Source organism: Ceratotherium simum, chromosome 14 (genome assembly GCF_057802395.1).
Source record: "Ceratotherium simum simum isolate JZ-2026a chromosome 14, ASM5780239v1, whole genome shotgun sequence".
NCBI lineage: Eukaryota > Metazoa > Chordata > Mammalia > Perissodactyla > Rhinocerotidae > Ceratotherium > Ceratotherium simum.
In genome coordinates, this window is record NC_141913.1 from 10,238,393 (window position 1) to 10,482,185 (window position 243,793).

Sequence of the window (243,793 nt, forward strand, 5' to 3'; positions counted from 1 at the left end):
TACTAGATCATATGTAGTTGCATTTTTAATTTTTTGAGGAACCTCCATACTGTTTTCCATAGTGGCTGCACAAATTTACATTCCCACCAACGGTGCACAAGGATTCCTTTTTCTCCACATCCACACCAGCGTTGTTATCTCTTGTCTGTTTGATAATAGTCATTCTAACAGGTATGAGGCAATATTTCATTGTGGTTTTGATTTGTGGTATTTCCCTGATGATTAGTGATGTTGAGCATCTTTTTATGTACCTGTTGGCCATCTATCTGTCTTCTTTGAAAAACTGTCTATTCAGATCCTCTGCCCATTTTTTAATCAGATTGTTTGCTTTTTTGCTATTAAGTTGTATGAGTACTTTATATATTTTGGATATTAGGAATTTCTTAACTTTGTAGCTTCTCTATGTTTATTAGATTCTTTGGTGATTAATAGTAAATTCCATAAAACATAAGGACCAGGTTGTTTGCCTTTGGGCATCTGAGGAAGAAGAAATGTATGGAAACCATGCTTTTCTTTACAGACAGTTTTGTGAAAGAAAATGACAAAAAGATGCAGAGGCAATGGCAACATAAAACAGGAAAGACAAGAAGGCTACCCTTGGGGCCTGCCAAAAAAAAAAAAGGAGAGGAGAGGATAGGGAGCTGCTTGGGCGTAAGAGCCTAGAAGTTTTTCTGATTTCCTAACACCTTTAACTCCCCTTGTCCAGAGAACTGCAGCAATCCTTTAGTGGGCCTCTTATATCTCCTGTCTTTGCTCCTGCCATTTCTCCAGCCTAAGCGCTCATTTACCTCTTCTTCGAGAACAAGAGCTAGGACTAAGGGTGAGCTAAACAAGGCCCCTAGGACGCAAAATGTAAGGAAACACCCACTCTCAGGTGCCAACATTTCCACCACCCTGAGAGTGAGAGCTTCCCTAAATTTTGGACGCTAGGTGCCTGTTGAGTACAAGGCTATTGATTCTTCAATGCTCATCTACTCTCTCTTGGTAACCCCTGGTCAAAAGTAATTGCTTGTCCTATGTGCTGCCATAACACTTGGCTCATGTTTCTATTAACTAAAGCACTCATATCACTCCATGTCAAAATCTAGAGTCATCCTTGACTCTTCTCATTCTTTCACCTCACATTCAATCCATCAAGAAATCTTCTTGACTCTGCCTTAATAATATGCCCAAGTCTGACCACTTCTCACTCCCTGCACTGTTACCACCTTGTTCTGAAACTCCTGAACAACTGCAGCAGCCTCCCAGTTTCCACTCACTTGCCCCTCAACCAGTCTATACTCCACAAAACAGTCAAGGGGGTCATCTTTTAAAATTTGAGACAGATCACATCACTCCCCTATCAAAACCCCCAAATGGCTCCCCATGTTACTTAGAATAAAATCCAATCTCCTTACCTGAGCCCTGCCCATCTCTCCAACCTGATTTCCTACCATGTTTCCTTTCTCCCTCACCCTCCCTGGTGTTCCTTCAAGCCCCACTCCCGCCTCAGAGTCTTTGCCATTTCAGTTGACTCTACCTGGGAATCTATGCACTCAGAAAGTAACACACTTTACTTCTTAATCTTTTTCAGTTCTCTGCTTAAACTGCACTTTCTCAGAAAGGCTGTCTAAAGTAGCACTCTCATCATTGCTTTAGTCCTTTACTTTTAATTTGTTCCTTTACTTTTTTTTGCTTTATTTTTCTTCAAGGTACTTATTATTATCTATATTTTATTATTCATTTATTTGTATATCATCTGTCTTCTCCACTGGAATGTGTGCTACATGAGGGCAAAGACTTTTGTCTTCTTTTTTCCATACTTTATCTTCAGCACCCAGAACCGTGACTGGCATAGGGCAGGAGCAAAATAAATATTCATTGGATGGATGATGGGTGGATAGGTGGGTGGATGGATGGATGGATGGATGGATGGATGGATAGATGAATTCTGCTCAGTTTTATAGCTCTTTTACATCATTGTTTTACCCATCAGAAGTCTTTGTGGTAACTGTCAAGGTCTCATTCTGCTCTGTATTCCCAAGTCACCTAGCACAGTGCTTTGCATTTCATACATACTCGGTAAATGTTTATTAAATTGAATCAAATCTACTTCCTTATAACTTTTTCTCCTTCAATCTTATACATTATACATAATTCTATAAGATGAAGCCACTTAAAATGCAGGTCTGATCATGTCTCTCCTCTATTCTAAATCCTCCAACGGATTTTTTTTCCCTCAATTTTGTCATGAAACTATTGTTTTGGGAAATCCTCTATTTATGAAACACAGATAGATTGCATACATATTACTTAATCATCACAAGTACCCTATAAAACAAGTAATACTCTCTTCACTTGACAGGTGAGGAAACAGAGCCCTAGAGAGGTTTAACACTTTTTCCATAAGGATTAATAAGTAATAACTCTAATCTACCTGATTCCAAGAATGCAGCTGTTAACACTATATTTTGCTGTAATTTCCTTGGTATTCAAAGCCTTCCACAATATGGTCCCTATCTATCTTTTCAGTATTACTCCTCTACTATAGCCAGGAACTACTATTAAATCTTAGAAGTGTATCCTTCCTATGAAGTCTCATATAAATGGGAAGTGAGCAATGAGTCAACAATAGGAAAATAATTTAAGAGAAAATCATATTTCACTCCATGGACTAGCCATATACGCTAACTTTGAAATGCATCAAAAGTAAGATGGATTGATGGATGGATAGATAATTAGATACGTGATAGAGCAGGTATAGTAAAATGTTAACTATAAGAATCTATGGGACCAGCCCGGTAGTGTAGTGGTTAAGTTCACATGCTCTGCTTTGGCAGCCCTGGGTTCGCAGGTTCGGATCCCGGGGGCAGACCTACATACCACTTGTCAAGCCATTCTGTGGCAGTGTCCCATATAAGGTGGAGGAAAATGGGCACAGATGCTAGCCCAGGGCCAATCTTCCTCAGCAAAAAGAGGAGGATTGGCAACAGATGTTAGCTCAGAGCTAATCTTCCTCACAAAAAAAAAAAAAAAAAGAATCTAAGCAATGAGAATATGGATGTTCACAGTAAAATGTTTTCAACTCTTCTTATACTTCAAAATTTTTATAATAAAATCTTAGGAAATTTTATTGAATAATAAGCAAAATTCTCATAATAAACTAATATATTTTAAAAACATGAGAAAATTACATATAAAAATTATTACAAATGTATAAAAAGATACTCTGGCTCCCTACAAAAAAAAAACTTAAAGGAAATTTACTAAATTATTAATAGTAGCTGTGTTTGGATAGCATCATATGGGTAATTTTTATTTTTACCTTTTTGTACTTTTTAGTATTTTACAAATGTTTAATAAGCATATTATCCAATTCAAATGAAAAAACAAATAAAGTTTAAAAAATAAAAATGCATGGTAAATTGTGCTTTACAATCATATAATAAAATTAGTAGGATTCAGGAGAGAGAATGGGAATCAATTGATAGAGGCAGAGAGATCACATGGAGAGCTGGCCCTAAGCCTGCCTCTCTGCTTTGATAAATATTGCTTGAAGTATTTATAGGACTGCCCCTTCCCTCTTTTACCAAAAGGTCTCTGCTATGAAAATATGCCTATTTTCATTTTTTCCTTGATGATCAAAAAGGCCTTGTCTAGCTGAACTCTTTCACACCACTCTACGTCCTGTTGCTTAGAGGTGACACATATTCGTGGAGCCCTTGACTGCAACCATCCACTATTATACACTCTGTGTATTAATGGAGGCCTCCCAGTCATCTGGAGTTGAAGATTTGGTAAATATATCTTGGGGCTTTTTGTAAGAATATTCCTGGAATTCTGGCTCCCTACTGTTAAAATAAATAAATTCTCTACACCAGCATGCCAGAATGGAGTTGAGCTTTGGAGCTAAGGTCAAGGGTAGGGTCAATCAGCAGGGGTCTTACAAAACCCCAGAGGCTGTGACATCTCAGTGCAGGGTAAGTTTTTTCTAATGTAAAAGTGAGTGTTTGCAGATTCTTGAAACAAACAAATGTGACTTGACATCTTTTTTTTTTTCCTTTCTTTTTTGGTCTCTGTTAAAAAAAAATCTCTCCATCAGTTATCAGATGGTAAAATCATAATTAAATAAAGCTTCAGAGCTTATTTAATAAAAAGGCAACTTTTCTTAGACTTAACTATTCTTTCAATCAGGTAATTTTCCACCATATATCAAACAGAGCCCCTTTAATGGACAAATTTAAGCACAGGAAGTCTCTAAGGCATTGTCTTTGGAGGAAACACTAGAGAATCAAGAGACTATAAAATTAATATCAAAAAGAATTTATTGATCTTCAATTATGTACTTGGCAACATTTCAGTGTTTTAGTGTAAAACAAATTTACTCATAACAGCAATTTGGTTTGGGTTACCCAAGGAAAAAAATGAAAATGTTCTTTAAGTTTGCAATGTATAAAAATTATATAGTTCTTATAAATTCTAAGTGAAATTAGCACTAGCAGAATAATTAGGTTTCATATGATCTACAAATATATATTTCATGTACAAATGCAGAATAATAGCATTTTTTAAGCCAGAAAAAGCATTCTTTTTGCCTAAATTTAGTTTTCAGAACACAATCCTACACGATATTTCATGAAAAAGGTATTCAACAGTCAAATAAGTTTGGGAAATGGTACATTTTCTACCCTTATCATGAAAACTCACAATTCAAATAATTATTTTAAAGTGTACAAGAAATTCTGTAAGAACCCAGTATAATTTTGTTTAACCCAATGTTTCTGAAACTTACATGACCATGGAGCCCTTTTTTGTTTGTTAATGTGGGCCTGTATTGCTATGAACTTCTCTCTTAGGACTGTTTTTGCTGCATCCCATATGAGATGGTATGATGTATTTTCATTTTCACTTGTCTCCAGATATTCTTTGATTTCTCCTTTAATTTCTTCAATGGTCCATTGGTTATTCAGTAGCATGTTGTTTAGTCTCCACGTTTGTCACTTTCCCAGCTTTTTTCTTGTAGTTGATTTCTAGTTTCATAGAATTATGGTTGGAAAAGATGCTTGTTATGATTTCAATCTTCTTAAATTTATTGAGGCTTGCCTTGTTTCCCAACATATGGTCTATCTTTGAGAATGTTCCATGTGCACTTGAGAAGAATGTGTCTTCTGCTGTTTTTGGATGGAGTGCTACATATATATATATATATATATATATATATATATTCCATCTGGTCTAGTTTTTCATTTAGTTCCACTATTGCCTTGTTGACTTTCTGTCTGGTTGATCTATCCATTGATGACAGTGGAGTATTAAGGTCCCCTACTATTATTGTTTTGCTGTTAATGTCTCCTTTTAGGTCAATTAATAGTTGCTTTATATACTTTGGTGCTCCTGTGTTAGATGTACATATATTTATAAGTGTTATGTCCTCTTGGTGGAAAATCCCTTTTATCATTGTATACTGCCCCTCTTTGTCTCTCATTGTTTTTTTATCTTGAAGTCTACTTTGTCTGATATAAGTATGGCAACACCTTCTTTCTTTTGTTTGCCATTAGCTTGGAGTATCATCGTCCATCCCTTCACTCTAAGGCTGTGTTTGTCTTTAGAGCTGAGATGTGTGTCCTGGAGGCAGCAAATTGTTGGGTCTTGTTTTTTAATCCATCCAGCCACTCTGCATCTTCTGATTGGGGAATTCAATCCATTTACATTTAGAGTGATTATTGATATATGAGGGCTTAATGCTGCCATTTTATCACTTGTTTTTCAGTTGTTATGTATTTCCCTTGTTTCTTGTCCCGTGTATTTAGGACTACCAATTCAGTTTGGTGGCTCTCTATGATGGTTTTCTCTTTATTTATCAATTGTGTCTTTGTTCTGATTTTTTGTTTAGTGGTTACTGTGAGGTTTGTATAAAAGATCTCATAGATAAGATAGTCCATTCCCTGATAGACTCTTGTTCCCTTAGTCTAAACAGGTTTCATCCCCATCCTCTTCCCCTTCTAAACTGTTGTTGTCACAACTTATTCCATTATGTGTTGTGAATTTTGTAGTTAAAATGAAGTGATTATATTTATTTTCAATGTTTTCCTTACCTTTATCTTTAGAGTAATAATTAAGTGTTTGCTAATCTGTTCTGATAGACAGTTGCAATTTTCTGATTTTGTCTGCTTATTTATCCTCTTGCTCAAGGCTTTGTAAACTCTTCTCTTTTTTTCAGGTATAAGGGCCTTCTTGATCAAATCTTGTTGGGGGGCAGGTCTTGTAGCAATGAACTCCCTCAGCTTTTGTTTATCTGGGAAAGTTTTTATTTCTCCATCATATCTGAAGGATATTTTCACTGGATATGGTATTCTTGGCTGCAAGTTTTTGTCTTGCAGAATTCTGAATATATCATTCCACTCTCTCCTAGCCTGTAAGCTTTTTGCTGAGAAATGTGCTGGAAGCCTGATAAGGGTTCCTTTGTAGGTTATTTTCTTCTGCCTTGCTGCCCTTAATATTTTTTCTTTGCTGTTGACTTTTGCCAGCTTTACTAATATATGCCTTGGAGAAGGTTTTTTTACATGGATGTAATTATGAGTTCTGTTGGCTTCTTTTACATGTAATTCCAGTTCCTTCTCCAGGTTTGGGAAGGTCTCAGCTATTATTTCTTTGACCAATCTCTCTGCTCCTTTTTCCCTTTCTTCTCCCTCTGGAATACCTATAATCCTTATGTTGCATTTCTTAACTGAGTCAGATATTTCTCAGAGAATTTCTTCATTTCTTTTTAGTCTAAGTTCTCTCTCCTCCTCCATCTGAAGCATTTCTGTATTCCTATCCTCTATATTGCTATTTCTATCCTCCATATTGTCAGCTCTGTTGTTTAATGACTCCAGATTTTTCTTTATCTCATCCATTGTGTTTTTCATCTCTAACAATTCTGATTGGTTTTTTCTTTATAGTTTCAATCTCTTTTGTGAAGAATTCCTTCTGTTCAGTAATTTGGTTCCTGATTTCATTGAACTGTCTTTCAGAATTCTCTTGTAACTCATTGAGTTTTTTTTATGATGGCTGTTTTGAATTCTCTGTCATTTAGATTATAGATTTCTGTGCCTTCAGGATGGATTTCTGGGTGTTTGTGTTCTTCCTTCTGGTATGGAGTATTAATATATTTCTTTATACCATTTAACAGAGTGGATTTGTGCTGGCGCATAGTGATACTATCTGGATGCAGTTTCCACTTGCTGCCACTTGTGGGGGGCAGGAGCTGTGTAATCTGAGCCCGCTGCCATGATCCCTGTCAGCTGTGCCTGTCCAAGCCTGGGCCACTCCCTGGGATTGCAGTGACCCTATGGAGTCTCCTACCAAATGGGAAAGCAGTCATGTGGGGGCTCAGGGCTGCTGCTGCCTGCTCCCACAGTCCCACGGATTTGTGCTCCCCCCTTCAGGACTGCAGCAGTGCTATGGGTGTTCATAGCAGCTAGGAGCTCATTTTGTTCACGGAGACTTGGAGCTCAGCAGCCATCTGTGCCTTGGTCTCACCAGCCATTGTGCTTGGTGGGTAGGGCTTTCCCACTGAGTCCAAGCCTGAGCCACTCTCTGTGGGCCACGCGGCCCTGAGGACTCCCCCACCAGATGGGGAAATGATCACACAGTGGTTCAGGGCTGCCGTCACCTGTTTCCACAGTCATGCTGAAGCATGCTCCCACCCTTGGGGCCACAGTGGTACTATGATTGCTCCAGCCAGGAAAGCAGTCACACACATGCACTGGGCTGCCTGGGGGCCAGAGGGTGCTCACCCATCTCCACCACCTCCTTGGGGAGGGGTAGTCCATCCACCTTCAGATGTATAGCTGCATAGGTCTCTCAGGCATCCTGATGTGCTGTGTGGGTATCCTCCCCTGATCAATGAATGTCCATTTAGTTGTAGTTCAAAGGGGGAGAGACAAAGGGAACAGCTCACTATGCCACGTTGCTGATGTCACTCTCCATGGAGCCCTTTTTTGCCTAATATCTATTAACATTTTGCATAACCTCTTTAGGAAACACTGCTCTAGACCAATGCCCTCATTTTTATAAAAAGTGAGAGCCCAGCGATAAACTGATTTGCTTAAGGAAACAGTCCTTTATTTACCTAGAGAGACTCCAAGTTAAGTAAGCTACACAGTTATTTTCAGTTTACAATCAACTGCAATTATTCTTCCTATTGAAACTTTGCTTTGATCTATCAGTGATCACAGGCAAAACAAACCTAGACTTGCCTTGGTTTCTGCAGCTAGACTCTTGGTAAAAAATACTAAACACTCCAGTCTTCCCTGACTCTACCATTGTCTTATGTAAATCAAGTAACTAGGCATCTGATGTCAATTAAATTATTTGGGAGGGTAAGTTACCTGTTAATGATCTAGCTATGAAAATATCACTGTAAACAGGCCTTTCAAGGTTCAGTAGGGTTTCCACTACTTTACAAAGTCTTCCTTGACAACTCCTATTCACAGTGATTTTGCCCTTCTCTAATCCATATGTAATCAAATTCTGTCTTCTATTGTTACTTACCTACTCCATATGTATATCTTATCTCCCTAAACAGACTGAAAGCTCCTAGAATGCTAGAATTAATTCTTACTTTTCTTTCAAGTCACCTTAGATACATGATAGAGTCTCAAGAAATATTTTTGAATGGCTCACAAATGACCAGTTGAATGGAATAGGGAAAAATTGTCAGCCTGAAAGGTTAGGAAAGGAGACCAGCTTTCCACCTTCTTTCTACCTTCAGTGCAGAACTCCCCCCGCTCTCAGCTTGTATGGTTAGCAATACCCTCTTGGCAGTCATGTCTAGAGGTCCATTCTAAGCTGGGCTGTCCATGCTCAGGGACCCGGCCTGAACCTGCCAACATTCCAGTCAGTCAGTGAGAAGCTCATCAAATCAGCAGGACAATTACATGTCATGCTCCAAATCTGTTTGTAGATCAAATGGGCCTTACTCAATAATAAAATAGAAATCTACTTTTATTTCTACTTGTTTGGCCTCTGATTAATTAGGTACACTCCCCAAAAGTACAAAGTAGCTGCTTTTTTGACACTCAGTAAAATCATCTTTCTTAAAGAGAAGCTGATCCCAGAGTAGGGATAGTTCTAATTATGTTTTAGCTTGTTTTATGGCAAGACCCTAGAGACATAGAAGAGGAAGAAAGGAAACTCCCTATTCCTCCATGTCACCATCATCCAGGCCAACCTTGGTAAAAGGACAAACCCTGTACTGAAAAGGTTTAGACAAATCCAGTACCCACAATGTGAGAACTTCCACTGTTCCAAAGAAATACAACTCTTGTTATATATACACCTTTGATTGATATGGAGTGATATTGCCTGATTAACTCAATGTTTTTGCCTACAAACAAATCAATACATGTTGATTGTGTAGGTAGCATGTGCCTACAGCACTGCGGAGTCATAGAAGATGTATAAAGGTATGGTTCCTCTCTTCAAGGGATTTACAATCTAATAAGATGAGACAAAACTAACATCGAAAACAACTGTGAACAATACAAGGTGGTATGTGTGATCCAGTGCTGACTTGGGAGCCTTGGACTTTAACTGCAATAGAAACTCGGTGAAAGGGGAAAAAGTCACTGGATGTTTCAGTCATAAAAGAAGATTTCATGAAGAATATGGGACATGAGACGGACACTGAAGGAGGGACAGGATTTGACGCAAAGGAGGTAGGCTGTCCATTCCAGTTTCAGGCAACATCATTTCATTAATTCCTTGAGATGCTCCAATTCTTGATTTCTATAAGGCAGAATAAATATAAAAAACACACTTTCAATCACTGGGATATTACCTTTTTAAAAATTTACCTTTAATATACAATTATTTTTGTGGTCTATACATAAATTTGCTTAATTTTCCACTTCCCAGTTGGCAGAGTCAGGCCAATAATTTCGCTTATTAGCTTTAAAGTTATTAATTAAATGCATACAAATTTTTAACAAATAAAAACAAAGTGGGGGGCTGGCCTGGTGGCGTAGTGGTTAAGTTTGCTCACTCCACTTTGGCGGCCTGGGGTTCACAGGTTCAGATCCTGGGCATGGACATATGCATCACTTATCAAGCCATGCTGTGGTGGCGTCCCATATAAAGTAGAGGAAGATGGGCATGGATGTTAGCCCAGGGCCAATCTTCCTCAGCAAAAAAGAGGAGAATTGGCAACAGATGTTAGCTCAGGGCTAATCTTCCTCACACACAAAAGAAAATTATAAAAACAAAAACAAAAACAAAAACAGAAAGTGGTCACTATGTGCTAGGCCCTTGTTGGGTGTTGGGAATAAAATGGTGCAAAGGTAATCAAGATGCCCGTTGAGTTTAAATGTGGTGGTAAAGACAAACATACAGAGAACAACATGATTAAAATTCTAGTACGTGTCATCAAAGAAAAATATAGAGAGCTACGAAAGCACATATCAGGGAAGTCTAATTTAGACTGGAGAAGCAGTAACAAATTTCTTGAGAAATTGATAATTTAGGTTGAGATCTGAAGTATGCAGGAGTTAGAGGTAGGGGTGACGGGGACAGAGTATTCTAGGAACAGACAAGGCAATTAATGTGGTTGGAGGGTAGAAGGAGATAAGGCTGGACAAATAAGTAGAGCTGGGTTATGCTTATCTATCTCTATTATAAATAAATTATAAATTACAGCAAGCTGAAATATTCAGCAGTGGTAGCATTTAATTTTATACTTTTATCACAAGCTATGATGACAATTAAATTGCTATTATGGTAAAAATAATTTGAGAAGATAAACTTAAAACAGGAATACCTTGTTATTTCATCCATGTTGCCTTCCACACAGTAGATATCTACAAGATATAAATGGAACTTTATAATTCCAGTAAAAGTGGTTATCTCTAAAATTATGAAATAGACCAGGAGAAATCAGATGGCCAAGAGGCAACAAAACGAAGCAGTTAAGTGCATGGAATTTGGGAACCAGACTTCCTAGGTTTGAATCCCAGCTCTTCTACTTACTAGTTCTATGACATGAGACAAATTTGAGCCTGTTTTCCTACCCTTAAAATGGGGATACGTTACACTGAAAGCACAAGCAGCAAAAGAAAAAAGAAATTGAAATTCATCAAAATTAAAAACTTTTGTGCTTCAAAGGACAAAATCAAGAAAGTGAAAAGACAACCCACAGAATGGGAGAAAATATGTGCAAATCATATATCTGACAGGGGACTTGTATCTAGAATATATAAAGAATTCTTAGAACTCAATAATAAAAAGACAAATAACCCATTGAAAAATGGGTTAATGATCTGAACAGACATTTCTCCAAAGAAGATATACAAAGGGCCAATAAGCATATGAAAAGATGTTTAACATCATTAGCCATCAGGGAAATGCAAATCAAAACCACAATAAGATACTATTTCACATCCACTAACACAACTATAATAAAAAAGATGGATAATAACAAGTGTTGGTGAGAATGTGGAGAAATTGGAACCCTCATATGCTGCTGGTGGGAATGTAAAATGGTGCAGCCATTTTGGAAAACAGTCAGTTAAACACAGAGTTACCATACGACCCAGCCATTCTACTCCTGGCTATATACCAAGAGAATTGAAAATATATATCTATATAAAATCTTGTACATAAATGTTCACAGCAGCATTATTTATAGTAGCCAAAAACTAGAAACAATTCAAATGTCCATCAAATGATGAATGGATAAACAAAATGAGGTATATCCACACAACAGAATATTATTGGGAAATAAAAAGAAATGAAGTACTGATATATGTATAATATGAATGAACCTTGAAAGCATTATGCTAAATGAAAGAAGTCAGACACAAAGGACCATATATTGTATGATTCCATTTATATAAAAATGTCCAGAACAAGCAAATCTATAGAGCCAGAAAGTATATTAGTGATTGCCTAGGGCTAGGGGGATAGGAAGAGAGTTTCTTTATGGAGTGATGAAAATTTTCTAAAATTGATTGTGATGATGGCTGCACAACTCTGTAAATATATTAAAAGCCATAGAATTGTACACTTTAAGTAGATGAATTGTATGGCATGTGAATTATATCTCAGTAAAGCTGTTTTAAAAATGGGGACAGATTAAATAAAATGCTATGTTTAAAGGGCTGCAATAGTGCTTGACTCATAATTAGTGCTACATAAGTGTTTGTTATCCACTAGAATATAAGCTCCCCAAGGAAATGAGATTTAGTTTGTTTTCTTCCCAAGTTCCTGGCATACTGCTGGCCCTCAAAAATATTTGTGAATGAATTAATGATCTGGAGAAAGTGGAATTTATTTTTGTAAATGGGATGCGAAATGCCAAATAAATGTCCCTTCACGCTCTAATCCCACTCTGCAGCTATAACCAGTGATCCATGAGATTTTACCTAGAGCAAAACTAGTCTATGAAGTTCAGACAACTAGCTTCTTATATGCAGCAGCCAGAGCCACACTTGAAGAGACCACCTTGTTCTCAGAGGCATCCTAGAGTTTGGAGGATAGGGAAGTTTTAGAAAGATATGGCTAAGGCCAGGGCCAGATGTGTGTTCCCCTCAATGTTGCAGTTTGCTCCCCAAATTTCTGACTAAACCAAAACTAAAGGCATAGTGGTAGATAAATGGTTTACCCTGTACCACAAACTGAAGCATAGTTGCTGCTATAAAATAATTCCAAATTCAGCTTTTAGTTGTGTGCCAAACTAAAAATATATATATAGTTTTACAGAGAAAAGAATGTTTCAAATAAAGTTAATTTATGGGTGAAAATCACAAATTCAACTCATTCGTTTAGTTTTTCATCCTATTGAAACTCTATCAATGGGCCGGCCCCGTGGCTTAGCGGTTAAGTACACGCGCTCTGCTGCTGGCGGCCTGGGTTCGGATCCCGGGCACGCACTGACGCACCGCTTCTCTGGCCATGCTGAGGCCACGTCCCACATACAGCAACTAGAAGGATGTGCAACTACGACATACAGCTATCTACTGGGGCTTTGGGGGAAAAATAAATAAATAAATAAAATCTTTAAAAAAAAAAAAAAGAAACTCTATCAAAAGAATTAAGGGATTGTTTTTTTAAAAGACATAAGTCCATAGGGACTTAAAGGACCAGAGAGGAGACAACAGGAATAAAACTTTGGAAGCTGGAAAGAGATGGAGGTATGGCAACTGATCTAGCAGATCTGAGAAAGCTAATTCCTCAAGTGGCAGTGGAGAAAGCCTAGCAGCAACTCAATTTAGAAGGACCTTCCAAAAGACTTGGGAATTGGTGGCATTAGGTGTGGTTGGAAGTTGGGACTCAAAATAGGAGGCCAAGTTGAAACTCCGTAAAGCAGTTCAATTCCTATATCTCCTCCTCAATTCCACGTTGCTGGCTGACTGTCTTCTCTCATCTGGCAAAATAATGGAGGTTTATTCTTTGAAGAGAGTCACATAGAGAGTCCCAGCCCTTGGACACACCAGGCACAGCTGTAGATAGGGGTCTTATTCTAAAGACAGAGATAAAAAGTGAACATTTGTAAATTGTATACTGAATCCTACAAGCTCTCTTTCCCCACTGAGCTCACAGAACACTAGCATCTGGACATTACCCTCTAGGAAGGTGATTGGAAGATCTTCTCTGAGGAAAGCTAACCAATCCAAGAGGAAAGACCTAAAGGTATTGATGAAGAGATTCCTCAAATAACTGACCTAGCCAGATCATCCTATATTGAAGCCTTACCTATGTGCTCAGAGATTCCTGTCAGCTTCTTAGTGGTCCTCTCTTAAATGTGAACTCATAACTAAGGACCACTAGATATTGGAGAAAAGTCTCTGATATGAAAGATAAAAACCAAAACAAATAAACTGGAAAGAAACTTGGATAAAACAGAGGTACGCATGGAGATAAAAATGTCAAAGAATTAATATTTTCAGAGAGATAAGAGAAAATATTGAATATATAAAAGAATAGGATGATATACAAAGAGCTCTTGGCAATTAAAAATGTGATGGTATAAATGAAACTCTAAATAGAAAAACTGGAAAATAAAATTTAGAAAATCTTCCAGAAAGTAGAGCAAAATGACAGAAATGAAATATTGGAAAGAAAAGTTAGAAAAATTAGAGGACCAGTTCCTAGAGATCCAACAGATATCTAATAGAAGTTCCAGAAAGAGAAGAAAGAAAATGGAAGGAAGGAAATCATCAAAGAAATAATTCAAGAAAATTTTCTGTAAGTGAAGGATACAAATTTTTGAATTGAAAGGGCCCAACACGGTAAAAAAAACTGACTCACCCCAAAGCATATCATTGCGAAATTTATTCAAATTAGAGATACAGAGAGGATTCTACAAGCTATTGGAGAGAAAAAACAGGTCATATGCAAAGGATCAAGAACCAGAATAGATTTAAACTTCTCAACAGCAATACTGAAATCTAGAAGACAATGGAGAAATGCCTTCAACGTTTTTTTCCTTCAAATTTTTGAAGGAAAATTACTTCCAAGTGATAATTCTAGACTCAACTAAACTATCAATTAAATGGGAAAGTCAAATAAAGACATTGTCACTCATGCAAGGTCTCAAAGATTTACCTTTCATGCATTCTTTCTCAGGAACTACTAGAGAATGTACTTCATTAAAACAAAGGTGTGAATCACAAACAAGCAAAATATTGGATACAGGAAACAAACAATCCAACACAATAGAGAAGCCAACAGAATCTCAGAATGATGGTGAAGAAATATCCCAAGATAATGCCCATATACCAAGGATAGAGGGCAATTGTTCCATATTGGAATAAGCCAGAAAGCTCAGGGAAGACTTCTTAAGAAGATTAAATTATGAAATACTTGACGTATGTGAATGTGTTAAGAGATTTAGAAAGTCAGCAGAGACTTTGGGGTTGAGTTAGTTAAAATATATACAAAACAAAGCAAATGAGAAACTATCCAGTGAATAATCCTAAAGAAACTAAAGAGTAGTATGGAAAAGAAAAATTAATCATAGTTTCCTATATGGCTTGACTGTGAATAGTACTTGCATAGTCATTATATATACATATGAAATAGGATCTAACAAAAATTGCAATGTAACTGTATTGGGAAGATGGAGGGACGGGGAGGATGCAAGCATGTTGTAGGAACATTGGGGGCAGGGTGAAAGAAAGCTAAATCTTCGTCTTCCATAATGGAGTTCCAGTCATAATGTCTAAAACTGAAAAATCATAAAATAACTGTATGTGTATTATTTAGATAAATAGAAATAAGTAACAAAATTATTAGACAAGAGGAAAAGTAATGGGAGATAACTATTTTTCCTAATAAGCCTTAGAGAAATATTTGGCTCTTTCAACCTTATGCATGTATAATTTTGACAAAAGTAAAAGAAAAGTTTATGACGGTGCTGTGGAGGATAAGAAATGAACAAGATCTTGTCCCTCAAATTGCTTATTGTCAAGTTGGGAGAAGAGAGATACTCAGCTATTGTGTATGAGACAGAATGTGACATGTACTGTAAGAGGTTAAAACAGAAAGCTATGGGAACCCTGAGGAGAGAGAAGGTACAGGCTTTGGAGACAAACAATTTTTCATAAAGCTTTTATCATAAAGGTTTTGTGTTAGGCCTGGAAGGAAACGGGGGAATTTTAGCAGGTAGAGGTTAGGGTGGTGGGTATCCCAGGTAAAGGGATTGTGTGAGTAGGGCGGACAGGCAGAAAAGCTGTGCTCTTGTGCAGGGAGGACAGCTCGATCTGATTTGATGTGCAGTGCAAGCAGGATGTGCTGAGAAATAAATCTAGGGAGGGAAGTTGAGGACAGACCTTCGGATGACCTTGAACACCCCATTAAAGCTTTTGGAAGGCAATGGGAAATGAAGTTTTTTGAGCAGGGAATTGATATGATCTGGGCTGTAATTCAGGAAGATTATCTGGCAGCAATACATGAGTTGGATTGGAAAGAGAAAAAAAGAAGACAAGGAAATAAGAAGGAATTCAATTCAATAACCCAGGGCAGAGGTATCAGGGTCTGACCTTGAACAGGGTTGGTGGAAACTGAAAGGCAAGGATGAATAGAAGATATTTCAGAGACAACTGTTAAACCTGCTTTTAAAAACATATTTGGGGGCCAGGCCCATGGCACAAGCAGTTAAGTGCATGTGCTCCGCTGCGGCGGCCCAGGGTTTGCTGGTTCGGATCCCAGGCGGGCACTGATGCACCTCTTGGCAAGCCATGTTGTGGCGGCGTCCCACATAAAGTGGAGGAAGATGGGCACGGATGTTAGCACAGGGCCAGTCTTCCTCAGCAAAAAAAAAAAAAAAAGAGGAGGATTGGCAGATGTTAGCACAGAGCTGATCTTCCTCACACACAAAAAAACAAAAAAAACGTATTCATTTGCTTTTGCTTTTCTTCTGTTGGAAATTCTTGATGGGGACTGTGGCTTTAACTGGTTGATGTAGGGAGACCGGGAGCCAAGTAAACCACATTGATTTGTAGCTTATACTTTTAAAAAAGCCAACTAGTTAATAAGCCTTAGAACATTCTGATCTTGCTACAAATGCTTGATATGCTCATGTTTTCTAACATTATATTTCATTTCTGTTGGTTTTTTAATGTGTAGTTGCTATACCATTGACTAAGAACTTCAAAAAGAACTCAATTATGCTTTACTTTTCATCTCATTATTCTTGTGAGCCAAAATTATTTTAAAATAAACTAGTAAATAATAATAAATTGGCAAATCTATTACATTTAACCATTACAGAGGCTACATAGTCACACTGACTTCAATCTCTCCCATATTCCCAATCTACCCATCATTCACAATGTTGCCAAATAAATGTTCCTGTTTAATATTTAATCACCCATTCAAATTTGCATAGTGGTTCCCTAATACCTGACCCCAAAAACTACACATTTTCCACTTTATATTCAGGCCTCCAAGACCTGGTCCCGTTCGCCTGTGCACCTTTACTTAAAGCGACCTCTAACACTACATTACACTCCAGTCTAGCTAACCTTTTTATTATCCCCTACTCTCAACATGCACGTTTGCACCTCAGTGTTTTGCTTTCAAGGTTTTCCTACCTGGAATTCCCTCCTTTGACCTTTTCCCTTATTCAAATTTCTACCTGTCCTTTAAGGCTGACTCACGTTCTACCTTCTCTATTATCCCCTCTCCCAGGTACTTCAGAGAAAGTTGATCTCTGCATTTTGCTAGAGTTATGTAGCATTTAGAGTCTGCATCATATAATCTGGCACTTAATTATCTGCTTTATTTTTCTATGTGCTGGCTGTGTCTCCTTTCCAAACACACTATCATTTCCTTGAGAACAGGTTAACTCCATCATGTACTTCTTCTGAGTCCCTCTACCGTTACTCTCTGCATTAGAATTATTTTGGTTGCAAATGACAGAACCCCAATTCAAAGTAGCTTAAACAAAAAACGGATTATTTTACCTAATGTAAACAAAAGTCGCCGGGTAGAGCAAGATTTAGAAGCATATGTGAATCTAGGTGCTGGAACAATGTCATCACAAACGTCGCCAGTCTCTCTCCATCTGTGGGCTCTACTTTCCTCTGAGAAAAGGAGCTCAGGCAGATTCTTCTCAAGTATTAGTAAACATGCCCAACAGCAACTCGGAAACTCACCTTCAAACAGCTTAGTAAACTCAGCAGAGAGAATGCACTTTTTTCTCCATTGTTCTGGGAAGAGGCGCAACACTGACTCTCATTGGCCTGGAGAGGGTCACATACTTATCCCTGAACCAATCACAGTAACTCTTATTAATTTAGGTCTAGGTCACGTGATCAAGCCGCCACCTGGGGAGATGGGGTCCGTCTTATGGTCTCACGTAGACGCAGACCACACAGAGGGAGAATGGTGGGGGGATGCTTTTCCAAAGGAAAATGCCAACATTGTGGCCGAAGAAGGGGAAATGATTTTGGGCGGGCAAAAATAGCAGTGTCTGCCATACACACCCCATCTCCCATGTCATTTAGAACCTTATAAAAGTCTCCTTCAAATTCAAGATAAACTTTCTTGAGCTATTAAATTTATTTATTTTTGACGCGCTATGGTAAAGAGGTGGATAGGCAAAATGTGGCGGCTAGAAGAGTGGAAAGTCGTCTTTTTATTCTCCTTACGTGAACATTGGAAGTCATGGCAACATAACTTGCGGTAAAATAATATCACATAAATCTTTGTTTCAGGTAGATTTGAAAGGGCAGGTTAACGTGGTATGAAGCGTCTTAACTAAACTGAGATTTTGTTCTTTTTTCTCGTGCTGTTAGACACTGATGAAAGTCAAAAATAAAGACATTCACCTTGTGGAGAGTTCGAAATAGAACACTTAAGTGATAAGTTGTAATGACCTAGTTATAAAAACTAACAATAGCTTAGCTTTAATGTTTACTCACCATCATAGAAGCAAACAGAATTTTATTTCTGTTCTCTTGAAATGTCGTCAGAATCCCTGTCCCCATTCCCACTTCACGAAATTAGACACAAATTAGTAGCTTTGGTGGCTGTTACCATGGGAAAAGTGAGGACGTCGACGGTGGAAGAGAACCTCACAGCCGTGAATGGAAAAATGAACGCAGTGGTACAAATAAGTCATTAACAGGTCAAATGTCAATTTGTTGAGAAATGCCTTATTAACTAGAGAGAACCTAGAATCAAAAATTCACTCTGGATAAATTCATCACTTACCTCAAGAGAAAAATATAGGGAAAAACGCATCAAGTTGTATTTCACTGGAAGATAGAAGCCACATGATAGAATAGGTGGTGACCAAAAGGTGCCGCAAAACGCTTGCCGCACATTAATTGAGAGGATAAATAACTGAAGGTGTTTATTAAAACCAATCAACAAATTTGGTCAATTTGGCATGGGATAGGATTGGAAATGAGAGTGATATCCTTCAGGAGTTTATTTTTTAAATCCCAGATTAAACAGTTTTGTTCATGATTCACATGATGGGAAAAAGCATCTCTGTTTATCTTTAATTAAAGTAGAGAGGAGAAGAGAGAATAGGAAAAGAAGAAGAAAAATTAGAACTTTGACGTCAGACAGATCCAAATTCAATTTTCCACCGCTTACTAGGCATAACCTTAGCAAAGTTTTGCATCCTCTCCAAGCCTCAGTTTCCATATATATAAAATAGGGAATAACAATAACAGTATGTACCTCATATAGATTGTTTTAAGAATTAAATGAGAAAATGCATGTGAGATATTTAGCACAATACCTGGAATATGTAGTTAGGTACTAATTAATTATCAGCTACTATTATATTATGATTATTATTATTATTAATTCTTAAGGTGAGTTCTTTGAGAGAAAGGGTGAACCATCAAAATGACTGTTTTGTGGAAGCAGAATTAGAAGCAAGCTGAATGGGTTCAGTGGGTTCAAAATCTTGACATTACATTTGCAAGCATAAATCAAGATGGTTTGGGCTGGATTCTCTAGCAAAGGAGCAGGGTCCCTTGTGGATGTCAAGTTGGCAAGGGTCAGCCATGAATCCTATTGTAAAATCAGAGATTGTGATGTCTTGTTCACACGTGTATCACGTGTGCCTGTACCCCAGGACATGCTAGTGGAATGATAGAACAATGAGTCTAGCACACCCTAATGGGGACATATGTCCACTTAGATATCAGAAAGTGATTCTATTTGTGTCAGAATTTTATAAACAATCTGTAGTTTCTAGAAAAGGAGAGATTGTGATAACAATAACTACCTATGTCCTTAAGGGATTGTTGTGCCTGAATGAAATGTCCTAGCAGCACAAGGAACCCTGGAAATTGTCAGTCAATACTTTAGCCTCAGTTTTTATATAGCTGTCGCTTCCAGAATACTTGAGCTCTGTACAAGGATGAAGCAGAATGGACTATCAGACTGGGGTCAGGTTCAAAGTAAGATGCATTTTCAAATTCAAATCAACTGAGTGTATACTCAAGCTTCACAAATCAAAGCCCCTTCAAGTGGCTTTAAGTACTTAGGTTTATTTCCTTTGTTGCTTTTTTTTTTTTCGACTGTTACTGTGGTGTATATTCCCTACACGTTCAGAGATCCTACTGGCTGTCATTTGGGAAAATTACTTAAATGTTCATTGAGATTGTTTTCAAATAAAACAGTGACAACAACAAATTTTAATCAATAAACCTTAACATTAAAAAATGATCACATACATTGGGAAAGCAATATATAAAGACATAAGGAAAAAAGTAAAATAACTTTTAACAAATAGCTAAATGGTGTCCAAGTAAGGTTTAAAGGGGTTAGTGATTGAGACAACTATAAAGTTCAATAAGTTTCTCTGACGAAGCTATTACAAAAGTAATATACGTGAGAAATGACTTATTTTCTTTTAAACGCAAGACGTATTCTGTAACTACTAAACAATCAAATGTTGGCTACAAATTATTGGGAAACAGAAGGATAAAAGAGAACATCAGTAAAGGAGACTAATATGATAAAAGAATAAAAATATGTTACAAATAAAGAAATACGAAATTGGAAGAAATAAGATTGATTAAAGGAGAGAATAAACGAAAAGTTTAATGGGTTTTTGCAGAACTTAAATTTTGGAAGAGACATGGTGAGATGAAGGTTTTTGGAAAGGGGAGGGGGATTCTAGCCGTCCATATCAAAGAGAAACAAGATTTTAAGCCCAGAGCCTGGAAATCTCTTGGGTCTCGGTACAGACCAGCATCTGCCACCGTAATTACAAAAGGTGTCATCTGACAGACCTCATGCTGCAATGTTAGGCTAGTGGTGTGAAACAAAACAAAATTGTACTTTCTTAACATCCTTTAAATAGGTGTTACTTCCCTTAATAGCACTGCTGTGCCTGGTCAGGGGAGGAAGGAAAACCGAAATCCTCATTCAATAGCTTTAATAATGTTCTGACCATTGTTTTGAAGCCTATACATTTTCCCCTCTTAAATCTTCTAACTTATTAAAGGCCTGTAGTTTTACATGGTTTTTTTCCTTCTTATTTAGATGGTTTTGCAGTATTTTTAATTTGCTCTCATTAGAAACACCAAATAGTTATTAGAAGTTCTTTAGACCTTGCCTTTAGAATGCATAATTTAAAATTCTGAATTTAAGTTGTCTTAAAATCAGGACAAAATTAATTTCCCTTTAACTTGTGTGGCACCAAGTTTCCAAGTTTTTTTTCTTTTGTTTGGTTATGACTGAATATCACAGCTCATATAGTGAGGAAGAAAAGATATATTTGATAATCAAACCTAAATTTAATTTTAACATATCCCTAGGGGTAAAATAAGAGATGAAAAATTAAGTTATACATGTCTGTAATTCTGGCCACAGTTTAAATGGACAATATCTCAGTCTTCAGTGAAACTTTCATCTAATATCCAACATTTCTTAAATAAATAAAGCAAACCTCTTAGAGAATGATAGATATTAAGAGGACAGTCCTCCAAATTAAATAACGACTTAACTATTGCTAGTTACATTTATTTTTATATATATACATATATATATATTTTAAGATAATAGCTACAGTTATAAATTAACCTGATCATCGATCAGTATAGAACCTCTTTGGGCCTTCACACATGGTCCACTTACTTCACACATGGTCATCTGTCCTTTAGCATTTAGTCTATGTTGGGCCTTGAGGTGCTGCTCCTAAAGTGTATCCATCAGCCTGAACTTTCACAGATTTCCCTGGTAGTCTGAGCAGAGGACTAACAGCACTTGAGGGCTGTTGGGCTCTTAGAGATCTATAGAATGTTTCCCTACCTCACAACAAACATCGAATGCTCTGCCAGATTGCAGCTTTTGTTTCAACTCTCATGGGCACAGAATGTAGATAATGTGTAAGGACATTTTTATTACTAAAAAGGATACCTAACTTCTCAGGTCAATTTTGAGAAATATTTTGTATGTCTTGTTTGTTTAGTATTTTAAAAAACAATCTAGTGAGTGCTTTCTAAAATTGTCCGCTTAACTCAAGATAAGTCCTCCGTGTTTCATTGTGTTTTGGACTAGCTCATTGAAAGTGACAGAAAATGCCCGAGATTCAAAATCTTCCAAACACTTGAAGCTTGTCAGTTTTCTGAGTGATTATCTGCTTGAAAACATTTTGAGGAAAAGTCATAAAAGGAAGTATAGGTTGGTTAAAAACAAACAAACAAACGTACTTTGGGTCCAGAAAGAACTGGATTGGTTATCACATACTGGCTGTGTGACTTTAGCTGGTGACTTAACATCACTGACCTCAGTTTCCTCAACCACAGAACAGGATAGCAATACCTACTTCATAAGGTTGATGTGAAGACTAAATAAGTTAAGAGAAAAAACACAGAAAGTGCCCAATTCAGCAACTGACACATAGAATATGTTCAATAAATGGTAACCAATATAATTAAAAACATATTAAGACAGGGAAGAAATATGTAAGACAAGACTCTTATTTATAGTGTAGGCTACCATAATCTGGACAGTTGTTCCCTATCTCTTTTATTCAATCTTGGAAAAAATATTTTTGGAATAAGGATAAAAGCACTTTTTTTGTAGTTTTGAACAAATATTAGAAAACAAATTAATTTTAATTTGGAAACAAAACCCTCTATGCATTAAAAGTGGTGCTTAAATATTATTTTCAGATAGTTATATGTTTAATATTCCTTCTCTGTGCTAGACTGAGGATGAAAGAAGATATCGAATCAAAGAACATGGTGAAAAATAACTAGAATAAGACAACCCTGAGAGACAAAGGAAAATTAGAGATAATAGGGACACTTCATTCCAATCCCTTAAAATATGATTCTCATTTTCTCTGTAGATAAGGCGACAAAATACAAATGTTGTTTAGTTTCAGGCTCAAGGTTGGTCTGCTAAATGAAGCTAAAAATAAATTTCCAAGAAAATTAATAGATTGGCCTACCTTATATTGTAACAAGTAAATTTATGGGAGAAATTACCCCTCTTTAAGAAAAAGAATAAAGTGTTGCTCTGTTTCTAACTCAATCACTATAAATCACCGTGGAAGCAGAGGCTTGTCAAATAGATGTCCTCCAACAAAATGAATTTCAAAGAGGCTGAACTGTTTGACTAAAATAAAAAGATGAAATTTTCAATTATTTGCAGAAGCTGCATTCGCGGTGTGACAAAAAGCATTATTGCCACAAGAGAAATACTTTCAAGACTCAGTGTTCCTTCACTAATATAACCCTATTTTGGCAGTTCAGATCATTTAGAATCCAACAAAGAAAAGAACACTGTCAGTAACATCTGCTGTGATAGACAGACAGCGATGTTGAACTCTCTTTTCTTGAAGTACTGACTTAGATGGGGATGTCCTGTTCCTAGGATTAGTCACCTAAAGTGTTTCACAGTTCTTTTCAGTATGTGAACTGTCTTAGATTTGTTCAAATTTGCAGGGAGTTTCTACCTGAGGTTGTTCCTTAAGGGATCTATGTAGAGTAGATTTAGGATGGATTTGGTCTTTTTTTCCCCACAGAGTTGAGGCTTGTTAGTGGCTTAGGCAGCGAGACCAATAAGGAGGCTGTTGTGGTCAGCGACAGGCAGTGGCTTGGACCAGGGTGGGGGCAGGGGAGATAGAGAGCAATAGAGGTTAGAGATATATTTTGGAGGCAGAACCAATAGACTTTGTAAATGATTTGCATAAAGAAGGTGAGAGAAAAGAAAAAATGAAGGATGACCACCAAGTTTTAGGTTAGAATAGTTAGATAGGAGTGGAGCCATTTACAAAACTGGTAAACAGAGAGGTTTGAGGAAAAATATAAAAGTTATAATACGAGTCTTCTTGTGTATAAGAAATATAAAAAAATACTTTTTTTTTTAATTAAAGCACTATCAAGCCTTTACTTTTGAAAGCATGTTGTAAATTTTTTCCCTTGGTACAGTATTGTTTTGGTGTATTCTTCAGACCTCTTAAATCATTTATACTCTGAATATTCAGCAGATAATCAAATCATAAAATATTTATTACTTGCTCTTGTTACAAAAGGTGAAGTTTATCTTTTGTGAAGATTAGAAAAATATTTTAGAACAATTTTTTAAGCCATTTTCCCAAGTTCCATGATTTTTCAAAGAAATACAATTAATTACATGCTTGATAAAATCAGTACATTTTTTTTTAATAGTCAGCAAATACTAGTTGGTGGTGATGCCAAGCTAACTCATACAACATTGCTCAATAGATTTTAAAAAACAAATTAGGGCTGGCCCCGTGCTGTAGTGGTTAAGTTCAGCACATTCTGCTTCAGCAGCCCGCATACGTGGGTTCAGACCCCAGGCGTGGACCTACACCACTCGTCAGCCATGCTGTGGCAGTGACCCATGTATAAAGTCGAGGAAGATTGGCACAGATGCTAGCTCAGGGGTAATCTTCCTCAAGCAAAAAACTAAGAGGATTGGCAAAAGATGTCAGCTCAAGGCTAATCTTCCTCAGTGAAAAATAAATAAATAAAAATAAATAAATTAGAGTAGTTTTTGTTTTGAGATTTAACCATTGTTGAACCTGCTTAAGTCTAAAAAGTTGGTTGCTTTTTGGAAAAAACTTCAAGATGAGAGCATTCTTTTTTACTAACTCCAAGATTTAACCAGAAAAAAGACATTTTTTAAAAACTGAGGTTAGAGGTAGAATCAGTGGCTGTTCATTTGTTCAAACAAGAGATGAGTGACATCTAGTGTTCATTGGGAGTATCTGTAACTTGGACTACTATTTTCATCAATTTACCCTACCTGCAAGGTATGAATGCAGCATGAAAACAAATGAAAGGGAGACAAATGAAAATGGTCGCTGTGGTAGCTACAACAATGATCGAAAATGGTGTGTAATTTCTGAGAGCTCAAAGTCCCTAATCTGCTTCAGAGATTCAGGAGTGGCACTCTGTAGTACCTGCTTCCTGAGCTGATACATAAAAAAAGGGGAAAAATCAAAGGTGACAAGGGTGGGAAGAGCATTGCTGTCAAAAGAGATGGCAGCATGAGTCAAAGTAGAAAATCAAGTAACAGCATGACATTGCGGGACGAGTTCAACTGCTCCAGTGTGAAACGGGGCAGTGAGCATCTGGTAAGGAGGCAGGAGAGGGAGGCAAAGCTGAGATCAAGCAGACTTTGTACTTTCTATGTAATGGGAAGCCACCCTCGAGACAGCCTTGCGATTCAGATAGAGCCATGGCAGCATGTTGGCAGGGGGCAGTAAGACTAAAATTAGGATGTTACTGTAGTAGATGATGGTAGTAATAAAGAGAAGAGAAGATGGTTTTAATAAATAAATAGTTAGGAGACAAAATCAATAATTAGGATTTATGGCTTGATTGCATACAGAAGGTGAAGGACAGAGAAAGAGTCAAGGATGTCACCTTCTTTTGGAGGTCAGGTAGATCGTATGTTCATCATTTTTTTAATTGAGGTCATATTGGCTTATAACATTGTGTAAATTTCGGGTATACATTATTATATTCTAATTTCTGTGTAGACTGCATTGTGTTCACCACTAATAGTCTAGTTTTTATCTGTCACTATACATATGTGCCCCTTTGTCCCTTTTGCCCTCCCCCACCCTCTTCTACCCTGGTAACCACTAATCTGTTCTCCTTCTCTATGTGTTTGTTTATCTTCCACATAAGAGTGAAATCATACGGTATTTGTCTTTCTCTGTCTGACTTATTTCACTTAGCATTATACCCTCAAGGTCCGTCCACGTTGTCATAAGTGGCATGATTTTGTCTTTTTTTGTGGCTAAGCAGTATTCCATTGTACATATAGACCACTTCTTATTTCTCCACTCATCTGTTGACAGACACTGGTGTTGCTTCCACTTCTTGGCTATAGTGAATAATGCTGCAGTGAACGTAGGAGAGCATAAATCCCCTTGAATTGTTGATTTCCTGTTCTTTGGATAAATACCCAATAATGGGATAGCTGGATAATATAGTATTTCTATCCTTAATTTTTTGAGAAGTCTCCATACTGTTTTCCATAGTGGTTGCACCAGTTTGCATTCCCACCAACAGTGTATGAGGGTTCCCTTTTCTCCACATCCTCTCCAACACTTGTTATTTCTTGTCGCGTTAATTATTGCCATTCTGACTTGTGTGAGGTGATATCTCATTGTAGTTTTGATTTGCATTTCCCAAATAATTAGTGATGTCAAACATATTTTCATGTGCCTGTTGGCTGTCTGTATATCTTCTTTGGAAAAATGTCTGTTCATATCCTCTGCCCATTTTTTGATCAGGTTGTTCAGATTTTTGTTGTTGAGTTGTATGAGTTCTTTATATATTTTGGAAATTAACTCCTTGTTGGATACATGATTTGCAAATATTTTCTCCCAGTTGGTGTGTTGTCTTTTCGTTTTGTTGATGGTTTCCTTTGCTGTGCAGAAGCTTTTTAATCTGCTGTCGTCCCATTGTTTATTTTTTCTTTTGTTTCCTTTGCCTCAGCAGACATGGTATTTGAAAAGATACTGCTAAGACCAATGTCAAAGAGTGTACTGCCTCTATTTTCTTCTAAGAGTTTTATGGTTTCAGGTCTTATGGTCAAGTCTTTAATCCATTTTGAATTAATTTTTGTGTATGGCATAAGATAATGGTCTACTTTCATTCTTTTGAACTTGGCTGTTCAGTTTTCCCAATACCATTTATTGAAGAGATTTTCCTTTCTCCATTGTATGTTCTTGGCTCCTTTGTCAAAGATTAGCTGTCCATAGATGTGTGGTTTTATTTCTGGACTTTCAATTGTGTTCCGTTGTTCTCTGTGTCTGTTTTCGTGCCAGTACCATGCTGTTTTGATTGCTATAGCTTTGTATTATATTTTGAAGTCAGGGATTGTGATGCCTCCAGCTTTGTTATTTTTTCTCAGGATTGCTTTGGCTATTCGGGGTCTTTTGTTGTTCCATATAAATTTTAGGAATCTTTGTTTTATTTCTGTGAAGAATGTCATTGGGATTCTGATTCGGATTGCATCGAATCTGTAGATTGCTTTAGGTAATATGGACATTTTAACTGTATTTATTCTTCCAACCCGTGAGCATGGATTTCCATTTCTTTATGTCTTCTTCAATTTCCTTCAATAATGTCTCATAGTTATCAGTGTATAGGTCTTTTACATCCTTGGTTAAATTTATTCCTAGACATTTTATTCTTTTCATTGTGGTGTAAATGGGACTGTATCCTTGACTTCTCTTTCTGCTAGTCCGTTATTAGTGTATAGAAATGCAACTGATTTTTGTAAGTTGATTTTTTACCCTGCAACTATGCTGTAGTTGTTGATTATTTCTAGTAGTTTTCTGGTGGATTCTTTAGGGTTTTCTATATATAGAATCATGTCATCTGCAAATAGGGAGAGTTTCAATTCTTCCTTTCCAATTAGGATACTTTTATTTCTTTTTCTTGCCTAATTGCTCTGGTCAAAACCTCCAGTACCATGTTGAAAAGGAATGGCGAGAGTGGGCGCCCTTGTCTTGTTCCTATTCTCGGATGGATGGCTTTCGGTTCTTCCCCATTGAGTATGATGTTGGCTGTGAGTTTGTCATATGTGGCCTTTATTATGTTGAGATACTTTCCTTCTATACCCATTTTATTGAGAGTTTTTGTCATAAATGGATGTTGGATCTTGTCAAATGCTTTCTCTGCATCTATTGAGATGATCATGTGATTTTTATTCCTCATTTTGTTAATGTGGTGTATAACATTGATTGATTTGTGGATGTTGAACCATCCCTGTGTCCCTGGTATAAATCCCACCTGATCATGGTGTATGATCCTTTCAATGTATTGCTGTATTTGGTTTGCCAATATTTTGTTGAGGATTTTTGCATCTATATTCATCAGCGATATTGGTCTGTAATTTTCCTTCTTTGTGTTGCCTTTGTCTGATTTTGGCGTCACAGTAATGTTGGCCTCATAGAATGAGTTAGGAACTGTTCTGTTGTCTTTAATTTTTGGGAATAGTTTGAGAAGGACAGGTATTAAATCTTCTTTGAATGTTTGGCAGAATTCTCCAGAGAAGCCATCTGGCCATAGACTTTGTTTTTTGGGAGGTTTTTGATTACTGTTTCAATCTCTTTACTTGTAATTGGTCTATTCAGATTCTCTATTTCTTCTTGATTCAGTTTTGGGAGGTTGTGTAGATCTAAGAATTTATCCATTTCCTCTAGGTTATTAAATTTGTTGGCATATAGTTTTTCATAGTATTCTCTTATAATCCTTTGTATTTCTGTGGTATTTGTTGTAATTTCTCCTCTTTCATTTCTAATTTTATTTATTTGAGCCTTCTCTCTTTTTTCTTGTGAATCTGGCTAAGGGTTTGTCAATTTTGTTTATCTTCTCAAAGAACTAGCTCTTAGTTACATGGACTCTTTCTACTCTTTTTTAGTCTCTATTTCATTTATTTCTGCTCTAATTTTTATTATTTCCCTCCTTCTGCTGACTTTGGGCTTCGTTTGTTCTTTTTCTAGTTCTATTAGGTGTAGTTTAAGATTACTTATTTGAGATTTTTCTTGTTTATTAAGGTGGGCCTCTATTGCTATAAATTTCCCTCTTAGAACCACTTTTGCTGCGTCCCATAAGAGTTGGTATGTTGTTTTTTCATTTTCACTTGTCTCCAGGTATTTTTTGATTTCTCCTTCATTTCTTCATTGATCCACCGGTTGTTCAGTAGCAGGTTGTTTAGTCTCCACATATTTGTGGCTTTCCCAGCTTTTTTCTTGTAGTTGATTTATAGTTTCATAGCACTGTGTTCAAAAAAGATGCTTGATATGACTTCAATCTTCTTAAATTCATTGAGGCTTGTCTTGTTTCCCAACACACGGTCTGTCTTTTGAGAATGTTCCATGTGCACTTGAGAAGAATGTATATCCTGCTGTTTTTGAATGGAATGTTCTATATATATCTATTAAGTCCATCTGGTCTAGTGTTTCATTTAAGGCCGCTGTTTCCTTGTTGACTTTCTGTCTGGATGATCTATCCATAATTGTAAGTGGGGTGTTGACATCCCCAACTATTATTATGTTGCTGTCAATTTCTCTCTTTAGGTCTGTTAGTAGTTGCTTTATATACTTTGATACTCCTGTGTTAGATGCATATATATTCGTGTTATTTCCTCTTGGTGGAATGTCCCTTTTATCATTATATACTGCCCCTCTTTGTCTCTCATTGTATTTTATCTTGAAGTCTGCTTTATCTGATATAAGTGTGGCAACACCTATTTTCTTTTGCTTGCCATTTGCTTGGAGTATCACCTTCCATCCCTTCACTCTAAGCCTATGTTTGTCTTTAGAGCTGAGATGTATTTTCTGAGGCAGCATATTGTTGAGTCTTGTGTTTTAATCCATCCAGCCACTCTGTATCTTTTGATTGGAGAATTCGATCCATTTATATTTACAGTGATTATTGCTATAAGAAGGCTTAATACTGCCATTTTATCTCTTGTTTTCCAGTTGTTCTATGTGTCCATTGTTTCTCTTCCCTTGTATTTCTGACTGCCATTTCAGTTTGGTGGTTTTCTCAGTTTTTTCTTTACTTATGGTTTTTGGCTCTATTTTTATTCTTTGTTTAGTGGTTACTGTGAGGTTTGTATAAAAGATCTCATAGATGAGATAGTCCATTTTCTGATAGCCTTTTATCTCCATTAGCTTAAGCAGGTTCCCTCTCTTTCCTCTTCCTCTTCTGAGTTATTGTTGTCACAAATTATTCTTTTTTGTGTTGTGAGGTTGTGACTAAATTGAAGTGTTTATAGTTATTTTCTATGCTTTCCTTCCCTTTATCTTTTATGTTGTAATTAAGTGTTTGTTAACCTGTTCTGATACAGACCTGCAATTTTCTGATTTTGTCTATTATATGTCCTTGCTCAAAGTTTTGTAAACCTTTGCCTTTTTGTTTCAGGTAGAAGGGCTTCCTCCATCATTTCTTGTAAGGGAGGTCTAGTGGCAATGAACTCCCTCGGCTTTTGTTTATCTGAGAAAACTTTTATTTCTCCATTGTATCTGAAGGATAGTTTTGCTGGATAGAGTATTCTTGGCTGAAAATTTTTGTCTTTCAGTATTTTGAATGTGTTATTCCATTCTCTCCTAACCTGTGATATTTATTCTGAGAAATCTGCTGAAAGCCTGATTGGAGTTCCTTTGTAGGTTATTTTCTTCTGCCTTGCTGCCCTTAATATTTTTTCTTTGTCATTGACTTTGCCAATTTTAATATTATAGGCCTTGGAGAGGTCTTTTTGCATTGATATAATTAGGAATTCTATTGGCTTCATATAATTGTAAGTCCAGTTCCTTTCCCAGGTCTGGGAAGTTCTCAGCTATTATTTCTTTGAACAAGCTCTCTGCTCCTTTCTCCCTCTCTTTACCCTCTGGAATACATATAATCCTTATATTGCTTTTCCTAATTGAGTTTAGGAATTTCTCAAAGAATTTCTTCATTTTTTAAAAATCTTAGTTCTCTCTACTCCTCTACCTGTAGCATTTCTATGTTTCTGTCCTCTAATTCACTAATTCTGTCCTCCATAACATCAGCTCTATTTTTTATGGTTTCTAGATTATTTTTTATCTCATTAATTGTGTTCTTCATATCAAGAATTTCTGTTAGTTTTTTTTATAGTTTCAATCTTTTCAATGAAGTATTACTTCTGTTCCTTAATTTTGTTCCTGAGCTCATTGAACTGTCTTTCTGAGTTTTCTTGTAACTCACTGAGTTTCTTTATGACAACTATTTTGAATTCTCCATCATTTAGGTTGTAAATTTCTGTGACTTCAGGATTGGTTTCTGAAGACTTGTCATTGTCCTTCTGCTTTGAAGTGTTACTGTAGTTCTTCATGGTGTTTGATGAATTGATCCTTTGCCTGGGCATTTGTGGTAGTATCAGGTTACAGATTCCACCAGCCACCACTTGGGGGAGCAGGAGCTGTGTTTTCTGATCCCACCCCATCTGCTGGAAGTTGTGTGGGCAGGGCAACTCTGCATTTGCACAGGCTAGCCACAGCCACTTTGCAGGTTGCACTCATGTGGGCAGAGCCTCTGCACTGGGCAGGCAGGTGGGGTACTGTAGGCAGAACCTCTGTGCTCAGCAGGGCACCGGCTGAGCTACTGTGTGCTAAGCAAGAGGAGCACCTACACATGGGCTGAGCCACCACTTGGTGGATCCCTGTGGGCTGCTGTGCTCTGTGAGTGGAGCACCTTCTGAGTGGGCAGAGTGCCTTCTCACATGCACTGAACTGGGGGGAGGGGCGCCCACAGAGGGGATGAGCCACCACTTGGTGGATCTTGCAGGCTGCTGTGCTCCACAGGCAGAGGTATCTTCTGAGCAGGCAGGGCACCTTCTCATCTGTGCTGTGCTAAGGGCAAAGGGTGCCCATGTGGGGGTGAGCCACCACTTGGTGGATCCCATGGGCCACTGTGCTCCACGAGTGGGGCACCTTCTGAGCAGGTGGGGTGCCTTCTTGCCTGCACTGTGCTCAGTTGCAGGCACCTTTGCAGGGGCTGAGCTACCACCAGTCGGTGTAGAGTGTTGCTGCCAGTGAGGGGGAGGGGTGCACTTCCCTAGTTCTACTGCCTCCGGGGGATCCAGCTGGCCCACCTTCAGATGCACAGCTGTGTGGATCTCTCAGGCATCCTGTTGTGCTTTGCAGGGAATCCTCTGCTGGTTAATGAATGTCCATTTAGTTGTAACTTAGAGGGAGAAACTAAGGGAACGACTCACTCCACCATGATGGAGATGTCACACTCTCCAAATACATGTTCTATTTATTAACTATATAACCAGGACTCCTTCAGCAAGAAATAGGAATTTTACCTAAATTAGCATGGGTAAAAGACATCAGTGCCACGTAACTGAAGTTTCAGGGGATGGGATGGCTCCAGGCACAGATGAATCCTAGTGCCATGTCTTCAGTGGGCTCTTTCCATATCTAGAGAGTACTTTATTCTGTTTTGACTTCATTTCATGCAGAGGCAAAAAACAGATTGTGAGATTAATTTGAATGTAAAACTAATGACAACTGAGAAAAGAATAAATCCCTCTTTCCCCAGTGAGTGGGCTCATATTGACCTCCTCAAAAAGAACTCTGATTGGCTTGACTCTGATCATATGCTTATCACTTGAACCAATCACAGTGTCCAGAGGGACAATATATTCTCGTTGGTCACCCTGGATTATGGCACCCCCGAAAAGTAGTAAAGACAAAGCCATATATGATTAGACAGCCCTCTCAGAATCATGTGGGAAGATTGTTTCCTCCAGAGGTTCATACTTTATAATTAAAATAAATAGTTTTGATATGAGGAAGAATGTTAATACTAATATATAAGCAAAGACCATGAAGCTCAGTAGAAGGAGTATCTCCTCACTGGAGAAGGCTCTTGAAAGTCATATTATTTCAGGGTGTTCTGCCTGAAGAAGCTGGCATCCTTCATCCCAAAGCTAAACACACCTCCACCCAGGAGTCAGAAAGCTGAAGGAGCATGCAGGGGAAGGTGGAGAAGGTGCAGACCTGGCTGCTGCCCTACGCTAATGAGGAAAGTCAGCAGATAGACAACTGTGTGTGAGCTACAGAAGTGCCTGCCCTGGATTGCTGAGCATAAAAAACACAAAAGTAGCTGCTGCTTCACCTCCACCCTGCAAATATCATGTGAAGATGTCTCTTGTGGTCTCTCCTAACTGGAAACCTTCAAGGAGTGAATTCTGGGGAATGTAGCCCTGCCTAGCCAAGCCAATGCATCACAAAGCTGCCACACTCCTCCATTAGCCTTGAACCACTCCGATGGAGGGATCTTGTCCAGTTCAGTGCATTTCATTTATTCCACAAATTTTTGTTGGATGACTACAGTGTGCCAGGCCCTGTACCAGGTGCTGGCAACAGAGAGATGGCTCGGACCCAGTTTCTGCCCTAAGGACCTGCCAGAGAGAGCACCGCTGTGGTTTCAGGGCTGGATTCCTATCCTTGGTCTTGCTCTGCGTCTTAGAGAGTGTGTGTCCCTGGGCCAGTCACTTCCCTTCACTCTCTGTGCCGAGTCTCTGTAAGGATTAAGTGAGGTCTGAAGTTGAGCTGCCCTGGCACAGTGTCTGCATATGAAAGATGCTCTGACCTGTAAGAGACTGATTTCTTCAGCATCAGATTGACCTGTGATCTTGTCACCTTCAAGGTGACCATCAGGGTGCCTGAGGAATGGTTGTGTTTTTTTAACCAATTTTTTTATTGTGTTAAATTACACATAACATAAAATTTGCCATGTTAACCATTTTTAAGTGTACAGTTCAGTGGCATTAAGTACATTCACAATGTTGTGAAACCATCACCACCATCCATCTCCAGAACTCTTTTCATCTTGTAAAACTGAAACTCTGTTACCATAAAACAATAACTCCCTATTTTCTCCTCCCTCATCTCCTAGCAACCACCATTCTACTTTCTGTCTCTATGAATTTGCCTATTCTAGTACCTGGTTTAAGTGGAATTGTGTAGTATTTGTTTTTTTGTGACTGGTTTATTTCACTTGGTATAGTGTCCTCAAGTTCCATCTGGCTTGTAGCATGTTCAGAATTTCTTCCCTTTTTAGGGCTGAATGGTATTCCACTGTATGTGTAGACCATGTTTTGTTTATCCATTCACCTCATGATGGACACTTGGGTTGTTTCCACCTTTTAGCTATTGTGCGTAATGTGGCTGTGAACGTGGGTGTACAAAAAAAAAAAAAAAAAAAAAGGAATCACATGGAGTTGGGGAAGGCCAATTCCCAAAAGGAGGGATTACAAGGCAGACAAAAAAGTAATAGATGTCCACTGCTTTAATTATCTGGTTCACTAAATGAATAGAATACACTAAACCAAATCTGTATATAGTTTTGAAACAGGTTTGCACTTTTTATATCTTAATTTCTTTTAACATTTTAGTTTTTAAAGTTACAAAAATAGTTCATAGAGTACCCATATATCCTTCACCTAGCTTCCCCTAATATTAACTAACATCCTACATGACCTCAATACAATCACTTGACAATTTTTTATTCCAGAAAAGATGGCATCTTTTCTAAAACATTTTGACATGAATTCCTAGTCAATTAAGATGAGCTGTGACTGTTCTATTTAATATTTCCTTAGAATTAAATAAAAATTTTGAAATCTTTTTCTTGCTTTCAGAAACAAGTTTATTTTTTGATTCTCATTTCTTTTTTCCCCAGTTTTATTGAGATATAATTGACATATAACATTACATAAGTGTAAGGTGTATAATATAATGATTTGATATATGTATATATTGCAAAATGATTTCCACAATAACTTTAGTTAACATCTATCACCTCATAGAGTTACAATTTATTTTCTTATGATGAGAACTTTTAAGGTCGATTCTTAGCAACTTTCAAATACACAATACAGTTTTGTTAACTACAGTCACCATGCTGTACATTACATCCCCAGAACTTATTTATCTTATAACTGGAAGTTTATACCTTCTGACCACCTTCACCCATTTCCCCCACCACCCAACCCCCACCCCTGGCAACCACCAATCTGTTCTCTGTTTCTATGACTTCAGTTTTTTTAGATTCCACATATAAGTGAGAACATACAGTATTTATCTTTCTCTGTCTGACTTATTTCACTTAGCATAATGCCCTCGAGTCTCATCCACGTTCTCACAAACGGCATGATTTCCTTCTTTTTTATGGGTAAATAATATTTCATTATATATGTATATTATTATGTATATACAACCATTATATATACATATATATAATGACCATTTCCTTCTTCCTAGTCTGTGTAGCCTGGAAGCTTCACTGAAACCTGTCCACCATAGGTGACCCTACTGGCATTTGAAATACCAGTGGCATAGCTTTTAGCATCACAGTAACACACAGCTGCCACAGTACAACAACTGACAGATGGGTGGTGTGGTTCCCTGCCTGGGAAACAAACGTGGGCCATGGTGGTGAGAGTGCTGAATCTTAACCACTAGACCTCCAGGGCTGGCCCAACGGAAAAGTACAATTTCTGAAATTAAAAAAAAAAAAATCACAAGATGGGCTTAACAGCTATTGAGGATAGCAAAAGAAAGGGTTAGTGTGTTAATCTGAGTCTTCTGAGAAGCAGACACCAAGAAGGGATTAAACATGCAAGGATTTTATTATAGGAAACACTTATGAGAGAAAACAGAGAGGAAGCTGGAGAAGGCTGGGAGAGCCATCAGATTGTGAGGCAAGTCTGACCCCAAGTGAAGGAGAAAAGGAAGGAAGATTTGATGGATGGACCTATGGATGATTTGGAAAGGACACTGGAGAGTCCTTGAGCCAAAGTCAGCCATCAGAAAAGTCCTGTGTCTCCCAGGAGCAGGTTTGCCTTAGTTCCCTGCCACACTCATTCATGGCAAGTGTACCCTTGATGCAAATGCAGCAATAGATTGCAGAGCACAGTCTGTATGTGTGTCTGTATTATCGTACCTTTCACAACATTGCTCTCCACTGATACATTTTCCCAGTTCACCACCAGTAAAACATTCAGCAGTTGAGCTGCTACCTTTTTCCAGGGATTATCCTTGTTCTGTCTGCCAACAGAATAGCATCCTATTTGCCTGCCAGGTGGTGGGCAAGCCATTCTCAAGTCCTAACATTACCACCTACTTTCTCAGACCACTCCTGACTTTACCTGTATTATTCCATGTGCCTTCTCAAAGCAGATACTAAGGATAGATTAAATATGAAAGTTTTTTATTCAGGGAAATGCCTATTATAGAAAATGAGGAGGGGACTGGGGAAGGCTGTGATAGCCATCAGATCACACTGAAGTCTGACCTGGAGTGAAGGAGAGAAGGAAGGAAGGATAAGTATCATGCAGTCTCAGGAAAGTGCAGGAAGGCCAATAGGGAGTCCTCAAGCCAAAGTCAGCCATTAGAGGAGTTCTTAGAACCTTTGCCACTCTCAGTGTTTGACTGGCAGCATCCCTTGGGAAGTGTGGCCTCAGCACAAACACAGTGATGAATTTCAGAATATTGCAGCTCAAGCTCTCCATCAAGTATGCTCTTGGTAGCTGGTGGCCTGCAAGGCAATTCTCATGACCACCACAATCAGTGAACGGGAAGAAAGACCATTAGCAATTATACATTCTAAAAAAGAAAGGGAAATCAGATTGCAAATAATGAACAGAGCCTCAGTAATCTGTGGGACATTTTCAGTGATCTAACACAAGTATAATTTGAGTTCCAGAATGAAAAAGAAACAGAATGGGACCAAAAAAGAGCTGAAGAAAAAAATAGTTGAAATTTCTCCAAATTTAGTGGAAATAATCTACTTACAAATCCAAGGAGCTCAACAAATTCCAAGCAAGATAAATACAAGAAAATCACAATGAGGCACATCACAGGCCAATAACAAAAACTAAAATAAAGAGATTGTATTGAAAGCAGCCAGAGAAAAACATTACATACGGAACAATGATTCATCAGGGAAATGATATTTCACAAGAAACAATGGATGCCAGAAAACAATGGAAAAAACATCTTAAAGTGTATCTGGAACAATCTACCAACATGGCCACATGCTAAATCATAAAACAGGTTTCATGAAATTTCAAAAATATTGAAATTTTACAGCCTATGTTCCCTGACCACAATGGAATTAAAGAATAGAAAAGAAGAAGTAAAATTGTCTTTATTCGTAAATGATATGATTGTTTATACAGAAACATCAAAATGAATGTACAAAAAAACTAGTAAGTCTAATAAATGAATTTAACAAGGTCATAGGTTATAAAGTCAGTATATAAAAATCAATTATATTTCTGTATACAGACAACTAATTGGAAAATGAAATTTTAAAATATAATTTAAAATAGCATCAAAAATATAAACTATTTAAGAGTAAACTTACAAAAGTTGTGCAAGACTTCTACGCTGAAAAATACAAAACATTGATAAGAGATATTAAAGAAAATCTAAATAGGGCCGGCCCGTGGCTTAGCGGTTAAGTGCTCACGCTCCACTGCTGGCGGCCCGGGTTCGGATCCCAGGTGCGCACCAATGCGCCGCTTCTCTGGCCATGCTGAGGCCATGTCCCACATGCAGCAACTAGAGGGATGTGCAGCTATGACATACAACTATCTCCTGGGGCTTTGGGGGAAAAGATAAATAAATAAATAAAATTTAAAAAAAAACTAAATAAATGTAGGTTATATCATAATCATGGATTAGAAGACACAATATTGTTAAGAGTAATAGTCTTCCAAAGTGATCTATAAATTCAACACAATTCCAATCAAAATCCTAACAGACTTTTTGTAGAAATTGATAACCTGATTGTAAAAATTTTATGGAAATGCAAAAGACCTAGAATAGCCAAAACAATCTTGAAAAAGAACAAAGCTGGAGACATACACTACCCTATCATGAGACTTTGTTTAAAGCTATAGTAACTAACTGTGGTAATGATGTAATGATTGATAAATAGATAAAGGGAACTGAAACTGAAAGTTGAGAAATAGATCCACACGTACAGTCAGTTGATTTGTGACATACGAACCTAGGTAATTTGATGTGGGCAAAAAGTCTTTTCAAAAAAGTGATGCTCCACAAATTCTAGCTGCCTTGGCCTCCCCGATCTCTGATCTCTGCTTCTTCAATTCAGTAAGACCTCTGGGATCTGTGTGGATCCCTGCTGCCTGCACAAAGCCTGCAAAAGGCCTCCAGTACCCTGGGACAGTCCTAGGGCTCCCCTTGGTGTTTCCTTTCTCTCAGGATAACAGTCCTGTGCTGCCAGTTGTCTAAAGTCTGAAAACAGTTGTTAAATATATTTTGTCCAGTTTTCTAGTTATGGAGGAAGGTAAATCCAGACCCTGTTACTCCATTATGGATGAAACAGAAGCTGACATGCACTTTGAAAAAAATCTCTCTGACTGCTCTGTGAGGAATAGATTGTCATGGAGTAAAAATGAAAGAAATGGAAGCAGAGTCCACTCAGGAAGTATTGCAGCAGTCTGAGTGAGAAATGACGGTGCTTACATTAGTGTCACAGCCATCAAGGGAGTTGGCTGCCAAATGCGTTTGGGAGTTAGAACTGGCAGTTCCTACTGATAGTTGGATTGGGGGCAGAGAGGAGGGGACAGAGATGGACATTAATGGCAAAGTTTTGGGCCTGAAAAACTGCCTGAATGCCATTTACTGAGAAGAGAAGGCAGAGGTATGAAGATTCAAGTTTTTTATTAGGGAGAGTGGGGACCAAGGAGTCTGAAACCTCCATTCTTTGAAAGTATAAAAGAGAAAATTCATATTCTTCTCCCTACAGGAATGGATTTTTAAAAAATATTTTTCTTGTATGTTGTATTATAGTGTTTATGTCTCTTCTCTAGAACAGGAGCTCTTTCAAGAGACGGTCATTGTCTCATTCATTTTGATATCATACACAATGTGCATAGTAGTTCTTTAATAAGTGTATGTGTGTGTGTGTGTGTGTGTGTGAGAGAGAGAGAGAGAGAGAAAGAGAGAGAGAGAGAGAGGCAGAGAGAGAGAAAGACAGACAGAGAGAGACTGGGGGATCCACCAACTTGGTGTCAAATGTGAAGAGCTGAGTGTTCAGGGTTAGGGGAGAGATAACACTGAATCCTGGACAAGATCTAGAGTCCTTGCTATTCTTTCTTGGAAACCAACTTAGCCCAGTAAGGGTAAAAAATGTGTATTAAATCATAAATACTGTGTGTTTATTTAACTTTAGATGGAATTAGTCAGAGAAAATGCCTTGTGATTTTGATATCATTTGTTTCTATGAAGAATAAAAATCCTTCCTTGATGGGCCTGGAGGGTATTATGTTAAGTGAAATAAGCCAGAAAGAGAAAGACAAACACCGTATGATCTCACTCATATGTGGAATATAAACCAACACATGCACAGAGAAAACTGTATTGTGGTTACCAGGGGCAATGGGGGTGAGGAGTGGGCACAAGGGGTGCAGGGAGACATGTATATGGTGATGGACAAACAAAAATGTACAACCCAAAATTTCACAATGTTATAAACTATTAAAACATCAATTTAAAAAAATGATGAAAAAAAAATCCTTCCTTGAATTGAAAAACATGAGGGTGAAATGGAGAATGGGCTCAAGTGTCTAATAACAAGCCAGCATATCTAAATATACCGCTTAAAAACTGGTATTTCTCGGCTGAGCACTGTGGTTTATAGTGTAGCTCCCACAGAGCTTTTCACGGTCATAGACGGCTTTATTTTTATAATCTTTAACTACAGTGTTAAAAGTGCAAAATTGAAGCTGCATTCCATGGGGGTGGGTGGGAGGAGAAAGGTAACCCTAAATGGCAGTGAGAGGTCCTACCACCTAAAACTTTTGTTGTCTTTAAAAATTTCACTATTAGACTCACTATTTGGGTTAAAGTATTGTCTTAAAAACAGCCATTAAAATTTTTTAAATGTCTTATTGTATGGGACAGCACAGTAAATATTTTCTGGTATAAAGAGACTATATGGAGTGGTTAAAAGCTGTTATACTGCAGGTCTTCTTTGACTTACCAGACTTATGATCTTAGACAAGTGAGGCTTAACTCCTCTACGCTTCAATTTATTCATGTATGAAATGGGACTAATATCTATCACAGCGGTAAGGATTAAGTCAATAACAAATGTAAAGTTCCTCTAAAACTGTTCTTGGTACTTTCTGTTAGCTAAGACAGAGCAGAATACAGTGGAATAAGACCCCGGACGGGTAAGTGTGGATGTGATGGAAGGGACCGAGAAAGGCCTGAAGCGGAGGGAGCAACCATGAGGGAAAGACAAGACCTTGGCTGAGAAGGTCAGTGAAGAGATGCCACCATGGGAACACTCCAGAAGGAGGGACAGGACATCGTCACCAACAGAAGATTGGGAGCTGGTGCCAAAAAAAACTCATGGCTACTTGGAAATTTTACTTAGGACAAGATCTAAGTAAACGTTTGCCTTTTCTTAACATAGGAAAAAGATTTTTTGTGTTTGGAAAAAATGAAAGAAATCATACACACAAAATTAATTACATTTGACTACAAGAAAAGAACTTCTGAACTTCTGTACTTCAAAACTACTTAAAGAATTTTAAAATGAATAGAAACTTCATAAACAGAAATTATTGTTCAAGATCCCACAGAAGGCCTTCCAGGTGAAGATAGTGGATTATACACAGGCATCTACTTTAGCTCCTTCTCACAACCCCACTAAAACAACGGTGAAGTGACTGTCATAAAGGCATAAACCCACAAGGATGGAGAGAAAAAAGAAAGGAAGCAATAGAAGCAAGATTTGGGAGCTAGAAAACAGGTGGGGTGATAATGGCTTAGCAAACCCCCCAAACTAGAATCTTAGGTTGGCAGCAGGGAAAGCTGACGCCCATCCCAGTTTACACCACAGGGGTATCCAACCGGCTCAGGTAGTGGCAGCATCTGGTACCTGTGGAAGCAGGGAAGTGGAGGGGGGAGAGGCTGACAGTAGGTCGACTGGTTGAGAGTCTAGTAAGTAATTGGACCTCAGATCTCCTCCCCACTCTGCAGCTGGGCCGCTGTTCCTCCCCAGTCCTGGTGAGACGGTGGAGGTTGATTCTCGGAAGAGATTAAAACAGAGGACACCAGGAATGACTGAAAGTGCAGCATATAGTACCGAAAACAGATCCAGGAAACATCTACATCTGGATCCTGACACCTCGGCCTCTTCTCCCAATCAGCAACCAGAGGCCCTGCCCTTAAGAAAGGAGATCGGAAGAGTTTTCTTTGAGGAATTTGACCAGCCCAATAAAGCATCTAAAATACTGACAGGGGAGGTTCCCACCTACACAATCTGGCCAGATCACCCCGTTGTGCAGTTCTCATTCGACATGTGCCCCTTTCCCCTCAGAGCCTGCAAGCAGCTTTTTAGTTCCCTACTCTTGAGGATATGAAAGCAACCAAGAATTACCAGACATCTGAGGGAAGTTTCCAGGATGAAACAGAAACCAAAGAAATAAACAGAAAAACGTAAGTTGAAGGAAACAAACCTTGCAAGAGAAAAGAACACTTTTTTAAAGAAATGCTGCTACTAATATCCTGAGAGAGATCTAAAAAAAAAAAGGTATTGCCACAAGAAACAAGAATAAGATACTATTTTAAAAGGGGGGAGAGGTCTCTCAAAGGAAAAAGAAATCCCTTGAAAGCTAAAAATGGGATAGCACAAATTAAAACTCAAAAAAAGGGTTGAAAGAAAAAATTAAAGAAATCTTCCAGAAAACAAGGTAAAAGACAAGCAGATGAAAAATAGAAAAAGCAGACAGAAACATTGGAGGTCCAGCTAGATCTAAAATCCTAATAATAGGAGTTCTAGACATACAAAATAAAGAAAATCTATAAGAGAGTGTTCAATGAAAAGATTCAATAAAATTTCTCAGAACTGAAACATGTGAGCCTACAGATTAAAAGAGTCCATTGAGAGCACAGCACAATGAATAAAAATAGGTCCACACCAAGGTACATGTGATGGTTAATTTTATGTGTCAAGTTGGCTAGGTTGCAGGATGCCCAAACAGGATATTTGATCAAACATTGTTCTAGATGTTTCTGTGAGTGTATTTTGGATGAGATTAACACTTAAATTGGTGGACTTTAAGTAAAGCAGGTTGCTCTCCATAATGTGGGTGGGCCTCATCCAATCAGTTGAAGGTCTGAGTAGATTGATGCACAGCCTGGCCCACCCTCCAGACTTCTTCACCACTCATGTGGATTCCTCTCGGGGCTTTTATTGTCTTCATTATCTGGCTCCTGTGGTATTTTTCCCCCACCCCTGAGTCCATTAGACATGTCAAATTGTGAAGAGAGTTCAACTCCTTTTCCACAGGACTCTTGAGCCCCATTCGAATGTGGAAATATGCCTGAGCACATGTTTGACAGTCCCCAAACATACTATGGAAAGCAAACATAAGGTCCTCGAGGGAGGTGTTTCCTAACATCTCAGGCCAGCCTGTCTCAATCTCAACTCCCTTCAACCAAGATAACTTTATTATACAATACAATTTATTATTACATGGAGTCTTTATTTTATATTCCTGGTTTCATAAAGTTTGCAATCATTTTATTTTATTTTTACATAATTGTGTTCTGAGATAAATGGTTTTTACAATTAAGATGTTAGTGCTTGTACAGAAAACAAAAAGTATGTTCTTTAAAAGACTTTAAAAGAGAGTCATCAAATTGAAACTGAGGTATGGAAGCAATAAAATTATTATCATGCTTTCTATTAAAAATAGATGCTTATCACATTTTTTAAAAAGCATAGGCCCTTTGACTGTCTCAAAATACACACAGACCTTTGGCATTTATTGTACCAAGGAGGACCTACCCCATATATGGTGTCTGAGCTAGTGACATCTATTTATACAATCCTGTGTATGTTCTTTGTACATGTGTTAAACAATCAAGATGAAATGCTATTACTATCAAAGATAGCCAAATGAGGAGAGTTAATCATAAGCAGCTGGAACTAGAAAAAGAATTGTGATATTCACTTTCATTTTGCATTCAAGCTTGTTTTTCTGCAAGTAGTTTTCCTACACGTAGGTTATGCTACCACTAGAGGGCAGCACAGTAGCGTTCTGTGGCCTTGAAACTACAAGTCAAGTCAGAATCAGGAAACTGGCTTGAGGACCGCCATCAGCCTGGCTGGAACTTAGAACTGAGGCTCACTCACTTTGCCTTCTTCCATCCATCCATCCATTCATTCATTCAACAAATGTTCATTTCCTTTAAAAAGAACTCTTGATAATGATGCAGTTAAGTTTAAAACAATATTACCAAAACCATCTTTAAAAATACCTGAAGGAGAAGAGACAGAAAAGAAACATTGAAATACATTGTTCCTGCACAATTGGTGTAGATGAAAATGCCTCAAAATAGGCGCTGGCGTGTTTTTAAGCACAAGGATTCAAGCATTAGGTTTGATTCAATGAGGGAGCCTTGAGAGCCATTTCTTGGGATCAGAAACCCCAAATAATTCAAGGTCAAAGCTTTGGAACTAGAAGAAGTGAATGGTCATCAAAATCAGAAATAAAGTGTTGTTGATGAATTTTGGCTGCTGTTCTTTGTGGATCCAGGCAATTTTACAGAGCTGTCGCACAGATAGCTGCTGACAGAGGCAACTGGGTTTCCAGCTTACCTTTTTCCTTTTGTTTTGTTTTGTTTTTTTGGGGGGGGGGGTGGAATGAGGAAGACTGGCCCTAAGCCAACATCTGTTGCCAATCTTCCTCTTTTTGCTTGAGGAAGATTGCCCCTGAGCTAACATCTGTGCCGATCTTCCTCTATTTTGTATATGGGATGCCGCCACAGCCTGGTTTGATGAGCAGTGTGTAGATCCCCACCCAGGTTCTGGGCCGAGAACCCCAGGCCGCCGAAGTGGAGCATGCGAATTTAACCACTATGCTACCACTACCGGGCTGGCCCCAAAGCTTACCAATTTTTAACTATTATTTTCCTTGTATGCTATCAAAGAGGAACATTTGGTTCCTTTGCTTTCATATATGCCACTTGTACACTTCCTTCCTGCTCTGTTGTTTCTAGCCTAAATTTCACCTACATCTGCTAGAAGTTCTGTCTTCTTGACTAAGAGACCTCCGTATGACTACTCCAAAACTAATGAGAGAAGGAGGTTAGTCTGCCAATCTCACTTCTTTAGTTCAAACTGCCTTTTTCAAACACATTAAAAAGGGCAAAATTTGGCATCCTCTATGGTCAGAAGTATGATTTTATTCTTGCTGTATATAGAGAGGATAGCATAAAATAGAGAGTAGCTTTGTCCCCTAAAGCAATGGCTTTTAAACCTTTTAGAATCTGACCCTCAATCAGAAATATGTTTTACTTCGCAGCTGTGCTGGCCCTTGGTCTGTTTGCTCTCAAATCTGTTCCTTGCTCTTCCTCTGCTGTGTCACAGGGGTGCTGATCCCACCAGGCTGTATTTCCTAGGCTCCCAGATATGTTAACTGACTTCTGGCTGGGTCCCATCAGTGCACAGCCCTGCTATGACGTTGGAGGGTGGGAGGAATGGAAAAGCTAGAACGATTCTCCTTGACTCTTTCTGCCCATGTACATCTTCGACAGTGGCCGAGTTTCCTCTCTGGCTCCAGCTTGAGCCAAAAAGTTCCCCCTGTGATTTCAGTTTCTGCTGGAGGACCCCAGCTCTGGGACCCAGCAACACTGCTACCTCTGTCTGTCCCTCCAGTCTAAAGGTATTAGTGGTTTCTGCCATTGCTGATCTCCAGATTGCCTCACCTTCCCCTATTTGGCTTCTCAGCTTTTTCATTATTCGTGTAACCAATTTCCTATATTAAATTCCCACTGTTAAAAACACAGTGACAATGGTTTCTGTTTCCTGATATATTAATACAGTGCAGACATGTATATGAAACTGCAACAAATGTTTCATTAACAATACTCCTTTTACTGTGTGCAATGACTCTGGTATTTTCTATTCTATTCTATTTCACTTTTTAAAAATGCCAGTCACAACCCACTAAATTGAGTTCACAACTCACTGATGGTTATATCTCACTAACGGGGATTTGACAAACACTGCGTTAGAGACTGTATTTATTCATTTGTTTTTTAAAGTCGGGTTTACTAAGTTATAATTTATACACAGCAAATTCACCCTTTTAGATGCACATCATAAGAATTTCGACAAATATATACAGAATATTTTCATCATCCCCAAAAGTTCCCTTGTTCTCTTTTGTCGTTAACTCTCCCTCCATCCCTAGCTCCTAGTAACCACTGATGTATTTTTTGGTCCCTATAGTTTATCTTTTCCAGAATGTCATATAAATAAAGTCATACAGTATGGAGTCTCCTGAATCTGGTTTCTTTCACTTAGCTTAATGCTTTTTAGCTTCATCTGTGTTGTTGCATATATAAGTAGTCCATTCCTTTTTATTGCTGAGTGATATTCTATTATCACATTAAATCTTAGAGAATTTTTTTTAGCCCAAAATGTATCTTACTTCTGCTGTTTGTTTTCCAACTGTTAGTCTGAAAACCACGCAAAATCTTTGTGAAGGTCTTAACTGGTGGGCCCAGTGATCGAAAGCATGAGAGTAGGAGTGCAAACAGCTTCTACAGTTTTCATGTTTAAAGGCAAGAGAGTAATAGACTGGCTCTGGAGTCTTACTCTCTGGGATTAAATTCTGCATCCAACTCTTGTATCTCATGATCTTGAGAAAATTACTTAACCTCCCTTAAGTTGGAGTTTCCTCATCTGTAAAATTAGATGGTAAGAGTGGTATGTGTTTCACTGAATTATTGTGGGGATAAAACAAAAGGAGATAAAATGTGTAAAACACTTAGTACTTACTGGTCACAGTAAGACTCAGTAAATTAGTATATGTCCTATGAAAGCTGGTATGAATTTAGCCAGTCTAAAGTCAGGAGGAACAACTTTCTTCAAGACCAACTCACTCTGTTTAAGTGCCTATTGCTCACTTCTGAGTGTCTGGGAGCAGTGTCATTGCCAACCAAGGAGAAAAGAGCCTGATTCAGTCCATGAGGTCAGGGAGAAATGTCTGTGAAACCCAAATTTGGGGACTACCCATTAACTCTGGCACCTCACATCGTTAGGTTAGATGATCATGGGACTCTAAATCAACAGACAAGAGATGAGGTGGGAAGTCCATATATCCTTCTTTATAGCTCTCCAATTCAAATGGCTTTAGATTTCCAATGCATGTCATTTTTTTTTTTTAAGATTTTATTTATTTATTTTTCCCCCTAAAGCCCCAGTAGATAGTAGTATGTCATAGCTGCACATCCTTCCAGTTGCCGTATGTGGGACGCGGCCCCAGCATGGCCAGAGAAGCTGTGCGCACCCGGGATCCGAACCCCGGCTGCCAGCAGCGGAGCGCGTGCACTTAACCGCTAAGCCACGGGGCCGACCCTCCAATGCATGTCTTGAAAAGATGCAGGCAGCGTGGTACAGCGGGAGCACTGGATTTAAAGCCAGAACACTCTGGTACCAGCTTGGACTTTGCCACTTTTTATTGATGTGAACTTGAGCAAGTCACTTCGCATTTCAGTGCCCTGGTTTCCTCATCTGTAAGTGGGTATGTAAAATAATTATTTCCCATATGTCTTCCAGAACCAACTGTCACTTGCAATTCTTTCAAAATTAACATTTTATTTTATCTTACATAGAAAACACATTTGATCATTCAAATGTGGCCATTCAGGTTTGAATTATATGAACTCTCTGTGATATGATGAGCGTGGAGATTATTTCTGTAAAAATATTTTTATCACTTCTGTAATACAGACTGATTGAGTTTATAAAACACTGTTCCACTGACCCCTGAATGTCGCTGGTTAATACTCACCAGGCGTGCACATTCTCACAGCCTTTGTGTTAGTATAATGGACCAGTGATTCTATTTGCTGCTAGGGATTTGATCATATCCTACAAACAAAGACAGATTGTTTAGAATTAGTGTCTGTTGGTGAAAGATGTTCAATTCTTAAATTACTTTAATCATGTGTGAGTTTTAATCAACTTGAGCCTATCACTTTACAAACTATATTTCCCTATAGAATGAAATATTTCTTTATGAATTAAACTAAATTATTGATATTTTTCTATATATTTAAATCACACTTGCAGCATATACTGTTACTATTTAAAAACACATTTTGGGGCTTTCAGAAAGCCATTAAAATGTCAGTGTCCTAAAAATGTACAATAGCCAAGGCTTAACTGTTTTCTGGATAGTCACATCCAATAAATTTGTTAAGGGGCCTAAAAGTGCCTATGTATAACATCCATCCACCCATTCTATTATAGAATATCTATTATATTCTTGGAATTGTGTTGTCTGTGGAATACAAAGATGAGTAAGAGTGAGAAGCTCACGATCTGTTGAAGAGATAAGGGTACAGACAAATAATTTATAGTACAGTACAGGGGCTACTATAATTGAGGTATTAACTCATTAGCAAATATTTTTGAATGAATTTAGTACCAGCACATGCCAGACCCTATAGTAGCTATTAGAAATGACATAAGACTTGAAGAGCTCATAGTCTAATGGAGGAGACAGACAAATACAGAAGAAATTACCAAAGGGTACCTAACCTAACCTTGTGGGATGGTGCAGGAAAAGCTTCTCATAGGTGAAATTTAAACTGAGTTCTGAAAAACTAACAGAAGTAAGAGGAAGAAGAGGGATAAGGGTGTTCTAGGCAGAAAAGCAACTTTTGCAAAGGTACAAAGATGAGGAATACTGCAAATCATTTAGTGCGTCTGGATCCTGGAATACACGTTGGATAGCGGCAAAAGGTGCAGCTGGGATGAAGAGAGGCCAGATAATGAAGTGTTGTGAGTGTGTGTGCTGCTCTAAGGTTTTGCATTTTATCCAGACCATTGGAGGTTTTGCAGCAGAGAATACATGTGCACATGTATGTATATATATTCATACATGTATATGTGTGTATATATACTTTATTGAGATATAATTTACATACCATACAGTTTTCAGTATATTTGCTGAGTTGTGCTACCATCATCACATGTAATTTTAGATTATTTCATCACTCCAAAAAGAAACTTAGTACCATTAACAGTCACTCCCCACCCCACCCCCAGCCATAGGCAACCATTAGTTTTCCTGTGTCTACAGATTTGCCTATTCTGGACATTTCATATAAATGGAATCATGCAATATGTGGGCTTCTGTGACTAGATTCATTCACTTAGCTTAATATTTTCAAGATTTATCCATGTTGTAGCATGAATCAGTATTTGTTCCTTTTTATTGTCAAATAATATTCCATTTGTTTTAGTTTTCTGTTGCTGCTGTAACTATTTAATGCAAACCTAGTGGCTTAAAACAATGCAAATTTATTATCTTACAATTCTGTAGGTCGCAAGTCTGGCAGTGATGTTAGTAAGCTAAAATCAAGGTGTTGTCAGGGATGCATTCATTTCTGGAAGCTCTAGAGGAGAATCTGTTTCCTGCTTTTTTCAGCTTCTAGAGGCTGCCTGCATTTCTTGGCTAGTGGCCCCCTTCCTCCGTCTCCAAAACCAACAACAGCAGGCTGAGACCTTCTCACATTGCATAACTCCAGTGTTCTCTCCTGCCTCCTTCTTCCTCTTTAAGGACCCTTGTGATTACATTGGGGCCACATGGATAATCCAAAACAATCTCCCTATTTTAAGGTCAGCTGATTAGCAATCTTTATTCTATCTGCTACTTTAATTCCCCCTTTGCCATGTAATATTACATATTCACAGGTTCTGGGGATTAGGATGTAGACATACAATGGTTTGCCAACCAGCCATTGTAAGGATATACCACATTTTATTCATCTCTTCATCAGTTGAAAGGATATTTGGGTTGCGTCCACTTTTTGGCTGTTATGAATAATGCTGCTGTGAACATTTGCGTACAAGTTTTTGAATGAACATATGTTTTCATTTCTCTTGGGTATATATACCTAGGAGTGGAATTGCTGGGTCATAAGGTTTACTTTTCAGGAAGGTCATTCTGGCTCAGAGTGGAGAATGGTTAGGGGTGATATATACTGAGTGCTTTGTGAACATGGAGGGAGAACAAATAACACCTGTTGGTGAAGGCCTCAGAGAGGAAACATTTAAGCTGGATCTTTTAAAAGTTATAATATCATTTATTGGCTTTCTTTTTAATTGCAAAAGTAGTAAAAATTTATTGTAGAGAATTTTAAAAATATAGAAAAGTCTCCAAAAGAAAATAAAAATCACTTAATACTCTATCACCCAGTGAAAACCACTGTTAACGTTCTGCAGTACTTTCTTTGTGTCCATGTGTATGAATTGAGTTCATATTTGTATATATAGTTTTGTTGTCCATTCTTTTCAATCAACATTATGTCATGGGCATGTTCTCATATTATTAACTATCAAAAACAATAAAGATGGCTACATAGTATTCCAGAATAAGAAACTACCATCTCTCATTTAATTAGTCCTCTACTGTAAGATATTTAGATTGATTCCAACTTTCCATTATGGTGGGTAATACTATGAGGAGTATTCTTGTACTTATATCTTTTCTTTGAGTTGAATCTTGAAGAATAAGTAAACTGGATATCATCGAGTGTAGCAAGATAGTGATCTCCCAAGAACATGCCAACAGATGCTTTTGTGTTCAAATCCTGGAGGGTATAGAAATTAAAGTGTTCAAACCAAGACTCATAAAAGTTGGAGTTTGCCTTCCTATATGTAAAATAAAATTCTGGATGATGCAAAATTTTATTCCAGCCATGGTAATAATTGTGGTAATGTGTAACTATCAGTCTAAAATTGGACTGACCAAACTTTATTCTTCCTCTCCCAAGAGTTTTTGGGTTTTTTTAAACCAGATATTGCAAGGTTAAAAAAAAACAACAAACTTTATCATTGATAAAGGCATGTCAATGGAGAGATAATACTCTACATTTCCAAACTACAGGCTTAAGTCCTTATTTTAAAAGATATAGTTCTTTAAGAAAATTATTCTCTGTATAGGCTTTGGTGTAATAGCAGATCTGGCACTTCAATACTGGTTTCCCTGACCTCGGACAGTCCCTGTCCCAATAAGATTGTGACTTCTGTGTTGGCGACAAGCCATAGATTCACATATGGTTACTGTTTATTGCCTTTATTATTTATTATTCACACCTGTCAAATAAGCAGTTCCTGCAACGCTGATATTTCACAATGTTCTGTTCAATGTTATCACCACCAATGTGATATGGATGAGAATGCGGCCACTGAGTCAAGAAAGGCAATAGAAAGAAAACAGGGAGATGGTAACTGTGATACTGTGGACGGAGTGCAGCCAGCTTGGATGGATTTCAAAGGTAGAAGTGGTTTTAAGTCCAGTGTGCTGAAATGGAAGGTTCTGGATCTTCTCCAGTTACATGGCAGACAATTTTAATGTAGCCACATGCTTTTTATTTCAGATTTTAAAAGCAGGTCTCTTTAGTAAAATTACATGTGGTTTTTCATTATGAATCAAATATAAAAAGTAAAATAACTATTTCTTTAGAGGTTGAGAAGCAATTTTCCACCTAATAGCAGCCCCTAAGTTATAGTTCCTAAGTCTGATCAGTGACTAGTATTTAGCAGCATAATTTCTAAAACTATGTTTATATATTTTTTAATGTGAAGTAACCAGTCACTTTTCTCATCACAAAGTTTATAGATCAAATATTTCAAGTTAGGAATCTTTTGTGGAGAGGACTCCTAATCATAGTGACTCTTTGTTTATTTTGAATTTATCTCAAGTGCCATTTGATCTTCCCTAACATTCTATCTCCTCAACCTTTTTCTAAATTCTGTTTATTTAATCTTTACTTTTTTCTCCATACTTTCAAGTTTCTCCCTATTCCTACTACATTGTAAAATCCCAAACTGAAGAAATTAAAAGGGAATTCCTGATAATACAATCCAGTGTTATCTTAATGCTTTTACTACATACTCTACACACCTAACGTTCTGTGAGAAAGTGTTTTCTTTCCTCTGACACATGCCCACACCCTTTGCCTACTAATGCTTGACCCACCTCCTTCCAGTGATAACATAGCTCAGGTCATTTTTCTAGTGTGTTGATGTGGCTGTCATGTGGGATGGAATCAAAGCCTCAAAGAGCAAATTATATTGACTTGCTCTCCCATGCAAGACCCAAAAGGAAGTCAACTGCGTTCGTGCGGCTTGCATTCACATGCACTACAGCATCACGTGTTGCGTTGCCAACATATTTCCCTCTTTCCCATTTGAATGCGTCTAAAAATCTTACTGGAAAAGATAAACAAGCTTTTCAAAATATAAACAGATCTTGGAATTTTTAAGCAGTAAATAAAACTTGCGGAATTTTTATAAGACCAGAAATAATCCGGCCGAATCTTATTTAGGACGTGGACGGGGCGGTCTGGGCAGCAGCTCTGTGCGTGGGCTCTCACAGGCAAGTGGCTCCACCTCTCCTCGACAGAAGAAACGCTGCTCCTCGCAAAAACAACTCCAGGCAGATCTGTGAGGGAGACAGTTTATATTTGACATCAAGAATCTCTCCTTCCCTTAGTCCTCGTTCCCCTCCTTTTCAGTTGTTAATTCCAGCTGTCTCTTCCTTTCTGTTCTCAGGAATATATCAGATATATTCCCAACAAAATACAAATTGCTAATATGGCTTCATATGTTCCTTCCCAGAGGTAACTACGGGGATCAAAGCCTAAACCTAAAGCAGTGGTGATCAAGTCACACGTCCCAGGTGATGTAAATGAGCTGGACAGGTGATGTAAATGAGCAAAGCAGGTGGCATCTAAGGAAAGCAGGGGGATGATGGAGATGAGGACAAAGGAGAACGTTGGCCTCTCTCAAAGAGAGCACCCAGCTCCTGCAGATTGTTGCCAAGTGGGTGTGTGGGCTCCAGTATTCCCAGATCTTCTGACGTTTCATTCACAATTCACATTTTTGCGAGAAATCTTTCAGTTTAAAAATATCAGACTTATACTGTTTGAGGGCTAAACTTAACACACCTACAGGTTGCATTCACCTGTGGTCTGCCTGCTTGCACGCTTGGACTACAGGAAGACATGCCAACCACTGAAAGACTATGTGGACCAGTGGAAAGAGCTTTCGAGTGCCCCACACCTGTTGAAATCCCAGTTGTGTCCCCCATAGGTTGAGTAATCTTCAGCAAGTTATTTAATATCACTGAACTTAACTTCCTTTGTCTGAAAATTGGGGATAGATACTCTCCTCCTTGCAAAATTTCTAGGTTAAATTATATAACAGATAAAAAGCATGCATCAGAGTCTAGCACACGTTAAGTTAAGCACGTAGTTGCTTAATACATGGTCACTATTGCTACTGCTGCTACTACCACTACTTACTATTAATATAGTGGGATTTCAAGCATCAACCAGCACATGGAGAAGGTACTCAAAAAGGGCTAAATTTCCTGGAACTCCTTAAATACACCATGAAGAGGGGGTCTCCTATCTGTAAGATCATCCCTGCCTGTATGATCTGATGTGGATATAGTCAGATCGTGGGTGTGTCAAAGAATTCTGTGGTTGCAGTTTATTGGACAGGTGACATGAGAAATCAGAATATATAACTATAATTGAGCAAAGAGGCTAAGTTACTATATACATTGGAATCAGCAGAGCAACATTAAAATAGTTTTTATTTTAAACCTGGGTTCTAGTTTGATTTTTTTTAACTGATACCTTTTAGCTTCTTTTTAAATGTTTTGATTTGGATACCATGCAAAATTTACAGCAAAACTTCGTTTACTTAATAATTCTGTGGAGCAAGAGAGATGACAAAAAAGATGGCATAAAGGCAATTGATGTGAAAGTGAATTATAGTATATTTCTTATCTCATTTTAAGTCACAGTGCATAGCATAATTAAGTCCTTGTAAATAAATGGGAAAGTTGAGTAAATCGTAATAAGGAAAATACAATTCAAACTAACTTTACTAAAATGGGCTAGAATAGTCCCAGTTATCCCATTTTTTTCATAATTTCAGTCTAGATCCTGCCAGAAGTTTAGCAACTTTACCATGCATTCTTAAAAAAATGTAAGAGATGGCCCACCCCGTGGCTGAGTAGTTCAAGTTCCATGTGCTCTGCTTTGGCAGCCCAGGTTGGCAGATTCGGATCCAGCATGCGGACCTACTCCACTCACCAGCCATGTTGTGGCAGTGTCCCACATACAAAATAGAGGAAGACTGGTACAGATATTAGCTCAGGGCTAATCTTCCTCAAGCAAAAGAAAAAAAACAGGAGGATTGGCAATGGATGTTAGCTCAGGGCGAATCTACCTCAGCAAAAAAAAAAAAAACAAAGTAAGAGAGAAAAGGACCAGAAACAAACAGGACAGATAAGGCAAAGTAGTCTGATGTCAGCCGTGTTTATTCTGCTGGGCAGTAAGGGATTGGTAATAAACATGTGCTGAGTCTGAATACAGAGGTTGCTAACACAGAGGTGTTGGGAGTAAGATTCTTGGCACACATGGGTCCGATAGGTAACATTGCTAAGGATCAGTGCATTTGGGTCAATTCCACAAAATGGATTTTCCAAATTTCTTTTATCAACCTTCCTTTCAGTTCTTCTCTCAGGCTTTGTTAGGTGACAACAATCTTAAAGTTCTTTTTTTTTTTTTTTGTGAGGAAGATCAGCCCTGAGCTAACATCCATGCCAATCCTCCTCTTTTTGCTGAGGAAGACTGGCCCTGAGCTAACATCTATTGCCAATCCTCCTCCTTTTTTTCCCTTTTACTTCCCAAAGCCCCAGTAGATAGTTGTATGTCGTAGTTGCACATCCTGCTAGTTGCTGTATGTGGGACGCGGCCTCAGCATGGCCGGACAAGTGGTGCATGGGTGCGCGCTCTGGAGCTGAACCTGGGCCGCCAGTAGCAGAGTGCGCACACTTAACCGCTAAGCCACGGGGCCGGCCCCAATCTTAAAGTTCTGATAATTCTTTTAATAACGTGAATTTGTTTATCACTGGATGGGGAGAAGGGAAAATGGAGAGAAGAGAGAAAGTGGTGTATCAGAAGTTGTTCTCAGTTAAAACAAAAGAGAAAGATGACTGTCACATAATTCGTGATGAAGATAGGTGATTGATATTCTATATAAATTTCAGACAAAGTTAACATACATGATTCATCTATTTACTAGTTCAGGACAAGATTTGTTTGTTTTTGGTGGCAGAACTAATTCCATCTGTTTCAAAGGACTTTTGCCCACAGTTATGCCCTATTTTTTATTTAGTTTACATAGAACAGTCATATTTTCTTGGTTTTATTTTTTCCCCAAGAACTTTGGATCAAAGCTATACTATATTTGAAATGGTTTTTATGCATTTCTCTATGTTTGTTTTGCTATCTGATGGGGACAAAGTGTGTCCTTTTGTAGACTTTTTGGTTTCTGGAAATAATTTAATTTTTTCCTTTTCTATGCTATAAATCAGATGTTTACATAGGTTCCCTTACATTTTTTTTTTTCCTTTCAGAGTGAAAATATCCTATGGAAAAGGGGAAGGAATAGTTTGAGTGAATACAACATGTTTTAAAGATGCCACCATCCTCTTCTCTCCTCCCCTTTTTTGCACTGCGTTCATTACTTTTGATGCAATAAGAAACACAAATCGATCCTTGTCTCTTGCTCAATTTGTCTGCCTCTTAAGACTCTGCTGCCTGATGACTTCTAACAGGACTTTATACTAGAACAATGTAAAAAAATGTATTCATAAGTAAATAATAACATGCTCTATATTTCTAGTATTTGTGGTGGTAGAATATGCGATGCAGGGCCGGCCCTGTGGCTTAGCGGTTAAGTGCACGCGCTCCGCTGCTGGCGGCCCGGGTTCGGATCCTTGGCGCGCACCAACACACTGCTTCTCCGGCCATGCTGAGGCCGTGTCCCACATACAGCAACTAGAAGGATGTGCAACTGCGACATACAACTATCTACTGGGGCTTTGGGGGGAAAATAAATAAATAAAATCTTTAAAAAAAAAAAAAAAAGAATATGCGATGCAATCAAGTTGGGCTAGCAAGGAAGATCCGAAGCTAGAAATTTAGGAAGCAAGAAATATGTCATAAAGCACTCAACAAATATTTACTGAGCATTTTTTACGTGCAGGGAACCCAGCTGACCACTGGAGAACTTACAAAGGTGTGTAAAATGCAGTCCTTACTTTCCATGATCTTAACCATTAAATGGAAGAGACACAGTCACATACCCAAATCACAGCACAAATTATAAAAGATATTTGAAGATGACTTCAGTGCTGTAGGGGTGTCCACAGAGTGTGTGTTTGTTTGGTTGTTTATTAACAGCTTTGTTAAGATATAATTTATTTGTGATAAAATACACCCGTTGGACATGTACATTTGAATGATTTTTAGTAGATTTGTACAATTGTGCAATCATAACCACAATCAAGTTTTAGAACGTTTCCATCACTCCGGAAAATTTTCTGTGTGCCAATTTGCAGTAAATCTCCCACTTTTACCCCCAGCCTCAGGCACACATTGATCTGCTTTGTCACAACAGCCTTGAGTCTAGTGCTGCTTTGACCTCACTACTGAGACAGTGTCTTTCTGAGGACTTTACCCAGCGCTGGTGGGAACATGAACTATTCTCAGCCCTGTGCAGACAGCCCTCTAGAAATTTTTCCTCCTGCCCCTTTCCCGTAAATTTTTCCTCAGCCTTGGTAGTTTCCGCACACAACCTAAAATTCAAGAGGGCTCTCTGCAAATCTCTGAAAGCAGCTACTGTCTCTCTGTCCACCCTCTCTTCTCTGATGCTTTCCCCCACAAATTTTAATTGCTTTGCTCTCCTCAAACTCTCGGCTCTGGCTCCTCATCCCAGTGAGGGGATTGGGCTTGACTTGTGTCCTCCTCCCTGCGTTGTGGCCTGTGAGCTGGGTACTCCCTGGGCTCTCACCTCATTCCTTCCTTTATCTCAGGGACTGCTGTCCTATACTGCCTGTTGTCTAATGTCTGAAAACCATTGTTGTATCTATTTTATCCATTTTTCTAGCTATTTAACATGGGAGGATAAATCTGGTCTGTTATTCCATTATAGCAAAAAGAACAAGTTCTAATTTTAAGTGCATTTTCCTATTATTCCCGTGTACCACCTACCAATGGCCAGTTCTAAACAATACAATTAATTTTCAATAAGTCAGCAGTGGATTAAACCAGTTTTGAGATCAAACATAGTAAATATAGATGTACATATACATCCACATATATATGAGTATATTTATATTTAAAAGGCATAAAAATGATGATGAGTCAGTGAAAACCTCTTTATATTGTTATGAACTACAATGCTTGCCATATTATGTCAGCCTAGTAACAACTCATCCCTTTCCAATTACATGTAGATAAATGTTATCTTGAACTTCATATGGAATCGGGGTCAAATGATTCATTTGTTTCTAAATTTTAAAAAAATGAATTTATTTTGTAACCTCTTGCCTGACATTGCAAGTTTGCTTAGTAGAGACAAAAATGGCAGTACTAGAACAGCAGAAGCACTGAGCACCACAGCCAACATCCTGCATGATGTACTTACAGTGTGCTCTCATCCAGACCACTGTATTTGTATTCTTGTCCTACTTTTGAATGACATCTACAGAATGATAAATGTGTTCTTTTATCAGGATTTTATGGTTCCTAGTGATAGAAAGCCCCACCCAAACTAGTTAATCAAAAAAGGAATTAAATGGCTAGCTAAACATAAGGTCCATAGTTGGGACTAGTTTCAGATGTGGCTGGATATAGAGGACCAAAAGATGTTATCAGCTTTCAGTTTTTCTCTCTCCAATTCTGGCTCTGCTTCCTTTACTCTGACTCCATTCGCAGACAGTATCTCCCATCCTGGTTGCAAGATGGTTGCCTGGGGCTGCATATTTCTACTTCATATTTCCAAGTATTCCAAGCAAAGGTCCCAAGATTCCCTCTGGACCAGCCCAAGTCATGTGTCCACCCTGACCACTTTGGCAAAGGAAATGTAATGCCCAGATTGGCTTAAGCCAAGGTCATGTACTTCACCTTATACTGAAGGTAGAGCTCCTCCCAGATCATGTGGCCTGAACATGGAAATCAGACTGTGGTTAGAAGATGGGTGAATGGCTGCTGGAAAGGCAAGTAATAAACGTGCTCTCTGTATGCTAGATATAATTGTAGTCAAATAAGTTTACATTAAATCCACTTCAAACCATATTTTGACTGTGACAGCTTGCATTATCTCCTCCTCTACTCTTGCACCCAACACATACATAGTCATATTACCCTAATTAGCTGAAAACTGCTTATACTTAAGGTACATTGTACAACAGAAGAACAGATGAGGAGAATATATAATCTGACAGTGAACATCGTGAAAGACCTCATAGAAATGGGAGGACTTTAATATCAAGAGATGAGAGAGGAAGGACATTCCAGGGAAAGAGAACAGCACAAAGAAAACAGGCAGGAAAATGTAGAACAATAAGTAGGTCAGTGAAAGTACAGGTTGGGGTCAAGGGTGAGACTGTAAAAGGCTGAGGAAAGGTCATGCAAGTTTTCAAGCCTCAAGCTAATGGACCTGAATTTACTCTGAATCTGCTAAGGCAGAGGTCAGCAAACTTTTTCTACAAAGATCCAGATAGTAAATATTTTAGACTGCAGGCCAACAGGCAAAAATCGAGGATATTATTCAAGTCCTTATACAACAAGAGAGAAAACATATTTCCATAGTGAAACTCAAAATATAATAATAATAATTGAGTACATTTTTTGTAATATAGGCCTACTGTATGAAATTCTTTTGGCAGGTCACATTTTACTTAATTGAGGTTCAAAGTAAGTGTGCCCTATCAACAAATACATGACAAGTGTTCACCTGTAAAAATCATTTTTAGTTCACAAGCCATATAAATAGGAAGCTGGATTTGATACACAGGCTATAGTTTGTCAACCTCTGCACTAAGAAATCATTTCATGTTTTTGAGAAGGGGAGGTGATCTGGTCATAACGTTGATTACGTCAGAAAGAGACAAACTGGAGGCAGTATAGTATAGGCAAGAGATAATAAGAACCTAAATTAGAATGCCATGGGTTTGGGCAGTCATGTTCAGGAAAGCAGCTGAAGTCAAGCAAGTAAGAATCTTGGGTCAAGGCAAAGTCGAACAGAGCAGACTTAACTACTCAGATGGATAAATCCTTATAGTAAGGAGAGTGTTTGCTCCCTTTTCTATACCCCCTTGACATGTGCAAGCCCTGTTATTTGTATTGGGAATGGAGTCCAGATCCCTTTAGGCAAGTCTTGCCCCTGATTGAAACAGAGTAAGAAAAGCAAAGAGAACCTCCAGAATAAAACACTTGAAAGACGAACTGACAGAAAGAAGAAGGGAAACTCTTTGAGCTCTGTTTTCAGGCACTGCAGAAACTTTTTGAAAGGAGGAGAATAACTTCTCTCTGAAGTAGTTTTGTAGCTACAGTGAGTCATCATATCTTTGCAATCCATTCTGTTTGGTTACATAATCTTGTCTACTGGGGCAGTCTCTCAGTTATCTAATAGATATCCTAATAATCAATAGCTTTTACTGCCACATTATGTAGATACTGTATCAAGTGAAGCTTCTTTCCAAAGAGTAGAAATCATGTGCTGTTGAAGTTTCATCTTGAACCTGAACCTTGTTCACCTGGAATCCAAGACAAATATGTGACATGTTTCAAGGAACAGTGTCTGGGCCACAGAAGTTTTTTAACTTGGAGGACCAAGGATCCTGCTTGGACAGTCAGTGTTGAGGGAGAGAGGTCGTTCTGAATAAGGCAGTGTCTGTCAATTAAATTGTTCTCCAGCCCAATTCCCACAGATTTATGCTTGAGTCTTAGGGTACTTGGGAGACAATGAATGAGGAAGTTAAAACCAAGTTGAGAAATATAACAACCCTAGGAATTAGTGATCTCATCAGGAACAGGAGACTTGCTCTTGACACAGATCTTGGCATCCTTGGCTTGGGTATTTATCACCTTTGGGTAGATGTTGGCAGCAGAGCACTTACATGACCCTGAAAGTGAGAGCCTCCTTAAACTTTATGCCTAGGTACCCTAGTCCTGGCCCTGACTAGCAGTCATAGACAGCAGTGATGGCAATTTTGGTGACAACTAGATACTAGTAGAAGAAAAAAAAAAAAGGTGAATTCTGCAGGAAGCCATAATGTGTAGTCTTTGAAAAACTCATAAAAAGTCACTCCATGAGCACATCTAGGACAAATCTTGGGGTGGCCTCAGAAGAATATGCATTGTTGTCACACATCCTCTGTGGCACACGGTGGGCTAAAAATATAACCATGACTCAAACAATCAAATATTTTATTACATATGAAGACTTGGGTGTTGTATGGATATGTGAATTCCCCTTTCACAAATCAAATTGTATTTGGTGTGTTATTTTCCTCCTGGAAAGCTACAGAGAACTTGCGGCCATGCAGTTATGTTATTTCCCAAGTGTTTGCTTTATAATGAAGGAAAACAAGCACATTTCTTAAGGAACAGGTGTAGTGCTAGTAGTGAGGAGAATAGCAAATAGCAGTGGCCTGCTGCCCTGGAAACAGCCTGGTGTCCTAGCAACAAGCACATTCATTTGCCTGGCCTATCCTGTGGAGTTCTGTCAACACAGGTGAAGGGCTTACCCACAGAACTTACGTGATAGCCTTTCTGTTCCAGAGTAAAGCTAGGTCCATATATGTAATCTTGGAAGTGGAGGAGAAAACAAATCATTCTGCCCAGCAGCCAGTGATCTGGAAGCTAAAAGGACAGCAATGTAGGAGTTTTTATTCACATCTACTCTTCATCTAGATGGGCTAGACATAAGTTTCTTTCTTTAATTGTTGGCTCTCCTAAAGGAAGGATCAAAATGTGGCTAATGCCATGACCTATGGCTCTGCTCCCCCTGCCTCCTTTGGGTTAAGAAGTGGAGTATTTTCCCCAAATTTCATTTGACCTCTCCCTCTGTCTTGTAAGCCACAAAGACTAGGGGAAAGAGGAAAGGACATATTCTGGTAGTGATTTGAAGGTAGTAGCTTCCTTTTTTCCACATATTTTAATTGTAATCCTTAAATTCTATGAGAATAGTTGAGAAGATTTTTTTTTTTTTGGTGAGGGAGATTGTCCCTGAGCTAACATCTGTGCTAATCTTCCTCTATTTTGTATATGGGACGCTGCCTCAGCATGGCTTGATGAGCAGCGTATAGGTGTGTGCCCGGGATCTGAACCTGCAAACCCTGGGCTGCCGAACCCCGGGTGCCGAAGCAGAGTGCGCAAACTTAACCACTATGCCACCAGGCCGGCCCCGGAGATTTTTGATCTGGAAAATGTTCAGAATATCTCATGAGACCCATAGGAAATCTCAAATGATTGGAACTAGTATTACATAGCATATAGGGCAGATTTTCTGAGGCCATGGCAGAAACTTGTTAGGATTTGTACCTTGCCCTCTACCTCTTTTAAAAAAAAAAAAAACCTTCCTTTCTCTATGTCTCCTTTTTTCCATTTTTCCACATTTATTTAATATGTGCCAGGAATTATTCTAAGCATAGTGAATCATCGCTTTCTCTACGATTCCAGAGATGTACAAAAATAGTAAGTACCACACAAGCAAATGCTGGCTTTTGATGGTGATGAGCTCAATATTAGATTAAATATATCCTCAGAGAGCTAGATGAATTGGGAACTTCAGTGTTGTCATTTGGGGGACTACGGTTTTTCAATGTATTCTCAATAAAAACTGATCCTAAAAGAGATTTCTCTTAAAAGAGAATCCATCTTAAAAATTAGAAATAGAGTATATTAAGAATGAATATTTTTTCTCCTGCTTTATATGGGTATGTGTGTGTATACATACTACATATAATTTTAATGATTGCATAATAAGAAATTAAATACTTAAATAAAACTTTTATTCCTTTAGAATGGTTTAACCCTTTTGTTAGTTGATGTCATAGTCTAGTAAGTCATATACACACATACACAAAATGTTTAAAAGTTTTTCATAACAAAATCACCAGAAGCCAAAAAAAATCACTTTAATAATGAATCTCAGCTCTTGGTTTAGTTTCTAAAAGAAATTCAGTCTTTCAATTTGATTCAAAATATTATAAAGTTTTAGTGAATCAGTATTTTAAAAAACTAACAAAGAGAGTAATGAAATAAATTTAAAAATTAGTTTAAATATTCAAGTGGATGCCTAAAAATGTCTTTGGCGGGCCGGCCCCGTGGCTTAGCGGTTAAGTGCGCGCGCTCCGCTGCTGGTGGCCTGAGTTCGGATCCCGGGCGCGCACCAACGCACCGCTTCTCTGGCCATGCTGAGGCTGTGTCCCACATACAGCAACTAGAAGGATGTGCAACTATGACATACAACTATCTACCGGGGCTTTGGGGGAAAAATAAATAAATAAAATTATTTTAAAATGTCTTTGGCAACTAGGGACGTAATTGTTTATAACAAAGAACATGTTGAGTAACTACGTTGTTATCATTATGACAACTTAGACTTTTAGAATGAAGTCTTACACAGAAGGAAATAATTTCCTACCTCCAAGTTGGTGACCAACCAACCAATTTAGAGATTAAAACTACAAATGAATTGTATTATATTTCAGCTGATTATATTTAATTAATTAGTAAAAGGAAAGCATAGACAGATGAGAGATTTTTTTTAGAGTATGATTGACAAGGAAAAAACCAATTATGCTGAGTGATGGTATGAGGCAAGTTTCAGCAAAGCGTAAGGAGAAAAGAGGAAATAATCACAGATAAAGCCAATAAATATAAAGGCAGAGAGTCTTGAAAAAGATAGTGAAAGAAAATTTTTGTTACAAGTGAATGTAGAGAAAGTTATATATGTGTATGTTGTTGATAGCTGAAATAAACACCCAAATATATTTTATTTTAAGCAATGCCTTTAATTAAATGTAAACAGCAAACTCAGTAGTTATGTCAACTTCTATTTTAGTAACATGTTTAAAGCAGATTACAAATCTCCTAGTAACGAGTAGCCACAGTTCTTCTTGGAAAAAAAAATTGTTTCTCCTCAGCAGTTGGTTCTGAAAGACAATATATTTGTAGAAACAAAATTTAACACCAAAAAGGTATTATTTTGTTGGCAAAGCATGTGAATTTTGACTTACAGTATGCTCATTGAAATGCATTTAATTTTCCAAAGGACAGTTCTACACAAGGTTCAGCAAAAGGTTTAACAAAAGTTTTAAAGTCTCGTTCAAGATTTCCTAAGAGTTCTCATCTCGCTTGCTTCCATTTAACTTCTGCTTCTCTGTGGTCACTGCTACTGCGCAAGAAGCTGTTTTGCAAGCATTTATATGGCTGTGAGCCATGTATGAGTCAATTAGATTGCCTATTTTTTAAAATCTTTCTAACAGTTTATAAAACAGACTAACCCCTTCTCTCACACTGCATCAAGCCTGGATTCTGCCCTTTTGAGGAAGAATATATTAGACCAAAAAAAAAAAAAAGCATCTCAATGAGATCATGGCAGAAAGCTACTATCAAACTCTTTTCCCTCTCCTCCTTTTAAGAATGATACACAAACTCCTCTTGAGACCTATTTGAAACACACCTACAATGCTCAGAAAACAGCAATTCTTTAGCAACAGAGTCCAATAGATTCTCCCATCCCCAACACCCCTGCCCCAGCCCCTTATTCTTCTAGATTTGTATGTTTTAGACTGACTAGCCATGTTGCTTATCAAAATTGCAAATAACTTCCCATGAGAAACCCACTTTCCGTGAATACAGGTCACTATAGATAGAAGAGAAAGTCAGTGATATGAAACATAGTCTGTTCAAAATCACACTAGGCCAATATTTAACTAAGCTAAATATAATGGACGAATAAAAAGAATAGCATGGATAATACAAAAACAGGAGGTAGAAAAAAATGCTTTTAATTGCCTTTGGGGGCAGCAGACTTGCCTTCCTTCCTCTTTTCTTCATTCCTTCTGTCCTTCATTCATATGTGCTGATGAAGAAGCTAATATTAGCGTTAGTTTGCATTCCCTGAGCACAGGGCAGATGCCTAGGCCACTAGTGATGAAAAATGAACTAATAGGGTGCTGAAAAAGTTCAACCTGGAATTTCTGCTTCATGAGTTGACGTCATAAGAACTACTTGGCCTGCTTTGATAAGATAATTAGATGTTATTTTATTCTACATACACTTTCTCTATTTGGCAATACACCAATTGATGTTGGCCCTTAGCTATATAGGAGCAGGGATTGGACTGCTTTTTGCTCATCACTACAGCCCAAGAATCTAGCAGAGCATGGCATAGAATAGGCACTCAATAAATATTGAGGGATAAAGTGGCTTTGGTTTACTTTTTCTGAACATTTACAAATGCAAATAAATAAAGAAAACAGCATTGAAATAGCCATGCTAAAACTATTTGCACTTACCCAAACACACCATGTTCTCTACATCTCCCTGTATTTTTTTTTTAATTTTTTAAATTTTATTTATTTATTTTTCCCCCAGTGCCCCAGTAGATAGTTGTATGTCATAGCTACACATCCATCTAGTTGCCGTATGTGGGACGCAGCCTCAGCATGGCCGGAGAAGCGGTGCGTCGGTGCACGCCCGGGATCCGAACCCGGGCCGCCAGCAGCGGAGCGCGTGCACTTAACTGCTAAGCCATGGGGCCGGCCCCATCTCCGTGTATTTTGACCCATTGTTTACTCAGTGTAGAATTTCTTTTAACTAGCCTTTTGCCTATAGATCCCTACTTAGCCCTCAAGTTTCAGATGCAGGAATAATGCTACCGTGATGCTTGGGCAGACTTCTCTGTTTCGTGATGTTTCTTCCTACACACAGTACACAGCATCTTGTACATACTGCTCCTTATGGCACTGTGATTGTTTAATGGCCTAAAAGGATGCCCCCTCCTTAGGCTATGAATTCCTTAATGGTAGGGAACATATCTTTTCATCATTGTAGCCCCAATCCTAACATGGGTCTGATTTTGGGGGATTTAGGCAATGTCAATTGAATGAAAACCGTTTCCTTTCACATCCCAACAGGAAAGTCAGACACCTAATCGAGCAATGGGGATATAACGCGATGCATCTTATGGTAAAAATATGATACAATAATGCTCATTGGAGCACAAAGGAGGGAATGGTTATTTCTTCCTGGACGTTGGGATTAAGCTGTATAGAGGAGGTAACATTTGACCGGCGCTTGGGATGATGAGAAGGAGTTCACCAAGTGAATAATATAGAAGAGAGAACACTATGAGCAAAGACATTAATATTTAAAAGTACACAGTGTGGCATTGGAATCCTGCTTCTAGCCAACGTGGAGTAACAGGAATTGAATTTATTCTCTCACCTGAACCAACTGGAAAACCAGACAAAATATATGGAAGGATGGTTTCAAGATGTTTTGCAGAAGGAACAAAGGACAGTGATGGATGCAAGATGGGAAACAAATTAGATGAGCCCAATGATCATCCCAACTTACCTAGAGAGAGTTTCCAGGCCATGGTTCAGGGAGAAGGAACCCAGGCAGGGCCCACTGGTGTCCCTGAGTTGAGGAGATGGATCTGGGAGTCTCAGGAGGCAGGGTGCCTGTGTCTACAAGGAAAAGTCCTGGATCTGCAAAGAGAGAGAACTCCAGAGACCTGAAGAGATTTCCCTGGAGTCTTCAGCTGAACACCGATTAACATATACCTGTGAAGAAAATACCTGAGGCTGGGAAAAGAACAACCAAAAGGATTAAAAGAAATAATCCCTGGAGTTCATCCATGTATGGAAATGGTTCTTGTTCCCACAGCCAGGTGGAAAACCTTGTAATTCACAGAATAGTGGGCAGAAAGATTTTGCCTCAATAGTGGGACAAAATTAGCCCTAGACTCAAAGCTGCTCTAATCCCACCTAATAAAGCTCAAAAGCAAGAACTATGTATTAATTTTCCATTGCTGTGTAACAAATTGCCACAAACTTAGAAGTTTAAAGCAAGACTAAATTTGTCTCCCAGTTCCTATGGGTCAGGACTCCAGGTACAGGTTAGCTGGTTCCTCTGCTCAGGGCCCCACCAGGCCAAAATGAGGAGGCGGTGTTGGCTGGGGCTGTGATTATCACCTGAGGCCTGGGGTCCTCTTCCAAGATCATTCACATTGTTGGCAGAATTCACTTTCTTGCAGTTGTATGACAGAGAGCCCTGTTTTCTTGCTAGCTGTTGATCTGGGACCACTTTCAGGTCCCAGAGGGCCCCCATAGGCAACAGACCAGTGGGAGTGTGGCCTCTGATATTTCATCTTCTTTTAAAAGTTCCTCTGATTTGGTTAGGTCCACCCAGGATGATGTCTCACTGCCTGATGTGGTTCTAAATGTATATAGAGGAAATATTTAAGACAATTATAGTAAAAACAGGGAAGAGTAAAGGGATATAAGACAAACATGGCTTCTACACTTTATTTGAACTGGTAAATTGTCAACACCAGTAAACTCTGATAAGTTGTACATATATAAAATGTGATACCTAGAGGAATCACTAAAAAAGCTATACAAAGAGATATATGAAAATATACCATAAATACATAACACTGGAACTGTAAAAAAATGTTCATATAACCCATTGGAAAGCAAGAAAAAGAACACAGACAAGCAAAATGAGAGACAATAAATGCAAAACAAAAAATAAAATGGCACATGTAAGTCCTAAAATAATAATTATATTAAATGTAAATATTCTAAAACACCAATCAAAACTAAATATAAAGCTAAAATAATTAAGACAGTTTGGTATTGGTGGAAGAATAAACAAATAGATCAATGGAATAAAATAGAGAGCCTAGAAATAGACTCACATAAATATAGTCAACTGATCTTTGACAAAGGAGCAAAGACAATACAATGGAGCACTAGTCTTTTCAACAAATGGTGCTGGAACAACGGTATATCCATGTGCAAAAAAATGAATGTGGACACAGACCTCACACTCTTCACAAAAATTAACTCAAAATGGATCACAGACCTAAATGTAAATGCAAACTATAAAATTCCTAGAAGATATCACAGGAGAAAACCCATGATCTTGGGTGTGGTGATGACCTTTTACATTTGACACCAAAGACGTGATCCATGAAATGAATAATTGATAAGTTGGCCTTCATTAAGATTAAAAATTTCTACTCTGAGAGAGACAATGTCAACAGAATGAGCAGACATGTCACAGAATGGTTGAAATATTTGCAAATATTTTACAAAATATCTTATAAAGGACCGTTATCCAAAATATACAAAGACCCCTAAAACTAAACAATAAGAAAATGAGCAATCAGACTAAAAAATAGGCAAAAGACCTTAACAGACACCTCACCAAAAACGATATACAGATGGCAAATAAGCATATGAAAAGATGCTCAACATCATATGTCATTAGGGAATTAAAAATTAAAGAAACAATGAGCTACCACTACACGCCTGTTAGAAAGGCCAAAATCTGGAATACTGACAACACCAAATGCTGGCAGGGATGTAGAGCAACAGGAACTCTCATTTACTGCTGGTGGGAATGTAAAATGATACAGCCACTTTGGAAGACAGTTTGGCAGTTTCTTACAAAACTAAACATACTCTTAACATGTAATCCAGTTATCACACTTCTTGGTATTTATCCAAAGGAGTTGAAAACTTATGCCCACACAAAAACCTTCACACAGATGTTTATAGCAGCTTTATTCATAATTGCCAAAACTTGGAAGCAACCAATATGTTCTTCAGTGGGTGAGTAGATAAACTGTAGCATATCCAGACAATGGAATATTATTTAGCACTAAAAAGAAACGAGCTCTCAAGCCATGAAAAGACATGGAGGAAACTTAAGTGCATATTACTAAGCACAAGAAGCCAATTTGAAAAGCCTACCTACTGTGTGATTCTGTGACATTCAGGAAAAGGCAAAACCATGGAGAGAGTAAAAATATCAGTGATTGTCAAGACTTATGGGAGAGAGAAGAATGAATAGGCAGACCACAGAGGATTTTTAGGGCAGTGAAACTACTCTGTATGACACTATGATGGTGGATACATATCATTATACATTTGTCCAAACCCACAGAATGTACAACAGCAAGAGTGAACCCTAAGGTAAATTATGGACTTTGGGTGATAAGGACGTATCAATGTTGGTTCATCGATTATAACAAATGTATCACTTAGGTGCAGGATGTTGATAGTGGGGAAGCCTCTGAATGTCAGGGGCAGGGATATATGGCAGCCTTCTGTACTTTCCACTCAATTTTGCTGTGAACCTAAAACTGTCCTGAAAATTAAAGTTTATTAAAATTTTTTTTCAAAAATATATTTAAGGGGCCAGCCCGGTGGCGCAAGCGGTTAAGTGCGGGGTTAAGTGTGTGCACTCCGCTGCAGCGGCCAGGGGGTTCGGTGGCCCAGGGTTCGCCGGCTCGGATCTGGGTGCACACCGACGCACTGCTTGTCAGGCCATGCTGTGGCAGCGTCCCGTATAAAGTGGAGGAAGATGAGCATGGATGTTAGCCCAGGGCCAGTCTTCCTCAGCAAAAAGAGGAAGATTGGCAGATGTTAGCTCAGGGCTGATCTTCCTCACACACAAACAAATATATATATATATATATATAAAATATAAATAATAAATATATATAAATATATATATATATTTAAAACTGCTATTTGTGAGCTATTTAGCATATTTTACAGCATGTCTAATCTTGATTTCTTAGCCACTCAGAGATGGTTTGGAATTTCAATTTTTTTTCATACTTTTATAATGTTAGAGAATAGCACACTTCTATCAAAATATCAAATAACAATATTCCTTCAAGCAGGCAAAAGGACTATAAACACATAAATATGAGAGATGCAATGTGACTATACACACCACATGTTTTATATAAATCTTAGATCTCTTATACTAGATACTAGAGAAAGGAAAATTTTCCTAGCTTCCTCTTTTAATACAAGTGAAAATATTACAGAGTCTTTACTTATATAATAAGACAGACAGACAGACACAAATACATATAAACACATGCAAATTCACAGACTATGAAGTCAGAGACCTTGTTCAAAATTATGTTTCTGTCCTATACTAGCTTCCTGACATGTACTAGTTAGTTTATATTCTGAGGCTCAATGTCTTTATCTGTAAAATAGAGATATGTCAGAAGGTTATAATATAAAATTAGATAATTAGATAAAAATCTAGAACTATACAAGGCACGTAGTAAGGGCTTCATAAGCATTGATAAATATAACAAATATTCATTAAAATTATAAATATTAACTATTATTATTGCATTCATCCAATAACTTTCTATGACATTTTATTACATATAATTTATGAAGTTTAAAATAAATATCTTAGTGACATATACATATTTGTCTCTTAAGTATGAAAAAATACAAAAATTACATTTAATTAAGTTTTGTATTTTGGTGAGGAAGATTGGTCCTGAGCTGACATCTGTTGCCAATCCTCCCCTTTTTGCTGAGGAAGATTGGCCCTGGGCTAACATCCATGCCCATCTTCCTCTACTTTATATGTGGCATGCCTGCTACAGCATGGCTTGATAAGCAGTGCATAGGTCTGTGCCTGGGATCCGAACCTGCGAATCCCAGGCCGCCAAAGCAGAGCGCGCGGACTTAACCTCTACGCCACTAGGCGGGCCCCTAATTAACAGTTTTAATCTTTTGGAATGCTTCAATTTAAAAATCTAGTCGTTAGATTTTAATAGTGAGAAATTGAGTATGAAGTGAACAATACACTTATAAATGATTGTCTTTTTCTCTTTCACAAATGCCAATTCTTAGTCATTATGAATGCATCGCCCTCTCTCAATTTCCTGTTCAGTGAAAAATGCATAAAACTCCAGTTTATTTAGAATGCAAGTAATTGAGATAATCAAATAATTGAAAATTTTCTAAACTTCATATTTGCAAAGAAAATTCCAATCAAAATGAATTCCAAATAAGCAAGTTATTTGGAGAAATTTTTTTTTTAATTGTCCAGGTTATGCTTTCAACAGTGTTTCCTATAGCTTCTATGAACAATCATGTTCATGTCAATATATGATGTTCAAAAAGATGCCGCTGCCTGGGGGCCAGCCTGATGGCATCGTGGTTAAGTTTGGCACACTCTCCTTGAGTGGCCTGGGTTCATGGATTCGGATCCCAGGCATGGACCTACACCACTCATCAGCCATGCTGTGGCAGCAACCCACATACAAAATAGAGGAAGACTGGCACAGATGTTAGCTCAGGGATAATCTTTCTTAAGCAAAAATTAAAAAAAAAAAGAGGATGATTGCAGTAGATGTTAGCTCAGGGTGAATCTTCCTCAGCAAAAAAAAAAAAATGATGCCAAAGCACACTAAAATCTTTAAATTATTCTGAATAATGTAAAAAAAATTCAGTATAATTTGTGCTAAATAAATTATTTAAAAATATAATTTATTGTTCTTTATTTTTGTCAACCTCACATATTTCAAAAAACACATATACTATGTGTGCAGAGGCTTTAAAACTATGCTTTGCATAGACTGAAGAGCTGGATTACACAGTAAGACTATATTCCAACTGTCTTATCTGAAACAGAAGATACATATACATATCTTGAGCTGTAGTGATTATTGAATATGAATTCTGAGAATCTGAAGACTGGTACTTAGGGGCGATATATTTTAGAAATAGCTAAGGAAAGATTTTTAGCTTTTCAAATTTAGTCTTTGAGAAAGAAGATGTACCATGTATATTCATGGCAATATTTTGTATTCTTAAAATACCTTTAAACGAACATGACTTCATTAAAAACAATGTGGATAGATTGAATCATCTTGTTGAAAATAGAAAGCAGAGGAATTAATATAAGGGATAAAGGACTTTAAAAATAATTTGCTCACCATATATGTACGGCAAATCATTATGCTGTACACCTTAAACTTATACAGTGCTGTATGTCAATTATATCTCAATAAAACTGAAAGAAAAAAAATTTGCTGAAATGCCAACTGCTTCTCTTCATAAAGTAAAAAAAGAATTTGAAAGAAATATAAGCTAAATGAAAGTATCAACTTTTCCAATTAAAACTAAATTATTAATGTGATAAATCTTATTGGTGCATATAAAAAGCAATGTTAATAATTAACATTTACTTAGAGTTTTACAGCTTACTAAATTAGTTCTTTATCAATTGTGTATCTTATTTGTTTCTCACAACAACCATCTGAGAGAGGCATTATCATGATCCTCATATTCCAGATGAGAAATTTGGTACTCAGAAAGGATACTCCCCATTTTTATCATTTAACTTTTCTGCAAAATCACAACAAAAACAATTTTCCCTTTCTTTAGGCAGTAAGAGCTGTTTTCTGGTTTGTAGTGTTTGTTTGTTTGTTTGTTTTTGAAGTCCCGTGCCAGGGAAATAACAGTCATGAATAGGTGGCGAGGGGTAATATTTCCTCCACCATTGACATAGCAAGCTATGATGGCTAATGCTGCCTTGTTAGAACTAAAAACAACCTAACAAAACTCTCCCCTATTCTGAGATCCAGAAATAGATATCAAGTGGATCTGACTCCCTCAGGAATTTAGGTTGGCATTTAGGGAGTGGGAGTGTGTGTACTCTGGCATTAGGGGTCACTCTGATGCTCAGTCCCACTGATGTTTACTAAGACATTAGTTTGGGGGAAGTACGGGACAAGGAAACAGGCTAGAGCTCCCCAAACGTAAGAAAAAACACAACAGAGCCTTCCACACAAGATTTCAAATTTCTTTCAATCTACCATTTCAACTAACCACCACAGAATGCTTTCTAAAATTTTTCTCTTTTGCTGATGTGAGATTGCCTTGTATTTGAAGGGCATATGTTTCAGTCACTGCACAGCTCTCAACTTGTTCTGTAAGCCAAATAGTTCTGCTTTTAGAAACATGTAAACTACCGTAGTTATCCGACAAAATTAGATTAAGATATGTGACTAGGGAGTGTGAGTACTGTGACTGGGGACTGGAGTACTTCCAGTTCATGAATCTGGAGAGCTTATATTGAAGAAGATTTGGGGAAAGAAGTATTAGCATGGATAAAGAGAGGCATTACATAATTAAAAATGGGTAACTCATCAAAAAGATGTAACAATCCTAAATGTGTATGCAGCTAACAATAGGGCTTCAAAATATATGATGCAAAAACTAATAAAACTAAGGGGGAAATCCACATTTATGTACAGAGATGTCAACACTTCTTTCTCAGAATTCAATAGAGCAATTTAATAAAAAATCAATAGGGGTATAAAAGAACAATACTATCAACCAACTTGGCCATATTTACATTTATAGAATATTCCACCATCAGCAGAATACACAATTTTTTCAAATGTACATGGAACATTTACCAAGGTAGATCATAGTCTGGACCATAAAAGAAATCTTAACAAATTTAAAGAATTAAAAACATACATAGAATAGGCAAATTCATAGAGACAGAAAGTAGAATAGAAGTTATAAGGGGCTGAAGGGAAGGGAGAGTTATTGTTTAATGAATGCAGCATTTCTATTTGGGATGATGAAAAGGTTCTAGAAATATATAAGTGGTGATATTTACATAACATTGTGAATATGCTTAAAGACACTGAATTGTACACTTCAAAAGTTTTAAATTTTATGCTATGTATATTTTACCACAATAGAAAAAATCAGTTGGGAAAAAACCCCACATAGACAGTATATTATCTGACCAGAACAGAATTAAACAAGAAAACAATAGAAAGATATCAGGAAAATTCTCAAATATTTGGAAATTAAACAACATACCTCTGTGCCAAAGAAGAAATTTCAAGGGAAATTACAAAATATTTTGAACTGAATGAAAATACAACTTATAATAAAAATTTGTGGAATGTAGCCAGTACTTAGAGAAAAATTTATAGAACTGAATGCTTATATTAGAAAAGAATAAAGGTCTAAAATCAATAGTCTAAGCTTTTATCTTAAGAATCTATAAAAAGAGGAGCAAATTAAATGCAAAGCAAGTAAAGGAAGGATACAATAAAGATAAGAATGGAAATTAATAAATTTGAAAATAGAAAAATAATAGAGAAAACAACAAAACCAAAAGCTGATTCCTTGAAAAGATCAGTAGAACTTATAAATCTCTAGCCAAACTGACCAAGAAAAAAGAAGATACAAATTACCAACATTAGGAATGAAAGGGGTCCATCACTAGAGACACTACAAATATTACACGGACAATAAGGGAATATGATGAAAAAATTGATTCCCAGAAATACAATAACTTAGAAGCAGACCAATCCTTGTGATGAAAGACACAAATTAACAAAGCTCCCTCAAGAAGAAATGGATAATCTGAACATCTACTAAAGAAACTGAATTTATGGCTTAAAACTTCTAACAAAGAAAACTCTAGGTTTCACTAGTCAGTTATACCAAACATTTAAAGATATTATAACAATTCTACACAAACCTACCAGAAAATGGTAGAGGAAGGAACTCATTGTATGAGTCTAGTGTTACCATGATAGTGAAACAAACAAAAAAGAAAAAGAAAGAGAATATAAACAGAGACACACAAAAAAACCTTTAATATTTTTTGTAAATTGAGACCAATAATATATAAAAAGGATAATACTTCACGATAAGTTGAGTGTTTATCCAAGGAATGGAATGTTGGTTTAACATTTAACAATCTATGTAATTTACCATATCAGCAGAATAAAAAAGAAAAACCACACAATCATTTCAACAGATGCAGAAAAAACATCTATACTTGAATTTTTAAACAGCTTGTCAAACAAAGAATAGAAAGAAATTTCCCCATTTTAATAGAGGGCACCTGTAACTAACATAATGGTGAAAGAATGAATGCTTTCCCCCATGATCAGGTACAAGGAAAAGATGCCCACCCTCATTACTTCTATCCAATACTGTACTGGAGAGCCAAACCAGTGCAATAAGACAAGAAAAAGAAATAAAATCAATAGAGATTGAAAAGAAAGAAAGAAGTCTGTCTCTACTGGCTGACAACAAATAGAAAACCCCAAGGAATGTATAAGACAGCAACTGGAACTAATAAGTTAATTTAGGAAAGGCACAGGATTCAAGGTCAATATACAAACATCAACTGTCCTTCTATAAACTAGCAAAAACTATTAGAAATTAAAATTTGAAAAGAACACTATATACAATAATATAAAAATATGAAATATTTAGGTATAATCTAACAACATATGCGCTAAAAATTGTAAATTATGGATGTAATAAATAAAAGAAGACCCAAATAAATGGAGAGTATACTGTGTTCATGGATTGGAAAGCTTAAAATTATTAGGATGTCACTTCTCCCCAAATTGATCTATAGATTTAATGTAATCTCAGCAAAGTATTTTGTAGAAATTAGCAAGCTGATTCTAAAATTTACATGGGTGAACAAAGGCCCTACCATAGCCAAAACAGCCTTGAAATAGCAGAACTCTTATACTATCTGATTCAAACTTATTATAAAGCTACAATTATCAAGACACTGTAGTACCGGTAAAAGACAAACACATAGAAATCAATCGAATAGAATAGAGAGTCCAGAAATAGACTCATACAAAATTAGTCAATTGATTTTCGACAAAGATGCCAAAGAAATTCAATGGTGAAAGAATAGTTTCTCAGCAACGGATGATCAAACAGTTTGACATCCATATGCAAAATTTAAAAAGCACTATCTTTCTGTTATTGAGTTATAAGTTTATTATGGTCAATTAACATACTTTGTGTGATTTTAATTTATTTAAATTTGTCAAGGTTTATTTTTGCTTCGTATATTTTATTTAAAGTCTTATTATTAGTTGTGTACCCATTTAGGATTATGTCTTCTTGATAAAGTGACCATTTCATAAATCTGTAATGTCCTTTTTTATCTTGAATAAGCTTCCTTATTCTGAAGTCTATTTTGTCTGATATTAAAATAGCCATTCCAGCTTCCTTTTGATTATTGTTTGCCTGGTGCATCTTTTCCCATCCTTTTACTTTTAACCTATATAAGTCTTTATATTTAAACTGGGTTTCTGGGCCGGCCCCGTGGCTTAGCGGTTAAGTGCGGGCGCTCTGCTGCTGGCGGCCCGGGTTCGGATCCCGGGCGCGCACCCACGCGCCACTTCTCTGGCCGTGCTGAGGCCGTGTCCCACATACAGCAACTAGAAGGATGTGCAGCTATGACATACAACAATCTACTGGGGCTTTGGGGGGAAAATAAATAAATAAATAAATAAAATCTTAAACTGGGTTTCTTAAGACCAGCATGTAGATTTTTTTTTAATCCAATATGACTACTTTGATCTTTTAATTGGTGTATTTAGACAATTTACATTTAACGTAATTATTGGTATGGTTGGATTTAGGTATATCATTTTAACATGTGTTTTCTGTTTATTCTGTCTGCTTTTTTGTTCCCCTGTTCCTCCTTTCCTGCCTTCTTTTGGACAGTTTAAATAGTTTTACTATTTTACTCTACATTATCTATTGCTTTTTGGTATTCTCTCTCTCTCTGTCTCTCTCTTTCTGGTTTTTCTAAGGAAGAGTTTCTCAACCTCAATACTATTGATATTTTGGACCAGATAATTCTTCATTCTGGACAGCTGTCCTGTGCATTGCAGGACAGTTTAGCAACAAGTCTGACCTCTACTCACTAGATTCCAGTCACACCTCTCCCCCAGTTATGGCAGTCAAAATCGTCTCCAGACATTGCTCAATGTCCCCTGGTGGGCAAAATCACCCCAAGTTGAGAACCACTGCTCTAGATAATATAAAAATACTTAACATTTGAGAGTCTACTTAGAGTAATGTTTTACTATTTAAGTAATATGTAGAAGCTTTACAACCATGTAAGTCTCATCATCTCCCCCCTTCATGTTATAGTTGTTATGTGTTAAATCAACATGCATTAAAAACCCCATCAGACAATATTAAAAATTTTCTTTCAACAATTATACATATTTTAAAGAACTTAAAAAAAATTGTCTTCTATATTTACCCAGATATTATTGTTTTTGTTTTTCTTTTATTCCTAAAGTTCCAGGTTTCACTTGGTATTATTTTCTTTCAGTCTGAAGAACTTCCTTTACTATTTCTTTTAGTTGGCTATGTGTTCTCTTAGTTTATCTTCATCTGATAATATTTTTATTTCTCCTTCATTCCTGAAGGATATTTTAGCAGGATATAGAAAGCTGGCTTGACAATCCTTTCCTATCATTTTAAAGATGTTGTTCTACTGTCTTCTGGCCTCCATGGTTTCTGATGAGAAGTCCATCATCATTATTAACATTATTGTTTTCCTATATGTGATGTGTCATTTTTCCTTAGCTGCTTTTAAGATTTTTTTCTTTACATTTAGTTTTCAGGAGTTTGAATATATTGTGTCTGCATGTGGTTTTCTTTGAGTTTATTCTGTTTTATGTTTATTGAACTTCTTGAATCTCCAAGGTAATGTCATTCACCAAATTTGGGAATTTTTCAGCCATTGTTTCCTCAAATATTTTTTTCTGCACCAATTTCTCTGTAGGACTCCATTGTGACAAATGGTAGACTTTTGATGTAATCCCATGACTCCCTGAAGTTCTTTTCAGTTTTTTCTAATCTTTCTTCTCTTTTGTTCTTCAGTCTGGGTAATTTCTATTAACCTATCTTCAAGTTCACTGACTCTTTCCTCTGTCACCTTCATTCTGCTATTGAGCTCATCCAGTAAATTTTAAATTTCAGAGATGGTATGTTTTAATACTATTTTGTTCTTTTTTTTAATAATTTAATTTTTTTGCTGAGAACTTTTATCTCTCCATTCATTTTATTTCATATGTGTTTACCCTTACCTCATGGAGTTTATTATAGTATCTGCCTTAAAGTCTTTGTCTTATAATTTCAACATCTGTGTCATCTTGGTGTTGGCATCTATTGTCTTTTCCCTTGAGAATTGGTCATATTTTCCTGATCCTTTGCTTATCAAGTAATTTTGGATTGTATTTTGGACTTTTTGAATATTAAATTGTGTAGATATGAATCCTGTTAAAATTCTCTAAGGGATGTTATTTATTATTGTTATAATTATTCCCATTATCATTATTATTATCATTGTTACTGTTTTAGCAGGTGATCAACCCAGTTAACTTCAGACTGCAAGTTTTTAAAGTCACTATCTAGACGTCAGGCAAGACAGCTTGGTGTGCAGCATCCCGGGACTCTTAAGCAAGCGACCAGATCCTCTGTGCTGCCAGGGACTCCAGCCCACGCCATGGCGGATTCTGAGCATCACTCGGCCCCCAGCTGCTGGGTCACCTGCACCAGTTTCTCATGCACTAGAAAGGGAATTCTCCTGTTTGCTGAGATTATATTTTGCCTGGTGATTCTGATTTGCTTTGGTGCCTCAACACCAGGATACTTCTCTCTGTCAGTGGTTGAGATGATCCTTGCTGTTGTCTTATTTGTCATCTACATGTGTGACCTGCACACCAAGATACAACTCATCAACTGGCCTTGGAGTGATTTCTTCCGAACCTTCACAGCAGCAATCCTCTACCTGATCACCTCCATTGTTGTCCTTGTTGAGAGAGGAAACCACTCCAAAATCATCGCAGGGGTATTGGGCCTAATCACTATGTGCCTCTTTGGCTATGATGCCTATGTCACCTTTCCTTTGTGGCAATAAAGACATACAGCAGTGCCTACTGACCTGCAGATAGCCCCGCGTAGGTGAACTCCCTTCATTTCTCTCTACAACCTGTAAATAACTCCTCCATGGAATCAATCTCTCCCGGGCCCTACAACACTCCCAACCAACTCCCAGCCCTCTTTGAGGTAAAAGTGCCTTTCTTGGGAGAATTTGTCTTCTAGCCTGCCAATCAACCTTCCTGGGTGTGCCTAGGTCCCCCTTCCTTCTGCAGTATCCAAAAGGAGACACCAGTTTTGCTTGGACTATGCCCCCACCTAAACCATAAAATGAAGGAGGAGGGCACCTCAGATTTCAGAGTCCAGGCCCCAGATTGTAACCCACTCCAAATAACCTCCTCAGTGTGGGAGGTGGTTCTGTGGAGGGATAAATAAATAATAAACAGATTGTTAGAACAACAAAAAAATCATTTTCTGTGGGCAGTGGCTTCTAATCTCAGTTCAGTTTCCAAACCTTGTTGAAGTTGCTTTGGGTCTGTTCAACACATACATCTCTAAGAGGTTAGTCTGAGACCTGGTTGGTGGTTTAAATCTTACCAGACCCATCCCGTTTGGTTCTGTCCCATGCATATGCAGCTCAAGGGTAAACCAGGGACTTGTATAGTTTCTTACACAGTATTGAGGAATCCTCTTCTCCAGCTTACTTCTCTCCAGGATTCCTCCTACACTCTCTGCCCCACAGAGGCCCCTTTTCTCAGTTCTTCTTTACAGAAAGACTAGGTTTATTTTAGAGTTTTAACTGCCTGTATCACTGCTGCTGAGCAGTTCTGCACTTGGGGCCTGCCCTTGGGGCAAAGCCACAGGAGAAAAGAGGGGGAAAAATGGAAAACTCATTCTCAAATGTGTTCATCCTTCAAGTTTCAACTCCACTCCACAATCTGCCTGATTTTATTTACTATTTATTTATTTTTTTTTTGGTGAGGAAGATTGGCTCCTGGTTAACATCCGTGCCCATCTTCCTCTACTGTATATGTGGGACGCCTGCCACAGCATGGCTTGATAAGCAGTGCATAGGTCCCTGCTTGGGATCTGAACTCGCGAACCCTGGGCCGATGAAGCGGAGTGCGCTAACTTAACTGCTACGCCACCGGGCTGGCCCCTGATTTTGTTTACTTTTAAGAGTCTTCAGGTTGGGCCGGCCCTGTGGCTTAGCGGTTAAGTGCGCATGCTCCGCTGCTGGCGGCCTGGGTTCGGATGCCGGGTGTGCACTGACGCACCGCTTCTCCGGCCATGCTGAGGCCGCGTCCCACATACAGCAACTAGAAGGCTGTGAAACTCTGACATACAGCTATCTATTGGGGCTTTGGGGGAAAATAAATAAATAAATAAATAAAAGAGTCTTCAGGTAATTGGTTTTGTGTTTTTTTTTTAAAGATTTTATTTATTTAGTGTAAGCGCACACACTTAACCGCTAAGCCACGGGGCGGCCCATGTTTTCGTGTATTTTGTCCAGAGTTTTTAGTTGTAATCAGCAGGAGAGATAGGCCATAGTGGATGTACTCTATCTTGGTCAGAATTGGAATTCATAGCCTGACATTTGATGTAAGAAAAAAATTTTCTAAAGATGTTTGTAAAGATCTGTAAAATTAATATAGTGGGAGAGTGAGGTCTTGGAGATCACAAAGTCCAATGGAACTCCCTCAGTAGTTGCCTGGAGTAGGATCGGGGTAAGAGTGTTAAGTACAGACAACACCAATCAAATGTATTCTTAAAATAACTCACTCAAGTCAGAACTCAAGCATGCTAGTTATGTTGAGATGTCTTGATGCCCTTTCTCATATTCTTCTTCAGTAGGCAGCCTTGCACAAACATCCTTTACTGATGTCTAGGATGGTGATTTAGAAATTATGCTACTCTGAGCTCTAGGCATTCCATGGAGCCCTTCCGGCCAAAAGTAGTGGTGAGTAGGTGGACTCTCTGGTCCTACTCCCTCCTTGCAGCCCACTTTTATCTGTTTTTCACATTGGACTATCTCATAAGATGTCATAACAATTAAGATTTGCATCGGTAAAAAACAAAACAGGGGCCGCCCCCTGTCTTAGTGGTTAAGTGCGTGTGCTCCGCTGCTGGTGGCCTGCGTTCAGATCCCGGCGCCCACCGATGCACCGTTTCTCCGGCCAGGTGGCGTCCCGCATACAGCAACTAGAAGGATGTGCAACTACGACTTAAACTATCTACTGGAGCTTTGGGGAAAAAAAGGAGGAGGATTGGCAATAGATGTTAGCTCAGGGCTGATCTTCCTCACACACACACACACACAAAAATCATAGAAAGGCACCAGTTTACAGTAAAGAGCCTGGGATTAATCAACAGTAACCATGTGTGATGGTGCTTTCCAATTCTTCTCCTCTGATGCTTATAAAATAGCTGAGACACTCTAGATAGGAAGTACTGAGGATTTTTCAAGGATTGCCTGGGGCACTAGGGAAGGTTCAGAGCAGTAAAAGTGTTTCTGTGCCCCTAATTTAAAGTGCTTGTCTGAATACCGGAACATGCAACATTAGCTGGCATCAGCTTTTGTGCTTCACTCCCTCACTACCAGAGCCAACCAGCTTTGCCTGATGACTTAAAGTTATCAAACCAAGATGATACTGACTTGTTTTACCCCTTTGGAGAATATTTGCTTTTTATGAGGCTCCTGAGAGTGGCAAGTACTTACCACAGTAAGTGGTAAGTAACAAAGAAATTGTTTTAATACTTGCATTTAACATATCAGGCTAATGCGGAAAGAGACTCTTCCTTGGGTGTCTTATAACACTTAGGTTATATAGAATAAGTGAAACAATCTTGGACCCACACTTTAGGGTTAGGATGATGCTGGGTAATAATAACACTTAATAATTCTTCTCTCAATCTTCTATTAAATATTCATGAAGTAGTACAAAAAGATGAAAATGCACACCAACCTCTGAAATAAAAGATAAGTGGATCATAAAGGAAATTTCTGAAAGTATTTCTATTATTAAATTTTCAATAGTGCAAAATTAAGAAACATAATTGATATCTGAGGCAAACAGCATCTTTTGAATCAGGAAAGCACGGCTGGAAATCAGGTAGAAAGAACTGTGTGTCATACCTTCCCTTGATTCCCCTCACTGACGGCACATAGTTTGGGAACACAGAGCTTCACTAACGAGAAAGTGAGGCAGCATGGCCTTCACTGTGTAGAAATAGACTTCTGATCAGCCAGAGTGCCCCTTCCCGTAATTAACAGCCCTTCTTAACCAATTTAGTTTCTACAGTCCCCAGTACACAATAAGGCTAAGATAGAGAGAATGGAGACCTTGGGCTCTGTAGTCCTCATAAAGGTAAAGCTAGAGGTAGAGGTAGAGGACCCTAAAAGTAGTGAAAGCTGGAGGAGGGTAAAGTTGTCATGCACCACCTGACGTCATTAAAGAAGACTAAATACAGTTAAATTCTCTAGGTTAAACATCCTCTTTCTAATAGAGAATCAGGATGTTATTCTATTTCATTTCAAAGGAACTACACAAGATAAATGCCTGTTAAGCAATAAAAACTGGAATAAGGCCTGTGCATATGAAATCACAGAGTTTTAGAGCAGGAGAATCCATCAAAACCTAACTTAGACGGTGAGGGAACTAAATAGCAAAACTCTGCACCTTATCTGTTTTCGAACTCTGGGCCTAGATATTCTTCTCCCAATTCAAAGTTAAGAAAATAGGGGGAAAAAGAGACTGAAGGAATACATTTCTGCAGTATGAGACAAGGAAAATAACCTCCTAAGAACTTTAAAAAGTCTTCCACTAATACTGATTTATTTCAAGAATAGGAAGAAATTTTAGAAAGATTCTTTTTAAAAAATCTACATGTCCATCAATGGATGAACAAATGAACAAAATGTGGTATATATGTACAATGGAGTATTATTTAGCTTTAAAAAGGAATGAAATTCTTACACATGCTACGACATGGATTAACTTGAAGACGTTATGCTAAGTGAAACAAGTCAGACAAAACAGGATAAATATTGTATGATTCCACTTATATGAGGTACCTAAAATAGTCAAATTCATAGAGACAAAAAGTAGAACAGTGGTTGCCAGGGACTGGGGGGAGGAGGATGGGGAGTTGTTGTTTAGTGGGTACGGATTTTCGGTTTGGGGAGGTGGAAAGTTCTGGAGATGGATGGTGGTGATGCACAACAATGTGAGTATACTTAGTGCCACTGAACTGTACACTTAAAAATGGCTAAAATGGTAAATTTTATGTTGTATATATTTTACCACAATAAAAAATTTTTAAAAATCTATAAAAACCAAAAAAGTCAGTCACAAAAAAGTATATACTACATGATTCCATTTCTATGAAATTCTAAAACAGGCAGAACTGATCTACTGTGCTAGAAATCAGAATATCAATTAACCTTGGTGAAGGATTTATGGGGAGAGGGAATGAGAATGTATTGGGAGGGTTCAAAGTGTTCTGTAATTGATTTGGTAGATGTTCATATGGGTGTATACATATGTAAAACTCCATTAAGTTGTACACTTAAGATTTGTGCATTTTACTAGATATCTTATATCTTTAAAAAAAATTCTTGCCTATGAAACATGAACAGGCTATTAAAAAAAAGAGAATAGGCTATATTGAAATGAAAACAGATTGAGACGAAAAGGAAACAAGCTAGAAAAGTCCACAGGGAAACCAAATTTAAAAATGTAGTAACTCACATAAAATCCATTTCGGAGGCAGTATTTAGCAGACTTCTCAGTGCAGAAAGTCAAATCAATGTTTCAGAAGTCAAATGTGAGAAGCTTTCCCAGAAGGTAGAAGAAAAGAACAAAGAGAAATAAAGAGAGATAAGGAGGGCAAAGACGAGGTCCTAAGTATTGATAATAGACCTTCCAGAAGAAGAAAATAAGATAAATGGAACATACGTAACAAACTAATATATGAGCAGAAAATTTTACTGAGGTAAAAAAGGACCTGAGTCTTTTAAAGAGTTCCTCCTTCAAGAAAAAAATTATGATAAGAGATCGTAATTATCCCCTAGGATTATCCCAGTGAAGTTTTTGAATTTCAGAAATACACAAAGAATCCCATACGGGCTAAGGAAGAAAATGTTGCCTATAAAGTAGTAAAACACAGGTTGGTCTTTTCTTTTCCTCAGCAGCACTAAGTCTAAAAAAGATAACGTAGGAAGTCTAACAAATTTTTAGGGCAAAAATTTGTGAACCAAAAAAACTATCCACGTTGTCATTGATGTGTGAGGACAACAGATATTCTTAGAGATATGCTAGATCTCACCTAAGTATTCTTTATTTTAAAATTATTTAGTTTTACTTTAGACCACTGAAAAATGAGTCAAAATTAAAACTCAAGAAAATAGGTTCTCTACAAGGACTAGAAGTAAATATATAAAACATACAGAAATAAATCTAAATATAGTTATAATTTAGTTACAAACCTAAAGGTAATATCATAAAATTTGAAAAAAAGATTATAGTGTTTTAAAAAAAGAAGGAGAAAGATAAAATTGGGGGCAGCAAATGTGCTAAGTTTCTCATCTAAATAGAAAATTTGCAAAAGTTATAGTTTTATTTTTAAATTTATAATCATAAAAATGTATATTCAATATTATTTATGTTTAAAGGTAACTATTAGTAGACTAGAATCAAGAATGCTTTATTTCAAAATCCAAATCATTGAAGAAGTAAAAGGAAAAATAAGCTGAAGTTTATATAACAAAATATTGAAAGCAAAGACAATGACTAAGTAGACATTTTAAAAAAGAAAGAACAAAAACCATGGTACCTATGACCTCTCCTTGAAAAAAATTATTGAATGAAGAAACCATTTAACAAAGAGAAGAATCAAGGAGGGACTTATACACAAAAGTATTCATTGCAGCATTGTTTGTAGTAATAGCAAAAGATTGTAACTAACTTAAATGTCCATGAATAGGGTACTGGTTAAATAAATTGTTGTGCGTGCAAAAAATGAACTACTCTGTAGCTGTTAAAAAGATTGAGACAGTTCTATATTTACTGATATGGAAGAATTTTCAAGATATATTGTTATGACGGGGGAAAAAAGCATGGCTGAGAAAAATCTATATAATAAATATGAATGATTGTTCATCTATGGAAAGAATACGAGAAACTGAACAGTCGTTGCCTTTTGTGTAAGGAACGAAGTGGCTTGTGGAAAGCAGTGGGAGAAGAGTTACTTTTCATTGTATACCATATTGTATCCTTTGGATTTATGTCATACGTATGTATTATGTATTAACTGTTCAAAAAATAATGATGTTAAACTTACAGAATATGAATTGAAACAAGAGATACTTCTCAACCTCTGTTAATGCTTAAATTCACTGTATGTATATGATGCTGAAGTTGCTATACTTGGCTTATGTGCAGGGAGAAGCAGAAAAAATCAAGTTATGGACATAGGGAAAAGAATAAAATAGACCCACAAGAAGCACAGATGAGAACCATTTAGGCCTGGGAAGACTGAGAGAGTACCCTCGGTGCATCAGAGCTTCTCAGCTCCTGGTTTCGTCCCTCTTGATGCCCCGTTATACTTTCTGCTCTTGCTTAAACAGGCTTAAGTTGGTTTCTGTTTCCTGTAACTTCTACAAAAACATCCCCCAAACCTTGGCAATACAGTTATAAATACAAATAGAAAAATCCTAAATAAACTATTAGAAAATACAATTCACTGTATATTAGAATGAGTGTGTGTGTGTGTGTGTGTGTGTGTGTATATCTCGGGGACTACAAGTGTAACATAATATTTATTTATAGTACTTTATTTACAAACTTTATTTATATGATACATATATCAATCATTAACTTAAGTAAAATAAAAGCTATAAAATAACATCAATATATACCAAAAAAGCACTTGATAAAATAAGAAACACATTCCTAACAAAGTTTCAAAAACAGATTGGATAAATGATTTTATTTTATTTATTTATTTATTATTTTTTGTGTGTGTGAGGAAGATCGGCCCTGAGCTAACATCTGCCAATCCTCCTCTTTTTGCTGAGGAAGACTGGCCCTGGGCTAACATCCGTGCCCATCTTCCTCCACTTTATATGGGACGCCACCACAGCATGGCTTGACAAGCGGTGCGCGCCCAGGATCCGAACTGGCAAACCCTGGGCCGCTGCAGCGGAGCGCGTGCACTTAACCGCTTGCGCCACCGGGCCGGCCCCTGGATAAATGATTTTAGATGTGACTCCGACATAGTTTTAATTACAGTGAGAACATTACTATGTCAATTCTCTTTGTAATCTGACTACTTCCAGGAGAAAGTTTCAGTTTGGTGCACTAGTATATATCTTTAACACTTCTCTAACGCTTGTTAATGTCCTTTATTTTTTTTTTAGTAAGAATGAGTTGGCATTATGCTCAAAGCCTTAAGCAAGCAACAGTAAGTAAACAGAATTTCATAATATCGTTTTGTGTTATTTTATTTATTTTTATGGTTATCTTCATTTATGGGAAGTGATTCTGTTTTCCATCTTCTACAATGATATAAGGTTTCCTTTTAAACTAAATTTACATTTAAAAAGTGACACAATTTAAGAGAAATGTTAAATAAAAGCACATGTTGTAGAAGATATGAAGTTAGTACTTGACTGGCATTAATACATCAGTGAATACAATGGCACTGTCTTAACATGATAAAGAGTGTTTTAATCAAAAGTTAACATCATGCTTAAAGATGAATTATCTCTGTGGAAAACTGGCAAAGGACAAGCATGCCTGTTATCTACCTCTATTGCTCTGGCTAAATAGATGTGAGGTACAATTACCAGTGAGAAAGGAATCAAATCATCATTATTAAGAAATAAATGATATTTTATCAAATCTAAGATTTTCCCTTTTTCACAACCCCTCCAAAATTTAGATACATCTCAGGATCAATGATTTGTCACAGTCTGTTTCCCTGCTTTTGGTACTATGTAAAATAATTATGTATCTTAGAATTGCTGATGTCTTACACACAATGAAATATGGTAGTTATCAATATATATTTAAGAATTTCAAAACAAGTAAGAAAATTTTATAGACCCATTAGCAGTCCAGCAAAATGGCTGGGTAAAAGATGCTAAATATATCATAATCAACAATACTTGTTTATGTCAGTAATCCTGAAATAATCAAAATAAAGGTCCTATTCAGGAGAGCAACAAAAATTTTAGAATACCAGAAATAATCTCAGAGAGCACTATGTGTGGCCTAGGTGATAAAATCTATAAAACTTTGTCAAGAAATATTTTTTAAATTTTTGAATAAAAGTTACTGATTTTTGATTGGGAAGATGGAATATCATAAAGATTTTCTTTCCAAATTGTTATAGATTTAAAATATTTTCAGTTAAAATGGCAATGGAATGGAGGGTAGAGTGGGGAGGTACTTGAAAAGTTATTCTGAAAATCGTATGTATGAATAACTAGTTAAAATAGCTTAGCAATTTCTGAAAAGTAACAAATGAGGACTAGCTCTTCTGGGCTATTAAAACACATCACATAACTATAGTCATATTTTTATGCTAGTAGAATAAATGTATCTACAATGGAATACAATGGTTCAGAAATAAATATAATTACATATTATAATTAATGTATGAAAATGAAAGTAACATAATAAGGAATGGTGTTAATAAATGGTGTTAATAGAATTGTTTAGCAATTTGAGATTCTCACCTTATTTAATATATCCAAATATATTTCAATTGGAATTAAAAACAAAATATTAAAAAATCAAGCTGTCGCAGAGGAGGGGAGAAAGAAATAGAAGTAAATATATTTCAAACTTTTGGAAGGTGGAAGGACTTTCTAAACATAATAATAGTAGAAGAAATTATTTAAAAAGTCACAGATTTGACAAAATTTTTAAAAAGTAAATATTTTGGTTGTCAAAAATACATTCAAACTTAAAATAAATTAAAAATTGGTAAAAACTTTCAATTGTAAAATAAAGGTTAGTATTCTTAAAATAGACATATATATGCTCATACAAATCAATAAGAAAAATTCTGAGACCCAATTGATGAATAGTCACAGATCATAAATTAATTCATAGCAAAAAAAGGCAACTAGTTAACAAACATATGGCAAAATATTCAACCTCACAGTACAACCAAAGACATGCAAATTAATACAACAATGAACTAAGATGTTGTTAATGACATATCCAGCGCTGGGGAAAGGCCCGTAAAAAGGCACATAAACATTAATAGTGGGAGTGTAAACTTGCATTAGTATTGAAACGGGTGAACAGTTAGCCATTAATGATTAGGTAGCTAGTAACTGAAGTTTGGTGTTTTTTTTGCAATTATTAATTAGAGCTTTTAGTTGTTTGCCCATCCATTCTTTTTTTTTTTTTTTTGAAGATTTATTTATTTATTTTCCCCCCAAAGCCCCAGTAGATAGTTGTATGTCATAGCTGCACATCCTTCTAGTTGCTGCATGTGGGACACGGCCTCAGCATGGCCGGAGAAGCAGTGCGTCGGTGTGCGCCCGGGATCCGAACCTGGGCCGCCAGTAGCGGAGCGCACGCACTTAACCGCTAAGCTACGGGGCCGGCCCTGCCCACCCATTCTTAACTGTGCTGCTTAGGCAATATATTATCCAACTCCCACTAGGTTCCTGTAGATACCATCTCCCTGGCGCCTGGATCACCATAGTAATGGATGTTTGAGCTATTTTTCAGGAATTAGCATCCCCTATTCGGTTCACGCTGGTCAAGACCACCAACCCACAAACTGTGCCTGCACAAGCACCCAATAAGTGAACTCCTGATGTCAGGGAACTAAAAACTCCACCCTCAGATCATGCCTATGCCACCATTTTGTGGACATGTGTCCTATGAAGAGCCATGAAGTTTGATTATGCCTGTGCAGATCATCAAAATACCTCACTGCTCCTTGCCTCCAGTCATCTATCCTCATACTTCAGACCACCTTGCCCCCTACCCCATAAATATCCCTAAGTCCCCAATTTAGGGGAGGGAGATTTGAGATTTGTTCTCCTCTCTCCTCGCTTGGCTGCCTTGTGATTAAACTCTTTCTCTTTGCAAACTCGTCATTTCAGTGATTGGCTTTCTGTGTGACAGGCAAAATGAACCTGGTTTGGTTTTGCTATTTTGAAAAAAAATTTGGCAAAATATATTAAAAGTGTTTAAAATGCTTTGACCCTCGGGCCGGCTCCGTGGCTTAGCGGTTAAGTGCGCGCGCTCTGATGCTGGCGGCCCGGGTTCGGATCCTGGGCGCGCCCCAAGGCACCACTTCTCCGTCCAGCGCGAGGCCGAGTCCCACGTACAGCAACTAGAAGGATGTGAACCTATGACATACAACTATCTGCTGGGGCTTTGGGGGGAAAAAAATGAATAAATAAAATCTTTAAAAAAAATGCTTTGACCCACTTCTGAGAATCATTCCTAAGGAAATAATTCTAAATTAAGAAAAACTTTATGTACATAGATGTTTATAATAGCACTATTTATAGGATGAATAGAGTAATGGTTAAATAAACTACAGTAAATTTCTGGAATGGAATATTATGCAGGTATTAAAAGTTATGTTTAAGGTAAATATGTTTATAAGATTATATAAGCTGAAAAAAAAAGTATATAAGAACTGTACATGCAAAAGAAACAAAACTTTGCAGGGGAAAAAGAAAAGATTAAAAGAAAAACTCCAAAAATACCAATAGTGATTGTAATTGGGTGGTGGGAACATGAGTGATTTTTGTTCTCTGTCTTACTTTTCCATACTTTCCACAATTTTTAAAATAACCATGTACTATTTTTATAATGAAAAGAAAAACATGAATATTGCTTTTAAAGTCCTAGCCTATGCCCTAGGGAATGTATGAAGCAGCAATGACAAGAACACATAAACAAAAACAAATGTATAAATTCAACTAGCAGAGTATTTACACTGTACGCAAATAAAAAGGGGTAAAGTGCACAAAGTGTCGTGGTTATTAAGAAGGAATATATAGGGTGTATATGAGTAATATTTCTATGTTGATGGGTAGGTATGAGGAATCAGTGCTTCTCTTCCAGTTAAATTCCAGAGATTTTAGGGAAGTTGTTATGTTTCAGGAGGTATTTAAGTGATGGAAGGGAGAGAAAATGGTAAAATGTCAGAAACAGACATTTTTCTGTTTCCAGGTATTTTGGAATGGAAGTCTTAAAGCTGGAACTGAGATGAGTGATAAGAGTTGTGATGAATAAAAAAGGGAAGTAGATACTGGGTGAAGAGCCGGTCACTGCCAAAAAAGGCAATTCACCAATTTAAGGGCCCTAAAGAGGAAGATGTAAGAACCTAAAAAGCAATGGGCCAGAAAGCACACACAGCCTTGAGACTCTGTGGAGTGGTGCTGGGTAGTAGGAGGAAATCTGGATAGGAGGCTGTGGCAAAAGATGAGAAAGAGTATGTGACCAACTATGTGTGTCTGTTATTATCTCCTTCATCTAGACTTCCCTCTCTTACTATGGTCACACACCCACCATCTCAGGGGGTCCACAAACATAACAGTCTCCACCCTTGGAATAAATTGTAATATCAGTCATTCGCATGCTTGGGCATGAGAGTGCGGTAACGGATGCCCAAGATGCCCACGATGGCAATGGCATAAAGCAGAGAAGTCAGTAATTGTTTGATAGGAGTCTGCTTCCCTCTATTTCTCCATTCTGCTTCTAGGGTCAATGCAAGTATTTTTGCAGTTGAATGGAATAGCAGCTTCTAAGAAATAAAAAAACAGATGTTAAAGGAAGGCATTCCAGGGTGAGTCAGGAGAAGCCCTCAAGGGCACTCTGTGCTCACGGCTTGCCCTACACTTTTCTTTGCTGTAATCTTGATAGATGCCCACATTCCCAACTCTGCCTAGGCAGACCTAGAAAAATATGTACATATTAACTATTTTGGGATAAGTATTAATCATATAACACCAACCTCTTAAAACAGAACTGAACCTAAATTTTCACAACTCTCTGTTTACTAAAGTTGTTCAGAATCAAGTGAAGTTGTTCTACACTAAAAAAATTTTAATGACCTTTTGGAAAGTTATATTACACATAATAAGTATCATACTTTCTTGGAAATGTTAGCTAAAGTTTCTATAGGAACTTAGCCACATCACATTCTTAACACATTTGTGGTATGCATTTTTGAAATTATGTCCAATTTATGGCACCGAATTACAACTGATATGTAATTTACAGTATGTACCTGAATTTTTGGTATATTTTTTGGACAGAATAGACATGATTATGCACTAAACTGAGGAAATATAAAATACAGGTAAAAATGTGTTTATATTGGAATATGATAACTTTATAATTTTTAAAATCTGGAAGCATTCCTTCATTTGTTTAAAAAGCTTTTACATTTCTTTTGTACAAAGGTTTTGTTGAAGTAAAGACAGTAAATATGAGTTAATTTGTCATTCTTTTACAATGCTCCATTGTGGACAGCTTCCCTGTATAGTAGGTAATATAAAAAAGTATAAAAAGTATTCCCAATATATATCCTTATACATATTTAAGTATGACAAATTCCTTTTCTGAAATCCAATTGTTTTGGTTATCTATTGCTGAGAAAGTACCCCAAAATCTAATGGCTCAAAGTAACAACCATTTTATTATTTGTTCATGATTCTGCTGTGTGGGCAGTTCTTGGAGGGATTAACTTGTCTCTGTTCCATGTGGCATTATCTGGGGGGTTTCAAATGGCTAGGGGCTGTTGGAATGGCTCAGCTTGGGTCATAAGTCTGGTAGCTCTGTTCTCAAGGTCTGCTGAATGCCTCAGTTGTCCTCCATGTGATCTCTTTATGTGGGTAGTTAGCTTGGGCTTCCTCACACCATGGTGATCTCAGTTTAGTTGGACTTCCCAGAGCACTAAACTGTTAGTTGCCAGGCAAACTCGCAAAGTTTAGGCCTGGTACTGGCACAGTGCCATCTTTGCTGCATTCTGTTAGTTAGAGCAGGTCACAAGCCCCCAGCCCAGATTCAGTGTGGGAGAGACCTCCACCAGGGCATGAATACATGGTTCATTGGGTGCCATCTTTGGAGGCTAGCTACCACATCAATGTTCATGAAAGAAATTCCATAAACATTAAACTGAGTCTATTTCCAACCAAATAACTGAAAGCAAAGGAATGCTCAACTTAATTGCCTTTCACTATACACAAGTCTACACCCAAATCTTTCTGATTTTTCCATGAACTCTCTCAAATATGCCTCATTCAAATTCTTTCAGCACTGCAGTCTCTTCATTAGGTCCTAGCATGAGTCTCATCTAAATTAAATGTTGCCAGATGTTTGAATTTCAAAAACTAGAAAAATTAAGATATAACTAACCTCATCTATATATTTGCATAGAGTTGCCAACTTTGTAATTTTTTAATTTCCAAGTAAGAACACTAAAAATTGTACCATTCACTATTACTCTTGCTTCTTAAAGGAAAGTACATTTAATTTTTTAAAAAAATAGTAAAGAGAATTTCAGACTGAAGGACAGTCTTAAATTAGAACTGCTTGCTTTATGAAAACATATAATAATGTCTTTATCCTTCTCATTTTGCTGCAGGTCAGGAAAACTCCACGAAGGACTGCCACTGGTTCTTGGATCCAGTGTTTGGGAACCTCTAGTCAAGCCATTGTTATTGAACATCGTCAAGGTCCTTTTTATTTTGAAACTTGCTAAAATCATTTCACATCTTTCCCTAGGGACTGTAATCATACTGCTCACATTGCAAATTTTATAACTCCCTCTTACATAGAATCATTTAAATCTGTGCTAATGTAAATAATACAATTGTAAACTACTTGTTGTTGTATTAGGATTGGATAGTCTTAGCATACTCAGCCGTTAAAAGTGGGGACTCGAGTCAGACTGCCTCTGTTCTAATCTGGGTCTGTCATGACCTTGAGCAAGTAATATATCTTTCTGTACCTCAGTTTCCCCATCTATGATGTAGGTATAATCAAAGCAGAGTTCTTTTGAAGTTTCAATGAGATACTATGCATAAAGTGCATGGAATAGTGCTTAGTACATGGTAAGCACTATGTATAATTAATCTTATATTCTTACTATATTTATATGCAATATCAGTATTTTGCAATTGCACTTAGGATCTTAATACATACTTTAAGGGTGATCTCAAATATCCACAATGCTTTTGAAGAGATTAGTCACAAGTAGACAATAGAATGTTAAAGTTGGAAAGGACATTTAATGTCATATGATTCTACCTTATTACAGGTGAGGACATTTTATTTAAAAAAAAAAAGACATCAATACAGAGTCCATCTATCTTATGGTAAAAGACAACTAGTGGGGGGTTACAATCATCAGATTACCCTTGTAGATAAGTAAAATATATAAGCCCCACGTAGCTTTCTAGTAGCTTTGCCAGATTGGTTTTCAGTCCCACTTACATTTATCAGTGCCACTCATGTACTATGTTGGCTTTTTCGTATGTGTCCGAATGAAAAGCAACATACTGCTCACAGTTCTCTGAGAAGCAACAAAATTCCTAAGAATACCTAAAAATGGTAATAAAAAAAGGACAAGCATGGTTTAGGAAATTTATTTTAAGGCAATTGCCAGATTTATTTTAAGCCCTTTGCTTAAAAATAAATTTAATTCACATGACTGGCTTAAAATACTGGAGCCAAGAAAAGTCACTGCAAAAGCATTTAATAAGATACCTGAATTTTGTCTAGTTGTCATCTTTGATATGATTTTTGTGAAGACTTACTTCCCATCTTGATTTATACAGTGAATTTTATATCTAAATATTGTATCTAATAAAATGAAAATAAAATAGATATTTTTCAATGTTACATTTTCCTAACCTCTGACTCACATCAGAATGTTGGTGGACTGTTCAGATGCTGTAAAATGCTTTTTATGTAGAAAGACAATTGGTTCATCTGTAGCATTTTCCAGTGTGGGGTAAAACATTCACGTTTCTATTTCTAGCAATCCTTAATTTGACCTGAGCAAAACTAGATTGATTAGAAATAAATTAAGGTAGATTTCCTGCTGAAAGCAGTGAAGAACATTACTTTCTCAGCAGATTAACAAGTCTTTCCCTCTCTCACACCACAGTTAAGGAAGCAACTGAATTAGAAAGAAATGCCCATTATTTTCATGTTCCAATTTAGTGCTGGCAAAATCACAGTTCTAAGTTTCAACGAACGTTTTGAAATTGAAACGGCAGGATTACCCATCAAGAAGAGAACTACAATGGGAATATTAATGGTGTGGGAGAACTAGTATGAATAACTTAAAAATACTGATTTTTTTCTATGAGGTGATTTTCTTTTTTTTTTTTTTTCTTTTTTAACTAAACTGAGCTTGACTTCCATTGACTATGTCTTCCGGAGTCAATGTTTTAATGCTCCCCTGACACACACGCTCGGTTTAGGAGGGTTGAGTATCGCACTACTTCCTAACTTTCCCATGGAATCGTAGACGGGTTAAACGGCGTGGGTTCACGGATGGCCAACGACGAGGTACTACTGAAAACCAAACTCCGCTGATGCTAAAACCCTGGTGCCTGCTGGCGAAAAGGCATCTTGCCTAAACAAGAACCTATCTCCAAAATAACAATAACGAGCACCCTTTCCTTCTTGTCAGAGTTCTCCGGCCGGCTGCAGCCCACAGGAAGCAAAGCTGGGGCAGCTGCCAGGAAGCGACCAGGGGCAGCGAGAGCTCCACAGCCCTGCGTGGCTCTTCAGAGCCCGCCGGGCCGAGGGCGGTGCCGCCCGCCGCACCCCGTCGGCTCCTCCCCGCAGCCGGCCTTCCCCCTCGCGCCTGCGAAGCCCTGGGCGCGCCCCGCCTTCCACCCCGCCCGGGCCGGCCCTGCGGAGGCGCCGGCGTGCGCGCGCGCGCGGGCGCGCGACGAAGGGCCGGTTCCCCTTCCGAGCGTCCGCGCCCCGCATGCGCAGTCCGCGCCGGCGGTCTCCGTTTGTTTGAACAGGAAGGCGGACATATTAGTCCCTCAAGGGCCCCCTCGCCCCACCCCCCCAAGCATTCGCCGTCGCGACTCGCCCTTTCCCCAGCCGGGGCCGCAGCGTCTCCCAGAAGCTCCCCCGTCAGCAGCCGCCGGGACCGGACTCTCGTCTTCCTCACCGCCCGCTCTGCAGCCTCTCCTCTCCTAAGTCTCCATCGGGCACAGACCTCGCCCTGCCCCGCCGGACACCGCGGCAGCAGCCCCAGCAGCGACGGGACAAAATGGGAGAGTGAGGCTATTCCGCGGGGACCAGCTCTTGGCCGAGACGGGTCGCTGCGTCAGGCCTGGCCAAGTGGAGCCGGGGATGCGGGGCTAGACCGCCTACAGCGCCTCAGAGCGGAGCGGGCCCGGCCGGTGGCCCAAGCGGCGGCGGCGGCAGCTGGCACAGCTCCGCACCCGCCCTTCGCTTTCGCCTTTCCTCTTCTCCCTCCCCTGCTGCCCGGAGGAGTCTCCACCCTGCTTCTCTCTCTCTCCTCCCTCCTGCCCATCTCGGGACGGGGAACCCTCCATGGCGAAGGCGGCTGGGGCCCGCTAGGCTGAAGCACCTCGCCGGAGCGACGAGGCTGGTGGCGACGGCGCTGTCGGCTGTCGTGAGGGGCTGCCGGGTGGGATGCGACTTTGGGCGTCCGAGCGACTGTGGGTCGCTGTTTCCCCCGGCCCGGGGTCTGGAGAGCGGAGATCCCCTCAGTGAGGGGGAGGGGGGGGGACCGGGCGCACCTGGTGACCCTGAGGTTCCGGCTCCTCTGCCCCGCGGCCGAGAACCCACCGCCGGAGGAAGTTGGTTGAAATTGCTTTCCGCTGCTGGTGCTGGTACGAGGGTATTGTCACAGTAGCAGCAACATGTCGACTGGGGACAGTTTTGAGACTCGGTTTGAAAAAATAGACAACCTGCTGCGGGATCCCAAATCGGAAGTGAATTCGGATTGTTTGCTGGTGAGTAGCACTGTTCTCTTGGGTTGTCTGAGGTTCTGTATGTTTTTGCCCTCCTCTTGCTTTCGGTCCAGTTATTTGCAAAAGAAAGTTTCAGGTGTGCATAATCTTGGAAGGTGTTTTTCCCGAAGAATCTTGTAGTACCACTGAAATCTCATGCCGTGGCCCTATTTATCATTGGACTGGCCCTGTACTAACTACTCGCTGAGCTTTTAGCTCTGACTCAGTTCATCATTACACAGAAGGTACTTATAAACCTCTACTGCAGGCTTCATATAAAAAGTTACCACGTCAAAGTTATTCTACGTGTATAGTTTGTTGAATGGCGATCTTCGTAATATTAATCTTTCTGATCGGTTTGAAAGTAATATTGGAAAGACTACTTTCCATTTACAGCGATTTGGCTCCTAAGGGTTTAGTTTTTAAACTTGGAAGTGACAATGGAGGATCAATATTGAGGAAGTGATTTTTGAGCTGAAATGTCAGAGGTAGCTTGAGTCTGACATAGGTGACTTTTGCTGGATTATTAAGTGTAAAAACCCAAGATAACTGATGATAAATCATCACAATATTAATGCCTTTAACAGTACTGTTGGTTACAAAAGTACCGCACAGATATTTTATCTTAATTGCCCTTTTTGGTGGTGGTGTGCTTTACACTGTCACTTTTAAAACATTCTAAAGAAGTTTTTATGATAAGAAAGGCCAGAATCCTATTATAAAAATATTTCGGTGATTGCTGGCATAGACAATTATCTGTAAATAGAGTTCTTAAGTTTTGTCAATTTCCCCCAGTAATAATAATTGCAAACTCTGTAAGAGTTTCTCTTTTTACTTTACTGAACAACTAAAAGTTATGTGATAATTCTATTTTAGTCCAAACAAAACCACATAATCTCTAAAGTTCAGGGAGTATGTATATGGATAGTACTTGATAGCCTCCTTAGAGAATTAATGTTAGATGTATACAACATTTGGGATTAAGATTAAGTGAGCAAAATAATGCCAGAGAAGTAATACATTTAAAAATCTCATCTTGAATAAGGAAAATCATGTAGATTGATTAAAATTAACATGCATTCAGTGACTCTAAATACCTGTGTATATTTTTAAATGTATGTGGTTTTACAAGAAAATTTCTCCCCAAAGCTTTCAAAATTACTCCAAACGTCCTTGACTATGAGATATGAGTCTTGTGGGTTCTGTGTTTGAAATCTCACCCACGTTATGGATGCTCTTCATATTCAGAAACAGAAAGGAAGGTTGATGTTAAATACAATTTAAAACATTTTATTCAATGAGAGAAGTGGAAAGAATTAGAATACATCTTTCTAGTAAGGATTTCTGTAACTTTTAAGAAGTCTAATTTTAATATTCAATTTCCATATATCTTTGATTTTACTTTGCTTTTTGGTCTCCTTATTCCATGAAGCAGCATTACAAGGAGGGTGTAAGTAGCTTTTTTTAAGTTCTGTTTTAGCTTCTTGCCATAGCTTCATTTGGTGGGAACCTCACAGATTTACTGAAATGTGGAGCATACGAGGAAATGTAAGTCATGGACTCTTTCCTTGCAAGTCCAATCTATTTAGGAAAACAAGACCTAATCTCATGTACATACACAGAAACAAAGCAAAACACTTCACAGATTGAGAAAATATGTGATAAATTTAAAATAATTGGGGTAGGTAATATATGCTCTTGGATATCGAAAGGATGAAATCACTGTGATTTGAGAGAGCCAGAGTATGCTTTATGATGGATGGATAGGATTTAGATAGAGGGTATTCAGAGGAGGAGTGGAGGATAACATGGATAGAGGGTGGAGACATGACTGGCTATGACATGTTTAGGGGAACAGAAGATAGAGTTGGAAAGATAGAGGGTTACAGTGTGGAAGATTTGATCGCTAGCCTAAGGAGTTTAGATTTTCTTCAGTATGTTGTGGCTATTAAATATTTATGAACAAGATTGTGCCAGGATGAACGAAGAAGATGAATCTGGTAGTGGTGTGCAGGATGGGTTGTGTGGAAAGAGACTAGAGATGGGGGAGTTTTAAAAAATTTTTTGTGATGGTCCAGAAATGATTGAATCCCCAAATCGGGGTATTAGAATGGGGAAGGAAGAATTGATGGAACTTGATTGGCAGGGTTTGAGAAAAGAAGAGGGAACCAAAGTGAGAGAAAATAGTTAGATGATCTAAAAATTTTGGGCCTGGGTTATGGGAGACTGATGAAAACATGGGTGAAAACGGCAAAGTTGGGTTTGGAAAGTTGCTTCGGAAGAACAGGCAGCAGATAAATTCAATTTTAGATTTGTTGTGTTTAAGGGAATAGTGGGACAACCACAAAGAAATGACCTGTAGATAATTGGAGATATGAAGCTGAGCTCATAATTAAAAATAACAGTTTGGAAATCATTTGCACAGAGGCGCAAGTTGAAACTGATAATGATAAAAAGGTAAAAGATGAAAGTTGAACAAAGAGGAAGTGTCAAGAAAGGCAATCAAGGCCTTTCAGAGTTAGGACAGCCAGGTATCTTGGAGCCCAAGACTTATAAAGGAACATTTTGAAAAAGAAAATAGTCAACAGATTTTTTCCCTCTTGTAATCTTATAATCTTGGCTCTTTTTCTGTTTAGTTCCATAATTGTTTATTGATAGTTGTTGAAATTTTATTACCATACTAATCTGAACTTGGTAAAAATTGAATTTTTCTTTGGAGACAGAATCTTTTTTTCCAGTTTTGTAGTGTTTAGCATGAATTTTCTTTGTATGATATTTTATGTTTATTATCAAGTATTCATTCATTCTTTCTACCATTCAGAATGACCTATCAGGTAATTTTACCTTTTTTAGTGAGTCTGTTCTTACTTTTCCCTGTCTGGATTTTGGACATCTCATGTATTGTAGGGACAATACCCCTTTTAAATTGATTGCCTTTCTCTATTATTTTGGCCTTTGTTGATTTATTTAACTGATAGTTATTGAGTACATATTATCTGTCATGTGCAGCACTCAAATTCTAGGGTTTTTTTGTAATCTCAAAAAATAAAGTTGTCAAATTATGTTTGTTCTCTACTTCCTTCACTAGATCCTCTCTTCAGAAATGAAAGTTCCCAAACTTTCTTGTTTCCAAAGAGTTTGCCGGCAAATGTCTTTTAAACCACCTTACCCACAAACAGCTTTTTTTGTTGAGATGCTAATGATGAGTGTTAGTAGTTATAAAATAATGTAGCTGGAAGAAGCCCTGATAAGTGGCTATCCAACCTTTTCTTGAACACATGTAATTTATTTTAAGAAGTACATAAGTCTGTTTTTCATATTGCAAATATAAATGCTAAAGTAGTCTGCAGATACTAAGATAATACTATGGTAACCATTCACTTGCTTTCTAGATCATCTAAATTATTTAACCTTGGTTTTCTGTAAGTCAGATTGTTTCCAGTGTCCTAATGGTTCTCTTACTGTCTGCGTTATAGTTTATAATGATTATCAAGAGCTGTTTTCCTTTTCCCAACTTTTTTTTACCTTAGGTTTATTTTATTTAGGGCTTGTTAATTTCTCAGTAGTTTTGAGTACTTCTGAAAACAGGGATAGAGTTTAATTAAGTCTAATTTTTCCAGAGGTAAAAATATGTATGATTTGTACCTTAAAAAGAAAAAACAAGGGGCCGACCCAGTGGCATAGTGGTTAAGTTTGTGTGCTCTCCTTTGGCAGCCTGGGGTTCCTGGGTTTGGATCCTGGGCGCGGACCTACGCATGGCTTATCAAGCCATGCTGTGGGTGGTGTCCCACATATAAAGTAGAGGAAGATGGGCACGGATGTTAGCCCAGGGCCAATCTTCCTCAGCAAAAGGAGGAGGATTGGCAACAGATGTTAGCTCAGGGCTATCTTCCTCACCAAAAAAAGAAAAAACAAGGGTATGTGGGAGGGAAGGTTAGATATATATTTGTCTTGAAGTTTGACATACATTTCTTGAAAATGCAGTTATCTTGCCTGTAGTGTGTTTAGCACACTGCTTCAGGATGCTAGTTAAGAGCATGACCTTTTTTTCTAGTTTTTTTTAGTTGGTGGAGGTATAGCAAAGAGTGAGTAGAATGGAGGGAAGGGAACCAATATTGGTTCAGCAGTGCACACCAAGTTCTGACACTGCTGTCCCCTTTGTACATATTTGTTACTACCATTTTTTATTAGTCAGTTTTTCAGAATGTAGAAGGCAGATAAATGTAAGTGAAGTTTTGGGTGTTCATTTTTTTAGTTTTTCTTCCTTTAAATTCTCTGTTCCTGGGCTTCCTTGATGCAGTGCTTCCCATCTTTTCATTGTGGACTTCTTTTTCTCTCAGCCTCAATCTTAGCCTATAATACTTATCTTTCTCTTCACTGTCTTGGAGAATTCATCTATTCTTACAGCTTCAGCTACTATCATCTCTATGTCCATGATATCCAAATCTTGACTTTTTAGTCTTTTTTTCTGGTTTTAAATTGTGAATATCTGCCTGCCTGCTAGGCATCTCTACTTGAATGTCATTTTATCACTCAAATTCCTCATATTCCAAAATAAGCTTTCTCCTGTTTTGTCCTTTTATCTTCTGTTTTACATATCTGTTTTGTCATTAACATGATTACTCTTCCTCTCACTCAACTGGAATTTTTGTTGTAAACTTTAACTTTGACACTTGTATGCCACAGGTTAGATTATTTCAGCAGATTTTGGCTAGCATTCCAGAGATTATTGCTGTATAATCCCCCTGTGCATCCTGCCAGTTGAATTGATCACCTTTGGGGTTATATTACTGTTGATGGAATGAAAAGACCTGAGGTCATTAAATCTTTGGGCTTTAAAGCTATATGCCTGCCAGTGTTCATAATTTATGAGTTAATGGGTGTTACCAGTATCAGTTGCATATCTGGTTAGTTTGGACCAGACTGTTTTGATGTTAATATGTTGCAGGAATTTTTTAAAAAAACAAATTACTCCATTTATTCATTCATTCAGCAAATCTTTGTGCAGGGTCGAAACTTGGATTCAAATGTGGTCTCTGCCGTGTACTTACTAGATGATTGTAGGTGAGTTATTTTAACCTCTCAAAGCTTATTTCATCTTCAGGAAAGGTGGGGGTAATAGTACTAGATTGTCATAAGGATTAAATAATATAGACAAAGCAATTGTCACAGCATATGGTATTTAGTAAGGATTTGTTAATTGGTAACTATTATTTTTGTCATATTTATAGCATTCCTGTTATATGCTAGTCACTGTGCTTAGGTTGGAAGTTGATGTTTATCATCTTCTCTAAGTACAGAGTAATTTATCTGGCACCTCAAGCCATGCCTGTAAATTCGTAAACCAGCTGTACTTTATTGAAGTGTCCAAGGCAATTGTAACTGAAGATGGAGACATTTAGAATGGATTTCAGTAGATTGGGGAGGGGCTTTTGGAGACTGTTTATTCATTTAGTCATGATTTATAACATACCTACTTTGTGCCAAGGGTTTAGATTGATAAGAAAGGCAGTTGGGAGCTGGTTTGCAGAGGTTTAGTTGTTATCTTGCTCTCTTTCTGTGTGTATCTTTTATACTTTCAGTAGGTGTTCTGCAAATAGGCCCTCTTGCACTACAAGCAACCTGTGGGTGTATAGAGAGGTGGCTCAGAGTAACAGCCGAGACATGAATTGGGCCATTCATTAATCTCTTGAGTCAGAAATGTTTTTAATCCAGAAGGAACCACATGTGAAATTTTATAATGAACAAAGAGTAAATTCTCAGTTTTAGATTAGATTTTGCATAACTTTACAGTTTAGTTTTATTTCATGATTATAAGTTTTGATATTGTGTATATATGGTAAAAACTAGAGATTCTATTATGATACATAATAGAAAAGCCCACGTATCAGGAAATATTGCATATGGCATTCTGTTGCTGAAGATGGTCCAGGAGCTCCAGTCCCCCGTTCCCATCCCACTAAAAAAGAAGTGCTTCCATTTAGTTTAAGTCCAGAGCATAGCTAATGGATACCACACACATGTATGTTCAAAAGGATGAACAAATAGTACTGCATTTCACAATGGAAGATATTTATTTTTTAAAATATGCTATAAGCATGGTTGTAGTGAAAAGAACACTGGACTGGAAATTCAGAGCATTGGCATATCCTTGTTTTGCTATTAACTCTCTGTGTAACCAAGTAAATCTTTTTTCTTCTCTGGGCTTCAATTTCCCCATTTGTAGAATAAAGAGTTGGTGATGTCCATTGTGTCTCTAAAAATTCTGTGAGTCTTTGTTTATTACACCTCCTTAAAAACTTAAAAATTGTGTCATTGATTTATTATTTGAGAAATAAAGTTAAAAAATTAAATGGTGTTGGGATAGGAATGTAAAAATAGGGACCCTCTTTGGTAAGTGCTATTTTGGGAACTTGTTCTACATAGCCTTGGGAGATCATCCTAAACTTATTTTTAATTCTTATATTTCGCACTTATTCTTTTTTGCATTTGTAACTTGTATTCAAGTTATAATTTTTGGAACAGAGAAAGTAGTAATTGAGTCACTAATTTGTATATCCATTAAAATGTATACATGTATTTTATTTCTCTAATATACCTGCCCTCCTTGTTTGGGACTGTGAAATATAGGGGTACATTTTCATTGTAGTTTCTAAACAGTTTTCATTATAGTTTCTAAAGAATTAGTAGGAAGTTAAATGCTCACATTAATGTCCAAAGTTTGATGTCTTAGAGAGGTGAGAGGTGGTCTTAATACTTGTGTAATATTTTAAAAGGTAGGCTAACCTGTGCCCCCTCTTTATTCCTAAGTTTATTTATTTTTATTATTTTATTTTAATTTTATTATTATTCCCATACTTTATTTATAGTCTTTATTCCATACTTCCTATACTGACTTTTGGCACGAAATTGAAATTTTATCTCAGATTTTTCCCTGGAGCTAATTTTGAATAGTGGACCACAGTTAACTTTTCTTTTTTCTCTTTGCTGTTGTTCATTCGTTCATTCAACACATATTTATTTGGTGTGTACTATGTGCTAGGCACTCTGATAGGCAGTGAGGACACCATGGTGGGTAAAAACAAACATAGAGCCTGCTTTTATGGAATTTATGGTCTCAGGAAAAGGATAAATTATGAGCAGAGAGTAGTGGGGTAGGCTTGAAGGAGAGGTAAGAGATATGATCATGCCTTTCCCTTAAGGTTTGGGATATATTTAAAGACTTGTGGTGAAGTAGTCTAAGTGTGTATTTTCAGATATGAATCTGTAGATTGTCTGTATCAGATTCACTTGAAGACTTGTTAAAAATGGAATCTGGGCCCAGGCCCAGACAAACAAAATCAGAATTTTGGGGGATGAGTCCTAGGATTCTGCATGAGATGTGGATTCTTAGACACACTTGAGTTTGAAGACTATGGTTATAGTGGAAAGAACATGGATTTTTGTTTTGTTTGGTAATTTTATAACCGAAAAATTTCAAGCATACACAGAAGCAGGGAAGATAGTATAGTGAACCCCCATCACTCAGATTCTACAGTTTTCAAAATTTTGTCACACTTCATCAGTCACCCTTTTTCTTGCCAAAATATTTTAAATTCTAGATGTTGTCATTTCACCTTTACATGCTTCAGTAAGCATCTCTGAAAAAAACATTTTCTTACGTTTTCAAAATGGCCATTATCATGTCTAACAAAATTAAAACCTCTCTTGTACCATTAATTTCCAGTTTATATTCAGATTTCTCTGGTTGTCTAAAACAATGTCTTTTTTTACAGTTGCTTTATTAGAATCTGGATCCAGACAAAGTCCACGTGTTGCTTTTGTTTGTTAGGTCTTTTGAGTCTCTTTTTAATGTAGAGCAGTCTTCTCCCCCATCTTCTGTAACCCCTGACCCCCACCGTTGTCTTATTGAAAGAAACTAGGTCATTGGTTCTGTACAATGTTTGATATTCTGGGTTTTTCTTTTTGTTTCCTTGTGATGTCATTTAACTTGCTCCTGTATCTTCCATATTTCCTGTAAATTAGTAGTAGATCTAAAACCTTGATTTAATTATTTCAAGTTTTTAGTCAAGAGTATTTCATAGATTGTGTTTTGTTTTGCATCACATCAAGAGGCTCATAATATCTGGCTGGCCCACCCTTAGTGATGCTAAGGTTGATTAGTGTGTTCAGATGTTGACAATCTGTAAAAACTTCCTTTTTAAAATCCTTCATCATCCTTTCATCTCATTTCATCTATCCATTTATGATCTTTAGTTGAATCAGTTATTTCATTAAGGATAGCAAAATAATGATTTTCTAATTGTATCATTACTTTCACATTTATTAACTGTACTTCTTCAGTTAAGAGAACTTAAGAATTTAAGAACTTTCACTCATCCTCTGTAGGGCTGTTTGCTTACCGTGAAATACAGTTCATAAAGTAAAGGATGAATGCTTCAGTCTTTCTCCTTAATTGCCACTTTTCAAAGTAAGGTATTTTGGAATCTTAGTGTCATAGACATGGCGCATTCAAACTGGGTATTTGAGGGAAGTTAAGAAAGAACTATTTACAAAGGTATGGACAATATTAAGGAAATCAGTAAGGATAATATAGTACCCTGGGACTAGTAACAGTGGGGAAGAGAGCTGCTACCACCTCTAGGCCTGAAGGGACAAGGGAGGAGAGCAGTTGGGGAGGGTACCCCTCTATGGAGAGGGCTGTCTGACAGAGGCTGTGGTTTTAGGTAGAGAGAAGCATGTTGATCTGGCAGTAAGGGAAAATACCCCCTGCTTTTATTGGCCTCCCACCGTACAGTCTCCTACTGTGGTCTCCCATTGCCTGCAAAGCTAGTGTGCAAAAGACCCCACTGATCCAGTCCAATAAGGGTCAATAAGATATATCCAGCATTTATTTATTTATTTATTTATTTATTTATTTATTTAGCTCTCTTTTTTGTTTTGTTTTTTATTTTTGGCATCATTATGGAAACCATTTTTTAAAATATATTTTGTGTGTTTCAGTCAGTTTTTGTCATCATTGCTGATGCTTGGTTTGTCCTGTCTTTGACTAATGGAACCTGTTTACATTGGCTTCCATCTTATTTGTATATCACCCTGATAATCTTTGATAGAGCTGCTTCTTTTTTGGTATAATAAGATGGCTAGGCTCATCTTGTACATTTCTTGCCCCAGACTTGGAAATCAGCCATTCTTTTCCTTTTAGTGGGGAATGATATTCTGAGACCACAGTCTGCTGTTGGGTTGAATTCGCTTCTTGTCCTTGTTTAGTGAATAGAGCTATGAAATTTTATTTTTGAAAAGAAGAATAAATACTTTATCCTGATAATTCTGATTTCTCTTTATCTCTTTTTTGTAATTTTTTACAAAAATTTTTTTTTGTAATTTTTTCTTTTACATGAAAAATCTTAGTTCTAACAACACTAACAGAATTACACATTTGTTTGATTTCCAAGAATGTGGCTATGATATAGTGAAAGAAGAACTGAACAAGATCAGGCAAGCGTCTGAAGCCCTGAATTCTAGTCTCTAATTGACTCTGTAAATTGTAAATTGAAAAATCGTATGGTCTTGGACAGATAATATCCACCTCTGAACCTTGGTTATCTTTAGAAGTATAATACAAAATTCACTAATTGAAACCATCTTCAAATTAATTTGTCTTTAGATGTGAGTTTATTTAAAGTCTCATCCTTATCAAGAAATTCTGTTTTAGATATACATCTTCTATTTATTCTTTCACTGATTGCTTAATTTTTACTATGTCTTTAACAGTAAGACAAAAATATTTCTTTGATTTTTATCATCCACTCTAAAAGTGTTAACTCATCTCATCCTAATTGTATTTCCTCTGCTTGTTTCTAGTAATCTCTAGTCATGGAGGCAGTATAGCAGAGTGGTTAAGAGCATGGGCTCTGGAGTCAGACTGTGATTTTGAATCCCAGATTGGCCAATTATTAGCCTTGTGACTTTGGGCAAAGTTCTTAACTTTTTTGGGACTGAAACACACCGTCTTCGAATAAGATTAATCATAGACTCTTAATAAGCCTATTAGGAATATTAATGTGATAATTGCGTGTAACGTGCTTTGTGTAGTTTCCAGCATTTAGTCGGTGTTCGCTGTCATTATTATCATTGTCATCATTATGTATCTTCATAATTTGTCCTGGGAAAAAGGACTTTTGTGCTGACCAAGTGGATTATTATCCACCGCCCCACTCTGCAAGCCAGCTTTTTATTTAGTTGTGTGATCTTGGACAAGTTATCTAACTTCTTTGAGCCTGAATATATTTAATTTGCAAAATGAGAATCATGATAATACTTCATTGTTTTTTTTTTTTGTGAGGAAGATCAGTCCTGAGCTAACATCCATGCTAATCCTCCTCTTTTTTTTTGCTGAGGAAGACCGGCTCTGAGCTAACATCTATTTATTGCCAATCCTCCTCCTTTTGTTTTTTCCCCCAAAGCCCCAGTAGATAGTTGTGTGTCATAGTTGCACATCCTGCTAGTTGCTGTATGTGGGATGCAGCCTCAGCATGGCTGGAGAAGCGGTGCGTCGGTGCGCGCCCGGGATCTGAACCCCGGGCCGCCAGTAGCGGAGCATGTGCACTTAACCGCTAAGCCACGGGGCTGGCCCCTCATTGTTTTTAATTATGAGGATTAAATGAAATAATTTATATGTAAGTGTCATAGTTTCATCTAGATGTATAGTTACTCCTTTTCTTGCTTTACCTTTATATTATAGATTTGATGAAGGCTACACCTTAGTTAGAAATACTACTTGGAATCTTGGGAGAAGAGTAATATGGGGTTCTTTATTTGAAATGTTTCTTGAATCTGATCTTTGTTTTCTGTTATTGCTGCCTTACTCAAGTCTAAATTTTTGTTGTTGTTGTTTGTGATGAAGACCAGCCCTGAGCTAACATCCCTTGCCAATCCTCCTCTTTTTGCTGAGGAAGATTGGCCCTGGGCTAACGTCCGTGCCCGTCTTCCTCTGCTTTATATGGGACGCCACCACAGCATGGCTTGATAGGGAGTGTGTCGGTCCGAACCTGGGACCCGAACCTGCGAACCCCAGGCCGCCGAAGCGGAGCGCACAAACTTAACCGCTACACTACCAGGCCAGCCCCACCAAGTCTAAATTTTCAACCAGGGCCGGCCCCGTGGCTTAGCGGTTAAGTGCGCGTGCTCCGCTGCTGGCAGCCTGGGTTCGGATCCCGGGCGTGCACCGACGCACCGCTTCTCTGGCCATGCTGAGGCTGCGTCCCACATACAGCAACTAGAAGGATGTGCAACTATGACATACAACTATCTACTGGGGCTTTGGGGGAAAAATAAATAATAAATAAAATTATAAATTTTCAACCAAACATTCTTGGATTAGTGACACACTCTAGCAGTTTGCCAATATAATCCATACTATATGTTTCTTTGTCTTAACTTGCGTGGTTTTTGTCATGTGGTCTTAGCTTGCCTATTTACTTAGTCTTCGTTCCTACCATTCTCCAAAATAGACTGTGTGCCTCAGGTGGATTTTCTTACTTTCTATAGCATGTTGCCTGCTTTTTCCTTTTGTCTCACAGTTCCAGGCTCTATCTTTCTCTCCCTTTGAGTTCTCTCCTATGTCGTCTTCACCAATTTTCTCATCTTTATAGTCTACCATAAGTCACAATTGTGTTATACTGTTTTCTTTTTTGAACTCCTATGATGTTTATAATCTGTCTCATGTCGTTTAGAACTTGATCATAGCTGTCTTTTATGAGTCTGTCTTGAGTGTTGTCTTAACTTCTTTAATGAGAATTCTTTGAGGGCTTAGCATAATTCTGGACATTATTGTTCAGTTAATACTTGTTGATTGTTGTGAATTATTATTCCCTTCACCCTCATTCCCCTGTTCTTTCCCTCTGAATTAGTTAGGACTCTTGTCAGTTACACGTGGTAGAACTCAACTTGAATTTTCCTAGGTAAAAAGAATTTATAGATTCAGGGAAACCTGATCTTATTAAAAGTGAAGATTTGGTTGAGCTTCAGTAAGAACTGGAACTTGGGCCTCAAATGCAAGCAAGGCTCTCTCTTTATTCTCTTATTCTTTCTTTGTCATTCTGTCTGATTATAGACTGGTTTTAGTCACTTGTGGAGAATATGACCGGAGCTTTATATCTAACAGTGTCAGCTTCAATCAATGATTTCAGATCTTTGAGTCTCAAATCTAGAGCTCTGGAGCAAAAGATTCATTGGTTCAGCTTGGGTCAGGTGCCCACCCCTTGACTAATCACTTGTGATAAGGAGGGTAGGATCATATGAGAACTATGAGAATGGGGAGGCAATTTCCAGGGAAATGAGGGAAGTGGAGCAGGGCAGCAATAACATAAATGTTCATTATACTACCCCTTCTCCCTTCCCTCTTTTCTTTGAGCTTGGATAAGTCACTTAAACTCTCTTTAGCAGTCGTTTCCTCAATCTGTAAAATGGAGTTAATAGTAATTTACTTCCTAGGGTGGTGGTGAGCATCAAATGTGATAATCTATAAAGCAGGGTTTGAAACCTAACAAAAACAATGGTGTAAGCTGATGATAAATGGGTGCCCCTTGGTCTCTTTTGCCCTCATGCCCTGTGTTCATCTGGCTTGGCCCCCAAAGCCTTTTTGCCTGTAGGAGCTTATCCTGCCACTGGCCTTTTGGTATTACTCTACCCAACCCTGGACCCCATAGCTTCTATCATCTTTTTGAGTAGAAGGAGACAAAGAAGTTATTAACCTCACATAGCTTTTCTCAGGTAGTTTTAGAGTAAGAATTTATTATAATTAAATGAGTTATAATCTAAGTAAAAACAGTGGGCTTGTTTTGTAACTGTAGCATTCAAGCTCAGTCCCTGCCCCTTTCTTCCTTGTTACACTAGTTGCAGAGTGCCACTGAATTTAGTGAATTGAAGGCTAAGGGTCTAGAGAGATTTCTACTCATTGTTACCTATATTAATTAGGAATCCTTTGATTTTGAAGGACTGGAAAACCTAACACAAATTAGCTTAAACAATAAAGAACGTTTTTTGCTTTTGAATACTTATTAGGTAGGTTGTAGCTTCAGGAATGTCTTTTTCAGGGCTCAAATGATGTGACTGGAAGCTGGTTTTCCAGATCTGCTTCTTTAGTATTGTCTTCCTTCTCAGATAGACAACTCCTTGTGGTGGGAAGATGATTGCCACTAGCTTCCAAGACTACTTGTTCGGATACAGTGAGAAGAAAAAGTCTCTTCTTCTAACCTTCGAATAGAGTTTCTAACTGATCTGGTCATTTGAGATCATGTGCCCATATCTGAACCAATCACAGAGGTCAGAAGAATGGTGTGTTGATAAGCTTAGGCTTTCATCATGTGCTCCAGTCTCAGAACTGGGGATGAGTCAGCTTATACCAAGATATATTAGAGTTGCATGAGGAAGGGGTGGAAATTGGAGTTCAGTTACCAAGAGAAAGGGAAATGACATGTTGGGCGGCCCCAAACAACAAACATCTGCTAAATTAGGTGGGGACTCCTGATCAAGAGAAACCCAAGTAATGATAATTTATTATTCTTTATCTTTTTTTGGAAATGACTTTTTTGCTAAATTGTTAAGTTATCTGACATTAGAATAAGTATTGCCAACTAGTTGCCGAAGACTGCCAACTTAAGACCACAGCTGGGATCCCATTTGGTCCTTTAATGGAAGGATGCCTGTATGCTGCTTTGTCTTAATGGTAACTCTTTGGGTGACGTAGTGAAAGATTTCGAAATGCCTCTTCTCGGATCAACCACATCAAGACCAAATACAGATTTTTGTAGGCCTCACCACAGCCATACTATATGAGAATTGGAGTTGGGAGATGTACTATGCTGAAATTTGTGTTTTTAACGGGTCCTAGGTGATTGCATAGCCAAGTTTGGGACGGACTGAACAGTTGCCAAGTAGCTAGACATTATGGCTTCTGCATATACCTTATTTGGGAAGCTGTTGTGAGGAAAACAAAAAAAAGTAGGATTGGATGGAAAAAACTTGCCTCCCATTTAAGAAATTCTTTTCTCTTTTTTAAAATATGGTTTAAGAAAAAAGAGATTTATGAAAGAGAATGAGCGTTTTCTGAAAAAGCTGGTTTTGTTTGGTTGATCTGATGTTTTGGGGGGGAGGGAGAGAAAATCAAATTTGATAAAAGAATCCAAATAAAGTGTTACCCTCAATCATCATTGTAGCTTCCCACTACCTTATTCCTTTGTCTGCCAAAAGGAAAGGACCTGCTGTTTTCTTAGGAACCTATGAAGAATTTGTTTAAATGTGAACAGACTATAAAAGAATAGTTTGCCATATTAAAAAACAGATTTTTCTTTTACAAATTAAAAAGAGCTTGGAAATCTACTGTTCCTATGAGATTAATTTTTTTTTCCTAAATGAAAACACATTTTGATTACTTAAATAGCACTTGGGCTTCTTATATTTTTAAGATATTGATGCTCAATATGTAGGTGCCATGAGAGCAGGTATCTGATTTTCTTGTTCAGTGATGTACCACTAGTTCCTGGAGCAGTGCTTGGCATATTTTAAATTTTCAATAAGTATTTGTTGTTGAATTATTAGAAAATGTCTTGTTTGTTTCTGTGACAAAAGCCAAGAATGGCTGACATGATGTTAAGAGATATGGTATAATTGGTAATTTATTTAAATCTAAGCTGTATCTATTTTAGGGAGATAACATATTTTAAAACTATAAGTGATCTGTATAAAGATATAAGGATTCCCCCCCTGCCCCGATATCTCTGAATTTTGGATGAGGGACCAAAAGCAATAATACTCATTTTTATAAGACTTTGCACATTCATTATTTTTATGTGTGAGAGAGGAAGATTGGCTCTAAGCTAACATCCGTTGCCAGTCTTCCTCTTTTTGCTGAGGAAGATAGCCCTGAGCTAACATCTCTGCCCATCTTCCTCCATTTTGTATATGGGATGCTGCCACAGCATGGCTTAATGAGTGGTGCATAGGTCCATGCCCCGGATCCGAACCAGCAGACCCCAGGCCAGCGAAGTGGAGTGTGTGAAGTTAACCACTATGCCACTGGACTGGCCCTGCACATTCATTATTTAATCTTGACAGCAATCCCATGGGCTGGGGGAGGCAAGTATTATTCCCACTTTGTAAATGAAATTAAACCTTAGAAAGGGTTAATGAATTGCCTAACAACGTATAGCAGGTAAGTGGCAGACTTTCTGATCCTTAGTCTGTAGTATAGTGGAAAGATCACCATAGTTGTAGATAACATGTCACAAAGAGAAGTGTTTCCATGACACTGAGGAGAATGCTTTGTACACAGAATGCACTAAATAAAAAATATTTAAATTGACTGAAAGGTATGAGGATTGGTAAAGAATGGAGTGGGGAAAATGAAATATGAAGTAGTAGGGAAAAGATCTTAATAAATGTTTATTGACTGGATTGGAGGGGAAAGGTAAGTCCTGTGATATTTTATGTTAGAAGCAGGGGTCTAGAACTTGAGTGGATGAGGGCTGGGAGCCAGTTCTTTGACTGACCCTGCAGTGTATTGCAAAGTTCAAATAGCTGCCTGCTAAAACATATCTTTGTTGGATTTGACATGTCTGAAAAGTGAATGTTGGTAGGCAATTGAAGCTATGAGGCATGGTGATCTGAAGTAGAAAAATAAATAGTTATGATGGTGATGATTAATGACACCATCATGCACATAAATTAACAGGAGACAGTAGTAACATTTTACTGAATTGGGATGAAGTAAGAAATGGGATGGCTTTGGAAAAATGTTAAAAAAATTAATATCCCTGTATCTGGTGAAGGGACTACTGTCCTATAGCAGAACTGAAAATTTATCAGGGGCTGGGATGAGATAGGGGATTGACTACAAAGAGGTATGAGGGAGCATTTAAGGTGATGGAAGTGTTCTGTATCTTGATTGTGGTGATGGTTACACAACTGTATGTTTGTCAATTCATAGAACTACAAACCTAAAAAGGATGAATTTTACTTTATGAAAATTATACGTCAACAAACCTGACTTCTTAAAAAAGAAAAAGATGCTTATTTGGTTAAGAGATTAATGGTCCCGCGACAGAACTGAACATTTATTTGCTATTGTCAGTAATATGGCCTTTGAATAGTTTGGCTTTACTTACGTATACATATGTGTCACTTGGGAAGGGCCTGTGTTGACTGGATTTTGAAGTATGATAGTTGGAAAACAACTGATAACACTTGTGGCCAGTGATAAAATTAGAGCTTTTAGGTGAAAATTAGAATTTTGGAGAACTTGTATCTGCCACCCTGAGCTCCACAGTTTCCCAGTGCCTAAAGACTTTTTCTCGTGAGGTTAGTGGTGACATTAATAAATGTGATTTTTCAATACTGTATGATGAAATGTGTTAACATTTGGGAGAGCTCATAATTCCCTGAGCCAGTATTTTCTAAATGACCAATGCATGATGTTATAAAATCATCCATGAGTAAAGGAGCCACTCAAAGTATAAGATAGGGCAATAAATTTTAATGTTGCGAAGTGAGTACAAAAAGTTCATTGATACAGTTTCAGATTCCATATTGCAACTAACCTTTAAGAAACACCACTTGTCAAGATTGGTGTAATAGCAAAGAATTTCCACAGTTATCTGAAAATGCTATTAAAATACTCTTTCCTTTTCCAACTACGTATTTTTGTGAAGTCATATTTTCATACTTTAACCAAGACAATGTATTGCAACAGATTGAATGCAGGAGTAGATATGAGAGACCAGCTGTCTTCTATTAAGCCAGACAACAGAGATTTGTAAAAATGTAAAATAATGCCATTCTTCTTGTCAATTAAAGAATAATTTTCATAGAAATATATTTATATTAACATGTAATAGATTTATTTTTAAAAATCCATTCTGATGATCTGACTTTTAATCAATGTGTTAAGACTATTCACATTTAATGTAATTATTAATATGTTGGGGTTTAAGTCTCCCATTTTGTTATTTGTTTGTGCTTCTTCCCTTTGTTTTTGTTCTTATTTTCTCTTTCTTGCCTTCTTTTGGGTTACTTATACTTTTTTTAGTATTCCATTTTAATTTATCTATTGTGTTTTTTATTATATCCTTTGTGAAGATTTTTAGTGGCTGCTGTTTTAGGGATTTCAATATACATACTTAACTTTTCACAGTCTACCTAGATTCAATATACTACCACTTCATATGGAATGTAGAAACCTCACCAACCATATAGGCCCCTTTAACTTCCCCTTTATGTTGTAGTTGCCTTATGTATTACAGGTACATATATTGAAAACCCCATCAGAAAATGTTATAATACTTGCTTTCAACCGTCTAACATATGTTAAATAACTCAATAGGAGAAGAACAGATATATTTCATTTCTGTTGCTCTTCTTTCTTGCCTCATGTTCCAAGTCTCCTTCTCCTATCATTTCTCTTCTGTCTGAAGAACTTCTTTTAGGAGTTTTTTGTTTTTGTTTTTTAAGTAGTTCTTTTACAGCAGGTCAGCTGGCTATGAGTTCTCATAGTTTTCCTTCCTGTCAGAATGTTTTTATTTCATTTTCATTCCTAAAGGGTCTTTTCAATGACTATAGAATTCTGAACTGACAGTTCTTTGCTTCAGACACTTTAAAAATGGTGTTCCACTTCTTTGAGAGGTTTCACGTAGTTTCTGATGAAAATCTGCAGTTATCCAATTCAGTCTTCCCTGGAAAGTAATGTGTCATTTTTCTCTGGTTGTCCTCAAGGTATTTTCTTTGTCTTTAGTTTTTAGCAGTTTGATTATGATGTGTCTGGAAGTGGATTCCTTTGGTTTTATCCTTTTGGGGTTTGCTAAGCTTCTTGAATCAGTAGGTTTATGTCTTTCAGCAAATATGGGATGTTTTCAACCTTTGTTTTCTTCAAATGTTTTTCCTGCACCATATTCTTTCTCCTGTCCTTTTGGCACTCTGATGACACAAGTATTTCCCCATTTGGTGTCATTCCCACAAGTCTCTGGGGCTCTGTTCATTTAAAAGCAAAAACAAAATTTCTTTCTCTCTGTCCTTAAGATTGGATAATTTCTACTGATGTATCTTCAAGTATACTGAGTCTTTTCTCTGCCTTCTTCATGCTGCTGTTGAGCTTACTGAGTGTATGTTTTTTATTTTGGTTATTGTATTTTTCTATTCAGTTCTTTTTTTATTGTCTACACTGTCTGTCTTTCCATTAATTCCAGGTGTGTTTGCCCTTATTTTTTGGAGCATTTTAATAATAGCTGCTTTAAAAATCTTTATCAGATAATTCCAACCTATGTGTCATTTTGGCATTGGCATCTGTTATTTGTCTTTCTTTTTAACTTTTTGTTTTAAAATAATTATAGATTCACAAGAAGTTGCAAATATAGTGCGGAGAGGTCCAGTGCATCCTTCACCCAGTTTCTCTCCCAGTGGTTATATTTTACATAACTAGTATAGTATCAAAACCAGGAAAGTACAGTTGATTCAAGTGTATGTATAGTTCTGTGCCATTTTTTCAGATGTGTAGATTCCTATAGCCACTACTACAACCAAGGTACAGAACTATTTCCTTACCACAAAGATTTTCTTTGTGTTACTCCTATATGGTCATACCCCCCACCCCTCACATCCCTAACCCCTGGCAACCACTAATCTGTTCTCTGTAATTTTATCATTTGAAGAATGTTATTAGAATGAAATCATATAGTATATGCTCTTTCGAGATTGTGTTTTTTCACTCATCACAATGCCCCTGAGATATAACCAAGTTATTGCATGTATCAGTAGTTCATTCCTTTTTATAGCAGAATATTATTCCCTGGTATGAATATACCACAGTTTGTTTAGCCATTCACGTATTGAAGATAATTTTTATTGTTTCCGTTTTTTGGCTATTTGAGATAAAGCTGCTGTGAGCATTCATGTACAGGTTTTTGCAGGGACAGTGTTTTCATTTCTCTGAGATAAATGCCTGTGAGTGTGACTGCTGTGTCATATGATACTTGCTGCAAAACTATTTTCCAGAGTGTCCCTACCATTTTATATACCCACCTGCAATGTATGAGAGATCCAGTTTCTCTGCATCCTCATCAGAATGTTATTGTAACTATTTTTCATATTAGTTATTCTAATGGGTGTGTAGTGATATCTCATAATGATTTTAATTTAAATTTATTTATGGCTAATGATTTTGAATATCTTTTGATTTGCTTATTTGCCATCAGTATATCTCCTTTGGTGAAATGGCTGTTCATGATTTTTGCCGATTTTCTAGTCAAGTGTTGAGTTTTGAGAGTTCTTTAAGTATTCTAGTATGTGTGGTTTGCAAATATCTTTTCCTAGTTTGGTTTGACTTTTCATCCTCTTACCTGAATCTTTTGCAGAGCAAAAGCTGTTAATTTTGATAAAGTGCAACTTACTGATTTTTTTTTTTCTTTTATAGATCATGCTTTTTGTGTCATGTCTCAGAGGTCTTCATTAAGTTGTAGGTCTCAAAGATTTTATCCTGTTTTTTTCCTAAAAACTCTATGTTTAATATTTAAATCAATGATCTAATTTGAGTTAATTTTTGTATGAGGTGTGAGGTATGGCATAGGATATGGTCTATCTTGGTAAGTATGCCATGAGCACTTGTAAAGAATGTTTATTTTGCTGTTATTGGGTGGAATGTTCTGTAAATGTCAGTTAGATCCTGTTGGTTCATGGTGGTGTTGAGTTCTTCTCCTTGCTAATTTTCTTTCTAGTTCTATCAGTTGTTGAGAGGAGAGTCAAAGTTGCCAACTAAAATTGTGGATTTGTGTATTTCTCTTTTCATTTCTATCAGTTTTTGCTTCACGTTTTGCAGCTCTGTTGTTTAGAACATAAACATTTTAGATTGCTATGCCTTCTTGGTGGACTCTTTTATCATTATGTAATTGCCCACTCTGTCCCTAGTAATTTTCTTTGCTCTGAAGTCTACTTTATTTCATAATAATATAGGCACTCTAGCTTTCTTTTGATTACTATTTGCATGGTATATCGTTTCTCATCCTTTTACTTTCAACCTACCTATATTATTACATTTGAAGTGAATTTCTTGTCTGTAGGTTGGTCATGTTTTGTTTGTCAACTCTGCCAATCTGTCTTTTAATTTGGATTGTAGCTTCAAACCATTTACATTTAATGTAATTGTTATGTTGGGGCTTATAAATCTGCTGTTATTTTTTGTTTTCTGTTTGACCTCCCTGTTTTTTTTCCTGTGTCCCTTTTTTGCCTTCCTATGGACAACTTGAACATTTATTATTATTCTGTTTTGATTTACCTTTAGTGCTTTTGTGTGTTATTTCTTCATGTAGCTTTTTTATTGGTTACTCTGGGTATTAAATTAGACATACATAACTTATCACATTTAATTGGTGTTGACATTTTACTAGTTCAAGTGAAGGATACAAATCTTACCTCCTTTATGTTCCTTTACCCTTCTTGTTTATAATATATTCATCCTTAATATCTCCTTACATACATTGAGAAACAATCAGGTAATGTGATAATTTTTGCTTCAACTTTCAAGAGAAGGCAAGTGTATTGTATTTTCCCATATTTTTACTCTTTTCATTTGTTCTTCCTTCCTGATATTCCAAGATTCTTTATCATTTTCTTTCAAGTTAGAGAATTTTCTTTAACCGTCATTTTAGGATAGGTCTGCTGGTAACAAATCTCTTAGTTTTCTGTCATCTGAAGAAATCAAAAAATATCTTGATTTTTTTGTTGTTTTTTTCTTTTGCTGGATACAGAATTCCAGTTTGACAGGTTTTTTTTGTTGCTGTGGATTTCTTTGGGTATGTCCTGTTAGTTTTTTTAATCTATAGGTTTATGTGTTTTGTCAAATGTAGGAAATTGTTATCCTTCATTTATTTTAATCCTTTTTATTCCCTTTCTTTCTTCTCTCCTTCTGGGCCTCCAATGATACAAATGTTAAATCTTTTGTTATAATTCCGCAGGTCTCTGAATCTGTTCATTTTTTTCCCCCCATGATTATGGTCTGGTCTTATGAAAATTTGTATAGGAACTTTAAAAAGATAACAATTATCTGGTTTTTTAAAAAAATTTTCTTATACCACTACCAACTAAAGAACATATGATATCTGTTTATTTTTCCCCAAAGAAATGAATCAGACACTTGAAAGAATAATTTGAAAAACAATAAACTATCCCCCCCAACAAAATCAAATAATCTGAGCTTTTTTAGTTATTCATGCCAAGAGAAAGTCTAGCTTGTGTACACCCATACCTATAAACTTTAAAGTGATAGGGGTGAAAAATCCTGTTTGAAATTATCCATGAATATGTTTCTATGACTTATTAGGATATATCAGTTTCTTACAACAGCCCTATGTGCTAGTTGCTGTTATTATCCTTATTTTACTTATGAGAACATTGAGGGTGTGAGGGATTAAATAACTTGCTCAAGATCATGTGACTATTAAGTGTTCTAGATTGGAATAGGATTCCATGTCCTTTTGACAAGATACTGTTTACATAGAAGTATTTTTCTAGTTTACAAGGTTAATGTCTCAACTTTGTATCTTGATTCTATCCTCCCTTACATTTCTTGAAACCTCACTTAATCATTTATGTTCTATAAAAATCTCTCTTTTCTACCTAAAAGTCTTCCATCAAGTTTAGGTTCTAAATCACACAAGCTTCTAATCTTTCTCATTTTGTTTGGCTATTATTTCGTTTGTTCATTTTCCATTAACTTTTCTACCCACTATAAGCTGGTTTATGCCACTTCTACTCTGATGAAGCATTCTATTTAAGGTTGATAGTGACCTTTTTAAAAAATTTCCCTAAGAGTCTCACCCTATCTTCTCCTCCGGGCCTAGATGGTCTATTGTATGTCTCTGCCGTCATCTCTTGCCTCAGGTGTCTGTGGGTTTTGTAGTTGTCCTGTGGCTTTTATGAGCAGTGCCCACTGCTTTTTCTGCCTGTGTTCCAAGTAATGTGAAACAGAGACAAGGTCTTGAGCTTAGTCCTTCAGGCATCTCCCAGGCAGGTTAGAACAGACATACACAATAATTTATAAATATAGTGTTACTCTGCTCTGTCCAGTTCAAGGTGGGGGAAGTGGGAACCAATCTGCCGCCTGTTCAAGACCAAGACTGCCCCCACTCTGGGACGGAGTGGGATAAGAGTGAGTAAAAATATTACAAAATTTTCCTACCATTTGAAGATTGCTTTTACTTGATTGGACATTTGCTTGGTTGCTGTAAACCTTTGATTGTTTTTCTGAGCTCCTACAAAGTTGGTTCAAAGAGATTCTGGTTTTTTTCTTTTTTTCTTTTTTTATGTTTCTGTGGGGGAGTGAGATGTTTCTCTTGGGTAATTGCATCTGTTTTATGGATTTAGGTGTGTTCTCATGACTTCCAAATCTATATCACAGTTCAATCCCTCTGTTTAATTCAAACTAATATTTTTAGCTGCCATCTAGTTATCCATAAAATGGTATCCTACAGTGACTTCAAATTTAATATATCTAAAAGTTTATCTTCTCTCTTCAGATTGTATACTCTGCCTTGGTTAATGAAGTCACTATCTACTCACCTGAACTAGAGGATATATAATCATTCTTACAATCATATAATCATTCTTTACCCTTTCTGCCCTCTTTCAGTCATTCACCAGGTTCTTTTGCTTCTAATGCTCCATTCCTGTTGCCCCGGTTTAGTTCAGACATTTATCTTCTTGTGCTTGTATTACCACAATATCCTCCTAATTGCTCCATTTTCCACCTGTTTCTTCCTGTTCTAATTTATCATCTTTATCATTGCCAGACTTGAATAAAATAAAAACCAGTCATGTCACTCTCCTTCCCCCCAAAATTCCTATGGTTCCAAATGGGTATCAGAAGATAAATACCCAAATTCTTAGCCTGGTATGTTACACCTTTAATACACATTCTGTAACCGATCTTCGCAGCTTTGTCTCCTGCACCTCCTTCTTTTTACCCTTCTGGGACCAGAGCATCCTATTCTCATTCTCTAAATTCTCCTTGCCTTTCCTCTCTAGATTGCCTTGCCCCACCTCCATCTTCTTATTTCTAAATTCTATTCTGTAAGGATCAGCTCAAATTTCATTTCCTTTATGAAGCTCTGATTGATTAAACAGTCCTTTCTCTCTTGATGTAGTACCTATTTATAATACTGAGGATCCTATATTATTTACTTTTTCTACTGACTAGCCAGTGAACTCCCGAGACAGGAAGTATTTGTTATTATTATTATTACGATTAATATTATTATTTCTGGTTTCCTAGAGAGGAGGAGGCAGACTTATAAATAAATAATTACAACATAACAATTAAATGCAGTAATTTCTATAATAGGAAGCACATAGGAGGTCATTATTAACATTTTCTCAGGGTGTTGGGAAAGGTAAGTGACATTTGAGGCAGTCTGAATATAAGTAACATTCACGTTCCAGCTGGAGAAAAGAGCAGGTGCAAAGACAGTGGGGTAGAGTGAGCATGGTCTTTTTGGGAGATGGCTGGTAGCACACGGTGGCTCAAGCCTAGATACATGCATATAGAGAAAATGAGGCTGGAAAAGGTATAGATGGAGACTGATTGGGAAGAGCCATTGTATGTTTTACTAAATATTTGGAATACTTAGTTTTTTGGCACTATGGGTCCTAGGGAGCATTGGTATGTATGTAGTAATGTCACGCTGGTTAAACAGATTTTAACTGTATTTAATATCAGAAGTTGTTAAAATTCCCTGAGGAAATTCTGTTTTCATTTTCATATCAGTGCTTAATTTTGAGAAATTCCTTTTCTCTTTACCTAGTGAAGAGATTTACATGTACCAAAAATATTTTCTTTAAATGGTACATCCTCTGTCATCAAAAATTTGACAGCAGTCTTTTAGTGCCAAGTGTCAGCCTATTTTAGAAATAGTTTGTTTTTCAGAAGCCCTGATTTTACTGCCATAGTTTAAATGGATTTTTTTGGTAGTTTCTCAAGAAATATTTCTCAGTTTAGAATAGTGACACTTAGATTTTTGAAATTTTACTTAAAAATAAATGTTTTTTTACATAGTATGTCTTCCTTTCCAGGGCCATTATATTCTCATACCTTAAAACAAATGTTTTATTTCTAATGGATGTAATCATTAATGGTATTTTACACATGAGTCTTTTTTTGTAATTTAAAACTATCCAGAGAACTAGTTTGCAGCAGTGTTCAGTTGAGTAATTTTCTTCTACTTTTCCTCTTGCTTAAGCTCTGTTGTGGGATAACCAAACTGGTGCTTTTCCCCCCTCTTAATACCCGTGCTCCTTAAGAAATGTGGAATGTTCATTCTTTAGAGATTCTTGTAAAATGTTATACTTGCAATTAATTATACCTGCTTTTGTGTGTTTATGTGAAAGTACTGCTCCAATGTGACTAACTGCTTTCAAAATATACTGCTGTAACTGGTCTTCTATCATTGTTCAACCATGAGTAGCAAAGAATTTGATTATTGTAGTTCTTTGACCTTGTTTGGCTCCCCTCTTGTATAGCCTCTCCTCTACAATTCTTAAATTTGTGATTAAGCTATATGATGGACTTGTTGTGAAAGTAGAGGGTAGCTTTCCTTCATGCCTAAATCATAAAATTGAGTGAAGAAGCAGTTCAACTACATGGTTTGCCTGTCATTCCTTGTTAATGTTAATTTAAGGAGGAATGTTAATTTCTGTCAAGGTCCTGAGTTCTGGTACTACAGAATATAGACTTTAGGAAGTGGGAAGTCTTATTCTTCATTATTTTACAGAACTTTGGAGTGTTGAATTAAAGTCAGGATTCCTTGTCCCAATTTATCGTTGGATATAGACATACTTTGTGTTGTGTAGCTTCTCTACGGCATTAAAGTAGAAGCCTGTGTCCCTCTCCACCACCCCAGTGTCTTGACTCCCTTTAGTCCTCTGTTGGTATATGCTTTAAATTATGCTAGAACAGTACCTTTCTGCTACTTTTATTTCTCTGATAAAAGCCATATAATTTTTGCTTGTGGATGATACTGAAAAGCCATACACCAACACATACTACTGTAAAATTAAAATGTATGATGATAGGTCCGAACACTTAGTGACCATATCCAGTTAGTTTTCCGTTAACAAATGCATGATCGAATTCTATGGTCAAGCAAAAATCAGATGCCCCTATGTAAAAAAAAAAAAAAAAAAAATCATAGATGGGATTACTACATTGGAGAAGGATTTAACATTGTGACCTAAGATTTACTCTTAAGGTTTTATGACCACGTGACTAAAATGTCTGTTTTCTCCTTATATCCTTTCTATCAATAATGAGACTGACTTGTAGAACTTTCAAATGTCAGCTAGAGAAATAAAGAGAGGGAAGTGGAACTATTAAGGGCCAGACACTTCACATACTTTACTCATTTAATTTTCGCAAATCCATTATGAGTTGTAGGTAGTTATTATCCCCATTTTACAAAAGAGAAAACTGAGGCAAAGAAAGGTTATATGATTTGTCCTCCCAACAGTAACATGCAAGTATACTGTGTTTTTTTCTTTAAAATGCTTTTGCTTTATTTTTTCGTAGTTGAATTCTTTTGACCCATCTGGAATTCATTTTATTGTTAAGCATAACTCAAAAATCTTTTTCCTCCATAGTGCTGTCCAGTTATACAAACAACATTTACCAGAAACTTGACACTTTTTGTCAGCCGCATCTTGCCCCTTGGCTCACTATTGAAGGGGCAGTTCTCTTGCCTTTTCAGTGCTACAAGTCCTATAGCTCATGTGTTGGTTAATGCTATTTCAATTCAGTGGCATTTATTGAGCTCTTACTATGTATTTCATTTAGGATGCTTCTAGTACAAGAACTAGAAAATCCAATGCAAATTGGGTGAAACCATAAGGGAAATTTATCATCTCAAGAAAGTATGGGTAGAGTGGCTCCAGAGTAGGTTAATTCAGTGGTTCAACAAATATCCTTCCATCCTTTGGCTCTGTTGTCCTCATTGTGTTTGGTTTTGTCCTCTGCCAACTTACTTTGAGGCTTCAAGATGACTGCTGTTTAAGGTGTCACATACAGACATGACAGTTTTTCATGAAAGGAGAGGCTGTGTCTTACATTATCTCTTTCAAGAGAGAAGAAGCTTTTCCCAGAAACCTTTCTGTAGGTTTTCCCTCATGTCTCATGTGCCAGATTATTGCCATGTTCCTATACTTAAGCTGAACGCTGGCAAGAGTAATGGGCCTCCATGTTTGGCTTAAATTAGACTAATCAGAACCAACCTCCTGGAGCTAGGTAAGGTCTCCACTTCCTTGGAAGCTGATAGTCTCATGGAAGAGTGTAGGTGGCCTGAACAAAATCAAGGTTAAATTAGGAAGGTAGAAGGGGGAAATAATTGTTGGAGTAGGAAAACCCACAGTGTCTGACATACTATGAGTAAAATATGAGGTGTATTAGAGAAAACATAGGATTTTGAGTCAAAACACTACGTTTTGAGTCCTAGCTGGTAATTAGAAGAATGACTTGTGATTTTCTATTAGTTTCCGTTAGTTTTTGAACAGTATATCTTGGTTTAAGTATACATGTTTATTCTCAATTCCTAATTTCATTTTTAAGAGATTGAAGATTTTTTAAATTATGTTTTAATTATGGTCATGTTATGTCTATAACTACTAGACAGAGTATTTTGATTCAGACACAGCTAGCTGTGTGGCATTGCACAAGTCAGTTTATATTTCTGATTATTTGCCTTGGCTATAAAATGAGTTGGTTAAACAAGGTAATTTTTGAGGTTCTTCTCTGTCTAACATTTAATAATTTTTTAAAAAACGTATTTGGAGTAAGATTGGAGGGAGCTGTTTTCAGTGTATTTACCAAAGACAGCATGTGAGTAAAATTTAATATACATTTCCCTCACTTTTTAATGTTTTATTTGATATTACAAAACAATCTAAGCTATTATAAATTTAGGTGTTCTGAACCTTTTAAAACTGGAAAGTGTCTTTGGAAGTAGATGTTTACTAGGAGCTCTTAAAATAATAATTGTAAAGTATAATAATATATTGAGGTTATTGCATTATACCTACTTGCATTTCCCAGACAACTTTAAGGTATCAAAATTTGGCCTAAAATTTTTCTTGTGTAGCTAATAGTACTTGCACTACACTATAGTCTGTATAATTTTTTGGAGTGACACAGTACACTGAAACTTAGTGTCTAATCTAAGAAAAATATTATTTCTTGAATAATATAATGCCTTTGCTCTTGGGCCTAAAAATTATTGGTTTCATGTACATTTTGTGCCTCTTTGTTCAGATCATTCTGTAAGGTGCTGTGGGAGAAAATGAGATGTTAACTGTGGTTTCTGCCTTAAAGAACTTAAAAATCTATTCAAAGTTTTTTCTTTAATATTCATATTTAATTTACCTTTTCCTAGAAAATAGTGATTCAAATATTTATTGGTTTGGTTTTTCAATTTAGTATAGACCAAGCATCAGCTGGTCTTCCTAAAAATCAAGTTGTCATGTGAAGGTTCCCATCTCTTTTCTTGAAAAGAATTAACAGAAATATTCAAATGGCTTGTAAGACTCTGAGAAATATATCTCAAGGGTAGATGAACTTGCTGTAGTGGAGGAACTTTTTCTTCAGATCTGCACAAACTTCTGAATTTTGAAAAACCACTATAGGGTGAATTGGTCTCTTCAAGCAGTGAATAACATTGGTGGTGTTAGCCATCTTCTCCATGGTCAGTTTCCAGCTTATGCAATGATATGTTTTAAAGCACGTTTAAATTTGACTCTACTTTTTGGTTTCCTTGGGGGAATATTTTAAGTATTCTAAAAGCTGAGTGATTCACACTCATGGTTTAACACAAAGTATAAAGTCTGTATATCCTCTGGCTTTAATTTCTCCTTCAATCTTTTATGAACATGACTGTACAGGGTCTGTAGAAGGTGTGTCTTCCTTTGCTGCTTCTGTTTTTATTCTTGGGCTGTGCTGGAGCAAATTAAATTTCCCCAGCTAAATAAAATGAAAATTACTTGGGACTTTTTGAATGTTCCTCCGGCCACATGACAGGATATAATCTGAATAGATGCATTTCCACTTCAACACTGATTGGTATACCTTCACATTGCCCTGCACTTGCTTAGATACTATTTAAATATCCACTGAAAAGTAAAAGCTGATGTTTGTCCTTTACTAATGGTTGCCCTAGAAAGTGCTTCAAAGAAGGAAAGAGAACTCTTATGAAAACCCAATATGTTTTTATAATTAAAAATGTATCTAAATAAAGAATTTATTTTATACTAAACTTCACATTTTAGGAACTACTATTTAGATACTACCTTGTAAAATGTTCGTACTCACAAATATAGGCCATTTGTTTTTGATGAGTATCTGAAATAAAGATATATGCAGTAGTAAGAAGGGAAGTGAAAAGTAAAATTTCGTGCCCTTATGAGGGGAGTAGGGCATAAGTTGAAGTCACTTATAGCCAATTTTTGGTGATTTTGCTGCTCCTTTGCCTGGGAGGGAGTTAGAAGGTAAAAAATCTATATATGAAATAAAAACCAATATTTTCTTCTCCTGGTACTCATGTAACCTTGTAGAAGGCGTTAAATGAATGCAAGCTGTATGAGAGAAGGCAAATTGAATGTTAAAGCGTATGTTTTATCCTTTACTCATAAGAAGGCGAAGTATTCATAGTGTGATCCACAAAACTAACTGTTTGTTTGTTTATTTGTTTAGGATGGATTGGATGCTTTGGTATATGATTTGGATTTTCCTGCCTTAAGAAAAAACAAAAATATTGACAACTTTTTAAGCAGATGTAAGTAATTTTTTTGCGGAGGTTAATGACAGACTGTATATAACGAAATCTTGGCTTTGATAATTAAAAAAAAAATTTCTTTTTTTTCCTTCTGTCTACTCTTTGGTTATTTCATCAGTAATTCCTACATAAAATGAGTAGGAAATGGCAAAGAAACTTTCTTAATAGTTTGGGTACCAATCCAGAGAATCTGTAAAATATTTTGCAGAGAAGGGAATGAAAAGAAAATGGCTTAAATAAATATGTTAAAATAAGCATATACATACATGCACGTTGGATTTCAATAATGTTATATTTATCCTCTATTTTTTTTTTGTAAATGAATTAGTTATTGTATTTTAATACCTGCATTTAAGAATAGATTACAGGGCCAGCCCCGTGGCTTAGTGGTTAAGTGCGCGTGCTCCGCTGCTGGCGGCCCGGGTTCGGATCCCAGGCGCGCTCCCACGCAGCGCTTGTCAGGCCGTGCTGTGGCGGCATCCCGCATAAAGTGGAGGAAGATGGGCACCGATGTTAGCTCAGGGCTGATCTTCCTCACACAGACACATAAAAAAGAATAGATTACGTATGAAAAGCCCTCCTACCACTGAGAATTTTCTCCAGGAAAGCTGGCTCATATTTAAGTTTTACAGATGTTCTTTTCTAAATAGTCTTTTTCAGATTTTGATATTAGATATTATCATTTAAATTTTGATTAAAGAACTTATTAAAATAGTTTTAAACTTTTAATCTTAAAGAATTGGTAATAAGATGTAGATCATAAAATCATCCCCACTCCATTTCTTTATTTCTATTCCTAAACCATACATATTGATACATTTAGGTTGGGTTGGTTTTAGTGTTATCTTTCAATTTTGGTTACATCTGTTTTGTTAGAAAAGTTTTATTGTCTAAATAGTCAAATCTTTTTACTTTGTTGTAATTTCTTTTTTTTTTTAATTTTATTTATTTTATTTTTTTTCCCCCAAAGCCCCAGTAGATAGTTGTATGTCATAGCTGCACATCCTTCTAGTTGCTGTATGTGGGACACGGCCTCAGCATGGCCGGAGAAGTGGTGCGTCGGTGCACGCCCGGGATCCAAACCCGGGCCGCCAGCAGCGGAGTGTGCACACTTAACCACTAAGCCACGGGGCTGGCCCCTGTAATTTCTTTTACACTGAAATCTTGCCTCAGAATTTTACTTATCAATTTTATGCTTTTTTAGTTTTTCTGTTTTTTATGAAAATATTTATTCAGCCTTAATTTTATTTTGGAATATAGTACCAGATTCTGAATTGGGAACTTTTTAAGTATAAAAGTTTTCTTAATTTCTCACATATTACTGAAAATCCCAGGAAAATTTTATTATTGTATACATTTGCTTGCTTGCCTACCTAACAATATAGCAAAAGAACTAAAAAGACGGAGAAACTTGGCCATTTCTTATTTGATGGGAGGCAAAGGATAAATGCTTGTTAGTACAAAGGAGGATGTGTAATTTTGTAAAGTTGGGTAGAAAGAAGTGGGACACATGCTTTCTTAATATATTACTCCTTTTGCTATGTACATTGCTGCTTTCGTAATATTAAGTATACCTTTATTTATTTATTTATTTATTTATTTATTATTTTGTGTGTATGTGTGGAAGATCGGCCCTGAGCTAACATCTGCCAATCCTCCTCTTCTTTTTTTTTTTTTTTTTGTGCTGAGGAAGACTGGCCCTGGGCCAACATCCAGGCCCATCTTCCTCCACTTTATATGGGATGCCACCACAGCATGGCTTGACAAGCGGTGCGTCGGTGCGTGCCAGGGATCCAAACTGGCGAACCCCTGGCCACTGCAGCAGAGCACGCGCACTTAACCGCTTGTGCCACCTGGCTGGCCCCTAAGTATACCTTTATATTATGTTTTATAAATAGAAACGTCAATAGCCACAGTAGAGATAAGTAAAATAAAATGAAAGTATAAAGTAAGCTGTTTTAACTGATAAACTTGTGTAGTTTAATCTGGAGATTAAATTGGAGAAAAGTACAGAGAATAATACAACAAAATTTAGTAAATCATATCTAGCATCAGGTAAAAATTGTGACCAAGGAGGGTTTATACCAGGATTGCAAAGTTAGTTTGAGGTTCAAAAATCAATTAGTTTACCATATTGACTTATTAAAAAAGAAAATCCGTAATATCATCTCAGTAGATTGAGAAAAAGCATCTGATAAAACTCAGTATCCATTCTTGATTAAATAATATCTCTCTACAAACTAGTAATTGAAGGAAACTTTCTTACTCTGATGAAGAGAATCTACAAAAAACCTACAGTTCAGATTGTATTTAATTGTGTATGACTAAATGTTTTACCAAGATTGGGAAAAGGCAAGTCTGTTTTCTCTCATCGCTTTCATTCAACATTGTCCTGGAAATTTTAGACTGTGCAATAAGGTAAAATAAAGAAAAATCATATAGATTAAAAAGCAAGAAGTAAAATTTTACTTATTCAGACAACATGCTTTCCGGTATACAGAATCCTCAAGATTCCACAAAAAAAGCTGGAAGAACTAATTAAGTTCAACAAGGTTGCAAGTTAGAAGACACAAAAAGCATTGTATTTCTATATATTTAGCAACAAGCAATTTGAAATTGACATTATAATAAATATAGCACCATTTACAATAGAAGCAAAGACATGAAAAATTTAGGCATAAATTTGACAAAATATGTGTAAGACCTGTATACTGAAAACTACATAATATTACAGAGAGAAATTAAAGACGACCTTAAAAAAAAAAGAATAGATATTCAATGTTTATGGATTAGATGATTCAATATTAAAATGTCAGGAATTCCCAAATTAATTGATCTATAGAGTCCGTGTATTCTCAGAACCTAAGCAGGCTTTTTTGTATAAAGTGACAAGCAATTCTAAAATTCATATGGAAATGTGAAGGATCTGAAATAGCCAAAACAATTTTGGAAAGTAAGAGCAAAGTTGGAGGATTAATACTACTGGATTTCAAGATCAAGACAGTATAATATTAATGAAAGAATAAACACATAAATAAATAGAACAGAGTAGAGAGTGCAGTAATAGACCCTTCCATATATGATCACTTGATTTTCAACAAAGATGACAAGGTAATTCAATATTCAAGCCTTACTTCACACCATATACAAAAATTAACTCAAGATGGATCATAGACCTAAATGTAAGAGCTAAAATTATAACACTTCCAGAAGAAAACATAGAAAATATTTGTGACTTTGGTTACGCAAGGATTTCTCAGATAGGACACAAATAGCACAAATAATTGTTTTAAAAAAAGATACATTAGACTTAATCAAAATTCAAAACTTTTTCTCTTCAGAGAAAAAAAAAGCCATAGACTGGGAGAAAATAGTTGCATAACATGTGAAAGGGGAAAGACTAGTCTTTTCAATAAATGGTGCTTAGACAACTAGGTATCTCGTAGGCAAAAGAATGAAGTTGGACTCCTAACTCACACCATATACAAAATTAGTTCAGAATGTAAGAACTAAAACTATAAAACTCTTAGAAGAAAATATAGGCATAAGCCTTCATGACCCTGGATTAGGCCATTGTTTCTTAGATATAATACCTAAAGTACAAGCAGCAAAAGAAAAATAAATTGGATGTCATCAAAATTAAAAACTTCTGTGCTTCAAAGGACACTATCAAGAAAGTGAAAAGACAACCTGTAGAATGGGAGAAAATATTAGCAAATCATATATGTGATAAAGGATTGGTATCTAGAATATATAGAGAAGTCTTACAACTCAATGATAAAAAGACAACCCAATTTAAAAATGTCAAAGGAATTGAACAGACATTTCTCCAAAGAAGATACACAGTGGCCAATAAGCACATGAAAAGCTGCTCAACATGATTAGTCATTAGGAAGTTGCAAATTATGGCCACAATGAGATACCAGTACTCAACTATTAGAATAACTAAAATTTTAAAAACTGACAATATCAAGTTTGTATGCAAGTGTGGAGCAGCTGAGCTCTGACATGTTGCTGGTTGGTTTGTACAATGGTAAGGCACTTTGGAAAACAATTGGCATTTTTCTTATAAAGTTATACATCATTTACCATATGACCCAGGAATCCCACTCCTGGGTATTTATCCAAGAGAAATGAAAGCATGAGTCCACACAAAGACCTGTATGAGAATGTTTAGGGAAGTTTTATTTATAATTTCTGTAAACTGGAAGCAACCCAAATGCCCATCAGCTGGTAAATGGATAAGCAAATTGTGGTACATCCACGTAACGGAATATTCAGCAGTAAAAAAGGAGTAAACTACTGATATGTGCAACAACATTGATAAATCTCAAAAGCATTGTGGTAAGTGAAAAAAGCCAGGTGCAAAAGGTACATACGGTATGATTCCATTTATGTGACATTATAACATTCTCCTTCAACTCCTGAAGTTGTATTTATGTAATATTTCACACAGAGTAATAGATTTTTATAGGATAGTATTTTACATACTGCTGAAATTCATTTATATGGATATCTATGGCTTTCATTAGTGAGTACATTAAAATTATTTTACTAGAGGTAAATGTTTTGAATTGCTTTTTGCTGATATATCAGATGCAGTGATCTAAGAATACACCTGGAGTATGGGATAAAGTCTTGATCTTTAGTAATTCAGCTTAAGTTTCAGTAAAGTATAGCAGCTTTCAAGTATAGCAGCTTGAAATATTTTGAACTTCAGGCCTAACTATATTACAAGCTGTTAATTTTCATCTCTTTGTGTTGAAGAATGTGTGGAGACTGAAAGAGAAGAGAGAATCTGTGACGATTTGACTGAATAATTAGTTAAAAATATAAAGATTTGCTTTTCTGGACTCTGGTGTATGATACCTAAATAACGAGGACTATGAAGAAAATGTTTATCAGCCTCACATAACTGATAAAGATTTCAAGGTGAACTTTAAGTAGGGATTAGAGAGATATTCAGATAAAATGAAGCTATCTTGGTGGGAATTAGTCACATTTTTGAAGAAATATGTTTGGGAGGGGGCATTCGGAGGAGGGAGGAGGAATTTGGGAACACAGATGATGACTTTATGCTTGTAAACCATTATGAATGTCACTGAGACTTTGGGGTACAAGATTAATAATTGTTAGTAGAAAAGCATATTTATTAAGTAAATCTTACCAGTCTAAAAGAAGGTAATGGAGGAAGGAAGAGCATTGTATGAAGAAGATTCATGAACCTGAGTAAAAATGTGGTAGAGAGTATTTGTTTGGATAAAAAAAGAAACCCAGAGATGATATTTTATGGTAGCATACTATAGCTTTCCTAATTTAGATTACAAAAGTGTCATAATAGCTATGATAGTGATGGTGTAGCAGCTATCTGCTTACAAAACCATACAAAACAGTTGATGAAATTTTTATTTGCATGGCTAGTAATTTAATTATTGAGAAAATAATGAGAGTAATTGCTATTCTGAGTTTAATTGTGACCCAAAAGGCTGAATTGGTTAGCATTTGGGATGTAGCAGAGACCTTGAGACAAAGCATTCAGTTCACTTTAGACCAGGGTTTCTCAACAGTGGCACTCATGACTCTTTGTTGTGGGGGGCTGTCCTTTGCATTGTAGGATGTTTAGCAGCATCCCTGGCCTCTACCTCTAGATGCCAGTAGCATACTCTTACCCTCCCCCAGCTGTGAAAATCAAAAATATCTCTAAAACTTTGCCAAATATCCCCTAGGAGTCAAAATTGCCCTCAGCTGAGAACCACATCTTAAGACTTTATATTAATGAAGGAAAGAAATGCTGGGCACAGTCAGGCATGTGCCCCAAGCTTAGGAAGTTTAATCAAATTTATTGAAAAGGTAAATCCTATTAGTAGTGATTCCAAGTGAAGGATTAAATTTCAAAAAGGGGTGAATATAAGGAGGTTGCAGCCAAAGAAACCAGAGTTATTCCACAGGGAGTTCTCAGCTCAGATTGGAAAGGATATGAATGACCATTTCAAGTATGAGTACATATCCAGGGATAAATGCAAAAGAGTAGTATAAATCAATAAAAATTGTGTTAGGCCAAAAGCCTGTGATAAACCAAGACTTGCGATAAGTTCTTAAGACAACAAAAGAAACTTACCCTGTCTAATCTTTCCCCATTTAGAGTTAAGAGTTCTAGATATATGAGAAAATGATAAATTCACTACATGAGACCATTTATTCTTGAAATATTTTTTGAAATATTTCACTAAAGACGTGAAGAATAAGACAGTGTTTTTTGTTTTTTTTTTAACTGTAGATCTAACTATCTTGTGGAGGGAAATACATGCAGAAGCAAATAGTAACGTATATATACACCTTTATAATAGTGGAAGTTTATAGAGAAAGTAACGATACACAGATCTTGAAGGAGTGAAGAACGGCTTCAGAAGGAATGTGATATTTGAGTTGAGTCTTAAAAGATGGGCTAGATTTCTCAATTGAGGAAGAACAATTAAGGCAGAGAGGGAACAGCGTTTGTTAAGTCACAGAGCCATCCAAAAGTATGATTATCTTTGAGGAACCAGGAGTTTGGTATAAATTGAACTTGGTTTATAAATGAGTGGGAAGGGGTAAGGAGGACAAATGGCAGAGGAACAGACTGAGATGGCAGGTTGGGGCTTTTGGGTTAATGGATTGGATGAAGAATTACTTAGTATCTTATTTTTTGTTTTCATTATTCTCATGAATTTTAAAAACTTAAAGGAATTGAAATTCAAGGAAAGAGAAAAGATTTGAGCACTTTAAATTAGTTTACACCCCCAGATCTAGGCAGATTACACCCTAGAATATTGAATTAACAATGCTGATGTGATTGAGGATCTTTAGAAAAACTTTGGAGAAATCTGGAGCTGCCAGAATATTAAAGATAAATAAATGGTCTGATTATAAACTGAAGAAAAGACCACTAAATGTAGATTTCTGATCAGTGGCAGTCTTCAGACAGAGCCTTGACCTTTTGTTTGTCTTCTACTACAACTACTCTTGTACAAGCTTCATCATCTCCACTTGAATGATCACAGTAAGTCTTCTATTTAGTCTCAGTGCATCTACTTTTGCCCATTTATAGTTACTTTGCTACATTGCTGTCAAAGGATTCTTTTTTTTTTTTTAATTTATTTTTTGTGAGGAAGGTTAGCCCTGAGCCAACATCCTTTGCCAATCCTCTTTTTGCTGAGGAAGATTGGCCCTGGGCTAACATCGATGCTCATCTTCCTCCACTTGATATGGGATGCCACGACAGCATGGCTTGACAAGCAGTGCGCTGATATTCCGCACCCGGGATCCGAGCCCCCAGCAGCCGCAGCGGAGCACGCGCACTTAACCGCTATGCCACGAGGCCGGCCCCAAAGGATTCTTTTTTAATTGCAAATTTAAGTCAAATTTCACTCCCACCCTTTGAGTAGATTTTCTTAACGAGGCTCTGTATGATCTTTCAAGTTTCATGTACTACTCTCTTCCTCATTTCCTTACACCTCAGCCACACGGCTTAGGTTTATGTCCTGGCAAGTACCTTGATACTTTCTCCACAAGACTTTTTAGATGATGTTTTTCTCTTCCTAGAATTCCTTCCAACCCCATCCAACTTAAAGGAGTCATCCTTTGGGCCGGCCCCGTGGCTTAGCGGTTAAGTGCACGCGCTCCGCTGCTGGCGGCCCGGGTTCGGATCCCAGGCGCACACCGACGCACCACTTCTCCAGCCATGCTGAGGCCGCGTCCCACATACAGCAACTAGAAGGATGTGCAGCTATGACATACAACTATCTACTGGGGCTTTGGAGGGAAAAAATAAATAAATAAAATATTTAAAAAAAAAAAAAAAGGAAAAAAAAAAGGAGTCATCCTTTAAATTTCAAGTAACCCTTCATTTTAGTTTCCTAACCTCTCGGGCTAGGTCAGATGTCCTGCTGCTGGGTGTGTACTTTCATGGCATCTTGTGCACTTATCACAGGTTATGTTTATTTCTACGGTTATTTGATTGGTATCCATTCCTCTTTTCCTCCTTCCCTCATCACTAGATTGTTAAGTGTGGTGAAATCTGGGCACTTGTATTTTTACTGCCAAACCTGTGTTTTTACTGACAAACCACACAAAATCATCAAATCAAAAACAAGCATACAGATAAGTCAACAAACAAGCCACACATGTGATAAGAGCAAAATAATTTCAGTTAACATGTAGAAAATAAAATTCCTTCAAAAGTTTCTATTATGGGTCTGGCCTGGTGGCGTAGTGGTCAAGTTCGCATGCTCCGCTTTGCTGGCCCAGTGGACGCAGGTTTGGATCCCAGGCACAGACTGCCGCACCGCTTGTCAAGCCATGCTATAGTGGCGTACCACATAAAATAGAGGAAGATGGGCACGGATGTTAGCCCAGGGCCAATCTTCCTCAGCGAAAAGAGAAGGATTGGCAACAGATGTTAGCTGAGGGCTAGTCTTCCTCACAAAATAAAAAAGTTTCTATTATGTTATCATTGTAAGGGGTATATCATTGTATTAAATAACTGTATTAAAGGGTTTTATTTTACATGTAAAAGGATTGTATCCAAAGTTTTTGTTTGCTTTTCCAAGTAACTATATTTGGTAACGAACCATACACTATTTTAATGTTCCATAAAATGGAGTTTAACCTTTTCTTTAGTGGTTACTTTCTTAAATTCGTTCCAAAAACAAGATTTTATGGATTACACACATTTAATTAGATAGATGTTTATTTGTGTGTAAATAGACAGTAAGGATAATGATCATTAGAATTAGAAAGTTTGTTCTCCTTTACCCCATCTTGAAGTATTAATATGTCATTACTCTGGCATGCTTCAAAACATAAAATACTTCTTTCCCATACTTTTTAAATTTGTAAAATCATGATGCCTTTGTACTTATTAAATGATTATTATGATAGTCAAATGTTAGTGTTATCTTTAAATTAGCCATTCATTGGTTGGTGATTAAAATTAACAATTACCTTTTATTTTAAAAAGTGATGGAGAAATAAATTTTCAGTTTAGCATATTCTGTGCTATCATCAGTGAATCTGTTGTTCATCCAAGGAAGTAAAAATAACTTGACTCTGTTGGCCTTAGCTCCTTGTATAATTACACAAAAGGTACATGTTGCTCAACAGAAAAGGGAGAAGTTTTTTCTCATTTTAAATTAAGGTGTAATAATTCAAACAAACTTCAAAAGTTTTCATGACTTATAGAAGAACTCTCTTTTTTTTAATTGCAGTAACGTTGGTTTATAACATTATATAAATTTCCAGGTGTACATCATTATGCTTATATTTCTGCATACTTTACATCATGTTCACCACCCAAAGACTAATTACAGTCCATCACCACACACATGTGCCTAATCATCCCTTTTGCCCTCCTGCCTTCCCCTTTCCCCTCTGGTAACCACCAGTCCAATCTCTGTCTCTATGTGTTTGTTGTTGTTTTTATCTTCTTCTTATGAGTGAGATCGTACAGTATTTGACTTTCTCCCTTTGACTTATTTTGCTTAGCATAATACCCTCAGTGTCCATCCATGTTGTCACAAATGGCTGGATTTCATCATTTCTTATGGCTGAATAGCATTCCATTGTGTATATATACCACATCTTCTTTATCCATTCATCCCTTGATGGGCACTTAGGTTGCTTCCAAGTCTTGGCTATTGTGAATAATGCTGCAGTGAACACAGGGGTGCATGTATCTTTACGCGTTGCTGTTTTCATGTTCTTTGGATAAACACCCAGCAGTGGAATAGCTGGATCATATGGTAGTTCTATTGTTAATTTTTTGAGGAATCTCCATACTGTTTTCCATAGTGACTGCACCAGTTTGCATTCCCACCAGCGGTGTATGAGTTCCCTTCTCTCCACATCCTCTCCAACAATTGTTGTTTCCTGTCTTAATTATAGCCATTCTGATGGGAGTGAGGTGATATCTCATTGTAGTTTTGATTTGCATTTCCCTGATACTTAATGATGTTGAACATCTTTTCATGTGCCTGTTGGCCATCTGTATATCTTTGGAGAAATGTCTGTTCAGGTCTTTTGCCCATTTTTTAATTGGATTGTTAGTTTCTTTTGTTGTTGAGATGTATGAGTTCTTTATATATTTTGGATATTAACCCCTTATCAGATATTTGGTTTGCAAATGTCTTCTCCCAATTGTTAGGTTGTCTTTTCATTTTTTTGATGGTTTCTTTTGCTGTGCAGAAGCTTTTTAGTTTGATATAGTCCCATTTATTTATTTTTTCTATTGTTTCCCTTGCCCAGTCAGACATTGTACTTGAAAATATGTTGCTAAGACCGAAGTCAAAGAGCATACTGCCTTTGTTTTCTTCTGGAAGTTTCATGGTTTCAGGTCTTCCATTCAAGTCTTTAATCCATTTTGAGTTAATTTTTGTGTAAGATAATGGTCTACTTTCATTTTTCTTAATGTGGCTATCCAGTTTTCCCAACATCGTTTATTGAAGAGACTTTCCTTTTTCTGTTGTATGTTCTTGGCTCCTTTGTCAATAATTAACTGTCCATAGATGTGTGGGTGTATTTCTGGGCTCTTGATTCTGTTCCATTGGTCTGTGTGTCTGTTTTTGTGCCAGTACCATGCTGTTTTGGTTACTATGGCTTTGTAGTATATTTTGAAATCAGGGAGTGTGATGCCTCCAGCCTTGTTCTTTTTTCTCAGGATTCCTTTGGCTATTCGGGGTCTTTTGTTGTTCCATATAAATTTTAGGATTCTTTGTTCTATTTCTGTGAAAAATGTTGGAACTTGGATAGGGATTGCATTGAATTTGTAGATTGCTTTAGGAAGTATGGACATTTCTATGTTAATTCTTCATCCAAGAGCACAGAATATTTTTCCATTTCTTTGTGTCTTCTTCAATTTCTTTCAACAATGTTTTATAGTTTTCAGTGTACAGATCTCTCAATGTTTTGGTTGTTTATTCCTAGGTATTTTATTCTTTTTGTTGCACTTGTAAATGGGATTGTATTCTTAATTTCTTTTTCTGCTACTTCGTTGTTAGTGTGTAGAAATGCAACTGATTTTTGTATGTTGATTTTGTGTCCTGCAACTTTACCGTATTCATTTATTATTTCTAAAAGTTTTTTGGTGGATCTTTAGGATTTTCTATATATAAAATCATGTCATCTGCAAATAGTGAGAGTTTCACTTCTTCCTTTCCAATTTGGATCCCTTTTATTTCTTTTTATTGCCTGATTGCTCTGGCTAGGACTTCCAATACTGTGTTAAATAGGAGTGGTGAGAGTGGGCATCCTTGTCTGGTTCCTGTTCTTGGAGGGATAGCTTTAAGTTTTTCACCATTGAGAATGATATTAACTGTGGGTTTGTCATATATGATCTTTATTATGTTGAGGTACTTTCCGTCTATACCCATTTTATTCAGCATTTTTATCATAAATGGATGCTATATCTTGTCAAATGCTTTTGCTGCATCTATTGAAATGATCATGTGATTTTTATTCTTTATTTTGTTAATGTGTTGTATCATGTTGATTGATTTGTAGATGTTGAACCATCCTTGCATCCCTGAAATAAATCCCACTTGATCATGGTGTATGATCTTTTTAGTGTATTGTTGTATTTGATTTGCTAGTATTTTGTTGAGGATTTTTCCTTCAATGTTCATCAGTGATACTGGCCTGTAATTTTCTTTTTTTGTGTTGTCCTTGTCTGGTTTTGGTATCAGGGTAATGTTGGCTTTCTAGAATGAGTTAGAAAGCTTCCCCTCTAATTTTTGGAAGAATTTGAAAAGGATGGGCGTTAAGTCGTCTTTGAATGTTTGGTAGAATTCACCAGGGAAGCTGTCTGGTCCTGGACTTTTATTTTTAGGAAGGTTTTTGTTTTTGTTTTGTTTATTTTTTATTTTTTAAAATTTTTTCCCCAAAGCCCCAGTAGATAGTTGTTTGTCATAGTTTCACATCCTTCTAGTTGCTGTATGTGAGACGTGGCCTCAGCATGGCCGGAGAAGCGGTGCGTTGGTGCGCGCCTGGGATCCGAACCCGGGCCACCAGTAGCGGAGCGTGCGCACTTAACTGCTAAGCCATGGGGCTGGCCCTAGGAAGGTTTTTGATTACTGTTTCGATCTCCTTACTGGTGATTGGTCTATTCAGATTCTCTATTTCTTCTTGATTCAGTTTTGGAAGGTTATATGATTCTAAGAATTTATCCGTTTCTTTTAGATTATCCCATTTGTTAGCATACAGCTTTTTGTAGTATTGTAGTATTCTCTTATAATCTTCTGTATTTCTGAGGTGTCCGTTGTAATTTCTCCTCTTTCATTTCTGATTTTGTTTATTTGAGCCTTCTCTCTTTTTTTCTTGGTGAGTCTAGCTAAAGGTTTGTCCGTTTTGTTTATCTTTTCAAAGAACCAGCTCTGTGTTTCATTGATTTTTTTCTGTTGTTTTGTTAGTCTCTGTTTCATTTATTTCTGCTCTGATTTTTATTATTTCTCTCCTTCTCCTGATTTTAGGCTTTGTTCTTCTTTTTCCAGTTCCTTTAGGTGCACTGTTAGATTGTTTACTTGAGATTTTTCATGTTTGTTGAGGTAGGCCTATATTGCTATAAACTTCCCTCTTAGAACTGCTTTTGCTGTATCCCATAAATTCTGGCATGTTGTATTTTCATTTTCATTTGTCTCGAGGTGTTTTTTGATTTCTCCTTTGATTTCTTCATTGACCCAATCATTGCTCAGTAGCGTTTTGTTTAATCTTCACATATTTGTGGCTTTTCTGATTTTCTTCCTATAGTTGATTTCTAGTTTCTTACCGTTGTGGTCAGAAATGATGCTTGGTATTATTTCAATCTTCTTAAATTTATTGAGACTTGTTTTGTGGCCTAATATGTGATCAATCCTGGAGAATGTTCCATGTGCATTTGAAAAGAATGTGTATGCTTTGGTTTTTGGATGGAATGTTCTGTATATATCTACTAAGTCCATCTGGTCTAGTGTGCGGTTTAAGGCCAGTGTTTTCGTATTGATCTTCTGTTTGGATGATCTATGCATTGGTGTAAGTGGAGTGTTCAAGTCCCCTACTGTTATTGTGTTACTGTCTATTTCTCCTTTTATGTCTGTTAATAATGGCTTTATATATTTAGGTGCTCCTATGTTTGGTGCGTAGATATTTACAAGTGTTATATCCTCTTGTTGGATTGTTCCCTAGATCATTATTAGTGCCCTTGTTTGTCTCTTGTTACAGTTTTTGTTTTAAAGTCTATTTTGTCTGATACAACTATTGCTACCCCAGCTTTCTTTCTTTTTTTTTTTTTTTAATTTTATTTATTTATTTTTTTCCCCCAAAGCCCCAGTAGATAGTTGTATGTCATAGCTGCACATCCTTCTAGTTGCTCTATGCGGGACGTGGCCTCAGCATGGCCGGAGAAGCGGTGCGTCGGTGCGCGCCCGGGATCTGAACCCGGGCCGCCAGCAGCGGAGCGCGCGCACTTAACCGCTAAGCCGCGGGGCCGGCCCCCTTTTTTTTTTTTTTTAATTTTATTTATTTATTTCCCAGCTTTCTTTTCATTGCCATTTGCATAGAGTATCTTTTTCCATTCCTTCACTTTCAGTTTGTGAGTGTCTTTAGGTCTGTGGTGTGTCTTTTGTATGCAGTATATATATGGGTCTTGTTTTTTTAATCTAATCAACCACCCTATGCCTTTTTTTTTTTTTTTTTTTTTTTGGTGTGCGTGTGAAGAAGATTGGCCCTGAGCTAACAACTGCCAGTGCTCCTCTTTTTGCTGAGGAAGACTGGCCCTGGGCTAACATCTATGCCCATCTTCCTCCACTTTATATGGGACGCAACCACAGCATGGTTTTGACAAGCAGTGTGTTGGTGCGTGCCCAGGGTCCGAACCGGCGAACCCCCAGCTGCCGCAGCAGAGTGTGCACACTTAACTGCTTGCACCATCGGGCTGGCCCAGCCACCCTATGCCTTTTGTTTGGAGCATTTAGTCCATTGACATTTAAAGTAGCTGTTGATAAGTATGTACTTATTGACATATTTTTACTTTTTTTCTGGTGGTTTAGTAGTAGAAGAACCCTCATTTTAATGTTTGTGGCTAGTTTCTCCTGAGAATGTCTCATTACACTTATAAAATCATGTACTGTGATATTGAAGATGAGTACTACATTAGCTGTAGTAAAATTAAAGATGTTTTTCATGTACTTTGAATGTAAAGTTAGATATCAGTAGAAGTCTACACTTTTTGGGGAATTCTAAAGAGTAAAACTTCTAAAAACAGCAAAATTTATATACTGTCTTTTATATACTGTTCTGTGTTTAAAAAGGATAAGTTTCTTGAGAGGAGGAGATATAATATATTTGATCATATATTGTGATTAGTATACAATTCCATTTTCAAGTTCCTCAACTAATGAAAAAAATGTACAGCTACCATTTGGTAGTGACATTAAAAAGTTCCTTCTCTGCGGCGGGCTGGTGGCGTAGCCATTAAGTACGCATACTCTGCTGTGGTGGCCTGGGGTTCGCAGGTTCGGATCCTGGGCGTGAGCCAGTGCACCACTTGTTAAGCCATGCTGTGGCGGCATCCCGTATAAAGTAGAGGAAAATGGGCATGGATGTTAACCCAGGACCAATCTTCCTCAAGAAAAAAGGGCAGGATTGGCATCAGATGTTAGCTCAGGGCTAGTCCTCCTCACAAAAAAAAACAAAAAAACTTCCTTCTCCACTAGTAAGTATTAAAGTACATATAAGAGCCTGCGTTAATGTGGGACATATCCAGCCAGAAAGCATTGAAATGTAGTAGGGTTTTGACATGTTTGATTTCTTGCTTATTAAGTCTGTAAATGGCATGCGTAGTTCAGTAACTCTAGCACTTGAGTGGTGAAGAAATCTCCATTTCTGGGGGACAGTGAGGGGGTTGTAGTCATAATATTTTGGGATTATTTTTTCAAACTGGATACTGAAGTATAAGAAAAATAGTACTTTGTTGAAAGACATAAGACCAATAGATCATCATAGAGAGTCTAGAAGCATACTTTTTTATTATGTGAAAATTTGATATGAGCTTAAGATGGCACTTAGGTCACTGGGAAAAAGGTAGATTATTCCGTAATTTGTATTGAGACAGTTAGAAATCCATATGAGGGGAAAATGAAATTCAGTCTCCAATTCATAACATATGCAAATATAAAGACATAAAGTACTAGATAAAATTATAGGTATTATGTTTATAGTCTTCATGTAGGGAATGCCTTTTGTATTAAAAGCGGAATACCAGGACTAGAAACTATAAAGGAAACATTGACAGATTTTGCCATATTGAAACTTTATATATGTATATAAACAAATATAAAGAACACTGACAAACTGGAGAAAATTACAATGTATTTAATAGAATTATATTCCTAATATATGAAGAGATCCTTCCAATCAGTAAGAAAAACACAAACGGTAAAAAAATGGGCAAAGTAACTGAATATGTAGTATAAAGGAGAAAAAATACAGATGACCAATGAGCAGTTGACAGTTGACAAATGCATTAATATTTAAAGAAATATGGGTTAAAATAAGAAAAAGATCCCCTCCTACCCCGTCTGAATAAGAAAGGCAAAAAAGAATAGTATCTAGGATTGGTGAGGATTAAGTGCGAATGAAAATTGATGCAGTCACTTTGCAGGGCACTTGGACAGTACATTTTAAAACTAATAATGTTCATGAGCATAACTTAATACTTAAAGAAATGTATCTTGCAAAAAACAGCTCTGCAAATATACAGGAATGTTCATTATTTCAAATATATATTGTTTTAGAGCAAAAAGTTAGAACAATCTGAATCTAAATCAATAGGAGAATTCTGTCAGCTGTCCACAGTAGGTTCAGTGAAAAGCAAGTCGCAAAATATCTTTTTATGTCAATAAGTATAGATAACACGTTTTTTTAATGAATGTTTTTATTCCATTGAATGAATGTACTATAATTTTAAAAACTATAGTACTAAGTATCCACTAATAGTGGATACTTAGATTCCTTCCAGCTTTTCACTACTTTAAATAAGGCTGTGATGAACATTCTTATACATACAACTTGGTATACTTGCTTTTTCTTTCTTTGAGTGAAGTGAATTTCAGGAATTGCTGAGTCAAAGGTTGTGTCTAGTTTACATTTTGATATATGTTGCCAAAATGCAGTTTTATACCACAAGGTGGTATAAAAGTCAGAATTTTAAAATGGAGCCCTAAAATTGAATATATTATGCACTATGGCCTGGAATATTACAAAATCTTTTATGAAGTTATTACAAATAAAAATCTATCTAATTTAGTGATATTTTAAAAAGAAATGTTAACTATCTTCTTTATTTACTTTTTAAATAAATTTTTTATTTTGTGATAAACTTAACAGAAAAGTTGCAAAAATAGTACAGAGATTTCTGTATGCCCTTCACCCAGCTTTCCCTAATGTTAACATCTTATATAACCATGGTACATTGACAAAACTAAGAAATTGAAATTGGTATATTACTATTAACTAATTACATACTTTATCTAGATATTAGTTTTTCCACTAATCTCTTTTTTTTTGGTTCCAGAATCCAATCTAGAATACCATGTTGTATTTAGGTGCTATTTCTCCTTAGTCTTTTCTAGTCTGTGAGTGTTTCTCCATTTCTCCTTGTTTTATATGACCTTGATGGTTTTGAAGATTACTGATCAGGTATTTTTGCAGAACGTCCCTCAATTTTGGATTCGTTTGATGTTTTCTCGTAATTAGACTGGGGTTTGGGTTTTGGGGGTGAGTACCACAGAGATGAAGTACGCTTCTCATCACATTATATCTCGGATATTTGATGTCATCATGATTTATCAATGGTAATGTTAGCCTTTATCGCTGGTTTAAGATAGTGTCTGCCAGGCTTCTCTCCTGGAAAGTTACTGTTTTCCCTTTCCATACCCTATTCTTTGGAATCTGGTCACTAGTTCAGCCCGCACTCACAGGGATGGGATGAATAAGTTCCACCTCCAGACTCAAAAGGCTATATATTGTCTTTGACAGAGCAAAAGTTTTTGATTTTTATAAGGTCTAATTTATCAATTATTTCTGTTACGGATTGTGCTTTTGGTGTTGTATGTAAAAATCATTGCCAAACCCAAGATTGATTTTTTTAAACAGCTTTATTGAGATATAATTTATGTGCTATAAAATTTGCCCATTTAAACTGTACAGTTCATTGTTGTATGTATTTATAGAGCTGTGCAACCATTACTATAGTCGCTTTTAGAACATCTCAACACCTCATAAAGAAACCCTGTACCCATTAGCAGTCACTCCCCATTTCTCCCCAAGCTCCTGGCCCTAGGCAATGGCTAATCTATTTTATGTCTGTATAGTTTGACTGCTATGGACATTTCCTTATATATGGAGTCGTATAATATGTGGTCTTTTGTGACTAGCTTTTTGGACTTAGCATGATGTGTTCAAGTTTCATCTATGTTGTAGCATGTATTTCATTCTTTTTCATTGCCAACTAATATTCCACTGTATGGATAGACCACATTTTGTTTATCCGTTCATCATTTGATGAACATTTGGATTGTTTCTACTTTTTGGCTATTATGAATAATGCTGCTGTGAACATTTGTGTAAGTTTTTTGTGTGGACATATATTTTCATTTCTCTTGGGTAGTTGCCTAGAAGTGGAATTGCTAGTCACATGGTAATTCTATGTTTAACGTTTTGAGAAACCCAAGATTGATTTTTAAATATACACTTTTATTATTTTGGAGTAAATATATGTGGCTTTTCTGTTGTTCCTAAATAGATAAGAGCTGCATGTAATTGATTGTCTCCATTTGTAAATAATATCATTAAATGTTTTTAATGTTTCAATAAGTATCATTGAGCACATGCATACATCAGGGACATATCCGTGAATGAAGTATGGTCTCTAGCCTTAAGGAAATGGGAATGTACAATCTAATAGAAGCAACAGAGCTATATAGACAATTCCAGTCCATGGGGCCAGCCCGGTGGCACAAGCGGTTAAGTGCACGTGCTCCACTGCGGCGGCCCGGGGTTCACCAGTTTGGATCCTGGGTGTGCACTGACGCACTGCTTGTCAAGCCGTGCTGTGGCAGCGTCCCATATAAAGTGGAGGAAGATGGGCGTGGATGTTAGCCCAGGGCCAGTCTTCCTCAGCAAAAAGAGGAGGATTAGCAGATGTTAGCTCAGGGCCGATCTTCCTCACAAAAAAAATAAAAATAAAAAAAATAATTCCAGGGGCCGGCCCCGTGGCTTGGTGGTTAAGTGAGCGCGCTCCACTGCTGGCGACCCGGGTTCGGATCCCGGGCTCGCACCGACGCGCTGCTTCTCCGGCCATGCTGAGGCCGCGTCCCACATACAGCAACTAGAAGGATGTGCAGCTATGATACACAACTATCTACTGGGCCTTTGGGGGGAAAAAATAAATAAATAAAATCTTTAAAAAAAAAAAATAAAAAAAAAATAATTCCAGTCCAGATTGATAGATGAAACAGTAGGGAAATAGTGGTGTCCCAGAGAAGAGATCCATCCCATCTACTTAAAGGGATCAGGAATGGCTGAGGAGGAAATACAGGAGTAGATCTTGTTTGATAGTAACCTGGTCACATAAAGTGTGGGGCAAGTCATTTGAGGCTGGTGGTCAACATCTGCAAAGGCGTGGAGATGTGAAGCAGTATGGCTGTGTGAGCAGTTGCAAATAATTGGGCATTGCTAGAGCATTGTTGTTGAGAGTATCTAGAAATAAAAGACTGGAGAATCAGACAGTAACAAGATCTAAAAGCTGTTTTATTCTATGTTGAAGAGTTTGGATTTTTTTTTTTTTGCCGATCCGTTTCTCAAGCTGATCACTCTGTATGTGTGTGTGTGTGTGTGTGTGTGTACACACACTGGTAAAACATGGCATGTCTTCTTGGAGCTTGAATTTTATTTGAAGATTTAGGCATGAAATAATTTTTTGCATTAAAACAATCAGATTTTTTATGGAATTGAATATCATATTGTAAGTTTTCCAGATAAGTTTAGATAATTTTAGAGCTTGTTAGGACTACTCTGAAAGTATGCAAGATATACTGGGATTCTTTAGGCAAAGAGTAGCAATATTTTGGTCAAACAGTGTATTGTGCATAGCTTTTATTACCATATTTTATCTATTGTGACATTTTTTATAACTTTTAACAATTGGGATGTATCTTACAATTGGTAGTGGTACATAAAATGATGGTGCATTTTATAATCTAGGATGTTAAGCTAGGCAAAAATATATCTTTTTCTCATTAGAAACCAACAGAGTCATTATAGAAAACTTGAAATATATAGTTCAATATATTTGAGTTTGTATTGAGTTCGTATACCACATGCAGTTTATTCTGTATTTTTGCTCAACATTGTATGTTGAACATCATTCTCTTTTTGTTATTCTTTTTTTTATTGAATAAATTTGATGTATAACATTGTGTAAGTTTAAGGTGTACAACATGTTACTTCGATATGTTTATGTATTGTAATATGATTGCCAATGTAGCAATATTTATCATTTTATGTAATTATAGTGCAGTATTATTGTCTGTATTCATTATACTGTGCATTAGATTTCTGTGGCTTATTTACTACTTGTTACAAGTTTGTACCCTTAAACACCATCATTCTTATCCTCCCACCCCCTCATCCCCTGGTAACCACTGTCTTACTCTCTGTTTTTTTTACGAGTTTAACGTTTTTAGGTTCTACGTATAAGTGATATCATTACTTGTCTTTGTCTATCTGACTTACCTCACTTAGCATAATGTGCTCAGGGTCCATCCATGTTGTTGCAAGTGGGAGGTTATCTTCCTTTCTCATGGCCGAATAATATTCCGTTGTGTGTGTGTACCATGTCTTTTTTATCCATTCATCTGTTGATGGTCATTTGGGTTGTTTCCATATCTTGGCTATTGTGAATAATGCTGCAGTAAACATGGGAGTGCATATATCTTGTTGAAGTCCTGTTTTCATTTCCTTTGGGTATATACCCAGAAGAGGAATTGCTGGATTGTGTGGTATATCTATTTTTAATTTTTTGAGGGACCTCCATATTGTTTTCCATGGTGGTTGGACCAATTTACATTCCCACCAACAATATATAAGGGTTCCCTTTTCACCATATCCTCACCAGCACCTGTTGTTTCTTGTCTTCTTGATGATAGCCGTTCTAACAGATGATATCTCACTGTGGTTTTGATTTGCATTTCCCTGATGATAAGTGGTATTTGAGCATCTTTTCATGTGTCTGTTGGCCATTTTGATGTCCTCTTTGGAGAAATGTCTGTTTAGTTCTGCTCATTTTTTTTGTGTGTGAGGAAGATTAGCCCTGAGCTAACATCTGCTGCCAATCCTCCTCTTTTTGCTGAGGAAGATTGGCCCTGAACTAACATCCATGCCCATCTTCCTCTGCTTTATGTGGGACAGCTGCCACAGCATGGCTTGATAAGTGGTGGGTAGGTCTGCACCCGGGTTCCGAACCCGTGAACCCTGGGCCACCGAAGCAGAGTGCATGAAATTAACCACTACACCACCAGGCCAGCCCCCTCGTTTTTTAATTGGATTGTTTTGTTTTTTGTTATTGAGTTGACTGAGTTCTTTATATATTTTGGATATTAACCCCTTATACAGTATATGATTTGCAAAAATGTTCTCCTATACCTTGTCTTTTCATTTTGGTAATTGTTTCTTTTGCTGTGCAGAAGTTTTTGAGTTTGATGTAGTCCCATTTGTTCATTTTTTTCTTTTGTTGTTTGTGCTTTTGGTGTCATGCTCAAAAATTTATTGCCAAGACCAATATCGGTGAACTTCTTCCTTATGTTTTCTTCTAGGGATTTTATGGTATCAGGTCTTATGTTTGCGTCTTTGATCTACTTCAAGTTAATTTTTGCGCGTAGTGTAAGATAAAGGTCCAATTTCATTGTTCTGCATTTGTATCTCCAGTTTTCCCAGCACCATTTGTTGACGTGGCTGTCCTTTCCCCATTGGGTATTCTTGGCTCCCTTGTCGAATATTAGTTGATTGTATATGCCAGGGTTTAATTCTGGGCTCTCTATTCTGTCCCATTGGTTGATGTGTCTATTTTTGTGCCAGTACCATACAGTTTTTATTACCGTGGCCTTATAGTATAGTTTGAAATCTGAAAGCTTGATACTTCCAGCTTTGTGCTTTTTTCTCAAGATTGCTTTGGCTATTAGGGGTCTTTTGTGGTTCCACACAAGTTTTAGGATTGTTTCTTCTATTTCTGTGAAGAATGCCTTTGGTATTTTGATGGAGATCTATGTAATTATTCTTCAACAGCACTTTTAAATGTTGCCTAATACTCCATTATATGTGTATGAAATTATTTAATGTTTACATTTTTAAAACATTTTATTGTAGGAATCTTGGTTCCACATCATATCTAATTTCCTTAGGATAAATTCCTAGAAGTAGAATTTACTGAGTATAAGTGTGATTTTTTTTTAAAGACTCTTAAGGAAAACTATCCATTTGCTTTCTAGAAAGTTAGATTGAAGAGTCTGTATGTGATTGAAATCTTTCTGAAATTTTGGTAACCCTGAAACTATAAATTCTCAACCTTTCTGTACTGCCTCTTTTGCTAACTTGTGATTATTTAGAGACCAATTAGCTAGTTGGTGGCCTGTCAAGACTTATGGAGTCTATTTGTGACTCACTTTGCCCATTTTATTCCTTGCTTACTGTGCTATGTAGTAATATTTCACTTCTCTAAATCTTAGCTTTCTGCGAGCATCACCTGGCTCAAAACAATTGACAGTCAGAAATTGGTAAAGGGTCTTATGGTCACACAATCCTATTTATTGGTTTTAGAATTAATGAGGGCTTACCAAATTTGTACTTTTGCAAGTATTATTTTGCATCAAACAAATTCTGTAAAAAGCAAAGAGGTTGATATTTATTATGGGAGTAAATAGAATACTATAAGAAGGATCAGAAGTTCTGAGAAGTTTGAAGTTTTAGATAGGGTGACTAGGGTAAGGCTCACTAAAAGGTGACATTTGAGAAAAGAGTTGAAGTAGTTGAGTGAGTTAATCATGTGGATGTTTGAGGGAAGAGAATAGCATACAGAGGAACAGCCAGTGCAAAGGCTTTAAGAGGTGAGGGTACCTGGCATGTTTAAAGAGCAGCAGGGAAGCCATTGTGGCTGGAAAGGATTAACCAAAGGAGAGAGTAGTAGGATGATGTCAGAGAAGTAAGGAAATAGGGAGATTAGGTCAGGTAGAGTCTTGTAGGCCATTGTAAGATCGTTAACTTTTGCTCTGGATGAGATGGCAAGACATTAGAGATTTTTGAGCAGAGGAGTTACATGATCTGACTTGTGTTTTAAGAATATCACCCTGTGTTAAGAATAGACTATGGAGATGTAAGTATAGATACAGAGAAATCAATTAAGAAGCCATTGCAGTAATCCAAGGAAGATGGTGGTTTGGTCCAGCATGGTAGCAGTGTAGAGGGTGAGAATTTATCAGGTTCCAGATGTATTTTAAAGGTAGGGCAAGCATGTTTTCCTGAAAGATAGGATGTGGAGTGTAAGGAAAAAAAGGAGTCAAGAATGCCCACTACATTTTTGCCCCAGGCAAAATTAAGCCATCAACTGAAATGTGGCGATCGTAGGTAGAAGTTTTGGGTGAGAACATCTCTTCAGTTTAAGACACATTAAATTTCAGATGTCTGTTACCCATTTTGTAAGCAGTTGAATATATAAATCTGAAGTTTAAGAGGGAGGTCTGGGCTAGAGATAAAAATTGGGGAGTTGTTGACATGTAGATGGTTGTTAAAGCCCACCAAAGAAAAGAGTGTAGATAGAGAAGAAAACACTATGAAGGACTGAGCCTTGAGATACTTCAGTGTTAAGAAATCTGGGAGAAGAGGAGGAACCAGCAAAGGCAGCTGAGAAGTAACCATTGAGGTTGAAACAACACCCTTAGTATTGTTGGAGCAATGTGGTATCTTGGAAGTCAAGTAAAGAAAGTTTACCAGGAGAGAGTGATGAAACTGTGTCAAAAGCTGTTGATATGTCAAGATGAGGACTGAGAATTGGTTGTTGGATTAGCAACATGGTGGTCATCTGTGACTCTGACAAGCAATTTTGATAGAAAAGTAATGGCCAAAACCCACTCAGAGTAGATTTAGTAGCAAATATGAAGGAAGATTTAGAAATGGAGAGTATAGACAACTTGTGAGGAATTTTGCTGTAGAGAAGTTGGGTAATGGGGCAGTAGCTGGTGAGAGAAGTGGGATCAAGAGATTTGTTTGTTTAAGATGGAAATAAAAATAGTATGATAGGATCCAGTTAAGAATGGGAAAGCTTAATGATACAGGAGAAAGGGGAGAATGGCTGGAGCAGTGTCCTTGAATTAGTGAAAAAGGGTGACATCACTGGTGGAGGGACTGATGTAAGATAGCAGTATTCTCCTATAGTAGAAGGTGAAGAGACCAAATATATGAGTGTACATGGTGGCAGTTGAATATATATATAGTGGTAAGTCTGTGGCAGTTTTCTTCTGATTGTTTCATTTGTTTCAGGGTAGTAGCCAACAAGGTCATTAGCTATGAATAAGGATCAGTGGGAGAGCTGTGGGAGGTTTGAGAAGAGAGAAGAAAATGTGAAATATGGTCTCTAGCAGAGTGGGAGAAATAGACTAGGGACATATATGATTGCCAAGCATAATTAAGGGCCAGCTTTATGTTTGTGATTATGAATTTAAAGTGGGATGAGTCAATATAATTTTGTGTATTTATCCAGACATATTCAACTGCATGGGTGCTGACAGAGTTAGTTGGAGAATTGATTTAACTAGGATTGTGATTTTGCCAAACTAAGTATAATGAAGCAGAAGAGAGCCGAGGCATTGAAGGTGTTTGCAAGTGAGTGATTATAATAATTGACCATGTAATTTAAGCTGGGTAGGTAAGAAAGAGAAGCTGTCAGTGCAATGAGGTAGAGTAAAAGTGGGATAGGATCAGTGGAATGGAGGTTGGTGGGGTTGAGGATTGTTGGACTTGAGTTATGGAGGGAGTGAGCAGGAAAACTGAGAGAGTGCTTAGAGAGTGTAAGATTTGAAATTGAAATTATGGGAGGATTATAATTACTGATAATGACAAGGTCTAGTATGTGACCGTGGAAATGAGTGGCTGAGATAAGGTGAAGGACAAGATCATTGAAGGAGAGAATTTAAAGATTTTGAGAGGCTGGATTATTAGAAGTGTTATCTATGGCTGTATTAAAATCCTCAAGATTAAAACAGGAGAATATTGGCAATAAAGTCAGTAAACCAGGAACTAAAATTGTCTAGCAATGAGATGTGATGACCTGAAAGTCAATAGATTGCAGCGGCAGTGAGAGGTAGTGGGAGATATAACCTAATAACATGAAAATCAAAGCTGCAGATTTAGGGTGGGTGTGTAGAGATGGCTGTGGAGTTCACCTATCCCACTTCCAGGAGCAGTGGTATAAGGGGTATGGGAGGGTAAAGGTCACCATGTGAGTGCTGCAGGGGAAGCTGTGCCCTCGGACGAGAGCTGGGTTTTCCTTAGAGCAGGGGTTGGCAAATTACAGCCCACAAGCGAAATTTCGGCCACCACTTGTTTTTGTATGGCATTACCAGATTAAGCACTCATCATAATATTCCCAACTCACAGGAAAGCAGCAGTCAGAAAAAGTAGAAAATTTAAAATGGAATATCTCAGCACAGCAGAATTTTCTTCTCAAAAATAAGAAAGGAAATTGAGGCTTCGACCTTAACATAAGTTTATGAGTGGCTTGTTTGTTAACCAAGCAGGGAAAGCTGTTCAATGATGTTGAGTGTTTGCATTAGCAAAACAAATGTGTACAGAGAGAAAACCTCGTTTAAGGCGGTTAGCTTTTGGCAAGAACGGTTGCTCAAAGAATTGAGTCCATTGGGAGCAAAATCAATAGTCAATTAAGAAACAAGACATCATTTGAGTGATTTTCCTTGACTCTGGTGGTTTATTTGAGGAGTCACTGCAGACTTGGAAGTGACTGAAGAATTACCCTCTGTGTGTTGTCTGCGTGGAACAAGTACAGGCAAGATTTTTAAAGTGGAGAAAACATTAAGTAAACTTGAAGTGGAGTATGCTAAGATGTGTTACAAGTGATGGTAGTTAAAATTATGTATGGTGCAGAAAAAGGCTTAGTTGGACAAGCTAATAAAGCTTGTGCAGACACAAGGTGTTTAAAGCCTATAGTTATTTATTGTATTATACGTCAGGAGGTACTTTGTGGAAAATATTTGAGACTATCATGTGTTATTGAACCACAATGTTAATGATAAACATCATTTACTCTCATGGACTTAACCATCATCAATTCTGTAAATTTTTGTCAGAAATTAAAGCTGAACATCCCAATTTGTCTTAGCATATGGCAAGTTGATGGCTTAGCAGTGGTAACATTTTATTGTGATCTTTTTTGAGTTAAGGACTGCTATGGACTAACTTATGTCCCCCCTCCCACAAATTCATATATTGAAGCCGTAACCCCCAATATGACTACATTTGGAGATAGGGCCAATAAGCAGGCAGTTAAGGTTAAATGAGGTCATGAGGGTGGGGCTCTGATAAGATAGGATTAGTGTCCTTACCTGCACATGCACACACAAGGAAGAGGCTATGTGAGCACACGGAGAGACTGCGTCTGCCAACAAGCCAAGAAGAGAGGCCTTACCAGAAACCAAACATTTTGGCCCCCTGATCGTGAACATCTAACCTCTAGAACTGTGAGAAAATGAATGCATGTCGTTTAAGCCACCAGTCCATGATATCTTGTATGGCAGTGTGAGCTAAAACAAGGACCAAGATGAAGGTTTTTCTGAATGAGAAGAACCATTCTCAACTGTCATTGAATTTTCATTGAACACTGGTTGACTTTGGAAATTAGTTTTTGCTCCAGACTTCATAATGTTTCTTAAGGAATTCAACCTAAAATTAAAAGGCAAAACAGCACTTTTGTGTAAAACTTAAATGTAATAAAGTTATTTTGACAACTAATACTATTAGAATCACAAGTAATGTCAAGCTGCTTTATACACTTCCTCTGCTGTCAGAAACTAAAACAGGAAGCAAGATCTACATTCCCACACAAATTTGCAGCAAATATATTTTCTGAACTCAAAGTACAGACTTCATAGCCTATTTATGGCTCTAAACCTCATACAGCCAGAGTCAGGGATCCTTTCTCAGCCCCATGGGCTATTATATAACATGCCATCCTTGTTCAGAACTTTCTTATCTCTCATCTGGAGTATTACAGTACTCTTAAAATTCTCCCCACCTCCAGTCTTGCCCTTATTGAATTCATCTTTGACATATTCCACAGAGTGGTTTAGCTGAAATGTAAATTTGACTATGTTGTTTATCTGCCTTATTTCTTTTCATGGCTTCCAACCAGTAGCAGTAGTTTTCAAATTATGCGTCTAAGTTCCCAACAGATCCCACAGGACTCTCGGGCTGCATTTTGGACGAGTATAAAGTTGAAGAGGCTCCAGCCCCTCTCTGACGCCCTTCCTCCCAACTACCCTCCTGAAGCAGAGCACCTTCTTTTATCTATTTTAGATATTGAGCTGCTTTAAATTTTATTGTGAAAAAGATTTTTGATGGTTAAATAATAATTTTATAACTACTGGCCTACAGGTAAAGTTTAAATTCCTTAACCAGTTTTGGGCTCTCCAGCCTCTCCTTCGAATCCTTACCACAAACTTGATACTCCAGCAACACAGAACTTCTTGTGTTCTGTGCCCATTTACCTGTAGTGTTCTCTCTTTTCTTCTCTCTATCTGGCTAACTGCTACTCTTCATTTTTGACTCATTTCAGATGTTACCATCTCCAGAAAGCCTTTTTCAGCCACCTTTCTCCCAGGCAGGCTTGGGTTGCGTGTCTTCCTTAGTATTCCACAAACTCTGTGTTTATCTCCTTTATTGCTTTTTTGTGTGTGGTATTTTTTTTTCATTGTTTGTTTTTCTTTCATTTGATAGAGTTTGAACTCCTTGAGAGCAGGAACTACAAGTAGTCCCACCTTATCTGCAGGAGACATGTTCTGAGACCCCCCCAGTGGTTGCCTGAAATTGGGGATAGTACTGAACCCTATATATGCTATGTTTCTTCCTATACGTACATATTTCAGGCACCACAGCAAAACTAGCACAAATTTCTTTTTCCTTCTTCACAATTTCATGGATAGGAGATTCGTTCTTACCATAGATCTTAGCAACCTCATATGATTTTTTTCTTATTAATTCTAGAACTTGCACCTTTTCACATAAAAGAAGCACTTTACAGCTTCTCTTTGGCATATCTGAAATGTCAGCATCACTACTCTTGCACTTTAGTGCCATTATTAAGTAAAATATAGGTTACTTGAACACAAGCAGTGTGATACCATGACAGTGGATCTGATAGCCAAGAGGGCTACTAAGGGACTAACAGGTAGGTAGTGTATACAATATAGATAAGGTAGACAAAGGGATGATTCAAGTCCCTGGTGAGAAGAAGCTGGACTGCACAAGATTTCATCTTGCTACTTAGAACAGTGTGAAAGTTAAAACTTATGAATTGTTTATTTCTGGAATTTTCCATTTAGTATTTTCAGACATCGATTGACCATAGGTAATGGAAACTACAGAAAGAAAAACCATGGATGGGGGAACTACTGTATGTTTTAAAATTATCTTTATCTACAGTGATTATAGAGCCTGTATAGTACACAAATATTTGTGCAGTGAATTAAGTGATTATTGTCTGTATCTTTCTGGTGCATCTTGCAGTTGATATGTAACCTAAAATTAAATGTACTTATGTTATCCTTGTGTGAAAATTGTGTTTGCTTGCGTTATCCTTGTGTTTGCTCTCTTGCGTGTGTTTATTGGTCATAATGTATGCAAACACTTGAGTTCAAATGTGCTTTTGAAAAGAAAGACAAGAATATTATATGCAGCTTTTATTAGGAACTAGAACTTAAGTTTAATAGCTGTTCTGTGTTTTGTACAACTCTGAAATGTGAAGCTTTTCCATGTAATCTCATGCCAGTGTTGACCCATGTGGATTAAAATAGCCCTATTTTAATCTATGACCAAATTAGGAATTAGAATATCTATCCAGTGGGGATTTGTAAATTATTATAGTTTTTAGCGTGACAGGTTTATATAAATAATTGCAGTGATTCCCACTGTGTGTTTTAAGTTAAAATCTAGGTCCGAATAGAGAAACATAATGATATAATTACGTGATTCTTTAGCCTACTTGCCTTTGATATCTTAAATTATTTATATCTTTCTTAAAGGATTGTCAAAACTGACTTGACAAAAAGAAAAGTTTCTTTCATTAATCTAAAATGTCTACCATGGTCTCACAATTCAAATTAGATGTATACTTAAAATACCAGGAACTAATTAACTAATTATCCTAAGTGTGTGTTTGTAGTATAATATTTGTTTTCTGAAACATTCTATTAAGTAAGATTTTAATGAAAACATTTTAATCACTAGAGTGGTCATTCCAGAATTTATTTAAAACAATTCTTAGTACATTGAACATTTCTCTATTTTATAACTTTACATATTACTATATATTAAGTAATTCTTAATGAATGTTGTTTCATTGTATTTCTCAAGAACTTGAATGTAAAATAAGCAGTGTTGGTTATAATGCTTCAGTGATTTAAAATTATAAACTTTTCTTTTCATACAGATAAAGACACAATAAATAAAATTAGAGATTTACGAATGAAAGCTGAAGATTATGAAGTAGTGAAGGTGATTGGCAGAGGTGCATTTGGAGAAGTTCAATTGGTAGGTTATTCTAATGAGATTTAAAAAACAGTTAACTTTTTAAAACTAAAAAATCCACTTGTGTGTTTAACATATATTATTTGGGAAAGTATTATTTTTATAAAATTGTTGCTTTAAATTACTCTAGACATTCTTGCCTAAGGATATGAAAGCCTAGCATCAAATTCTGCAGCAGTGTGAAATATTTACCCCAAGCATCCATGGGTAGAGAAGAGGTTTCAAGCATCATCCATAGCAGGGTGGAAGAGAAAGGAGTGTCTTATAGAGAATAAAGAGTTTCTTCTAACATTACTTGTGTCTGGTAATTAAAGTCTTGACATTATCTAATTGGGATAATTCAGCAGAAGAGAAGAAATAAAATAGCTAGAAAAACAATGTTAAATTATTTAACAAGGTGTTAAAATCATTTAGTAAATTGTTCTGGGAAATGCTGAGCTGTTAATGAAAGGTTCATTATTTTCCATTTTAAAGGTCAGGCATAAATCCACCAGGAAGGTATATGCTATGAAGCTTCTCAGCAAATTTGAAATGATTAAGAGATCCGATTCTGCTTTTTTCTGGGAAGAGAGAGACATCATGGCTTTTGCTAATAGTCCTTGGGTCGTTCAGGTATGATTTTGCTACTGTTTGATTATTGCTGTACTAGTTTGTAACTAAACATATCTGAGAAGCTTAGTTTGCTTTTTAGAACAGTAATAGAGAATTTATTGGCAATTACAAAATTGTCTAACATACCATTATTTTTAAAATCACAAAATTTAATTTTATTGAATCATCGCTAGGAGGAAAGGCCAAAGCAAAATAATTTTGTTTCTGTGGAATTTAAATATTAGACAATTTCAATAATCTGCTTTGATTTGGGAGAAGTCGTATATTATTATACTCTAAGTAGTACTTTTATTTAATATTGAAATTTAAGTTTTTTCCCAAATATAAGATTCTCATATTTTATTTATTTAACTATCTATTTGTTCTATCATTTTCTGGAGAGAAAGGAGTGGGAAAAATGAAGAGAAGAGTGAGTTAAGCTAGGCCTCCAAATAATATTGTATTGGCTTTAGGTTTTTCAGTGGAAAGAAAAATACGCTAGAATCTAGTCAGTAGTTGTAGGTCCTAGTCTGGACTGCCACAGGCCTATCTATGAAACTGTAGCCAAGTTATTTAGATCTCTGGGCCTCACTTTCCTTGCTCAGAAATGTGAGAGTTAGCTTAGATTATTTTTAACTGTAGAGATACCTCAGGTGAAGTCATTGAGGCAAGCAGGAATTTGGGTAGGTTATAATTCTGGGTTTTCTGTATCTGCCTAGATTAGAGCAGCTCCATGTTTTATCTGTCTTATGTATTAGGGTTCTTAAGTAAGATTGTGTAGGGGGGAAGTAAAGTCTTCTTCTGGTTTAAAAAAAACCAAACAACTGAGCTAGACCATTTCTAAATTACTAACATGTATTTTGTGATTTATTTATTTACAGTATATAATGAAGAGTATCCTAAGTAAGCATACTAGTAATTGATATAAAAAGGATATAGAAAATGTTTGAGATTTACATAATGAGACTTTAATGTCTGCTCTGTTTTTATCACCTATGTAGAGCAGTGTTTCTTGGCCTCAGTGTTATTGATATTTTGGGCCAGATAGTTCTTTGTTCTTGGGGGCTATCCTGTGCATTACAGGATTTTTAGCAGCATCCTTGACTTCTACCCAGCTAATGCCAGTAGCAGCATCCTCACATATCACGTCATTTCTAACAGCCAAAAATGTGTTCAGACATTGTTCAGTGTCTCCTTGGGTAGTGTTAGTGGTGGTGGGGAGAAAATTATCACCTCTGGTTGAGAACCACTGATATAGAAAACTTCAGTGTTCTCTAGAGAGTTAAAAGGCATGTGACGTAATTGTTACTTTTAGGATTTAATTTACAATTAATATACTGGAAACTTTGTTTTTCTTGATATGTTGTCTATATATAGGATAATCTGTCACCAAATCAACAATGTTTTTTTAACTATGATGCCCAAATGATAAATTTTATACTTTAATCTGGGATAGCCATGAAATGCCACTTAGTTTCTTATCTTTCCTTCAAGTGTATTTTTTTAATTAAAATAACTAAATCTGTGACTAAAATCATTAAACATTATTGAAAAAATGAAACATAAAAAGGACAATTTTAAGATATAAATGTCTAGGTAAATCAGGTAAATCGTTTTCTCTAGGGCTTATTTTATTTATTTTAGTTCGATTCTAAATTTTTTGTGTTCACTTAAAATGTTCTTTTGTAAATTTGCTCTTCTTTTAACTTCAACTCTAGTCACATAATAAATACATTTTGCCTGGTATATCAGTGAACTTTACTCTTCCTGCTTTGACTCTGGCTGCTGCCCTCTTCCTGCTGCTTTGTTAGTTGTTACTACTCCTCCTATTGACGGCTATCATTTGAGTGTCTCTTGTACTAAGTGCTTTCTATATTCACTAATTAATCCCTATTAGGTACACTCCCAATTTATGGATTAATTTATGTTTTTATTCATTAGACATTTATTAAGCACTTGCTAACTGCCTGGCATCCAGATGCTGACTGAGCAACAGGTATAAAAGTCAAACAAGTTATATAGTCCCTTACATTCTTCTAGAAGGGATTATAGTGACAGAGACCCAGGGAGGTTAAGTGAATTGCCCAGTAATACAGCTAATAAGGGACAGCTGAGACTGTAGCCCAATTTATCAGACTTCTTGAGAATTGTGTTGTTGATATAAATTTAACAGTAAACCCCACTAAAGCTAAATTAGAACCACAATATTTCTTTGTTTAGAAGACTTGCATATTCTTTACTGAAGCTATTTTAATTATTTAAAAATTCTCAGTATAAAAAATTCAATTAGTGTAGAAATGTATAAAGAAAACAGTCTCCATCTAACTCCTCAGAAATAACCGCAGTTAGTAGTTTCTTTGCATACGCAAGAGCCTTTGTGGTATTTATGTTTGTGTTTGTTTCTTCTTTCTTTTTATTAGAGTACTACAACTACTACAATTTGATTATTTTAATTAAATCTTATATTAGTATTTTTTGTCAATTTTTAAATAAAACAATTTTCTTTAATCCTAATGTATTTTTTTTATATTTGTATAGCTTTTTTATGCATTCCAAGATGATCGTTATCTCTACATGGTGATGGAATACATGCCTGGTGGAGATCTTGTAAACTTAATGAGCAACTATGATGTGCCTGAAAAATGGGCACGATTCTATACTGCAGAAGTAGTTCTTGCATTGGATGCAATCCATTCCATGGGTTTTATTCATAGGTAAAGATAAAAATGCTTTAAATATTCTCATTTGCTTAAAAGAAACCTGGAAAATACTTAAACTTTATTTGATTAGTGTTTCCCACTCTAAATCTACCTATTTTCCTCCCATATGACATGAGTGGTATTTTAGAATGTAAAACTTTGAAAGTCATAGTTTTAACATTTCAGTTTAATGTTGATATAAATGTATTGTTTAAGATCTTTTAATCTGATTATATAGTTTTTATATGGTGTTCTGAAAAGTAAAACTTATAAGCTGGTTTCCTGAGGTATGTGCCAGGGTCTTAAACACTTTTCATTTTTTTATATACAAATTAATTTGCTTTTAATTAGTGAATAGATCATATTTATTCATTAGAAGAATAATTTCATTTGTTTTGCAAACACCACTTGAATCCAATGTGCAGTTGTTATGCTGAGTGCCAGGGATACAAAAATGAAAGTGACTAAGACCCTGTCCTGGAGTTATTTATGTACTTATGTTGAAAAGTATGTTTCAATTACTTTTTATGTCTGAGTGTTACATTTTTTGTGGTTATTCCCTCTCAAATGATTTGATTTTTCCCGTGGAAGCATCAAACTCTACTTAAAAGAAAAAGAAATATATGTCTTCTTTTGAGGCATTAACATATAAAGGAATTTCCCTGCTGAAGTTCAATTTATAGATATAGATAGAGAGCACATATAGATCAAAAGTGGCTTTATCACTGTATCGTGGTTACCAGGGGCTATGGCAGTGGGGGTGGGAGGTGGGAACAAGGGGTGAAGGGAGACATATATATGGTGATGGACAAACAAAAATGTACAACCCAAAATTTCACAATGTTAAAAACTATTAAAACATCAATAAAAAAAAAAAGTGGCTTTATCTACATTGAGTGAGGATACATGACCTAAAATAACTGCCTCACATAATTTTTATCAGTGTCTGATCTGTTTCAGAATTACTTTACTATATTTTTTTTCCCTTCAGGGATGTGAAGCCTGATAACATGCTGCTGGATAAATCTGGACATTTGAAGTTAGCAGATTTTGGTACTTGTATGAAGATGAATAAGGTTAAATAATTAGATTTTAATTTAGTTTTTGCTAATTCAAGATAGATGCTTTTTAGAAAATGCTATAAGAATTTACTCTCCGTAGCTGAACTTGTACACAATTGATGTGACCTGTCTTATTTGTTGAAATAGATGCCATGGTTTCAATGTTCTATTAGTAACTTGTAAGTGATTTATTTTTTCCTCTCTATTTAGGGTAAGTGTGGATTGCTAAATTTACTAAATCCTTTATAACAACTCTATAATATACACTACTGGTAACTGGAAATGGAATTAGTCACTAATGCCAGTGTTAAAATTAGACTTTCATAAAAATTGGATTTCAGTAATGTGTGTATTTTTTAGTGTTTTACTTAGCCTTCTATTAACATGTAAATGATCTTACTATTTATTTTGGGAGTCAATCTTATAAAGATATCCATCCTCACTATTTATATAATAAATAACTTACATACATAGCTGAAGTAGCAAGTATGCTTCTTTATTTTCAGTTGAGACAGTTTATATTCTTTGAAACTTATCACAGAACAATAACCAGGAAGTATTTATTATTTTTAAAAGGAAAATTATTGGTTAGAAGGAAACACTACATGAGAGCTTTTTTATGAACATTTAATTATAATTCTCTTGCATTAATACTAGCTAAAATGAGTAACGGGTATGTATAGTTTTTTTTGTTTTTGTTTTTGGAGAAAGTTAAAATGCATATTAGATAGATATTTAGTGTGCTTAACACTATTATGCCTTTTTCCCATACATGTTTCCCAATTTCGCAGTCAATTCTTGTGTGTTTTCTTCACAGTTTTAAGCACAGTTAAATTGAATGTCTATTTTAGCAAAAAAAAATTAAATCAGCATTTATGTATTAATGTTATCAAATGATTAATCCTATCAGCCCCTCAGTCTATTTGCATTGGGTTACATCTGCTATTAAGATGAGATCATTATAGTGGCACAACTAGGGGAATAATAAATGATGACAGTGTGTCTTTCTACTGAGTATTATTATGAAATAAAAATCACTGATGTATCCATACACACACACACGTTCACACATTATGAATATATTGTGTGTATAATATGTATACAGGATTAAGCTGTTTGTTCATTTTTGTCAAGTTTGCATTAGGTTTTGATATGTTTTATAGCCCAAAGATTTAGAGTTCTATAGGTTATATTCAGAAGTTATTTTAAATAATTGAGACTGTATATTTAAAATATCCTAATTCAAAATTTGACCTACCACTCTTTTTAGGAAGGTATGGTACGATGTGATACAGCAGTTGGAACACCCGATTATATTTCCCCCGAAGTATTAAAATCTCAAGGTGGTGATGGTTATTATGGACGAGAATGTGACTGGTGGTCAGTTGGAGTATTTTTATATGAAATGCTTGTAGGTGAGTAAAGGAGGATTTTATGTACCTCTAACATAATTGTTCATCCCCAAACTTACTTGGCTTCTTCTAATAAAATATTTATTACATTAAGCAGTGTTGATTTTGTTTGTAGGAAGCAAACTGATCCAAACCTGCTTTGTGTGTGTTTTTAAAAGCTATTGAGAAGCTTGAAGCAACTTTGTGATGTGTTATTTCTTTTTATATATTGTGTATGTTTTTAGTTTAATGCATATTTAGTAATCTTTCAACAGGTTACATTGACTCTCTTCCTTTGCATTGCTTTTTTTAAATGTGTCTTATTTTGCTTTTGTTTTCCCTATCGATTTTTCAGGTGATACACCTTTTTATGCAGATTCTCTGGTTGGAACTTACAGTAAGATTATGAACCATAAAAATTCACTTACTTTCCCTGATGATAATGACATATCAAAAGAAGCAAAAAATCTTATTTGTGCCTTCCTTACTGACAGGTAAATAATCTTAACATTGAACTTCTATTTATTCTAAGGAAATTCTCATTTTGCTGCTCAGTTTTTAAGGTCTGTATTTGAGTTCCTATATTTGAGCTATTGGAATAAAAATGTTACCATTCCCCAAATCACTCATGATGGTGAAACCTACCTATAATTTCTGGATAGCTTTTCTGGATCTCAACTCACTTGCCTTACCTAAGAAATTGTGATAATAGTATATTCTTTTCTGATGGCTAGACCAGATGATCTTTTAAAAATTTCATTGTTAAATTTTTAACTTGGTTAAATATAAAAATGATAGTATATTTTATTGAGTCTGAGATTTTTAACATGTCAACATTTCTGAAATTAGAGTGCATCTTATAATCAATGGCATGTATTAATTTAATTGAGAACATTTTTTTCCTAGTGATAGAAAAATGATGATGCATCTTCCACTTGATGACTTTTAATGTAACACTGTATTGTATAATTGAAATTTGCTAAGAAAGTAGAACTTAAATGTTCTCACCAAAAAAAAAAAAAAAAAGTAAATATGTGAGATGATGGATGTTAATTAACTCAAAAGAGAAATTAACTCAATGGCAGAATCCTTTCCCTAGGTGTACGTATAGCAAATAATGACATTGTGCACTTTAAATATCTTAAAATTTTGTCTATTATAGCTCAATAGAGCTGGAAAAAAGATTTAATTATATATGGTATGTGCTTGTTGAAATTAAGTAAATAGTGCAAAGCTATAAAAAAGTATATATTTCCTACCTGCTTCCTTCTAGAGATAGTCATTGGTATAATGTCTTCCAGATTCAACAAGCATTTTTATAAAAGTATATGCATGTATGTGTTTTAGAAGCAAAAATGGCATGTCACGTATAACTTTGTGGTTTACTTTTTAGATTTAACATGAACCAGATGACGTAGTAAGATTACATTTAATATTTATGGTTGTATATTGTTAATTTAAATAGTAGAGAGGCCTAGTACTTTTAAATATGTTTCAGTTTTAGCTTCACTTTAATTAAAAGTAACTTATCCTCCTTCAGTGTGTCTTTTAGAGCCTGAAATGTATAGTTTTTCAAATTTTTACGTTTTAGTATATGTGCCATACAAATATAAGTATGATGCTGTGTGTTAGGTGCTAGGGATATAGAAATGAACAAGATACACAGCTCTTGTTCTCCACTACCTCATAGTCCTTTGGGGGAAATAGACAAGCACATTAGACATTTATTGTACAAAGAGATAAGTACTCTTGAGTTAAGTACTATGTGCTGTAGAACCGTGGAGAGGTTCCCTAATCCAGTCTGGGAGAATCACTGAAAGCGTCTTTAAAAAGTGTCACATTATATCTAAAGCAGTTTATTTTTTAACTTATGAAAAAAATTGGAATTCAGCGTATTCTTGTTGTTTATAAGCACTCTACTAGAGAACAAAAGTTACTGAGTTCCTCTTTCCAAATCAGCTAAAGGCACATTTTTAAACACTATCTCTGTGCTCACTGAAGAGGCCAAGAATCAGTAACTTGTCCCGTTAAAGCTCTCAGTTTTGTAGTACTGTCAAGAATTAATTTCATTGGTTTTTGATTGGTCAGAAATATTTAATTGAGTATAAAATGGCAATTTTAAATTTAAAATGTATTTCTGAGTTTTCGTTAGCTTCTGATGTGAAGTAAAGTTGTTGGTTGCAAAAAATGTATCACTACCACTATTTAAAAAAGCTATCAAGAAAATTCATTTTGTTTTATTCATTATGCTAATGAAGCAATGTGAGTGATTCATCTGGATTTTTGTTGTCAATAGAAAAGTCACAGAGTATCAATAAGCCTGTGCTTTTTGTATATTTTTTCTTTAAAAAATTCTTTAGTATTCTCAGTCTTTAACTTATTTTTTAGTTAAGCTGAAAATTATGCTGACAATCAATATAGTTTCAAGGTGACATAGAACTATATTTATCATCCTGCACAGATTTAGCATTATGCCCACAAATAAATCTGGCTAGGTTATAATAATATCTTAAATGATTAATAACTTTTCTCCTTCCCTCTCTATTTAGAGAGGTGAGATTAGGGCGAAATGGTGTAGAAGAAATCAAACGACATCTCTTCTTTAAAAATGATCAGTGGGCTTGGGAAACACTCCGAGACAGTAAGTTATTTTCTTGCACGTTACAGTGAATATTTGAAAGTAGTTGTGGTAGATAGTCTGTTGAAACTGCCTTGCTAATATATGTGTATATCTGATGGAAATCCAAAGTACATAAATGTAGTGTGGGTATTGTCCTAACCTAGTTAAAGAGAGACTATTTGATAATATTGCGAAAATTGTACTGCTACTTCTCTTATATCCCACTCAAGATACCAAGATGAAATATTATATACATGTAATGGAGTTGGGCCCAGCAGTCATAATTTGATATTTGATCTGTGTTGAATTGCTTTTTATTTTAGACTTTAGTATCCCACTATGGAAGAAGTCAATAAATAAGGGGTAATGAATTAAAATTTATTTCTTGTGAAAAGACAAGTTATTCTCTTGTTTTTACTAAAACTTAAAATATATGGTTCTATTATTAATAAATATCAGAAGTTAATTTGTATAATGATATAGGAAATTATGGTATACTTGAGTCCATCAAGCTTGCAGCTTGCAATTTAGAAATAAAAATATTTAATGCGCAAGAAGTTCATTTTCAGTCAGTTTAGAGCATTTCCCTATTTCAAAAAAAAAGTTAAAATTATAAGATGATTCACAGAAAATCTTGTTCAACATAACCGAAGCAAAATTATAATGGCAACAAAAATTTGCATCATTTTAGTGGATTTGGGAGACCAAGAATTCATCTTTCCCGTGTTGAAGTCTCAGGGATTTTTTTTCCCTTTCACTTATCAAAGAAAGGATAGTGTATACCAGCCGCTAACTTCCTCCTGCTGTAGCAACAACAGTGAACAGTGAAAATAGTGGTTTTAGAAACAGTTACAAATTAGGTGTTTGTCTTTAGGCCTGCCTATCTAGTTGAGACTGTGAGGGATAGTTCTTTCAGGGGAGAAAAATCTTAATTTTGAAGAAATAGATCATGTAGATTTGCCAATATTAATGAATTATCCTTGTTATCAAATATTTTAAAAGAAAGAATTATATTGCCTTCAGGTACAGTGCATACATTCTACTAAGCTATAAAATTAAGAAGGGAAAAGGGGAAATAAGAAATTCTTGTGGAAATTAAGAAATAACACCGCTACAAAGAATGACATTGAATGACCTATCTGGAGGGAGCTACAGGAGCAGCTTGACCTTGGGACAACTTATTAACAGTTATACATTGGGAAATAAGGAACTTACTCCTCCTAAGTAAATGTGATTGTTGTCTTCTTGCTGCGTGAGAAACTGTTGCAAGACAAAGAGATGAGTAGACAGTGAGATGATGAATGGTTGCATTGAAAAGCTTTATGTTTTTATTCAAGTTATGCTCTTAGTAAAGTTTAAGAAAGCTGAAAACATACAAATATGATTATAAATCTGAAAAAAATTTAAAAGGGGACTGAAGAAAATACAAAGTATTTTTTGTATTGCTTTACATTCTTTTTCAAAGTGAAGCAATGCATAAATAACTATAGAATAACGACACAGTAAATCACTCTAAAAAGTAGAGAGGCCATATTTCCTTTTTTTGTATTAAAAAACTGGTGTTAATTAGGAGAAGAGGTAACCTATCAACAAATATTGAACATCTGCTATATGCTGAGCACTGTTCTGTTTCAGGCACTAGGAAAACAGCAGTGATCAAACCAAGCAAAGTTCTTTACCTTGTGGAGCTCATAGTCTAGTGGAATTGGGGAGGCCCAATCAGTGGCATTTTATGATATTGTTATACCTCAATAGAACTGTTTATGAAAAAAGCAAGAAAAGTGAATTACTTCATTGATTTAAATCACATGAACTTTATATTTAAAGAATTTCTGTAATTAGGTAATTTTATTAGTATTTTTATCATTTCCATATCTTTTTAAGATCTATATTGTTATCTGTGGTTTTGCTATAGTATACTTAGATTTAACATACTTATAAACATTTTAATAGCTTTTCCTAATTCTAATAGCTCCTATTTTGTGGCTATTGTGAAAAAAGAAAGAAAAATTGAAGTCTGTAGAACTTATTGTTCTCTTCTTCTCTTTCCCTCTTCCTACCCCTTCTTCACTTCCCACCCCTAAAATACCAAGAATACTTGTATTCTGAACTGACCTCACTGACCTGCTAAGTTTTTAAAAATTATATAACAGTTATAATTCTTTTTTATTTTTTGGACTCCAATTTTCTTTGGCAAATTGCTTATATTTTGCAAATAATAGTTCTTTTGGTAGTTTTACCACTTACATGTCTACAAGTTACGATGGCAATTAATCTTCATCATCTGTTCCTTGGTAGTGTGGGAGCAGGGTACAAAACAGCTTGATTTTTGGCAGAATTTCCATGAGCTTCCTGATCTTATTCACTCTTAATTTAGAGACACTAAGTACTAAGATTATAAAATTACTTTTTCCACTCATTTGAGATAGAACTGAAAAAATGACAGGAGTGAGAATAAAGATAGAAGACAAAAGAAATGAAAAGACCTAAATAACTTGGTACAGGTCATACTGCTAGCAAATGACAATGTCAGGATTAAAATTTAATCTGTTTGACTCCAAAGCCTTTGATCTTCTGGAATAATGTGTACTATTTAAAGATTTCGCCTGATGGTCTAGTGGTTAAGGTTTGGTGCTCTCACTGCTTCAGTGGCCCAGGTTCACTTCCTGGTACCACACCATTCATCTGTCAGTTGCCATGCTGTGGTGGTGGCTCACATAGAAGAACTAGAAGGGTTTAGAACTAGGGTATACAACCATGCACTGGGGCTAGATTGGCAAAAGGTGTTAGCTCAGGGCAAATACTTCCCTGACAAGAAAAAAAGATTTCCACTATTCAGTATTATACAGACTAGAAGTATAGGAAATCGATACTTATTGGCAGATAAATTTTGGGGAGAAGAAAATTATAACATTTATTACATTATTACATATAATAATACATTACTAATAATACTATGTTAAATATAATATGTGGTAACTTGCAAAACACTGCCATTCATGATCTCATTTGAGATAAAATATTGCCATTACTTAGTCCATCTATGGCTGGTGGGAAATACACAAGGTGGCAAAAATACTGCCATTACTTAGTCCATCTATGGCTGGTGGGAAATACACAAGGTGGCAATAGTAGTTAACTGTCAGCTCACACAGTAAATTTTCAGTTTAGTTAAAAATAAGCAAAATGCATTGTCTAGAAGCACACTTATACTATTCTAGGTTCTGTGGATTAATTAAGTCTAGCATCCTCTCTTTTACAGTTTTACATTTTCATGGGAGAGATTATCGGTGTAGTCTTCATGGATAAAGAATTTAGAGTCTAGCAAATTTCAGGGGCTTAGAAATTTAGACTTTCTTGGCATTATATTGGGTTCTTTTTATTTTTAATATGAACTTTAAGAAAAATCTCTCTCTATTGTGGTAAAGTATATATAACATAAAGTTTACCATTTTAATCATTTTTAAGTGTACAGCTCAGTGGCATCAAGCACTTTCATGTTGTTTTGCAACCATCACCACCATCCATCTCTAGAACCTTCTCATCATCCCAAATTAAATCTCTGTATGCGTTAAACAATGACTCTTCATTCTCCTCTAACTGCATCCCCCAGGAGCCAGTATTCTGCTTTCTGTCTCTCTGAATTTTACTGTTCTGGGTACCGCAAATAAATGGAATCATACAATATTTATCCTTTTGAGATTGACTTATTTCACTTAGCTTGTCTTCAGGGTTCATCCATGTTAGGGCATGTATCAGAATTTCATTCCATTTTAAGGTTGAATAATATCCATTGTATGTATTTACCACATTTTTTAGTCCATTCATCTGTTGATAGACACTTGGAATGCTTGTACTTTTTAGCTGTTGAATAATGCTTCTCTGAACATTGGTGTACAAATATACGTTGGAGTCATTGCTTTCCATTCTTTTGAGTTAATTTTCATATATGGTGTAAGGTAAGGGTTCAGCTTCACTCTTTTGCGTGTAGATATCCAGATTTTCCAATGCCATTTGCTGAAAAGACTGTCTTTTTTCCATTAAATGTCCTGGCACCCTTGTCAAAAATCATTTGACCACATATGCGAGGGTTTATTTCCAGGCTCTCTATTCTATTCCATTGATCTATGTGTCTGTTTTTATGCCAGTACCATACTGTTTTGTTTGCAGTAGTTTTGTATTAGGCTTTGAAATCAAAAAGTGTGACTCTTCCAACTTTGTGTTGCTTCTTCAAGATTGTTTTCCCTATTTGGGATCCCTTGAGATTCCATATGAATTTTAGAATGGATTTTTCATGTCCTTTTTCCATGCAGAAAAGGACATTGGGATTTTGATAACAATTGCATTAAATGTGTTTCCAATTTGGATGCCTTTTATTTCATTTTCTTGCTTAGTTGCTCTGACTAGAACTTCTAGTACAATGTTGAATAGCAGTGTGAAAGTGGGCATCTTTGTCTTATTCCTGATCATAGCTTTCAGTCTTTCACTATTGAGTATGATGTTGGCTATGGGTTTTTCATTAGTGCCCTTTATCATGTTCTCCTCTGTTCCTTGTTGACTGAGTGTTTTTATCATGAAAGGGTGTTGGATTTTGTCAAATGCTTTTCTGTGTTAGTTGAAATGATCATGTGGGTTTTTTTCCTCATTTTGTTAATGTGATGTATGGCACTGATTGACTTTGATATTGTGAACCACCCTGGAATAAATTCCACTTGATCATAGCATATAATCCTTTTAATATGCTGCTACATTCAGTTTGCTAGTATTTTGTTGAAGATTTTTGCATCTGGGGTATTGATATGTGGTTTTCTTGTGGTGTCTTGATCTGGCTTTGGTGTCAGAGTAGTTCTGGCCTCATGGAATGAATTAGGAAGTGTTCCCTCCTCTTCTAGTTTTTGGAAGAGTTTGAGAAGGATTGGTGTTAATTCTTATTTGTATGTTTGGTAGAATCCAGCTGTGAAACAGTCTTGTCTTGGACTTTTTTCTTGTTGGGACATTTTTGATTATTGATTAAATCTCTGGTAAGTCTGTTCAGATTTTCTTTTTCAAGTAAGTTTTGGTAGTTTGTGTATTTCCAGGAATTTTTCATTTCATCTAGGTTATCTAATATGTTGGTGTACAGTTGTTCATAGTTTTTTCTTTTATCCTTTTTTGTTTGTAGAAAGTCAATAGTTATGTCCCCACTTTCATTTCTGATTTTAGTTATTTGTGTCTTCTTCTTTTTTCCCCTTAGTCTAGTAAAAGGTCTGTCAATTTTGTTGATCTGTTTAAAGAACTAATTATTGGTTTTGTTAGTTTTCACTATTAATCTTCTAGTCTATATTTTGTTTATCTGCACTCTAATCTTTATTGTTTCTTTCCTTACTCTGGCTCTGGGCTTAGTTTGCGCTTCCTTTTCTAGTTCCTTAGAGTGTCCATTGGGTTATTGATTTGGGGTTTTTCTTTTTTTTTAATGTATTTTACAGCTACAATTTCCCCCTGAGTATTGCTTTCACTGAACTCTATAAGTTTTGGTATCTTGTTTTCATTTTCATTCATCTCAGAGCATTTTCTCTAGCTCCCTTATGATTTCTTTGACTGATTGGTTGTTTAAGAATGTGTTGTTTGATTTCCACATATTTGTGAAACTTTCAGTTTTCCTCTATTGTTGATTTCTTGTTTAATGTCATTGTTGGAGAAGGCGCTTTATATGATTTCAATCTCTTCAAATTTATTAAGTTTTTTTTTGGCCTAACATGGTCTATCCTGGAGAATGTCCCATGTGCCCTTGAGAAAAATGTGTATTCTGCTGTTGGTGGTGGAGTGAGCTTTATATGTCTGTTACATCTAGTTGGTTTATGATGTTGTGCAAGCCCTCCATTTTCTTATGCATCTTCTTTTTAGATGTTCTGTCCTTTATTGAAAATGGGTCATTGAAGACTACTATTTTAGAATTATCTATTTCTCCTTTCATTTATGTCATTTTTTGCTACATATATTTTAAAACTGTGTTGTTGGGTGTATATATATTTATAATTGTCATATCTTCTTGATGAATTGACCTTTTTATCAATATGTAATTTCTTTCCATGTCTATTTTAACTGTTTTTGATTTAAAGTCTATTTCTTAATCCATTCTTCCATTCTACCTTTTAACTGGTGAGTTTAATCCGTTTAAATTTAAAATGAATACTGTATGGAAAGACTTCTTCCATTGTCCTATTTGCTTTCTATATGTCTTGTTTTTTTGTTGTTTCTCAATTCCTGCATTATTGCCTTCTTTTGTATTTAATGGATTTTTTTTCTAGTGTGCTATTTTGATTCCTTCTTTATTCTTTATTCTCTTCTTTCTTTATTCTTCTCCTTTTCTATATATTATTTAGTCTTTTCTTAATAGTAATTACCCTGAAGATTACATTTAACATCCTCAAATGATAACAATCTAGGTTGAATTGATACAATTTACTGTCAGTAGTATACAAAAACTGCTCTTATACAGATCCGTTCCCTCCCTTTATGTTGTGGTCACAAATTACGTCTTTATATATTGTGTTCATTAACATAAATTTATATCATTCTTTCATGCATTTGTCTTTTAAGTTATATGTGGGGAAGAAGTGGACTTACAAAACAAAAATACAATAATGCTTCAATAAAGGCTTCAAGTTAGTGTCTAGTGACCTTTCATTTCGACCTGAAAAACTTCCTTTAACATTTCTTGTAGGACAGGTTTACTAGCAATAAACTCCCAGCTTTTCTTTACCTGGGGATCTCTTACTTTCTCCTTCATTTATTTTTTTATTTTTTTATTTTTTTATTTTTCCCCTAAAGCCCCAAGCGATAGTTGTAAGTCATAGTTGCACATTCTTCTAGTTGCTGTATGTGGGACGCGGCCTCAGCATGGCTGGAGAAGCAGTGCGTCTGTGCGCGTCCGGGATCCGAACCCGGGCAGCCTGCATCGGAGCGCACGCACTTAACCGCTAAGCCACGGGGCCGGCCCTCTCCTTCATTTTTGAAGAATAGTTTTGCGGGATTTAGAATTCTTGGTTGACTGTTGTTTTCTTTCAGCACTTTAAATATGTCATTCCACTGCCTTTTGGCCTCCAAGCTTTCTGCTTAGAAATTGGCTGTTAATATTATTGAGGATCCCTTGTATGTGACAAGTCGTCTATCTGTTGTTTCTTTCAAGATTCTCTTTGTCTTTGTCTTTTGAAAGTTTATTATAATGTGTCTTGGTGTGGATCTGAATTTTTCTTACTTGAACTTCATTGAGCTTCTTGGACGTGTAGATTCATGTACTTCATCAAATTGGGATAGTTTTCAGCCATTATTTCTTTAAATATTCTTTCTTCCTCCTTCTCTGCTTTCCTGGGACTTTTGTAACGTATATGTAGGTCTGCGTTATGGTGTCCCAAAAATTTACTTTTTCATTCTTTTTTCTTTCTGTTCCTCATACTTGATAATATCAGTTGTCCTATCTTTAAGTTCACTGGCTCCTCTTCCTGCTCAAATCTCTGTTGAACCTGTCTAGTGCATTTTAGTTCTAGCTACTGTACTTTTCAGTGCTAGAAATTCTATTTCCTTTTTCTATCTCTATATTGATATTTTGTATTTGTTAAGGTATCATACTCCTGGTGTCCTTTGGTTCTTTTTCCATGGTTTCCTTTGGCTCTTTGAGCACATTTAAGACAGTTTATTTAAAGTCTTTGTTTAATAAAACCAATGTCTGGGTTTCCTCAGTGATAGTTTTTGTCGTTTTCTTTATTCCCTGTGAATGGGCCATACTTCCCCTGTTTCTTTACATGCTTTGTAATTTTTTGTTGAAAAGCGGATATTTTGAACATTATAATGTTATAACTCTGGAAATCAGATTTCCCCTTCCCAGAGTTTGTTGTTATTGCTTGTTGTGGGCTTTAGTCATCCATTTGTTTAGTGACTTTTGCAAACTATTTTTACAAAGTTTGTATTCTTTATCATGTGTGGTCACCGAGGTCCCCTTTCCATTATCTCGGCTGGCAGCTGGTGACACACATTTCCTTAAGCCAAAATTTAGCAGCCTCCTCCATTAAACATTCCCCTGCTCGTTGTAAGTTTTTTCTTAGATTTCAGAGTTCTGAAAAAAAGTTGTTTCTTACATTTTTTGCTAGCCTAATGGTTACTTCACTGGAGGAGTGGGTTCTTAGAGCTACCTACTCTGCTATTTTCGGTGACACCAGCTGGATTCCATTTTATGAAACATGATTCCTATATTACCAGTCATTTATTGAAAGGTAAATTTATAAATGGAATACCTTATATATCGATGGTAATTCAGTAATGGTATCTTTATCTTTATCTTACTTATTAGTTCTGATATGATTATATGGTATTATGTAAAACTTAAACATCTTAATTTGGAATCAGAAATAATTACACTGGGGCCGGCCCCGTGGCTTAGCGGTTAAGTGTGTGCGCTCCACTACTGGTGGCCCGGGTTTGGATCCCGGGTGCACACTGACGCACCACTTCTCTGGCCATGCTGAGGCCGCATCCCACATACAGCAACTAGAAGGATGTGCAACTATGACATGTAACTGTCTACTGGGGCTTTGGGGAGAAAAAAGGAGGAGGATTGGCAATAGATGTTAGCTCAGAGCCAATCTTCCTCAGGAAAAAGAAAAAATAAATAATTACATTTATAATTCTCCCAGGATTTCACCTACTAGTATCTCAGAATTTAAACAGAATTTGTTCTATTTTAAAACTACTCTGACATGCTATGTCATCTCTAAAGAGTCTAGGTCCATTTGAAACAGCAAGAGAAAATGCACCAAAGTTGCTCTGCTTCCTTTTAAAATTTTCCTTTTCTGCTTGTTTCAAAGCAAGGTTTCTCAGCCTTGGTACTACACCAGATAAATCTTTTTTGTGTGGGTTGTTCTTAACATCGTAGGGTGTTCAGCAGTATCCCTGGTCTCTACCCACTAGATGCCAGTAGCATGCCTCCCCCAGTTATAACAACCAAGAATGTACTCAGACATTGCCAGATGTCCCCCGGGGACAAAATTGATTTAAAATTGAGAACCACTGTTTTAAAGTAAAATTCATGCCAAGACCATAATTGACTTATGTACATCACTAGGAGAGAATACTTTTTTCCTCCTCACTTTACAAATTCGGCAGTTTTTATTATTAGGAAGCTAGAATTGTGTAGTCAGGTGGTTTTCTTGGCCATTAGGGAAAGAGAATGGTGGAAAAGGTCTTCTCTCATTCATTTTTAGTTAGTACTATAGCTTCTTTGGGTTAAATGTGTTATTTCATTCCCATATTTATCAAATAGTTCACTGCATCTAAGATGCACAACAATAGTTATTTCTTGCCTGAAATACCCAGATGATTCAATAGAAAAATGATTCCTTCATATTGGAGATTAAGACCATGAAACCAGGTCAGTTATTTGTTGTTTGTTCATCTTCATCTTTTTCTCTAAAGAAACATATGATTGTATCTTAAATAATTATTCAGATTTTTTGTGTGTGTGAGGGAGATCAGCCCTGAGCTAAGGTCTGCCAATCCTCCTCTTTTTGCTGAGAAAGACTGGCCCTGGGCTAACATCCGTGCCCATCTTCCTCCACTTTATATGGGACGCTACCACAGCATGGCCTGACAAGCGATGCGTCGGTGTGCACCCAGGATCTGAACCCTGGGCCGCCGCAGCAGAGCGCATGCACTTAACTGCTATGCCACTGGGCCGGCCCCCTCAATATTTTGATGATAATATTTCAGTGATGTTTTATTATACTCCTGTATCTTTAAACTAAAAAATGTTTTTTCAGATGTGTTCCCTGTAGTGTATTCAAGGTCCAAAAGAAGATGGTAGTGGTAGTGATTTCATATGGTGTTTTCTCCTATGTCATGAAGATTTAAGCATTGCCATATTTGGTTTTATATTATCAAGTATATATGACCCTTGCTCCCCAATAAGTGTATAACTCTTGAAGATTCTACGTCCATGTTTTGTATCCCTGCCCTTTTTACCTCACTGAGTTGTTTCTTAATCACTTGATTCAGGGAAGGTGCCTTGTCTGTTAATATAGTTCAAAATACTCTACCCCTTGTGACTTAATCTTATAGAAATATACTGAGTGGTGGTGGGGGCGGGAATACTGATCATCTAGATTCTAGATGAGCAAAAATATTTTGGTATGAAATTATTGATTATATTCAGGACTAGTAAGGAGCAACCTTGATTTGTAGTTTGCTGTAGAGCAGAGTAACAAACAGAATATTGTATTTGAAACTAATCAACTTTGAGTACAATTTATTTTCCTATAGTTTCTGAAAATTATTTTTTATAGTCCTAACTGCTTTTGCATATTTTATGCTATGTTGGATTCTAAAACATGTCTTAATAATACTTGACTTGTAATATTCAAATTAAACTTGAGGTCTAGATGATAACTGTAGGTGATTTGGGGGATGATTGTTTCACAGAATTACGTAATGATCAATGTCAGTTGATTAATGATGCTAATAAAGTTTACTATAATGAGATTCAACCCATTTGGAATTTGTGGTTCGCAAGTTATTTGTATGTAGAAAACTTTCAGTAGTTGGCATAGAATTTTTGCTTCACTTTATTTTTATGTTAATTTTGAGGTGAACTACTAATTTTGTTTCTGTTTTTAGCTGTAGCGCCAGTTGTACCTGATTTAAGTAGTGACATTGATACAAGTAACTTTGATGATTTGGAAGAAGATAAAGGAGATGAAGAAACATTCCCTATACCTAAAGCTTTTGTTGGCAATCAACTACCTTTTGTAGGATTTACATATTATAGCAATCGTAGGTAAGTATGCTAAACATTGATTTTAGGGGTAGGTACTAATTTTTTTACAGTCATTATTTTCTTAGAGGTGTCTAAAAATCACTTTAAGAACATTTAAAGTAGATTTAATGATATATAAAGAGATATCTTTTTTTGTTTTTTTGTGAGGAAGATTAGCCCTGAGCTAACAGCTGTTGCCCATCCTCTTTTTTTGCTGAGGAAGATTGGCTGCGGGCTAATATCTGTGCCCATCTCCCTCTGCTTTATGTGGGACGCCTGCCACAGTGTGGCTCGATGAGCGGTGCATAGGTCTGTGTCCGGGATCCGAATCTGGGAACCCCGGGCCACCAGAAGGAGAGTGTGCGAACTTAACCACTACGCCACTGAGCTGACTCCAAGAGATATCTTAATGTGCCATTTTTTCAGCGATACATGATATTTCTAGTATTTCATATTTAATTTTTTTCAGATGCATCCGTGTTCAGGACATTGTTTTTCAGAAATTTTTTGCTGAATGATATACTATATATTTTCAAATTACAACAATTAGTAGGTTAAAAGATTCTGTTAATACTGATATTTTGGTTAATCTTATTCAAAAAGTTCTGGTTTTATAATACAATTTGGAATAACATAGAGTTTTCTAACATTATCATTACTATATTGATGTTACGAAAGGCCTATAATTTTTAGTTTTTCAAAAATTAGATGATTCCTCCCAAAAACCGCTAAATGAAGTGTCTTATAGCATGTAAGACCTTATGGCATGGGACAAATAATTTTAACCTTTTATGCCTCCATTCCCTCAAAAATAGGGATGATAATGGTAATGATAATAATAATAGTAATAATTACAACAATTCTCATGGAGTTGTTGTCAGGGTTAAGTAAATCAAAACACAGTAAAACACTTAGAAAAATGCTTTTAAGCCCCCAATGTTAGCTATTATTTTCCTTAGTGTGAGCTAATGTTAGCTTTAGTCTTTTCAAGTGGACTTGAGATATGTTAAACATTTAACATTATTTCAGTATGCTGAGCATTCATTCATTCATTCAACAGACATGTTTGACACCTTACTCTTTGTAAGGTATATATTAAGCACCAAGATGTAGGGAGAAGGATGAATAAGATATAGTATCTTTTCTTGAGATGCTCATATCCTACTGAGGAAATGGATAAATTGTGCAGTATAGGTTGGTAATTGCCACACAATAGAAACCTGAAAGTGCTATATCGATATAATACAGTGAACCATATGACAACCTTTACTGGGTGTATTAAGTCTTCTTATTAAATTTATTTAAAAATATGTACTTCTACAAATTATGTTCCATTACCATGGTATTAGATATTTGAATTATTTGAAGTAATTATTAAATTTAAGGTTTTAGTTTAACTAACCTTATTTGAAAGTAAGGCATTTTATTATTTTAGCCAAAACTTATAAGAGCCGATGCAGGTCAAGTTGAGAAAACAAGAAGGCAGTTTAGTCCTGCTTTATGAAATTTCTCCAATAATTCAACTGTAAGACAATACTGAAAACTTTTTGTTGCATCACCAACCAAGTAGGTAGTACTTGAGTGTTGACCCTTAGAAAAGTACAATCTTTTAATCCTTTTTTCCCCTAACACTCCATGAGTATAATATTATAGCTGTTTTATATTGAAATACTTACAGAGAGAAGCTTCAGAGTGGTTTTTGCTGAAACCACTTCAGGAAAAATGAAATGAAATCCTTTCATTTTTGTGTATTTTTATCAATTATTATCTGGCTTGGTTTTTGAAACACTTGAGATGTTGATATAAACAACCTCTGATGTTTTTGGGTCTTCTGTAGTTAATAGCAGTTAATTACTTTATTTAGGTTTGTCTGTACAAAGCTAGTCTTGAATTAAATAAATTTTATATACACTATTTGTACTATATTGTCATGCACTTGATTATATTCTCTGGTTTTTCCTTGTATTCATGTGTTGCATATCCCAAACTAGTTTCTAAGTTTCTTTAAAGTAGAAATTGTACTGTCTTTTAAAGTACCACCACCTTACTTTGAGTAATACAGTGTTGTTTAGTAATTGCTTGTTATGTGACTCGTCAAAGCTATGATTCTCTCAATAAAGAAAGAATCAGCAAAATATTGATTAGCCTTACTGTAATATGTAAGTATAATTTTGAATTACTGGCAACCAATAGAAAACTTCTGAAATTCTTACTCCTGAAAGCCAAACATACTTTCATTTACCAAGAGCAGAGATCATTATTGCTGAAGTATAGCTGAATTAAAAATGATTTTAAAAATAGCCTTAAACTTTTAGCTATATTCCTAATAATCTAACACCACTTTCGTGAAAAGTTAAACTTTAGTGACCAGATTTTCTGTAAATGCTACAATATAATATGCAAAAGAACCTTGAAAGTAAAAAAAGACAAGAGTGTAAGAATGAATGGATGTGTACAGGTGGTGTTCTTACATTTCCAGTGTGTCGTTCAGAGAAACTTACTGACTTTGCAGAGGGCTAAATAACAGCTTCAATTATATAGCATATTGAATTTAGAAAATATCTTAGAGATCAAATTGTCTGATCTATCTAATTCAGAATCCACTGGCGTTGCTGTACACTTTTATTTACATTACATAATGCAGAATCTCACAATGAAGTTCTGAGATACTTAATGGTTAACGGAATTAAATTGTGTACTACATCTAGAATTTGTCATTTGTTACATGGAACCTTTTCTCCACAAATGTGCTACATAGCCTCTATTATTGTCTTCTGATTTGCTAGTTGATCTGTATAATTTTTCAAGGAAAACGTAGGAAGTGACACATTTTCCTGCTGTTTCTTTTAGAGTACTGTTATATATGTTTAATGGTATTTAAATACCATTGATCAAGGCTTGGAGTCCCAAAAGATTAGCAGGACATGACCAGAACTTTGGTTCTATTATTTCAACCAGTTAGGCGAAAACTCTGAACTTTTTGCCTAGAAAGACAATATCATTCTTGGCTGAAGGATAGTTGGGGCAGGGGGAGAAGATTGTGTACATGTCTGGAGAAGTCAACCGTTCCTTATATCCAGTCCTTAAATCCAAAAAGCTCTAAAAACAAAGTTTTTTAGTGATTTGTTTCGTGGCAAAACCTACCATCAGGTTGCTCTCATGGCCAAAAACCTAATCTGAACTAACTTGAAACTATTTATGTTTTTTATTTATCCTACTTGGTATAAATATTCATATGTTTTGCTATCGGAATAGTAAGGTATATGATTACAGAGTGCTGCTTCAGACCTACTTGCAGATTTTATTTAATTTTGTTTCTAAAATAAAGAATTATGAACCTGTACTCAATTTTTAAAAAGCAGAGCAAGTACAATACTGAACAAAAAATAGACATGTAGTATTTGTTATTGGTTGTTATTAGATATTGAAGAGTTTTTTGTTTTTTTTACTTTTAAAAACTTTTTTCCTCCTAGATACTTATCTTCAGCAAATCCTAGTGATAACAGAACTAGCTCCAATGTGGATAAAAGCTTGGTAGGTATCTTCTTATTGTTATTTTTTTTAAAGTTATTTTTTTGATGATGTATTTTGTGTGCATGATATTAAGTGAACATGTGTTGCTTCTGAAAGTGTAGTTACTGAACTTAAATTTTTATAGCACTTTATACCTACCATCTCCTCTCTAGTTTGATTTCTTGCCTAAATATCAAATGGAATATTATATGTGGAGGCAGTTAGTAAACCATAAATTGTTATGCAGATTGATAGTGGTGGTCTTTCTAATCTTTGAAATTAGGAATTTATGATAAATCAGTGTATCAGTAAGGATCTTGACAGGAAAACAAATGGCACATTCAAGATTTAGATGAGAATTTTTGCGTGTATAAAATATGCATAACATAAAATTTACCATTTTAACCATTTTTAAGTGTACAGTTCAGTGGCATTAAGTACCTTCACATTGTTGTGCAACTATCACCACCATCCATCTCTAGAACTTTTTTATCATCCTTGATTAAAAGTTTTGTACCTATTAGACTTTCCATTCCACTCTCCCCCCAACCCATAGTAACCACCATCCTACTTTCTGTCTCTATGAATTTGACTAATCTAGGTACCTGATATAAATGGAATCATACAATATTTGACTTTTTGTGATTGACTTATTTCACTTAGCATAATGTCCTTAAGGTTCATCTATGTTGTAGCATGTATCAGAATTTCATTCCTTTTTACGGCTGAATACATTCTATTGTATGTATATACCACATTTTGTTTATACATTCATTGAATGAAGAGAATTTAATGAAGGAACTATTAACAGTGCTGTGAGCAGGGTCAAAGGGTAGCAATAAATAAAGGGTGCTAAAGCACCCATTGATTAACAACAATGGGAAGCCATTGCCCTTAGTCTGAAGAGATAAGAAGAGACAAATCATGTTACCACAGCTCAGAGAAAGCCTAGAATCATGAAAGGGGAGCATAGAACACAGAACACTGCCAGAACCACAGTAAGGCAAGAACAGTGTGGGGAGAATGAATACTTCATTTCTCCCACCATCTGATTTCCTGCTGGTGTCTCCCATAGGCTGAAACCAACCTTAAAATCATACAGAATCTAGGTAATGCAGTCTGTAGATTTCAAGGCAAAGAAGGGCAGAGGATGGATCCCTAGAATGGAGAGGGGGCAAATGGAGAATAACCAGTATAGTCAGCACCGCCTAATTTGTCCACTGAAAATTACTTTTGGGAGTAAATATTAGAGACATGAGTCCTTTCTTTTGTTCATATAGCTCATATTCATGAGACAGGTTAAAAAAAAAACTTACTGGGGCTGGCCCCATGGCTTAGTGGTTAAGTGCACGCGCTCCGCTGCTTGTAGCCCAGGTTGGTATCCTGGGCGCACACCGACGCACTGCTTCTCCAGCCATGCTGAGGCCGCATCCCACATACAGCAACTAGAAGGATGTACAACTATGACGTACAACTATCTACTGGGGCTTTGGGGAAGAAAAAAAGGAGGAGGATTGGCAATAGATGTTAGCTCAGAGCCAGTCTTCCTCAGCAAAAAGACGAGGATTAGCACGGATGTTAGCTCAGGGCTGATCTCCCTCACAAAAAAAAAAACTTACTGGGGCCGGCCGGGTGGCGCAAGCAGTTAAGTGCGTGCGCTCCGCTGTGGTGGCCCAGGTTCGCCGGTTCAGATCTTGGGAGCACCAACACACCACTTGGTAAGCCATGCTGTGGCGGCGTCCCATATAAAGTGGAGGAAGATGGGCACAGATGTTAGCCCAGGGCCAGTCTTCCTCAGCAAAAAAAAGAGGAGGATTGGCAGATGTTAGCACAGGGCTGATCTCACTAAATAAATAAATAAATAAATAAATAAATAAATAAATAAATAAATAAATAAATAAAATACAGGGCTAAATAAAATACAGGGCTGATCTCCTCACTAAATAAATAAATAAACAAACAAACAAACAAACAAACTTGCTTACGTTTGAGAAGATCCTTTCTGAGTTAACCAGGACTTTTCTTAAAAATATCAGCAATAATTATCTGGGCATCCTTAGAGCGTTCTCTGAACTCTGTGTACTATAGCCTACATATTTTAAACGGAGGAGAGGAGTAGGTAGCAATCATTTTTAAAAGCTGATATAATTCTTCTCTTTCTCCTTGATATATTACTCTTAAATGTAAGAGAACATGTAATGGGAAGGGAAGTGAGAAAAGGAGGAATGAACTATGTGAGTACCTGTCAGCTGTTTTGGCCCTCTTTCTCTTTTAAGTTCTCATCCCAGTAGAGGTATTTGCCGAGTTATGTAGCTAACAAGGGCTCATAAATATTTAAAATTAAAGGACCTTTGACCTAGAGAAGGTGACAGTAAGGAGCTGCTGTAACCTAGCTCTCACTGTATTATTTATGTGTAGGATTGGTGGTACATTAGGACTTCAAAAAATATTCTTTGGGTGCCGGCCTGGTGGCGTAGTGGTTAAGTTCGTGTGCTCCACTTTGGCAGCCCAGGGTTCACAGGTTTGAATCCCAGGTGCAGACCTACCCACCGCTCATCAAGCCATGTGTGGCGGCAACCCACATACAAAATAGGGGAAGATGGGCACAGATGTTAGCTCAGGGCTAATCTTCCTCAGCAAAAAGAGGAAGATTGGCAACAGATGTTAGCTCAGAGCCAATCTTCCTCACCAAAAAACAAAAATCTATGGAATCATTTTCTTTAGGCTGATCTTGTTCAGTGGTGATTGCTATAAGTTTCTGTCAGTGGCTCCTACCTTTTATCCTTTGCTCTGGTTAAGATCACAGGGCAAGAAGAAAACATTGGCGTGCCTACTATTTCTGTTAACCCAGAACTAAGTACAAAAGTCAAATGATTTAATTTTCAACTCTTCCTTGAAAGCCTTCCAGCAGAGATGCTAATGAACAACTTTTGCAACTGCCAAATACAATGAATAATTTTCATTCTATATCTTATTTTTCTTTTTTGCTGCCTTTGGCACCGACTAATCCCTCCTCCTTGGAACTTCAAGCTTTTATAACTCTTTCATGTTCTCATTATTTCCTTCTTTTATTCTTCCTGCCTCTTTGGATTTTATTTTCAGTCCTCTTTGCAGGATCTCCTCCTCCCTTCTCTCCCCTCTCCCGTCCCTCCCCCTTTAAGTGTTAAATGTTTCTGAAGGTGGTTCTGATCGTGGCTCTCTGCTTATTTTCTATGGGTAATCTCATGAATATCCAGCTTGCTCCTCTGAGCTCCAGACCTGTCCTGTCTTGTCTCTATCTTACTGGACTTCTCTTCCTTTACATCACTCACATCTCAACCTTTGCCAAAGCTAAACTCATGGTTCTCCTCTCTCCATCCCATCCCTAGCAGTTCTTATTGTGTTACCTATTTTTTGTAATAGTACTTTTTCTGTTATTTCTAATCAGTTGGTAGGTCATAAATTCTGCCTTCTAATTGACACGGTTATCCATTTCCTCCTCTTCATTCCTGCAGCCTCTGCCTTATATCAGACCTATGTACTCTTTTGCCTAAACTGTCTCAGTAGCCTATTAACTGGTTGCTTTGCCTAGAATTTCTCTGCCCTCTCATCTGTTCACCTTATTATTACTGAAGTGATATTTCTAAAATGCCAATACTATATCATTTCCATTTTTAAAATGTTTATAGGTCAAAGTCCCCAACTCCTGTTTTTTGCATACATGGGTTATAGTCCCACTCGCCTTTTCAGATTTTATGTGATTCATTCTCCATGTTATATTCTGTGCTTTGTCTACTTGATTTTTTCTCATTTCCCAGATATATTTTTTTCTGCCTCTCTACTTTTGGACTTGTTCACTCTGGATAAAATGCCTTCATTCTACCACCTTCTCTGCTTGTTGAATATCTGTCATCTTGTAGGTCTCATCTCAAGCATTACATCTTCTTGGCAGAATTAGATGTGCCCTTTTCTCTCCTTCAGAACACCTTATATATAATTTTATCATCACTTACTGCATTACATTGTGATATTTGTGTATATGTCCTTGAGTTATTGTAGGTTCTTTTCACCCTCCCGTTCCCCTATCCCACTATTTAACTATTAGCTTCATGAGAACAAGGACCAAATCTTTTTAATTTTTGTCTTATTAATGCCTAACACAATGTCTGACATATTTGTAGGTGTTGAAAAACTGCTTGTTAAATTAATAATAAAAATTGCAGATAGAAAGGAAAAAGAGTAAGATTGAACCAAATAATTCCCTCCTAAACAGGTGTAAGATGGTAACATAAACTCACTGTTTTCAAATGCTCTATGAATATTCTTAGTAGGATGAGTTTTATTTTGTTTTTTTTTTATTAAAGCAGGAAAATTTGCAAAAAACAATTTATAAGCTGGAAGAACAGCTGCATAATGAAATGCAATTAAAAGATGAAATGGAGCAGAAGTGCAGGTGAGAATATCATTATATGTTTTTTGCATTAAAAGTTGTATAGCAAATACTTATTTTAAAGCTTGCACTCTGTAAACACTTAAAGTAGACAGAAGTAAGATGGACATATAAAAGCTTGCTACTGATATGCGTTCAATCAAGAATAGCTTGGCTAGAACTGGAAAGTCACATTTATGTTGGCGTTAGTTATGACCTATTTTCCTCAGAATATTTAAAGTGCATTTGCTCCTAGCAGTCTTTATTGAAAAACTCTAGTGCTGATTCACTTAGTGCCTAATTTATTTCTTTTCTGTCCCATTTTAATTAGCTGACTAATACGGCAAATTAGTTTACGTTAAATAAGGTGCTTTCTAAAATGTAAATGTTGTTGAAGATTAAAATCCACAAAATTTTTAATGCGGATATTCTAATTTACACTGTGATTTTCTAGAACAATAACTCAGAATTTTTTTCCTGTGAGTCTAAATCTAATAAGAGCCTGTAAATTTATGAAAGTATAGAATGATCAAGATTATTTTAAATAACCCAGGACAATGCTGAGTTACTTGTTAATTATAAACGATAACTTTTGTAATTATTTATAGTTTTAGTGGATAGTATTGAATAAATGAAATACATAGGTAGCACAGAGATAAGCACAACAAATGAAATTGGGAAAATTGGTAGTTTTGTAAGTGGAGGGGAGAGGAAACAAGTAAAATTCTCACTGCATACCATTCCTGATAGATTAAATAGTTAAGCATATAATATAAACTTTTTAGAAAAGTACTTGAATATAAGCAAATAATTAATCAATCCAAGGATTTGGAAGGAATTTCTAAGTATAAAATATGGAAATAAGGAGAGAAAATGGATAGATATTATTGCATACATGTTGAGAAGTTTCTACATCCAAAAAATATTATAATCAAAATTAAAGGGCAAATGGCAAACTAGTGGTAGTGGTGGTGGCGGGTGCCAATTTGAGGAAGAAATAAGAATGGCCAGAGTGGCCAATAATCATATGAAAATGTGGGAGGAAGAAGTCTGAGATGAAGCTGGGAAGGTCAACAGAGTGTAGATCTTGAAGGACTTTGTTTTTGACAAGCTAAGAAATTTGGAATTTATCCTAAGGGTGATGGAAAATATTGAAAGTTATTAAACTAAGAAGTCAAAAAACTGATCAAACTTGCTTTTTAAAAAGAAGTCTCTGGTTAGTTGGCAGCACTTGACATTAGTTCAGCTAAATGGGGATGAGGGAGGAAGATGAGTCAAGGATAATTCCCAGGTGGTATCCTTTACTTAGGGATACTTAGTTGAGAGGCAGATTACTATTATGGGTAGGGGCGTGGAGCAGAGGGAATAAGTTTAATTTCGGGCATGCTGAATGAGATATTTGATAAGACATCCATGTGAAACATTACATATCCAGATTTGAAGCTCAGAATTATTATGTTTAGAGCCAAAGAAAACAAATTGTGATGGAGGTAATACATTTTCAGTTTATCTCAAATTTTTGCCTAAGTTGTCAAGTGGTGCATTTAGTGATTTATGTATGCCACCGTTCCCGTCATTTATTTACTCTTGTGGTTAGATGGCTAATTTTTGGTTAGTAGCAAGTGTTGCATGAGGGAGTCCGGGGATCCTTAACCTGGAATTCATAGACCTCCCGCAACGGGTCCATGGATGGAATTTGAGGTCCTTAAACTTGGATGAGAAAAAGTGAATATTTTCTCTAACTTATAACTGAAATTCAGCATTTCTTTCAATTACGAACATAGGCAATAATCTGCAATTATTAGCAGTAGCTGTGAATTTTTTATTACTGATAGAAATCAAAAATATTTTCTTATATTCAGCAATTACAGTTGTTAATTATCTCTAAGTATCATTTATGCTCATCACTACTTTGAAATTATTGCCACTAGATCTTGTGATTTAATATATTAATAAAGAAGCACATATATTACTGAATCATACATTTTTTAAAGTTTATGACTATATTTCAATATAATTTTGGCTTCTTTTAATCTTGCGTATTTTACTTTATGCTTTTAAAGATTTTATTTATTCAGTTTTTCTCCCCAAAGCCCCAGTAGATAGTTGTATGTCATAGGTTCACATCCTTCTAGTTGCTGTACGTGGGACTCGGCCTCACGTTGGACGGAGAAGTGGTGCCTCGGGGCGCGCCCGGGATCCGAACCCGGGCCGCCAGCATCAGAGCGCGCGCACTTAACCGCTAAGCCACGGAGCCGGCCCTTACTTTATGCTTTTAAAATATTGTTTTGAGAAGAGGCCATAGGCTTCACCAGACTGCCAAAGGGACTCACTGCACAAAAATAGGTTAAGAAATCTTAGTCAATTGAAAAAGTAAAGAATGTGTTGTTCCACCCCAGGCAACAAAAAATAAACTTATTTCTAACCTATATTGCTTTTGTTTTTACAGAACTTCAAACATAAAACTAGACAAGATAATGAAAGAATTGGATGAAGAGGTACTTTTTATTTTCTAATCAGAAGTTTTCCTTTTTAAGAGTTTTAGTTTTCCTCTTTTAGATGGTTTTGTTTTCTGAGAAATTGCATTTGAACTTTATAGGTTAAAATAGAGAACAGAACAGAACTAAAGAATTATGATGAAAGCCTCACTTTGGAGCTGCAGATTCAAGTGATGCAGATTAGATTATACTTTTTTTCCTTTGTATAGTTTTATTATAGAACCATGTTGAAATTTTAGTGATGAATTTCATTTCAGTGGTTCTTAATATTTGAAAAGTGAGAAAGGAGCAAGAGAATCAAGAGATCAGAAATTGAATCTGGAACTGTAGCAAAAAGAGACAGACAAATAAGAAAGAGGAAAGAATACAATTTAAAAAGGACTTACGTTACCATAATTTCATGTGATCACATGGGAAATGTATTGATTTTAGAATTATTCATGCTTCCTGTGGTCACCTAGCAAGAAGTTTTGTTATCAGGGAAACACAGCAAAAACATGTCATGATTCAGATATTTGTTTGCAAATATGTAATACATTTTCATTCCCTTTGGTCAACTTGTAAATATCTTTCTACTGTGTATATGAAGAGTCCCCTGAAAAGAAATACACTCTCTATAGTCTTCTTCTCATTGATTACTTCCTTTGTTCTTTTTAGATTTAATGTTTCTGATGGTTTTTGTGCTGTCTTAATTTTCTCTTTTCAGAATAGTATCTGTCAGTGGTGTTTTTCGTTTTTTGTTTTTATGTTTGTCATTTGTAGCTTTGGATATACCTATAGTTATCTAGGAAGATTTAGATAATATTTTACCAACTTGCTGTTGGTCAGTGTGTACTTAGCCTAGCACTATTTATTTGACTCTAAGTATTTAAGAAATCTTTTTTGTATATCCTCCACTTTTTATTTCATTTCTAAAACACAGATAAAATTCAAGTGTGCTAAGTTTAAGTTATTCAGCTTTCCAAATTCAAGGTAGAGAGGGAGATCTTAATTATAAAATTAGAGTAGTCCTGCTTCTGGAAAGATGGAGTAAAAGTACTTTCCAATGTTCTTCCCGCTAAGTACAGCTAAAAGCCCTAGACATTAAATATGAAACAAATGAAAAAAGATTCTGAAAGGTGGGGAGAAGAAGGCAGACCAGCTAGACAGAGTACTTGGGTCCCAAGAAATGACATAGGAACAAATACTGTGGGTTTTCTTTTTGCAGCTTGTATCCCAGACTGGGTGCTGGAGAAGCCAGCAATCTGGAAACACCAACAAGCACAGACAAGAAAAGCCATTCTCTAGCCAAAGGACCAGGAAAGGGGCAGGCTAGCAAATCAGAAAACTTTTACACAATCGCTGCTCTACTCAGCCAAATACAATGTAAAAAAATATAACCCCATCCCCACCAGTGAAGCCTAGACTTCCAGCCCCCTGATAGGGTGGTATTAGAGAAGGTCCAGTGGAGGGACTTTCATCTCTCTTGAGCAGTGATAAGCCTCCCCCTCTCCCCAGACAGTGTCATTGGAGACATGTCGGGAGTCTAGTTTTCTACTTCTACTCAACAGTAACAAGGCACCCCTTCCATTCCCTGCTGGCGTTGTATCAGAAGAGGCCTAGTAGGGAGTCCGAACTTTTAACACTGAAATAACGAGCCCTCCTCCCCACAGCGATGTTTGTGGTGTCAAGTAGGCAGCAGTAACAAAGTACGTTCTCTATCAGCCATGATGTTATCAGTGGAGGCATAGTGGGGTGCCAGAACTCCCATTTCCACCCAGCAGTAACGAGAATCCATTTCGCCCCAACCTGTGTATCAATAAAGATCAAGTGGAAAACCTAGATTTCTACCTCCATCTGGCAGAAATGAGGCAGCACCTCCTTAATCCCACGAGAACAGTGACAGAAGAGACCTGCTAAAACAGAAGACTTAAATAAGATCAAGAGTATTGTAAGATAATACCCAAAACATGCAATTTTCAATAGAAAATCACTTGTCTGGGCCAGCCCCGTGGCTCAGCGGTTAAGTGCACGTGCTCCGCTACTGGCGGCCTGGGTTCGGATCCTGGGTGCGCACCGACACACCGCTTCTCCGGCCATGCTGAGGCCGCGTCCCACATACAGTAACTAGAAGGATGTGCAACTAAGACTTATAACTGTCTACTGGGGCTTTGGGGGGAAAAAAAAAAAAGAGGAGGATTGGCAATAGATGTTAGCTCAGGGCCGGTCTTCCTCAGCAAAAAGAGGAGGATTAGCACGGATGTTAGCTCAGCACTGATCTTCCTAAAAAAAGAAAAAAAGAAAATCACTTGTCATAACTAGAACTAGGAAAATCTCAACTAGAATGAGAAAAGACAATAAACAGATGCCAACACTGAGAGAACACAGATGGATTTAAAGGAATCATCATAAATATATTTCAGTGAGCAACTAGAGACATACTTGAAACAAAAAAATAAAATTAGCAAGTCTCAGAAAAGAAATAGGAAGTCTTAGCAAAGACATAAGAAAATGTAAAGTAGAATCAACCGAAAATTAAAATAACTGAAATAAAAATCTCAGTGGATGGGCTCAGCAGCAAAGTGAAGGATACAGAGGAAAGAATCAGAGAAGTTGAGGATAGAACAATAGAAATTACCCAGTCTGAATAACAGTAAGAAAAAAGTGACAGAGCCTCAGGGACCTGTGGGACTATAGCAATGAAATTCTAACAATGAAATTCTAACATTTGTGTCATTGAAATTGCTGAACGAGAGGAGAAAAAGGGGGCAGGAAGAAATGATGGCTGAAAATTCCACAAATTTGGCAAGACATAAACCTACAAACCAGACATAAGCCTACAGCAAGCTGAGTGAATCATAAAAAGGATAAACCCAAAGATAGCCACACAGAGACACACAGTAGTCAGAATTCTGAAAACTAACGACAAAGAAGAAATCTCAAATATGGTAAAAGACGCTTACCTAGAGGGAAAGAACAATGCAAATGGCAGCAGATTTATTATTAGAAACCATGGAGGACAGAAGGAAGTAGCACAACATTTTTCAAGGGCTGAAAAAAAGATCAATCCAGAATTCTATGTCCAATGAAAAATCCTTTCCAAGTGAAAATCACAGCATTCTCAGGTGAAGGAAAACTAAGAGAATTTGTCACCAGCATACCTTCCCTAAAGGAATTGCTAAAGGAAATCCTCTAAATAGAAAGGAAATGATAAAAGAAGGAATCTTGACATATCAGAAGAGAACAGAAAACAACAGAGAGTAAAAATATGGGTAAATACAATACACTTTCTCCTCTTTAGTTTTTTATATTATTTTTGACAGTTGAAGCAGAAATTACATTGTCTAATGTGGTTCTCCATGTATGTAGGACTAATATTTAAGACAATTATATTATAAACAGGAGGATAAAGGGAGGTGAGGTTTTACACTTAATTCATACTGGTAAGATGCCAACACCCGTAGAGTCTGATAAACTATGCATATATAATGTAATATCTAGAGCAGCCACTGAAAAAGTTATACAGAGAGATACGCTCAGAAACACTCTAGATAAATCAAAATGGAATTCTAAAAAATGTTGTAGTAATCCACAGAAAGACAAGAAAGAGAAAATGGAGAAACAACAGAGAGAGCAAACAAAAAACAAAAATGGCAGACTTAACTCGAACATATCATTAGTTATATTACATGTAAATTAAATGTAGCAGCAATTAAAAGAGATTGTTAGAGTAGATTTTTTTAAATGATGTACCTGTATGCTGTCTACCAGAAATTCTCTTCAAATAAAACAATATAGGCAAACTGAAAGTAAGAGGATGGAAAAATATATCATGCAAAAGTTAGCAAAAAGAAAGCAGCAATGGCAATATTAATATCAGATAAAGTAGACTTCAGGGCAAAGAAAATTACCAGGGGCAGAGAGGGACACTGCATACTGATAAAAAGGTCAATCCAGTAAGAAGACGTAGCATTCCTAAATTTATATGCACCAAACAACAGAGTTACAAAATATGTAAAGCAAAAGCTGATAAAACTGAAAGGAGAAATAGTCCACAATTATTGTTGGAGACTTTTTCAACTTAAAAGCAAATTCACCTGTTATTTTATCCTCAGAAGAAGTTTTTTGGGGATAGCCAAAAGAACTGTGATTCAGGATGCTATGGCGAACTATAGGCAAATCTGGAAAACAAAGGAGGGGAGCTACTTATATAGAGAAAAGAAGGTGGGGCAGGGAGGGGCTGTTCTAAATGAAAGTCCTTGGGGAAAAGTAACAGTTCAGGGCAGCAACAGCTTCGCATTGGTTGAGCTGTGGCATTTCTCATTGGCTGGGCTGTTGCCAGGTGGGGAGAGAAGTCTTCCTTCCCTAGTAAAGTAGTTTTACTTCCTGTGGAAGATACAAGCATACCTCTTTTCCTGTTTCGTGTAACTGGTGATATATGATAGGGCATGAGAGCTCCCCTTACAGATCTTCCTGACTCCACTTTAGTTAAGGTCTCTTAATTTCCACAACTTCAATACCACTCTCTAGACAGAGAATCAACAAACGTATAGGAGAACTCAGGCACACCATCAACCAACACGATCTATTGCACATTTATAGAACCCTCTACCCAACAACAGCAAAATACATATTCTTTTCAAGCACTCAAGGAACACGTACCAAGATAGAACACATCCTGAGCAGATGTCTACAAACTTAAAAGAATTGAAATCACACAGAGTGTGTTCTCTGACCAAAATGTAATCAAACTAGAATGAATAACAGATATCAGGCAAATCTGCAAACACGTGGAAACTAAACAACACAGTTCTAAATAATCCATAGGTCAAAGAGGAAGTCTCAGGGGAAATGAAAAAATACATTGGAATATTAATTATAGCTCATAAAGTTATGTTAAAAAATTATGGCTCTTTATCTTTAAAAAGAATATTTGAACAATGAAAGTGAAAATAAAACATCAAAATTTGTGGGATACAGCTAACATGTTTTAAGGGAAATTATACACTAAATGCTTGCTTACGTTAGAAAAGATGAAGAGTCTCAAATCAGTTATCTAAGCTTCTATCTCAAGAACCTAGATAAAGAAGAGCAAAATAAACCCAAAGCAAGGAGAAGGAAGGAAAAATAAAGATAAAGAGCAGAGATGAATGGAATTGAAAACAGAAAAACAATAGAGAAAATCAGGGAAAACAAAAAACTAGCTGTTTGGAAAGATCAACAAAATTGACAAACCTCTAGCAAGATTGAAAAGGAAAAAGAACACAAATTATCAGTATCAGGAATAAAACAGGGCATGTCACTGCAGATTCTGCAGACATCAAAAGGATCATGAGGGAATACTACAAAAAATTCTAAACACATTGTGTGAAATTTAGATGAAATGGACTAATTCCTCCAAAAATACCAACTACCACAACTCACACAACGTGAAATAGATTATTTGAATAGCGCTATATAACTATTAAAGTGAATTCATAATTTAAAGGCTACCCAAAAAAGTAATCTCTGGGACCCGGTGGTTTTACTAGAGAATTCTGCCAAGTGTTTTAAGAAGAATTAACACCAATTCTACGCTATCTCTTCCAGAAAATATAATCCCCAATGAATTTTATGAGGCTAGAACTACCCAGATACCAAAATCTAACAAAGACAGTACTACAAAGAAAACTGTGGATCAGTATCCCTCAATTATAGCCAACCGATTTTTGAGAAAGGTGCAAAAGCAATTCAATGGCGGATGGATGGTCTTTTTAACAGGTGGCGCTGGAGCAACTATATGTCCATAGACCAAGATATGAAACTCAACCTAAGTCTCACACCTTATGCAAAAATTAATTCAAAATGGAGCATAGATTTAAATGTGAAAATAAAAATATAAAATTTTAGGGAAAAAATAGGGGAAAATCCTTGGAACCTAACAGCTTGGTGAACAGTTTTTAGACATGACACCACAAACATGATCCATATAAGGAAAAAAATTCAATAAATTGGACTTCATCGAAATTAACAGTGTTTGCTCTGTGAAAGACCATGATAAGAGGATGAAATGGCAAGCTATCTAGACTGGAAAAAAATATTTGAAAACTACATATTTCACAAAGGACTCTATCTGGAATGTTTAAAGAACTCTAAAACTCAACAGTAAATAAAAAATCCAGTTTGAAAATTGGCAGAAGACATGAACATACATTTCATCAACGTGGGTATCAAGCACATGAAAAAATGCTCAACATCATTAGCCATTAGGGAAATGCAAATTAAAACCACCATGAGATATCACTGTATAACGGTTAAAACAAGTAAAATTGAAAAATGATGTCAATACCAGAACTGGCAAGGACGTGGAGAAACTGGATCATTCATACATTGTAGATAAGAATATAAAATGGTACAGCCATTCTAGATAGTTTGGCAGTTTCCTGAAATACTAAACATGCAACTACCACACAACTCAGCAATTGCACTATTGGTCATTTATCCCAGAAAAATGAAAACTTATATCCTCATTAAAACCTATATGCTACTGTTCATAGTAGCTTTATTTATAATAGCCAATAACTAGAAACAACTAAAATGTCTTGCGATAGGTGAATGGTTGCGCAAACTTTGATATATCTGTACCATGGAATACTAGTAGCAACAAAAAAGAATGAACCATTGATAACAACCTGGATAGATCTCAAGGGCATTATGTTGAGTGTAAAAACCCAATCTTAGAAGGTCCATACTATATGATTCCATTAATATAACATTCTGAAAATGACAAAATTATACAGATGGAGGACCTATATTTGGTTGCCAGGGATATAGGTGGTGGGAGAAGGGGGATGCCTGTGGCTATAAGTAATGGCTGGAAGGAGATCGTTGTGCTGATGGAACAGTTCAGTATCTTAATTGTGGTGGTAGTTACATGAATCTACACATGAGGTAAAATAACATAGAACTCTACACACTGTATACCAATATCTATTTCCTGATTTTGTTATTGTACTGTTGTTACATATAATGTATTAGGGGAAACTGAGTGGAAGGGTGCATGGGACCTTTCTGTACTATCTTGGCAACTTCCTGAAATGTATAATTACTTCAAAATAAAAAAGTGAAAACATAAAAGTTAGAATGATAAAATGTTAGAATTGGGAAGACCTTGGATGATCTCTGTCAAATTTGCTAAATCTCTCTGACAGCATCTTACTTGAAAGATAGTTTTTGCTTAAAGATAGGAAAGCCCAGGGGCCCACCCAGTGGCATAGTGGTTAAGTTCCCGTGCTCCGCTTCGGCAGCCTGGAGGTCGTGGGTTCGGATCCCAGTCTCGGACCTACACGCCGCTCATCAAGCCATGCTATGCAGGCATCCCATGTACAAAGTAGAGGAAGACAGGCACAGATGTTAGCTCAGGGCCAATCTTCCTCATCAAAAAAAAGACAGGAAAGCCCAGAAAAACACACTATAAAGGAGGTTTTTGTGGTTTGGAGTCTCAAAGATAAAAATGAAGCATCAAAAGCAGGATATGCTGATAGTGGTAAGTCAGAAACAGAAGATAAATTTTTAAGTTGTGGAAGTTTAGGTGTTTTTTTTCCCTTTAAACCTCCCCTCCCCTGTGATTTCATTTTCTGAAGTATTTCCTTTATTACTTTTTAATATGCATTAGTAGGTAGATACATAGAACATCTCTGAAAAAATAAGTTGTTGAGACAGGGAGAGGATTAAGGGAGACACGCAGGGACTGGTGAACTTGAACTGCACACACTGTAGCATTTGGTGCCATTTGAGCCTTGCACCATTTAATTATCAAATATATAATTATCTGCTCCCTTTCATATTTCATATTTGAAATATAGGATTGTAAATAAACCAGAATATTGGTGATATAATGCAATATGATCATCTTAAGCTAATAAAGCAACTTTCGATGTGATAAGATTAATAAAGTTTTTTATACTCATGGATTCAAAAATCTGTGAAACGTTTACATATCTAGTTTGAATATTCTCACTGTCTTATAAGGCAAGCTAATTCTATTAGAAAAGTTGTTAGGAGATACTATCTGATTTTGAAACAAAAAATCCATCTTAAGTCTTTGTTTTTGTTTTTTTTTAAAGAACAGTATTCTCTCAAATAAATAAGGAGCATTAATTGCAGTGGTAACTTTTATCATTATAATTTCAGGGGAATCAAAGACGAAATCTAGAATCTACAGTGTCTCAGATTGAGAAAGAGAAAATGTTGCTACAACATAGAATTAATGAGTACCAAAGAAAAGCAGAACAGGAAAATGAGAAGAGGAGAAATGTAGAAAATGAAGGTAAATTGTTGCTTCTTTTGAAAAACACTGGAATTTCTGTCTAACACTCTCCTTGAGGTCTTTGTCATGAGGTTGTCTTAAATTTAGTGCCTATATGATATATTTTTTGAAGCCATAATCCTAAGATAGCTCATGAGCTAAATACCCATATCCCAAGAAAAATTTATAACATATTAAAGTTAGTAGTGATGTTTTAGCTAAAGTAGTGATTTTCAACCTTGTATGCATATTGGAATTTCCTGGGGACCTCGAAAGTATACTGGTGCTTAAACTCCAGAGATTCTAATTTAATTGATCTAGACATGTGGCCTAGGCATTGGTATTTTTAATAAGCTCTTTAGGCACTTCTAACAAGCAGCCACATTTGAGAACTACTAACCTAGAATTTCATGTGTTTTAATGTTAGTGTTATAAATACATTTAAAATAGCTTTCTATACCCTTTGATCTAGTGATTTTACTTCTAGGAATTTATTTTACATATAGGCTTATATACATGCACACTGATGTATAAACAAGGCTATTCGTTGTAGCATTATTTAAAATGGCAAAAATTATAAACAACAAATATAATCAATGACATAGTAAATTTTGGTATATCTATATGATAGAATACTATACATCTTATAAAAGAATAAAGCATCTCCTTATGTACTGTTATAAAAGAATCTCTAAGATGTATCTTTAAACGAGAAAAACAAAATACAGATCCTTTGTTTAAAACAAGAGTGCTGTAGGGCCGGCCCCGTGGCTTAGCGGTTAAGTGCATGCGCTCCGCTGCTGGCGGCCCGGGTTCGATCCCGGGCACGCACTGACGCACCGCTTCTCTGGCCATGCTGAGGCCGCGTCCCACATACAGCAACTAGAAGGATGTGCAGCTATGACATACAACTATCTACTGGGGCTTTGTGGGGGGGAAGTAAATAAATAAATAAAATAAAACAAGAGTGCTTGTCTGTAGGTGCTTAAATATGTATTTGTGAATATATAGATATGCATGTGAAAAAATACATATATATTTCATGTGGTTTTATGTATTAGGGTCTCAGTACATAGATTATCTTAGGAAGGATATGCAAGAAATTAGTAATAGTTGTTGCTGGGGAGGAGAGTCAGAGGGACTGGGAGACGATGTGGTGGGAGGAAGACTCATTCTACACTGTATACTATTTGGTATCTTTTGAATTTTGAACCATTTTAAAAATAATGAACTGTTCAAGGATTTTTACTAGTATTCAAAAATAAATATTAAAACTAGCTTTATAGGGCCGGCCCTGTGGCATAGTGGTTAAGTCTGCGTGCTCCACTTTAGCAACCCGGGGTTTGGAGGTTCAGATCCCGGGCTTGGACTGATGCACCGCTCATCAAGCCGTGCTGTGGCGGTGTCCCATGTACAGAATAGAGGAAGATGGGCACAGATGTTAGCTCAGGGCTGATCTTCTTCACCAAACAAAAAAAGAAAAACAAGCTAGCTTTATACACTTCACTAATAGATTGACCTTATTAGAGAATAAAAGAATTTCAAGTATTACAACAGTTGCAACAAATCTGTTTTTGCATTCTATGTTATGAAATGATGCTCCACTTTTTGATGAACTTAAATGTAAATACTTGCACAATGGAATTTGGCTTTGGGGGTGGACCTAATATAACTGACCGTTATGGCCCAAGACTAAATGTATTTTTTAAAAGGGATTTATATGTTTCTGCCATGAAAACTTTGCAATATCTGCATCTTATTCCTTCGTTTTCTAGTTTCTACATTAAAGGATCAGTTGGAAGACTTAAAGAAAGTGAGTCAGAATTCACAGCTTGCTAATGAGAAGCTGGCACAGTTACAAAAGCAGGTGAGTTTTTGGAATGACTTTTTTTTTTTATTATAATCAATAAGGTTGGTTATATTTTGGTCAAAAACCTGTTTTCTTGCTCTTTTTTAAATAGCTGGAAGAAGCCAATGACTTACTTAGGACAGAATCAGACACAGCTGTAAGATTAAGGAAGAGTCACACTGAGATGAGCAAGTCAATTAGTCAGCTAGAGTCCCTCAACAGAGAATTGCAGGAGAGAAATAGAATTTTAGAGAATTCCAAGTCGCAAACAGACAAGGATTATTACCAGCTGCAAGCCGCATTAGAAGCTGAACGAAGAGACAGAGGTCATGATTCTGAAATGATTGGAGACCTTCAAGGTAATATTTTTTCTTATCGTGGTAAAATATACATAAAATAATTTTTACCATTTTAGCCATTATTTAAGTGTACAGTTCACTGGCATAAAATATATTCACATTGTTGTGCAACCATCACTGCTGTCCTTCTCCAGAACTTTATTTTCATCCCACACTAAAACTCCGTACCCATTAGATAGTAACTCTCCATCCCCCACTGCTCCCAGCCCCTGGTAACCACGGTTCTACTTTATGTCTCTATGAAATTTGACTATCTCATAAAAGTGGAAACATTCATTATTTGTCCTTTTGTGTCTTATTCCACTTAGCATGATGCCTTCAAGTTTCATCCATGTTATAGCGTATGTCAGAATTTCCTTTCTTTTTAAGACTAAATAATATTCCATTGTATGTATATACCACATTTTATCTATCTATCGAAGGTAATTTTTTAAAATTTATTTTTAATTGTGGTTAAAAACATAAAATTTAGGGGTCGGCCTGGTGGCACAAGCGGTTAAGTGCGTGTGCTCCTCTGCGGCGGCCTGGGGTTTGCCGGTTCGGATCCTGGGTGCGCACCGACACACCGCTTGGCAAGCCATGCTGTGGCAGCATCCCATATAAAGTGGAGGAAGATGTGCACGGATGTTAGCCCAGGGCCAGTCTTCCTCAGCAAAAAAAGAGGAGGATGGGCAGATGTTAGCACAGGGCTGATCTTCCTCACACACAAAAAAAAAACATAAAATTTATCATCTTAATCGTTTTTTTAAGTGTAAAGTAATATATTTTTGATCATATTGGCCTTCATAAAGAAAATGACTGGTGAAACCAGAAATGGTTAGCATTATCCTCTTTCAGGATAATCCTCTTTGTATCACATTGTAATTTCTTCACTCTCAGAGGCACCCTTGTGAAGTAGGTAATGTGGATATTTCCAGTTTTACAGTTAGATTACTGAAAGCTTGATTTTAAAACATGCATAATTCACAAAAGTCTTAATCAAAGTAGGACTAATCAGGTGGAGAGGATTGTCTCTATTAAAACCTGGGAATTCCTCATGCGTTGTTGGTAGAAATGGAAACTCAATTGCACAAATAGAATCCCATTACAAATAATTAGGTACTTGGGAAGGTTAGGTAGGACTAGAGTTATCGGCAGTGTTGTGAGTCTACAAGGGAAAAGATTGAGTATAACAGTGAATAAACGAACACTTTTGATAATGGCAATAAAATTCAGTTTGTTTTCAAAAAGATGCCTGGCTCTACCCACTTATATATTTTTCTGTTTTTTATTCCTTTTAGCAACAGCATCCATGCTACCTTATCAAAACAAATATGCACGGAAATTGCCACATATCTTAGGGAAAAGTTGGGGGTGGGGTAGTCCATTTTAACCTTAGTCACAAGATGGGAACATAGTTTGGGGTCTCATGGGGCTTGATGATTAGCTGTAATTTTGTGGAGAGAGGTCAAGGCCAATTTTTGTGACTATGGAAACGGAAACTAGGCTCTCCCATTGGTTCTTAGCTGAGGAGTGTTGTGCAATCTTATTTCTCAGGGACTAGGCTTAAAATAGATCTAAATATACCCAAGAAAGTAACCTCATTATATGTGTTAGAAAAGCCTCATACTTGAGTTCCTTAAATTGCTTTTCTAGGCCTTTTTATATACAGCTTATTAACTATGCGGAAGTCACTTCCATCTGCCTTTATCTATAAACCTGAGGAGATTAATATAGGTGACCCCTATAAATCCTTCCAATTCTAAAATTCTTTGAGTCTGTGATCTTCCCTATGGGACTGAGCTTTGAAGAGCTTGCTTTCAAAGAAGAGACTGTCATCCCTGTGTTCATCAACAGTGATTTTAACTGAATCTGTTTTTTAGATATTGGTGAAGTTAAGGAAAATTCATAGCATGATTTATTGTTGTTTATCCTTTTTCGATGCTTCCTTTAAGGTTTAGTTTTTAATTTTAAATGTGAATCAAAGCTGACACGTGTTAAAAAATGCACACAACTTATATGAACCTCAACATACATATAAAGATGCATTGTGGTTAAATAAAAACAAAACACTTTTTATGGTACTTAAGAAATTTCAGGTCCCTCAGGTATAAATTTCTCATAGTTTGGGATGCTGGGCTTCTGGCAGAGTCACGATTGTTTCCTAGTTGAATGTCTTCCCTGTATACTAGTGGGCAGAAGCTTTTTCATATGTATGGGAAATGACTTCCCAAACATAATTGGATAGTAAATATTTTAGGCTTTGTGGGCCACATACAATCTCTGTTACATATTCTTCTTTTTTACTTTTTGCAACTCTTTGAAAATGAAAAAAAAAACATTCTTACCTTCATGTCTGTAAAGATACAGGATGCAGGCCTGAAGTTTATCAACGCCTGGACTAGTGGTAGATAAGGCTGCTGTTACAGACAAAAGTAAGCTTCCATAAGTCCAGGCCACAGAGGCTTAAAGGAAACGAATGGACAAAGATCAAAATGTCTTAGAGGAATGAAAATTTTAACTGAAATGATAAGTTCCTCATCTAGTAAGTTTATTTGTGATTCTTCAGATTGAAATGCAAAAAGACAAATTTTTAAAATTAACCATTTTAAAAAGTCTTTTTTTAAAAAACCTATTGTTGGTTTCTTCTTTAACTTTTTATTTTGGAAAATTTCAGTCATATACCATAGTAGAATACTATAATGACCCCTTATGTACCTATCATTTAGCTTCAATAATCTTCATCTAGCAGCCAATCTGTTTCATTTATACCCCACCTCTTCTTCCCAGTCCTCTGACACTGAATTATTTTGAAGCAAATCTCAGGCATCACATTGTTTAATTTGTAAATATTTCAATATCTCTTAAGGATTATTTTTTTTTTAACATAACCACAATATCATTATCAAACCTGAAAAAAAGTTATTAATACTGTGATATCTAGTATTGTAATATCTAGCCAGTGCTCAGATTCCTCCAGTAGTCCCGTAATTTGTTGTTGTTATATTTATTTTGCTTGAATTCAGATCCAGTCAAGCTCCGCACATGGCATTTCATTAATATATCCGTTAAGTTTCTTTTAATCTATAGGTTTCCCCTTCCTTTTTTGTTCTTTCTAGTTTGTTGTTGCTGTTGGTTGAGGAAATCAGGGTTTTTTTGTCCTATTGAATATCTCTCATTCTGAATTTTGTTAATTCCATCTGCGGGTGTCAGTTAACATGATGTCCTGTCCCTTGTAGTACTTTAAACTGGTGGTTCTACAGGCTTGATCTATTTCAGGTAGGACTTTGGCAAGAATACTTGTAAGGAATATTATTTAGCCACATAAAGCCTAGCTGTCCCTTTTTATAATGTTAGCAGCCATTGATGATTGTTGCCTAGATCCTGTGTTTCTTTAGGAGTTTGCAATGGTGATGATCTATTTTTATCATTCCTCATTCATTTGTTAAATAAATGGAATACTACTATATAGATAAACATTTTTTCACCAATTATATAGTTGCCTTGAGGTACAGCTTATGAAAGAAGGTCAGGTTGAATACTTGAATCTTTTCCTTTATCATTTTTAAGAACAGTAAGTTGTTTCCCCAGCATCTTCCAAAGGTAACCTTTTTATTATATAAATTTTAATATATTATGAACTTATGAATTTTAATATAGTTAATATATGTTAGCTCATTGTAGTATTTTTATTGATGCTCGTTTGAGGTTAGTGAGAATCTCTCCAAGTTTAGACACTGCCCTACTAGTCTTGGATAGCATCTTTTCTTTTTGGTGTGCATAATATATTTTCCAGGATCGCTTTCTATCCTAGACCTGAAATCACCCATTTTTCAAGGAACTCTAGTTCTTTTTGTGGCATATGGCATTCAGAAACTGTAACCTAGGCCGGCCCTGTGGCTTGGTGGTTAAGTGCGCGCGCTGCGATGCTGGTGGCCCGGGTTCGGATCCCGGGTGCGCATCGAGGCACCGCTTCTCCGTTCATCCTGAGGCCGAGTCCCACATACAGCAACTAGAAGGATGTGCAGCTACGACATACAACTATCCACTGGGGCTTTGGGGGGAAAAAATAAAATAAATAAAATGTTTAAAAAAAAAAAAGAAACTGTAACCTGGGCGCTGTGGGTATTCACTGCTATTGGACTGGTGAATGTTTATAGGACTTTTTAATGGACAAAGGTAGGAAATACTTATTTTCCATTGTAATTGCTCATTAATTTATTTTATTGCAATCAGAAACTATTACTTACCAGATTTCTACCTTTTCGAATTTTTTGATTTTTTTTTCTGGCTTAGTTCATAATGCATTTTTGTTTTGTTTTTAACTATTATATGGGCAGTTGTTGAAAATTGTGTAGGTTTTTACTTTATATGTTTTTGGGGGTTTTTTTTGAAGAAAAACAATAGATCAGTTTTCTAATCTAATCAGTCAATTTTCTAAGACTCCATTTATTCTTTGTCTCTTCAATCTGCCACTATGTTTGTGGTTTTTTTCCTCATAGCCCCCTTGTATTTCTAACAGCTTTTGCTTTGTGTGTTTTTTTATTGAGGTGAAATTCATATAACAAAAAATTGATCGTTTAAAACTGTACAGTTCAGTGGCATTTAGTACATTCATTCTTCTTCAACAATGTTTAGTTCCAAAACATCTTCATTATCCCACAAGAAGAAAATCTTGTACCCATTAAGATATCCCTTCCTATATCCCCCTCCACCTAGACCCTGGCAACCACCAATCTCCTTTCTATCTCTGAAATTTACCTATTCTGAATATTTCATATAAATGACATTATACAGTATGTGACCTTTTATGTCAGGCTTCTTTCACTTAGCATATTTTTAAGCTTCATCAGATTCATCTGTGTTGTAGCATGTATCAGTACTTCGTTCATTTATGGCTGAGTAGTATTCTGTTGTATGTATATACCATATCTTGTTTAGCCATTCGTCTATTAATGGATATTTGAGTTGTTTACACCTTTTAGCTATCGGAAATAATGCTACTGTGAATATTTGTGTACAAGTATTTGTTGGAGTACCTGTTTTCAAATCTTTTGGGTGTATATCTAGGAGTGGAATTGCTCGGTCATATGGTAAATCTATGTTTAACTTTTGAGGAACTTCCAAACTGTTTTCCACGATGACTGCACCTTTTACATTCCCACGAACAATGTACGAGCGTTGCAGTTTCTCCACATCCTTGCCAATACTTGATATTTAACCTTTTTTGGTTGTAACCACCCTAGTGGGTGTGAAGTGGTATCTCATTGTGGTTTTGATTTTCATTTTCCTAATTACTGATGTTGAGCATCTTTTCATGTGCTTATTGACCATTTGTGTATCCTCTTTCGAAGACTGTCTATTCATATCGTTTGTCCATTTTTTCTTTTTCTTTTAATTTTTTTTATTTATTAATTTTTTTTGTGAGGAAGATCAGCCCTGAGCTAACATCCATGCCAATCCTCCTCTTTTTGCTAAGGAAGACTGCCCCTGGGCTAACATCTGTGCTTATTTTCCTCCACTTTATATGGGACACCGCCACAGCATGGCCTGACAAGCAGTGCCTCGGTGTGTGCCCGGGGTCCGAACCTGGGGCGCCAGTAGCGGAGCGCGCGCACACCTAACTGCTACGCCACGGGGTTGGCCCCCATTTTTTCTTTTTCTTTTTTGTTGTGAGGAAGATTAACTCTGAGCTAACATCCACTGCCAATCCTCCTCTTTTTGCTGAAGAAGATTGGCCCTGGGGTAACATTTGTGACCATCTTCCTCTACTTCATACGGGACGTCACCGCAGCATGGCTTAATAAGCGGTGCGTCGGTCTGCTCCTGGGATCCGAATCCACGAACCCTGGGCTGCTAAAGCGGAGCTTGGGAACTTAACTGCTACCCCACCGGGGAGGCCGCTGTCCATTTTTTAGTTGGGTTGTTTATCTTTTTGTTGTTGACTTTTAAGAGTCTGGATACTAGACCTTATCAGATATATGATTTGCTAATATTGACTCCCATTCTGTAGGTTGTCTTTTTACTTTCTTGATAATGTCCTTTGATATACAAAAGTTAATTCGAATGAAGTCCAGTTTATCTATTATATGTTGCTTATGTTTTTGGTGTCATATCTCAGAATATGTTGCCAAATCCAAGATCATGAAGATTTACCCCTCTGTCTTCTTCTAAAAGTTTTATGGTTTTAGCACTTATATTTAGGTCTTTGACCTATCTTGAGTTAATTTTTGCATGTGGTATGATGTAGGGGTCCACCTTTATTCTTTTGCATGTGGATATCCAATTGTCCCAGCACTATTTGTTGAAGAGACTAGTGTTTCTCCTATTGAATGGTCTTGGCATCCTTGTTGAAAATCAATTGGCCATAGATATATGGGTTTGTTTCTGGATTCTCAGTTCTGTTCCCTTGGTCTATATGTCTGTCCTTATGCCAGTATCACACTGTTTTGATCACTTTAGCTTCATAGCAAGTTTTGAATTGGGAAGTTTGAGTCCTACAATTTTGTTGTTCTTTTTCAGTATTGTTTTAGCCATTCAAGCCTCCTTGTAATTCCATATAATTTGAGGATCTGCTTTTTCATTTCTGCATAAAAGATCTTTGGAATTTTGATAGGGATTGCATTGAATCTATAGAATACTTTAGGTAGTATTGCCATCTTAACATATTAAGTCTTCCAATCCATGAACATGAGATATATTTCCATTTATTTAGGTCTTTTAAAAATTCATTTTAGCAGTGTTTTTTGGTTGTGTACAAGTCTTACACCTCCTTGGTTAAATTATTCCTAGGGATTTTATTCTTTTAAATCCTCTTATAAATGGGATTGTCTTAATTTTTTTTTGTGAGGAAGATCAGCCCTGAGCTAACATCCATGCTAATCCTCCTCTTTTTGCTGAGGAAGACCGGCTCTGAGCTAACATCTGTTGCCAATCCTCCTCCTCCTTTTTTTTTTTTTCTCCCCAAAGCCCCAGTAGATAGTTGTATGTCATAGTTGCACATCCTTCCAATTGCTGTATGTGGGACGTGGCCTCAGCATGGCTGGAGAAGCGATGCGTCGGTGCACGCCCAGGATCCGAACCCAGGCTGCCAGTATTGGAGCGTGCGCACTTAACCCCTAAGCCATGGGGCCGGCCCTTAATTTTCTTTTTATATTGTTTGTTGACTATGATGTTAGCTGTGGGTATTTCATAAATACCCTGCTTTTGTATATTTTTAATGGAATGTTATTTGGTGTGTTAAGGTTTTATGACTTCTGTATCTTCTTCCTGGATTAGAATTGTATTATTATAAATTATGTTAAATGTATATGACCTTGAGAGTTTTTTCCCTTAATTTGCATTTTCCTGTTATATCTTGCCCATTCATTTATTTTTAATTTTTGTATGTAGTTGATGGGCCTCAAGTTTAGATGGTGGGTTTCATATTTGGAGATTTTAACATATTTAGATTTTTTAAGTGACTTTTTTTGTTAAAACTTAACATGTATGCACATGTTAAATCAAAAAAATACATCTGGAGAAATTTTCACATGAACACACCCACGTAACAAGAATCCAGATCATGAAACTGAACATTACCAACAACCCAGAAGTCTCCCTATGCTTCCTCTTAGTCACTAACCCCCTTCCCCCCAAGTAGTCACTGTTCTGACTTCTAACACCATAAATTTTTTTGCTTATTCTTGAGCTTTTTTGTGTGTGTGTGAGGAAGATTAGCCCTGAGCTAACATCTGTTGCCACTGTTCTTTTTGCTGAGGAAGATTGGCCCCGGCCTAGTATCCGTGCCCATCTTCCTCTACTTTATATGGGATGCTGGCACAGCATGGCCTGACAAGTGGTGCATCGGTCCATGCCCAGGATCCAAACCTGTGAACCCTGGGCTGCCAAAGTGGAGCGTGGGAACTTAACTGCTACGCTGCCATGCCAGCCCCAGACATTTTATAAATGGAATCATGCAGTAAACGTTCCTTTATGTCTGGTTTATTTCATTCAATTTCAAATTTATGAGGTTCATCCCTATTGTTGTATATGGCAATAGTTTGTTATTTCTCCTTGCTGTATAATATTCCATTTATTATGTCTGACCACTGCAATATATCAGTCATTCTATGGTGAATGGATATTCTCATTATTTCCATTTTGGAGCTATTATGAATAGTGCTGATATAAACTTTCTTGTAGATATTTTTTGGTAATCATACATATACTTCCTGTTGGTATATACCTAAGAGTGACAGAGCCATAGAATATGTGGTTATTTAGTTTTAGTAAATACTTCCAAGTATTTCAAAATTGCTGCACCAGTTTACATTCACCAGCAGTGTATGAGAGTTTCAGTTGCTCCAGATTCTCATCAAGGACAGTACTCATCCCCACTGAGTTTTGTCAGTCTTGATGTTTTAGCCATTCTGGTGCTGTGTGATGGTATTTCCTTATAGGTTAATTTGTGTTTCCCTGGTGTCTGAGATTGAGTAACTTTTCATATGTTTATTGGCAATTTGTGATGTGTTCTTCAAGTCTTTTGCTCTTTTTTAAATTGGGTTGTTTGCTTTTTTCTTATTGGTTTGTATGAGTGCTAGATGTTAGTCCTTTATCAAATATATGTATCATAATTGTCCCACTCTGTGGTTTGCCTTTTCACTCTTTAATGGTGTCTTCTGATGAACAGGAGGTCTTACTTTTCTTATTTTTAATGTAGTCCATTTTATTTTTTTTCTTTTGTGGTTAGTGCTGTGTTTAGTATCGCCTGTTGAATTCTTTGATTAAATCATGAAGATAGGGCCGGCCCTGTGGCTTGGTGGTTAAGTGCGTGCGCTGCGATGCTGGTGGCCCGGGTTCGGATCCCGGGTGCGCATCGAGGCACCACTTCTCTGTTCATCCTGAGGCCGAGTCCCACATACAGCAACTAGAAGGATGTGCAGCTACGACACACAACTATCCACTGGGGCTTTGGGGGGAAAAAATAAAATAAACAAAATCTTTAAAAAAAAAAAAAATCATGAAGATATTATTCTCTATTTTGTTTTATTGTTTTAATCCATTTAGGTGATGATACCTGATATACTGATTCTTATTCCTTCCATGTATTTTAACATCTCTTTCATAGGGTTATTATGAATCGGTAATGGATTCAACTCATATATTTTCATTACATTGTCTTCTTAGGAATTAGTGTATGTAAACTTCTACATAAAAAATTCAGTTTAATCTGATTTTACTATCTTTGTACAGATTTTTAAAACTTATTATTTATTATAATACAGGAGGAAGCATTTTTTTAATAGCACTTTAACATTTTGCCACATTTGCTTTATCTCTCTCCATACAAACACACACATACTTTGTATTTTTGCCCAACCATTTGAAAGAAACTGGCAGGTGTTTCTTTCTCCTATATGAACATACTCCTGCATGAACATAATACCGTGTGTATGTGTGTGTGTGTGTGTGTGTGTGTAAATTGTTTCATTGCTCTTTGGATCCTAGAACTAGCCTAGCAGACAAGCATTATCAGGTGCCAAAGATTTAAAATTCATTTGTTCATTAAAGAACTACTTTAGAAACATTAAAATATAGGAAGCGAGTAGAGAGTGCATTGAAGAGTTTGGCAAGTACAGCAAGTTAAACACTGAACTTGAAGAAATACAAAATTCGGGCCGGCCCCGTGGGTTAGCGGTTAAGTGCGCGCGCTCTGCTGCTGGCGCCCGGGTTCGATCCCGGGCGCGCACCGACGCACCGCTTCTCCGGCCATGCTGAGGCCGCATCCCACATACAGCAACTTTCAGAAGGATATGCAGCTATGACCTACAACTATCTGCTGGGGCTTTGGGGGGAAATAAATAAATAAAATTAAAAAAAAAAAAAAGAAATACAAAATTCTTCCGGGTGCTTTATCCATTTCCCTATCAAATCCTAGGCCACTTTTAATCACAGAATAAGAAAACACATTCTTACTTTTGAACTAAACCATATAATTATATTTATTTATGTTAGATTCTACATTTATTAAATTTGCATGTTTGTTAAATACTTATGCATTAAAAACGTATAAGGCCTAAAGCATGTTTTAATGGGGAGAGTTACTAAATATGAGTTTCTACCATTGCATGGCATGAGCCTCAGGTGGGTTAAAACTAAGCTTTGTTAGAGCACTTGAATTCCTTAAAACTTAGTTTTCTATAAAAATGGAGTTTGGCTTCATTAAGTTTGAGTAAACACTTTTCAGAATGTCTGATACATAAAAAGCACTTAAATACCTGCCTTAATTAACTAAAAGTTCTCACTCTTAACATGGGGGAAAAGAGCACTCAATAAGGTCTTAGATCTGATTTCTGGACCAAGCTCAGGCTCCATCTCTTCGACTGTTTGTCAAATGAGGAATATGTACTAGATGATCTCCAATTAGCATTAACATTTTTATTACTATATATTGTAGTTATTGTATATACTACCAAGAAAACACTTAATTCTATCTGATTAGGAAATTTAAAACTTTTTTTAATCTCAATGGTCACGCTGAAAAAAAGACTTGTTTCGATGACTTTGTGACGAACTTGTTTCTCACTTGATAGCTCGGATTACATCTTTACAAGAGGAGGTGAAGCATCTCAAACATAATCTTGAAAGAGTGGAAGGAGAAAGAAAAGAGGCTCAAGACATGTTTACTCATTCAGAAAAGGTAAATGATTTAACGTATCAATTACGAGATCGTATTTACTGGTTATCAAATATTATAAAGTGGTTTATAAAATAGCATTCATTCCTAGTGTTTATATATTTATATTTCTAAAAGTTTTTATGGTTGGTTGATTGGTTGAGTGGAGTGTATGTGTGTCTTATTTAGGGCTTTTTATTGTGCGATTTTTGTTTGTTTTTACCCTTGAAGGGTATTAGATGTTTGATGTTATCTGATCATCACCAATTGCTTTGGGTTTCGACATACCTTTTCATATGCAAATTTTTTCCCCATTTTTTTGTTATGGGTAAGATGAAGATTTTGAACCTTACTACCCTTATGAAGAAGGAAAACAAAGGATCGGTGTATAATAGATTATGTGTACTTTTTCCATTTTGTTGGTAAGAGTTAGCAAAATAGAAAATGCATAAAGTGATTGGCTTGGGCATGTAGAATTTTCTTAATAATCAAAAATGTCATTGGTTAACTTCTGTCCCTACCTTGCTAAAAAAATAAAAAGGATTAAATAGGTAATATGCAGATCCAGCTCTCTCTTTTTTGACGCCTCCCTGAAATGTTGTAGGTTTACTAGATCCTCTGATAAATGATCAGAAAATCCTCCAGTTATCTTGTCCTTTGGATATGTTTTGTGACAATCAGGATAGTTTTTTGACGTCTAAGCCTGGTGTAAATGTAGAAATAGGATGAAAGACAGAAGAGTAGAAGAAGTACCCAAACAGAAATGGAATATAGTTTGACTTGTTCTTTTGTCAAAGCAACATAAACCTAGGTATAGATGCAAATGTAAACAGAGATAATTTTTTTTTAATTAGTAGCAAAAATTTTTAAATGAAGTGAAGCATTGTTCTATTAATTTCTGATCCTAGCAATGAACCATCTTGAACATAACCACCACCACAACCCTGTCTTGCCATCAGCTATGGCTATTGATTTGAATGGTCAGAGGGGTAAAGAAAAGGTGATATTTTGCTTTTAGTTATATGTGCTCATTGTGATTTTAAAAGTAAGACATTTTAGATGGTGTGAAATATACAAGAAAGTGTAAAAAATAAAATTATTCACTGAATAGAAATATTTAAGTAAATGTGGTATCACATTTCAGACCAGTGTGATTCATATATTATCATTTGTGGGATGTTAAATAGTGTAAGATTTAATAATGTGTTGTTTGCACGGTGTCTTACATGACTCTCATTCTCATATTACAGGAAAAGAATAATTTAGAGATAGATTTAAACTACAAGCTTAAATCATTACAACAACGATTAGAACAAGAGATAAATGAACATAAAGTAACCAAAGCTCGTTTAACTGACAAGCATCAGTCTCTTGAAGAGGCAAAGTCTGTTGCAATGTGTGGTGAGTGTCAGTTTTAATATTTTCTACATGATTAATTTTTAAATCATGCCTACAGAAATTTTGATTTGATCACAATTTCATTTTATAGTGGCATAAATTCTTAAAATTATAAATTATGATCTAGAAAAAAGGTATCTTCCTTTTTTTCTTTTTTGCTACTTTCTATTTTTTAAAATCACAATTTTACCTTCTAGTTCCCTCACTCTACTCCCCTCTACTCCCTATAAAAGTCAGTGGGATCTCTCTTTTCTCCCAATTTTTCAGTCCTTTCTTTTATTTTCTTCCCCATCCATTCTGGAACTTATTGTCTGTTAATTCATCTGCTTTCTTGCTTGGTACCCTCAATTTTCTCATTCCTTTGTATTTCTGCTGTATTATGCCTCTAAGCACAACCCTAGATCAGACCAGTCAGCTACTGTCTTCACTTCAAATAGTTCTTCAGATGGATGTTGTCAGCCCAATGCATTATCTCCAACCTCAGTTGAGCTGTCAGTTTTTTTATGTATCACTCGTCAGTTCCTTCTCCCAGACTTTTATTTCTCTTCTCAAGCTTCTATGCCGTTTCTTTATCACTACACTTTTAGGTGAACTTTTCTTCTCTTTCAAAAAGAAATCATGAAATTATAGGGATGCACTCCTCAAAATCTAGTTCTCTTACTTAATCAACCTATCCACTTCTTTATCTTCAGTATCTTCCCTCTCATCATAGAGGAGAGTGATCCTCTTCCTGTCCTGGCTAATACATTCTGACTGTACTCAGATCCAGTCTCTTTTTGTCTCATCTTAACTTATCTCTTTTTCTCTTCTTTATCCTCAACTTTTTCTCCTCCACTGAATCTTTTCTTGTTGTAAACATGTACAAGTCTCTCCCATCTCAAGAAAATATCAAAAAAAATAGACAAACCCTTGCAGCAACCTGTGATCTTTATTGATTGCCAGTGTTTTATTCCATCCCTTTCCCTTTATAGCCAAACTTCTAAAAAGAGGAGTCTTCCTTTTCTTCACCTTCTACTCGCGTTCTAACCTACTGCAATCTGGAAGTGTCACTTGGCACCTTAAATTCAGTTTGTTCAAGGGAAAACTTATGATCTTATCTGTCAAACCTGCTCTTACTCATCTTCTTACTATTCTGGTTAATGGCTATATAGTTTTTATTAGCCCAGGCTTGGAATCAGACAAATCTATTTTGCCTCTTAGCCACTCTATGACTATTAAAAAAAAAAATTAGATGAGAAAATGCATGGAAAGTGCCTGTACATAGAAATCTTTCAATAAATGGAAGATATTATCATAGTTAGGGAGGGTGGTAGTACTCAACATCTGGCAGTCCAAGCCAGAAATCTGAGAATCATTCAGGAATTCTATTTCCAAATAATATATACAATGTAGTCTTCCTTTCCTATTCCCTTGTAGTTCATGAAGACATCATCACTTTGCTTGATCTGTTGCAGTAGACTCTTAATTTTTACTCTGCCAAGAGTTGTTCCAGTCATCAGTCTGTTGTTTTTGCGTAGGTCAGAATGATCTTTTTAAAATTCAGTTCTTACTGTGCTGGTCCTTTTTAAAATCCTTTTGTGGCTTTTCATTGTGTACAAGGTATATGTGAAACTCCTCATGACATACAGAATCTTTGAGTTGGCACTTACCTATCGTTACAGTCTCACCACTCTGCACTTTCTTTTGTGTACCTCATGCTTCAGCCATATTGAACTACTTTTATTTCTTTCACATATGTTAATTATTGATTGCCTACTGTAAGCCAGGCACAACTGGGGGAATAGCAGAGAATAAGACTTATAAGAACTCTTCCTCTTAGAGATTATATTCTGATGGTGCGGGTAGACAAAAAAGCAAATAAATGAAAATAGGTACAGATTGTAATCATTAAGGTGAAGAAAATACATACAGTGTGATAGTTTCTAGGTAGTACTACCTTAGATGAGGTTCTGAGGAAAGGTCGTTCTGAGCTAATACTGTTTGAGGTAAGAACTGAAAGTCAAAATGAACTAACCATTTAAAGAGCAGGAGGAAGTATATTCTAGGCAGCAGAGATGGTAAGTTTAATACTCTTATTCTAAGAATATTGGAAAGCATTGTAGTGTTTTAAGCTGTGCTGGAATGTGTAATTTATGTTTTTAAAAGACCAGTCCTGCTACTGTGTGGCAAATGATTTTAAGAAAGATAACAATTTAAAAACGGAGATCAGCCAGAAGACTATAGGCTGCAGGCAATGCTGGTAGAAGAGCTGGAAAGAAGTGGAAATGCAGAGGACAAGAGTTGGTGATGACTTGGATGGAAAGATGAAAAAGAAGGAACCAAGAAAGACTCAGGCTTTTAATTTTAACAGCTGGATGGATGTTAATGTATTTTGACATTGAGATGACTGTGATCAGAGTGGTTTGGTATAGGAGGCAAATAAAGACGTCTATTTTAGGTATGTTAACTTTGAAAGCATATTAGATATCTAGGTGGAGAGGTCAAATAGTCAGTATGTAAGTGTGGAGCTTAGGGAAGAGGTATCAGTTTAGGAGTCATACACATAGAGCCATAAGCAGAACGTGATGAGGTCAGCTAAGGGAAGAATAAGGGCAGAAGAGAAGAGGAATCATAATGGAGCCCTTAGGCAGTCTAGCATTTGGAAGTCAGGTAGAAGAGGAGAAACCAACAAAGGAAACCAAGAAAGAGCAGCCAAAGGGGTAGCAGAAAATCCAAGAGAGTATGGTATTAGAAGCTCATAGAGTAAAGTATTGAAAAAAATGAGGAAGTGTCTCAATATATTGAATTCTGTTAAGGTCAGTGAAGATGAAGACATGGACATTGTATGTCCTCTGAATTTTGCAAGAATGACACCATTGGTTACCATACAAAGAGCAGTTTCAGTGGATTGGTAGAAATAGAAGCCAAATTGGAAAGAAACAAATGTGTAGTTAGGTGAGGCACTGAAGACAGTAAGTAGAGACAACTCATTGAGACGTTTGGCTGTGAACAGAGATGGGATGGTAGCTAAAGAGAGATGTGAGATCAGTGGAGGATATTTTAGGAGGGAAGATAATAAATTAGATTATTATGTTGATGAGAATGATTCAGTTGGGAGGAAGAAATTGTTAAGGCGGGAAAGAGATGAAATAATTGAAGGAACATAGTCTAGAACAGAAGTGGATGGATTTGTGTTTGATTAGAGAGATGGGAATTAAGAGGTGATGATTGTATTGGTGCAGCTAGAGTTGTAGGTTTCGGGTAGAAGATGAGGAAGTTCCATTCTAATGGTTTCTATTTTGTCACCTAGGGGGCAATCTCTGAGATGGGGAGAGCAGACTTAAGTTTGAATCCTCTTGGTGCAATTTACTAGTTGCAGGACGATGGAAAAGTTAACCTCTCGGAACCTTAGTTACCATATCTCAAAAAAAGAGTCTTACTGTAGACTAATATCTTCTGGTAATAGTTAAAATAGGTATCATACTACCATGGAATCTTGTTTATCTGAGTTGCATAAATTAGAATTCCTATCATAGCTTTAAGTGTCTTGAAACTTTTATGGAACAATGCAAAGTATAGATTAATAACTGCAACCTTATTTTTCTGCTTTTATCTAAACTACCTCCATTTTTCTCCCTAGTTACTCCACTTTTTTTCCAGCTATACTGTCACCTTCTGGTCTGAAAATGGCACTGATTAATCTCTCATATCAATGGATAAGGGCTGGATTTAGAAAGTTTTATTTTATTACTTTATTATATTGTATAACTCTCTTCCTTTAGAGATCCCACTATACAAATAATTCAAATAACATTAGGACTTCTGTAGAGTCCCAGGATAAAAACAGTAGGGATTTTTAGCACCGATTTGTCTTATATAGCCCATGAAAGTGAAAAATATTAAAGTGGTCTCTTTCGGGCCGGCCCTGTGGCTTGGTGGTTAAGTGCGCGCGCTGCGATGCTGGTGGCCTGGGTTCGGATCCCGGGTGCGCATCGAGGCACCACTTCTCCGTTCATCCTGAGGCCGAGTCCCGCATACAGCAACTAGAAGGATGTGCAGCTACGACATACAGCTATCCACTGGGGCTTTGGGGGGAAAAAATAAAATAAATAAAAAAAAAAAATTTAAAGTGGTCTCTTTCTGTAAATGTATGTTTATAACTTTTTTTCTTTCACAGAGATGGAAAAAAAGCTGAAGGAAGAGAGAGAAGCTCGAGAGAAGGCTGAAAATAGAGTTGTTCAGATTGAGAAACAATGTTCCATGCTAGATGTTGATCTGAAACAATCTCAGCAGAAGCTCGAGCATTTGACTGAAAATAAAGAAAGGATGGAGGATGAAGTAAGAAAATTTACTGATTTTGTTCATCTTATAAAAGAGAAACAATCTTAAGTTATGACTGAAAAGTCGTTATCTATAATTTAAACATGGAGATTTGAATGAAATAACCTATATGTATCTATGTTCACTGCTATATGGTCACCGCTATATCCCTAGCTCCTAGAATTTTCATCTTCAAATAGTTATTAAACATATATACCATAGGGTCTATACCATTTTGCACTGTGACAGTACAACTGTATAGAAGTGTCGTAGCTCCTCCCCTAAAGAAACTGTGTTCTTTTTAAAAAAAACAAACAAAAAACCTCTCTATTGTAAAATATCCTGTAATCCCAAAGAGGAGCATTGCCTTTAGATTTCAAAAATAGTGTTAAACTGCAGAGTCTTGACTGGCTTAGATTGATAGAAAGCACAGGGTACGCATTTACAAAGCAGTAAATAAAAAGATAAAAATGACATTATAACCTTGTGGTTACTATATGTATTTTAAAAATTATTTATAAGACTGGAAGTAATTTGTCCACGTACATAAGTTAGAGAAGGAAGAAAGAGAGGACCAAAATAATCAGGAAAGACTTCACAAAGGAGAGATGAGATGTTTCTATTATTTTAAAGGTTGGGTAAGACCTTTAGAAGTTAATAGTTTGAGAGTCAGAAGCCTGAGTTGGTAGAGAGAATATTATCAGTGATTATCAGTGATTAACAGTAAAAGAGTGATTACTGAGGGCTTACGAAGATAGGTAGATGAGGGACAAAAAGGGACTTGATCTGAGCAGAGAAGAGGAGACATATTCAGTGGTCATGGGAGAAACTTGTGGACCAAAGTATTGATCGTCTTTTAAACCTAAAATGGGAGCTATAGGTGAAAACACTCTTTTAGGAAAATTAATCTGGTAGTGGTATTTGGAGTGAACTAGAAAGAAGAGAGATTAGAGATACCTATCAGAGCCAACATGCAGGAAGCATGTATGTTGAAAATTTGAAAGATAATATTCAGTCATTTAAAAAACATAGTTTTTGACTACCTGTTATCTACCTGTTTCTGTGCAAAAGTTAGCGTAGTGCATAAGGTAGATGTGTTCTTGACTTTTGTGAAACTTACAGCCCAGAAGGAAAGATATATATTAAAATAGTAATTACAAGCATAACATACATTTAAAGAGGAAGTACCAAATGCTATATGAGTGTTACGACTAATCACTAATCTGGGAGTTAAGGAAGTCCTCACTAAACGTTTAAGGGTTATAGACTAGAGCACAAACATTTATGAATGAACAGGTAAACTTAAATACCCCTTAGGAATGTTACCCCAAAAGTGGCTTTTATACTCACCTTCTACTCCACAGTTTCCATAGAGGTTGGGGTAGAAAGAAATCAAATTTTTTCCCCCCAAGATCTCATATCTGAAATTTGGGAATTAATTTGACTTAATGGTAAATTCTGCAGTAATAAACACCAATAACAATGGAGACTCTTTAGAATACTAGTTTTCTTTATTTGTATAAAGCATTATAATGTAATTGAGATTTGGTTAGTATTCTTTCAAATTATGTCTAACAACTTATTAAAGAGATTTAAGATCCCAATTATTTTTCTCATTTACAGGTTAAGAATCTAACTCTGCAATTGGAGCAGGAATCAAATAAGCGACTGTTGTTACAAAATGAATTGAAGACTCAAGCATTTGAGGCAGATAATTTAAAAGGTTTAGAAAAGCAGATGAAACAGGAAATAAATACTTTATTGGAAGCAAAGAGATTATTAGAATTTGAGTTAGGTCAACTTACAAAGTAAGTCTTGAAAATAACATTCTTGATTTCTTTTTTGTGTTCAGCATTTGCTGATGTGTTTGATATTTTATGTGTATCTAGATTATGTACTCAGAGCTTGTGAAAGGAAGACTTAGAAAAGAGCATTTAAAAATAAAATAATTTACTTGCAAAGAAGTTGTGCAAGGGAGTTCAGGCTTTGGAAGGACAGGCTTACTAAACAATAAGTATGGGTATTTAAAGGGAGAAAAAAAGGAGATTATCAAGGCTACTGACTTTACAGTAAGTCTTTTTATGGTGGAAAAACCACAGTTTTCTCATGATTTTCATATCCACAAAAGTCAACATGCTTCTTCACACTAGAAGTACAAAAGTCAGGGATAAACTTCTTTTTATTAAGGATTCAGTACTTTACAGGAACTGTTTAAGATTTCCTTATTTTAGAGACTAGAATTAGACATGATGACCCTGTATTTGTTTGTTTTGTTTTGTTCCTTTGGTTCATCTCAGAATGCAAAGTATCTTTTTTTCTTCCTCTTCTACTCTGAGATATGATGTGCCCACTTACTTGAAATGGAGACAAAACAAGGTTGTCGGTATTGCTTTCAGAATTTGTATAAGGACATGCCTCAAAAATTTAATATCAAAGATGAGTATATTTTATGCCAAGTCATGTGTTTTTATTTTCTCCAAATTTCTGTTGTAATATCTTCAGTTGCCAGCATCGTTTACACAGTAATTCTTGGATAAAATTGTCAGTTTTTATTTTGTTGGATTTATATTGGTGAAATTCTTTTAGAACCACCATTTTCACCAGGTGATGTGTTTCTTCTCCCAAAATAACTTTCACTCAGCATTCAGTGAACATTTATTATGTCCTTTTATCAACCATATACCTTGTTAGATAATGAAAATACAAAGCTATTACTAATATGAAAACATAGCAGCCACAGATGGAATTGTTAATCCTTGAAAATCTGTGTCTGTGAGTTGCACTGTACCTCTCTATGTGAATTGTATTTCTGTGTGTATTATATATATGTAGGTGTCTCTATCTGTGTTCTTCCTCCTTTGTCGGTTATTGTTCTTGCCTCCCTTTTTTTTTTTTGATTCCTTATCTGATTATTCATTTCCACTCCTCCCCCCTGTGCTTAATGGGCCATGATATATAGTATGAATTATTATTTATTAAATATTTTCATGTCCTCTCTTTTTAATTGCTTACTTACTATATAAGACATTTAATATATATCTCTAAGAATGCTTTTTGGTATTAAAATGTATAAAAAAATATCATTTTTATTTTTGCAATTTGGATAGTCCACAATTAATATTCTCCCGAAAGTGACCTTCAGTAGAAAAGGGTTCCCTCAACTTTGCATAATATCATTTTATAAGGAGCAAAATGGAACCAGACATTGTGGCCTGACCAAATTTAATTATTGAAGTAATACTATATAATGAAGTATGATTTTTAAAAACAGGTCATTTTACTAAACCTTTTTATTTTAGCAACCTTAATAAATAAAGAATAATACAAAGTCTAGTATAAATAGCATTTGTTTACTATTTCTCTTTTATCTGAAGACAATATAGAGGAAACGAAGGACAGATGCGGGAGCTACAAGATCAGCTTGAAGCTGAGCAATATTTCTCGGTGAGAATCATTTTCAATATTATAGACTGTTTAAAAACCTGACTTAAAACAAGTATTTAGATTTTTAATGTGAACTATGATTCTTTTTCAAATGACTGTGAAGTGATTTTCTCCCCCTTTTCATATCCCTGCCTCTACATTTTATTTCTGAATCTGAGTTCGTAGTCTGTTTAGGTTGTAAATAAATGACCGTTTTTGTGCAAACATTTCTAGAATTGCCATCAAACTAGAGCTATGTATATGACTTTGTTAAGGGTTCTGTTTGCCTGGTAGCAAGCTGGGTGGTTTAGAGTGTCATTATTATCATGTGTGGTTCATCTATACGCATTACATTTGTAGGTATAACTACATACCGTTGTAAATATAACTAATGTTTAAGAGCTTTTTCCTGTTTTAGCTCTGTATGCACTTTATATGTCTGTTCTGCTTTTTCTCCATAGAAATCATTCTGTTATTTGCTGCAGGCCGTGTTATTTTCACTACTACTGTTGATTAGCATTTATAGGTAATGGTTTGAGGCTTTATTGAAGCCTCTGCAGTTTTTGTTTGTTTCTTTTGGTTGCCAAACTTAGGCTCTACCATTTCAACTTAACATTTATCTATCTGTTCCATTACTGTTACACTGGCAGCCACTTTTTCTACAGCCTTATTCAGTGCAATTAAATGCGTGAAATTCGGATTGCCTTGGTGAACATGCCGTAGAAACCAAGTGTGAACAATATTGGAAGTAATGATTTCCCAATAAAAAATCTGAGGGCTCTGCAGAATTTTCACATGATTTAGAGCTTCGTGCTCTACTCTGCTCATCTTCTAATAAACATGGTGACTTTCTATTTTTTGTCTGTTTCTTTCTTGGCTTACCAGACTATCACTGGAATATGTTTTTAAATTAAAAAAAAAAATCAGTAATGTTGAAAAACCTTTCCCTGAGTGTAGATTAACATTAATTTTTCAAAGTGTGTAGCACTGAATTCTGCAAAGTGGTCTGTAATGTCACGCACACTTTCTTGTCCATATGCTTCCAAAGTCATCATCTAGTGCCTCCACTTTGGGATGGATGTCAAATGACTTGTGGTATTCCTATGGATCTGATTTTGCCTCTATAAAGATAATACAAAACCTGATCCTGTCTCTTAGTTCTGATTTATTCCATTGCTTGTGAGGATTGGGTTAGATATAATTAAATTTGATAAGCTATTATGAACCAAATTTAAGATTTTCTTTAATCTGGGATTTCAAATCAGATTATTTTTCTTTTTCCTTTTCTTATGTTTTAAACTAAAGAGGATAGTTTAAAAAAAAAGAAAGAAAGAAAAAGAACTAGACTTCAGAACTGGAAGTTTACTCTATAACCCCAGAACCCAACACAATATGGGTCTAATACTTATTCATACCTGTTAAATATTTGTTGATGGAGTTGGCAAAAGCCTAGTGAATTTTGTAAGAACCATTGTTCTTTAATGAGTATATGTTATTCATATGTTAGCAGAATGATAAACCTTGTTCATGGATATTTCTTCTACCTCTCTCAACCACCCATCCCATCCCACCCACACAAAAGAGAAGTGGTTTCTCTAGCATTATTCTCTTCAAGAATTGATCTAACATTTAAATGTGTAGTACTTGCTAAGTTTCTTTATAATGTTTTTCCCAAATCAATATAATTTTTAATATATTTTTGAGTATAATTTCTATATAATTAATTGTGCCCATTTTAAGTGTACAGGTCAATAAGTTTTGACAAATGTGTATACTGTGTGACCACCAGCACCATCAGCATATAATACAGTTTCTTCACTATAAAAAATTCCCTTGTGAACCTTTACAGTCAATCTTCTCTAACCACCTCTATCTGCAGGCAATTACTGATTTGTATTCTGTCACTATTGATTATTTTCACCTGTTCTGGAATTTCATATACATGGAATCATGCCATATATGCTCTTGAGCACCTGGTTTCTTTCACTCAGCAAAATATTTTTAGATTTATCATGTATGTATCAGTAGTTCATTCCTTTTTATTACTGAGTAGTATGGATACACCATAATTTTTTAAATTCATCTCTTAATGACATCTGTATTGTTTCAAGTTCGGAGCTACTATGAATAAAGCTGCAATGAAAATTCATGTATAAGACTTTGTGTGGACGTATATTTGCATTTGTCTTGGGTAAATACTTGGGAGTGGAATTGTTGGATCATATGTTAATTGTTTAACTTTATGAGAAACAACCAAACTGTTTTTTAACCCACCAAAAACACTTATTTCTTTTTATCACTTGTTTTACAGACACTTTATAAAACCCAGGTAAAGGAACTTAAGGAAGAAATTGAAGAAAAAAATAGAGAAAATTTAAAGAAAATACAGGAACTACAAAATGAAAAGTATGTCCATTTTACTTTAGAGCAAGAATCACTACTACAACAAGGCATTCTTAACTTAAATTTAACTTTAAAGATAGAAAGTAGCTGTGCCATTATTCTGATGAGACTGGTGTAGCAAATCTTATTTAGGCTAATTCAGAACAAATCAAACTAGATTTAGGCTAAAATGTATGTCTATGGTGAAAAAAATAATTTAAAATATTAACACTATAGCAATTGTACAGAGATTCACTAAACTGTGACAATAAATTGTTTTCAAGGGTCTCGCAATCTTTAAACATCTATTTGTATGTAAACAGTTCATGCTGTATTCGCAAGTCATTATTTTATGTTAGGTAAAGGTCTTCCTCTTAGTATTATTAGACAGGTTAGTTTATATTGCATGTTGCTTGGGGCCTTAGAAGGAGAAGACCTTATTTAAGTGTAACAACTTCTCATAGCTAGATAGTGTCAGAATAGACACTGGAACTAGTTTTCTGACATTATTATAGTCTCTTTCCATATAACCACCTTTGAAAGAAATAAAAAATTTTAACTGTTTTATTGTTGAAGCAAACAAAATATCATTATAGTCAGCACCCATGAAAGAGACGAGACCTTTCTATCCACCTCAGAAGCCCACTATATCCCCTCTTAATTATGTCTTCTTCCCTCCCCACCACAAGAATAATCACTATCTGACACTTTATTTGTTGAAGGAACTGGATCATTTGTCCTGGTAGTTTTCCTCAGTTGTGATTTTACTGTTTCTACTTCCATAGTTAGTTGAACGTTTTCCTCGTCCTTCTGTGTTTCGTGCAAATCAGTGGTTAAAACTAGAGCTGCACTGTCCAATGTGGTAGCCACTAGTCACATGTAGCCATTTAAATTTAAACTTTATTTAAATAAAATTAAAACTTTAGTTCCTCAGATGTACTAGCCATATTTCAGGTGCTCAGTAGTCAAATATGGCTAGTGTCTACCATGTTGGACAGCACAGGTGTAGAACATTTCTTTCATTGTAGAAAGTTTTATTAGACATCCCTAATCTGGAGTCTTAATCAGATTCAAATGTGATTTTTAGAGAGGAGAAGACTGCCCCAAATATAACCTTGTAAGGTCTAGTTGCCTCTTTGTGTTGTTAGCAACCATTGATACTCAGTGCTTAGGTCCTTAATACATTAGGTGGAGTCTAAGGTAAGAACAAAGGTACATTTCCTGGTTATTCTCTGTTACAGTGGTAGACTCCTATTGTAGAGTATGGTCTGTTGTAATATGCAATCCCAGGTTGTGTGCATTCACTGTGAAGGGGGCACCCAATCCACTACATACTAAATTGTTTCATAGGGTTGATATGTTTGCCTTTGTTTGATATATTTAAGATAATGTATTGGTCACCACTATTGTGCTGAGTACTGTGCTTCATGCCAGTGATATAATTATTAGTAAGTTATGGTTCTTACCTTCAAATGCTTCAGAATCTAGTTAGGAGACAGATATAATTAAGGTAGGCTCCTGTGACAAAGTGGTATTGAAACATGTTAAGGGGATATACCTCATCTTACCATCTGGGATGCAGAGAACATTTCCCAGGTGACAACTAAGGAAAAGCAAAATTTGCCAGGGAATGGGATATGGGGAAGGGGACGATATAGGCAAAAGCCAGTTTGTGATTTGGGAAACAGCAGATGGTTTAGTTTGCAGGTGGGGAGACAGTTGGTGACAGATAAAGCTGGAGAGATAAAACCTGAGTCAGATTACAAAGGGCCTTGTGTGTCATGCTGAAGAGTTTGGAATTACCAAACATTGAAGAGTGGGAGGTTTTGTTTTTGTTGTTCTCTGTTGTATGTCTACATCACCTAGATCAGGGCCTTGCATTGAATAAGTATTCAATAAATATTGAATGAATGGCTGAAAATTCTAAGCTAGGGATTGACAAGGTGGTGTTTTAGAAAGCTCCTCTCTTAGAGTGGAGAATGGATTGGAGTGAGACAAAGCTGGGTAGATACAGAGAGTCTAATTATACAGCCATTGGAATAATCTAGATGTAAAATTATAGTGGAAGTTGGCAGTAAAAAGAGAGTCAAGTGCCTGGAAAAAAATAGGAAGTAGAAGCAGTAGGACTTGTAGATTTGGAGGTGTAGGGGTAAATGTTGGAAAATTTCAGGGGGACTCTCAAGTTTCTGACCAGGCCAGTTGGATTGATGATAGTGCTAGTCCCTGAGTTAAGGAATGTCAAGTTTGTGAGATGAGGGGAGACAAGATTATTTCCATTTCAGACGTGTTGAGTTTGAGGTGCCTATGGGATGTTCGAAGAGAAATAGATACCAGGCAGTTGGGTTTATTGCTTCAGAACTCAGAGAAAAGATAAGACTTGTAGCTGATTTGACAATCATTGCATACTGAAACCACTCAGATAGATGAGATTTGTTAAGATGATTGTGTATATCAAAGTTTACATACTCATGAGCCTATGATACCATACATGTGACTGGGTTGAAGTTAGTTGGATCTAAATGTCAGTACATTCGTTGTATGAGTTGTGAGGATTATAACAAACTGAAGAGTCCATGTCCTTCTAACCACTTGCTGCCACATGGTAACACTGATTCAGTATTTCAAGATCTTTCGGTTTTTCAAGAGAAGCCAGGAATCTGAATTTTTATGTAAAATGTTTTTGTAATGTTATGTAAAATTATGTTTTGATGTAAAATGTTATGTAATGTTTTTAAATGTTATGTAAAATGTAAAAAATGGCCCAAATTTATTTTAAGTGTGTTGTGCGTGTGTGTTGGGAGGGAGGGCAGGAGGGAGACACTTATGTGAACTCATTTGACCCTCCCAGGCAACAAGTTGTAACCCCTAGTATAGGATGAGAAGACATAAAGGCTGAAGACAGACTAGCTACTATACTTTTAAGGAATGGGCAGAGGAAGGAAAAATAAGAAGTCACCAATAATACAAGGAGAAAAGCAGAGTAGGGTATCACAAAAGCTAGGGGAATAGAATATTTCAAAAAAGAGAAAGTAATTAGAAGTGCCAAATACTCACAAAGGTCAACTGAAAAATAAACTGTCCATTATATTTAAAGTTGTTAGTTATCTTGTTGAGAACAGTTCCTAAACAGTGATGAGAATGGATACTAGATTAAAGTGGATTGAGACATGAACCAGAAGGGTAGAAGTAGTGGAGACAGTGTAGACAACAGCTCCATTGACCTCCTTACTATTCAACAAACCAGTTAGTTACTTTCCTGCCTCAAGGCCTTTGGACTTGCTCTTCTCTCTGCCTGGAACATTTTCCTCTGAATATCCACATGACTTGCTCCTTTACCCTTTTCAGGTCTAGGTCTAAATATCATCTCAGAGAGGTCTTCCCTAAACACCTTTTTTAGGATTGCAGACATCCCCCGCATCACACCCCTACCTTGCTACTTAATTCAATACTTGCTTCCCTGTTTTATTTTTCTCTGTAGCACTTATCCCCTCCTAATTATTGTAGAATTTGTTTAATTATTTATTGTTTTTCTCTTTCCACTAGAATTTAAGCTCAATGAAGGAAGGAATCTTCAAATGTTTTGTTCTTAACTTGAATTCATTGCTATATGCCTGGTACCTAGAATTGTACCTAGAACATTGTAGATGCTCAGTAAATATTTGTTAAACTAAAAAATTCAAGAAACATGATTGTCAAGGCAAGGAAATATAGCAGTAGCTGGAGGAGAATGTGAAGGAGAGCCATTGCTTTTTAAAGATAGCATAAATTTGAACATATTTAAATGGGACTTGGGAAGGAAATCAGAATGGGAAAAGTTGCACATCTATTCATTGATTCAAACAAAATTTCTGAGCACTTTCTATGGGCAAGAGACTTTTCTAGGCATTTGGAATATAGCAGTGAACAAGAATAAAAGCCACTGCTTATAATCTTATAACCTAGAAGAGTAGGTAATTATTGATAAATTGATTTCTTTAAGAAGATAGGAGAATAAAGGTGAGAGACTGGCCGTAAGCATCAGTAAAGACAGGTCTTTCATTATGGAGAGTTGTGAAGGAAGTTTGAATGAACATAGTTCCAGATAATTTTACCCTGAACCATCTCATTCGTTCTTGCTTTCTCTTGCACAATTGCATAACCAGGGATAAAAATGTAATTTGGGATAAATAGATTTTCTGACAGTGGAACTTAGATACTATTATCTGAGTTTGTTGCAAAGCTGTAACCCCAGAGGAGAATATGTTGTCATTTTGAAGCCTTGCATTATAATAGTGCAGAACCACCCCTAGTGTCGTCGACTTACCAATGGTAGTATTTCCTATCTTTTCCTAATGTACTAACTCCCCTACTCTTCTAAACAACTATTTCATATCTTCTCCTCTCTCCTCAAATCTCCCACAACCTCTCTTCACCCTCATACTCAGCACATAGCATTGCTTCCTGGAAGTCAGAGAGCTTCTACTCTCTCCCACCACTATAGCTACCAACCTGTCTGCATCTGTACCTATAAACCCTGCCTTCCTTGATTGACGGAAATGGACAAAATGTGCTTTTACCTAAAGGCAGCCCCTCAATCACATCCCTTTCTGTCTACTTAAAAATATGATTCCAATAATTATCTCAGCTTTCCTACACCAATTTTTTCCTTTCTATAGTCATTCCCATGGTTATGTAAACATACAGATAAACATCTCCTTAAAAAATAAACCCCTGGAGCCTGCCCTGTGGTGCAGCGGTTAAGTGCCTGCTCTCCGCTTCGCAAGTTCGGATCCCGGGCGTGCACGGACGCACCACTTGTCAAGCCATGCTGTGGCGGCATCGCATATAAAGTGGAGGAAGATGGGCACAGATGTTAGCCCAGGGCCAATCTTCCTCAGCAAAAAGAGGAGGATTGGCATCAGATGTTAGCTCAGGACTGATCTTCCTCACAAAAAAAATAAATAAATAAACCCTCTTTTAACTACATATCCACTTCCAGTTACTGTCCATTTTTCTGTTTCCTTTTGTAGCAAACTTCCTTGAAAAGTGACATACCATTTATCTTCAGGTCCTCTTCTCCCATTCTCTCTCACTCTCACTCCAGTCAGACTTTTGCACTCATCACTCTACAAAAATAACCCTTCTCACGGTCACTGGTGACTTCCTAATAGTTAAAGACAGTAGGCAATTATCGGTTCTTATGTTGTTTAACGGTAGCAGTTGACATATTCAGTTACTCTCTCTTGACAAAATTTCTTCACTTGGCTTCTATGACACCGCACAGTATTTTCCTCTTATTGAACAGCTATTCTTTCTCAGCCTCCTTTGCTCCTTAGTCCCTTCCCATCTCTGAGACCTTTAAAGTTTGGAGGTCCCAAGGGATCACTCCCTACTTGTTCTCATCCAGCCGCATAGCTTTAAATAGCATCAGTGTACAAGTATATTCTCCCCTGAATTCCAGACTTGTATATCCAGCTGTCTATTTGACATCTCCACTTGAGTGTTTAATAAGCATCTCATATGTAACATATCCAGAAAAAATTCCTGATTTCCTCACCTTTGCCAACCTGCTCCTTCTTGTTTTCCCCCATTTCAATATTAGTAATTCTGTTATTCTCAGTTGTTTAAGTCAAAAACTTGGAGTTACCCTAGACTCTTCTTTTTTTCTTATACTCTACATGCAATTCATCAATAAGTCCTTCTAGCTATAACTAAAAAATATATCCAGAATCTGATCAGTTCTTATCACTCGTACCATTTACCAGCCTGATCTGAACTGCCATCATCTCCAATCTTGGTTATTTCAGTAGCCTCCTAACTGATATTCCTGCTTCTGCTGTTGTCCCCCTACTGTCTGATCTTAATACAGCAGCTAGAATGATCTTTTTAAAACAGAATACTGAGAATAAAAGCCAAAGTACCTATATTGTCTTGGAAAGCCTTACAATATCTGTTCTCTTCTCCTCCTGCTTCTTTTACCACATCTCTCACAACATTTCCCCCATCTCTCACTCTGCTCACGTTAGCTTCCTTCAGACCAACCTTAGGGCATTTGTTATTAGACGTTTCCTCTGCCTAAACACTGTATTCCCAAATACCTTCATGGCTCACTCCTTACTTCTTTCATATCTCTTCTCACATATCATCTTAGCAGAGAGGCCTCCTTGATCACCCCATATAAAATAGTGACCTCTGAAGCCGGCCCAGCGGTGTAGTGGTTAAGTTCACGTGCTCCGCTTTGGCCGCCTGGGGTTCGCGGGTTCAGATCCCAGGCGCGGACCAACGCACGGCTTATCAAGCCGTGCTGTGGCGGAGGCCCATATAAAGGTGGGCATGGATGTTAGCTCAGGGCCAATCTTCCTCACACACACACACACAAAAAATAGTGACCTCATTCACAGCCTCTTCCACGTTTCTTCTTTTATTGTTCTCTGTGGCATACTATATATTACTTGTTCATTTTTTTAAAATTGTCTCTCTCACCCCACTAATGTATGCTTCCTGAGGGCAGAGATTTTGTTACTGCTGTATACCTTTATACCTAGAACAGTGTTTGGCACATAGTAAACAACCAAATACTTCTTGGGCAAATGAATGAATAAATATTCTTTTTTTTGTAGTTAGTAAATGTCCCCCTCTTTAAGCTTAAGACAGAAAATTTTATTGATATTTTTCCCTTAGTAGAAAATAAATAGGGCCGGCCCCGTGGCTTGGTGGTTAAGTGCGCGCGCTCCAATGCTGGTGGCCCGGGATCGGATCCCGGGCGCGCACCGAGGCACCACTTCTCCGTCCATCCTGGGGCCGAGTCCCACATACAGCAACTAGAAGGATGTGCAGCTGTGACATACAACTATCTACTGGGGCTTTGGGGGGAAAAATAAATAAATAAAATCTTTAAAAAAAAAAAAAAAGAAAAGAAATAGGTAGAAATCATTCACTCTTTCATTTAGCAAACATTCATTGAGCGCTTACTGTATACAGAGGAGTACAACCATAACCAAGATAGCTTATCAAAGAAGTGCTCTTTAGGAAGAGCAGGCAAACTGGAGTGATCTGGTCCTGGTTTGAATGTCAATTCTGAAAAGCTTTAAAGTGTAATTCCCAAGGAGCATTCCTAGAATAGTTAATAATGGTTTGCAAATCTATTTATAAGTCTTCATAATTTCATTGAATTTCAGAGTTGGAAGGGATCTCAAAAATAATTTAGTTTAACCCTCTCGCTTTACAGGTTTGGTTAAATTGAGCTTCAGAAAGTATAGGAAACTTGCCCAATGGCCCTACTCAATTAGTTAGTGATAGAATGGGGATAAGGATCCATGTCTGGCCTCCTGAGTTATAACCCAATGACTTTTCCCCTGTGCCATGCTACCTTCCATTCCCAGCGACAACATATTCCTTTTCAAAAGTAGGCTGCTTGCCATTGCCTTTTCTTAGTTACACAATAGCAGGTACAAGATTAAAGAGTTCTTTACTTTTATAGTTTGTCAAAGAGTGAGAGGTTAAATTTATTTTATAGAAAGTTTATAATGAATTTGAAGTTTATTTTAAGCAATAAAATACTTAACTTTTTATCATTTAAATATAATTGTGTTTTTAAGCATATGATTGTTGGAAGAATGAACTGAATTTGTTTATATCCATTTCTCTTATAAATCTATTGCAGAGAAACTCTTGCTACTCAGTTGGATCTAGCAGAAACAAAAGCTGAGTCTGAGCAGTTGGCTCGAGGGCTTCTGGAAGAACAGTATTTTGAATTGACACAAGAAAGCAAGAAAGCTGCTTCAAGAAATAGACAAGAGATTACAGATAAAGATCACGCTGTTAGTCGGGTAAGTGTGATAGTCAGGTAAGTCATATGACTAAAATTAATTTAAATCACATCTTAAAGTGTTAGGGTGAGTGTGTGCATGTGTATTTACTTATACTTTACTTACACACAGTGGTCACTCTGCACTCATGTATAAAATAGTTTATATAATCCAAAACAATTGTTAATTGAAATTCTTATTCAGTGTATTGGGTTTTTTTCCTTTTCTGGCTGTAGATCTTAATATATTTTATGTGAAGAAATGATTAGCTTAAATTCATTTCTTGTATTATCTTAATACATTACAACTGATTTTGTGGCCAGAATTCTGTAAAATTCAGAGACACTATTTTGAAATGAGAAATTCTTTGTGGATATCTACAAAGCCATTATAGAAAAACCAGTACTATAACTAATTACCTATTCCTGAAATTTATACTATAGTCTCTGTAGAATCATGGGGCTAGAAAGATGAGTTAGAGATACTTTTCTTCTTTTGAAACCGCCATCAAGTGCTCTGGTGTGAGCAGGCCTGGGTTCAAGCCTCAGCTCTGCCTCTAAGAAGTTACACGGTCTTGGCAGTTTGCTTTAACTTTTCCAAGCCTCAGATTCTTCATCTATAAAATACAAATAATAATACCTATTTCACAGCATTCTTATGAAGATTAAATGAAATAATACGCACAGAGTGGTGAATAAGTACACTGCTAAAACTAGTCAAACGTTTTTGTCATTTTCATCGTCATTATCCAGATGAAGAAACTAAGGCCCAGAAAGATTGTGACTTGTTAAGGGTCACAGAGCTAGAAAACTAATGCAGATTTCCTAATTTCCAATCTAGTTCTCTTTCCATTACATTTTTATTCCTTTTATTCATATATATGTATGTATATACATACTCTGAAGTAATTTTTGGAAGCTAATAATTGTTTTAAAATATTTTGAATTTAATTATATCTACATATTTTAAACCAAACAAAGGAATTTTTATAGTTAAGCAATTTCTGACCTGTTCTCATCTATGGAAAATGCAAAGTATTTTTTTTTCAAGGTTGTTGCTTTAAGTATGAGACTACCAAAGTGAGTACAGCTTAAACCTTTATGTGCTTTGTTTAGCTCGAAGAAACAAATAGCATGCTAACCAAAGATATTGAATTATTAAGAAAAGAAAATGAAGAGTTAATTGAAAAAATGAGGAAGACAGAGGAAGGTATGTAGGTTTTTTTTTTTTAGATCTTAATGTTAAATCAAGTTCAGAGGTAAATCTTTAGCTATTTATGTTGTGCGTTAGGTTTTGGAAATATTTGTTTTCATATGTTAATTTCTGTAGCCTTAAGAAGTATCTTAGTAGAATTTAAATGTTCTCACCAAAGGAAAAAAAAAGTAAATATGTGAGGTGAAGGATATGTTAATTAACTCGCTGAGGTGGGGAGAATCCTTTCAACTATACGTATATCAAATCATCACATTGTTCACTTTAAATATCTTACAACTTTGTCAGTTATATCTCAATAAAGCTGAAAAAAAAAGAACTATCTAAATGAAGTTACTTGAAAGTTACTATGTAGTATATATTTATTTGAATAATTAAAGACATTGTTGATTTGGAATGCACAAATTTAATTAATTAATACCATGTAGTAACATTTTGTATAATTTCTTAACAGAATATAAATTGAAGAAGGAGGAGGAGATCAGTAATCTTAAGGCTGCCTTTGAAAAGAATATCAATACAGAACGAACCCTTAAAACACAGGTATATATGCTCTCAGCCTTTTCCATGTGTTTGTATCTGAGTATCATATATTCAGAAGTTAATATTTGCTCTTTATGTACTTCTTAAAACTGAGGTTATAAGTTTCAGTCTTTTCATTGGAACAAATAATGTAATATTCTTTCTTCATTAAATGTAGACTTATTCAGGAAATAGGAATTCAGTTGAGTTAAAAAAGCTAGCTTGGGGCCGGGCCTGGTGGCATGGTGGTTGAGTTCGCACGCTCTGCTTCAGCAGTCCGGGGTTCGCAGGTTCAGATCCCGGGTGTGGACCTGGGACTGCTTATCCGGCCATGGTTTGGCAGGCATCCCACATAAAAAGTGGAGGAAGATGGGCATGGATGTTAGCCCAGGACCAATCTTCCTCAGCGAAAAAGAGGAGGATTGGCAACAGATGTTAGCTCAGGGCTGGTCTTCCTCAAAAAAAAAAAAGCTAGCTTGGGGGTCGGCCTGGTGGCGTAGTGGTTGGGTTCGCACGCTCCATTTCGGCAGCCCGGAGTTCGCCGGTTCAAATCCCAAGCATGGACTGAACACACCGCTCATCAAGCCATGCTATTGCAGCATCCCACATACAAGGTAGAGGAGGATGATCACAGATGTTGGCTCGGAGACAATCTTCCTCAGCAAAAAGAGAAAGATTGGCAATAGATGTTAGCTCGGGGCCAGTCTTCCTCACACACACAAAAAAGCTAGCTTGTCAAAGTCATTTGACAAGTAAGAACGTGTTTTAGATTGTATAGGAGATCTATAATTGATGGTAGGAAAACTTAATGAAGAGAAAATACACTTGACTGGAGTCAAGAGAGAAGAATTGGGAATGAGCAAGAAACTATAATGGTGGATATATTATTTTGCTTTGTATTTAATGATGTAGCTAGATCAGACTTTTTACACTAAAACTTGATATCTTATTTTATTAAGTTATCCATTCATTTAAATTCTTCATAAGGTTCTATGTACCTCAGTTGATTTTTACGGTAAAATAAGTATTTTCTACTTTTTATTAAATGATTATAATAGCTTCCTCACCACTAGTCTCCTCTCCCTCTGAGCAGTCGTTCATGTTGCAACTAGAATAATCTTTCAAAAGTGCACTTGATACCTATTGAAAATCCTTCAGTGGAGGTTTTACTTACCTTTGTAACAAAACAGAGACCAAGAAAAAACTTGACATTTATTACATGAAATTTCAAGTCTGTTGAGCCCAAAACAACATAAGTTGAAAGAAAACAAACTTGGAAGAGTATTTACAGCATTTATAGATAAATATAAATAGCATCTGCAAATAAGACAAAGATAATCCAATAGGAAAAAAAAAGGGACTTTTGAGAGAAAAAGAAACAGACAGTAAACATTTTTAAAAAGCTGAACCACAAAAATAAACCAAGATATAGGAATTAAAACAATAATGAGGTGTCTTTTTGACAGTTAAATGGGCAGATTTAAATGAGATAGAATACTCAGCTTTGGCAAGAACGTGGGGAAAGTTCATTCACATAAGAAAAATTTAACAGAATAAAGCATTTGAATGTACATAGTCTTTGACCCAGTAAGTGCACATTTAGGAATGTATCCTATATAAATGCTTCCATAAATGCTCAGAAGAAATATATACGAATGTAATTACTACAACATTATTTTTAATAGTGAAAAAATAAAAATAACACAACCACCCATCAATGTAGTATTGATAAATCATGATACATCCATACAATGGAACTCAAAGGAGCCATTAAAAATAAGTAGATTTAGGGCCGGCCCCGTGGCTTAGCGGTTAAGTGCTCGTGCTCTGCTGCTGGGCGGCCTGGGTTGGCATCCCAGGTGCGCACCGACGCACCGCTTCTCCAGCCATGCTGAGGCCGCGTCCCACATACAGCAACTAGAAGGATGTGCAGCTATGACATACAACTATCTACTGGGGCTTTGGGGGGAAAATAAATAAATAAATAAAATTATAAAAAAAAATAAGTAGATTTATATGTCATAAAACGGAGAAATAGTGTTTCCCATGATATATGATATAATGTTAAATTAAAAAAGCGGGGCTGGCCCCATGGCTTAGCAGTTAAGTGCACGTGCTCCACTACTGGTGGCCCGGGTTTGGATCCCGGGCGCAACGCACCGCTTGTCTGGCCATGCTGAGGCCACATCCCACATACAGCAACTAGAAGGATGTGCAGCTATGACATACAACTATCTCCTGGGGCTTTGGGGGGAAAAAAAAAAAGGAGGAAGATTGGCAATAGATGTTAGCTCAGAGCTGGTCTTCCTCAGCAAAAAGAGGAGGATTAGCATGGATGTTAGCTCAGGGCTGGTCTTCCTCACACACACAAAAAAAGCAAGTTGCAGCACAGAAGGTCGGCATGATTCCATTTTTAAATTTAAATATGTATGTAGTATACTTCTATACATAGGGAAGAGTCTAAAAGGATATACACCCAGCAGAATGAAAGGAAAGAGAAGGCTTTAGCAGAGGTGGTCTTTGAGGAGTAATATTACAAGGGCTTTTCACTTTCTTCATGATATATCTCTGTATTTGATTTTTCTTGTAATATGTTTTACTATTAGAAAAAAATCAAATATGCATTTATGAGGTCAGTGAAGTAAGCTTTTACTGTGTTAAAAAATTATTCAAGGGCTCCTCATCCTAGATAGAACCTAATCTACATGGAAATGATAGTGGTTAGGGCTTTTTTCTGTCTTAATGGAAAATCCATGATTTTTTTTTTTTAACATTACTGCAAAACAAGTATACCATGACTTATGTTTTACAGTTTATGTAGCTAATTTCACATGCTTTTAGCAGTTCTATCTCATTTTTAATATATTTTTTCATTCTGGCAAAAGAGATTACCCTCAACTATATTTACATTTCCTTTCTCATTCAGAAGGGCCTCAGTATGGCCTAGTCAGGTGCCCTGTTCTCCTACTTTCCTGCTTGTCCAAAGGAAAAAATTATCTTGGGCCTTTTTGCCTTTGTACACTTTCCTCTGTTTATAATGCCATCCTTGGCTTCCCTCCTTAATACCATTTCTTCTTTGCTTATCCACCTCCTATTTGTCTTTTTAAGAAACATACGTGAATACATATGCAGGTACTCCAAGAAGCCAAGTCTCAGTTAGATACTGCTCCCATAGCACTCTTGCCTCTTTCTTCTTAAGTTACCGCTCTGTACTGGAATGCTTGCTTGTCTGGCTCCTACAGCTGACTAGGATATCTTTGGGGCATAATTGTATTTTCTGTTTTTATACTTAGTGCCTATCAGAGTGCCTACATACAATATACTAAGTGCTGAATAATTGTTGAACAATAAATGGATTTTTGCAAACCTGTCTGGTTCTTACATTTGAACAGTGAGATAACTGGTAACACAAGTAACCATTATTCACTTGTCTTGTCCCAACCTTCATTAAGTTCTCCTGATTTTCACACATAAAAAAAGTCCTGCTTCCTGATTTTGAAGGGAAAAAACCACATTTTTGGAGGAGATTTAAATTAGATGCCTACAGTATAGATCCTTACTAATAATATTTTAATATTTGAATAGGCTGTTAACAAGTTGGCAGAAATAATGAATCGGAAAGATTTTAAAATTGATAGAAAGAAAGCTAATACACAGGATTTGAGAAAGAAAGAAAAGGAAAATCGAAAGCTACAACTGGAACTCAACCAAGAAAGAGAGAAATTCAACCAGATGGTAGTGAAACATCAGAAGGAACTGAATGACATGCAAGCGGTAAGGTTTGTGCGTGTGTGCTTGTAGGATTTGTAAATTACTATATATACCTATTATCTATTGAACTTGTTTAGATTGTTTAGTATAAAAATGCATATTTAAGTTTATACTCTCCACAGTGGGATCATTATTACTCTAATAAAAACCATGATCTTGACAAACTAAAAAGATGCTCTGTTGTAACTTGAGTAATTTTCACTTACTAGCATCTGCTTGATTAGAGGTACTACTTTAAGAGAAAGAGCCAAGGGTTTTCCCTCTTTGGTTTCAGACTGAAATTGAGATATGGCTGCTGTAGGGGCCAGCCCCGTGGCTTAGTCGTTAAGTGCACACGCTCTGCTACTGGCGGCCCGGGTTTGGATCCCCAGCACGCACTGACGCACCACTTCTCCGGCCATGCTGAGGCTGCGCCCCACATACAGCATACAGCCCCACACACTGGGGCTTTGGGGAATAAAAAAGGAGGAGGATTGGCACTAGATGTTAGCTCAGAGCCGGTCTTCCTCAGCAAAAAGAGGAGGATTAGTATAGATGTTGGCTCAGGGCTGATCTTCCTCAAAAAGAGAGAGATATGGCTGCTATAATATTGACTATAGTTGGAATAAAAGATTTGAAGTATTGTAGCTTTTTTGTTTTCTCTAATCAGGACTCACTTTTTTGAAATCAAAATATCAAACTTAGTTTTTTGATGCTTCCTGGCTTGTTAATAGCACAAAATTGAGAACATGGTCTCTGGTCCTAGACAGACTTAGAGCCAAGCATTGACTCCATTTATGGTTTTACCATCCTGAGAAGCATCCTATATGCCTTTTAAACTATTTCATTTGGAGCCATAAAAACATTTTCTATTGTTTTAACAAGTGTTTGGTTTTTGTTTTTGTTTTTTGATGCAAATTTTTAGTATTAGCAACTTTAGATTACTTATCATTTATAGTTCCATTAATTCTTAATTTCTTAATGTTGGAAATTTGATCTTGATTCTTTATATTATCTTGGTATTTTTCAAAAATAGCAATTGGTGGAAGAATGTACACATAGGAATGAGCTTCAGATGCAGTTGGCTAGCAAAGAGAGTGATATTGAGCAGTTGCGTGCTAAACTTTTGGACCTTTCGGATTCTACAAGTGTTGCAAGTTTTCCTAGTGCTGATGAAACTGATGGAAACCTTCCAGGTAAGAATATTTCTGTTACTTCATTCAAGCTTTGTTATGGAAATTACAGTATGTTTCTTTCGTTTTTCTGCCTCTTTGTCATTTTGTCCATGGATCCTTAAGAAGAAATTTACATTTCTGATAGCCAAAGTCTGATGATGTTTGTATACTTAGTGCATTTTATAGAATAAAAGCAGTCAGAAGCAATCTTAGACTATTAAAATAGATCAGAGAGGCTCTACCTGAATAGAAACCTGAAGAAGATTATGAACCTACATTGAGCAGCCTAACTCCATGGTGCAAGTTGAAGCTACTGCTACACCTCTCAGTTTAAAGAAAACTACGTGTTCTCATCAGTAGCAGCTCTTTAATGTTTTATTTATTTCTGTGCTAAAACTAAGAACTGTACTTAATAATCAGAACCACAACTCTATAGAAGCCTACCTAACGTAGTATTGATGAACTTTAATCAGACCTTAAGTTTCAAATTTGGAGAAATAGGTAAAAGGGATTGGGAAGTGCAGTGAGGGGACAGGGAATCAAGTAAAGGCAAAAGTGAGGAGCCATGGATTTCAGGCTTTTTTTCTATGTCTTGTTTTTCCAGTGGAGAATCAATTAAAAAATAGCCTCAATCTTGAACTCATTGTAGTGTAAGCAATAGTAAATTTCTTTTTAACAGAGATAACCAATACATATATTACAGGTTCTATTTGGAAATGAATAGGTTATAAAACATGCATTACAAATTTTAAAGGCATATATACATACATACACACATACACACACACACACTCATTTGACATACTACATGTTCTTAGTTCAAAGTTTTGGAAGTTTTATTTACGTGGTCGTAAACTTGAAAATAGATTTTAATTAGTGTATTTCCTGAATAATGCATGAATAGAAAGATGTTTATGAAGCAGCACATTTGATATTATAGGGATTCTAATTTTAAGAGATATTACTTGTTTTTTGAAAATTTGATATGAGAAGCTTGATAGACTACTTAGAAAATTTTGTGGTATTGTTCTTCGTCAAAAAAGTGGGACTCAAAGTGGGAAGTGAATTCAGCTCTTATTTGTATACCATGTAATCCTTGCCCTCGTTCTTTTCTGGCTTCGATAGCTCAAAATCAGATATCTGGAAAGAGAAGGGCAGGGAATGAATATTTCTTATTCTAATAGTCAAGCAGTTCCTTCTGTTTTCCCATTTTTAGCTGTCTGAAACCTCCTACCTCTTAAGTTTGTAGGTTCACATGCTTATCAGAGGATCACTTTGGATTTAACAACAATCTCTAGCTTCAGTTGTTGCTTGAACAACTTTCTAAAACCAGACTTAATCATCAGTAAAGAATATGACTTTTAGGGGTGTTTGGCTACATTCTTTCTTTTCTTTCCTTTGCTTTTCCTTCCCTCCCTTCCCCTCCCCTCCCCTTCCCTTCCCTTCCCTGAGGGAGATGGGCCCTGAGTTAACATCCATGCCAATCCTCCTCTTTTTGCTGAGGAAGACTGGCCCTGGGCTAACATCCGTGCGCATCTTCCTCTACTTTATATAGGATGCCGCCACAGCATGGCCTGATAAGCGGTGCATCGGTGCACTCTGGGATCCGAACCCGGGCTGCCAGCAGTGGAGCACGCGCACTTAACTGCTATGCCGTGGGGCCGGCCTCTACATTCTTTCAATTGTTGAACTGAAATTGTATATTAGATTCCCCCTTCGTTAACTCCAGAATATTTCCCGAGTTATTTAGTAAAGGAATTCTTACTCTATTTAGCATAGGTTAAATAGCCTGACCAGATTTTTTGTCTTTATCCACCCATTTCCTTTTAACTCAGTTTATAATGTCTTATTATGTGTGCCTTGGCTTTCTTTGTATTAAGTTAAACATTTCAGAGATCTAATATTGGTGAATGCTATTTCGAAGATTTGAATTGAAAGATGAGTTTGGGGGACTTCTAAAGAGAAGGAAAGGGGCTGGTCCAGTGGCACAAGCGGTTAAGTCCGTGCATTCTGCTTCAGTGGCCCGGGGTTCGCAGATTCGGATCCCGGGCGTGCACCGATGCACCGCTTGTCAAGCCTTGCTGTGGGGGCGTCCCATATAAAGTAGAGGAAGATGGGCATGGATGTTAGCCCAGGGCCGATCTTCCTCAGCAAGAAAAATAGAGGAGGATTGGCAACGGATGTTAGCTCAGGGCTGATCTTCCTCACAAAAAAAAATAAATAAATAAAGAGGAGGAAGGTAATGAGTTTAATCTTCCATCCTGGCTTGTTTAGGAAGGCTAAACTCAAAGGATCACCAGATGGTTTGATTGGCAGACTTAGGTTAGGAATTTATATAGATTTCAGAATCCTGACCTAATAAATCCACTTAGGAGTCAGTCAGCAAAGAGATTTTTATTTATTTTTTAATTTTTTTCCCCCAAAGCCCCCGTAGATAGTTGTATGTCATAGACGCACATCCTTCTAGTTGCTGTACGTGGGACGCGGCCTCAGCATGGCCGGAGAAGTGGATCCGAACCTGGGCCGCCAGCAGCGGAGCGCACGCACTTAACCACTAAGCCATGGGGCCGGCCCCAAAGAGATTTTTAAATGTTTCTCCTGACTCCATTCTAAGTATATTACTTAGAATAGCTGTGTATTTTCAGAGATTTTGTTTTTAAGGTTTTCAAAGTTCAAACCAAGTGATGAAAAAGGTTCTGGTGACCATTCTCCATTGCTATAAAAGCCGACCAGTTAGGTATCTCTTTCTGTATTACAGTGTTCTCAATCTTGAAACTTTACATACAAAGATCTCTACAGGGGCCAGTCTGGTGGCATAGTGGTTAAGTTCGCGTGTTCCGCTTTGGCGGCCTGGGGTTCGCAGGTTCCGATCCCAGGTGCGGACCTGCGCACTGCTCATCAAGCCATGTGCGGTGCGTCCCATATACAAAGTGGAGGAAGATGGGCCCAGATGTTAGCTCAGGGGTAATCTTCCTCAGCAAAAAGAGGAGGATTGGCAACAGATGTTAGCTCAGAGCCAGTCTTCCTCACAAAAAAAAAAAAAAAGATCTCTACAGTACTGAACCCTTTCATAATGGAGATAGAAATTAATGGATGATCTTTATCAGTGTTATTTTGTCTCTCTGTGTGTCAGTTGCTAGTAAATTGAAAATCTGTACTAAATGTCCCATTTACTAGATGCTTAAAAATGGGCTCTGGCAAATAAAGTTAAGGTTTTGCAGTCATATCTAGGAAGAATTGTTAAAGAATTTTGATAATCATTCTTAATTTGAGAGAGTTATGTATCATTCAAGTGTCTGAAAGATTTTGAGAAGGCAATGATTAATTTTATTTAGTTTAGAAAATTAATAAATGAATTTAAACTGCAGGCTTAAAAAGGGAGGACTCTGAATAGAATACATTTACTCAGCAGTTAAAATAAGGACCTTTTGAAATATGGATCATGTTTTTAGTTCAATGAGATTTTTTTTAATCTTTTATTTATTTATTTATTTATTTATTTATTTATTTATTTATTGTGAGGAAGATCAGCCCTGAGCTAACATCCGTGCTAATCCTCCTCTTTTTGCTGAGGAAGACCAGCTCTGAGCTAACATCTATTGCCAATCTTCCTCCTTTTTTTTTTTCCCCCAAAGCCCCAGTAGATAGTTGTATGTCATAGCTGCACATCCTTCTAGTTGCTGTGTGTGGGACTCGGCCTCAGCATGGCCGGAGAAGTGGTGCGTCGGTGCGCGCCCGGGATCCGAACCCAGGCCACCAGTAGCGGAGCATGCGCACTTAACTGCTAAGCCACGGGGCTGGTCCGAGATTTTTTTTTAAGTAGTTGGGTAGATGAACTGATAATATGACTTTCATTATTTCTCTTAGGTTTCATCATTTAATATGAAGATTCTCGTTTAGTTATCTTGTACATCTAGAGCTCAGCCTCTATAATCTTCTCAGTGGGCATCTCATCACTAACTAGATTAAATCTCTCCTCTAAGTTTCCCAATTCTAAAAAGCTTAGAAAAAATTGTTACTCCTCTGACTTACAATCCTTTGAAGTTTCTCAAGTCCCTTTCATTCTCTTGTGCCTTCACCCTCCTTTTGGTTCTGTGGCAGAATGTGGCCTAGCACACTCTGTAAAGATCATTGTTACCCTTAGGGTTGAGATTTGCCTGTTGCCTAGATGACGAAAAGGCTACATGATAACTGTCTCTCCTTCCTTGTTCTTTCTCTTTCCTCCTTTTGGAACTATTGACCTAAAAATCTGAAAAGAATGTAAAAGTAGATGAAGCATTAAGAAAAACATTTGGGGGCCGGCCCCATGGCTTAGCGGTTGAGTGCGTGCGCTCCGCTGCTGGCGGCCCGGGTTCAGATCCCGGGCGCCCACCGACGCACCGCTTCTCTGGCCATGCTGAGGCCGCGTCCCACATACAGCAACTAGAAGGATGTGCAGCTATGACATACAACAATCTACTGGGGCTTTGGGGGGAAATAAATAAATAAATAAAATCTTTAAAAAAAAAAAAAAGAAAAACATTTGGTATCAGCACTCCATTAATATTCATTAATCTCTTATGAATTATCTACATCATTCTCTTTCCATCCGGCTTGACCTCACACTATGTAACTTAAACCTGTAAATGGTAGATTTCTTGGTATGTTTCCCAGTATTTAAGTATGTGAGAGTTTCTGACTTTGCCCAAATCTAATCAGTGATTTGGAGATAAGTGCCTTGGAATTCTTGAGCACTGATTTCATTCTCTTTTTATATCACTTTTGAATATAGTTAAGATATTTTGGAATGGTTCTCTAGCTCTGTTTCTTAAGTAGTATATGTTTATCCAAGTAAACTTTGGTAGTCTTCAGAGGTTAGCTTTGATGTTTAAATTGGCTGTATTGGATATTGATGTATATATAGTTAGCCTCTCCATCTCTTATTTGGGTAAAGAAGTCAATTGCTGATATTGCAATAATACACATTGAAGTTTCTTTGTAAGTTAAAATTGCTCTACAAATATATAAAACTTGGAGCCAAGTTGTTTTTGTACTTCTGTAGTACGTTATTGATGATAATCTAGACTTAGAAGTCCTCAAAGTTTCTTTTATTTACCTGGAGAAGTTATTTTCTGTGTTTGTGATATAAAAGATGGAATTTAGAGCATTATACTTTCAAATTACCGCTTAGATCACAAGTGGTCATGGTTTTAACGGAGGTATCTATATATAAAAATCTGGTATGTTAACTTGCGTCTAAGACAGGAGTAAATAAAGGAGGAAAGAGGAGAAGCTAGTATGTATTTTTTATTTATCACTGAGCTTAGTTCACCTGCTTTTCTGAAGGGAGGTCACCAGAAGGAAAAACTAAAATTCTCTCCCATAACGTTATTGTTTTAAATTGGCAAAAACCTTCACATGTCCTCAGCACCTTTTTGTGAGTTCCAGATTTCTTCACTTAATTTAAATTAGAGTGAATATAAAATTGGCTTTATTTGATTCATAAAATGCCTTTGATATATAAAATTTCCGTAGGAACACTGAAATGACGGATAAAGTCGTAACATACAACAATTCATTGAAAATATGTTGGGCAGGCCCCGTGGCTTAGCGGTTAAGTGCGCGCGCTCCACTTCTGGCGGCCTGGGTTCGGATCCCGGGTGCGCACCGACGCACCGCTTCTCCGGCCATGCTGAGGTCGCGTTCCACATACAGCAACTAGAAGGATGTGCAACTATGACATACAACTGTCTACTGGGGCTTTGGGGGGTAAAAAAAAAGGAGGAGGATTGGCAATAGATGTTAGCTCAGAGCTGGTCTTCCTCAGCAAAAAGAGGAGGATTAGCATGGATGTTAGCTCAGGGCTGATCTTCCTCACAAAAAAAAAAGAGAAAAGAAAGTATGTTAAAGAAAACACTGGTAGGTTAATCCAAACCTACAGCCAGAAAGCATAAATATTTTTGGCATTTATTCTCATAGAGAAATAACTGAGGGGGAAGGGTATTTTGGCATACACAATTTTGTATAAATGTCAAGATTTCAATGCCTTTCACATCTTTTATTTTCAGTGAGGAATTACTGGTATTAAATAGACTTAGGAGTAAGAGCTGCAATTTTTGGCACACTAAAGGGAAATTTTTCTAGCAATAACTTTTTTGCTTTGTAAGATAGAATATTTGTGAATGATCAGCAGCCTTCTGCATGTTATTTAATATAAAACTGGTCTTTGGTTTTTAAATTATAACCATTATTTACAGAGGATGACTTTAATTGGCTAATTCAGAAAAAAGAATTGCAAAATAATCAACAAATATTTATCAAGTACATACTCTGTATGTCAGATGCCTAGAGGTATATTAAAAAAAAAGTGTTAGGATATGGTCCCCACTCTCACAAAACTTATGAAGGAACTGCCTAAGGAAACAAAATAATTATTGATGACCTAAATAACAGCAGCTAAGAAAAAAGTTGGGAGAAGAGGGGGATCATTTTGAACTGAAGTTTCTCATTATTTCCTTTACTTTAACAACAACTACAATTTAGATAAAGAGAAATAACAAAAGCAAAGGACATTAGGTACATTGAAGAAGGTGGAACAGGAACATTTCTCCCTATTCAGTTAACTGCAAAGCTTGTTAAAGGACTGAATAGTGTTGTGCTCAGAAATTAGACTGCCTGGTCACCCTAGAGCTTTGACAGTTATTGATAGAGTACCCTTGGGCAAGTCAGTTCACCTCGCTAAGCCTTAGTCTCTTCATTTGTAAATGGAGGATGATAGTAGAACCTATCCTATCCTATCTTCCTAAGAATATAATAGCCTATATTCATGGGATTATACATGGATTATACGTGAGTTATTACTTGTAAAGCACTTGGCAAATAATAAATGTTTGATAAATGTTACCTATTATTGTTACTATTACTGTAAGACTGAGCTGTTTTACAGCTTTTAAGTTATGTGGAGAAAGGCAATATGTATTCACATTAGGGTCATGATTTGAGCCATAGTATAATCTGTCACATTATAGCATTGTACTTTAAAGTTGGTCACTTTTCTTTTTTTTTTTTTTGTTTCAGATATGTGAGATAGATACAGAAAACACTTAATTAAATGCTCTTTATTATAACCTGACATAAAATAACAATTTCTAGTGGAATCATCTTTCTCCCTCAGATTTTCTAGTAAACATTAATTATATTTAAACATAATAATAATTATAAAATGCCTTCATCGAATTAGTCAAGGAATTTCTGATATGCACAAACTGGTGAAATATTAGCAGTTGACCAGCTGAATTCTGTGTTCTTTTACTGTTTATTAAATTCTGGTGCCATAAACTTAAAAGGCTTTATTTACACCTCTTTAGTTTGATAAGAATTATAATTGGACTTACCACTAAAATTAAGTTCCCCCAACCAAATTTGGACAATTTTATTGAAATTGTTATGAGTGTTTTCCCAAAAAGTTTTTCAGAATATTGTGTTGAGAAAACAGATAAAATGCTTGTCTCTTATTCTTTATATCCAGTTGATTCTGCCTGCATTCCTTATTTATTTATCTTCTATTCTTATCTTCTGTGAGTAATAGGATACTTCTGTACTTTTGCTTGCTCTTTCTTGTGTAAATCATGGCTCTGATTTGTTCCACTTGCTGCATAATTTTTTTTTGCTAAGTATTTTTATATGAGTGTTAAATGATATTTAAAGTCTTCTGTATCATATCCCATTTAAGCTGCAATCCATTCCAGTCTTGCCTGGCTCTTAAGGGTATTGTTGTTACTTCATACTTTCATAACTGAGTACTAAATGTTCATTTTATGGGAAAAGTGGCTTGGGATTTTTTTCTGCAGTATTTGTGTGTCCGTTAAAGTTGATTTGTGTGATTGCAGCATGGAAGAGCAAATTGCAGCGCTTCTTCATTTCGCTGTGTTCAAGTGCCTGTTGCTGCATGCTGCCAGACGACTTGTAATAGCGTTTCCTTTTGTTACCATTTAAGACTGAATTCTATATATTCTGTTTCTTCTAGAGTCAAGAATTGAAGGTTGGCTTTCAATACCAAATAGAGGAAATATCAAACGATATGGCTGGAAGAAACAGGTACCATATGCCTCATTTTTTCTAATTGATATTTTGTTACATATTTTACTTTTGAAGCATAGAACTTAGATTAACTGCTCTATTATTAGCATTGATTTTAGATTAATACAATATAATCTAGACATAAATGGCAAATATTGTGCTTATCACTTTAAACCAAGTTAATGTTGCTCTATACCTCTTTCCCCCTTTTTCTCATTTCAGTATGTTGTGGTAAGCAGCAAAAAAATTTTGTTCTATAACGATGAGCAAGATAAAGAGCAATCCAATCCATCTATGGTATTGGACATAGAGTAAGTTGCATTTGATTGAATTATAAGTGTTAACTTATAATTATTTTTAGACTTATAATTTAGTTTATATGTTGTTATTTAAACAATGTTATCTACTTTTCTCTTTAACAAATTTAAATAATAACTTTATATTAAACCTTATTTTAGCAAAATGTGAGAGGAAAAATTTTGCATACCTGACTCATTTATTCTAAAGACAAATTTTTGATTTCAACTGTTTATTGGTTTTAAGTTCAGAGAGCATCTCAAAAAGTATATGATTATCTGGTTATTGTTAAAAGGGAACTGTAAATATATCTGTCGTTTTTTAATAATAAGTCAAAGAGGCCTATAATGAGCTTAGGTTTTTTTCCTTTTCATTCTACCATTTCTTAAGCACTACTGCCTGTGTTATCATTTATAACATTGTATAGATAAGTAAGACACTTCCAAATTTAAGGACCTTACAGACTAGTAGAAGGAAAGGTAAAACATATGCAACAAAATATGAATTCAAAGTGAAGTGTGGTGAGTGCTATTCAAGAGAAATATAAACTTAAAGTGTTGCCATTCCTTTGAAATTAAACATTTGTGGAGCCAGTTACAGTTACAATGTAAAAAGAATTGAGCAAGGACCAGAGAGTACTGATATTTTATTTCCCTATTTTTTAAAAATGCATAGTTGTAATAATTTAAATGATCACTTAAGTGTAGTAATACATAAACACTAATATGAAAGATATCATCTTTTAACTAAGTTAAATACTTTTTAGATTGATGAGAGGTTATCTTTTTATTGAGATGTAATTTTCATACAATAAAATGCATACATCTTAAGTGTTCTGTTTAGTGACTTTTGACAATTATAAACACCCATGTAATCACCACCTAAGACAAGATCAAGAACATTTCCATCACCCTAGAAAGCTTACTTGTTCCCCTTCTCAGGAAGAAAAAAAAAAGGAGAGAGATAATCTGATAATTCTGTCACTGAGATTAGTTTTGCCTATTCTAGAACTTCATATAAATGGAATTATACAGTATATACTCTATTGTGCCTGGCTTCTTTGATTCAGCATAGTGTTTTGCTACATGTATCGATTGTTCTTTTTATTGCTGAGTAATATTCCATTGAATGAATATATCTCAATTGTTATCCATTCTTCTGTTGATGGACATTTAAGTTGCTTCCAGTTTGGGGCTATTATAAATAAGAATGCTATGAATGTTCTTTTTGTGGACTTCAGTTTTCATTTCTCGTGGGTCAGTATCAAGGAGCAGAAACCTGAGTCATAGAGTAAATCTGTGTTTAACCTTTAAAACATCTACTAAATAGTTTTCAGAAATGGTTATACTACTTTATACTCACCAGCAATATGAGTTTCAGTTGCTCCACATCACTAACATTTGGTGTTGTCAGTCAAGCGTATCCAAGTCTTTTCCCATTTTTTAATTGGGTGGCTTATCTTTTAAAGATTGATTTGTAAAAGTTTTGTATATATTCTGGATATAAATCCTGTGTCAGAAATACGTAGGGCAAATAGTTATCAATCTGTGGCTTGCCTATTCATTTTCTTTACAGTGTCATTTTTTTGCTGAGGAAGATTCACCTTGAGCTAACTTCTGTTGCCAATCTTCCTCTTTTTTACTTGAGAAAGATTAGCCCTGGACTAACATCTGTGCCAGTCTTCCTCCAGTTTATATGTGGGTCACCGCCACAGCACGGCTGACAAGTGGTGTAGGTCTGTGTCTGGGATCCAAACCCGCGAACCTGGGCTGCCAAAGCAGAGTGCGCCGAACTTAACCACTATGCCACGGGGCCTGCCCCATATATTGTCTTTTTATGGAGACCAATTTATCAATGTTTAAAAAGGATTATTGCCTTTTTCAGTCTGTCCAAAAAATTTTTGCCTGCCCAAAAGGTTGTTGAAGGTATTCTATGTTTTCTTCTAGGAACTTTGTTGCTCTAGGTTTTACAATTAAGTTATGATTGATCTCAAATTTATTTTTGTGTTTGGTAAGAGGCAGCAATTGAGATTAGTTTTTTTTTTTCCCATGTGGATATCTGGTTGTTCCAACACTATTTATTTTTATGTATTGACTTTGAATCTTCTAATCTTGCTATTCACTTACTAGTTTTATAGGGGGTTTTTTTGGTGGATTTTACAGAGCTTTTCTATGTATATAACCATGTCATCTCCAAATAATGATAGTTTTACTTCTTTCTTTCCAATCTGTATGCCTTTATCACATGTGTAGATTTGTATCCACCACCACAGTCAAAATACAGGACAGTTCCATCACAGAGATCCTTCATGCTACCCTTTTATAGCCACAGGAAATGCCCTTTCTCCACCCCTCCCTAATTCCTGCAACCACTAACCTTTCTTCATCTCTGTAATTTTGTCATTTCAAGGTTGTTATATAAATGGAATCAAATAGTATGTAACCTTTGGGATCAGCTTTTTTCACTCAGTGTAATTCCTCGGAGACCTATCCAAGTTGTAGTTTGTTTCTTTTAATTGTTGAGTAGTATTCTAAGGTGTGGTGCACCGCAATTTGTTTAACCATTCATTTGGGTTGTTTCCAGTTTGGGGCTATCATGAGTAAAGCTGGTATGAACATTCACGTATGAGTTTTTGTGTATAGACATAAATTTTCATTTCTCTGGAATAAAGGGCCAGGAGTGCAATTGCTGGGTCATATGGTAAGCATATGTTTGGTTTTGTAAGAAACTGCCAAGCAGTGGCTGGCCCGGTGGCGCAAGCAGTTAAGTGCACGCGCTTCGCTGCGGCGGCCCGGGGTTCGCCAGTTCGGATCCCGGGCGTGCATCGACGCACTGCTTGTCAAGCCATGCTGTGGCAGCATCCCATATAAAGTAGAGGAAGATGGGCATGGATGTTAGCCCAGGGCCAGTCTTCCTCAGCAAAAACAGAGGAGGATGGGCAGATGTTAGCTCAGGGCTGATCTTCCTCACAAAAAAGAAAAAAAGAAAAAAAAAAAAAGAAACTGCCATGCTCTTTTTCAGAGTGGCTCTGCAATTTTCATTTCTACTATAGTTGTATGAATGATCTAGTTTCTCTGCATCCTCATCAGCATTTGATGTTATTACTGTTTTTGAAAATTCTGATAGATATATCAGATACTTACTGTGATACTTACTGTGATTTTAATTTTGCATTTCTTCAATGACTAATGATGTTGAACATCTTTTCATGTGCTTATGTGCCACATCCATGTGCTCTTCAATGATATGTCTGTTGCTGTAAATGAGTTTTTATAATGGCCTATATCATATTTTCATTTTAGTAAATTGTTTCATGTTCGACCTGTAACCCAAGGAGATGTGTACAGAGCTGAAACAGAAGAAATTCCTAAAATATTCCAGGTAAAAATCTGAAATTATAACTTCAGAAGATCGTTTACCTAAGTACTAAGTGTATTTTGTGAAGTAAATGTAAATACACCAATGCTTTTTTATACATTTAAAATTTGTATGTACAGATTAAGATCTTTTTTTATCTTTTTCCTTGTACCATTTCTGAATATAGATACTATATGCAAATGAAGGTGAATGTAGAAAAGATGTAGAGATGGAACCAGTACAACAAGCTGAAAAAACTAATTTTCAAAATCACAAAGGCCATGAGTTCATTCCTACACTCTACCACTTTCCTGCCAACTGTGAGGCCTGTGCCAAACCTCTCTGGCATGTTTTTAAGCCACCCCCTGCCCTAGAATGTCGAAGATGCCATGTTAAGTGCCACAGAGATCACTTAGATAAGAAAGAGGACTTAATTTCTCCATGTAAAGGTAAGGCATGAAAATGATTTTTACAGCTTATAACAAATTAGAGAATTAAGTCCCAATAAAATAACTTCTTCAAGTGTAACATTTTTCTATAGCAAGTTGAAAAGAGGTTATAAGAAGTAATATTTTGACACTTGATGGAGCAACATGTAGCTATCATTTCACAGTTACAGATTTATCTTTGAACGTATTGTTTTTAAAGAGAATTACCCCTTGTCAAAAAACGTACCACTGAGAAACTATTCTGAATTGTTGAGAAGAGCTATAAATAAGTTCCACTATATTCTGCCTTGAGTTTTTATCTCCTGCTTGTTTTCTTTTTGTCTGATTTTCACTGCCTGGACCAGCATGCTGGATCATAGACAAAATGCCTTCTAGTTTAGCAGAGGTAGCTTGAGGGGAAGAATATGGGCTACAGCTATTTTAAGATAAGAAACTTGTGTTCTAAAAATATGTTTATTTGGGGGCCAGCCCCGTGGCTTAGCGGTTAAGTGCGGCGCTCCACTACTGGCGGCCTGGGTTCGGATCCCGGGCGCACACCGACGCACTGCTTCTCCGGCCATGCTGAGGCTGCGCCCCACATACAGCAACTAGAAGGATGTGCAGCTATGACATACAACTATCTACTGGGGCTTTGGGGAAAAAAAGGAGGAGGATTGGCAACAGAGGTTAGCTCAGAGCCGGTCTTCCTCAGCAAAAAGAGGAGGATTAGCACGGATGTTAGCTCAGGGCTGATCTTCCTCACAAAAAAAAAGAAATATGTTTATTTGTTTCACTTCTGCATTTTTTTATATTCTGATTTTACTTTAATTTCGTTATTAGTTTATGACTAATGTTTTCTTTTTAAATTTTCAGCTGTAATTAAGGCAGAAGGTATATTTTCCAAACTTAATTAGGCATAATAAATCTGTAAAAATTTTAAGAACCTATAAAATTATGCATTCAGTAGGGCCTTATTAGATATTATATGACTTTAATTGTACTCTTTTTTCCTTAACATAGTAAGTTATGATGTAACATCAGCAAGAGATATGCTGCTGTTAGCATGTTCTCAGGATGAACAAAAAAAATGGGTAACTCATTTAGTAAAGAAGATCCCTAAGAATCCACCATCTGGTTTTGTTCGTGCATCCCCTCGAACGCTTTCTACAAGATCCACTGCAAATCAGTCTTTCCGGAAAGTGGTCAAAAATACATCGGGAAAAACTAGGTAAGGATTGATATGTTAACCTTTTTAACAATGTGAATGTGATTAGATAATACCTATTAAAACCCAAAATCTAATTGTTCTTTTCCCCGTAGAGGGCATCATTTGTAGCTAGGTATTTATAGACTTGAAATAACTTTACAAATTAGTTTAACTGATTCCTGTTAGAAGTTAATATTTATAAATGTCGTATTTATTTAGTTCCATGTCAAATTTTAATGTCATTGGTTGGTATACATGACACATATTTAGCTCTTAATGTTTTAAACAACTTGTGGTTTTACCCCTTTTTTAATGTAAATAGATTCATATAAAACTTTGCTCATCTCTTCTTTACTTTTAACTATGTTGGCATAGATTTTTTTTAATCAAAATTATTTTATTGTTACTCATTAGTGTTACAAATAAACTTCCCAGTTAAGTATCCTTTTTCCTTTTTGGTTTAACTGGTTTTCATAGAATTTTTTCAAAAATATTTATCTCCTATAGTAAATAATTACAAGACATAATTAAACGCTCTCTTGAAGAGAGGTTATGATATCATCAAGTTCTCATTTTGCACGAGTAAATGAGTCTCAGAGGAGTTAAGCACCTTACACAAGGTCACACAGCCAGCCTACTGGCATAGTCAGTATTGGAACCCATTTTCATCCAATTCTAAAGCCTATGTTTTTTCTCCTGGACCAAATATCAACTTTCCTAGAATATAATCCCTATATTAAGAGGGGTATTTGAATCTAGAAGCTGAGACCTAACACTGATTTGTGTCTCTGCTAATGTCACCCGAGTCTTCCAAGCAGGCTTAAAACCATCTTTAATACATCCTATTTCTTCACTGCCTATTATCATTAACCAAGTCTGATTCTTTGAAATGACTCATATCCATTCTATCTTCTGTATTCTTCAGTTGCCCTACTACTCCAGTGTATTACCGCCTCACTCCTGACTTATGTCTATAGAATCCTATATCAGCCCTCTCGTGTATAGGATAAAAGCTAGATCTAAAATTACTTAAAATTAGATTATAGTTTTGTTAAAAAAATGTGTTTGAAATAGAGTAGAAGCAAAAAGGAGATAATATTGTGTATTTTTCCTTTTTCCTGTTTTCCAAATTTTGTGTATTAGTTAATTATTAATTATAAAGATAATGGATATTTACCTTCCTCCAACTTTTATTTCTTCTATTTTTAAACTGAATATATTTATTAAATTACAATTTTTTCTTTTATGTCCCCCAACAGTTAACCGTGTGACCTAGTACCTTGTGGAATCATTTTGGATGCTACCTGATAAACCAGGCTTCTTTAACCATGCAGAGCAGACAGGCTGTTCCTTTGACACAAATATCACAGGCTTCAGGGTTAAGATTGCTGTTATTCTGTCCTTGCTTTGGCACAAAAGTACACTGAGGGTTTTTTTTTTTTATTGCGGGTTTGCCTACAGGTAGATTAGATTAATTATTACTATGTAATGCAAGTACAATTGGGGAAAAGCTTAGCTAGATATATTTTTTTAAAAAGGTGCTGCCTTTTTGAATTTCTAAGAAAATGCCTGTCAATCATGATAGAACAGTTTTCCTCATATGAGTGAGAGGAAGGGACTTTCACTTTCAAGTGGAATGGCCATCACTATCAAGATCAGCTCGTGGAAGGAGTAAAGAAAATATCTCAAAATGAGACAACTGAAAATTTTTTTAATGACTTCAGTTTTTGTGCTCTTGCAAGACTGTACAAAACTATTTTAAGAAAGCAGTGACATCACTTGACTTCAGTGCCCTCACTGTAGAATTTAAAAGCCTTACTGTTGGTTGCCCATGGTGGACTTCATGGAGAATAAATATCTTACATTATGCTTTACAAAATACTGTATGTGTTTCAGCAAGTTTGTAGACTGGGGAATAGGAGAAGGCAAAAAAAAAAAAAATTACATTTAATCTATGCATTTTTGCCAAGCCATATTGAGTTATTTTACTACTAAAGACATTAGGAACTAACTGTACAAAAGAACCAAGTTTAAAAGCATTTTGTGGGGTACATCATTTCTGTAATTGTATAATGTATTTCTTTGTGGTTTTAAGTGATAAAGACGTTAAGTTAACAAACATATAAGAAATGTATGCACTGTTTGAAATGTAAATTATTCTTAGAACACTTTCAATGGGAGTTGCATTGCCCTTTTAGTGCCTTAATTTGAGAGAATTATTTTACTGCCATGACTAAATATAGAAATTTCAAAAAACATATTTTCAAAAAATTATGTCAGTGGGTTTTTCATTGATAATTGGTTTAATTTTAAATATTTAGAGTTTGTTGGACTTTCATAAATTGAGTACAATCTTTGCATCAAGCTACCTGCTAAAATATTGAATGACTTTATAAAACTCTGCAAAATATATAGAAGGTTGCACCAATATAAAAGAAAATTATGGCAATACATCTGTGATGTTTTCCAGTTAACATAGGAATTACCAGATAAATACTGTTACACTCTTGTCCAATAACAAGAGTTGATTCATATGGGCAGTATGATTTATTGTTTATTTTTTTAACCAAATACCTCCTCAGTAATTTATAATGGCTTTGCAGTAATGTGTATCAAATAAGAAGCACTGGAAAACTGATTCGTCTCTAGGATGATATGCATGTTTCAAGTGGTATTGAAAGCCGCACTGATGGATATGTAATAATAAACATATCTGTTATTAATATGCTAATGACTCTGTGCTCATTCAATGAGAAATAAAAGTAATTTATGGATGGATACCTTTAATAATGACTGCTATGGTATTTTCTCATGGCTGAAATGAATAGAAACTATGCTATAAATTAGTCCCCGACTGTATACAAATGTTTGTTAAATTCCATGACTAGATAAAAATGAATTTTTAAAAGATAAAACCTGGTTTTGGCTCT

General features: G+C 36.4%; 1 protein-coding gene across 5 annotated transcripts; it reads left to right on the forward strand.

Annotated features, from left to right (window-relative positions):
* The first annotated feature begins 92,229 nt into the window (after positions 1-92,229).
* ROCK1 (Rho associated coiled-coil containing protein kinase 1) lies at positions 92,230-243,590 on the forward strand. 5 transcript variants are annotated; one of them, XM_004421038.3, is made up of 33 exons: positions 92,230-93,175; positions 121,941-122,022; positions 150,797-150,897; positions 151,369-151,506; positions 154,024-154,199; positions 155,176-155,260; positions 156,516-156,660; positions 156,992-157,130; positions 159,186-159,277; positions 169,901-170,060; positions 173,513-173,573; positions 177,896-177,984; positions 180,410-180,458; positions 188,610-188,745; positions 190,500-190,591; positions 190,686-190,932; positions 201,486-201,592; positions 202,819-202,969; positions 207,123-207,283; positions 208,889-209,073; positions 210,640-210,709; positions 213,000-213,094; positions 220,713-220,878; positions 221,973-222,066; positions 222,524-222,612; positions 226,177-226,365; positions 227,378-227,537; positions 235,522-235,592; positions 235,797-235,885; positions 239,174-239,252; positions 239,416-239,677; positions 240,677-240,884; positions 242,123-243,590. In XM_004421038.3, exons 1-33 carry the CDS (start codon positions 93,083-93,085, stop codon positions 242,124-242,126), a joined length of 4,065 nt encoding a protein of 1,354 aa, XP_004421095.2. In that variant the 5' UTR covers positions 92,230-93,082; the 3' UTR covers positions 242,127-243,590. The 5 variants fall into 5 exon arrangements, with proteins under 5 accessions (XP_004421095.2, XP_014635775.2, XP_087295140.1 ...); XM_014780289.2 differs by having other exon boundaries at positions 177,899-177,984; XM_087439016.1 differs by lacking the exon at positions 92,230-93,175 and adding an exon at positions 115,322-115,364.
* Positions 243,591-243,793: the final 203 nt, after the last annotated feature.

Excerpts from the sequence above, each read along its gene's own strand:
- ROCK1 (XM_004421038.3), top strand. The coding sequence starts at position 93,083 with ATGTCGACTGGGGACAGTTTTGAGACTCGGTTTGAAAAAATAGACAAC. Across the intron at positions 177,985-180,409 it reads GAAATGGAGCAGAAGTGCAG|AACTTCAAACATAAAACTAG; the intron begins GTGAGAATATCA and ends TTGTTTTTACAG. Across the intron at positions 180,459-188,609 it reads TGAAAGAATTGGATGAAGAG|GGGAATCAAAGACGAAATCT; the intron begins GTACTTTTTATT and ends TTATAATTTCAG.